Source organism: Tyto alba, unplaced genomic scaffold, assembly GCF_018691265.1.
Source record: "Tyto alba isolate M040663 unplaced genomic scaffold, T.alba_DEE_v4.0 Super-Scaffold_19, whole genome shotgun sequence".
Classification (NCBI taxonomy): domain Eukaryota; kingdom Metazoa; phylum Chordata; class Aves; order Strigiformes; family Tytonidae; genus Tyto; species Tyto alba.
The window spans coordinates 5,048,542-5,334,765 of NW_024881281.1; the positions used below are offsets into that span (position 1 = coordinate 5,048,542).

At 46.1% G+C, this 286,224-nt stretch overlaps 9 protein-coding genes across 21 annotated transcripts; 5 read left to right on the forward strand and 4 right to left on the reverse strand.

Moving 5' to 3' along the window:
- Positions 1-11,617: 11,617 nt before the first annotated feature.
- Positions 11,618-110,113, reverse strand: SPECC1 (sperm antigen with calponin homology and coiled-coil domains 1). Of its 4 annotated transcripts, none has more exons than XM_033004733.2 (15): positions 110,099-110,113; positions 88,134-88,310; positions 84,994-85,129; positions 53,165-54,732; positions 51,123-51,330; positions 50,409-50,482; positions 49,682-49,860; positions 40,625-40,770; positions 40,304-40,404; positions 39,177-39,258; positions 36,350-36,500; positions 35,329-35,431; positions 18,426-18,542; positions 17,481-17,540; positions 11,618-16,756 (listed from the first exon to the last, which is right to left on the reverse strand). In XM_033004733.2, exons 2-15 carry the CDS (start codon positions 88,278-88,280, stop codon positions 16,667-16,669), a joined length of 3,162 nt encoding a protein of 1,053 aa, XP_032860624.2. In that variant the 5' UTR covers positions 88,281-88,310; positions 110,099-110,113; the 3' UTR covers positions 11,618-16,666. The 4 variants fall into 4 exon arrangements, with proteins under 4 accessions (XP_032860624.2, XP_032860621.2, XP_032860625.2 ...); XM_033004730.2 differs by lacking the exon at positions 110,099-110,113 and adding an exon at positions 98,414-98,496; XM_033004734.2 differs by lacking the exons at positions 84,994-85,129; positions 88,134-88,310; positions 110,099-110,113 and adding an exon at positions 74,602-74,918.
- A 282-nt stretch (positions 110,114-110,395) lies between these two features.
- On the forward strand, positions 110,396-114,111 carry TIMM22 (translocase of inner mitochondrial membrane 22). The gene is made up of 4 exons (XM_033004722.2): positions 110,396-110,679; positions 111,117-111,313; positions 112,358-112,430; positions 113,503-114,111. Exons 1-4 carry the CDS (start codon positions 110,451-110,453, stop codon positions 113,577-113,579), a joined length of 576 nt encoding a protein of 191 aa, XP_032860613.2. The 5' UTR covers positions 110,396-110,450; the 3' UTR covers positions 113,580-114,111.
- A 1,199-nt stretch (positions 114,112-115,310) lies between these two features.
- Positions 115,311-156,952, reverse strand: ABR (ABR activator of RhoGEF and GTPase). Of its 6 annotated transcripts, none has more exons than XR_006165211.1 (23): positions 141,962-142,146; positions 136,913-137,017; positions 136,084-136,269; positions 135,242-135,349; positions 134,465-134,525; positions 132,157-132,209; positions 131,851-131,991; positions 131,388-131,509; positions 131,104-131,269; positions 130,860-130,982; positions 130,710-130,785; positions 130,455-130,559; positions 129,847-129,921; positions 129,602-129,699; positions 129,356-129,487; positions 121,429-121,488; positions 121,183-121,292; positions 120,789-120,928; positions 120,159-120,293; positions 119,767-119,872; positions 117,909-118,056; positions 115,935-117,716; positions 115,311-115,633 (listed from the first exon to the last, which is right to left on the reverse strand). XR_006165211.1 is itself a non-coding variant. In XM_042791428.1 (23 exons), exons 2-23 carry the CDS (start codon positions 142,067-142,069, stop codon positions 117,627-117,629), a joined length of 2,448 nt encoding a protein of 815 aa, XP_042647362.1. In that variant the 5' UTR covers positions 142,070-142,146; positions 156,604-156,952; the 3' UTR covers positions 115,311-117,626. The 6 variants fall into 6 exon arrangements, 5 of the variants coding, with proteins under 5 accessions (XP_042647362.1, XP_042647361.1, XP_042647363.1 ...); XM_042791428.1 differs by adding an exon at positions 156,604-156,952 and having other exon boundaries at positions 115,311-117,716; XM_042791427.1 differs by adding an exon at positions 146,815-147,145 and having other exon boundaries at positions 115,311-117,716.
- Positions 156,953-161,331: 4,379 nt separating this feature from the next.
- On the forward strand, positions 161,332-162,090 carry BHLHA9 (basic helix-loop-helix family member a9). The gene has a single exon (XM_033004725.2). It carries the CDS (start codon positions 161,332-161,334, stop codon positions 162,088-162,090), a length of 759 nt encoding a protein of 252 aa, XP_032860616.1.
- A 2,642-nt stretch (positions 162,091-164,732) lies between these two features.
- TRARG1 (trafficking regulator of GLUT4 (SLC2A4) 1) lies at positions 164,733-178,406 on the forward strand. Its single transcript, XM_042791747.1, has 3 exons — positions 164,733-165,223; positions 171,958-172,090; positions 172,687-178,406. Exons 1-3 carry the CDS (start codon positions 164,822-164,824, stop codon positions 172,692-172,694), a joined length of 543 nt encoding a protein of 180 aa, XP_042647681.1. The 5' UTR covers positions 164,733-164,821; the 3' UTR covers positions 172,695-178,406.
- Positions 178,407-188,799: 10,393 nt separating this feature from the next.
- GOSR1 (golgi SNAP receptor complex member 1) lies at positions 188,800-220,944 on the reverse strand. Of its 4 annotated transcripts, none has more exons than XM_033004828.2 (9): positions 220,866-220,944; positions 220,256-220,364; positions 218,534-218,621; positions 218,192-218,299; positions 216,943-217,034; positions 216,680-216,754; positions 201,090-201,119; positions 192,275-192,357; positions 188,800-190,948 (listed from the first exon to the last, which is right to left on the reverse strand). In XM_033004828.2, the coding sequence occupies exons 1-9, from the start codon at positions 220,894-220,896 to the stop codon at positions 190,824-190,826; spliced, it is 741 nt and encodes a 246-aa protein (XP_032860719.1). In that variant the 5' UTR covers positions 220,897-220,944; the 3' UTR covers positions 188,800-190,823. The 4 variants fall into 4 exon arrangements, with proteins under 4 accessions (XP_032860719.1, XP_032860717.1, XP_032860718.1 ...); XM_033004826.2 differs by having other exon boundaries at positions 220,250-220,364; XM_033004827.1 differs by lacking the exon at positions 188,800-190,948 and adding an exon at positions 190,964-191,060 and having other exon boundaries at positions 192,232-192,357.
- Positions 220,945-221,794: 850 nt separating this feature from the next.
- CPD (carboxypeptidase D) lies at positions 221,795-248,744 on the reverse strand. 2 transcript variants are annotated; one of them, XM_033004790.2, is made up of 21 exons: positions 248,036-248,744; positions 245,285-245,532; positions 237,337-237,479; positions 236,411-236,580; positions 235,451-235,818; positions 234,843-235,034; positions 233,764-233,931; positions 232,462-232,571; positions 231,938-232,040; positions 231,322-231,464; positions 230,566-230,735; positions 229,653-229,964; positions 228,236-228,431; positions 227,856-227,991; positions 226,887-227,036; positions 226,372-226,467; positions 226,215-226,279; positions 225,937-226,068; positions 225,364-225,549; positions 224,950-225,049; positions 221,795-224,270 (listed from the first exon to the last, which is right to left on the reverse strand). In XM_033004790.2, the coding sequence occupies exons 1-21, from the start codon at positions 248,707-248,709 to the stop codon at positions 224,044-224,046; spliced, it is 4,089 nt and encodes a 1,362-aa protein (XP_032860681.2). In that variant the 5' UTR covers positions 248,710-248,744; the 3' UTR covers positions 221,795-224,043. The 2 variants fall into 2 exon arrangements, with proteins under 2 accessions (XP_032860681.2, XP_032860682.2); XM_033004791.2 differs by lacking the exons at positions 245,285-245,532; positions 248,036-248,744 and adding an exon at positions 239,000-239,070.
- A 7,005-nt stretch (positions 248,745-255,749) lies between these two features.
- TMIGD1 (transmembrane and immunoglobulin domain containing 1) lies at positions 255,750-259,174 on the forward strand. Its single transcript, XM_009962523.3, has 5 exons — positions 255,750-255,828; positions 256,832-257,110; positions 257,624-257,902; positions 258,767-258,870; positions 259,142-259,174. The coding sequence occupies exons 1-5, from the start codon at positions 255,750-255,752 to the stop codon at positions 259,172-259,174; spliced, it is 774 nt and encodes a 257-aa protein (XP_009960825.3).
- Positions 259,175-262,059: 2,885 nt separating this feature from the next.
- BLMH (bleomycin hydrolase) lies at positions 262,060-282,295 on the forward strand. The gene is made up of 12 exons (XM_033004798.2): positions 262,060-262,173; positions 262,688-262,885; positions 263,316-263,425; positions 264,089-264,230; positions 265,536-265,624; positions 266,921-267,013; positions 270,855-271,010; positions 271,517-271,675; positions 271,774-271,841; positions 272,247-272,364; positions 274,823-274,892; positions 281,292-282,295. The coding sequence occupies exons 1-12, from the start codon at positions 262,161-262,163 to the stop codon at positions 281,441-281,443; spliced, it is 1,368 nt and encodes a 455-aa protein (XP_032860689.2). The 5' UTR covers positions 262,060-262,160; the 3' UTR covers positions 281,444-282,295.
- The last annotated feature ends 3,929 nt before the right edge of the window (positions 282,296-286,224 follow it).

Genomic DNA, 286,224 nt, shown 5'->3' on the forward strand with positions numbered 1-286,224 from the left:
CCCGGGGACGTCGCCCCCGGAACGGCATCCCACAGCCCTGGGACGGCACCCCCGGAACAGCACCCCACTACTGCACGGCCCCAGGACGGCACCCCACTACCGCACGGCCCCGGGATGGCACCCCCGGAACGGCACCCCACAGCCCCGGGACAGCACTCGATCACTGCCCGGACCCGGGACGGCACTCCCGCACTGCCCGGTCCCGTGACGGCACCCCTCAGCCCCGGAATGGCACCCCCGGAACAGCACCCCCCCACCTCGGGATAGCACCCCCGGCACGGCACCCCACAGTCCCGGGACAGCACCCCACCATTGCCTGGCCCCGGAACGGCACTCCCCAGCTCTGAAACGGCACCCCTGTACCACCCGGTCCCAGGATGGCACCCCCAGCACGGCACCCCCCAGTCCCAGGACAGCACCCCACCACCGCCCAGCCCAGGCCCAGCACCCCCGGATGGCATTCCCAAGACGGCACCCCCCCACTGCCCAGCCCCTGTGGCCAAAGCCTTGGGCTGGTTGCTCATCACGAGTGTTTTCAGGGCCACTTTTCCCAAGGAGGAGTAAAAAGCTCCCCCAAAAGTTTCAGTTCCCGCTGTCACCCCAACACGACAAGGCTCTCAGGTATTGCTACAGCCTGTTGGGACACCAGCGACAGTGTTGCCACACAGGCAAAATCCCCACAGGGAGGGTGCTGACCAAAAGTAAAAGATTTCACAAAAATCATGCAGTCTGTGGACAGTTACCATACAACGTGACGTTTCCTGATGTAAGAAAATGTCAAAATACCATCAGTTAGCAAACGCTATTACTCATAGGGCTACAGAAGTTGAGTTTAGGTCTAAGGAGCTTGGAAAAAATTCAAACTTGATGCAATCACCAAAGAAAGGGGTTGTCTGCACTGGTTCATCTTAAAACCAGCAGAGAATATGAAGATAAATATAATTTAATAACTACTTACCTTTTCATCACAGCTTTCATACTTTACATTGTGTTCACCATCAGAACACAGCCAGATCAGAGGTTGAACTTCACACCAGTTTTGTAGCATCCAGCGGTATTAAATAATCCAGGACAGAAGCTAGAAAAAAAAGAAAAATCCAAACAATTAAGCAAAATAAACCTTCTTGCAGCAAACAGAAAGTAAAAGAAATTGCCATTTTTTTTTTCAAAGAAAGCTGGAAATTAAATCCTGTAGAAGGGAAAGCTTTCTGGGGATCCAATGCTGAAGCAGAGCAAAAACACATGGGAAAAATAGGATCAAAATTATTTCTATGGACATGGCATAAATGGAAACACTCTCATTGACTAGCAGTGCTTTGGATCAGACAGAAATGAGGAGGACCTTCTAAAGCCATTTTTTTCAAGATGGACATCTCGGGAGCAGAATGCTTCAGGATGACTAGGATGCCGAAGGAAATCCATATCTGTGGTATGTTTAATTCGACGGGGATGTACAGCAAGGTTCCCTTTGCTCCTTTTAGACCAAAGGATCTGCGCGTGAGGGGTAGCGCTGCCCCTTGCCCTCCCACCTAACAACACCTTTGCACTCTGTATCCTCCAAAGAAGGACGGATTCTCACAAGGGCACTAACAGGCAAGCACGTCACTCCAGTGACTCGGATCTCGGTGTCTGCCAGGGGCTGTGCTAGAAGGGACGACAGAATTTCAAGGAGAACTCAAGGTTGCCGGTACACAGCCCCCCATGTCAGGCTGCTCCATCTTTCTCAGCACTGGCTGGATCCTGAACTTGCCTACACTGGTCTGGTTTATTTATTATTTTGGGATGAGTGTAGCTTCCCTCACACAGAGCCTGTTATAATCATGTAAACGATGGTAAACTATCATGGAAAAACACTTTTCCCCCCAAAGCAATGGATTTACATCAGGGTTTTTACACATGTTGTTTTCCTAGCTCCAAAACATGTGCCAACAGAGGCCTTCTGCTGCTTCATAGCACTTCAGTGAAACAAGCATTAACTTCTTGAAGTGGACACATTTTATTAGAAAAGGATCTGCTTTTGTGCTCATGGAAGTACTTTTTACAGGCTGATCCAAGGGAAATTGTGGTTCATTAAGTCAGACAGGGATAGAGAAACCATTATTTCAGATTCTGATGAATAGGTTGTTCGGGACAAGGTCTCTCTGAGACAGGTAATAAGGCACTGTGAGTACTGTGGATTTTGCATTACACGAAGATTCATGGCTCTCCAAAGGAGCAAAGCCTTTGCCCAGGTCCAGTGGTTTATTCTGGTGTTGTTTAACTGATGTCGCTGAACTTATTCCGAATACAACTCAGCTGCAAGTGAAGCCAAGGACAAGCATGCTCAGCAGTGTTGTACCAAACGTGGTTAAATCCTGCTGGCAATAAGAGCAGGATGAGCCCATACCCAGCCAGAGGTACAGACTCTGCCCTCCAGCTGCATTCTTCAAGCCCCGTTTTAAAATATATGGCACTGTACACCCTACCATTAAATACCAACTGAATGTGCTGGGCTTGTAAAGTAATCATCTGAGCAGGCATTGTGAAACTCTGCAGTTCTTGGGGCTCTGAGGATGATGAATCTGTAGGTGATAATGTGCATATTTATACACTGGAGTCTGTAAAGGAGCAAGGCAGTCGCACGATTAGCAAGGTAAATATAGCCCAAAGCTTGCAGCTTGCGGAATCCATTCAAGAACTGGAGAGCAATAGTAACATGGCAACAGGTCACTGGAGCACCGTTGGATGCTAAGATGTCAGAGACAAATGAATCAATGTTACTATTATTTTCCTGGATTCTAATTTACTCTAGGGATTTGCCTCTCAACACTCATGTAGGAAGCAGCACCGGCCCCAATCTGCTTCTTTCAAGTGTAAGAACTAATCTGGCTCTTTTGTTCAGAGGGAAACTGATTTAAACAGATCCCACGTTATGAATGGCGATGCAGTGGGAGACAGGATCAGCACCCTGGTGTGGCCATAGCCCATGTCTCTGTGGTTTGGCAGAAGCCCACCAACCTCGTACGTGCTGTTCCTTCTGTCGCTGCCATCCCCGGGGGAGCAGAGCTGCCGCTTCGGAGGCCGTGCATTTCCTGCAGCCTTCTGTGATCTCTTTTGTGTGAGGCCTCTGTGCCTCTGCGCAGTCTCGGGCTTCATTGAGGACTTCCCCAGCAATCTCTGTCTTGACACCTTCGGTACTCCTGGCCCGGCCACAAAGAACGGGTGCGGAGCCCCACTAACACACATCTCTCCACAGACAGGGGACAAGGGGCCCAGACAGCCCTCAGGGCTGAGTTTGTAAGCACAAAGAAAAGCTCCTGAGTCAGTGACAGCTGGGATGTTCTTGCTGGTCCTGCAGCCAGATTTGCTATCTCAGACACTCCTGAGACAACAACCTTGACAGCTTCTTTTCCTCCCTAAGCACACAGAGTTGAAGAGTAACAAGCACTGAAGTGGGAGTGTCTCTGCTTCAAAGGGACACAGACATCTTCTAGATATCAAAAACAGGGAAAAAAAAAAAAAAAAAAAAAGAGGGTGCCAGACAAAAAGTTCACCTGTCTTGCTTCGATAGGCACATCTGTCATATGGACTTTGGCAACACTTCATTGACCCAAGAGCTACAGTGTTGAGTAGAACAGGCTCTTGGGTGGTCATGGGCATTAGCCCTGCGCCTCGTGGCTTTGCAAGCAAAGCAGCTGCCAGCCATCCGCTTCAGTGAAGAGGCAGCTCCATCTCAAAACTGCCCATGGAGAGGGGAGCTGGGAAATCAGGGAAGCCCAGGGCTTTCCGGGCAAGCCCTGTTTTGGAGTACAGGCTGTGGCACAGTCCCGTGCCGTGGCATGTGCCCTCCCATGTCCACGGAGGCTCAGAGGTTCTCTTCCTCCAGCCCTTGCCAGCACACCTCAGCACAAGCCTCCACACCCGCCTCCCCAGGAAACACTTGCATTTCTGACCTTTTCACTACTTGTCTCCTCTGCAAGGACTACCAGCTAAGGGAATGACCGGTGCCAGTGGCGGTGGCAGGGATTTGCAACGTGAACGTGAGGAGCTGGACAAAGAGCCAGCTCGTGTCTCTCATGTGGCTGCGTCTGCCAGTGCAACAGCCCTCAGCTACGCCTTGCTAAATCAGAACCATGACCCTCACAGAGCTAGCACTGCCTCGGGAACTGGATCCCCATTACCACTCAAGTCTTCACTAGTACTTTTGAGTTGTTTTGCAGGACAAGACATAGCTTGTCCTGAACCTGACTCCAAGAAAGGATTCCCAAGACACAATATAACCTGTAAACCGTGCAGCAGGTACAAAAGCCCTCTTCAAAGTGATAGTGTCGATGACGGGCTGAACTGCACACAGTCTATGCAAGCTAGGTGAAGGGAAGGGGATTTTTGAGGCTAACTTGGTATGCAGGCAGGTGAAACAAGTACTCACCTCTGCCTGAATATTTATTGCCTGCATTGCTGTGCTGAGCATTAGCATATCAAAGATTCCAGATGAGTTCTGAAGTAAACAATGATGGAGGTGAATGGCCAAAGGTGAGGTTTGCTGCTGTATCGCTGCAGGCATTTTTCTGGAAGAGACTGGGAAAGAAAAGTGGAGAGTGAAATTCCAGAGAAAACTATTTCCATACTGGAGACTTCAGTAAGCCTGCAAAATCATTGGAAAACAAACCAGAAAAATTGTGGTAAGATTGTAAACTGCAGATCAACCAAATTGGATTTTCCTAGTCCCGAGGGTCACTGCCAGATAATAAATGTATATTATCCTGGAATTTAAAACTGGTGCTTAAATTATCTGCAAGAACTCATCTTGTAACAATGCAGGTGTGTGAATTCTTTATAAATTGTGGGTTATATCTTACACCTTTCATTGGAAAATAAAAAAGCCACCACAAGACTGAAAAAAAATAAACTATAAACAGCGGTGAAATTAAAAAGGAAGGATTTTGGCTGAGTGGAGGCAAGGGTATAAAGACACCATTTTGAAGACAGTTTTAATTTATCTCTGCGTTTGATTTTATTTACTAACTGCCTTCTAAGATGAAAAGCCAAGTACCTCTTCCAGCAGTATTTTAAAAAGAAAGCTTCAGCTCAAGCCAAGAGCATATGAAGCCCTACAGTGCTGAGCCCTGGTTGCAAGGTCTCACCTGCCCAGGGCTCCCAGTGGCTGCTGGACCCAGTTGTCTCATTTATGTTGGTGGAGCTGGTACAACCAATTTCCCAGAGGACTCAGTAGGAAGCGTTGTTCCGTTTCCAGGCCAACACCAGCAGGGGAAAGCCCAGGGTGAAGCTGGACAGGCAGTGATGCCGTTTGCAATTCAAACAACCTGTGATTGCTTCACTCACAGGGAGAGCTGCTTCCTGGGCAAAACCCTCACAACTTCATGCCCCTGAGAAAACAAACTTGCTAAGTGTCTGCTCCACAAGCCTGACTCAGAGCTTCACTCCCAATCAACACTTCACACCAACAATAAGGAGAAGTGATTCTGCCCCCTGCCAAACCCTAACAGTGCAGGGAAATGTGCTCTTATCCCAAGTGTTTAGAGCCATTCTGCTTTATGCAAAAATGAGACATTCGGAGCTCCACATGAATACAATAAGAAGACTTGAATTGGTGCAACACAACTGCTCTGAATATGGAATTATGCTCAAATTCTAGACAAAAAATAGATTTAATTCAAATACTTGAACCTGTTTGCTATGTACAAGATGGAACTAAGATTTGGAAAAATCTCTTATTATTATTGTCTGTTATTAGTATATATGCAACTGTATATACAACTAGAAATTATTATGGTGATTATCATTACTACATATGCAACTGTCAGAGGACAGCTATGGCATATAGAGAAGCCATGAACCTCCGGTGTCCTAGGTCCCAGCTAGAGCTCTGAAAACCATCCTCCACCTCTAATAGCTAGCCGCCCTTCACAGGCAGATCCATGCAGGTCACTCAGGGGTTAAAGGGTGGCTTAGCTGTGGCAAAGGGAAAAATGCAGAGTACATGCAAAAAAAATTCAAATCATCCAATGCAGAGGAAGGGACCTGGATTCCTGTCCCACTCTGGCTCCACATTCAGCTGCCAGTGAATACTGAATTTGCATTCAAAACCTGTTTGAACCCTAATATCATTATTACAGCCCCTATTGTATTGCTCCATCACAAAGATACAAGATTTTTCTGTTTCGTCCAGTCTACATAACTATTGGCAAAAGTAAACCCAGTGCTAAACACTGTTAAAGCCCAAGAACTCGGTCAGTGTGATTTCCATCCTTGCAAGACGTTATCAGAAACCCTCCTAGCTTAGTTGCTATGAAAGCAATGGCTTAATCACAGCTGAAGGGGAAGAACATGGACTGTGCTATCCCATGGTATATTATTTATTATTAATATTACTAGCCCCTTTGCAAGCTTCAGACTGAACTCTCCCTTCCCAGAATAGCTCTCCAGGGCCTTGGCAGTACAATTGCTCTCAAGGGCTGAGCTATGCATATATTATTATTATTGCTGTGCTATTCAGACATGTTGGATTGTCTGAACCGGACACTAGTAGCTGCATTACAAATAAGCAAGAGGCCGTGCTCATTGCTTTCACTGTAACTGCCCTATCTGTAGTTTTTATTCTGGCAAGGAAAATGACAGACATTTTATAACTGAAAAAGCCAAACAGAGTCATTGTGGTAGCCTTGGTTCCCAGGAGCTTGATCCTGTTGGGAGAATGTTGGCTATGTCCTGCTGGATCACTAACCTGAAGAGTTTGTTCACTTCCTTGATTAGAGTGAGGGAGTGGCTTACTATGAGAGAGAAAGGATGAATAGTCTGAGAATACAAAAATTAACAGCACATCGAGGTGGAAACAAGGGTTTGAACTGCTACATATTCTTTGTTTTTTTAAGGCAAGAGGAGTGGTAAAATGGAGCTTTGCACAGAAGGTGTACAGCTGCCTGTGTGGAACAGGTTAGAAAAAGCACTTGCTCCTATGTTAATTCTCTTAATCTTGTTACTTTCTCTTTAACCAGCTTAAACTCATGATGTGTGGGTAAGGATAAAACCTCGGTCATTGCTATGTACTTAAGAAGGGACAGCAGTTCACATTCTAGATATGTGAACAATGTTTACCCACACTGGCATTTTACAGCTTTCATTTTCTTCCTGCTATGCTCAATAAAAAACACTGATTGCCCCCATAATCTGACTGCCATCTTTTCTGGGTGACATTTACTTCAGGGTCCTGCTACCCAGCGTTTGTGCTTATAGTTTTCCAGCATCAAATTCTGAAAAACTCTATCTGTGAGACTTCAGCCACCTGGTTATAACCTCTTCAGCCCATCAAGTCTCCATCTGGAAGACTTTTTATTCTGCTTGTATTGCTTATGCTTCTCTACTGTCTATTATGGCTTATATCTTTCAAGCACATGGATAACCAGGGCAACTTCTTAGCTAATGCTCGCTTGCACTGACTTCCTGTTCAAACGTCACTACAGCTATTGCAATCAAAAAGAGGAGAGGTACGAAGTTGTTCTTTTATATACACTGGTGACGCTGGCAGTTGAACAGCCCAAGAAGGTGGGGTAAGATGCTTGCCTGGCTCTGGAAGCTGCTCAGAGTAGGGGTCAGGAAGGAACTGCTTCCTGCACACTGCAGCTTACACCCCATTTCCTTTCTCCGGAGCCACATGCTCTTTAAAAAGCCAAATTGAAAACATGGCCATTCCGAATTACAGCACTACAGAAACTTCTGCTCTTCCAGGAAAATTTCTGGTGGCGATAGTCTCTGGAAAGCGTGATGTCTCTGAAGATTTTGAAGCCCAGTGGCTCTGGAAAGACTTGCTAGGAGTCAGAAGGGCCACTCAAAGCAAGCAAACAGGGTAGTTCAGAAGTTATAACAGAACCACAACCTGAGGTCCCATACATTTAAGTATCAGGAGCCTGGGAATTTGGGGTAAAATGAGCATTATTAATGACTAACGGGGGACATGAAAGGATTGGCTCAGAGATGGGGGAGGCTGAAAAATATGTCAATAAGCTTTTCCTGAAAACAAGAGTTTCCTTTTCAACCCATGCCATGGAGCCACGAATGGGTTCACGTAGGTTGAAAGCATGTTTGTGATCAGCACACCTGCCCCAGCTCCCATGGAAGGTCTCCCACCACTTTGGGAACTCAAGACTCCTAGTGCTCATTCTAGGCTTAAAACTTTAGACTACACGGTCTGCACTGTCTTCAGCTTCAAATATAGATGAGGTCATGAACCTCAAAATGCTGGAATCTATGTTTGGAGCAGGTTTGTGTGTTCACAGAGAGGTCTTGGTTCACGATGGGGTCAGAGGCACTGTGGTGATACAAACAAATGAAAACCTCTCCATCTCAAATAGAAGAATGTGCACCAGTGAGGAAGGGAATTGTTCTTTCCACCCCAATCTATGCTTTCTAAGCATTAGAAGACACTGGCAGTAAAAGCACACTAAGCAGCAAAGTAGTCCTGAATCTTGTCATCTCACCCCATCTACAGCCAACCACAAATAATCCTGGGAAAATACTGGCCTCAACAATCATTTTCAGTTTCCTTCTGAACCACTTGCAAACATATCTGCATATATTACTCACTGACAATCTCCAGAGAGAATCCAGCTTGTCTCAACAAATAAATCAAAGCATCTGGAGTATATTCTGAAAAGAGTTGAGACAACAGAGCCTGTAAGCATCTAACAGCTTGCTTCAGCAATGGAAACACCAAGTCCAGCAATTAGATACAGCAGGTCTTCCGAATCAATTGTTCCTAAGCAGAGTCTATTTTCTGAAAGATAACAAGGGAATTCACAGACATTAATATTTGCAAATAGCTGAATATAGCAAACTGACAAAAATAGGAACTGCCTTATATCCTTTCCAACAGCAGATCCTGATTGCTGGGCTGTTAATTTTTGCTGGCTTCCCAGCATATACTTTCCATGGCGAAGGCACTGGCACCGCTCAGGTAACTTGCTGAAGTCAAGAAGCGGAGGAGTAGATCCATTTTAATGTAAATATTTTTTATGAGTAGTTGTTTGGCTGAAGCTTTGAATCACAGTCAGTGATAGCATGACTTTGTGTTTTGTAGCAATTACAGTTCAATCAAGGATTATGAGGACAGGTTTTTAAAGAGCCAACAGATATATCTTGTTTGAACGATTAAAACCAAAGCAAACATGAACTAAAGTAGCTGCAATAACAGGGATCTTGCTACCCACTGGTATCTCCATACTGTACAAAGAACAGATTAACTCTGACAGCAAGGTCTCAGGAGATTCATATCTCTCTATAAACAGAGAATGGGACTGAGACTCACTACGTGCCATTTTTGTTCACTGGTCTTTAAGGCAGAAAGGATTTTTGCCTTTCCACATCCCAAGACTCAAGAGTCTATCCCCATCAAAAAATTGCTGGCTGCTACCAGACATGAAGGCTAATGTCCTACAAGCATATGTAACAATGATTCATGTGAAAAACAAAACAAAGCCAAAAACAAAACAACTAAAAACTTTACTTCTTGCAGTTACTGCAACATGCAGACAGAAATCACCAACTTGGTCTTAGCTAAGATCTGGCTGGGTCACAGGAAGATGGAAATGAGGTAGTCAGTCAAACATGGCTTTGAATGCCAACCTGTAACCAGCTCATGTTACATGATAATTTCTAACTGTGTCACAAATACAGGGGGGACGTTCAGATAGACCAAAGCTTCCCTGAGCAGGGCTGGACAACTAGGATTTCACCCCATTGGGACTAAACAACATCACAAAACCAATCTGCTCTGATTAGTAATTAGTTCTATTATAATACTGCATATTAACTGTAGCTTGTGGTTGGAGGCTGTATATACTCCTAGCAAATACAGCTGTTACCCCAAAGGTTTTATAGTTAAAAAAAGGACAGACAATATGATAGAGAAAAGAGAACAATGAAGTATTGGGAATTTAGACAGACAGACATGAACTGCCTTCTACCAAGGTCATGCAACTGCTGAACTTAAGTATTCAGTCCTGCTATTTACACTTTAAGCATACTACAAGCCTGCACTCTTGCTGGAAGTTTCACCATCACCAGGACAGGGCTGATTCTGGGAATTCCTTTGCAGAAGACAACTGAGGTGCAAATATTGAGTCTAGTGTTTTCTAAGTGAGCTACAGCAAACCTTCAAAACAAAGTGCAGTGGTGGCTTAGAAAAAATTAGGAACTCGTTTGCCATTTTGTGTGGTCGTACTTTGTCCAGGAGATAAAGCTACTCCAATCAGAACAATCATCAAAACAACATTGCTTTGCCTGTGACATTGCCACAAGAAAGGATCAGTCCAGCATTAAAAATCCCGGGTGGAAACATGATACTTAGGCAGGGAAAGGCAAAATAGACTGGATTATGTAAATGAGAACTTTTTCCCATAAGGTTGCATCTACCCAGCAGGACACAAACATACCTGAGAGGCTTGAGGAGATATAAATACCCATTCCTTTTTACCTTCTTGTTCTCTTTGCTGACTCAGCGATTTTGATTGTTCTAGTGTTGCCACTACCATCAGCCTTTGTGCAAAGTATTCTGGAATTTGATCTCAGCATCTTTGAAAGCTCTGTACGTAGGTTGGATGGTGGCTGGAGCACAGCATCCATGGGGCTGAATTCCTTAGCAGCAAAGGCAGGCCTCCACGGCCCTCTCTGTGCGGCCTGGAAAAAGGCATTCTACCCAGGATGCAGTCTAGAATTTAGGAAGCCCTCCTTTACTCCACCACAAAGAGTGTTTATAGTAAGTGTCACCATGAGCATCATTGCTTGGCATTCTGGTTTTGACAAGGAGTCATTATTTTTGCTCTCTTTACTGTACCTGAAATTCCAACAGAAGCTTCGTTTTCCCTAGCAGTGTCACTAGTTGAATGGTGATGATCGATCTGCAAGATGTGGACTCAGTCAGGATGCTCCTGTTTCCCTTCAAAAGATCAGCAGTTAGCAGTTCTCTGTTGCAGGAAATGGAATAGTGCCCACTGTGGTCATGGGGTGCCCGTAGGATTTCAGTCTCTTACGGTGGGGTACAGTTTGGTTCACAGAAGAGCAGCAGAATCTTTCTAGCACCGTGCCCATACTGTGCTCACCCTCTGCATCGTGTGTAACGGCCTCTTGCTATCTACTGGGTGGACTGGACTCTGTGAGCTGTAACTCATCTTGCCTCTTAGCTTACTGGTGACTTGTTTTTATACCTACTCCAGTCAGGAGTCCTTGCTTCCACTTTTTGACTTCCTTCTTAATCCCCTGGTCATTTAAGAGCTCCTAGTGCAGAGATATGTCGATCTCTTCTGTGTTCTTTCCTTGCCTTTGCACTAAGATGATTTCCTACTGTCTCTTCAAAACTATTTGTTTCAGAAACCAAGGTATCTCTTGCACTCCTTTACCCCCAAGACAAACTTCTGAAAGGCATTCAAATGCATCTAAGTTACTTTAAAAATGGAACTTGATATATTTATGAAAAGAAGATTCTGACCAAATATTCTTTGCTACCAGCATAGGAGAAATAATAAACCATGAGTATCTTTTAAAAACTCACCTGGGAGTCCTGCTTCCCAGCACACTGCAGAAGCACCTGTTTTGTATGTAGGTATTTGAAACATTACAACAAACATCAGAAACAGAAAAGATTTATTAGAAATATTACACAGATTTTTGCATCATACATTTTAATAATGTTAATCTTTAAATATTAGCATGTCCAAATTTGGCAATGCCTAGTATATACATTCTAATGTGCTCTTTGTATAAATTAGGTGATGATGTAACATCTGTACCCAATAGAGAAAGCTGAAAGTACTTAACTGTTAGAGGGGATTATCTCATATGACAAACTCAAGCCTGGACCACCAATCAATAAAAACATTGTGTCCAGCATTGCCCAGTGGAACTTGGCACATGTGCAAGTCAAAAATGTAGAGACCATCAGTTGAGAAAAATGTGAATTGCAGTTCAGTTATAAGCTTGATTCTACACCATATTGGTGAGTGAGTCTAAATGGCACTGGAGTCGGTAAAAACCAATACAGTCTAGCATAGTAGAAGTTATTGCTGGGTTTAAAAACGTCTTAATGCTCAGTGCCCTGAGTCTTTTTAGGCAAAAGCCCTCTTCTGACAGGAAAATGCATAATCTCATCCCATCCAGGCTCTGCCTTTTATCAGATACACAAGGCACAGCTCTGCAAACAGCTGCCCCGTCAGATACTTCCTGCTGGAAGACCTGGTACCATAAACACAGAAAGATGAGGGAGATACAGACAAACTAATGAGCCAATGCTCGTGTTTTCATTCCCCTTCCCAAGTAAAGGGGAAAGTCAGTGAAGCAAAAAGGTAGATTTTTAAGAGTTCCAGGTCAGGAATCGAACAGGGGAGAACCAATCATTCTGCCAGCATACACTTGGTTTGGACAGAAAACTTGCACATAACTGGTTGCACATACAAAACAAGAAAAATCATAGAGAAAACCTGTAGAAAACAAACTTCGAATTACAAAAAGAAACACTGCCAAAACTCAGAGAATGTGTCTCACAGAGACAACCGGAGAACGTGCATAAGTCAAAAATCACTGCTCAGTACAGCTGCCTTGTGCAGCACAGGAAGAACTGGGAAATCTTTGTCCCCTTTGCATTTCCGTGACTGTCACAGGCACAGGAAGGGGAACCTGGCAAAGGCAGCAAGCTCTGCGCTCTTTTCCCTCTCATCATCCGAGATCCACCCCAGGACGCACTCTTAGGAGAAACGTCACTCAAGATGACAGTAAGGGCTCTCAAGTTGGTGCCCTTTGCTGTCCACAAAGGCCAAGGTATGTATGTCCCATATATGCCCCTCTCCTCACACGCTGGACTTTCACTCCGTTCCGTTTACTGCGTACTTTCAGAAACAGCTCATCAGCCTTTCTAGAAAACTTTCTTAGAGGGCTGACTCTGGGCTCACTTCTCAACGCCTCTGTACCTTCCCAAGCCATGAAACAATTTGTATCTTCTATGACTCACCAGAAATTCTGGGAATCAGATTGTATACTTTTCACACTTTAGTCTCCTTTCCTCCATAACAGCTATAGTACACCAGTCACACAATGCTATATCCCTCCACGGAATCCCATCCTAACCATTCTTCTCACGTGCTCATCCCAAATCAGCTATTTGGTTTCTTGTAGTCTGACAGACTACCCAAGTACACACATACAAGCATGTGCAGGTATGTTTAAGAGTGACTGCATATTTAGGGAGCATATGGTGACACGGCGAAGAGATTTCATCTGCCTGCACCAGGGAAAGATCCATCACTCCTGAGAGGCAAATTCAGAAAGGATTTAGGCAGTTTAGGCAAAAATACAACACATTATACCATCCATGTCATAGCATCACATGTTCCATTCTAGGACATTTTCAGATGATACTCAGAACTTCTGTGAAGACTATCCTTACACCTTCTAGCTTAACTTAATTAACAAACTCTCTAATTTTAAAGACAGCTAGAATTTTAGTTTTGCAGTCCCAATTTGAGATGTCTTACAAGGGCCTGGAGATTTTCTGAAAATCAGGCTGGTCTGCAGCATCTTGTGTGGGACAAATTTAAATTCATACTCAAATTTTAAGGCAGCATGAAAAACACAACAGTAATTTCTGAAAATCCAGATCTAGAAATGTAACTGTGCAAGGTTCAAAAGGAAGAAAAAATACACAATACTGTAACACTTAAATGAACAAATAAACAATATTCTTAAAAAAAATCTCAAAAAATAATCTGGAAGAGCATCTCTCGATCTCAAAGTGTCAGCATTTCAAAATGAGATGTTTTGCAGGTTTGAGGACTGAAAAGTAACATTAAGCAAATGGTGAAACTGAGTATCTTCTCTACTAACAGAGAGCTCCTTGTTCTAACTCCTAGGTAAGTAAAAAACTGTTAAGAATATACCATTAGAATTGGGTAGAATTAGTGTTTGGTCTATGCTACTGGGGGGCATGGGAGAATAAGCTGAAAAGAGATGACAGAAACATTGCTTAGTGAAAATAATTTGGAAAAAAAAGATGCTAGATCCAACAGAATGGTTTGTAAGGTTAGAGTAAGTCTTGGAGATACAGATTAGAATAAATGTCAGAACAGCGCTTGAAGCAAATGATACTGACACAATAGATAACATACATAGTTAGTGTACATCTGACAGTCACATGGAACACACACTTCCAGTGACCAGAGGGTTAAGATTATCTTTCTTTTTTAGATCAAGTGTGGCCCTCTGACTTTGAACTGTTTACCAGATGCTGGGAATTAAAACAGTTTTTCTCATCCCTGCAAGTACCCGATCCAAAGCCCACTGAGGAATACAGAATTTTCTGTGTTGACTTCATTACGCTTTGAACTACAGCCCGTTGGAGAGAATTGGGACCTCTGCCAATGGTCACCTCAAGGGAGAAGAGCCTGCTGCATCCACAAGGCAAGGGAGCTCTGCAGTGTGACTGCTTTCCTAAACAAACTCTGCTTAGCAGCTATTTTTCTCTTCCATCTTATCAAATAACAGGAGACTTGTATCTGAGAACACTTAGAGCAACTCATCCTATGTTCTCTGGGGATGACAGTGTACACTGAAAAATGCTGGAGAGTTAATTCAATCTAGAAAGCACTCTCTTGCAAAGAATATCTCTGGCCAGCATTTACAACGGCTTTCTCACAGTATAGGATGACACAAAGAGTGCAAGGGCACTGTAAGTGCGTGCCACTGTCCTTTTTTATCACACAGACTCTCAAAAGATTGGAATCAGACTTTCCTGGGGGCGATGGATTAGAATGAATGTCAGACTAAAACTAAGAGCAAGTGATGCTTTTCTCCTCCTGCAAAATAGGCATACACTGCGTTCCTCCAACTTCCTTTCTGTTCAGTACACTCACTGACCTTGGCCACTGTCATCTATCCGTTAATTCTGTATTTTGCTGTGAGAAAACCAAAGTCTGAAAGAGGTTGATTAATTAAATAGTATTTTAAAAAAAAAAAAAAAAAAAAAAAAAAACCAACCAAACACTGTGGGGAGGCCAGAGACTGAAATCAGCCACCTGCAAAGCCCCAGAAAACCTGAAACTAAGTTTCTTCTGTGAAATTGCTTGTTTCTATTTCATGAGCCTTTTTTCAGGAGTTAAGAGCAGGGAGCACACACTATTATTTTTTGTAAGAGAGAAATGACCCTTAGCTTCTTATGATTAACATTCACAAAGCATCAAGTCTGGCCACAGGGTTAAACACGCTAACTAAACAACAACTTTCTTCTACCAGCATAATCTAAAGCAGCTAAGGCAGCCTTCTATGAGATCCTGTACAAAGCGTGCTCTCCAAGCCCTGCTCCTAGAGCAAATTAAGCAGCCTGTTTGACCTTGCTATCCTTGGAGAGAAACAGAAAATTTAACTTCATGAAGTGAAACAGGAGAAACGATATAATGGAAATTAAACAGTATCTTTCAGAGATTTTACTAACAGTATTATTGAACTGGAAAGCTATTCTCTGGCGCCTTAGAGATTTCTATGACACAGAGCGATTCCAGTTACATGATTTGTAACTTGTGAAGTTGCAACTTCCATTGGTACAAGTATATTACTGTGTTCCTTTACAGGGTAACATCACTTCAAGCATATAACAGTGCTCTATGGAGTACATTTTATTGGACAGAGCACAGGCTGTCTCAAGATTCATGCCTCTACACAGCAATTACATATCTGTGCTGATTACACAGGATCAGAGAAGAAAGAAGTTACTCCACTCAATCCACAAAAATATGAACTACTGGGATGTATTGCTTAGAGAATCATCACCTGATTACTGGCACTTTGCAAACTAAAGCTAATAAATTGCATTTGCAATATTCCTATGGCAACTGCGCCTGCACAGTCAGCTGGGAAACCGAGCTCTGGCTTCCCATAGTAATCAAGTAATGAAATTGTAGTAATAAACCTAGTTTTCCTCAAAGAGATTACTTCTGTTTGATCTGAAATGAAGTCCCAGCACCTAACAGGAGCTTTTAGAGTTCTTTCACTAACTGGTGATAGAACAGAGAATGTTTATAAATGATCCTGTTATTATCCTGCCGGCTAAGCTATGACAAGCAAACTAATATACTTATGAGGTCAGATGTGTAAGAATGACTCAGGTTAAGGTTCTACACATTTATGTGCATCTGTCATGATGTTTTACAAAATATACGGAGGGAAGAAAACAACATGTATTTGGGATGAGCTAGGCATGTTTTGGCAAGAGCAGCATTTTCGTGAGCTTTTGTATTAATATTAATCTCCCAGCCTCCCTTGAGTGCCAGCATAGTCCACACTGATTTAGAACTTCACTTTGTAGCAGTTTTCCTGTTGGTGGAGTCTGGTTTGAAGCAAACATTGTATAGCACAAGAGATCTTCTTCAGAAATATCTCATGTGTGTTTGAAAATGCTTTGCAATTTCCACGTGGGAACAAAATTACAGATGAATTTGGTTTGTATAGACGGACAATGGATATTTATTTGGTTACAGTCCCAGATGTAATCAAAATTATGGAAGAGCTTTCTTTCAAACTAAGAGCTTAGGTTGTTTGTGGAAGAGGAGCAAGCGGGTTTTTAAAGTGATCGAGTGCATCTGTAGCATTCTTTGTTCTCTTCCCCACTTCTGTCCACCTCTTGCTCTGCATTTCAGGTCTCAAAGTACTTGTAAATCTGGGCGACGTACTGCATCACACTCTGCCAGTCTGGCCGGTCTGTGTACATCATCTCACTGAGTTCCTGCATAGGACAGACATGTCGTCAGAAGTTGGGCAAGCACCACCACTGGGTCATCTGAGTAGCTGTGGCTATTACTTCTGTTTCCATTCCAGAGCTCCTTAAAGCCACATTAAAAAAGTCCATGAGAATGATCTGCTGGCCTAGTGCAATTCTGAAACTTGTTAACAAACCAGTAACCTGGCATATGCATTTTACATTCTGAAAAGATATTTTCCACCTGCAATCAAAGAACAGGTCTCTGTATAACTTCACTTAAACTGCTGCTTCTTAGCCTGTCTTTCGTTCTGTATTATTATCATGAACCCCATGATATTTTTCCCTTCATATTAAACTTACGTCTTCTTTGTTATAATATTGTTAATTTTTGAAAAGGCTTTTTAAACAGTTTAGCAAACAAATTATCCTTCTATTTTTTAAAATACTAAAACAAAAAGAAAGAAAATGGTCTAACAGGCAAGCCTGCCCATGAAAACAGGAATCGGCCTCCAAGAGGACAACATAATCAATTCTCTCATTTCAATACTAGACCTCCAGAAGTTCCTTCAAATTACATTAATTCTATGATTCTGGAAGACCTCCTTACACTCTGAACTTTCAGAGGTGGTGGTGCAGCTTTCCCGAGTGCTATGTGAACATTTTCAGTGCAAGCTGACTGACTGGCCACATTGCAACAAAGGTTTTGGAACTGTGGCAGCAAACCTTCCCTTGCCAAAAGGTTACTCACCAGGCTGGGTTTGATGCCTACACTTTCAGCAGCTTGAAATGCTAACAGCAGATTTCTTTTCTGTAAAAATATAATAAAAGTTCAAAACGATTATCATAAAAGTATGATTTCTGAACCCTACCTTGCATCTGGTTAATCAGTAAGGTTAAATGAGCAGCTGTATTTGAAAACAGAAACACACTAGATTCAACACTTTCACATAGATGCTTTTTTGTATTACTAAGTTATACACTCACAAACAAGTTCTTTGTCTTTGAATAACTCATCTACTTTTGCCCAAGTTACAGCCCTGTTTTTGACAAGTAGGTTCTTGTGAAACTGATTACAACTGGGAAAAAAATGCCAGTGAGGTTCTGTCTTTGTTATGAGTGAAAGGTTTCTGAAGAGGTGTTAACTAATATAAGGCATTCCTGTATATAGTATAATTCTTATTGTAATAGATACTAGCTGTCTGAAGTAAATCCAGGTTTGTTTAACCCTTTCGTAAGGGTCTAAATATCGTATCTGGAATGCACTGACGTGGTCTGACTTTCAGATACATTGCTGTCCAAGTAGTTTAATGAATGATCTCTCTGCCTACTGATCCAGCACTTTTAAGGTGTGCTGCTATCTCAGGAGTCCAGAAATGCTTTAGCCTTCCATAAGGGATGCTGTCTTCATGTTTATCCACAGCACTCACTGGATTCAGGCAACTTGTCACTAACTCATCCGGTAGACCCTGCAGTTCTCTCTGGGAGCTCACAGCTGGTTTCCTTCCCCTTTTCATCCAGACTGTTTGCTTTGTAACTTCTCAACTGACACTTGCCTCTTACTGTTGCTCTCATCTACTTATTTTGCATCAATCAAGATCTTGCAACACTGTGTCTCCACCACATATCGATCAAAATGGATAATGTTCACCCTGAATTCTGCAAATGGTGTAGGAGCAAGTACAACAAAACTTACTTTATCCTGGCTGTTGAGCTCCTGGTAAGGAATATGTGCAGGCAAATACGTGTGCAGAAGAGCGCAGAAGGCCAGCCCATCACTCCAGCTGCTGCTGAAGTTGGTAATATCAATATTCTGCAAAAGAAAACATGAACCATCTCTGAACAGTGCTACATAATTAAAAAAAAAAAATTCTCCAAACAATAGTTTTTATGCAGTCATGAAACAAACACTCAGAGTATTAAAGAAACATAGGTTTACATTTGCCATTCTCCCCTTCTTTTTCAAATCAAGTAGAAAGATGCCAAGCAGGATGGCAAGTTTCAGAGTCCTGGATAAGAGACTATTAAGGAGTCAAATGTTTTTCACACCAGGCCCCAAACAGAGAGACTCTCTCCAATGCTTTCTAGAAGGTGAAAAATACCACATGCAGAACATGCTGTAGCTGCAACTTTCCTGTGCTGGCAAGAGGATGGACCTTAACTGGTCTCTTTCAATAGCAGAAGTATGATTTCTCCAGCACCTCCAACAAAATTAATTTATATTTTAAACAGTGTTTTGAAATTGATTTCATGCTTCCTTGTCTCAGGATGTGTAACAGAGGGATGGATTTGTAGAATGATGAGGCAGTGTAATCAGTGTATTTGACCACTGTTATCTTTCTGATACTGAACAGCAAATACATGCTTTAATGAAAATGTGTAATTAACAATTATGACTTGATTCAGACCCTTATCAAAAGAGATATCAAACTGATGAAGTACTAACATAGTTCTCAAGCCCTTAATAAAGAATGTACGTACTTGTATGTGAGAGGGAGGCTCAAACTCGGCAGCAGCAATGGCTGAATGGGCAGCTTTCCAAGAGCTGGGCAGATGTGCCCAGGTTGCAGTCATTTGCCTGAATGCATGTCTGCATTCTCACGTTCTTTATCAATGCAGCATCTTTCATCTGCATATCACAGAGCACTTAAAAGGCAGATAAAGAATGGGAAGTCTGAGATATAGTATTTAATCATCTACCTTAACTCACAAAATGAGCCATAAGTAGCTGAGGAGAGAACAGAGGTTTCCTGATGTTCACTCTCCTACTACCATAGTCACTGACAAATAAATGTGGCTGCATCACTGGTAACAAGTACAATACAAGATCCTTATGGAACAGAAACAAACAAACTTTTCGATCTTGCCCTCACACATTTCCTAACATGACAATAAGGCTAAGTTTGCTCAAGGAAGCAATGGTTTCAGTGGGCATGGTTATATTAATAAATACACAATTGAGATCCCACAGTTGAGCTAGAAAAATCTCTGACTTGTCCGTAGAAACCCTCCCACCACTAGCAGCTCCAACAGGAAGGCAATGAAAAGGAAACATTTTGAAAGAAACAGTCTAATATCGTTGCAAGTTTAAATGGTCAAAAATCCACTTTCCTTCCTCTTGTTGCTAGGTGGTGGGATTCTTGCTAGTCACATAACTTATTACAAGGGCGCACTCAGTGCACAGGGGAAACCCAGTTTCCCTACTCATGGCAACTGAAGTCCAGAACATGCTATGTCCAACAGGTGGATTAGAGTGATTACAGAAAGTGATATTTTAAAATCAGCCCATCTGTAAGGAACTCCTTTAAAATACAGAGATTACTGGGGGTACAGAGTGCACTTGGGAATCTTCACAGGGATTTGCTTGCGAGGCACAGCCGTAGTTAAACGTATGCTTGTGGTGCAGTCTGATCCTGTGAACAAGATGACCTCTCTAATGCTCTTGCTTGCACTGACTGGCCATACCAACACACTAAGGAATTTTCATGACTAAGTTTTGCTGCTGTACTAGCAGCTGTAGTTCCAAATACCAGCTAAAAACAAAACAGTGACTTAAGTGATATTGCTTAGAAAAGTAACAGCTGCTGGAGCACCCAAGGCTCTGGGACATGACAATACTGCACCATCTCCCATTCTATGGCAAGTGTGAAGCTACCCTCAAATCATTCTCACCGGCCACATCTTCCTATGCTCTGAACTTCAACTCAGATTGACACTTCATTTTCTTCATTTAGCTACCGTCTGTTTTCCTACAAGATTCCCCATAAGACAAAGCTTTTACTGCATCTCTCATACAAGAGCTAATGCAGAAGCACTAAAACCCAGACAGGAAGTGTTTTAGCATATGCTCTTCACGTACAATGCTTCACTGATTAGTTGTCCAACCTGGACTTTGTCCAGTCAGACAGGATTTCAGATTAGTAATAAATGTCCATAATAAAACATGACTCAAATTGAAGCAATACAGAATATTGCACGTTAAAATACTCTGGCTGTAATAAATCTACAAATCTAATGGACTCAGAAAGCAGGCCATCAGCAGCAGACATTACCACACTGCACCAGCCACCACATTGTATTTTGCTCTATTAACATCTGTCAATGGAGATAAAAGAAAAGCAACGTAGTGGCTGAATACCATCACAAGAAAAAAATATTTTGCTCTGAAAGCTGTCTTGGCTTTCCTTAATCCATAAAGTTGCACCATGGAAGTCCAACTTTGTCTTATGGAATTGGCTGAAGCTGGATTACTTTGCTTTTTTGACATTTTAGACAAACAAATTAGTTATTATTTATCAATCTGCAGTTAGTGGGAAAGGACAGACTGCCAAATTATAAAAGTGTTTTTACTGAGGCCAATATGTTTTATCAGCAAATGGCCTACCATCAAATGACAATATCCTCATTTTATATTGTATGATAGAAAAGGAAAATGGAGGTGGCATTTCCCCCCCCCCGCCAAAGGCTACGGAAACTAGAACAAAGCAAGCCTTAGCTAAGCAACAGGACTAGACAAAAAGGCAAGTCATGTTTGTGTGGGAACATGATATCGTATCCTCGTTTTCATGATGCTATTATGAGACACATGTGAGATGCAAAACTATTCCTTCTTTCTTACAGTATTTCACCAGACCAGCATCGGTTTGATAATTTTACTTGGCTTTGTAGTTTTAACTATACCTAAAACACTTTTCCTCCTCCCATCTAACAATATCTAGAGATAAGGAGTGCTAATGTCTACAGTAAAATCAGAACTAGGTCCAAAAATCCTCACATCTCCAACAGCATCATCCAGTTAGTCATCTTCAGTAATTCTTGAATTCTTCAAGTCTTACAAACAAGCAAAAGTTCAAGGATGGGGTTCTGCTGACAATATTTAAACCACAGATGAAGTCTACTGCAAAGTGGTATGACATGATAAACAGAGTAAACTAACTCAGATCTCAATTTTTGCCCTAAATGCAAACCAAAAATAAATGTTTGAAGGTTCAGCTCAACTCTTCAGTTAATGATACAACAACAAACACTTAGACATACTCAAAACCACTTAGTTGCCATTTTCACATCCAAAAAGCATCAGTGAATTGTGTTTTTTTCCTCTAAACAAATGCATTTCCATTTCTTACATGGTCTAAACCCCTCTCTGGCATTTCATCTTGGATTCTGTATTAACTACTTTTCAGTTTGGGATATAAGGACATGGCAAATGAAAAGTGATCTTCTGTGTTTTGCCACACTGCAGGTTTACTTGTAATACCTCCTCACTATGCCACACGACGAATTAGGTCAAAATAGTGATACTCTGATTTCTCAGAAGGTCTCTGGCTCCACTGAAGTCAGGAAAAAAAAAAAACAAAAAAAAAACAACACAACAAAAAAAACGAAACGAGAACAATTTAGGGAATGAACACCTTGGAAACTATTCACTTCTCTTGATTATTTTGGCAGTGGAACCAGTCTCAGTCTTTCTGCCACACGTCTCTCTTCCTCAACACAGTCCATGAATATATAGGAGCTATCTGTGTACATGCTGGTTGCTAATGTATACTTGCAAACTGCAGGATGGAAGAGTTTGGTGATTTCTGTGTCTCCCAGTGTGCTTACAGCAGAACTCCCACCCCAAGCTCTGAAAAACTGCATGTGGTTTCTTATGAGAGACCTAGAAGTTAATCTATATAGGATGGTACCCTTTAGAAGAAAGATACACCATCAAAGTGTATGCAGAATGAATGTAGGGAGAAATATTAAAATGGAATAGGAACTGCAGATCAACTGAGCTGTAGTGTTCATTAGGCAGGGTGAAGGATTTGCCATCTTATGGTCACACTACATCTGATGGTCACTAGTACCCCAACGACTATCCTGAGCATGCCATCAGTGCTAAAGATGTCTGTACCAAAGATTAACCCCTGGCCCATGGGTCAAGAGGTTCTGAGTAGCTTAGGCCTGCAGCACTCAGGGTTACTGGATTCATCTGGAGCAGATGTATCACATCCATATTATGCAGCACTTGACTATGCTGCTAAGAAAATAATTGGAGAGGTGGGGGTGGTATAGTTGAAAATTTTGAAAGAACATGAAAGTCAGGCCAGAAGAGGGGTGTTTTTATAGCATGACAATATAACCATCTTTACATACCCTGTGTGGAGTGGGAAAAAAGGAGCATAGAAAGATGTGAGGGTACAAAGTTTGCTGGGCTAGTGGTAGAGCACTGTGTAAAGCACAGAGGTGTCCAGACTAAACTATTTCCAGTGTAGTTCCCAGGCTTCTTGTCAGTGAAAATAGTTCATTCACTTCAAATGAAAGCTCATGAGTGCACTGGGAATATTAAGAGACTGGGATCTGGAAGCATACCAGAGTGCAGTTTTCTGAAAGTACCAAAGTACCCAGTATGGTTCATTTCTATGAATATTAAAGTACCTGACATTAAGTTAAAAAAAAAAAAATCCAGGCAATGTTATTTAGAGAGCAAATTTATTATCTATTATACTAGTGACAAGCCAAGTCTAAAAGACAGTAAGCACCTGCAAGTCATTAACCTTAGCCCCCCACCCCAAGAACAGGACCTTTGCTTGCAGATAACAGGGCACTACAAAAGCCACAGGAAAGACACAAAGGGAAATCTGTGTGATCTGTTCTCACTAAAAACAATTTATTGTTTATCTGAGGAAAAAACAACCACACCATTAGATTTCACCAGATCTTTGACTATTAAGTCTTCAGTAAAAAGCAACAATGACATCATACACACATTACAGCCCGAGAATGTTAAAATACTGACACAAGATATTCCCACTACGCAGATGTTACTGTGCCCACAGCAATGGCTCTCTGAATCATAATTTTCTCTATAAAACCCAGAATTATAAATTATAGACATAAATCAGACAGAAGCTAGCCTGGAATTCTGTGGAAGAAAGCCTGCAATAAATATGACCTTAGCATCATTCCTCCCACCCTCCCCCCTCAGTTTACTACATGCCCTCCTGCCTTTCAGAAGTCACTGGTACAGACCAGCACACCAGGAACATGCCAGAGTGGCTAATTATTGAAGTTCAGCCCATACAGAATATAAATTTAAATACTGAAGACAAAACTAGTTCAAACAATTATATTGAATAAATCAAAGGGAATTGTCTTGTTTTTAATAGCAGCTCTCCTTTAACTGTCTCAGCTTGCTGCAATCCTTTCTGCTTATCGCTAACCGGAGACCCACATCTCCTCCACAGAACTTACAGTTCAGTGTCTTTATGTGGTTATACTTAGGCACAGATGTCTGAACAGGAACCTCCTTTTCAAGAGCCACATCTCTGCAAATCTGAACCGTGACCTTTCTAACGTAAAGTCTGATCAAGGTACCATGAAAGGCAACTATCAAAAATTACCTGCACCCACCCATCTTTAACAATAGCTGAATGAAACAGCAAATCTAATTTGGAGTTATTACATTCTAATTGGTTGAGGACTTGTTTGCAGGCTTCAGCCAAAGAGGTTCTATCAAAGGAAGCATATAAGCTTCGAGGTCTGGATAGGCAAGTTCTAAATACTTCCTAAGAAGCAATACAAGTGAAGAAGGACTCCTTTTAGCATGACCCAGCCATCTGAGCAAACAAAACACTCCAGTTCATCTAAAACGCTTCAGTAAAGATATGAAACATCTGGGCAATCTACTGGAAATATGGGTTAATTAGAAGTGTGGTCAGGTCCAGTTAACACGGATGAAAGGCATGAATGCCTAAAATTAAAGACTGCCTGGATTCTTCTGTAATTACAGGGTGCACCAAGATGACTTGGACAATTGCACACAGCTATTTTCAATGGGTAAATGCAAGTCTAAAGTGATTTGCATATCACATTTAGTCAATCTACTACCAGGAACCTTTCTGAATTCTCTTACAAATCTTTTTCTCTTAAATTGAATACACAATAAAGTAGTGCCTCTTGATTAAAAAAAAAAAAAATCCAGAATAACTTGTGGGACAGCAATACTGTTTATTGTATAGAGATTAAGTGACTAGCCAAGATCGGGAAGGAAGCCAATGACCTTCTATCCTCCAGTATTAATATCCCTAGTTCAAATGGTTCAGGCAGTTGCAGCCTCCATAAGAAGTTTTAAACTTTCTTTGAAACTTTGTGTTTCCATCCCCATCATACAGATTTCTAATGTTTCTACCTGCCTTGTCAGTAAGTCATATGTCTTATTGCTGATTATACGTGTATGAAACAACATAGCTCAGATTACATAAAATGCTATGCAAAAAAGCTGTTAAATATGCAATTACAGCATAGTGAAATGATAAGGAAGTGGAGTCAGCTCTTTAAAGGTTATCCCATTTACTACGTCCCTGTTAATAAAGAAAGCCCATTTCCTATCACATTCCCAGTTTCTGTTTGCTCCTTGCTCCACTCCTGCCACAGGTTTTGCCTTGGGTTTACCGTTCATCATTTGCTTCAGTAAGTATGAATTAATGAGACTTCTCAGCATAGACAAGACATTCGAAAGAGAGCTTATGACTATATTGTTTTGCAAAAGCATCAAATATCAGTTGACTACAGTAGTCACATGGTGCAGGGACATTTGAAAAGAGGAAGTTTTAACAAGCTCATTGTCATGCATCCTACACAAAGATTTTTCAGCTGCCAACTACTTCAGTCTCTCAAAATCCAGAGAACTGAGAAGATAGCAAAAAGTCAGGCATGTCCAGTTTTCTTCATTAGCTTTCCTACTTGATTCAGACTGGCAAGAAGAGGTAGCATGATGCTCTCTAAAGTTCTGTGCTCAAAACAAGCTTATCTGACAGGAGTTGTCTCAGAAACATCAGAATAAATTCTAAAACAATCTGTGCACTCTTCAAGCTCTGCTTTTCTTTCATGAGGTATTGTGGTGGTCCATGACCTCTACAAGGCAGCTTAGTTCTGGTGTTTTGATTACAAGAGATACTGTGCCACTATAGCTAAAGTTTTCATAAGAATAAAAAATGAAAGTAGTACCAAACGGGAGATATTTTAAGGTAATATGTGATAAAGTAATTATATGATCTCCCATTTCCTCTGCTTGCAAGGTGAAAACCAGCTATGACTGACACTGAAATCATGACTGTAACTGTACATATGAGTAACTTCCCTAATGAGCCAAATAGCATCCATTTGTGCCCATCCGCTCTATTGCTCCCAGCACTGTGTGGGCTGGCAAACATTTCACTATACTTTGTTCACATTTTTTAGGTTTTATTTGCATTTTTATATATAAAGACTGACTTTTTAAAATGAAAACAAATTCTGGTGAACAAGGGTTGAGAGTAGTTGCTGGCACAGTGCACAAAACACACTGAATATATGTGAACCTTTCCTAGCAAATAATATGAGTTATTTTGAATGTAAGTTACCCCATGGCAACATTCTCATTTACTAAAAGTCACTTACTTCAAAAGTCTCACTAAAGGCAAGTAAAGTAATAGGGGTTTTGTACACAGTCCTCATTTTGGGTCTTAATTTATCACTTTGCACACCAGCTTCCACTTGAACGAAAGAAAGAGAAGGTATAATATGCAGAGTTCACAGGGAGCTACAGAAACATACCAAATGAGAGTTGATATAAGCAGAAGCAATTTTATGGACATCTCTGGCAATTTCAGTGATGAGGTAATGGTGACAAAAGATATATATCAAGTATGACTGGTATTTCTGTAATTTACACCACTGTCACATTCAGTGAGTGTGCAAAAGTGTTAGTTCTACCTGGAGAGGCAGCGGTGGATTAAACAGCAAAACCAGAAGCTAACAAGTTCTCCCCATTGTAATAATACTATTAGATATTGATAAATTCTTGTTTTTATTACGCATCTCTCTTCTGCTCTTCAGTATAAATTATACTTTTTATGCTCATCTGCTGAAGCCAACTTCCTGCTTGCTGCACAACTAACACTCCCATCAATTTTCTCACCAACTCATATAAACGACATCGCTGCCCAATGCCACAGAGAAGAAACAGACTGGGCTGTGTTCCTTCATTCCCAAGGCTGCAAGAGTGAAGATGCAGCAGCACAGCTCCAAGGACCACACAGATACTCTGGGGAAGGAGGGAGGGAGAGAGGGGGGAGGAACTAGCTCCCCTCTGTGTCCAAGAAAGCAGCCCAGCTACTTCCTGCCTGGAGCCTTGGTGCAGAATTGCTAATGACCACACTGACTGCTCCCACAGCTATTTCTAATTATCTGTATTGAGAGTTCAGAGATTAGCCATGTCCTGGAATTCCCCAGCTGAGGGGTAGGTTGCAGACTGCAGCAGGCTCACCAGAAAGGAGGGGAACAAGGTGGGGAGAGGTCTCAACTGCAAAGGATATTCATGGAACAGGCAGCAGGGCTCAGCTGCCTCCTGGTTAAAATTCACAGTTTGGAGCTGTTCCAGGCTGGTGACCAATCAATCCAGTGTTTCCACTGATTGTCATTGCATCCAGGCAACACAAGGAAAGCGTCTTGGACTTTGGGATGGATAGACTGTAAATGCTATTTTTAAAATTACCCAGCAGGATAGAAAGTTACGCATGAGAGAGCTGCATGGGCGTTTATTTTATCCCTCCAATCAAGAGACTTGTATTTGTTTATAGGATAAAGCCCCTTATGTGAAAAAAGGTAGAGACTGGCTCAAGTTATTTGGCTACACTGGAGAAGCACGTTTATGCATTGGCATCACTGTGAAGGAGGCTTGCACATTGGTAATCAACCTGATTATTCCCAATGTGCCATGATCTGGCTGCAGCATTTATTTTCCAGACCCAATCCTGGGTCCGGCTGTGACAGACAGAGAAAATGCACGTACACATTCAGCTGTAAGTGTTTTTATTTAGAAAAAGAAAATATTTATTCTGGAAAAAAATTTGGAATATCTGGAAGTTTTAAGCCCCTATTTTCGTTAATTAAAAACTCTCAAGGTTGCCCTTTTTATCTCAACATCTTTCCAAATATTACTGAAACTCATAATCATCCAATGATATATGATATGATGATCTATATTTTAACAGCTAGGGAAATCAAGGTAATGGTATTATGCAGGACTGCCAAGGTCACAAAGATGGTCCCAAAGCATATTTGGGAGCAAAATTCCTGACCAATTATTGTCAATTTTTACTTAAACACAGGATAAACCTTCCTGTCTCAATAGCTATTGCCAAGACTCTCTTTAACTTTTGCATAGAGAAGAAAAGTTTCTCTGAAATCAACATCCTCCTCTTTGGCAAAAATCAGAGAAACTCACAGATAGCCAGAAATGTCACCCATTTCTCAGAAACTCACAGAATATACTAATAACTTCCTGGGAAAAACCCGTAACACATATACCCTACTTCCAAATGTCAAAATGCTACAAGCACTGTGGCTGCAGAGCTCTTAGTAAGCCTGTGCTCCCTCTCATACAGAAGGGATATTATAGCACATGGTACTTTAGGGCAAGTGTCATTGTTCACCAGAGAAGAACTTTGTTGCATTAATGCTACTGGTAAATACTAAGACAGCTTTTTCCTCCTTGCTCAGCAGGCTCTGGCCATCAGCCTCGAATCTCAGGCACACAGGTTGGTATGGGAGAAGGGAAATCTTCCCAGTCCTCCCCAGAACAGAGCGACTCTGCCATCAAGGTTGCTTAGAATGAATGGATGGCTGCCTTTTAAATCTGGAGGGCTTCTGTTCAGTGTTTTTCTTCATCCACATCACACAAACTGGGAGTTATTTGTTTTGCTGTTGATCTTCAGCACACAAGATCACAGTACTGTGGGAATCCAGCCTTTCTAGGCCACACATAAACTGTGTGTAACAGCAAATGGGATTTACCTCTTATCCTTGTTGCTTGAAAGACCTCACTTGGAAAGGTGGTCAGAAAACCTGTGCATCCACTCCTCAGTGTTACTGCTGAATTAGGGAATGCCATCACTTACCTAGTTCTCGTGACTAGTTAAATAATTAGATAGAAACCTGGTTAATGTTAATATAGGGGAGAGAGAGACTGATATAATTTGGAAACATACTGGAGCAGTTTTATGCTACTTGTTGACACAAACACAAAAAATCATGCAGTAAAGGGTAAGAGAATCACTTCCATACCCAAGTGCACATCTTGTGATTAAGAAACAACCGGGCTCTTCTCTGTATTTCTTTAGGACAGTGCACAGCTGTGCTGGGATTCTCAAGGCTTTAAAAGTAAGCTCCATTATATTAGTGTCAAAGGAAGTGTTTGACCAATTGTTTTATGAGCCAAATCCCAGGAATTATATTTTTCCGAGGTTCAGAGGTTAAGAAGGTTGATCCTAGTTTGTGTCCCATTCAGCTCTGATTCCTTACTAGATCTGTCACCCTGAGCACCAGCCCTGAGGACTGTGGTATTATTTGCAATATAGTCTGCGTTCACTCTCTGTGGCCCAAGATGGTGCTTAACTGAAGTGTGAGACAAAGTGCTCAGTCAAGAAAGATTGAGACAGTAGTTGCTTAAGTAGAAAGATAATATCAACTACCCATGCTAATGACGCACAAAGAAATAACAGACTTCTTGTTTCTAAATATAACCCTTAGTTTTCAAAATAGGGAAGAAACCGTCAAATACAGACATGTTAATGCACCACTGGCCACAAAGGAGCTTTTGGACCTACTATAAAGCAGGTCCCCACAATGTGCAGCCCCAGGAATACACCTGCTTGAGGCACCAGCAGCCAAAAAATAGTCATCCTGGCTGGCTGTCCTAGCAGCAGAGTGAGTCCACCTTCCTAAGGAGAACGCGCTGGCCCCATGACCACGTTATGTCCTCATCAGCCTATCTGCATTTGTACATATTTGGGCCACACTTAATCTGTCCTGGATCTCAACCAGGCAGCACACAAGTCAAAAAAATATGAGAAAAATAAGGAAATAGTATCATGGATTAGGGCTTGAGAACAAAGCGGATATGGAGAAAATACTGTCTAGTACAAAAAGAAAAGGAATAAAAATTCCTGGGAGAAGGACTTCACAAATTCACAAACATAAAGGTAGTATTAGTCTGAGTTTAAACTGAATACAAAGGGGTAAAAAGCTTTATATTATATCCACTGCCAAACCAGTAGTCAAACAGTCTCTTGCTATAATTACTTGACAAACGAATACTGTAACAGCCTTTATTTTTCTCCCTAAGCTTTTGCATCTTTGCTACATGAAGAACATAGTACTACGCAGAGACACCAACTTTTACACAGTCTGATATAACAGCTTTATGCTTCTAGTAATAAAAGCATTCTGAATTACATTTAATGACTTTTAGGTTATGTTTGAAAGTAATTTGATTCCAATTTCTGTCTCTCAAGGCTGGAATAGCCATAATAGTAGGAATACGTCAGGGTAGAGATTTTTTCTTCTTTTTGAATACCTGAGGCACTTTTGTCCTTTCTGTATGTAGTAATAAAAGTTGAAATATTTAGACTCCTCTTAATGCCAATCTATGTTTCTGGAAACGGTGCAGGCTGCAGTCTCCATCAGGATATTTCACCAGAGCCCTAAAGCTATCTGTGTTCTAAGAAAAGGAAGCCTCAAAAAACAATTCATAACTTTTGAGGCAAATATTCAGAATGGCTGGGCATGCAGATATTTGGATTTTGCTAATTTAGACTAAACAATACAATGTCAGAGTATTACCCTAAAAATAGTTTCTACATACTGCTAAACATACTTTCTAAAACTGCAGTGTTTCTGGGACCTACTGCAAAGTGAAATAACTCCAAATAAGGCATGGAAACAAATAAATAATTTTCTTCTAGCTTTTTTCATAGTCACTAGTGGATTTTATGCAGAATAATTAAAAGATTTTCTTCAGGAGCTACTTGTACAACATGAAAGCTACGTAAAGTTTCTCCATGCTGTTGAGATTCCTCCAGATGGTATGAAATCGGATCTGAGGCTATTCCCATAAATACCAATAAGCGCAATACCAATTTATCAGCCATCTAGTATTGATGCCAGTATGAATAGGGAGCGCTGCCTCTTCTCCTGAAGATGCCCACTGCCTTTATCCTTAAGCTAGTGTACTAACACTGTCATAGTCAGGGAGATGATATAATGCAATGGCTTGAATGCACAGGTCAGGAATATATGAAATATAAAAATACTCAGAGGTATAGCTGCCATTTCCCTTTGTCAGTCTAGAACATTCCTCATCTCCTCCTATTTAGCACCCCTCTATTTAAGACAACTGCACCGATAGCTTTACTATAAGAGATGGTGGTTCTTCAACAAGTGAATCCCAAATAGGTCTTGTTAAACCAAATATAACTTTGATAAAAAGAATAACCTTGAATTGTGCACTGGAGAAAAGAGTCAGTGTCAGATTCTCTTTTCCTATGTGCCATAGGATGGATGTGTAGTGTTTAGAAAACACATGAAAATAGTTTTTCTAAGTGAACCATATTCATTAACATGGTAGCAATTCCCTCCCTTCTCTGGAAGGGGTATATGTGGCAGAAACAATAATCCTCAATTCTAGCGATCATGGGTTAAGTGCCTCTTGATGTCCCGTGTTTTCACAATACATCTGTGAATAGTAATAGACTTAATCTAGAGAGGTTTGGCCCCTTGACAAATGGTCTCCACAGAGAGCAAACAGAACCAGGGCACTTAAATAACACCACAGTCACTAATGATATGATTACGGAAGGTGATAATGCAACAAGAATGACTCTCAGCAGCTTCCAGGAGTTAGGACTCATAGGAACAGAGCCTATTAGAAAAGAAGCACCCAATTTCTGCTTCACACTGTTGCTATGATGTCTAATCTTTTAAAATAGATTTTAAAAACCCAACCACAGGACAACAGAGAAAAAGCTATTTTAACATAAGTAACTTATTCTCAGCAGGCTTTGTGGTTTAAAGAACTTGTGTTAATTGAGTTCCAGAGCCACAAAAGCAGTTCTCAAGTCTGGTCATCTCATCCCCCTACATTATATATTATGATGTCAACAAATTCAGAGAGGCAGAAGGAACAGTCTATGTATATCTGGCAAAAGAGATCATGTGCCAGTACACAATTCTTATAGGGAACTATACAGCAGATTAAGGTTGGGGTTTTTTATGTTGGAAATTTTCCTCAAGGAAGTTTTGCACAAAGCCACTGAGCACAAAGCTTTATTTCGCTACAATTCATTTTACTGATGAGATGTTTTTAGCACCTACCCTGCATAGTTATTCAAAATTGATGGCCAAAATGCCAGTAACATTCATCTAGGCATTAAAATATGACAACTGAAATCATATGAACAATCACACCACAGTTTCTGCAATCCCGCTTTCATATTCTTTTCTCCTAGTCATTATACTGAACTCCCACTTTATTTTCATTGTAGTGATTCTGTTTTCATATTCTAAATAATTACTCTTTCCCCTTAGCATTCATATCTTTATGATATCAAATCACTGTTTAAATAGGGATCATAGAAATGAGGTAGCATGTTAGAGAAACACAGATGGCTTCATGCTTCCCCTCAGTCACTGTAAACTCATGCAATTTCTTTTTTTAAAAAACAAGGAAAACCCTCCAGGCCACTACCAATTTGTGTTGCACTTCACTCAACTCCCTCCAGTGTCCCTCTCTTGTTTTATGAGATTGCTTCCTGGGGAACATGCTGAAGTTCAAAGCCAGGGAATGTTCCCACCACAGTCAACGCAAGGATATATGCCAGGAGCAGGATGCAAATTTCTATCTATAGCATAATTACAGCATTTATGGACTGTATGGATTAAAGCATTTAAAATGTGAAGCCTTGTGTGCTGGTCCCTAGTTCTTAGCCCCAGATCCCTTCCTAGGTCACTAATCCAGCTTTCCTCAGTGAATCTGGGGCATGGGTAGTAGCTGCTACTGAGAGTATCAGTTAATTCTAATCCATTTTGCTCTTACTGTTTAGAGAAATCTGGTATCTTCATAATTTAAACATAATGGAATCTCCCTCTTCCTCACGAGCTCAGATCAAGAACTGTTACTGGACCTCAAAGGTGGCACATTTTACCACTGAAAAAAGAAGTTAGGCAGCCAAGCAGCAAGTCTTTTACTCTCTCATTCCACTGTGTCATGGAACTGAAAACAGACTGCATCCAAATTTATCTGTGGTTCTGAGCCTTCTGTCAAAAAGAACATGACAGATTATACAGGGATTTGCACAGATGATGCCTCATAGACAGGGGTATTTTCTATGGAAAAGAAGTCATGCACTTCATCAGGGTTCTGCTTGGTGGAGTTCATTACCTCATTCTCACCATTGCAGTGGCTAAGGCAGGAAGGAGAATGACGTTCGTTACTCCACTCCAGTTCTTTGTACTCAAGAATGACAAAAACTCCCTGTGGAGTATAATATCAGCCTTACCATAAGAGTGCAAGGGTCTGGGAAAAGCAAGTTCAAGAAGAGTTAGTGAATGCACCACAAAGAGCGCAATGGGAATGAGAATCTGAGGAAGAACATCCAAGAGATAATGCCTCTAAATGAAGTAGTGAAGACAGAAGGGCAAGACTCTTCCCATAAATCAATACTGTGTTTGTTCTTTGGTTCATCTGCCTAATTTCTGCTCTGAATCCTTACACTGGGTAAGAAGGCCAGCTACCACATCACACTCTGAACTTCTCAGACTCTCCTGGATTACGCAATGTTTGTCAGTGCTTTACCTGCTTGTTCTCAAAAACTGCAAAAAATTAATTCTGCTGCTTTAGAAAGAGTAATGACAGAGGACAGCTATGAACAGAACAAAAAGCTCATCAGAGCAGGAACCAAAAATGAAAGAGTTTTTTCTGAAACATCATCTGGACAGTCACGTAGCGACAACACTCCAGCAGCCATATATAAAGCAAAGACTTGCACTGTCCTCAGAAGCATGGATGTACTTTCCTCCAGAGACTAATACTAAAAGGAAAAACAAATAGACCCAGATTGCCTTGCATACCTCCTGGGTGGCCTGTTATCTGATATACAGCTCCACTACTTGAGTTCAGCATAGAAAAACAAAACTTCTTTTCTATTCTATCACAGAGGGAGCACTTGTCACTCTTGGTGTCAGTTTGCTACCTACAGAACCATGACAGTTCTTTATATTTGCAAAGCCACATAATAATTTCTAAAAGTAATATATTTAGTACAATTTGAGTGTAATCAGAAAAAGAAAGCTACAGGCTGACTCTCAGAGAACACTTCTAACAGTGAAGTCATCACAGTTAGACTGTTTTAAGAGAAGTAGAGGAAGCTCACCATATGTGTCATCTGAAACAAAAAAGGGCAACACCGTTGGGAGAAAGTGTTACTCTAGTGATGGGTTTGCTGGCTTAACAGAAGTTAGACTTGGAAAAGTTGTATTTCATGAATCATTTTCTGAGGACTGGTTGGGAATGTTTCACCACACCTTCAAATCCAAGACCAGGAGAATTTTAGTAGATGAGATATAAAATAAATCAACCCAGCATAGAGCATACAATTTCAGGGGAAAGCACTGTAGCCTTTTAGGCAGTATCACAGAACTGGAAGCTAAATGCTAACTCTGGCTTTATTCTAAGACATGTCTAAAGTCAAGAGCTTTCTCTGATACCTTACCCTCTGTGAAATTGGTGCAAGACAGATGAATACACCAGTGCTAAGAAATGACTCAAAACTTTATAGATCAGTTTACTTCAAAGGAAAGCTACTGTCTTTTCTTCCAAACTCCCATACCCTGCAGCTAATGCTTCATAAAGAGCTGATTGTGAAGAAAAAAAATATTTTATTATTTACTTTAAAAGATGGACTCTGCTTTTATTAAAGACTTGCTCCAGGGTGCTTATCATGTGGTGATAAGTGCTTTTGTCTTCTGCTCTAAGTAACAAACAATATTATTCTTAAGAAAAATCGCAACATTATATCAAGATTATCCTGCACACCCTGTATATATCACAAGAGGAACTGTTGTCTATAATTGCCTTCTACAGCTCAATTACAAGTAGAATCAAAGGCCTAATTCAACAGCATACAAGCACTAGCCAGAGCTTGACAAGCACAGCAATGGTCATACAAGAACTGGACAAATCATTATGCTGGTTTAACAGTGAAGATCACTCCGCAAAGAAGTGAGACATTTTCAAGCAGTCAAAACTTGCTTTGTAAAATCCTGTTAAACTGCAGCAGATTAGAGAGAATGGGGGACCAAGCTGCAAACTTCATTTGGTCAAGGCCACACAATGAAATATTTCTTTGGTTTTATAGAAATGACCGATAATAAAAACCTCTCACAACAGCATATCACCCACAGAATGCCTGTAGAAAAACAATTTTAGAATGTAATTTCAAAAATTTATGCCAAATTGAGGCTGCTGCACATATACACTCTGTTTCTCACCATCAGCAACTGTTAATGTAGTAAAAATTTGGGGTTTTGTATACCACTTATGACAATGTAATATTGAGGACGGTAGTGTTAGAGAAATCTGAAGGAAAAACATAGAAACAACAAGTGGAAGTAAACATGCAAAAACCAGCAGACTCAAATTCATGTATTTCTTTGAAATGATACTGATTATCGCACACCTATAGGAAAGTGATTAATTATTCTCCAGACAAAAGTAAAAATGTAGCTAATTCCCTTACCTGGTAACCTTCAGTCTTCTTTTGGCACCATTTCAATAGAGCATTCCTCTTCGAACCACCATACTCCCGGGCCAGGGCTGCCAGTGGGTCCTTTCTCTCCACACTAAGCCAGGGAAGCATAACGGAGATGACAAATATGCTTAATGTCTCTTATTTTTTAACAGTGTGTAAATAATATCTGTATGACAAATCAGAATGGCTGCACAGAACCTAAATGTAAACCAAACTATAACAGCTTTCAGAGCCTGCACTCTGTATTTGCCTTTAGACGAGACAAATTTGGTTGGTATCACTGAATATGAAGAGCTAAAAACCAGCAGCCTATCGATATTTGACAGCATGTGTTAACCCAGGATTTCTGCTGTTATCTTCATCAGCTTTACTTATAAAATTTTCAAGTAACCTCTTTGCTTTACATATTGAAAAGTAGGACAGAAGCTATCTAAAGAATCTGTAACGCAAATTCATATCCAACTGAGCTGCTGCAGAACGAGTTCTTGAATAAAATGAAAAATCTGGAAGCTGTATTGCAGTCAAGGCCTCAAGTACAGTTAAAGGCCAACAATCAAAACACCCGTATTGTCTCCACCCTACAGCTTCTACTGGTGGAGATCAGGGGAAAATATATGTTTTTTCTCAAGACAGAAGAAAATTACTTGTCCAGCTTTCCCTTAGACCTCAGAGCTTTTAGTTTTTAACTCACCATAACATGCAAAGCTACGGTAAGATACTGAGGCTGACCACTTGTACACATGATGGAATTCTTGTATACAACTTGGTGGCTCCTGAAAGCTTGCCATCCTCATTTTGTCATGATTGCTCATCTTACAGATAACTGTGGTAAATCATAACCTGAATTTTGATATCCAGATCTGACAGCCTGGTAATTCTGAACTGGACAGAGTAGCCAGCAGTTTCCACTGGAGACAGGGGTCCACCAGATTAAAACATTCATCTTGGTGCCAGGTAATACTGCCAATCTTTCCAGTGTGCTGTTTTTCCCAAGAAACAGAGTTGCTACCTGAGTTTGCTTTGGGGTTTCAAGCTGCTGGGTGTAGAGCTAAGCATTCTGCTGCTGAAGGCCATCGGCGGTTTGCTCAGGGATTCCAGGGAGGGGCTTTTACGGAGGTAATGGTCTGGTTTCAGCTCTTCATTCCTCCCCTTCAGAAGGTCTGTGGAAATTAAAAAAAAAGCTGTCAGTTTGCAGTCTGAGGAATTTGATTAATCACTGTCCTGCCACCCAGCACACAATATGTAGTCTGTTGTTTTGATTCTAAACAAATGTACTCATTTGTTCATTAAACACACATGGGGCTAGGAAACCTTGAGCAGATTAGAGGTGATCATAACAAGGAATGGCTTTGATGATTTCAACAGTACAGACTGCCTGGTTTCCTGTGATTGATACTCCTGCTGGGGGGTAGGGGCCTCAGGTGAATGAGGGGAAATACCAAAATCTACAGTCTTAAAGGTTCAAAAGCTGATCACCAGATATCTTCACCAGATGACTGACCAGCCCTAGTACAATAATTTATTTTCTGCCATTAGCAGACTTTTAACAAGAAAGTCTCCTGTCTCCTGAATACAACCCAGCTCAAGGCAGCAGTAAAAGGCACTTATCACATGATGCTTGGCATCCTATCTGACAAAACTCTGGGAAGTCTCAATATATTCGTAGCATATGCATCTATATTTTTGTTACATATATTACTTATTTTATATATTTTATTATATATACTTATATATGTGTATGTGTTTATATATATGAAATAAAATCAACAAAATTAGTAGCCATAGAATCCACTGTTGATAGGTTTTTGAAGAGAAGCCAGAGAGATCATAGAAATTAAATCATCTCCCTGTGTATATCAATCATGAGATATAGTGATATATCACACAGGGGAAGTTTGTTGCTTCGGTTCTGTAGACAAACTGTCAACAAGCCAGGATCTATGGCCAACACATGAGCTGTAATCAGAAGTCACCTGAATGTGGAGCACAACTTTTTCTCCTCCTTTCCAGTTACCTCCCTATGTTAATTATCAACTAATGCCATAACACCTTGAGGTGCAAATTCCCTCTTATTTCAAGAAACTTTGTGGTTATTGGCTTGAATTATATACTAGTGTCTGAAGTGGTACAAGTTAACAGTATCCAGTTTTGTACTTTGAGTCTCACTTGCATGAGTAACAGACTTCCTCTGACTATTTCTGGCTGCTAGAAACTCCAGGGCAGAACCAGTAAACCTCTGATTCTGTCTGCAAAGTAATCCATTCTCCTTTCTAACAACGTAACATTTGGGTCATTTTAAGGACATCACTGAACCCTGCTGTGATACTGCTCAGATGGAATCAGCCAGAAGATTATTATTATGGAGACTACTTCACTCTGTATTTCCTTGGGGATATTTTTTAATTCAGTGTTGTTTGAACAGGGCTTGGATCAACTGCCTTCTAGGATTATTTAGATTGGAACCAGAACTATTACAACTTCATAGTGACTAAGCCTTTGCTATGGATTATTGGAACTAAATTAAATCCAGGTACAAAGAGAAGCTGTAAATACAGGAACTTGTTAGATAAGCAACCATAAATTTTAACCATACAATGGCTAATAAAATATCTGTTAATTTCAACAGATTTTCACAGAACAATTGCCTATGGGTAGTAACACTAATTACCCATGGCCTGAAGTGGGATATTTATTATAAAGGACTGGCATCATATTACACATTTGACAGATTTCTTCACTCTACAGTAAACTGGTAGAAATTAAAAAGGTCTTATGTTCTGTTTAGGATCAATGTACACTCTCATGCAAGACATTTTCTGCAAACTGACTGATACAAGTAAGTAAACTGTTCCACTGATAACTTCTGCTTGCTTAGCATTTACTCCTGCAAGAGAAGCTGGCAGCATAGACAAGATGTTACTTGCTTATGCTGCCAACTAACCTATAACATATGTTTTGCTGTTCAGATTCAGTATCTTTTTAGCTTTGAATGACGGAAGGGGAAGTTCAGCAGATTATCTGAAGAGTCTGAAAATGAAGGCAGGTTCTAATTTCTCTCCTGTACTAGCAAACTGTTGCAGAAAATCCAGTATACCAGTGAAGAAGTTGACTGATTATTTTTTGTCCCTCCCTGCAGTTTCACTGAGGTTTCACTTCAGGAATATAATACTTCATCTGTCCTTAAAAATTCAATAATATGTTGCTACTAGCTTTGATTCCAATGCAACAACTAAATTCAGGACTATTTAATCAAAATAAAGGGCTCTAGAGAAAATGGGAAACAAACACTGGTAGAAAAGAATATTAAATGACAAGAGAACAAAAGCAAAGTGTGAAATAAAAACAAACGCATCTCTCCAGAACTCTCAAAACAAATTATTTTGAGCCCAAATATGACTGCTCCTAAAACAGTCACATCAGTATCTGAAATGTTTGATGTATTTTAAATGAAGCTCAATTGAAAAACAAATAAACCCTCAAAAGACAGTACTTTGGACTTGGTCCAGATACATACATGTTGAACAAAATCCAATCCTCTACAGTTCCACATCATGGATTAGAGAGGTGCCATGGATACTTTGGAATAAAGAAGGCAAGTTTCCGTTGGCAAGCCATAATAAATCAGCTATTTTTTAGTTTTGTAAGGCTATAATGAAGATGGAAATGGAAACATGACAAAATTAATAAGCTTTCTAAAACAAGGACTCTGAGGACACTTTCATATTTCCTTTGACCATATGAGAAGATGAGAAGTGGCCCAGAGGCAGAAGCCAACAGTTAATGACAAGCTTTTGCTAGTAAAAAGAGGCAACATTTGTACATTTACTGCAACCTACCTGCAAGAGGAAGGTCTGAAAGATCTGCGTGTCTGGCAACACCCTTGCTGGCTGGCTTGGCATTATTATAAACTGAATGTCTCTGTGAGACAAACAAATGTACAAAAGATCATTAAAAAAATACCTACGTAAGCATGATGGCTACTAAGTAGAAAGAAGAGATGTTTCTGCTATCTCAAGATCACAAAGCAAGTGCAGGGATACAGAAACCTTTCAACAAGATATCAGCTGTACTTAGAGCTGGATAAACGGTTGTGAAAAATAAAACAACAAAGGGACAATATTTTTAGCTAGTAATATATTGGTTCCTGACCTATTTCACATTTCTGTTTGGGCGACTTTTCTCTTGCCAAACATAATCTAGTGTCACAAACCCAAAGTAAGAATGCCTGTTCCTAACCTTGCCTCTGTCCCCCAGCACCCCAGATCCTAAGTCAGAAGAATTCTTGTCTCTGTAGCCCCAGCCCCAGTCAAAAAACATACAATGGCTTCTCTAGCCTAGAAAGGTTAGCAGTCTTGATGGTATGTCACCTTCAGTGTATGCAGAAATCAGGAAGCACAGTGCATTTGCTCCTCCATCATTCTCAAAAGCAGTATTTCCAATAACATTGTACCACAGATTTGAAAATGGCTAACAAAGTTAACTGGTGCAGTGACATAAGAAGTACTACATTCCAAAGTAGTTATGCTTCAGTAGGAAAAAGCCCAAACCGTAAGAGCTCTTCATTCAGCACTGTATGAACTTACTGGATGACTGGAACATACATCTTAGAAACTTATTATCCCATGTCTCTCAACTCACATGACAGCTACCTAGTTTAGTTTGATGTTTCTTGTAACTCACTCCCAATAATTGAAACCTATTTTCTAGTCAACAGTGATTAAAGTTCAGAATTGTATTCCAAAAAGTTCACATCCGTCCACTGAGACCTCTAAGCTAAAGACAAACTCACTTTGATCCTTTTTGTTAGTACTACAGCATTTGATGTTTCACAGAAAATAAACAGATGAGTTTCCCCTTCCCCTTGTCAACATATGCATGTCGGCATGCTGAAGCTACATCATGCTGTAGCAAACACTGCATCTACACAATTTAAAACTACAAGGATGGAAAGAGCTCCTTCTACCTGCATGGGGGAAACAGCAGCTGCTGGGGCTGTCCTCACTGGAATTCCACTTAGAGGGCTCCTCGGGACCTTGTGAACCGTGACATTTTGTCCAGTGCTACCTGCAAGGAAAAAATGTAGAATCATTTGCATTTCAAATCCAGCTATCTCCCTCTTGCCAGAATATTGAATCACTGGTATAGTGACATTCCACAGATAGTATATATGTACCAAGCACTGTCAGAAAATATCCACTAAGAAGCAAGAAGCAGGACAAAATGGCAAAAATTACCTGCTCGGTGCTAGAAAATTTTTTTACTACTATATACAGTGTTCAAATACCTGAGCATCCTAAGTCAAATGATTTTATCAATGACTTCACAGTGGCTGCAGATTCTGATGGTGTGGGAGATGCTCTGCTAATGCAGACTCCTTGCCAGCGGTTGGTTGTATCTGACTCTAGAGATTCTACCTCTTCAGCTGTCAGCCTGCAAAGCAGAAACCAGATCAAAGTCAGGGGCAACAGGAAACGCAAGCAGAGAGTAAAGGTCTTTAGATGTAGTAAGGCAAATCCAACGATGCACATCTTTACATCTTTTATTGTAATGGCCGGAACATGGAACACTCATTAAGATGTTCATGTCCTTTTCTCGGAGTGCCTGGCAAACATAGACACTGAGTCTAACAAACTTTTCTCCATTGACTCTAACAAACTTTCATCATCTTCATTTCCCATCCTCACATGGGATGGAGGATTATCATAGAAAAAAGCAGTTTGATGAGACTTGTGAATAATCATCGATAATTACCTGAAGATGGGCTTTCAATACAGCACAGGGGCCAAGGGGCTACTGTGGTCCTCAGTGTATAATGAGGAAAGTAACCAAAGAGAAAGATGTTATTTTATACTTTGTGGTTTTAATTGGTGTGATCGCTTCTGAAATAATTGTTACCAGTTAAAATGCCATAATTGAAAATAAGTAACTGGACTGGGTTCAGGTAAGAGCCATAAAAAATTAAACCAGAAAATATACTTCATAATGAAAAACTTCAGAAACTTAACTCTTACAGCTCATCAATAAGGACACCTGCTGAACAAGTAAACCCTCAATCACAGTCCATAAGCGGTTATATGGGGAATAAAACTGTTAGGTGCTTCATCCTAGCATACACAAGAATACCAAAATACAATGGCTGGAATGAAGAGACAAACTCAAAATAGAAATAAAGCTCATATTTTAACAGGAAGGATCATGAAGTTACTCCACTGAACAGAATTTCTGAAGCCAAGGTTAGGTGCTGGACTTAACAGCAGTTAGTACAGGCAAGTCCACAGCTGTGTTAAACAGCAAATGTAATCACACAGTGTAACTGTTGCTTCTAGTTATGCATTTTACGGATCTGGCTGACACTGCTTAGCACTGACACTGTACTTACCCAGTAGCTCTCAGGTAGACTTCGAGTGTAATTACCTAGCTTTAGTTTAGGAAAGCTGCAATTAGATAACAAAGTCTAGTCACGTAAAAAGAGAGTATTTATACATTACTTTCCTGATCCCCTAGCTGCTTATGAAATGCAGGCTGATCCACAGGTTCTGAGGTATCACCACTTTTCCCTACTTTTAAGTATGGTTGGCACCAAGAGCTTCGTGAACACAAAGCCAGAAATTATTTCTTAAGAAGGCTGGAGGACTCCATCCAGAAAGTGCCTATGGGGTTGAACAACTTCTGTTGAGCTAAAAATAGAAATCAAAGTCTTTTTCTTTCCCTTTTGGCATCACAGTCCACAAAATGCAAGGGGCTAAAGGGTGTCAATGGATAAGAGAATAAGAGTGACTCATGTTTCTATTTTTGGCAGAGCTTAAGGAGGTGCTGTCTTTAAGCAGACATTGGCTACTTCTTTGCTAATTCATTCAAGCTTCTTGTATGCCAGGGGAGACTGCAGAGGCAGATGGCTAGAGAAAAAGCCATTTCAGTTCCATTCTCCATTTAATCCAATAAGGAGGAAAGGCAGATTGGATAAAATTCACTGAGCTCTGAGGGAGCCAGTGTTTTGTTGACTAAGTTATACCCTTCACTTTTTCTTCTGTGGCTTCATAAAGCATAAACAACAAATCAACAGGTGATAGCATCTGTAATTCAGTTACATAAAAGCTAAATAAGTCCTGCTTTTAGTAAAGTAGGGAGGAAAGATAGATTTCTGCCTCAAGATACCAAGCCACCCAATGCATTACATCAGGCTCCCAGGTTTGTGAAGTATTATCAGAGTAAGAAAGGAATAGTAAATGCCTGTAGGCCAACTGGCAAATCTTGAGAATAAAGCAAGCCAGAGGTATGCTGTAAACAGCCATCACTTCATTGGTTTGGATTTAACTCTGAGAACAGCTCAAACCTCACATACTAGTCTCCTCAATCCAGCCTTTGACCGCAAAAGGATGCAAACATGTTAGAGTAACTATACCAGCCCCTATGCTGTGCCACAGAAAAGTCCACTGAAAAACCACATGCCATTATACTGTCATTGTACAGAGTAATTATGAAGATTCAAGTGCTGGAGCTACTACCGGCACCAATTTTGTTAGGATGCTTCCTGTAATCTTAAATCTGTATATTAGTAATAGGCTTCTAATGCACCCTGAAACAACCTCTTAGATTAAACACAATCACATCAGGAAAGGGAGGCCTCTCACGCAACAGACTTTGGCACGAAAGGTAGGAAGAATAGTGCAGAGACCTATTTGCTTCAACTAAAACCACACATGCCAACCAACAAGCAATGGAGACTTATGAAACTTGGTGAATACCTGCCATTTTTAAAGAGAAGAAGCTGTATGATAAGGGGATGCATGTATGTATACATATATGGGTTTCTTAATAGAGAAGCAAGAAGAGTAAGAGCTTAACTTGCAGTAGCAAGCTAATTCAGGAGGACAGTATAGGAGAATATGACTTAATGACAAGCCATAATTTCAAAGCAAAAATGACTCTTTGTGCACAGAACGTATTCAGTTTAGTATAGCTGAGGCCATCCAAGAAGACTAAGCAAGCTCTGCTACATAAAGGATGGATTTGAACAAAATGTCATCTACTGCTGTATGTGTTCCTTCAAACAAGAATGAATGGTTTACATAGATAAATGATGCAAGTGCAGCTGGCTTAAGTGGAGCAGCTCCAGGAAGAAGCAGAGCACTTCAGCCGCAAAGGAATTAAAAGGTGTATTCCTTCTCACAAAACCACTGCCTAGTGTCATTCATTCATGGGTGAGAGAAGTAGATGCAGTGAGCTTTTCTCTAACAGCAGGAGTTAGCCTCCTTGTTTTCTAGGTTTGGAATAGGTGGACAACAGACCACCAACAAGCTGCAAGTGTTTCAGTGCTTAATGAATAGATTTTGGCTACAGCAGCCTTTATGTGTCTGTGAAATTTCTAATCTGCTCCAATGACCTCTTCGTTACAGGTGGCCTAGGACCACAGAACCATATTTTCAGATATAATTACTCTGCAATCTAGTCTTTGACACAGCTCCTGTCATGGTTGTGGATCCTCCTGAACTCCAGGGGACACAAAGAAACACACAGCTACTGATGCACAGAACAGAAGAGAGGCCAAGGGCAGGCAGCAGACAATTCCAGACACTTAAACATTTATTTGGCACTTCAATATATATTTCTTAAACATAAAAACCAACATTCAACAGCTGCCAGCACAGAAAAGAAAGGCAACATGAGTGTGCATATATGCATACACTCCAGTAGCACGGCACAAAGGCGAAGGCCATGCCAAAGCCAGGATATCCCGCAGAATTCTCTACTAGCTCAGCCTGCTCCGAGACCAGGCCCTTGCTAGGTCTTCTACATCCAGAAGGAAAGGACAGGAATCCCACAGCCAAAACATGAAATTCCAGTCCTGGTATGAATCCTGATGATTTCCTGGTAGAGATGGTGACTTCTGGGTTTCTCCTTAGCATCCAAGTAAAGCTCTCTCCAGGTGTCTCCAGTTGCAAAGCTGAACGTCAGCAAGTTCTCCCTGATCATCATATACTTCACCTGAGTTAAGTGCATGAGAAAGACTCCTTTCTGAGAGGATATTTACTAGGGGCTTGATATATTAATTTATTTTCCTTGTGATCTCTCCATCTGCAATTCTCACAGCCAGGAGAAACCTCACGTGGGACATTCTCTGTGCAAGTCATGGCAGGACACGCTCCTTGGGCACCACCCCGCTTCCTAACACACACTGAGTCAGACATGCCACCCAGTGGTGAGTGCCTTGCCAACACAGCATTAAAAATCTGAAACCATCAAAGCAGCTGATACTGAATAAATAACTTCATTTTTCTATTCAGTTTTCCTGCTGGATTTCAGTGACCTATCGCTAGCGTTTGTGTGTGTATGTATACATACTGATCTGTATGCATACATGTATTTAGATACAGAGACAGATCTAATAATATAGTACTATATAGAGAACTCATAATGTGTATGCGCATTACATTTTACAAAGTAGACATACACACTCAGTTTTATTTTTTGCTTAAGCTTAAAAAAGCATGTTTGAATTTCTGTTTCGGGGCAAATACCCCCATCCCTCAAAAAAAGCCCTCAGTTATTTCAGTTCCCCAAATCTCTGTGATTACTTCTTATGGCCTAGTTGGCTTTAGACTAATTCAGATCTTTTTCCACCTCAGAGTCTTCTGAAGAGAGAAGCCTTCTGAAACAAAGAAATAGGCTCTTGACCATGGGGAGGAGGTAGACCTGAGCAGCATTCACACTGTGATACACTTGACTTTTGCAGAGCAATAAAAAAACTGGAGGTGCTTTCTTGAATTGAAACTTCCCTTTTTCAGCTGCAAGTTGAAGGTATGTCCTGAAGTGTCTGACAGGCCTGGCTATGCATCCACTCAGGGCTGTGTTAGCTGGTAGAGATCAGGCACCTATGGAGATACAGACAACAATCGGGGAAGTTATAAGAAGCAATACAATGCCCATCCTGAAGTACAGTGCTCTATTTTACAGTTCATCATCCTATCATCACTAAATAAAGGGGAAAGGGGAAAATGCTGATGGTGTTGCTAGGACAGTTGAAGGAGTGCTTTAACACTCCACTAACTCAGCTTTGGTACATGATGAGCAAACAGCAATACAAAATACAAAATAAAGGAAATAAAATCTATGTTGCTCAGATAGTAAGAAATTAAGTATTTAAAGCCACGGAACCAATTTCAAAGGACAGGGATTGTCACATTCCTGGCTTTGCTCTCCTCAAATCATTTAGGAGTATTCATTCAAAATGGGTACATGAACTTGTTCAGGCAACTAGATTTGCTCTACCTCAGAGTTTCTGTTTCAGGGTCCTTATACCAAAGGGGATGGAATAATCTCCATCCAGTGTTAAAAAACAAAAACAAAAAACAAACAAACAAAAAGACAACTCTGAGGGATAACTATCTAGAGCAAATGAGCAATACTTCAAGAACTCTGCTTTGACATTCCAGTTTGCTTACTTTCAGCAAGAGCAGAATGAACTATCAAACTTCTGTGAGACAGAACAGCTGCAAAACACAGGCACAAATGAGCAGCACATCAGCACATACAGACTGACAGCAGGGTTTAATACACATAGAGTATAAGCTTATTTCCAGGAGAAAAAGCATGTAACACTGCCATGCTGTGGCATTTGAGACTTTAGGAGGAAGAACAGAAGCAAATTAGTGGGATACATCACAATCTTCACTTTAGGTTTCTGTTTGAAGATTGGTTAAATTTTTTTTATTATTCTAAGTCGTCACTCATTTAATTAGAAATATATTTTCTCTGTTTTCTGAGTACTACTCCTAGCCCAACTGTCTTACCTCCATGTTCTTGGTTCAAGGCACATAATATTATAGTGCCAAAATCATTTTGAGAACTTGAAGGGAAGGAGTCAAAGACAGACCTTGAAGCTGTCACTGCTGCAAAACAGTGTATTGCTAGAAAGTCCTGGAAATGGGTATGTAATTAAGCCAAAAAGAACTGTCCATAATTCAGGTACTTTCAGCAATAGCTTTCTTCCTTTGTGTTACAAACTCCATATAGCATTTTCTTTTTCACCACTTAAATATATGATCCTAAAACAGCTACAAAAATGAATGTATTTCCAACGTGTGCGTTATGAAAAAATAAAACTTGTTACAGCATTATAGGATAATTCAGGTTGGAAGAGACCTCAGGAAGTCACCTGGTCTAACTTCCTGCTCAAAGCAGGGTCAGCTATGAGGTCAGACCAGGTTAACTCAGGGTCTTATCCTGTCTGGTCTTGAAAACCTCCAGGGATGGAGACTATATAATTTTAGTTTCCACCACCTGTGAGGAGACAGACAACAGTGATTTGTAAGCTTTTGCATTTTACTGCAGAGAAATAACATTGATTAGGAAGTAAAATATCATAGAAGACTGTTTGAAACATGGGCTGATGAATTTGTAGGTTTCAATCAGTACTAACTTGGGACAAGTTAACTCCTCTCTTCCTTATTCCACTTGTTTGATGGTGGTCCAACCTCCCCCCAACATTCTTAGTCATAGAATTAAGACATTTAATCTGTGTTAAAGATGCCTTTGGGAGGCTCTTACCTTCATTCAGATGAACTCTGATGACCTCATCAGGATTTTTTCTGCAAGTTCTTTGGCTGTTCCTGAACCAAAAATGACTTTTTGTCTGATTAGAAGAATGTAACGGTGAAATCAAACCTGGAGGCAGGAACTCAGGCAGCCACAGGCAAACATTAAAATGGCAGGATGTCGTAGGAGATAAATTGGCTTCAAGATCAATTTATGAGGTGGAGTCTAATGACCCTCAAGAGATGGCTGAAGTTTTGCCAAAAGCCTTTGAGTAGCAAACTATTTGGAAGGTACATTTTCCAATCAGAGCTTAAAAAATCAGACAAGAAACTTTCACTGGGGATTGACAGAAATTCAGCTGAGTGCACAGCTGCTCAGCATTAGCAAATATGAGGAATACTTTATAGACCCTGTTAAGGTATCATGCTACAAACTGTTTCCACCAGTGCTAAGCATGCATTAAAAGTCACTGCAGGTACCAGAATCTACTGCTGATTCTGAGCAGCAGCACTTGTGAAAGCTGTCTAAAAGCAACAAGGAAGATATCCCCACCACTTTCCAAAGTGAAAGAAGCTGAGGTGCTGGGGAAGACAATGACCTCAGGAATGCAAAAATAACTGGGAGTGTAGAACTGGCTCTCAGCAGGAGTTTTGGTGACTTTAAGGATTTGTTTTATAGGTCAGTACAGTTTTAAAATTTCAGAGCTTTGTTTGTTTAGGCAGTGACTTACATAACTTCATTAACTTCTGTGTACTACTCATGCTTACACTTACACTTGCTGCATGGACACTGTGTGTCAGCTCAGTTATACTTAAATTGACAGATGTAAAATCTGGTCTCAATACCTATCTTTGAAAGATAATAAGTATTGCCCACTGCAGACAGTGTATCTGGCTCCATGACCAATGTAATACTCAAAGCAAGCTACATGAACAGTCAGCATGGCGCAAAGACAGACATTTATCTATATGTATGTCAAAGAGAGGGAGAGACAAATGCCAAAACTGTCTTAATTAAAAATGTGTCTGAATACCTCCTTCGGGAACCATGCACGTATGGATTCTGGGGATCTGATTTCAAAAGCAGTATTTGCAACTCAGGCTCCATATGCCAAAGAGCTGATAATGCAGCCATGTTCCTTATACACAGAAGATAAATATCCCAGTTTGCAAATTAGCAAGTCATCTTCTATTCAATTTAAGTATTATCAAATAAATCTTCAGATTAAAAAGCCCAAAATAATAAAGAGGGAAAGTATATGATTTCCAGCTCTATATATGGATCCCCTCTAAACAAAAGAAATTTCATTAAGAACAAATTAGGAATGGAAACAGAGCCCAGAACTTAAGTACTGTCTGGTAACCATTTTGCCTGAATGTACAGTCTGTAATAGCTTTTCTTTGCATCCACTGGGGACTCTGACAATGAAACTAGAGCTTAAACACATTATTTTTCTGAAAGGAAGTATTTCTGCTTCTTCAACCCAGGAATTCTGATCCATACACCTCCACACAAAAAGCCTCCCCATCTTTTTACTCCCATCTACTGTACAGATGCTGTGGAAACTGCTGAATGGAAAACAGTGAGCAAATATGTTCAATGCAAAGCTGGACTGTTATTCCACCTGAAAGAAGTGACAGGATTCACCATGTTCCTGTGGCTATTTACCAGTGGCCACAAATCTATTAGGAGACAAATTTAATGGAAAAATCTAGAACTGCAAAAATAATTTGGCACACATTTTTAACAAACTGTACCACTGTTCGTGTTTAGTCTTTCTTCATTCCCCTGTACAAATTTTCATCACTGCAGCTCTGCTGTCTCTGCTTGTGTCAATGTAAAAAAAAAAAAAAAAGAGCAGAGCACTGCTGTCTTCGGAAATGTTGGTTCTTCCTTCTAATATATCTTTTGTTTTCCCATCTCTTCTTTTTTAGTACTTCAACTGTAGTATGATTTTTGTAATGAAAGGTGGCACATAGAAGGTCATCCACTGCATAAAAGCTACATTTTAAGGCGTCTGTACTGGTTCCACATTCAATTGTAAAAGTCACTTTTGTTCTTACCATGCTCCCACAGAGGGAAGCCCCACATATACAGCTTACCATGCTGGGCTATATTTCTGAATGGTTCACAATTACTGTTTCCCCTCCAACCACTGAGACTACAGCAATTGTTTTACAGGTGGGTCCACTGCATGACGAAGTCACTTCTGAGTTAAATGCTAACCCAGGCCAAAGTCCAGACCTTTTAACACAGCTAATCACAAAATATGTTTTAAATTAAGGACAGGAGATGCAAGATGAGGAATCCTAGTACTTGCATTGGTCACTCGGTCAACATGCATCAGACTCGCAAAACAAAGAAGTCCAGCTAGTCCTCGTTTTAATTTGAACATATGCAGTCCTCGACTCCTCTCAGGTTAAGTAGCTCTCTTCTGGATGTCCCACTGAATATATGTAGCCAACCAATCTTTTCACAGATGGTTTAATACAGCTGCACAGAGAGTTATGAAAGCAATAAAACACAGTGGAATACTGTACTGAGAACAAAGCTGTAAGAGGATATTGGCAGTTTTTACTACTTAATATTTGCTGATTAAAACCTTCATGGCCTACTTGACAGAACTAGATCACCAAAAAGAAAAAGAACAGAAACATCTTAGAGTAAGAGACAACAAAAATCTGTCAAGAGAGTTAAAAACAGACAACATGCACATCCAAGCCAATGAATAGTTATTGACAAAGCACTGTTTGCATGCATGTTAGCAGTCACAGGGATCAAATCTTGGCCTTTGTAAGTAACCAACCTGTTGCTGCCCTTCACTTCATCCAGCTCCTTCTGCAGTCTGGCACTCTTCTCCTCTTCCTCCTGAAGCTTCCTCTTTACCATACGAAGCTCCTGCTGGGCTTCACACTTAATATCATTGGCTACAACCACTGCAGTCTGCAGATCAGCTTGAAAACGCCTCCACTCTTCTGTATCTTCCTAGAAAGAGCAATTAGAACCCCAGACTGTTTGCTGTAAAAATGCACCTACTTGAGCTGTGAACTTAGTTATTGATCTCTCTTTCAGTGATCAGACACAACCAGGATTTCACAATTTCAAGATGCCGCTGAAGTCCAACCAAATACTTGCCTCTTTACACAGTACCAATGAGATTGCCAAAGAAGGAACTGGTGCTAAGCTCTCCACTCCAATACAAAAAGTACAATCAAAGTTCTTCCTACAGCTATTGATTATTCTGACTTGTGATACTACTACAAGCACTGTGCTACTGATGATTTCTGAAGCAGGAACAGCTGTTCCAAAGTAGCAGAAGATCACAGGTAGAAAAAGCAAAAGTAACTTGCGAAGGATGTATTATATTTTTCCTTCACAAGCAAAGACACAGCTAGAAATGAGTGAAGAGAATGGAGAATGAAAGGCTGTAGAAAGAACTTTCTACAACTGTTCTTGAAAAATACAATGCTTCTCTCAAATCCAGTGTTGCAATAAAAGCTCAGTTTAGCTTTCTCATGGAGTCTGAACCTTACCTTCATTTGCTTAGTCAGAGCCTTCAGCTGTCTCTCTGTATCTTGTTTTTGTTCTTCCAGTTTCATTGCTTTACCTAGGAACAGTAAAAAAGGAAGAAGATTATTAAACACCTAAGGGCAAGGGTGAAAAGTGAAAAAGAGAGGGCAGAGCAGCCTATTTGGTTTTGCTGCTGGTCATGCCACTAAACGGACTTAAACTGAAACGAAGATATGCTGTCAATGGATCAGTAATGGAATCACCAGTGGAACTGTTATTCAAACATCTCTGAAATAGGTAATTCTTTCGAGGCATTAAACCAGACTCTCACACATGCAGGATCACTTGTTCAGCACACCAGCCCCTGGAGCACCCCGAAACACACACTCATTCCACCAGGTGGCAGCTGCCTTTCCACAGAGCTGCAGCAACCCCCACAGCATAGCTCTTCCCTAAAAGCTCTTTAAAAGGCCAGTAATTCCAGTTTCTCTAACGGGCAATACATCCTTTGCTGAAGAATGAGGCTTGGAGACCGTCTCTAATATTGTTTCTATAGCACTAACTGTTAGACTAGTGACTTCAGTGCATGAACAGAAAGGACTGGACAAAATAGGAATATTTCTGAAGTGAGGCCCTTGTAACACATATCAAGACGTGCCTCTTCCTCCTCCCTGTTGCAGTCATAACTGAGCTCCCTCAATGTGTTCACTTTAATCCTTTTTTTCAGGTCCACCTACTTTCTAGGTCACTGATGAGCTGGTTATTGTGAAGTTTTATAGCACGATGTTGTTCCACCTGGTCCTCCAACTCAAAAATGGTCTCTTTCAGGTTTTTGATATCTGCTTCATTCTCTGATGTTTTTTCCTGCAGCTTCTGGCTGGTTCTGCTCAGTTGCTCAGCCTGCCGGTCACACACCTCCTTCAGCTGACCACACTCATTCTCAGCCTGGAAGGGAGGAAAGAAAGCTGCAAGTCTGTCTTTACTACTAAAGAGATATCACTCAGAGATTTTACTGGGCATCTCTTGGACTTAAAAATTATGCTCTAAGCATTGTATAGACAGAGCTTTAATGTGAATGAGCGTTTCATGAAGCAGATGAGCTATGAATGTCAGTTTTCTTGGTAATAAAGATAATAAAACAAATGCTATAAAGGATATTAAGTTATCTACATGGTGACCATAATTCCAAACCAATCTCTGCAGGTAATGAACAGAGAGGAATTCTATTCCTGGAAAGCTCCATATCTATTTATGTATCACATTATGAGAGCGCTATCACTGCCTCAGGGCCAAGACAACAATCAGTTAATCCACATTAACAGTTTTGCTGCTTTTACAATGTGCATTTTCAGTGGATTGTGAAAACACACATAATAGAGCTAGCCACTGCAGATAAGTATATTTCTGGATATAGGACATCTGGAACTACTGAAGGGGGAATCTGCTGCACTTCAGTTTGTTGGCTCAGGCCCACGGATCAATGCTTCCAGGTTTAAGGGGAGATCTCCGAGTATGAACAAGTTACAGAAAAGCAAGGTGTAGGCTGCCAATTCAGTGAGCAGCACTGGCACAGCCTGACTGAAGGACAGCCTTACAGAAGCCTGTGGTCTTGTTTGGGTGTCACGAATAGCCAATGATTCAAACCAGCTTAATTCAAGGGAAAGGAAGAGTAAAAAGGAGGAAATCTGTGGTTTCCAAACCAAGCAATAAAAGTTTGGTACAGAGTCTGAGCACTCAGCAGTTTTTCATTTATTCTTCATGAACTGTAGCTCCAGTAAGCACTTGGGGAGCTTCCTCTACTCACTCCATTTGCTGTGGTCACCTATTTAAGCTGAAAGGACATCTGGATTTTCTAAATCACTCAAATCATGGAGGTGCTTTTTGGCAATGCTCTCTTCCTCTGCAACTAGCCAGTTTTACTGCTCTTTGTGATCCCTTCCCCACACAGGAAAGGCTGCACACACTGACTATCACTCTTTCTGCAGTGGTGGGATATAACCACTGGCTTGTGCTTTATTAATACTTGTTCTGCGACTCCTCATATTGCCACTCTCTTCTGAACATATGGGATCACACAGAAAATAGGAACAGTAACTAACTTAAGCTTGCTTAGAGCAAAGCTACAAACTACCAAATGAAGCAGAAAAATGCTGTTTTAAAATATTTTTTTTACCATAACTTTACCTATCCCAAGATAGAATACTTCTCAGTTTTGCAAAAGTATTTTAGTTTTATGAAAATAATCTTGTCTGAAGCTTGACCATGCATTTTTAGTTCATGTTGCTGTAAATATCAGTTTCTTTGAGCATGAGCTCAGTTCTTGTGATACCTATAGTTCACTATTAATTAATCATGATTAATCATTCAGAATTTAATACTCGCTGCTATCTACCCACGTTCTTCTCTCCATCTGGACTACCAAGTGATTTTCACTAATACTTGTTCGCATAATATCAAAGTAATTTTTTACTGACTTGTTCCTTGCTCCAATTTTGATAAACACAATACTATTTACTAAAATAGTAAATTCTGCAGAAATTATTAAAGGAAATTAGTTTTGAATTTATAAACACAGCTATGCTAACAGTTATTTCTGGCAAAATATGCGTATAGCGACAGACAACATCATATGACCCACTTCCATTCAAAACTAATTCATGCAATTTAATTCCTGGAAACTTATAATCAATGGCTCAGCAACAATCTAAAGACCAACAATTACCCATTTATGGAAGGACAGATAAGAAAACATTATATTTTACAGCTGTTATTGCTTTACCTTAGATAGCAGACCCTGAACATGCTTTAGTTCACTGTTTGCCTTCAGTAGCTCCTGTTTAAGCTCAGTGCAAGATGCTTCTAACTGATCCTTTTCTGCGTGGGCTACTTTCAGCATCTCTTGTGCCTCAGAGTTGTCAGTAGTACATCCCATCACATTGATTTCTGCTGCCTTTTGTTTTTCACTCTCTAGCTGAGTTTTGAGAGAACTATTCTCAATTTTTAGACCTTCTAAGGCAATTTTACAGTCCTCCAGAGTTTTTGTCACTGTGCCGTTGCTCTGCTGCTCCACTTCCAGAAGTTTAAGCAGATTCTCATTTTCTTCTTTCAGGCTTTTAATCACCTGCTGGGCATCTTGATGCTCCCTTTCTAAGCTTCGTAGGCTGCTGGTTAACTGTTGCTGAATGTTGAGCAACTTCTCTCTTTCAAATTGTGCTTTTTCAAGAACTTCTGCACATTTCTGTTCCAGTTCAAGGACTTTGCCCTCCTGAGCTCTGCTTTCTTCATTCTTGGATCGCTCTTGGAGGAGAGTCATTAGCTTCTCATTTTCTTGGCTCAGCTGTTCTGCTCTATCTCTGTGTTGACGAAAGGAAGTCTCCAGGAGAGCTTTCTCTTCCACCAGCTTCTCATTTTCTGTTGTCAGCTCCTGCACCATTTGCTGTTGATCCGACAGCTCCTGCAAAGTGGCTTGTAGTTCCTCTGCTGTGCTGTGGTGATTCTCCTCCATTTTTTGTATCCTCTCTGTAAGAGATGCAACAGAAAGGTCACTAATATTGTTTGGAGAACTTCCTGTAGTAGAGCATTTGGAACCTTTGAAGTGGTTGCTGTTGGAGGATGTTGGCCTGGAAGGTACATCTGCTATATGTTCAAAATCAGATGCATCAGGTGACAGGGAAGCTTTAGTTACATCACTGCTGGAAGAACCTGAATTGCGCAGTGCACCCCCATTTACATGCTGCCTGTGCTCATTCATTTCACCTCTCAACACATTTTTTGATGGGCTTCCAAAACTGGATTCTTGGGTAGTTGGGGTTGGGAGGCTGCTGTCACCTCCACTGCTTGTTGTTGTGTCTGAGAGAGGAGAGTTCTCTAGATAAAGCAACTTCTCTTTCAAAACACGATTTTCTTCTCCCAGGCTAGCAAGCTCTTTTTGAAAAGTCCTGTTTTTTTCCTGAAGGGTCCGTATTAATGGATCTGTATCAAGAGGTGATACTGTTTCTAAATTTTGGTTGGAAGCACCCATTCCTTCAGCATTAAGTGACCCCTTCTCCTTGCATTTCTTCAATTCACAACGAAGTTTGGTAATTTCAGAATCTTTCGTCTTTGCTTCTGCCAGAAGTTCTTTAACCTGAGATTCCAGAACAGCCTTGTCACCAGTTTCATTCTCTTGCTTGGACTTGCTAGTGGGGCGCACGTGTTTGGTAGGAGTCGGTGTACCAGAAGAGGTGGGGCTGGGTTGTGTTTTCCTAGTATTGGCTTGACCACGCAATACGGCTCTCTCTCTGGATACAGATGATGATATTTCCCGGGGTGCTGGAATCCCTGTGCGCTTTGCAGCTGAACCTGTTCCTTGAAGAGAAAGAGATGAAGCAAATTGAGTTTGTTCATAAAGAAAACTAGTCACACAACAACACTAGAGCCTAGAGCAGTGTTGGAAAAAACACCTGAGTGAGTAGCTTTAGTCATGACTGAGTGTGTGGATTCATGTTTCAAAGGCTTGTATTACTTTGCATTTCTTCCTCTCCCACCCCCTGCAAAGGAACACAGTCTGCTGAACTTTCTCCCACTGTAATAATATAACATGTAGATGCTGCAATACGTGAACTACAACCTCCAATACCAGAATATTAATTCTTTGAAAATAAAAATTCTTTACTATGTGAAATGCTGAATTTAAACCTATTAATTTTGGGGCAAAAGTTCAGTAACTTAAGAAATGATACAACTTTAAAAAAAAAGTATCACACATGAGTATTTTACACACATAAAACTACTGCCTTTGCATTCTGCTCAGTCTATTCAGATCATCATAAAAAAAAGTCTGAAACATTTATGCTGAGTGCAGATTCAGTGAAATACAAAACTCTCCTAGCACTTCTAACACTAAGACAATTGTGTTGCTGCAGCTTCTTGCAGAGATGGACGAGAAATTTTCCGTGTTATAAATTCCCATCCTCTCATGGAGGAAGAACAAAAGGAGATTAGAAAGTTGATGCCGTTCTGTTTCATTGTTGGTTGTGGTTCTTTTTTCCCCAACCAACTTAATGCAAAGCATTATGTAATTACAATGGAAATAAAGTTCCTGAGTTGCTGATCTTCATCTTCCAAAGCACACTCTTGGAATACGGGACAGTGGGTACTTCAGAAACAATAAGAGCCATCCCAACCATGAAAGTATTAACAAGCTGGTTAAAGAAAAGAAGATGGTTCAAAGGGGAGGTATTATGTGCCACTACAAGTGGACACTATGAATTTAAGAAATTCCTCTTTTTGGGACCTTACTCAAAAGGAAAAGCCCTAAAGTAGAGCCATGAAGTTTTGGGATATGGTACAACGAAGAGAGATTGTCTGATGTAGCCCCATAAACAGGATGCAAGGGCTAGTTATGCAAACAGAAGGGGCTAGTGAGCTAGTGTTTGCAATAAAACAAGTTCCAGAAGCACTCTGGGGGGAAATCCTAGAATCAATCACATCTTCCCATGTCTGGGAAGCTCTCTTTGCTGATACATATGTGCATCATTTACAGAAAAATCAAAGGGCAGTTAAGACCAAAGGGGGAGCAGACTCCCTGCCTTACACAGTAAGCAGCTTCATAACCCTCCCACGGCATTTTTCACACTGAGGAAATCTCGGTGCAGTGATGCACTGTCAGTAATGCCGGGCAGTGAAGGGTTAATATTAACACCACCCAGTTTGCTCAGCATCTCTTTTGAAGAATGCACTAGGTTTATAAACCCCACACAAACAGGAGCCCCTCCTCCTCTCTCCCAAACAAACACACTCTGCAGCAGGCACAATAAACACCCAGAGACAAAGAGCAGCTGAAGAAAAGACCCCTGAACACAGAGGCGCTGTGCTGGGAGGAGAGCACAGAAAGGGCTCTGTGATGACAGGGGCACGATAAGGCCAGAGACAAAGACTCCAGTGTTTATGGGCTGAGATAGCGGGGACAGTCTGGCCAAGCAGCCAGCAGCCCACACAGCTTCATTTAGTCATCCACAGCTGGAGGCACCAACATATTAAGGCAGCTCCAGGCTCCCCAGTGAAAAGTGCAACGCAAGCAGAGATGGGAGTTTTGCCACTGCAACTCAAATGGCTGCTGGTGCAACTCCAGACCTGAGGACTCATTTCACTTGTCAGAGCTGAAGGACCCCGGCTCACTGCTCATCCACTTTGTTAAACCCAAGGGCTCCCAACTGCCAACATCTGGCACCTGTAAATGGTATTCACACTTGGGCTCAGCAAATGAGCAAAGCTTTTAGTGTCGATGCAGCTAACACCATAAAATGAAGGACAAGAGGGACCCTGAATGGACGGTGATGCGATGCATCGCTTCCTGCAGAGAAACACCAGTCAGCACAGCTCCCCCTCGCTCTGAGGCAAAGGTTCCTGTGGGGTAAACCCCAGATGTCCAGGCAAGAGAGCACAAGGCCCTGTTTGAATGCGTCTCTTGAACATACAGCAGGACAAGTATCCAGAATCGAGAAGCAGTACCCACACAAGCTATAATCATACTACAAATTTAAGATGTAAAATACACATTACAAATGGCCACAGATGTTCTTCAATGGAGCTTAAAGGGTAGATTTAAAGCCTTGTTATGTCCTGGCCTTTTATTCAACCTGAATGGGTTTTCTACAGTTATAAAATGTTATGACAAAGCAACTGCCCTGAATGTTTTTCTTTGTTTTTTTGTTTTTTGTTTTTTTTTTTTTTTATTTTGCAATTCTCAAACTAGTGCAATGACATGACTGTCATCTGGTCAGCACATGACTGGGTACTGTTATATAAGTAGTGGGTACTACTGACTGGGCGGTATTAGATACATTACAAGAAATAATGATGCTCCTACACAGTATTACATGGCACTGAGAAAACCATCTTTTTGTAAGACAAATGTAGCACTTCTGGTATCAACGTCAATGTGCTTTTAATCACCACCAGATGACAACTGCAACATGATTCTGAGCAATGGAAGACGTATACAGAAGGATAACAATTAAGGATCTTTAACTGGGATTATCTGTACTTCACCAGTTTGCCAACCAGTGCAGGCTCTGTGCTTACTCAACCTGTCCCATGTGTTTTCTAAGACTCCATGCTCTGCTGACTTGTTCTGTCATAAATCACAAAGCATTTTCTATCCATCAGTAACCATTAACTGACCTGTTTTTTTACGACATACAAGCATTTTTGTATTTTCCTCTCTCCACTTTCTAAAACAGTGCCACACAATACTAAAAAGCCATGGAGAGCCCAGAAAAGTAGTTCAGAATGCATATGTGTGTTGACTACAAAGCACCAAAGCAAGTATAAGTACTACTTTAAAGTCTACTTTATGGGCAACTGCCCCTCTGAATGACCTTGAAACCAAGCAGTGTAGCAGTTATATATGGAACTGCCAGCCCCACAGCCCGAGGCACCCACTCTACAGGAGCTGCATTTAAGGCTGTACGGTCACCACTCACACTGGTGACCTGATTAGCTCGCCACCCCACACTGGTTATGGTCTGTGGGAGACTCCAGACATGTGCCTGCCAAGCTGCAGAACCGAATCTAGGGCTGATTTATGCTGTTGCTTAAAGTGGTTGGAATCATGCAGAACTTAACTTCCTAAAAAGTGCTGCTTGTTTTAAGCAGAGAAGAGAAAAACAATCAGCCCCACACCTCAAAGGAGACACACTTGGGAAAAAATCCAAACCATTAAATAACTTTCTGTTTGGTCAAAATGGTGCTAGGCACCTGGTTACTGTTTTCACTGTTCATCCACGCTGCCCAACCTGTTAGCATAACTATTCTCTTGCCAAGTTTGAGCACAACCTCTCTCCCACTGTCCCACATACCCAAGCTCAGGCTACCTCTGACCAACAGTATATTTTTCATTCCCTTTGCACCATACCTAACCTCCCATTTTCCCAGTCCCACACCCACTCTGCTAATGAGCCCAGTTTATGTTCCCCCACTGCAGAGGAACTGGGAATTACTGCTGAATTACTCCCCTGAGAGTTACTGTCTGCAGACCTGTTTTGCTCAGATTGAGGTCACTTCATCATTATGTTCATCACCTTGGCATCCACTAAAAACTCCATTTTCAATATCAGCCATACTACTCAGGTACGAGGGATTAAACCTTAACATGTCTATAGAGCTCATAATTTTCAAAGTGCTTTAAAATTAACAGCTATTTAACCCAAATCCTCTGAAACACGTAACTGTTAACGCTAGGTTACAAGACAAGGAAGCAGAGAGAAATGAAATGTATCACCCAAGGTCACAGTAAATCAGTAAGGATCAAGACCCTGGAGCTCCTGGCTGGCAGCCTGCTGTGCAGCTTTATTGTTTGCACCACTTTCTGCCAGGGAATACTCCCTTCCCTGTTTCTGACACCAGTGGAAAGTCAAAGTGGGACTTTAATGAGATACAAGTTGACCCCTCATGCTGATCTGTAGCCATTTTAATCCCATTTTCAGCACAGCTACAATGTTTTTCACAGAAGGAAGGAACAGGATTACTCTTCAGTTTTTCCACATAATGATCTATATTTGATCTAAACTTTCACCACCTGCCACATCAATTCCCACAGGGGCATCCACAACCAGAAGAAAATTGACTATGGAATAGAGAAGACCATTTCCCAAACCCCCAGGGTGGAACACACAGGACTGCTGTTCAGAAGTAAAGTCCATGCAGTACAGCTAATGTAATTACAATTAAAGCAGGGTAAGGGAGAGTAGGTGTCAAACATTTTACCAAAGTCACTGGAGGGGACATGCATGACTTTTTGGAAAGAAATTTCAGTAAACTGATCTGCCTTCACACTCCAAGTGCTCTGAGATAGCACGTATCACTGCCTTCTCAGTAAAGCACTAGCGTTGAAGTTACATTTATTTCACTTGACTCTTAAGTATAGTTAACAGTTCAAATACCTGCATCTCCATTCCCAGAGCAGAGGTAGAATCGCAGTTGGAAAGTGACCTCATTTGACCACAGAAGCACCTCTGGAAATGTTCTAATTTCTACCTTGAATCTATTTTTTAGAACTTGAGTCAATACAAGATTATTTGCCTCTGGCCTTTGTGTCATTTGTGTCCTACAACCTGCCCTTTTCTTAATCCGTCCCTCCATCAACATATTAATAACCCAAAGGTTAATGCCATGGGCTTCTGCAGTTCCAGGGACTGAATTAACATGGAATGTTCCGTTTTATAATTTCTTCCTAAATTCTAATCCTATCAACTCTTAAACTAAGAACAATAAAAACACATTTTCATCAACGTACTTAAAACAAACATGTTAGCAATTCATTCTTCCGTAGTTTAAGTAGGTATTAAGTCTCCCGCATATTGAGTTCCTCTATGTAATTTAATCATGCTGATCACTGATTCATTTCAGAAAGCATTTCACTCATGTAAGACTAAAGCATGAAGACAGATGCATCTTTGGTGTGATGTTTTTAAACAATGGATACCTTATTTGAATTGCAGGGGCAGGATAACAAGAAATAAAAGAAAGCTATTCATAGCACTCTGAAATGTTAAAGTCATACATTTCAAAAAGGCAAATTGTTGCCTGCAGACAAGTTTGTACTCTCATGATTATCTGCTGCTCTAGGAAGACTGTTACGTCTCATTTCAGCTCCTACCTCTGCAACACACCTGCTATCTCACTGTCTTGTGTCTCTTTGCCATCCCTCCCACCTCAAAAAGGGATAGTGAAACAAGATAGCAACATGATATTATGAGCTAACTCATAGCCTCTCTACCAATAGAAGACTGGGATTCTTCCACTGTTTTAGAAGTCTGTTCCCATGTGCTACGATATTTTAATAAATTTTGCCATCTGAACAGAACTCCCAAGCCTCAGATAGAAGTGATTCCTGCAATACATTGAGGGAAGGTTAGTATATATCAAGTGGGCTGCAAGCATTTAGCAGAATGGCTGAGTAAAGATAATACTATTAACAGCTGCTGCTTGTACAGCAAATAGGGCTATTAAAACTCCTCATAGTATTTTACTGTGCTCTATCACATGTGGTTTAGCTGGAATCAGTCCTTCTTATCAGTTTTGTTTTTCAGCTTATCCTCTGGCTGTGACTTTGGTAGATCCTGGATTTAGCATGGCTGCATTTACTCAGGCTTTGCCAAGAGCTTGCTGAGGATCCACAGCAGCATTGGTAACATACAGCAACAGATAGGTAATGCAGGCGTGTACTCATGTGATCACTCCTGCTGTGTAAGGTCCTCTTGCTACTTTTAGCCAACTTTGAGTTTCTTATACAAAACAAACCTGGGTCACAGGTGTGCCTTAATCCCACCTGGTTTATGACACCTAGTATAGGAAGCCAAAATACAGATGTCTAGTGCCATTTCAGATGCCCTTTAGGTATATTTAAAATACCTTTAGAGCTGAAAGGCTTGACAGTACCTGTGGGAGACCTGTCCTGTGCTTGAGAGGCAGACAGAGGGCAACTGAGAAGTCTGAAGGCATTTAGAATGCCCCTCGACATTAAACTGAACAGTCAGGCTTTCACAACAGATTTACAAACTGGTGTTACAAGGCAGGTAATAGCAGCTTTTATGTGCCATTTTCAAAATTACTCCAGTAACCAAGTACCACTTAAGATGATTTCTAGCCACACAATGAACAATTTAACACAATGCATTAATATGTGTTTTCATTACATCGTTGATCTGAATTTAGTCACAGACAAAGCAGAAAAGATGGTATTAGCTTGGAGACACTGCATTCTCTGTTGGCTCCCTACAATAAAGAAGTAAATGTTGCAGAGAGCCTAGCCATATTTTCTGTCGTCTTTTGTCAACTCTGAGTAAAGTTTTCAAGAATCTAATTAACTTGGTGCTTAAAATTTGTTTTCCAAAAGTGGCTAAGCCACTATGAGCTCAAAGCTTAACTGAAAGCCCAGGGGACTTGGCAGATTGCTTTCACCCTGCGCCAGCATTGATCCTGAGATTGATACAGACACTGATTATGAGTGAACTAGGAATGTCCTTTGGGAAATGATGACTATACAGCACAGTGTACATTTGACTCTTTAAAAGTACTTTTTCATTAAAAGATTTCAGAGTTTTGCACACATATTTACTTCATCAAAATGCACTATTTTTCCCTGTCCTTTTTTTCCTTTAAGTAAATGAAACAGTTAAAAACCAACTTCCCTGCTACCCAGATATCTTCTGATATCCTAATTAACAGGAAGCACACTGACACATTTCATGGTGGCATGAGAAAAATCAAACAACTGCTGAAAAGTAGAGCAGCAACCCTTACCCGAGCTGCTGTGCTCTTTCACACAGATATCTACACAGAGGCAAAAATCCCTATACGTGTTCTGCCACATTGTTTAACGCTCCTATCCTTAAACCTCCAGGCATGCTAACAGTAAGACAACTTGATAGCAAATACTGAACGGATGCACATAACTAAATGAACTAATGAAGAAGATCCAAATCAGTTCTAAATCCTTCTTGGGGGTTAGAATGAGAGTGGGACCGGATTGCAGAAGGCCAGATTTTCAAAGAGAGATACGTGCCAAGAGACACAGATCAGCACCTATTGCTATTTTTAAAACTGCTTAAGCTGTTTAGAACTTTGTATTTGAGACTGAAATGTCTAAAAATTCTATTCCACCATGAACTTAGGTAAAAGCATAAAGAATGACACACTTCTACTGTGAGGAACTACTATGGCTTCATCTGCTTGATATACAAAGGGAAGGAGCTGAAGGGGTTAGCTGTCAGCTTTTTCAGTGACCAGTGTTGGATACTCCTTTGGATAATCCTCAATAACTCAAAAGAGCATACCATTTTCCATGTCTTTTAGGGTGATACTGCAGAAAGACAATGCTCTCTGCAACCTGGTCATTATGCAACAGCAAACAAAGCAAACCTAGGCTTCAGGAGTCATGGCTCTCCTGAATCAGACTGTTTGCAGAGTATTAGTCATAGAGCCAACACCTTTACAGGTCAGCAGCTCTTTGGGAAGGTTCATTTGGACTCCACCTAGCTTTAAAAAAGACAAGGGGGTGGCTGTAGAAAAACAAAGGTGGTTTTGATAATCTAACACTAATCTAACAGTAATTATATGGAAGCATCTGCTCAAATAAGACCTTCTAATCACTTAGTAAACACCGAGACTAAAAAGTAATTATAACATGAACTCATTTTTCTGCAGAATTTTAATGGCCTGCTGGACTGTCTGGACTACCTGGCTACATACCCTGTGGAACAGGTACAGGAGGAAAAGGCTAAAAGACTTAATGTAAAAATTTTGATCTATGTAATCATTGTGAACAGTGTATGGAAGCAACTCAGGTACTGATATCTGACACAGGGGGAAAGAGTAAGACACCGAAGAAGGAGAAATTAAAATTATATTAAAGTATGAGGGAACAACAGATACCTGTATTTGAAAAGTTATACTACTAGAGATTCCAAGGGAAAAGCAGCAGTAAGCATCTTGATCTGAGCAATCACTAATTTAAAACTATGGAGACCACTGACATTACAGCTGAAGACTTCGTAAAGGTTGGCTTATTTTTTGTTTTAATTAGAAGATATGAGTCTAGAGATCTGGGGTGCAAGAAGTACATGAGAAAAGCCACTATTTTGGTAATTCAAAGACTAAGTCATGACAAAACTACTTGTCATCAATTTTAATCTGCAGATGAACTACTGTTAGAACATTCTTTCAAAGGGTGGCCACTAGAAGAGACTCTCCCCTGGTAGGAATGTAACCCAATAGGAGAGACAACCTTATATTTGAAGTATCACAATTTAGTTCCAATGTTAGCATCTAAACGAAGGAAAAACGTACAGACGGACTGTCCAGTGCTTCTAGAATCCACAGAAGACCCTATTTACACTGTCCCCTTCAGTAAGTTATACAGTAGTTTTAGAAAAGAAGGTACACCCAGGGAATCTGCTGCACAACTAATGAATTTTTTTAAAATCACAAATATTTTCTTTTCAGCTGGTGGGATTCACCCTGGCCATTCTGTCATCTTGTTCCTTCTTACATAGAAAGTCACATTTAACTCTTCCAAAAAAGTTTTAAAATGCAGACAGAAAAAGATCAGCTCTTCTCAGCATCTGGTGATTCCAAGCTCTTAGCACAGCCACAACAACAACTGAAGCTCAAGTTCACATTGTGACAGCTCAACGCTATTACAGTGCAAACAAGGTCGCATTCAGAAGAGAAGGTAAACGAGACGAGATCTGATCAAAATCCTGTTCACAAAGTCTCATTGTGAATTTCAGCTGACTTTTCCCTCTTTATGGGCCTATTCACTTACAATTCCTCTCTGAATACAGCAGGAGTAGTTAAAAATCTCTACCTTGAGACATAAGCCAATGTCCATACAAAAGAGCTCCTCTGAACATTTTTTACACTATTTACTTGGCTTTTCTGAAGGTTTGTTAAGTGTCAAATGAAAACTCAAGCTTGGATATGCCCGTCTTGAACATAATGCAGTTTTGTTCCCAGAACAAAAACAGTGTAGGTTGCACTGTAAAAGGGAATTTTTGCTCAGAAGTCCAAGGACCAAAGATAGATCTGTGAAGTACACTGGCAAAGCTAAGAGGCAGCAAGAAATTTTCTGTGCATATGTATCCTTAGCTAGCATGCCCAGTCCTTGCTTTCACAAATAGAAATTTCTTTTTCAAATCTGCTCAAGAGTGAAGAAGGATCCAAGGGGCTTCAATGTGCTATAAACCTCTGGCACCTGGAGAATCATGAGGACACCACTGTTCACCTCTGAAATGAGGAATACAAAACCCCATGGAATAACCAAACAATGTACATCACATCTGCCAACGCCGGTGCAGATTACAAGTGTAATTGCAATCTACCACTGCGCTGCTTTGGATTTCTAGAGTGCCCAGCAACCCGGCATAACAAACATTGAGACATCCGAAGCAAATGGTCTAGCAAATGCTCAGAGAAACTCTATATCATACAGTTACTGGAATGTCCCCCCGGTAAACTCAAGTCTCCTTTTTTGGGAGCTGTTAATACCAGCAGGCCTGCCAACAACCTTAGTCACCTGCTAACTATACCCCTTGTCTGCCCCCCAAAAAGAATGACTAAAACTTTCTATATGTAGCATTATCCCCAAATTAATCTGGTGGAAATTACAGAAATCCAGAATTTTCCTTTTTAAAAATCAAGTCACCTCTACTTGCTGCTTCTTTGTATCCCGTTTTATAATTTCTACAACCACCATAGCTCGTTATTTAAAAAAAATAATAATCATTTTTATATTCTTTAAGAGGATCTTGACTCTATATATTTGTGACATTAGCACACCAAAATTATATGGATTTCTGCGTACTGTGACACTTCCTGATTTTGTTTGTTCTGGAACATTTCCTGCCTATGCACCTGTCAAAATGAGATGACATCAGGTATAATCATCTCATATACCCACAGCAAAATTAATTTTAAGCCAAGCTCTATTCTGAGGTGGTTTTTGGTTTTGTTTTGGTTTTTTTGTTTGTTTGTTTTTATTTGTTTGTTGTTTTGTTTGTTTCTTTTCTTTTTTAAAGACAACAACTGTTAAAAAAAAAAACAACCTGTGAAAATTACCCATAAATGTGAATCTTTTGGTGGACAGATACAAACCCTCTGGTGTTTCACTGAAATAAGGGATTTTTAGTTTGATCTAGTTGGTAAATTTGGGGTTTCCTTTGTCTACCTACTAGTCTTGAGGCTTTTGCTGTCCAGAAGATGATTAGCAAGTGCTCTGCGGGACATCCTTGAAATTTGCTAACACTTTCCCCAGGAAGGTGCTGTTCAGAAAAAGCAGTGGATTTGTTCTGAGTTCAAGGCAGAAAACTGATTTGTCAACTCATAGTGCTGTACTAAGATTATTCTTGAGATAAATGACCACTAGCTAGAGTAAGAATCCTAGGATTCCCCTTGATTTTAGCTTGCAGACAAGTAGATAATTCTATTCAACTCAGAAAATGGCTTCCCAGCTAATCCAGCCCAGAAGTTCATCACTCAGCCATTATTGGGTTAAGAGTGGTGACAAGACAGCTGTACTCCACTTCTGGGAAATACAATTATACTAGATAGAATACCAGTGTTGAATGTTTTGAGAAATACAGGAAATTAAAAAGCAAACAAACAGAAAACCAACCCTAAATTTAATCATATACATTCAGTTATTAATGGTCATCATAGAGTAGCAAGTAGATGGATTCCTCCATATACAGTGCATCTACAATGGCTGTCACAACTGAATGTTAACATCTCATCTGTGACTGGAGGTTAATGAATAAGAGTTACCTAAAACCTCCTGATCCAAAATCCAATAGGAAAGAGAAATGAGAACCACCTTGCTCCTTCCAGACATGTCCCATGCTGTGGATCACTCCTCTAAGATACCAAAATCTGCCTGACATCACCTCTGTAAGCAAAAAATGGTAACCAAAAAGCAATTTTATGGGGGGGAAATGCTTTATATCAACATATTTACAATGAAAAGGCTTATTCAACCTGTTTATTTAACTGTTCATGAGGCCATGCTGTGAGTTGAATCATGGAACTGATTTGGCTAAAAAATACCTGCATGTTTTTTAACTCCACCTTTTGTTTTCTTTGTTAAAGGCAGATCCTGACCTAATTCACTGTCTTTCCTATAAACACTTCAGCTTGCACCACTGAGGAAGCAGAAAGCCACTACAGAGGAATGAAGCAGCAGCAACTGCCTTTACACAGCACTGCTGTTGAATGCTTTGTATTAGAAAACCACAACCTGAACCCTCCAGTTCAGGAATGCTGCCCCACGCTTGGCCAAAAGGCTAGGGCTGACAGAGCCAAAATAACTTATTTCCTCATGAGTTCTCAAACCCTGCTAATCCAGAAAGAGTGGGAAAAAAGAGATCAAAATGGAAACATGAAAGGAGGTTCCTCCTCTAAAACAGAGGGCAGAACTTAAAAAGCTTGAAGCCTATTTTTTTTCTTTTTTAAATTGTTTGCTTAATGCTTAATAACCAGTATGCATTGCATTGGTATTACAACTGCCTTTTGTTTACTAAAATTTGATGACCACATAATAAATACAGCTTTATTGTCGTGTCCAGTCTACTTCAGTGAGGGGGTGGGGGGGAGAGGACTGTAATTTAGTTTCCACAGCTCATCCAGAGCTTTAGGTCTGCCTGGTATAGCGATAAGGGAGCCAGCTAGCACTGTCCTGAATAGCTGATGCTAGAACCAGGCTGAAATCATTAAAACTATCAACACAGGATAAGACGCATCAAGAAAACAAGTGAGACAGAAGGGGAGAGGGGAAAAAAAAAAGATCTCATAACATAATGAGATGTTTATCTATAAAAAGTTGCCCACTTCAAAGCAGGAAGAGCTTCAACTCCTTGGTAAAAAAAAAAGAGCTTTTAATTAAAAGATCAGTCAAAGATTTTCCACAGTCAAGCAGTCTCAAAGAAACTATGTGTGGAGGAGGCCAAGAGTAATTTCTAACATGATTAGTTCATTCTTCAAACTCAACAAGGTTTTATGAAAGCATTTATCAAGATCTAGAAGATAAGGATTGTGGAAATATCCTCCCTCGGTCTCTCAAAGAGCACTGTCTCTTCCCTTCTGACGCCTCCATCCTCATCAGCTTTTGCTCAGGAAAAGCCTGAAGAAATATTATCAGTGCTTTGTGCCTCCCACCTTGGGGCAAGATAGATTGTAAGCCTATGACCAAAGGTCAACGGGACACTCAGCTTCATGTTAAGCAAGTTTAGTATCACACACTTTAGGAGGCCTGGAAACAACATTAAATATTTCTGTACATTGCTTTAGCCAGCTGAAAACAGGTTGTCTTCTGCACACAACCTTCTATTATACAAAGGTTTAAAAACCTCTGAAGATTTAAACAAATTGCACCACTTCTCTGGAGCACTCTTTCCATTCAAGGAATGATATTTGCAGATGGGGATGTATATGACACCACTGCCTTATCCCTTTCCAGCATTATGATGGACGTTACTTGCTCTTGGGAACAGGACTTAGACCCACTTCTGTTTGGTCATATAATTCAATGCTTTTCTTTTTGCTTTCTGAGGTAACAGGATTGGCTATTGCACTCCTGGCGATATGGTGCTGCGAGCTTTCTCCAAGCAGAGAATACCAGTGTAAATGCTGCATTGTCAAAGTACAGAAGAACTTTCCGGTGCGAAAAATACAATAGAACATTCTCCAGATGCAGGGAACAAATCACCTTTGCGTTTTACTTTGTTCATGTTAAAACAGCTTTCTATCCTTAGTACATGATGGGATTTCTCCAGTCAGCTGGACTGGTCAGAGACAGTTCAGACAGTGATCAGGAAGACAATATGCTCAGTTTCTACCTTTTTCTCTATGGCATTTCAAAAGCATTACCTTGGTCTGCTCACATTTGCTTTACATATTCCAATTGAAACAGATGTATATTAAGATGCTTTTGCTCAAACCTATCTAAAGGAAGCCGTTAAGGTAAAAGGCAAAATGACCTTTTACCTGTAAAAGGTAAACAGGTCAAAATGAAAAGGCTGTAAGAAAATCATGTGGTCTTATGGGTTTCTCTGCTGAATTCAAGAATCCTACTGCAATGTCCTGAGGCAGAAGATGTGTAGAAGAGCATTGTCCTCAAAGATTAAGTTTCCTCAGTAACCATTTTGTCTTTTTTTTTTTTTTTTTAAGTAGACTTTATATTTTCAGATATTATCCTAGTTTAGAAATGGAACAGATCATTGAAAGCAATCAAAAGATAACTAATTACCATTCATCAAATCATCCTGAGTATCAGTCACCAGTCCATGGCAAAGAAATGCAAAAGAAAGATTAAACTACAATTCAGTAGGGGAAGAAAGAAAAGTCAGCCAACCTAAGTACAGTATATCAAACTAGTAACTGCACCCTGTCCCTGGCGCTCCTTTCCATACATTAATAAATATGAATTCACTGAAGTAACTTGTAAAATCCTTACTTGCTTCAGTAGTGTCCTACTTCCACCGATGATTTTTAACAGTTAGTACCAAAGCACCCATCAGAACAAGAATATGAGAAGAACATAACTCTACTTAAAGGACATGGACATATTTACGTAGTCTTTATTTTTTTTCCTAAGCAACTGAACAAATTCCAATCAAGACACAAAAACTACACAGTCCTCTCATCTCTGTAACAAATGGGAGAACATATGTTCTTGTTTCAGCCAACACATCCCCTACGTGTATCTCAGAACTGGGCCCTGCAAACTCATGTTAGCCTTACATTTTCCCAAGGGTATATTTTTCAAGTCATGAAAATAAAATTTGCCTGTAAGAACTTTACATTTAAATTTTGCTGTTGATAAAAATAGAGAGCTTGTTAGTTGTATGCTACACAGAATGACTAAAAGGACAGAAAACTGCAGTTCTGGTATAATTCTGTAGCCTGAGCACTTGACCGATGAGCACAGATCATACAAGGACAGAGCACTCTGCCTCAGAACATGCAATCCATACCTACTGATGCTTATGGAAAAATATTACTGCTCCATAGAATGTAATAGATGGAAAAGAGAACTGTGAACACGTGTCTACTTTGGATTATGGGAAGAAAAAAGTTGTTGTATGGAAAATCTAGTAGTGTCTATTATCATCAGAGATCCTCAGTTTTATATAATCTTTAACCAACATGCTCAAAGTGACTGGGAAAGTATCAAAAAATAGTGGAAGTATCAAAGATATGTCAACCTGCTAGTGGCAGTCTGTGAGAAACACAGAAAAATCAAATTAAGTCCTCCAAGTAATACAGTGCCAATGAAATCAGAGAAGTACTTTGCTTCAGTTTCACAATTTCATGTCGTTCTGAAAACTACATTCCCTGTGGAAATCAGGAAATTTTCTGAAGAGTAAATTAGTAAAATAGAGGAGGAATTGAAAAAAGAAAAAAATTAAGAGAGATTACTTTGCTGAAATATTAATAGAAACTCCAAAACACATGACTGCTTCTAAACAAACTAGTGAATACGCCCAGGGCTCTGGCAGATTTCAGGAGGAAGACCTGGGTGCAGTACTTGCTCAAATTTCTTTGGTTAACTTTGAAACTTCAAGATCTTGAGGAGTCAAATATAACCCGAACAAAGGGAAGTAAGCTTTATTTTTTTCTTCTCCGAGACCAGCATAATTCCCTCCTCTCTTCACCCTTTTCCCTTATTCAAATCATTTAATATTGTGTCAGAACCAGCACACAATCACAACCATCCACAGGCTCTTTCCTTATCACTCTGTCACTGTCGAGTTAACCGCAGCACATGAACTAAACTAATAAAACAATCTTCAAGAAAATTAGCTTTTACATTTGCTGTCATACTAGATCTACTACTCATAGATCTTAAAACACCACTGGCACTGGGGCAAAAGCATGGCATGCAGAGCTCTAACTATAGGACAAGCTCTTGCTGACCAGCTCATTCAGTAAGATTCCTAGCAGGAGCTCCTTGCCTTCATCCAAGAATGGCTTTCATTTTCATCAGCAAAACAACTAACACAAAACAAAATGCATAAACCACATCCTGCTGTCTGCCATGCCCTAAAAGTTCTTCTTGTAAAAGCTTTGGTCCTGGACACAGAAAAAGTACTCCCACTCAGCGCACCCTCCCAGCCAATGCTGAAAACTGTTGTAGAGGCCCTTGCCTTAGTGTAGGAGAATTTACTGATCTCTTCCATTAATTTAGCATTCATTGGCCCCTCCTCTTGGAATCAGGGGACCTCATATTATCACTTCACTCTGCCTCAAACAGATAATTTCACAGGCAGCAAGCTAGTCATACTCATGACTAAATTCCTCTAAGAGGCCAGTCCAAACTGTGACATAGTCTCTTGGCTTTACTCATTTCACTGGCCTGCAGAGCAGAAAAGACTACTGCCATTTGACATCTGTTTGTCGGTATTTCTGAAATGATTTAATAATGTCAGTCCAGTCAAGTCACATCACAAGACTAATCAACAGAGCTGGCCCTAACTGGCCTTGGAAGAAAAGCTTAAGTCAAGTAAAAATTACTCTCCAGGGGAAAATAAACTTCTTCCATACCAGTTTAATCAGCAGTGTGTTACTACTCTGAAGAATGAGAGCATTTGTAAATCCCCCATGCAAGAATGACTCGTGGGAGGAAGAGGTGACTAAGGAATTAAACTATCCACTGGAGAGCAAATTGTGGTTTGCTGGCTCCACTGGGAACAAAAGGTCTACGGCTCGCTGCCCAAGCTCGAAGAGGACATGACTTGCTGTCGGTATTTCCATGAAAGCTGTTATGTGATTCATTAGCTTTGCTGGCCCCTCTCTCCTCCCTCCCTTCCCCCCACACCATCATTAAACTCATCTGTTCTCTTGAGCTCTTGCTTGGCAGAAATGGTGTGCTGACATATAACAGAGTTAAAATGAACGGCTCCCATGTTTTGAAGAAAGGAGAAAGGAGGAGAAGCAAATGAGAGAGAATAAAAAGAGTACCCAGAAAAGACCTGGTTACTCATCCCCCAAAAAACAGAAATCACAAGATATAAGATATTTCCACCATACCCTTTATCTTGAAAGTCTCCGAATCTTATACAAACTATATATCCTACACTGAAGAATCCCCTCCTCAAACATAAAACGAAGCTACCCCTAGGCCAGGACAAAACAGACATAAGAAAACAGATCAATACTGGTTTAGTGTATGCACTGATACTTGATACTCTCATCCAAGCCATGCAGCATGTTTTACAAATAAGCACAGTCCCAAAAAAAGTCTAACCCTTGGATAACCCCACCCATCACCTTGTTCCAACTAGCGATGTTAACATTTCCCATTCAACTGCTTCTTTCAAGAAAGTTTTTGTATGTATTGAGTCATTTTTTCCACCTCTTCCCAAAGATATTAATCATCACATCACCTGCAGATATTTAGAGGATAAACAAAACCCCACCATCACCGTGTCAACCAATGTCAAAGAATCTTAGCACTCCTGTTTGGAAATACAGGCTGCCTCACTGTTTCCAAAGCAAACTAATGTTTGAAAAGCTGCTTCTCTCAATAAATGCTAGTATACTGGATAAAACTGTATTCCTCCATATAACTCCCATGAAGTGTTCCCACTATTTCACAGGAGCTCTGGCCTGTGTTTGTATATACTAATGGTTCTGTTAGCTTGAGGCTGCCTGTCTCAGAAGCAGAAAACCAACTCTTCTGATGAACTGCAGCAATATGCACTATTGTTTTACACCTTATTCTATACTACTTTATAGGTGGTTTCACTCTAAAACCTTCACGTGCTTTATAAACAGGAATACTGAGAGCACTCAGGTATAGCAGTGAAAGCAACCACTTACCCACTTTGCAAGTAGGAAGGTTTTGGCAAACAAGTGATGTAGACTTGGGTCACACACCACAAATTCTTACAAATTATCGCAAAACTCGTCTAAAATAAATTTTCAATTAGAAGTCAGGAAGAGCCTGTAGAATCTAACATTATTACAACCAACCTCAACTGTTTAGATACTTTTACATTCTAGTAGCATGCAGATTAATTTAAAAAGAGATGATATTGAGCTGTTCGAGTGTCTTGTGAATCTTCTGTTCCAAACATACCCATGAGACGCCAGCAGTGGATTACTTTGCAAGAAAGACGCAATGTAGGATGTCTTCCCTTTCTCTGTCTTCACTTCTCCACAATCCCTTCCCTCAGCTAGCTACATTTCTTTCCGATTCCCCTATATTAACCTGTTAGCTTCAAATTGCTCAGCTTGGGGGCAGTGATTTCCTTCCTGTTCATTGACAGCACTGACCAGCCCACCCAGAACTTAGGGTTATCACAGCTGTATCTTTATATCCCAAATCTTAATTGTTAGCTGTAGAGTTACTTACATAAGGGTCACTTACATAAGCACTGTCAGACTCTGGAAGTGTTGCTTCTGGTACCTGTATTTTATTTAGTTTTGAAACTAAAATCTATCTTTGTCATAGAACTTCAGGCTTGTTAGCCAAAAGCTATGCATCTGCATGGCCTGTTATTCCTATTGACACTCAACAGGAAAACTTGCTGAAGTATATCATACTCGCGTAAGTATATGAAGATAAGTATTTTACTCTAGGTAATAACCTATATCTTAGTATCAGATTTTTAAAGACTTTGGTGTCCAGGTCAAGATTTGATTGTTTGAAGTTAAAGCTGGAACAAACTAGATCAATAAAGAGGCCCATTTCTGAGTTTTATTTTGGTTATTCCGAAAAGACCACAATTACTCAAGATGTAGGTATTCCTCAATGAGAGTTGAATTAAGTTCATCCAAGCAGAAAAAGCCCAACGTAGACACTTCCATGTACCACATTCTAAGTTGAAAAAACAAGTTTTTGCATCCTACTTGTCAAGAATCAACACAAACTGCTTTAAATGTCTTTATATTTATCCTCCGTCTTCCAAAGCCAGAGCTCTCACACACAAGGAATATGTTGTCAGAATTTATTTTGTCAGCAGAAATGTTCCTGAAATTTTTTCATCATTAAACAGAATTTTGAGCACATAGTTCATTAAAAAATGATCTCTGTTTTTCAGTCATATTCATAGCTGACAAACAGTGAGAACATTAAAACAAAACTTAGTACAGCCAACATTTAAAACCTGAGAATAGTTTTAAAACTGTTTAGGTACAACAGAAGCATAACTCTTTTCCCTTCAATAAAAAAATAAAATAAATCACATGACAAGACAAAACAAAGGATGAAAGATTTTCAAAACCCACAGGGGTCTGCATGTTCATTTATCATCTATGCTAATAGTAATAAACTGCTCAAATCCCACCATTGGCCCTGCGAAAATCACAGTCGATCTTCTCAAACTCTGATCAGAAGTTAGTTGTGTACCTGCCCATGCCTTTAGCCATCTCTCCCTTAGTTTATTAGCAGTGTTATCCCTCCTTCAGTGACAGTAAAGTGTTTAGTTCTAGCAAGAGTTGTATAGCTGGCAGAGGAATGATTCCAGGGCCTGGGGATGTAAGCAGCCATACTTTCCAGCCTAAAGTTTAACTTTCCCTTAGGGCAGCATTTCTTCTGGTGACTGGATACCGGCAGCTTTTGTGTTCTTCATTAGACTGCTGATTAACATACTGCTAGAGAGTTCTCCACACTACACCTAACTGCTGTTCCAGCACTCACTGTCAGATCTATTGTGAGAGATCCTAGAGTAGCAATGCAGCGTTGTCTGCCTCTTGCTTTTCTTCACAATACTAGAGGTCGGGTACACATGTATTTGCGTTTAAAACAATAGCTACGTATCTAATCTGTAGTTATAAAGAAACCCTGATCAAGCAGTAACAACTTTAATGAAATTTTGTGAATGAAATTCCCGTGGTAACAGTAAGAAACAAAGTACCAGAAAATACAACTAATTCCAGTTTTCTGTACAGTAGAGGGTTCTAAACTCAAACAGAAACTAAGAAATAAACAGCAGAAATCAGCAGGCCTACTGTTTTTTCCTCATTCAGTATTTGAGAAACAAGCAAAATAAATCAAAAGGCAACCAAAACAGTACTACGGCATCAGGAACAAATTACTAGCCTTCCTAGTATATAGTATAGACATTTGGCACAAGGGTAATTAGATATACCTGATACTAGCTCTTGTCTTTGTATAAAATCTGCTACTGATTAACATGCAAAGCACTACACTTCTGAAAGGACAATGGTGGGAAGACCTTCCACAAAGGCATCATTTTAAATTCTAAGGCCTGGAAAATTTCAGGCCTCAAACCCACGAACAATGGTGAAAGCTAACACAGCCAAGCTGCAGATCCTGACAAGTTGTATGTACATCCCTTGATAAGCTTTGTAACTTTTTACATGCATCATGCAGACTACGTAAAATAATATCTGTCGGGCAACAAGGTCCCTCCCTTATAGGCATTCTGTTACAACCAGCAAAGGATTTCTTTCAGAAAAGCTTCTCTAAGGACAGTGCTGTGATCTCAGGTACAGAGCAGTAACAAATAGCATTTACAAGGCACAAGGTAAATAGCAGTAATTTCTCTGGCAGGCTCGAAGCCATCAGCATTAGCTATGACAACAGGCTCTGCTTCCACTCAGTGGGACACCGTGGTCAAACCCCCTCCCGCCGAGAAGACGACCCCAGCCCCTGCAGTAACAGCCCCCAGAGCCGCAGGCACAGCCCCGGCATGTCGCACGGTCCGTACAGACCTTGGTCGTGCTCCTCCGCTCGCCCAGGCTGGTTGCCCATCTTCGGTCACTCCCCCGGCTCTTCCCCGAGCTCCTTTAGGACCCCGGCGCCCCGCTCATGCTCGGTGTCAGAGGCGGACCTGCCCCTATCTGCTTTTAACGTCTACGCTTCAGTCAACTTAAAAAGGGAAAAAGAAGTCAGCTCCTTCCTAGTTCCTGGCACCAGGAACAGAGCCTGCTGCTCATGCTGAAGCAGCTGTGGCTCTCCCTCCTAACTCATTACAATATTATGCACTGAAGGCCGGCCTGTGCAGTTAATTAGCTGCCTGACTGCTGGAATAAAAAGGAGGGGGAGAAAGAGGCAGAGAAAGAGCGAGCGAGCTCGCAGAGAAAGAGGGAGTGACTCAACGAGCAGGGTAAGCCACCCAGGGGCAGCAAACGCAAACTGCAGGCGCTTCAAAGAAAAGCTCTGATTTTAAAGCCCGGCTGAAGCCAGGAACCAAGCTCCACCACAGCAAGAGCTTAGCTTGGAAACTGGAGCAGAGCTTCAGTGCCCCAAAGCAGCCGTGGCTGCAGAGGGGTGAATGGCCAGAGAGCTGTTTCTAGGCCATACACTCGGAAATTCCGAAAGGAAATACTGAAGTGCAGCTGGGAGGGGAGGGCAGAAGGGTCCTCAGCAAAGACAAAAGCAGCTAAATGCCTCCAAAGCAAAGACAAATCTCATTTTGCTCCCAATTCCCAACACGTCATGCTTACCATGGAGCAAACGGACCCTGCCCATAGATCTAAGTATACTGTTGAGTAGAGATACACTTAAGGGCCATCCTTAATCAGATGCATAACTAAGCTGTCAAAAGAATTAGGGGACCACATTTCAGAAATGTTCAGCATCTTCTGAAAACTTAGATACCTAAAAGATACTGAAATGGAGACTGACCTCCGCTGAAAATCTGACCATGACTATAAGCATAAGCCTTTTATGAAAAGTCCTGTCTATAAGATTTGTTCCAATATCCTCTGGGGTAAACTTGAGCATCCCCAGATCTTCTTAGCCTCAACTGGCGCTGAGAATCGTCAACAAGTTCACACCTATATTACAGAAACAAGGTACAGGATACACTGAATACTATTAAAACCTAATTCTCTTTGTTGAAGTAAAGACATGGTGGTTTATTATTTCTAAAAAAACTATTATAGTGATTGACAAAATTCCCCTCATGCTAACCTTTTGCAAGCACTGAAAAAATCAACCACCATACCTGATAGCCACTACTACATCTAGAATCTGCAACCACAAATACAATCGTCATGATGATCTCTATCATCAACAGTTTTGACTGTGACTTGTACTGCAAGAGCAGCTGCATTAGGCAGGCCTACCCACAGAGACTGGCCAACAGATGATCTTTCAAAGAAAAAAAAAAAAAAAAAAAAAATCAAGATGCTCCTCACTAATGGAGTCATGATGTACATGGGAAACAAGAAAACTGAATGACTCCAGTGATCAGTTTCCATTACATGCATAATTAACAGAATCATCATCTTAACATCTTTGTTTCAAGAAGAGGGTTAAAAACAAATTCATACAACTCATATGTGTCCTAGGCTTAAAACAGATTAATCTGTGTTTTATTTTCCATCTAGCTAGTTGTGAATCCATCAATTCAAATTAAAAAATCTGGAGATCATTCAATACAATAGAAACAGAATTTTGCTAATATTTCAGTATAACAGGGTGAGTTAGTTGTCAGTCAAGTTTTTCATTGTTCTTGCTCTGACACTTTAGGGATGAAGCTAAAAGTTTGCATACAGCTGTCTATATTTGGAAAACAAAACTCCTGTCTACTTCTATCTTATGACATGCCAAGTATAAAACGATTTGTTTAATGAATAAGCCATATAAGTTCTATAAAAAAGGATCATTGATACTGCATTCTTTCTCTAAAAGTCATCTTATGATCTCTTAAGTCTTGTATTTTGTTAGGATGGGTACTCAGCTTACCCTTCTCAAAAGTACAGATACAAATGTCCTCTAACTGTTGTTGAAACCTATCTCCAAAACAAAGAGATTTTCTTCTATTGTAGTCTAAAGAGTGACTTCTGCTTTTCTTCAACAGGATTCACCAGAGGGATTTCATTAGTCAAGTTAATCTCTTGGGTTGATAAATCCTGACACTGAGCATTTATTATTTCAACACCTGCTTTCTATTTCTGTAACACAAAAGGGAATAGCGTAACAGGGTCCCTGTACAGTATGGGATGTAAGCCTGGAGTAATTATAAAATGTAATCACCAAGTCAGAGCAAACACAACTGAAATCTGAGCACTGCAGAAGAGTCATGACTGAATAACCAATCTGTTATTTTTGACAGTGTCACAAAACATCAGTCAGAACATTCTAACACTGTGATAGGGAGAACGATGTCAGGTGAAAGACTTCTAGCCCAAGTCCACAGTGAAAGGTAAGGTATGAATTTTAAGATATAGATATAGCCTGAGCAGAAGTCATGAATAAGATACTACTGTTTATGAAGCCTTCAGCTCAAAGTGAGGAAAAAGAAAAAGGAATAACAGCAAGCATGACTTCTGGCATAGTGACCAGGCAATAAATTATGGCAGACACATGGCTATATCTTTGGGCAAATATTTGTTATCTGAACATTTTACGTTATTTTCCCTTCCTCAGCAATAAAGGTATAAAAATTAATCATGCTCTACTTCTTCCATTAATGCCAAAGATTTTATGAGCACTAAGTACATATGTATCAGGGAAAAGAAATCTACAGAGATGTGTGTATCAGGCACAGTAGTAGACCCCAAAGGATTAGAAATATAACATCTACATTGAAACCCAGAGGAAAGAGCAAATGTATTTTTAACCATGCTAAAAACTAAATTTTTGTTGTGAGGGTAATCGGTGAGGTCATAGTTAAGTTCATGGCACAGAACTACAGCCTTCCAGGAACCCATCTGAGATGTAGCTGTCAATCCTTCCCTCTTTCTTTACAGTATTAAAATATAACGTAAGCCAAAAGCTGCTGAAAACAGCGGACAAAAAAATTATACAAGGAACACCAAGCCCTCTCCTGATATGCATACTTGTTAGATCAGGCCAGCCTTGCATTCCTTTCTTTTGCTCCCTCCCATTCTTTAAGTGCAAACACAATGGCACTCTGCCAAGGCATTCTGGCTGTCATACGTTTAGGCCTGGAGAATTTGTGTTAAGGATCATTTCTCTTCAAACCAGCTGATGGAAAGTTGATAATTAACCTAGGGCAGGTAGTTAACACAAGGTTGACTTTGCTGAACAACTTCACTAAAGAATCCTGAAAAGAAATGAAAACAAAAGAGATCACAGATTTGTACTATTCCTGGACCATCCAAGCATGTTCCCCTTTCTGTTGAGGTATCCCTAGCAAGGCCTTTGTGATCATCACAGTTTGCTTACAGCTGTAACAGATCTCCCCTATACACATTGGCTTGAGCCAATTAACTTTCAACAATTTAATGAGTCAAGTCATTATAGTCTTTAAGATTTAGCATTTCAGTATCCCTACCACACACTGAATCCTCTTAACTGGCTCAGGTCCCAGGGTAGTAAACATGTGCCAAAGTCATTCTCAGTGGAACATACAACAGAGAATGGGGTCTCTATTTCACAGATTTTTTTTTTTTTTTTTTTAAAAGTTGCATACAAAATCTTAGAACATATTAATACAGATTCAGTGCAGTAAATGTAAATTGTGCAGTAGATTAGGACAGCAACAAAACCGAAAAAGGTACATATTGCAGACAGCATTGTCAGCAGAAGTTAATTCTTGTTTAATAATGCAAGATGACTGCAGACAGCCTGTGAATGCTTTTCAGAAACTGTTATCCTTAACAGGATCAGGTATCAAAAATCCCAACAGACCGTCACTAAACGCATTGCTCTCACTCCATTCCCAGTTATGGAAGAAGGTTCATACAATACAGCCATCAACAGAACAAAAGAATAATTGTGTCAGTCAACCTTCATATGTCACCTTCAGAACAAAAAGAGAGCATCCATCGATAGATCTCCTTAGTTCAAGAAATCATGGGACTAAGATCTTGAGCCAACAGATATCAGAGTTTAACGATAAGACAGCTGCTATTTTTTCATTAAAGAACTACTGAGCAACTTGTGCCCTACTGGAATAAGCTCCTTTTCTGATTAAAATATCCTAGCAGAATAACGTATTTCTCAAAGGGAAAAAGAATCCTCAAGGATAGTCATGTGAAGCAATGCCTGTTGCAAGTTTTTCAAAGATGTCAAACTGTCTATGGGTTACAGAAAGAAAGTGCAGAGACTAGAAGAACATGAAAGTTTAACACGGCAACAAACATCATACATGAACTTTTTCAGCAAAGGCATCAGAATGAACATACTCGTGAGTATGCAGGCTATCACAAGAAAAAAAAAATCATGGTAAAAAGAAATAAGAGCAACTTGACAAGTAGCTGCAATACACTGAATCCAAAATGCCAAATCTGATGCACCTCAATTCTTGAGCCTTCACTTTAGAGGCTAGTGGGTGAAATCTAAAATACTGCTGAAACTTAGCCTGCTTACTCGATACCTGGGTAAATCACAGAGAGAGGAAGTATTCTGCTAAGTAAAGTCAGAGAGTTTAAGGCACAGATTCACATTTGCACCAATATGTTACAAATAACTCTGCAGATGTTTCTAAGTGTGTGTAGATGTCAATATGCATATCTAGCTACATGTAGAGCTATAGATGTAAATATAGACATATATTTCTGCATTGTTTTGCATGTTATATTCCTGCAGTACACATGGCCTGTTTGAATGACATCTTGACAAAGCAGTTTTTTGTTGTTTTTTTTTTGTTTTGTTTTGTTTTTTTGTTGTTGCTGTTTGGTTTTTTTTTGTTTGTTTGTTTTTGGGGTTTTTTTTTGTTTGTTTGTTTTTTTGTTTGTTTTTTTGAGTCTTTCCTTTTTATATCAGTTCTGGAACTAGAATCACTTTTTCTTGATAAGAAAGAATAATTATGCGAGACCTGTGTCTCGTACCTGCAAATGGTAGCAAAACACAACTAGCTTTCCAGATGAACTTTTAAAGCACATTTATTGTTCCTGGAAAACCCCAGATGAGATCAGTCATTTGGTTTCTAGTGAAGTCTTGTGGAACAGAACGTACCAATCTCATTAGTGTCTCTCACACTTGTCTCTATCTTTCACAAGAAAAATGAGACAGTAACAAGACTGAATGCAAAGTGCAGCAACCTTTCTACAAACCTATAGTCCTTTGATGTGACAGATCACAAAAACCAGGCCCTGTCAAAAACTGATGTATGGGAAAGTAAAAGGGCCCCAAGGTCAGAGAGCTGTCCTTCAAAAGAAATCACTTTCCTTTTTCCTGTTCTAATTGGGGTGCATTAGCATCTTATGAAGAACTAGGCCATCAACTAGATTTTTTTTAAGTTTTTTTTTTTTTAAGGAAAGCTTTTATTTAAAAAAAAAAAAAAAAACAAAACAAAACAACAACACAAACAAACCCCAAAACTTTTCTTGAATTTTCTGACCATGTCGATAAGACTTCTGGTCTGTATTAGCTTCATATTAACCTAAATGGTTACCCCACATCAGAAAGTGACAAAGCAGAGAAGTTAACATAAAGAAGATAATAAATATGGTAGAGTCCATGTATTACTCTCAGAGGAATCTTGAAATGACAATTCTATAAATGTGCAGGAAGCTCTGAAATCTGTAGTCTGCCACATTTTCAATTTTGATGGGAAACAAGAATACCTAATGAGCGAAATGTGCAACAAAACCATACATCAGTCTCCCCTCTAAAATCAACTGTTTTCACAAGTAACACTCATGCTTTCCCAGCATTAACACCAACGCTGGTAGTGGCCTGTTGGCCTCATTTAGTTAAAGCCTCTCTTTCTTGAATATCATCACTATCAACACAGAAAAATTACAAATAACTGTTTTAGAGGAAAATCAAGATTTTTCTTTTAACATAAACTACATGGTAAACAAACAGTGGTGGAGAAATGGACTAATGGTATGTGTTTACTAGATCTAGGAAGGCATTGAAGATATACAGGTATCATATTTAGTCATTGGGACATTAACTCTGACAATTGGGCAGGAATGTGAGTGACAATTCACTGAAGAACTCATCAAAATGGAGGCCCTCCTTATTGGAGCTCAACATTGTTCAAACCAAACTGTTCTACAACAGAATATAATCTTCACATCCTTCTATAGCCTTTATGGATTATGCCAAATTTCTTGCTATTTATTTTACTACTTAATTTATTTGGCTTATTAAAACAGCATGCTTTGTACAGCTTCATTTCTAATACTGGCAATATTCCATTCTGGGATTGGTAGCTTTTATCCAGGTAACCTGCAGAGTTCAGAGTCTCTATGCTAGATGTCTAGGAGATAACTGAAACTCTTAATATCTTTGAGTTTGCCTCCTCTATATTTCTGTATTGGTGTTGTCTCCAGCCATTAACATTAATCAACTCAGCAGGTGCGCACAGAAAAAACCACACTTTTGCTGCTTTGGCTGAAAATGTGTGCCAAATACTGATTTTACCATTTTATGCTTAAAAATGAATGCCCATTTCTGATGGAGCACAGGATGACACAGTAGGCCATCCCTCACATTCCTCCTGGCATCTTGGCTTCTTCTGGCCTCCAGAGATGTAACATATCCCACTGTCATTGCAAGAAGGTGTAACACCTGTCTTCTAACATGGTTTGAACTTCGGAGAGATCCTGAGCTTGTCAGTAAAATACCCAGGATCTCTATAAGTTAGGTGATTATAGCATTGTTAGTGACAGTTTCTGAGGCAAACTGAATAGGTCTATATAGATTTATACTTTACTTAGGAATAAAGAAATAAGCTGATAAAGCAAGCCTGAGCAAAAAGTACAGCTATCTGATACGTTTCAAGGATAACTGATACTTCATATTGGAGCTGGCAAAGCTTGACATAAAAATCAATATATTTGTGAGAAATGGGGATGCCTGAAGTATTCTGAATGCTTTCAGTTTATGTGCTCACAACCCAGTCCAGTCACACATCCTGGCTGTATCTCTTTTCTAATGTGATTAAGCTAGACAGCCTTGAGGGAAATTTTCAGAAACTGCTTGAATTAAGAGTTTGTAAGGAATGAGTGACAGAATTGAGAGCAAGCATTTGGAATGATTTCTAGGATCCACTGAGAAATTTCACCTGTCTAAACCTCACATTTCCCATTTGCATACCAGTACTACCATGCAGTGCTTTTCCTGAGATGTACATGACCACATAAGAGGCTTTGAAATTCTCTATGAAATTGCATTATTTAAGGTTGTTTGGCTTGCAAACCTTGAAGGATCAGAATCTGAAAAATCACTGATTTCCTAGAATACTGAACCTTGAGGATAAGAGAGTCCTAGTTTCTCATGAAGATACAAATTTCTCTAAACATTTAAAAGTAATTTATTTACTATATGGCTTCATAGATTGAATGGCTTTACAAATGCATGCATTAAAATAATCATTTTTCAAGATTAGTGACCTCTTCCTCCTAGTTTGCAATTTTTCCAGCTCTTCTTCTTCTACTGAAACATTAAAAGCAATGCAAGAGCTCTGTAAGTTTGGTTTTAATATAAAACCAAATTGCTACTTCAGGACAGTACATGGAAAGACATAACACTGTGGATAAGGAAGCTGAATCCAAGACATTCGTTTATCCCGGCACGTCATTTCCCATTATTTGGGATTTCAAAACTGTCAAGCAGTTGCAAAGCCAAACATCACAGCACAGAACTTCCAGACACAATCCATCTCTAGTTCCATTGCTCAACTCCACTTGCCACAACTGGAGACATGAGATTGGCCTCATCTCCCTTTAAGTTGCTTATGATTTACTGTGTTAGCTTCCAACAAGGCAGACAGGGTAGTTATGTCAGCAAAAGGCTAGAATGAATAACTTGAACTCCACCAAGGGCAGCATACAAAGAAGCCTGTTTAAACAAGCAATCTTTATGTCAATTATTTATTATCTGCAGCATTTGGAACACGTGCTATTGCTCAAGGTCAACACACAAATGTTGGGCGGTCATATCCAAAGAAAAAAAAAAACCCTTAGGTTTGTTTCATTTCCATACCCTGTTTCTTTTAATTTCTCTTACACAATACCATAATACTGACTACCACCAGAGCGTAGCTGGAACTAATATAATTTTAGGAAAATAATCAAATCTCTCATTAGAGTAGCAGACAAAGAAAGCCCAACCTAGAAAGCACACACAAGGGGGTGGAGGGTAGGAAGACATGGTGTCTGCAGTTAAGACATGAAGGGAAAATACAGAACTGATGAAGGCAAAGAAGCCAAAGAAAGTGGTTTCAAAACCAAATTTCAAGATTTACACAGTTGGCTATGTACAGAAACATCTGCACTTCCAGCAACAGGAGCATTCTTACTTGGATTAGCTCCACAGTTGTTAGCGTTGCAGCGTAGCCTTGATCACAATCAGAGGCTATTTGGGATGCCATTTCAATAAAATATAGCAGCTGAAACAATGTTCTCTCTTTTCTACTTAATGTTCCCAGGAACATTTTGTGCCCTCTGTCATATCTGATTCCTCTTAGCAACAATATACTGTATTATAATATGCTTATTAGTATTTTTTCACAGTGTGACTATCAAAGCAGCATTCAGCTTTGTAACCTTACTCATTAATACCTAGCACCTTTCAGTGGCCATGATAGCAACACATTCTCAGAATATAGCTAGATTACTAAGCACCTTTTTGGACTATGGAACCACTGTGAAAGTTAAGATATGTAAGATACATGTCTTTTTGTATACATACCTGTAGATAGTCCCTGCAAGACCTGGGACAGTTCTCTCTAGGTTAAAAGGAATTTTAGACAGGTAGCACAGACATTGTTAGTGTTTATCTACACAATATACACAGCTCCACACTTGGACTCTTTTTGCCCAACACTAGTATTCCCATTCATACTTCTAAGTATATTGATGCAAAGCAATATATGAGGTCAGATCTAATGATGTAATTTAAATTGGCAAAACAATACCCAGATGTAACTCAACCTTCATAAACCATGTTACCCTTTTTATTTAAATTAGTCATCATCATAAATCTTACCCTCCCCCAATCCCAGTTATTATACAAGCATGCAGAAGGGGGCTCTCTATTCCAGTGCTAGTATTTTTGTATCTGACATATGTATTCCATTCTGGACTCCCTGCTGTGCTGTTTCCCTGGCTGCATTCCCAGGATCCTATGCTGCATCATCCGTACAGGTTTTCTTCTCCTCTCATTACTCCTCCCAAACATCTTTTGCCAGCATCATGCCTCTCTATTGGCTGGTGAATCTCAAATGCCTTTGGACATGACTAGCCACTATTAAATTTGAGGATTTACACAGTGATTAACCTCAAACCAGCATCTGTCTTTGGGTTACTGTGAAGCATTTATGCTGTTACAAGATGCATCGTTTTCTTTCAGGGGTGGGGGGGAAGTATAAAAAAGAAAATTTATTTATTTTTCCAGAAATCCCTTTCTGGTTATTAACATTGTTCTGTTGCACTGCCAAACCCTGCAGATGCTGTGACAAATAGGGAGGTCATGGTCAAACTTAATAAGATCTCACATTCCCTTGGAAATGCCACCAGGGAGCAGACAAAAGCAAGCGTTTGCTGAGCTCCTGGGGGAAAGCAGAGTGTTTGCACAGAAGCCCTTGGTATGCAGATGGTGTCGATGCCTTTGGAAACAGGCTTAGATCTGAAACCAACGGGAACAAGCTGATGGGGTTAACGCTGAGGGAGAGAGCATGCCACACAGTAGCTTAGGAGCACAAGCTACACATGAAGATGCTAGGGCTGGCTCTTTGTTCTCGCGTCTCTGCCGTGTCCCAGGCACAGCAGGGTAACCACTCTGCGCATTCAGTAGAGGGAGAAGAGAGAATGCTATTGATACGTAGTGAAAGTGTAAGAAATAAAGCAAGCTTTCAAACTGATTTATTGCTGTGAAACAGTGCCCCCACACACACACTTCGGGCCTCCCCCCCTCTCCCCGGGCCCGCCGGCGCCACCGCGCGGCCGCTCGGGGTGGGACCGGGCCGGGCTCACCCGCGGGCAGCTCCTGGAACCCCCCCGCTTCTCCCTTTTAGCTGTAGATCACTGACTGGTGGGGTATGGGATGCAACGCAAGGCCAGTCTGCAAGGCAAAGGATGTCTCGTCCTATATGTTAAATATTACAGCGGGTAAGTTATAGCTGTGCTACGGGGGGAGGATAAGGAAAGCTCAGCTAGGATCTTGGTAAGCCAAGTGACTCTCACAGCAGAGTTCATAGAAACTAGACCATCTTCCAGAATCTTTTTATCTACCTGTGCTGGGCTTCAGTCGAGTCTCAGCAAGCTCAGAAATCGCTCCTGTTGTAATGGTCTTCTTCAGTCTAGAGACTCCAGAAGCTGCTGCCACCCCTGGTTTTGTCAGCGTGTCATCGCTGCTTGCCCTCTTCAGCTGCAATACAGAGATTTGGTGAACAACCAGAAGATTTAAGACCTTGAGTATCCCCACCAAGTAGTTCGAAATGCAAGGTTCCCGGGAAAAAAAGGAACCTTTCCATAAAGTGACCCAGTGGGAATATTGCTTTGATAGCCATACTAAATAATTTTCTATTAATTTGTTGTATTTGTTTTGCATTCTAGATATTTGTGAAGATGGTTAAGAGACACTACGGTTTCAATAGTGAGAATGAAAATGGGAAAGACCATTCAAATAAGCAAATAACTGAAAGGCAGGGAGAAAATAGTTTATAGAAGACCACTGGCAACTCCAGCTTTTCAGATCTTGCTCTGAACAGCATTCATCACATTTCCTCACTGATTTACTTTTAGTCAGGTATTTGGGCCTGTGCAGGTAAGTGCCAGTTGCAGAGCCTGACACACACCAAGTAGGTCAAAGCAGCAAATAACTGGCCCTTAATCTGTCAAAAAAAGATCCTAAAAGGATCTGCTGGTTCTTGTGTCTCCACTGAGGATCACACAGATTTACCCCAATGGTGACCTCAGATCATCTAAAGAGATTTCAGAGCTATTCCAATAGCAAGCAACTGCCAGTTCCTTCCCATGTTTCACAAGGAAGAGTCACCAGACTGCGGCCTGCTAAACTAGGTTACCTGACATAAACCAAGAACAAGCTGGAGACCCTGCCAAAATCTGAAAATCATTTAGCTGAGAAGCTCAGGCCGCTGCAATAAAATACAAGAACAGCCAGTGCAAGATCTAATGCAATTACCAATTGGAAATCCCTCATTTTAAACATTATATGATTTCAGCTATGTACCATCCTTGTTTGTCAAAAAGCAGTGAGGAAAGATGGCCAGTGATCTCATGACAGGACCTAATACTATCTGTTTTACTAGGGAGTGCAGGACTCAGTAGAAAAGAAACTGAAAAGTCTGCTCACAGGAAGGCAATTTGTTTATGTGACCACCAAGGAAATAATTTGCAGCAAAAAAAAATGCATTGGTTTTCAGAACAGATAAACTGCAGAATTACAAAGACTGATACATCTGAAGCTTGGAAGAAGGTAAACTATTTGTTTTATAGGGTTTTTTTACAGTATGTGGTTTTTAAAACATATTAGCAGATATCACTATAATTTACTTAATAAGCCTTATTGGACATGAGAAAGCAAGGGACCATTGTTGCTGTGTGGACTTTTTTGGGAGGGGGATTTCTGGTAAAGCAAGTCTACTCTAAATGCATACTCAAGAAATCCATGCAATACAAGCACAATGAACTTAAGAAGCAAGGAGAAACACTGAAACTACATAGTTTCAACAAACAGAAGCGGCTATTTGCCTCAGAACTTTGGTCAGCTGCTTTCCCATTTGTGTGCCTTTAACAGCCTGTGCACTTCTAATAGCAGACTAATTAATTTCAGGAAAAATATTTTAAGCATTTTAAAAGACCAAAGCAATGGAGTCTCCCTAGAGCAGTATTTTTTCTATCCTTTTCAGTTTGTGGACACCTAAACTGTTTTCACAAATCAAAACCCTCTTCCTTTGAAATTGTCCAGTATTACCCAGGGGGTCCATGAACCACAGGCTGAAAACCGCTGCTCTGCTCGTGTTAAAAGAAAAGAGAGCACACAACAAGCACTCTCCCTATTTAGTGGTTCCTGAATGTAAAATCTTTAAGCAAAATGAAGTCTCTCAGCTCCAATTCCTTCTCCCTTTCATCTCTTCCTCTGACTCAGAGTCTGTGGTTTCCTGGACCCTGTGAGCACATAAGCTTCAATAGCTGAAGTGTTGATCTGCTCCAGGATACCAAACAGCTAACGTTTTGCCTTCTGGCAGGGGTTTTGTCAGCTCACTCTTAGGAACAGAATGGTACAAGCTGACTTTCTGACCTTTAGAGACTTCTGCAGTCTCTCTAAAGTAATTTCTTCAATGTGCCCTCTTCTTCAGCTGCAACTATGGTGCTTTTTTTCTACCCCATTTCTTCAAGGAAACCACTCTGATGATCTTACATTTGCAGATAATCAACAATTTGAAGATATTAGCTGCAATTAGGAAAAAAACCCTCTACATTTAACATCATACACAAATTAAACCTATCAGATTTTCTGATTAGTCTCTTTGGTAGCATTCCTTCAGAGATGCTTGCCTCAGCCATACAGCACATACTTCAGTGACGAACATAACCTGCCCAGAGCACTAGACTGAAATATCCTATCAATAAGATGCTCAGAGCATCTAGAAATCTACAGAGCAAGTTAAGCAAATTAATTCTTCACTTGAGAAACTGTGGCAATTGATGAAGTTTAGATCTCTGAATAAAATGCATGTTATGTATTGTTTACTTAGCTTTTTGGAAACTGTTATAACCAGGAAACCCACGGTCTATTTTCATCACTGGTATCTTGGTCTGTATTTGGATGACAAGGTTATTTTTGTTTGATGACCGGAAGGGTACAGGTGCAGCAGCATTTCAGCTGTGACTCCATTTTCTTAAAAACACTACTTCGACAGAAGCTTCTGCTATTTTTGAAATATATCTATATAGAAAGATAGGATTCATAAAATGTGCTCCCTTGCAAGTAATGCCTTTTGTTAATATATTTTGCCTTGAAGGAAGATAAGCACAGATTTTTTAGGAATTCTGGAAGTCCATTAATAAATCTCTTTCAATTTCTTCACATGTATAACAATCAGTTGAACTAAGAATTTGCCATTTATTTTTCTCTGTCTACAGAGTTAAGGCAGTTCCCTCACACACAGACAGTGTAAAAGAACCCACTCATACCTTGCACAGGTACAGTGTCTCCCCCATCACATGCAAAATATTTTCAGAAATGTGCATCAGTCTAACATACGACACAATTACAATCTCCTTATGCTTAATACAGTAGTCAAGCCCACTCTAAGTCTCAGGGTGTAGTAACATTCCAGGACTAAATCAAAGCTTTAACCTGGAACAAGGTTAATAATGATCGCACAGTCCCTGCTGGTAAGTACCTTGCTGAGCCGAGATTCAAAGGCAAGTGAAGTTGAGGACTTGGATGTCTTCATTCCTGTTGAGGTGGTAGAAAGTGGTTTTCCCCTGTCAACCGCATGACTCCCTTGCTTTGCCACTGCACTCCAAGGCCTGGCAGTACTCTTCATTTTCTTCCCAAAAAACTCAGTCTACAGACTCTAAAAAAAAAAAAAAATATATACGTTTACATACACAAAAAATATAAACTGTCTTTATATCATCTGAAAGAGAGCAGTTTTAGGGACTGAAAAGGCTGTGCTAAACTTTATTTCCTCTCTTACACACAGCAAAACAGCCTAGAGAATCCCTCAGAGCAGGCTGCATCCACTCAGATTTTTTCATACTAAGAGGTAACATGAAACACCACAGAAGGAACACTGACTTTTGTTGGAACTGTTTAAGTCAGAGACTTCTATCAGCCACATCAGAACACTTGCGAATGCTGAAGTACAGCAAAAGAGTAACTTGAGAACACTGAAGTCCACAACAATTGAAAACAACCTTGGGATAAAAAGAAAGCTACTTCTCTTACTGTTAGATCCAGCATCTTCAACTGAAATAATACCCACTTTTAAAAAGTCACACGAGAAGCAAGTTTCCTCAGTTGTACAGAAAATATGATATCTAACTTATCAGCATCTTCCAGAGAAGCAGTTGATGTTGCCACAGTGATAAAGAGATGTTTCACAATAGCAAGATTTACACAACATGGTAAAAAAATATCAACTTCTGGGCAAACAAAAATCCAGATCCACTCTTCCTCAGAGATAAGCTTATGCAAGAGAGAAATCCTGACAGAAATCAGCAAATAGTCACAAATTCATTTTTTTGGGGATATATCTGGACAAATTCAATCTGCCAGCAAGAAAAACTAGCCTGTTTCTCTCAGTAGATAGGCAGCTACCAACTGAATAGATAGCTCAACTCTTGTAGATCTAAAACCATACGTTTTCACTAGCCATTGCCCAAACCAAACCAGGAGCAGAAAAAAATAATTAGTGGGGTTATATATATTTTTTTTTTTTTGAACTCCCACAAACCTGTTGAGTTGGTAGTAGGAGGGAAGGGAAATTGCTTGATACCTACTCCCCTTCCACACTTCAGTATAAGCAACATTTTTCCTCTTCAGCTTCATTTTCTAGAATAGACACGGGATGTAGCTGCATATCAGTCTTGTGCAGGCAGAGGCTAACTTGCTTCTTGGATATTAAACAGGTAACCAAAAGATGTACGAAGAGATCAGCCTGGTGCCTCAGCTAGGGGAATGCGAATGCGCTTGCAGTAAGCACATGCTGTTTATCATTCGGGAGTCTAGCTGGAACACCATGAACTTGGACAACAACCCTTCAACAGAGATGCTGAAACAATTTATTCCTGGCTGAGTCCAGTAGAATAGCTTAGGCCACATTTTATCTCTCATTATTTGCTTTATACTGTATTTTACATTCACAAATAAGAACACTCACTGAACTCATGGGAAACAAATCTGTTTGGGGCCAAGTCGTATTTGACACTGACAGCACCTTCCAGGTGCCACCATGGTCTATTTAAGGTGTGTTTTGCTGCACAGAGAAGGGAATGTCAAGTGCTCTGCTGCTGTCTTACAGAGAACAAAGCTAGCACATGACATTTCCTCTATTTACCCTTGGTGCCTCTTGCAGGGAAGGCTGTCTACTTTCTCCACAGGTCTAACCTGTCAGGTCCTCAATAGAGAAATAAAAGAGTAAGTAGTTATTATTACTAAGTATAGTCATTACTGCATTAAAATTCTTAACGCATACAGTGTGGGGCCATCAACTGAACTCATTAGGGAAGAAAGCAGAGTAGTCTTTGTTGATAATCATGCTGATCACTTGGCTCATCTTTTAAAGCACTGACAGATATGTAAACTATATTACAATAGATAATGGTGTTTAGCATTCCTGCAGTTCATGATCTACCTTAGTAAGCTTTGGTGCTTTACATTATTAAACAAACTATTTTTTAATGGGTATACCATTCACTGTATTTATATGGGTGAATAAGGAACTACACAGGCAAATCCTGATTAGATCTCCAGATTATGCAGATTTTGTTGTTTTTGTAGATCCAGTGGTTGCACATGCATTTTACTTTATTATACCCTCTGGATTTCTTCATAACTGTCTCATACTTTCCTGACTTAAGCTGTACAGATGCTTTCCTGATATACAAAATAATGCAATTTTGAGACATCCATGGCATTTTAAAGTTGCAGTGGAGTGATATGTTCATTAGACCATGATGTTAGAAGTAAAAGGAATAAGTACTTATGAAAAACAACCAAACACCCCAAAAAACCCTAAACCAGTAGCTAGAGGCGAACTGGCTTTTGCATGTAGTAATGGCTGAATTATGTGCTATGTGGATTTAATAATATTTTACAGCACTAAATAGATGAAACTAAACTTGGTATCTGGATTTATTAGTGTTTATTAGTTTTCCATGTATTTATATGGGAATCAGCATTTGTAAGAAATTGAGGTAATATAGAAAAAAGGTAAAAGGGAGGTAATCTCATCTCTATTTGGCTAATCTGACTGCCTTGTAGATACAGATTTCAAGCTCTGAAGTTGGATTCCAGTGCCTTCCACAAGCTTTATATGTACTTCAAAGAATAAAGCCAAATTGCACACATCAAGCTGCTTTCATTCCTAGGTAGTGATACACATTTGACTTATTAGAAATACTGCTTCAGAAGTACTAAATAAAACTACTTCCAAAAAAAAAGAGGGGGAGTGGAAAATAAGAGAAGTCCTGCTGTTCTTTGATGAAAGCAGAAAATCCCTTCTCAGTCACATCAGCTTTTCCTCTCCTCCAAATTACGTTTATTGCATTACAGGAAAACAAACAAACAAGCTTCATAGAAGTTGTGAGCAGCTGGGACAATGAGAAACCCATAAATTCAGTATCATGAAAACAGCTCATGGACTGAGTTAGGTAGGTAGCAGTGAACTTTCAAGCAAAATACAATCTTGGATGTCTAAAACGGCTGCAGCCTGTTAGCATTCAGGAAACCTAACATTAGCAAAGAGGTTTATCTAATCCTGGTGTAGGAACAGCACATATAGGGACAGCTTGTAATAGATTGTCTTAAAAACATCATATAGGACTGTTATCTACTTGTCTTCAACACACCGTTTTTTTATAGATGAACAATTAAAAGCCAGCATAATTTTTAAATCAAGACAGACAAAAAAAGCATTTCTAAAGACGCTCAGGTTAGGAGACACCAGAATTTGCCCTTCTATTCCAAATCTTACACTTGTCAGCAGCTTGTCAGAGCAGTGCAATGACTAAACAGCCTCTGCTTCCTCAGTGTGCTTTTCAGGGCAAGGTTGGCAACAGCAGCTTGCAGAGACCATCCTTCTGAGCCAGCAGAATTACTGTGAAAGTAACCAAGCACGGCCATAAACTATTCTTGAATGAAAGCTTGGGAATGGGATCATCACTAACTTACCATATCTGAAAGCATCTTGGAATATTGTCCCTTTCACAAGTCAGGACAGAGGTAGTATATATATATATATATATACACACATATACATATAAGAACATATATGGGCTACCCATAGAGTAATCTCAAAAAGAAGCAGCTTTCCACAAGAGATGCAACTAAGCTGCTTTTGCAAATACAATGACAAAAATCTCTAGTTTTATGCCCATTATGCCTCAATACGTTTCAGATGAGACGTGCTTCTGCTCACTCTCCTGAAAGATGATTCACTTTAAGCAACATCTGGAGCTCTATGATTTTATTTTTCATTTCTTTCTTCACATTTCACAGGGAACTTTCCTTAGGAAGCAAACAGAATGCCACCATCCTGAGATTCAAAGTCTTTCTTTGGCATCAGCCAGAGCAGGTCACTAGCAGGCCATAATTAAATCCCTGTAGTATGCTCTGCTATGAAAACATGTAGAAACTGAAGATAAGAAGCAGCTCCATGTTGAAATAAATTAGGGTTCATGCCAACTATATGTTGCTTCAGAGCTGCAAAATCAGTTTTATTGCCAGCCACTTCCAAACTGCAGGGGTTTTTTTGTTCATTTTTTAAAATCTTTTACACTCAAAAGTGCTGGTGTCTCAATACCCCTCTCCTCTGAAACAGATGCTGCAAATGAAATAATCGAATTGCTTATCAAAATGTAAAGCTGGTCCTGACAGAGCTGCTTCTCTCAGTAGTCCTCCTAATTCCCTGCAAGCATTGGAGTTTTTAAAAATTCAGGCCATGCTGTATAGTTCATCTTCTCTCACTGGTATTTTTACAGGACATTTCGAAAATTTTCATCTGGACTATTTCAACAGTTGGCAGCAGTTTTACAGTGGAAAGACAGTCAATTTTACTTGAAATTTTACTGTTTCATTAAAGGTTGAGAACCTAGACATTTCTTTATTAGTCAGTCCACATATTTATTAATAAAAGTCTTTAGAATCAGCCTAGAATTATTCCCATTTTATGGCTAGAAAAACTGGATTAAGACTTTTTCCTGACTCTCACAGGCAGTCAGTATTATCAGAAACAACACTAGGTCTCTTGAATCTTAAGGCTTGACTATCCATCAAAGGAATAATTCACCAGTCCTCTAGAACAAACATCTAGGTAACACATTCTGCAAAATATTAAAGGCTATTTTACTCTGAATAACTAAAAGGAATAGAGGTTGATTTTAGTGATGACAAACAATATTCTTTCACAGTCAAGAAACCTAGCAGTTACACTATTAAGTAAATAAAAATCACTAGCATATATGCAGAAATTAAGTTACATAGGAGAATCCCTGATGGAGGGCTAGAAATACAAATTATCTGTACCCCACTTACTTTACACAGTCTTGGTTTTGGTGCTCATCTGTGTGTAATGCTACTCACTTGACATGACATGTAAATTAAAGCAGAGTCATTCAAGTTGCTTTGGGAAAATGATTGAAAAAGAATTATGAAAACTCATTACTAGATCTAGAGAGTAATGTACCAGAAAGCATGTTCATTGAGACCTGTGAATGCCCAGCATTTCTGAAAAGGAGGTCAGAAGTACCGACTTTGCAGATAGGCCTCTCAAAGGACAGAAGTCTGTGACTTTGGTGGGTTAAACCTCACAGTCCCCACTACCATTTTCCTGTAATTCAGTTACTTTTTATTACATCAAAAGGTCAGACTATTCCAGAACCTTTATTACACATTCTGGTGAAGTCAAAGCACAATTTTCTGGGTGGGTTTTTTGGTTTTGTTTTGAGGTTTTGTTTTGGTTTTTTTCCAAGCATGTAAAATCTGCATCATGCTTATACTATTTTCCTTCCAAGATAATCAATCTCTGCTATTTTCAGACAAACTATCAACTAGAACACAGAAATATCCAACAAGTTCAGTAAACTGTAAAGCATTTTTTACTGGTGTGTAGGAAGTTATATGGCAGGATAGCCAGCTGGGCTAAAACATAATTCTTTTCTGCCTTTCACATCAATTCACTTCAAACAACAATTTTTAGGCTTGACAGATGCTTCCATATGAGTCATCTTGATTTCTTAGCTGATATCAGGCATCAAGCCAGGGTCACAAACCAGGGAAGTTGATAGTTCAATACAGTAACTGGTAACTTGAAGATAGATAGCACAGATAAAAATCTTTCTTGAGTTCCTGTTAGCTTGTTTTTGGTGTCTTTGAGGCTCTCTCAGTACAACCTTCCTCCATTACCCCTTCAAGTGGAGACCCTTGCTGGTACAAAGTTAAGCTTTCATTAGAGTTGGATTAAAAAGCCCACAAAGTAAATAATAATAATTTAAAAAAAAAAAAAAACCCACACACAAGCCAGCCCACCTTCTTCCACCCAAACACAACTCAAAGGAACAGACAAGGTATGCCTGTTTCCCAAAACCTCATCTCTAAGGCTCATCTTGCTTTTGCTGGCCAAAGAAAGAAGATCAATTATAAACCTGACCCCAAACATTGATCAGGAGTTTCCTCTGGTCTACCTCAGCAGACTCGCTTTCCAATCTCATTTGCATCTGAATTTTCATGTTTTGCTGGTAAAGAACCAGGAAATAAGACATCATTTGGAAATTTTCATGTCCAGACTGCATGTTACAGCAAGGCAAATTTTGCTGGTCTTATGTATGCCTCAAGCAAAGGTGGTTTTAGTTTTTGTGTTTTGTTTTTAACTTTCAGGAGTGGAGAAGAATGTACATACAGCTAGTTTTGCAATGAGTTAAAAGTGTTGATGAATTTTAGATGTAAAACAAATACACAGAAATTAAGACACATACATGTCTGGGGTCACCCAACTAATCATAGGGAAAATACAAAACAAAATACCAGTCCTAGGTTTTAAACTATATCAGAGCCACTGATGGTTAAGAGTCAGATCTTCAAAACCTTCATCATGCTAAGGTTGTCTGAAGTTTGTATCCTTGTATGAAAATGACTCTTTTGAGTTTTAGTTTGCTTTGGTTTGGTTGTTTTAATTTTCTTTATAGGGTACATGGCTCCCCTTCCTCTATAGTATAATAAACTCCCAGAGATCCAGTTCCTTTTCCTTTCCTTCTGTTATCAGATGGAACCACATAAACAGTGGAAACTCCCTTGGATCTCCCAAAGACAAAGTTATTTATCTGTGGTTACAGTCGTAAGAGACAATCTCACATTTTTGTGATAAGGCATTTCTTGCTTATTTCTTTACTCTGTGTTTTCAATAATTCTCTAAAATGGATATATATTAACAAGCACATAAATACACTGAATGGTTACAAGGATGTCTAAACTACACCAGAAATGGTCTAGGGGAGGACAATTCCAGTCAGCTACAAATGACAGATTTCTGGCCATCAACTCAGCTTCTGAAACCATCCCAGCAAGACTGCCAGAGTTCAGGTCAGCAACTGCAAAACTGCATGTTTCAATATTGCTTAAAATAAAATCCTCTTCCTACAGGAACCATAGCAGCCATTGATGACTTTTCCAGATATGGACAGATGAGAGAAATGCAAAACCTTCTTCCCACCCTCCTCCACAGAAATTCTCCCTGGAGTTGTGGATTTGTGAATCTTTTATTCTTAGTTAGATCCCATGAAAAAAATGCAGACATTACAACAATATCCTCATGTATGCCTATGGACAAAGGATTTATCTACCTGTATTTCTCTTGTCCTTGTTCCATATTACTGGCCATTTATAAGACACGAAATTACAGATAACTTTGCTACTTCTCTAAATAAAATACCCAGAACTGTCATCCAGCACAGTGACTGATGCTTAAAAATCAACCCAAAGCTGTACTTTGAAATGTCTGGGAACATGCTCCTCCTGTAATTTAAATTACGCTGTTTGTACATGGATATTCAATCTCCTCCTCCTCCTCCCTCACATTGATTACCTAACCAGTCATCATTACACATCTCTGAAGAGAAACTATGCTCTGATCCTGATCTTATAAACAACATGGGGATAAAGAAACAAAAATCCCAACCTATCTGTAATTTTCTGCTCATTAGCACTCCAGAAGGACAGTGGCAACTACCAGCTGGGTGGTGTGATACCTGCAAAAGCTGTGAAGCACAACTGTATGCTGGCTATCAGTAAATAGTCCACCATGCTTCTCTGGTTTAAGCAGATGAGCTGTCTTGGTAAGGTTGATAGGATGAAGGACTGATACAATCTTTCGCTAACTCCAGGGCAGAGATGTAGACTTAAATGTGGCAATTCTGAATCATGTTCATCACATTACTGATGGATGCACACAAGGAAAAAACTTAATCAGAAGGGGGGGCAGGGTGGCAACGTGCATTTGTAGGGAGACAGGCAGGGGCTGCATGTTCTCATACCGGGATAGCATACATGAAAGCACATGGTGGCAAGCATGCCTACACAGAGGTGATGCAATAAAGTCCAAATTTTACCAAGTCACATCAAAACCACACCTAGGAAGTTATTCCACACTATAGAACTTGGAGAATGCATTTTTATAAGTGGTAATTCCCTCATTACTTCAACGTATGGCAAGCAGGGAAAGTATGCCAGTTTTCATAGTGCTAACATCCACCTTCTGGAGGGGTAAGTCAAAGGAGAGATTCGGGAAGGGTAAAAACGATGCATTGATACCAAACTTTTTGAAGTTGCAACCATGTTATAATTGCAAAGAACTAGGTCACTATGGGCTTTCCCCAATATGACTCTGCCATGAATGGATGAGTTTAATTTCTGTTCAGTATATTGCATGTTAAGAACAAAATGTTTTAGAACCATTTCAAGGTAGCTACTGCTCATTAATACAGCTTCTTTGAACTACTGTCCCCATAAATACAGCACAAAGCGAGTGACACATACGGTTAACACTTCATGTTTTGCCAACCCGCACGAAGGAAGAAAAGAAGGTTTCATTTTCAATAGAGCAAGAGCTGTGTAATTGCTAAAGAAATTAAGAATAATTACAAATGGTTTGCCTGATAATTACCTGTCATTACATTTTTCTGTAGCATAGAGGGTAGATACATCTACAGGAAAGAGAAGGAGCAATCATGTTTTTTGGAATGGCAGACACACATGTGGTTACGTGGTAATCCCGACTGGTACATGCACACAGACTGGCAGGTTCCCTGTCCCCTCAAAGCACAGAGGGATGATATTGCAGTCAATGCACTGGCTTGGGATTCTACCCTCAGCTCAGCACAGATTTATTATGCTACCTCAGCCATATAATGTTTCTATGCCTTAGTTTTTCCATTTATAGAAATAGGATCATAATTGCTCACTAAATAGCATATTTATAAAGATACACTCATTCATGTGCCTTGGAAAAGATCCCCACAAAAAACAGTAAAAGTGAGATAAATCAACATCTTCAAACAGTGCGCAAGTGAGCAGCCTCACAGATTGCCACACGCCAGGATGTTTCCCTGATTCCCATTTTCCATCCATCACAATGCAGAGAAATAATTGACATCTGGAAGCTATCCCTTAAGGAGATATTTATCTTCCATTAAAGTGCAGAATAGATCACTTGAAGTTAATAAACTGGGAGTTGCTGAACATTTATATGAGTGACAGTGTGAACTTCTAACAGAAAGGGTTCTTTGCAAAGATGGAGACATAACCTGAAAACTGTAGGAGAAACCAGAGGACCTCTGCATTTCGAAAGTATTAATACCAAACAGGAACAGAACAGATTTAGGCAACACCATCAACCGTTTACAGCCGTGACTCAGGGGATCACTGACAGACCAAAAGACCCACCTTGGTGGGCTACATAATGAAATTAAATTGTTTTAGAACTGAACTAGAAAGGGAATGGGTCGTACATCCATGTGTCCATGATAGGATGAGGTATTGTGTTCATTATCTGTCAAATTGTGCAAAGAACACTGTATTTCAGCAAATCAAATATCTTCTGCTGAGGTTACAAGCGCAGAGAACACTCTATAATTTAGAAGAGAACATGCAAAACAGTCCCTTTTGGAGGTGAGGCAGAAAGGATTAGTAGGGGACATCTAGAAGAACTTAGACTGTGTACAAGAAAGGGGGTAGAGAATCCCTGGTTCCAAACCAGTTCTACCAGTAATCCTTTACATCTCTACAACTTTGCCATATTATATGCTATATAAATGCTATTATTATTACTATTGTTATTATGATCAAGCTTCAGTCCACAGTACAATTTTAAGGACAACTATTAAACTGCTACAATTAAAGGGTCCTGCTGAGAATCCAAACAGCTCTTTGCTGTAGTGTTGTAAGAGGGTACTCGCCTGGTGTGCTCCCCAATGCTTTCACTGTTCCCCTGCAGAGATGCTAGCTGCCAAACCTATTTGCTCAGCAGCTTGTTCCTTTCTGCCCTTTCTTGACTGGACTCCGTGAACATGCAGTAGCAGAGGGAAGTCTGCTTGTGCTCCTGCTTCATTTAACTGTTGAGCACAACCTTAAATTGCCAGAGAAGAAAGCAGGAACAGGCACAGAAACAGCTTCAACCCTTCTGTCATTACATCTATGTAGCTGAGCAGAAGAAAAATACAGTAGCCAGATCTCAGACTCACATGGTGGGATTTTTTTGTTGCTGTAATGGCTTTCAGACCACCCCGACCCATTTTCAGCTCATACATAATTGTATGCACCGTACATTTTTTTGTTTTAGAGGGAAATACTGCAAAAAAGTGTTGAGCAAAGCAGATCCATTCACTCAGAATACATTACTGATCCTAGAGCCCTTCTTGAGATACTGTTCCCACCTTAAAAAATAAAAGATATTAAAATACTTACAGTAAAAGCTTGTCCTCTTTTCTGCATTAAAAAGAAAACTGTCTCCCACTAGCTTCTGACAGCATGTGCAAGCCAGACTGAAAATTCAGGGCTTGAGTGCTTCCCTGAGAGGAAAACCACATTGCAGTGAGACACAGAGAGCTGCTTGAGAAATGATTCACATACGGAAGCAAGCTGGCTTCACCAGCGCTTTGGCATTCAACACACACGCACACACATATGCACACTTGCTTACTCAGGGGAATGAGAAATATTATATTTTCATCAAAGCAAGGAGGATTTATGCAAGAAAGCCATTTATATCCCACCTCCAAAACACTGAGATGCTTCAATCGGTAAAGCAGATGAAGAGTTTCTTTCAGTAACCCATCATCTCCAACAGCAGAACTGCACACTGGGCAGAGAACATAAAACCCAGACTAGTCTGCATGATCCAACCAAGTAAAAACATGAGGTACATACAACATAGGAAGGGCAAAGAGGTGGCCATAGAAAGAGAACATTTTTCAGAGGCAACTACAAAAGCAGCTTTCAGAAGCTTTTATATTCCACACTAATAATCTCTTCCCTAGAGTGCCAGCAATCACTGACAGCACACCTTACGACATTTCCCTTGTCTCCATCATTGCTTCAAAAAAGTGGAAAAGTGTGTGTGTGCAGAGAAGGAAGATACATTAAGACAGAGACTTTTATGCAGGAAGCAACTAGAATCAGTCCTCTTGAGCTGTCCAAGAAGTGTCAGTCTGTTCTTCACTTAGAAGAGAGCAAATAAGGGACAAGAGTGAGCAATGATAAAGAATGTTCCTTTTTCTTAAGTTTTCTGAAGAAAGTTTGGTATCTGAAAACAGGAAGGAAAGGGTCAGAGGTCTTAACGGAGTTAAGAGAGGCAAAAATGGCATCAAGTTGGAGGAAACAGAGGGGATGCAAAGCGAAATCAAATCTAAATCTGAGTTTCAGAGAAACCTAAGGTGTTTACAACTGGGCTTTCTGTTTGACTGTGTCCAGAGAGGAGGCTCTTCACTTTCTGATGTCTCTGATCTGACACTTAAACTGTGACTACAGATCAGAACGTCTCTCCTGAATGGCAGAGGGATCCTTTCCCAGCAGTGTGAACCTAGCATATAAACAACATCGAAGCTACAGTTGTAGTCTCATAATAGGGAGGAGGAAGATTTACAATATGAACCTAAAAAGAGTTGCTAAAAAGAGTTGCAGCATCTGAACGGTTCAATCTTACCACACCCTCCAGAACTCCTTACTCTAGGTGCCAAAGGGGCTTACAAGAAGCTAATGTTATGTCAAGAGTAAATTTATGTTTCAGTTCAGTGTTGGCACCACTACTGTTATTGCAGAGTAACTAAATCTTAAGACACAAACTGAGTCCAAGCTGAATCCTTCTGAAGTTTATGGATTTGAGATCCAACTTTCTCATTATATTCTTAAAAGTGAGGAACTCTTGCCTTCAGATATTAAAACACCAGAACAACAAAAAGACCACACCATGACTTATTTAGCATGTGACAATGGTCTAAGTTTGGCAGGTCTCAAGCATTCATTATTAGTTATAAGTCCCTAAACCCATCATGCCAGGTGCTATTTCAAGTTCACCAACACCTGCTGTACCAATCCTTCTATCCAGCCTACTTTGTCAGTTTATTCAGTAGCCAAGGACAGGCTGTGTGATCACAGGTAGAACTTACCCTTTCCATATTTTTATACATCTGACACTTAGAGTTTTTGAAATTATTCACAACTCAGATAAGGCAGTACTTTCTCATTCATATTAACAAAGTTCTTGTAGACACTGCGATCTGTAATGCACTGTTTCTCCTCCCTGAGGAAGTGACACTACATTCAGTGATACATCCATAGGCAGTGAGGTCACTTAGGTAACCAGCAGAGGGACTGCAAGTCACTCCATCCGCCTTGATTATGGACCATCTTCAAAACTGAACAGATACAGCTGGAAAACACTGACTTGGAAGCAAACGACTGCAAGTCCTTGGACCCAGAACTCAAAACTGGGAGAGACATCAGTAGCATACACCTTGCTGAAAAGATGCTTTGTCTGAAGAAAACACCTTTTGGACTGCAACACACTGTCTCTTTGCCACTGCTGGTGAGTTTGTATGGGCTCAGTGCGAGAGCAGCGTTGTTGTTGGGGAGTGGGGAGAGATGAGCTACTATATTTCATTTGCAAAGATATTTTTAGCTTTGATAAATAAAAGCTGTGTAAAACCTAAAAATGAAAATGCTTGGACGTAAGGAGACAGTCAGAATTTACATACTTCAGCTTTGGTAGACAGGCTGGAATAGTGGCATACAATTTCCCCGAACCCAACAAGACCAGACAGTACATTTGTTTATTTAGAGGTTTTCTGGTAGCACTTATTGCTATAATTATCTGATCTCTTTACTTAGACCAAAGAATTAATCAGCACAAAACATTATGAATTGAAAAATTGCCTTTCTGTTTAATGAACAAAGAGCCCAGAAGCAGACAGCTAAAGTGAGTTGGCCAGGCTCATAAAGAAAGCTTGTGGCCTGTCCAGGGCCTTAACCGTAATTACTTTCACACAGCCAGGATGAGAAAACAATTTCAAGTAGTGATATAAACTTTTTTGAAGAATCTGCCAGGTTCTCACCCAGCTGGTAAATTTGGTTGATAGACAACATAACAGTGAGCATATTGCTTGCATGCTGTTCAATCTACTAGCTCCAACAACTCTGCAAGAAGGTACAAGAGAATAAGACCAAACCACACTAGTCAATCCACCTTTAAAATACTGCATTTGAAGAATTTAAGTGCTTTATGTTGCAACCTGCATTGCCTGTGCAATTTTACAAGAACGAATATGGATGAGACACAACTTAATGGAATGGGCAAAGGGCAGAATCTCTAGTGGCATAGCTCATTTGGGAACCAAATGCACAGAAAGAGTCTGGAAAAAAAGACAGGCTCACACAAGGAACAAGATTTAAAATATCTTTGCATTTATAGATATTTATGCTATATTTAACTTTTTATGCATATTACTTAACTTTTTAAGATTGTTTATGCAACGATCTTAATTACAAAGGAGAGAAAGTCCATAAACAAGGCTACTATGTTAATAACAATGTCTTTTTAAAGCAAGTCCCTAATTCAGTTATAAGACTTAGAACATTGCTGTCTGGAGTTACAAAACCAAAAGTAATTACAAAGGAAAGTCTGCATCAGACAGTGGGTATTAGTGGAGTCAGGCCATGGCTTTGAGACAGCATTTACTCCCTGCTTTCTTCCCTTTTGTGCATAACTGATACAAACTTCTTTATTTTCTCAGTTCCACTACAGATGTCAGGAAGTTCAAGCAGCTAGTGGACATTTGCAGAATGAATCATGGGGCACCACTTTTCATTCTGACAAAAACAACTGCTGTTCAGTTAACAAGATGCTGATCAAATGGGTGGATATAAAGAGTGAACTCCTGCAACTGTTGCCAAAAAGGCTCCACCACTGCAAGGAAGCTGTGTGTGCTGACTTGGAGAACACTGATTTTTTTTCCCCTGTTCTTAAGAGACTATTACACAGTTTCATGTTCCCACTCATAGACCTGAGGAGCTCAGCCTGTGGCATGGCTACCAGCTTTGACCGGCAACTAGAGAATGTATTTGTTGCTGGAAGAGACTAGAATCATTAAATTTGGAAAAAAGGCAGATATGTTTTAGGGAACACAGAGTGCTACAGGAGACAGAAAAACAGCTTCCTCTAGTGCCTATTGCCAAAATTTCTGAAGACCAGACAACAACTTTAAAATTTCCAAGGGAACAGCCACAAGTCAGTCAAAAATAGAATTAGGAAACTGCCTGTTTCAAAAGTAAGAGTCTGTAAGAGGTGCCAGCATTTTTCAGCATTTCCGTTGTTCCCAACAAGAACACTGAAGAGTTAACAGACATCTGTCTACCAAAAAAAAGCCAACCCACTGAAAAGGACAAAATGAGGAAGGAAATCTATGTGGTAAAAGAATATTCATTGTATTTCACATCTTTAAGACTCTGATCACTTTTGCACACATTTATCCAAAGTTTCTTTTGCTTTGCAATTTCCAAATGTTGGCACTTTCTTAGGCCTCAGAGACACAGCAACAAGCCAAGGAGACCCTTACTGAAGTCATGCTTCTATTCAAAATGCAAGTAAATCTAAATATGTGAAAGAGGCAATATTCCGTGCTCTTCCCCGAAAGGGGAAGACTTTTTCCATGCTCTTTTTTACTTAACTGAAATTTTTTATTTCAGTAACTAAATGAAAGATTTAGGGGAAAGGGAGTATCTCCAGTCTTTATTATTCCTCACTGTTAGTCTTCTGATATATAAGTTATAATGTGGTGTTCATCAACAATTCATAGAAAATTACCATATTCAAGTAGCACAGCAAGTTCTTACTACCTACACAGGCAAAATACTGCACAATCCTACTTGCAACCTTTCCTTTTTGTCCACAATGGATAGCATGCTGGAAAAGCTTGCATCTTATCTAACGGGAAAGGAATTACAACAGGTATCCTTTAGAAACCCTGAGGAGCCTTGACCAGAAAACCATTTCATTTAAGTTTTGCTGATCACTGACAACGGAGAGCTGTGCAGGAAAATGAAGGCCTGGAGAAGATGTGTGCTGGAGGCTGCCTTAGAATTAAAAAACCCCAATTGGATGGTGGAGGAATGCCCCATCCTTTGAACTTTTTGGTATGTTTTGGGGTGATGCAAATAAAAGACCTGAGTTGTCAGCTTTGTTTCAGACATACTTGCACTGAAGTGCTGACAGCCCCTGAATGGAAGCAGAACTGCAGAGGGTGCCTTGACACATCATGGAGAGCCGAGCAGCAACAAAAACTAGGACAAATGAACAGAGAAAACGAATGAAGCACAAGGAGTTCATGTCCCAGGAGACGAACAAGCCCTCTAATGTAGATCAGGATTTCAGAAAAAAAAAGCTATTGGTACAGTTTGATTCCCCATATAACAATGTCTTAGAGTTTCTGTCTTGTTCTTACTCTGCATCTTTTACAGATGACTTGAACAGAATCAGCTAATCATTGCAGTAGCTTAATAACTCATCTATTTTACAGGTAAGAAAACAAAGGCACCTAAATTACTGACAAAATATCACCAGCTAGTAAGGATTTACAGTGCCCATTGATTTTAGCTCCCGTATAAATCAGCAGTTTTTCAGGAAATGTGCATACATAGGCACCCAGAATTAGAGCATGAAAGTCTGGCTTTGGTAACGTAATCATCTCCAGAAAAAAGAGAGAATCTATATTAAAGCTCAGCAATTCCTTGCTTCTAGACAGCTTGTATGAACAAACATGTTTGCTGCTACTTAAATTTTTAAATCAACTTAGCATACTTATGAAATTTAACCATGCAGTTGAAATTTTAAGTATCCAAACACTGAGATCTTCCCAGTATTAACCACAGTTGGTACAGCATAACCTATTAAGAAATATGCGGTGCTATAAAGCAAGCAAATTCCATTCTGAAAGCCAGGTTCTGCTTTGAAGATTTCTTGTGAAAATTATTTCCTTAGATTTCTTGGTTAGTGATCATAATCACTTCAGATTTTAAACCCCCAGTCCAAATTTGTCACACAGTAAACATAATAACTAAAATCATTTATGAGCACTTTTAAGCTCAGCAAAAAAAGATCTTAGTATTTGGATCATGTTGCCTACAAGGCAGGTAAGGACAAATATCAGCACTTCATCAGCATGAACTCATCCTCCAGATAGGCGGAACTCTTTCCATCAGAGGTGCACAGTATCCCTCGTTCTGGCATGTCAATTGTCCCCACACACAAACACAGAAAGTGAATGCAAACTGCACCTCTCCTCAAGGTCCATGAGCTCAGCCTCCCATTTTCTTGTTCAGAACAGCTATGCTGAACAGCCCATTACACAAGTGGAAGCCTCCCTCACTGCAAGGTAGAAGGCCTAAATGCCAAAAGCAGCAGGCTCAGCTAATGAAATGGGAGAGTGGCAGAAATAGGTGCTCAGCTTTCCAAGTTTCTATAAAAGCAAGTGATAATTTAAAATCTCCAGCTGATACTAAATAGGAGGGTAATGAAGCAAGAGAACAGACGGCATGAAAAGGAAGAAGTATCCTATGGAGTTTGTGACCTGTTTACCATGAATAATTAAATAAATAAAAAGCAAAACGGCCCCCTGAGATGTCAGAGTTAGTATGAGGAACATTAGTGAACCTGTCATGTGGAGAAGCCTATAGAAACAACTGTCATTACAGAGCAAAAGAGGATTGATGGGCTGTGCAACAAGAACTTGGGAAAGAAAGCAGGTATCAGAGAAGGGGAAGATCAGGAAATCCAGGACAGCAGGAAAGTCACTCTGGATATTGAACTGACACTGATAGCTTGGTACACAGCAGCTGAAGGCCTAGAGCAAAAAAGTAGCAGCTTGGAAATACAGAGAAATGAGAACACACCAGCCAGCTCAATTTTTTTTCTACTCCACACTGAATCACTCAGCAACTCTGCCTGCTCGTGTGGCAAGTGGAATATCACAATTTCACATCCTTCATTAGGACTAATTAGTTCACTTGTTGACAGTATTGAAAGAAAGGCCAAGTGTTGTCTCAGTCAAATAAAGCGACATTTTCCTATTCTTGCAGGAGCTTGCTGGCGAAGGCATGCTCTCCAGGGAAAGCTTGGTCTATCCCTGCCTGTGTAACTGTCCTCTATTCTCTGAGGACAGACTCCAGAATCAATCTGACTCCTTTCAGTACCATTAACGTTCACTGTTATCAAAACTAAGAAATATGTTATTTTTTCATCTTTGATTCTATATGTGATCTCATTCAAACCATGAGAACAACAGCCTAAACATTTTGCCCTGCTGTATCTCAGGGAGCTGGAAACCTTCTACCAGCAAGAAACTCTTACAGCAGTTACCATGGTGACATTGGTAATAGATATTTAAAAGCAGCTCACTCATAATCACATCTATTAGATATCAGGAGGCTTTAGTAAGAAAGACACAAAAAGCTTGAAACCAGGGGACCAACCAGGCTTAGCGATGGTGTAAGTGGACAAGAAATGTATGGAGAGAGATCTGCTTATACCAGCTGGACACAAAGGACTCCTGTTCAAATCTGAAATGGCACTGAAGCTTGCAGAATAAACTATTTTTAGTTAGTCATCTCAAAATTGGTTCTGAAAGCCTCATTTCAATAGTGGTAGCTCTATAAATCATTTCAGAGCAGTCACTGCCAGAAGTATAATAAAAAGCTGTGCTACAGCTCATCCCACATTAGAAACAGGCTAGTGGAAATTCCCTGGCCTACCAACATCACCTGGAGGGAATGCTTCCAGCAGAGCAACACCAGTGGCAGCTGTGGAAAACACCACTCTCTGCACCCACCCCACTGGCCTGACACCAGGGAACCGATGAGCCCCATTCCTGCAATGCAGCCACAGACTTGGCTCAAAAAGGACCTCGCCTCCTCATCCGGAGGGTTGGGTTGCTTAAGGAATACTGTCGCAATATTGCTTTTTAGATCATATTATGCAGTAAGGAAATTTTAATCTGGACAAATATGAAGGTCACTGAGTGGAAGAGGTATCTTTTGTTATATAAATGCTAAATAATTTATTTCTTTAGGTTCTAGTCTGTAGCGTTCCAGTCCACTGGAATGTAACGAAGATAATCTGCAGAATCAGATCTCTAGATATGAAGCCACTTCACCAAGTTCGCTAAGCCTATGTAACAGTCATCAAATTGAGATTTCCCTTCTCTTTTGGCTGCATATTTCCATGACAACTTTCCCCCAGTATCAACTTCTTTATATTGGAAAGGTCTCTCAAAAGAGAATTTAGGCTTCTATAGCAACAGCTAACATCCCTGGGAGATGATGATGTCTGAAACTTTATACAGATCTTTTTTTAGACCATGAGTTACAACACAAGTGCATTTCGAATTTCATAGGTGAAAACATAAGTATGTATAGTATTAGGGAAATTGTGAAGACGGGAAGGAGTAACTTGCTGAAGCAGGACAAACACAAAGAAACCACCTTACTTTTAAAAGGGGCATGCACTTTGAGATATAAAACGTTAAAGAGAGCAGGCAGGATCAAATCATCTTGAAAACCCACATCCTGCTCTTCTCAGAGTTACAGAACAGTCACAAGGAACAAGTCTGATGGTCCTAAAATGACATTTCATTGAAATAGGTCTCTCTGCAGTCTATCTTATATTGACCTAGAGGAAAAAAAAAAATCAAAAAAAAAAAACAGTGAGTCAGGATGCCTTTTCAGTTTTAACTCCCATATATCTGCCATCTAGCTACAATCTAGCCTTTTTTCAGTACTTTAGCTGTTTGCCATGGTAGGGGCAGTATTCTCCAACATGGAAAGCCTTGCTACCTCAGAAGAAAAAAATAACTTTACTCTCAAGCAAATAAATTGGTTAACCTCATATAAGCCAAGTACAGAAGTTAAAGCAACTTTCCTTCACTGAATTTAGCTATATTTCACAAAGCACTTCTCCAATACCCTTTCAAATCTAAAATTTTTTAAATAAACAAAAACCCCTACATTTACAACCTGAATGAGAAGTAGGAAAGCATCAGACTGGATATATATATAAGGAGACTATAGAATTAAAAGATTAAGTGTTGCTGTCAGAATCAGAGCCCAGCAGGTCCCAAAGCTCTTTTGTAGCCGCTGGAAGTCTCTTTGCTACATAAGAGGCAAGGTTGGCAGTGTGACCAACTGCAAAGCAGCCATACTTTATTCTGTTGGTGGTGTGACAGAAAGCTTTTCCTTTTTTCATTAGAATATCCACTAATTTATCCACTATTCCTTTCATTCCCCTAGATCATCACAGTTCTGGTAAGGGAAAAAAGGTTTAGACAGGTAGGCATGAGGCAAAAAGAATTACTTCTACCTTCAGCCCCTTCCTGCCCAGTTAGATAACTTCAGAAAAGACCTTGGAACTGGCAGCTTTACCAGAGTGCTGTGAAAACTTTTTTTTTTTAAAACAGCAATGCCAAAAATTACAGTCAAATACTATTCAAAACCTGGGAGCTCTACAACTAGGAGACATATGCAAAAACGGGATTTCAGACACAAAAACCACATTATTTCCAAGGTTTATCCTGTCTGGAGCATACTGAAGTGTGGGAGAAAGACTGAGTCACTGTAAAGGTCAAGTAAAATGCAATTATTTAATAACCCCATGTGCTGCCCTCTGCTGAAACAGACACTGAGCACGTTGGAGCATTGTGTCCATGGCAGGATGTAGAAAAACCTCATGATTATCTGCACCTAATGCTGTCATCACTCAGGAAAGAGGCACACTCACACGAAAATAAAGTATTTCATCTGGGACTAGGCAAAGCTAAAAATAGCCTAAGCTTTTACACTGGACTTGACAGCTCCAAGATGAAAGTGTGATTTCAGGGACAGCACTCAGACAGTAAGAGTGTGATGAAGAAAAAGGATCAAACACATCAGCTACACACATCTGCAATAACAAGGTTCAGAGTTTTATGAAAAAGAAACAGCTGAAAGTTTCATGTGAGCAACTTATTTATCAAAGATGTGTTGAACTCTCAGATTCACGCCCCAAGTCTTAATTCCCCATCTGATTTCGCTCACAGGAAAAATCTGTTCAGGCAGATGAGATTACTCAAATACTCAAGCACATGTATTTGTTCATATGTAGAACACAAAACAGCGTGAATGGAAAAAGAAGAAAACTAAACACCTAAGGGGGAAAAACATAACATTTATACATTCATATTAATAAATACAATTATTTTACATAATTAATAACATATTTATAAACAAATATATTATATTTACAAACAGTAACCCTTCATTTTCTCCAAAACCTGGGAACAGAGGAAAGAAAGTAAAAATAATATTCCAGCTATACATGTAAACTCTCAGTGCTCAGATTCCAAATCCAACATACCTTTTTTTCCCTTTATGCCTTTGGAAAATAGGCTTTGCAGTGTGACTTCAAGATCAGTTCAACTAGGTTATTTTGCATCAAGGAGAAGATTGAAATCTAAAGTTCTGGGTTCCTTAGGGATATCATCCTGCCAGCAAACTTCTCTACCTTGTAAAGATACTGACTTAGTAGATTTTACCAGTATGCTTTTCAACAGTTTCTGACCTTAATAAAATAATAATAATAAAAAAAAAGAAAATCAACAAACAAACAAAAAAGGGAGTTGAAGTGTGGAGAGGGAAGAGCACTGGACAGGTGGATCCTACTGATCCAGCCAGTAGAGGGCAGTGGAATTTAAGAGGAAAGTTGCTGAAAACAAACTTCGTATAATGAAACATTTGAAGTGGTAAACCCATAAATTTAAATTGTTGTTTAAACCTATGGATCCAGTCCTAAACTAAGAGAGAAGCAAGATAAAGTGCAAAGGATTAAACAAAAAAAAAAAAAATGTGATTACTTCATGATCTTTCATGATCTCTAAAGAGTTGCATTCCAGGGTATCAGGAAGATTTCATAATTAATTGTTTAAAAACAATGATTAAATCGTTTAAAAAATTTTCAATTATTGAAATACACTACTTCGAAGCATACTATTGAAACTATTGCAGCTATTTCTCAAGGGTTAAAAACCTATGGGTAACTTTTAAAATTAAAATAGAAAAAGATCAAAAAATAAGTCAAGAATGCTATTTTTAAGGCATACCTATCTTCACTTATACTGACCTGAACAGAAAACCAGTTCTAGTCCACAAGAACAAGAAAGGAGAACAGGCTAAAGGAAATGAAACACAAGCAAAGCACACAGAAGATTCCTAATATTCATATTATCTTGTTTACTGAGGGTGGAAAGCACCATTTCTCACCTCATCATCAAACAGAACAAGCACAGAAGAGCCAAGGTTTCTACGTGATTTGACACAAGCTAAGTTCGCATTTTGCAATGGAAAGACAGATTTTGGTTATTCTCTAAGCCCTTTTGAGATACACAGGTCCTGAAGTAAAACTGCCGCTTTACGCCAGAGGCAGCCAGGGTTTCCTCGAAAAAGCTACCGGAGGTGGCCTGATACTCTAGAGTTTTCACCTAGGCTGTGGAAAACACGGAAGAGCGGAGATATATTTTTTTGAGCTCTGACTAGGAGCTCGCACACGGAGGCTCGTCAGCTCTCACCTCAGAAGACGCTCGAAGGCGGTTGGGGCAAACCGCGGGCTGCGCGGGCTCCAGCCTCCCCACACGTACACCGGGCAGCCTGAACCGCCCTCCGCGGGGCGAGGGCTTCGGCAGGAGCTGGTCTCGGTACCCATCCCGGTAATTCACCGGAGGGCTGCCCTCGACCCGGCCACTTGAGAGTTGGAGTGGGGAGAGACCGCAACCGCCCGCCCCGTCGCGGGACCTGTTGCCCCTCAGACACCAGCGCAACCAGAAGTCAGCGGCGGGGAACGGCGGGAAGAAGCGGGGGGGGGGGAGGGGGGGGGCGGGAACGGGACGCCGCCGCTACACCTCAGAGCTTCCCGCTCCCTCCCCGCACCTCAGCCAGTGCAGAGGGACCCGGTCCCGCACTGCGACACCTCAGCCCTCTCCCCCGAGCCTGGGGCTGCCCCAAGCGAATCCGCCGGCCAGCCCCAGCCGGAACCGGAGCCGCAACGGGAGCCAGAGCCCGAGCCCGAGCCGCTCTCACCTGCCGCCGCCACCGCTCTCGAAGATGCTCCGGCAGCCGGAGCCCTCACCTCACCTGCAGCGCGGCTAACGGCCGCCAGGAGGCCAACGCGCAGCTCGCCGGGTAATGTAGTCCCCCTCCGCCCCAAGCGACCGCCAACCCCGATAGACGCCCCGCGGAGCCTGCTGGGAGTTGTAGTTCTCAGGGAGGGCGCTGCCGCCGGGCACGCTGGGATACGTAGTCACAGCGCGGCGGCCTCCCCCTCCCCCTCCCCCCAGCGGAACTACAGCTCCCGTGAGCCCCCGCGCGCCACCACCGCTTCCGGGAGCCGCGTTACCGGCGCCTCGAAGGGGCCGGGTGGCCGAGGCCGGTCATGGCGGCGGTGCCGCCGCCTTCCGCTCCGGGTGGCCCGGAGCCGCCTCCCCCGCCGCTGCAGTACAGCCTGCTGCTGCAGCATCTGGTGGGCGAGCAGCGGCGGCCCCGCGCCTGGGACCCCGCCGCTCTCGGCGGCATCCCCAGCCCGCCTAAAAGCGAGGAACAGAAGATGGTGGAGCGGGCCATGGAGAGCTGCGCCTTCAAAGCGGCGCTGGCCTGCGTGGGAGGTGCGGCGGGGGGTAGTTGAGGGAGCCCGGGGAGGCTGGAGGGACGGGGCGTTGAGGGGGAGCGGTGATCGGGGCAACTATCAGCGGAGGGGATCCCCGGAACCTCGGGAAAGGTGTGGATGGAGAAGAGGTTGGAGCACAGGGATGCCCGTGTTTCATTTTCCTTCCTCTAAGCCTTCTCCAGTGTCTGTCACAGGTCCCAGGGAGGGATCCCCGTCTGTTTTTCTCCCTTGCAAAAGAAGAGTCGCTCACAGCCTTTCCTCAGCACAGTCTGTGTGCAGCAGTGTCTGTAGGATCAAGAGACAGGCTGCTGTGTGCTTGCACTGCCCATTCCACGCTGCAGCGTTGACAGCAGGAGCAGCGGTGCTCTGGTGCCTGTGGAGAACATGCTGCTTGAATCCAGCCAAGGTTCATTTTATACTGTTTGTCTTTTACAGGATTTGTTCTAGGAGGTGCGTTTGGTGTCTTCACAGCTGGCATTGACACCAACGTTGGGTTTGATCCCAAGGATCCATATCGCACACCAACTGCAAAAGAGGTCCTCAAGGATATGGGGCAGCGAGGCATATCCTACGCGAAGAACTTTGCCATTGTGGGTGCTATGTTCTCCTGCACTGAATGTGTGGTAGAATCTGTGAGTAATAACTTCTTAAGCATTATGAAATGTTTTCTTGTACACTTAATAATCTCTTTTACTGCATCCAAATAAGTATGCATATCCCCTTTGTAATAGAGCAAGGGAGTAGGCTAGTTTTTTATGTTTCCTTTGGGCATCAAAGCCTTTCAGCCTTGAAACCTGTCTTCAGAAGTGCTGTTCTCTGACAGAATGAGCAGAAGAACATCCAATAGCGAAGCCCTTTTCAGTTTAAGTCCTGAATGTATTGACAAGTATAGGCATTACTTTTTAAAACCCTAGCTACAAGTACTTGTTGTTACTTTGAAACATTCACCTGCGAGTTGCAACATAGTAATTTGAGCATCTAAGAAATCCATATGCAGGAAGGGATCCTTTGATGAAAGTTCTTAAGTAACAGGCCTATTTTCCTTTGCCCCTACAGCAAGAAATGTCCTTGTGCAGCTCAGTGGTAAATCTATCATCCATGTTCTTAAATAGGAAAATTGGCCAGTTATGAATTTGAGTACTGCCTTTTAATTGAAAGACACAATTAGTTCTTAACTAAGAAGAAAAGTGTATCTGCTTGCACAATAGAGCGGAACAAAGAGATCTTTGCATTGATGAAAAACTAGTGTGCTCTGGCTATGGAAATAGTACATCTTTGTCAGCAAGGTGCTGTGGCTCCTGTCTGTGCTGAGAACCAGGCTTCATGGCAAGGCTCAGTGCTGCGCTTAGGTAGTTGTAAGTGCCTTTAAAATCTCTGAGCTGGTGCTAGTGCAGAGTGCTGCGTTCTGGGGGCTGTATCGGCTCACCTGGGAATCTTTGCCATAGCACTGCATTGCACCATATGGATTTGTCTTACATCTGGTGACCCGTTCCTTCCTCTTCTGGCCCTGCAAGTCTTAACGTTTGAGAGTGCAGGGGGCCATCTGCTGAGAGTAGAGGGGAAAACATCCACAGCTGTGAAGGGGCTGGAAGGTCACTTAATCTTTTTTGGTATTAGTACGGATGCCAAGTGTTTATTCTGTATTTACTTATTGACTCTGTTTTTTAATTCCACAGTATCGTGGAAAGTCAGACTGGAAGAATAGTGTTATTAGCGGCTGCATCACCGGAGGAGCAATCGGCTTCAGAGGTTGGTAGTGCCTGCTAGGAATTATTTCTGTGATAAGACTAATTTAGTTATGCAGTATGCAGTGTTTTTAATGGAACACACACCTACAAATCTCTGCATGGAGTTATGGCGATGTCAGCACAAGAGTGTACTCCAGACTGGCAGAACTGCACACTCTATTGCTTTCCTGTCAGCTTGAAAGGTATGGGTGGGTAGCGAGTGGTTGATCATACAGGACAGTGAGATTGGAGGAGAATCAACAGAATCGAATTGAAAAAAAAAAATCAAGAAATGGTGTTAGCTATCCACACTCTTCTGTCATGTCGTGGAGATGGAATCAAAAACTCTCTGAAACTACAGCTCTTGTGTTAACAGAGCTGTACTTCTATATACTTTTTCACTGGCAGTAGCTGTTAATTTGCACAGTGTGTAAAATGCTTTCCTTCTTTCTCACGTATCAATTTAAACAGCTGTAAAAGCTGTAAAAGAACTGGAGCACTGGGATTTTAGTCCAGCAGGCACTAGTAGGGACTCTGGAAAGCCTTGAGTGCTAACAACATCTGGAGAAAAGCCTCAAGTAGGAAGAGAGCTGCTCTGCTCATCAGAAATATCATTCTCTCACCTCTCCTTAAGAAAAAAAACTGTCCACAGACCATAGAAGAAAATAAAGTGCTACTGAAAGTGCTTCTAACTGAGCTTGTTGTGTCTGCCACTGACCTAACCTTCTTAGAGCTTTCACAGCAGTAGCTGCTCTTCCTATCCCTCCTTAGTCCAACAGCAAAGCCACTTGCAGCGCTCAGTTCAGAGCGCACTGAAGTCAGCAAACTGCCATTTTCTCTTCTGTCCCTTGCAGGGAGACTTTGCAACACAGCACCCAGCCAGTGTGCTGGGCTAGTCCAGCCATGGTAGTTTTAAATCCAGTGTGTGCCAGGTTCCCCCCCTCACCTTGGATAGTGGTAGTGCCAGTGTTCCCTGGTAGCAGACCACCAGGTTCCTGCAGGTGTAAGCTCTTCAAGCCAGCACAGTGTAAGCTAGTTCCTGGGAAGAAAAATATCTCCTATTTTGTCTCATTCCCACCCTTTTTGCATTGCAGCTGGTTTGAAGGCAGGGGTTATCGGCTGTGGTGGATTTGCTGCTTTCTCCGCTGCAATTGATTACTATCTACGGTAACAGCGGGATCCCTTGGGAGCAAGTTTCCCTTTAGTTCCAGTGCTGCTGCTAAGAGCCTGCATCACGTCAGAAGAACCATCAGGGTTACCTTTCCACTGCCTTTGGAGTCCTGACCAGTGCAAGCTGGATGGTGTTGGCCGCTTTTCCTGAATGACTAACAATAATCTGGCTCTGAGCCCTGGCGTGCTGCTTCAGGCAGACTTGTGGGAGTACGCGAGGATGGAGCCAGGCACAGTGAGCAGTATCTCCAAGATGGATCAGCTGACTGTCAGTTTCCAGGAAACAAGCCTGGACTCTGAGCTTTTTCGATCCTTTGGGTCTGATTTTGATTAAGGCTGTTGCTAGCATCAAAAGAGACAGGAGGACAATCTTCAAAAAGAAATGCAGTGATTTAGGTTACTGTGTATTTGAATGTGCCTCAAGTGTTTAACAGTTATCAGTTTGCAGCTTGCTACTCTGTTGGGGAGAGGTAAGATCCTGTGGAGAAATAAGTTTGTTCCAGGCTTTTCTTAAAATACCAGCTGAAGACAAACCACCATCTGTACAACTTGTCTTATTTCAAGTACAGAGATGAGAGCCAGATTTCTTTACCATGTCTTAAAGGGAAAAGCAAAAAAGAAATCCTTAGCCTTAGAACCATGTGGTTACTGGCAGATGAACAAAACAGTTTAAGGGGAAAAAAAAAGAGGTTGTTGCAGAAGTATAATTCTGTGTAGCCACTTGGCTAGCCTGATTTAACCTCGCTGTGGGAGTACAAATAATCTTGCTACTGCTTTAACTGCCACAGGCTCACACCATTAGTTCCAGCAGTTCGATAGTGAGACTAGAAAGCAGAGTTGTGAGAATAAACCACTGTTAGACAGATAACTAGGTGTTCACTTAGCACAGTCTGCTTCCCATCACATCCCCGAAACACTTCTGAGTGCTCCAGTCGTACACTGCGGGAAGTGTTATTTCTGCAGAACATTGGTACTGAATTCTAAGCACCTGTTCATTAGCTCATGGAGCTGCTCCCTTTTTGACTTGCATTCATATTAGCCCTCTCACTCTTCTAACCAAGCTCTGTTTGCAGACCTCAAGGGTCATTTTTATACTCAGAATAGTTCAGGCTCATTTTAACTTTCACTGAGCCACTCCGCAAGGGCAAACACCCACCCTCATCTTTTTGAGGCAGTGGGATTTCAGATGGAGTGCACACACCTAATAGGGCTTCTCCCACCCACTTCCCCTCCTTTGCATCCACGATTTGATATCCTATAACAGTGACAGCACTTAGCTTACCTGGAAGTGCAATACTAGCAGGGTGGTTTGGCTGATACTGTGGGCAGTGGCCAGACTGGAGGCATATTGTTTCCCATTCCCACATGGAAAGAAGTGGGGAGACAGCACCATGTGATCTATCAGATGAGGTTTCCAGATCGCCTGATGTCCCTTGCTGTGCCTGTTCAGTATCCTCAGGCCAGGAGCTGTGCAAGTCAGCTGAATTTTAAGCTTGAGTAATTCTGGGCTGAATCCAGGCTGGCTCCAGACAGTCCAGGTTTTTTCCTCCAGAATGCACTGAAATGCAAGGATGTAGCCCAAACCATAAGATGTCTCTTAAAAGATTGCCTGGCACAATGCCTGTGCTTATACCACTGGCTTGAAGTGCAACGAGAGAGATTTCCACAATAGAAAAAGAAGCTGTGATGCCAAGGTGATCAGTTAGTGCAAACAGCAACACCACAAGGCTCCTTTTGTGCAAATGTTGGGGCTTTGCATTTTTATTAACATTTTTTTTTTCTCCTCACATGGTTTACAGCCATTTAAAGTTTATAATCTACAGAAATTGAAACAGAACACAAACAAAAATATATCCTTAACAACTTTTGAAAGTCAAATATTAATTAACAGTTCTATTCTACCTGTAGCTGCAAGAGTCCACCCCCCTCTCTTCCTTCCTGTAGGGACAAGCAAAAGCCAGTCACGGGGATGGCCGCAGCCTGTTGTGCTGGGGCTGTGTGGACCGGGCCTCCAGCCATTGTCGCAGGGGGGATTTGGCTGTACAGAGTCTCCATCTGGAACGACAGTATCGTGGACAGAGACTTGGACACATGTAACAAATCAGACACACACAGAGGGATCTGTTGTGCAGTCAGATCTAAAACTCGGCCTCCTTACTGGGTCCAGGGCATAGACAGACGCCTGGTTATTTTCTGCAATGCTGTTTCCCTTCTGTTTAGCTGGTAGTCAAGAGGAGCAGGGTCTGGAGTGTGAGCCCTTTGGAGGGGGACTGAAAGACCTCCCCTCCTTTAGTTGCTTTGCTGGTGCAGGGCTGGCAGGTGCTGCCTTCCCTGGGGAGGTGGGCTTAGGACATACCTGGTGCATCGGTGGCAGTCAGCCGGGCTCTACCGGGAACAGTCTGTTAGTCGGGAAGGTAAAGGCAACGCCGCTGTTAGCAGGGCTACGCTTGGTCACTTCTCATCCATCTCCATTTGGCACAGGAGAGCACGGGGCCAACGCGATCGGGGAGGGGGGGCTTTTCCCACGAGAACACGGACTCGGCTCACAGAGCGAAAGGTTTCGTGTCCCAACAGGTACCAGCACCTACCTGTGAGTGTGGGAGGGTGGGGGACATACTGGGAGCCAGGCACTCGGGTGGCTGGAGCACAGCCTGGCAGTGAGCGCAAGCGTGCGGCTGTCCTGCCTTGGGACATGGTGTGACAACCCCAGCCATCAGCCTGGGGCTCAAGAACTGGAGCCACTAACTAAAACAGACCTGAGCTGGCTGGGCAAAGCTAACCCAGCACAACTGCTTTGTGAGAAAATAAAACGAAGCACTTCTGCCTTCAGTAGCGAGGGCCACGAAGTCTTTCCTCCTCCCATCCCTCTGCACTGGTTTCCAGTCTGGGTCACCATCCAGTTGCCGCAGAGCACTTGCCTCTGGCAGCCTGGCTGGCACAGAGCAGGGCCGTGTGCTGCCATTTGCCTGGGGCAGCCAAGGAGGGAAACAAAAACCTCCTCGTTCTCATGGCCATGGCAGGAACACCCGCTGCCCCGGCAGGCTCTGCCACAGGGCGCAGCCGGCATCAGCAACCCTCGCAGCAACACTGGGCTGACTGGGGTGTGTGTGCCTCGCTACGGCAGAGATACAGGCGTACTGCCATGGCTTGTTGGGGAAATTGTGGGATCCGTGTGCCCTGATGGGACCCCATTGGTGCCAGAGCACAGACCTGGGGTCAGCCTGTGGCGGAGGAAACAGACCCAACTGGCTGGCCATCCCTCAAACCTGTCGTGGATTGAGACCAGCACACCACCTCTCGCTCCAGCCTTGTGTGATGAGTTACCCCAAAACGCTACTTGGAGGCGAGGTACAGCGAGGGAAGTAACCACCACGCTACGTGCACACAGGCAAAGCACAGGATAAGGGCTGTTCAGGGGACTGGCCTGAAAGCACCCAGAAGAGACGTGGTGAGGTGGAAGCAGCACCCTGCTCCTACGCTCTCGTGGTCGCAGGTTTGCTTGGGCCAGGGCAGAATCCAGGCATGGGGTCCAACGTTTGCGCAGGCAGCAAGCCAAAGCTGAGCTGGTCGTCACCGTCACCAGGGAGGGAAGCCCGTGAGCTCCCAGCCTCTGAAGCGAGCCGGTGCTGCACATGCAGGCGTGGAGCAGGGGAGCCGGGCAGCGGAACAGGCACTCATGAGACGCTGCGGGCTTCGAGCTGGGCAAGACAAGGGGCTGCCTGGTAGGAGTGAGCGGGCAGACAGGAGTCCAGGAGAAAACTAGCCAAGGGGGAAGCCTGTGTCCACAGCCCTTGTCAGTCACTACCTCTTCCGTTGAACAAATATACATAAAAACAATTCTTGAACACAAGAAGGGACATAAGACACGACTACTTTACAGAGAGGCACGGCGCCTGGGGTGGGACCGGGCCACTGGTAGGCGATTGTACAGGAGCTGCAGGCGGCACCATCCTGGGTCCGGGCCGGTCTCCCTGGGGGGCTACGATCCAGTCCGTGTCCCCCAGCAGGGAACTGGGAGTGTTTGCAGCTGGTGCCTTCACCCTGCAGGCTACACGTCCGTGGAGAAGTAAAGTGTGTTGCGTTTCAGCTCAGTGAAGGAGATGGGAGGATGCTGCAGGTAGTAGAGAAGGACCTGGACCTGTAGTAGGCAAATGGGGGGGGTGTTAGGCCAGAAAGGGGCAGAGCCGCCACCTCCCATCTTGTCCCTGTGCAGCCACATCCAGCAAAGAGTGACAAATCTACCCAGATAGGCAGGTAAAAAATCCCTCCACTCCCCCCACCAGGGGTGCTGGTGTGGGCTGTGGCCCCCCGCTGCCAGCACGGCTCTTACCTGGGCCATCACATCGTGGGACCAGATGTCGGAGGCCAGGGTGAGGTGTCCCTTGCTCTCCCCCTCTGAGGGTCTCAGCAGTGTCGGCCCGAAGACTGTGGCCAGGTTGTGGAGTGACATCTTGTTGATAGGCTCCTTTTCAGCTACCCTGTGGGTTATGGGGAGAGACGGAGCGTGAGTTTAGGGGCAGTTCTCCCAGAGAGGGGCCAACGTGGGGGCGGGTCGAGGGCTGGTCTCCCTTCTCCCAACCCACCTGGGGCACCTCCGGCTTACCATTGCTCTTCACAGCCCGTGGCAAACGCAGGTGCAGGGCAGGGAGCTCTGCCCCCTTCACGGCCTCCGCTGGAGCCGCCGGGCCTGGCCGGGAGCCCTGGGTGTGATGTGGCAGCGACCAAGCCCTTGCTTGCTTATGTGCTGCGGGGCCTCCACCCTTCCCGAGCCCCGGCAGGGTATGAGGAGCTCCACACCAGCCCGTGCTTCCCCGCACCCACTCCCCCCCAAGGCTCCCTACCCTGCCGACCCTGTGGGACCCCAGCCAGCCTGCATTGAGGGAACCAGGGCCACAACATTGCCATGTTAGGAGGCAGCTGTGCTCGCCGGCACAGGCTGCACGGTTGAGCCCTGGCCAGGGGAGCAGATGTGGGAACTGGCTGTGCCCAGTTCTCAGGATGGAAATGGATTTTTCCTTCCCCACACCCCCTCCCCCAGCATCAATCACTTTTTCTGTTTGGTTTTAGCCAAACCAAAGGAAAAAAAAAAAAAAAAAAAAAAAAAAAGGCTTCATGATGCAAGTAACATGAGCTGTAAGCCCCAGTCCCAAACTCCTGGCCAGGTTCTGCATGCTGCACTGCCACTCTACCCACAGCCCCGTATCCTCCACGGGTTTCGGGCCCCCAGTGAGCCCCAGAACTGTCTGTCACCAGGTTTGGATGGGCTTCATCTGGGCCAAGATAAAGCCTGGCAAAAGACACATCGCTGCACTCGCCCAGGAATGAGCATCACAGGGCATCACCTGCAGCTTTGGGACATGCCCGCAGAGCTGACCGTCTCTGGGTCTTGACCACCCACTGCAGGCAAATTACAGGGATTTTTGCACCTTGTTTTGCAGGGGCTACTGCTGGACTGGCGGGAAGGGATGCGGCACTCAGTTTTTCTGCTAAGGGGGACGCTACACAGCTCCCAGTTGATTCCCTGTCCTGCGCCAAGGCCAGCTGCTCCCTGCAGAGATCTTGTCCAACCAGCTGCACACCGGCTGCGGCAGCCAAGAGCTGCATCTTGCCAGTGGACGTGTGCTCCCTGCAGAGCTGACCCGCATCAACGACCGGGCACTGCGGAGTCCCTGCACTGGCACTGTGGCCGGTGGCCTTGGGGTGCCGGAGGATGCTTTGTGGGGTAGAACAGCTCTAGGATCCCTCCAGCATCTTACAGGGCCCGTGGCGAGGAGCTGTGGGAAGCCAACACTGATAGCAGCCAAAGGGACTCATGGCATGCCAGGTCCCAGCCTGAACGGGACCCCAGTGAATGCACCAGAGCCCAGGGAGACAGAGTGGGTGGGACACACCTGGGGCTGCACCCTTTTCTGGGGGCTGGGAGAGGGGAAAGGGCCACTCTGCCACCTACCCAACACCGAGCTGCTGTTTCTGGCCCCGGCTGCCACCCGCAGCCCTGCTCTGCACCAGCACAGCACCATCTGCCTCCAGTTCAGGATCAGCCTGCGGCTGCGCAGGCACCCCAGGGATCAGACAGCAGCTCTAATTCCACTCATGACCCGTCCCCACGGCAAAGCGGCCAGACAGACCCATCCACACCTCCCGCCTGCGCCGGGCAGCCCCCCGGGAGCCGCAAGCCGAGCCGTTACCTTTTCAAGTGCTCCAGCAGGAAGAGGAAGGTGATGAGGTTGGGGTCAGGCAGCGAGCGGAGAAGGTGCATCATGCAGTTCTCCTTGGCAGCAGGATCCGAGAGGGCTGGAGACAAGGAGGGAGAGGGCTCAGGACAGGAGCTGGTGACATCTTGTGCAGCGGCAGGACCCACCGTGGCCAGATGCCTCCAAGCAGCCAGTGCATGAGCAGCCAGCCCAGAGCCCTGCGGAGCAGCACCACGAGCCCCAGGCTGGCCTGGAGCTGGCAAGGACAGCCAGGACCGAGTAGGCTGAGCTGGGAAGGACCCTCAAGAGTCTCCCATCCCGGAGCAGGTAATGCCAAACAGAGCCATGCTTGGGCATCGATCCCTTCCCCATCCCCGAGCCCTTACCAATCCCCTCCATGAAGGCGGGGTAGAGTCTGTCAGTGAGGAGGGGTTCAGGCAGCTCGCGGAAGTACAGCTTCAGTGTGCCGGCGATGGCATTGATGTCCATGTCACTCAGCATGACCAGGATGTCCTTATTATCTGTCCAGAGAGCACCCACATGTGACACCTCCTTCCCCTCTGGGTCTCAACCCCACGTGTCACCCCAGCTATCCAGGCAGGCTGCCAGGCAGAGGGCAGGGCCAGCATCGCCGGATCCACAGCCCCCTTTAGCCAGGCTGGGGCTGGGAAGAGCCGAGTGGTTCCCGCCTGGCTGGGCAACGGGATGTGGAACAATTTGCAAATCCATTTGCAACGTTGCCCTGACTCAGTGTCTCCCAGGAGCCAGCCAGGCGCGGCGGCAGCTCAGAGACACCAAGGCACAAACAAGGCTGGGACCTCTGGGCGTTTGCTTTGATGGTTACACCCTCCTCCTCGCCCCCAGCCCCTTCCTAGGCACACCAGAACATTTTGCACATGGGCAGTGCAATAACCAGACCCTGGGCTTGCAGGGCAGGGACCGGGGAGGGTCTCAGTGCCTGTGAACCCTCCCAGGGGAATGTGATACGAAGGGTGGACATCCCTCAGGACACTCACTTGCATCGAAGACGGCTTTCAGGGCCTGGATGTCAGTGGCAACACCAGAGATTCTGTAGATGCCAACCTCTTCGATGCCCCTCTTCTCCACCTCCTCGATGCACTGGCGCACGATGTAAGGCACCTTGGAGCGCTCACGCCTGGCTCGGAAAGCAGAGCTGTGAGCAAACATTCCCCGGGGGGACCCCGCAGCGGCCAGCCCAGCCCTGCAAACCCTGGGCTGGGGGCAGGACGAGCATGCCGAGTGGGAAGGATGGAGCTGGTGAAGGAACGAGCAAGTCCCCAGCAGAGAGCAACAGCTGAGCTCTCTGGTGTTGGTGGGAGTAAGGGGACATAGTGCAACCCCACACCCACAGAGACCAGAGCAGATCAGCCCCCACAGTCCTGCACGTACTTTGTCACGACGCTGATTTTGACCCCGAAGACGCCAGTCTGCTTTTTGGATGGGGTCCTCTTCAGGCTCATGTCTCTGCTTGTGAACTTCATGGAGAACTCCACCTTGATCTGTGGGAGATGGGGGGTGAGTCCCAGCAGCCCGGCCCCGGCCCATCACCTCTGTGTCGCATGAAGGCACGGCACAGCCCCGGGGAAGGGGCTGCAATCAGAGCGAGGGGCTGTGGGTCCTCACGGCCCTGCTTACCCCGTTCATCTCAATCACGTCCATGTGCCAGTTCTTTGTCTGCACGGCCTGTGGGTCCAGCTGTGAGAAGAGATGCTGTGTGAGTTCCGGAGGGACACAGCCTTATGCCAACCCCGCTGCCACCCAGCACGGCAGCACCCGAAGCCCCTGACCCACAGATGGTGTGGGGCACAGGACATGCTCTTCCCTGGCGACGCGTTGCCCGTGGGAGGAGGATGGAGAGGGGAAGGTCTGGGATCCCTCTGGCCATGCCCTGCAGCCGGGTGGGCTCAGCCTCCCATCCTGCCCCCGCCAAGCCCCTGCAAGGCAGTGCTTTAACCCACACCCGAGCGGCAAGAAATTTCCAAGAAATTAGAACTATTTCTGGCGGCAGATTGATGAAACAGAACTAGGGCAGTGTTTTCCATGCAGAAAAACAACATCTCCCCATAGCCAAGGCTATTTATAACCCCTGGGAATGACAGGCTCCGCTATTTCTGGCTTTGGGGCTAGCAGGGAACTTGACGATGCTGCTCTAGCACCCGGCTGCCATGGTGAGGTGCTGGCACTCCCAAGGCCCCGGCACGTGTTGCAGTGGGTGCCAGGCCCCAGGGTTGGGAAGAGGCGGGTGCAGTTGCCTTTTGGGGGCTTTTTGGATCCCAGCTGGTGGTATTGATCCAGCTTCATCGATCCCAGTAATGCATAGGGTGGGGAGCAGGGCAGAGCCCGGCACTAATGTCCCCTGGGGGAAGGGGATGGCATGGGGGAGCTGGCAGGGACTCCCAGGGCTGCAGGCAGGCAGCTGCCAGGCGAGGCTCACGCCAAGTGCACGGGGTCACTCCGCAAGGACATGGGAGTTTCCTACAGCTGCTGGGTTGGGAGATGCTCTGGGCGAGCACAAAGATGTCCAGAGCCGCTGCATCAGCCATGGAGATGCCGTTCCCCTGGCTCTGGCTGCCCGTGAAGCCACCACACCTCATGATGGGGGGAACCCATGCCCCTTATTGCACACCAAGACCCCATGCTCCCAAGGACAGGTTCAAGCTGCCCTGGCTCTTGGCATGGACGCAGCCCCGTGCCACGGTGAGCCCGAGCAGCTCCTCAGTGACTGCAGTGCCGCGGGAAACGCTGCATTCCCCAGCACAGCCCGGGAACGGCTCCTGACCCGGCGCACGGGAGAGCCTGGCAAGCACCACGCCACCTCCTCCCCGCCAACCCTGCGGCTGCTGGGAACAGACGCAGGGGGAGCAGGAGGAGGAGGAGGAAGGCTGCAGCTGCCCTGGGCTCCCGTGGGGCCCTGCAGCAGGTTTGGACACCAAGATCATGAGGCTGCAGCCAGACCGCCAGCCCTGCCGCTCCAACTTCCCCATGACCCACCCCCAGTGCTGCTGTGCACGCACCACGGTTAATACCAACCCAACACCGCCTGTCCCATGGGGCTTTCATCCCTTTTCCCCACACAGCCCGATCCCACTCAGGGCAGCATCCAACCCTGCGAGCCCCAGGCAGCAGCAGCAGCAGCAGCAGCAGTGAAACTCCTTGTCCCCCCAGCCAGGTCGGGAGCTGTGGGCCTCCCTGCTCTGCAGCGCGAATTTAATTGCAACCACCAAATACGCCTTCCTCATCCCTGTCCCCCGGGTCCACCCCCAGCTCCGATGGCCCTGGTAGCTCACATCTGGAAAGGCTTTAGCTAGGCTCTGAGGCAAGCGTTAATAAAAGCCAGGTTGGCTGCCGCCAGCGCTGTGGATCTTACCCTGAGCACGCCACCTCCCTGCAGCCACTTGACCCCAGTTGGGCAGAATCGTCCCCATCCAGCTCCCCGCAGCAGCCGGCATGGTCTCAAATTTGGGCTAGCTCAGCCGGTGCCACCGGCCCGAGCTCCCGTGCAGCTGGGGCAGGTCCCCGTGCACCCATGGGGCACCGGCTCCTCCAGCCCTGCCCGCTGGCACCCTGCGCAGCAGGCAGCACTGCCACACTGCCCACTCCCCTCAGCAAGCAAAGCCACGGCCGATGCTTCATCTCCAGGCGTGGGAGGACGGACGGGAGCATCCACCCACAGAGCCAGAGGCAGCTCCTGCCCACACAGTGCTGGCAAACACCCCGTCTCAGCTACCACCACCATCTCCTTCTCCTCCAAAGGGAGCTGCCTTGCTCCAGCACGACACGGGGACGTCCCAGGCTGGTGGGGAACCGCTGGCCAGGGAGCCCTAGGGAACAGCGTCCATGCCAGCACTGTGCACGATGGCACAAGTGACATGCTGCTGTCCCAGATGTCAGCTCCTCTTTGGCAGATCGGCCAGCTTCAAACACCGGCCTGTGCCCAGGGAAACTGCTCAGCCAGGTCACCAGCACCTCTCCAGGCTGCTCCCTCCTGCATCTCGGGGGACTCTCAGCAGCAGGGGTATCTGTGCCCAGACCAGCAACCGCTGCAGTGCCGCTCTCATCCACGACGAGGTGAAACACCCCCTGCTCCCAGCCACAGGGATGTGCCATCATCCTGTTTTCCCAAATTATCCGAAGGTGTTTGCTTGTAGGACAAGACCCCAGGTTGCAGAGAAAAAAGCGGCAGCATGGCAGGCAATGAGCATCCTGGCAGCCCTGTAGCTCTTTGAGCATCCTGGGGAGGCTCCGGTGACAGAGGGACCCCCCCGTTCCTGCTGGTGCTTACCCCCCCCCGCAGCCTCTGCCTGCTGCTCCTGTCATGCACGGGGTGACTCTGAACTCGAGGGGACGAGGCCGTATCCTGAGATTTTGTCCTTAAGACACCTCCAGGCCATGCACCGTGGATACAGCTCCTGCATGGGCAATGGCAGCCGAGACAGACCCAGGCAGCGCCAGGTCCCCGGGGCTCCCAGGTGAGGAGCTGGGATGGCCCCAAATCCCCATGGCAGCCCTGAGCCCCGGGACGCTGCGTCAGGGCTGGGGCTGCCAGGCTGGGCACGTCCCTTCCTCATGCCTCATGCCCCTGAGGTCACCCAACCATCAGCCCGGGGTGAAGCCATTGGGAGCAAACTGGTGACTCAGGCGGTGAGGCCATCTCCGCCACAGCCCTGGGGAACGGGATCCCAGGGGAGATTCCCATCAGCACAGCACCCATGGACACCCCAGCCTGGCCTCCCGTGGGTGCCCCGGCTCCGGCAAGCAGATGCCCCCACCAGACCCCCGTGCCAGCAGCTCCCTCCCCAGGGAGCAGGCGGGCCCAAGCCGCTCAGAGCCGGGGGCAGAGCAGCCCCCACACCAGCAAACGCTGCCAGCGGAAAAGCATACCCCCCAAAAAAAGCAGCAATTCACAGCCCTGTCTGAGAGCGACACGAGAAGCAGCAGGCACCCGCGGCACACCGGGACCACGCACAGACCCGCCGGGGCCACATCCTGCCCCTGCAGCCCCAGTAACTCCCTGGTTGGCAGCAGGCAGGGAAACCGGTGGCCGTGGTGGGGTCGTGTGGGGCTGGAAAACAAAACCCCCTCATATTTTGATGCAGCGATAGCTGGCGGCAGCCGCCGGGCAGCCTCCCCACACAGCCCTCGCTGCCCCTTAATCCCCTCTGCGGGAGCGGCGGCGGCGGCACAGAATCGAGGTTAATGCCGCTGCGTCACAGGCAGCCCCACCACTGAGCAAACCTCGGCCCCGCTGCTGCCAAACTGAACCCCCGTGGGCTCCCACCTGTGGTCGCAGCCCCCAGCCCCGGAGCCAGAAGCTCCCCACACAAGGAAACCCCCAAAGCCCCCCCCATGACATCATGGGGTCTCTGGGACAGCCTGTAACGGTGCTGTCCCCCTCCCTTGTCACCTCCGTTGCCCACCCCTGCCCTCTGTCCTCCCATAATGATGGGCAGCGCTGGCTGATGTGGCTGTGACATAGCCGCGAGCAGGGGGAAGCCTGGATGGACCCAGGGTAGGTGGGGGGGGGGCTACAAACCAAGCAAGTGGGGTTATGCAGGCACTGGGTGCTGTGGCACCCCAGGAGCCTGGCCCCGACCAGCCCACAAGCATCACTACCTCCTGGGAGAGCCCTGGGACTGGGCAGGGGGGCTCCCTGCCCTCCCTCTGCAGAACCCCCCCAGTGAAAACAGCTCAGCACCCCAACATGCAGAGAGAGAGGGAAGGAGGGGAACAAGCACCCCATAGGCTGCTAACAGCTTCTAAGAGCTCCCAAAGCACCCGAACAGCCTCACTTCTCCGTGCACAGACCCCACAGCCCTCTCCCCACAAGAAACACAGCCCCCCCCCCATATCAGAGTCCCCCCAGCCCCACAAAGCCAAAAAATCACAGCCACCATGCCCGTCAGAGCCCGGCGACATGGTGAAGCCATCCCAGAGCCTGTCTGGTGTCCACCACTGTCCCCCCAGGTCGTCGTGTCCCCGTCCCCCCCCCCCCCGCACCCCAAGAGGCACCTTCTGACGGAGCAGCTTGCTGCGCACCCTGCCCCAAAGGCGGGCACCCGTGTTGGGGGGACGCTTCCCCTCGGGCTCCTCCACGCCGCGCTCCGGCTGCTCGCCCACGGGGTTGGGGCTGCCATCTGGCTGCACCAGCACCTCCGTCATCGCGATGACCGCTTCGGCTCCGGGGAGATGAGACGAGGGTGGCCAAGGGTGGCCGCGGCTGGGTTAGGACAGCACCCACATCCCTTCTTGCTCCGGGCGGGAGGTCAGCGGCGACCGGGGTGGAGGGGGCCGGCGAGGGGAGCCCGGCTGGGGCGGCAGGGAGGCGAGCGGGCAGGGCTCATCTTCAGGGTGTGAGCCAAGCTGTCGAGAGGCAGCTCAGCAGCCCCAAAAGCCTCCCTCCCCCTGCGAGGAAATGACTCAAAGGCAGCCCCCCCTCGGCGGCCCCTACGCGTTTAACTCTCGCCCTGCCGCCCGCCACCTCTCGGGAAGGCTGGAGGGGCTGCCCGGGCCACCCCCCCACCCCCCACACACCCCCCCCCCGATGCCGTTATCCACCGTTATCCGCTTCTCGGCGCCGGTGGCTGCCGCGGTCCCGGGAGGTATCGCCGCTGTTGGCTGCAGCAGCCCCAGCTCCACGGAGGAGCCAGGCTGGCTCTCCCCGTCTCAGCAAGGGGCACGGGGACGGGACTTTTGGGGCCTCCTGTTAGGCTTAGGGACGGGCAGAGACCCCCTCCATGCCCTTTCAGCCTGCCCTGGCCCTTGTCAGCCCCACTGCCGGGGGGTGATGTGGGGCAGGGCTGCAGGGCAGGGGGATGGGAGGCAGGCAGGGCTCTGCCCTGCACCCCACCCCTGGAAGGGTCCCTGCCTGCCTGCTGCTTTCTCCTGACAGGCAGGGACATGGCAAGGTTCAGGCTTTGGGGGGGACTTGCACTGCCCCCCGGTCCAGCCCTCAGCAGCCCCCTGAGTCCACACAGGTCACACCCTGTGGACCCTTGACACCAGAAATCTCCCCCTCCAGAGCCTCCACCAGCCCAGTGGTGGGGGGCACAGACAGACAGGCAGCTATTCCCTGTGGGTACAGCAGGCACCGTGCCCATGACAACACAGGCTCTACTTCAACAGCCACATCCCCCCTGTGCATCAAACAGGGGCTGAAAAAGAGGCTGCTCCATCCTGCCCCAACACCCTGAGACCCTCTTCATGCACCCACTGCCCATCTCCTCGCCCACACCAGGGTATGGGGGCCAGATCCAGCCTCTCCCCTCTGCAGTGGGGGCACAAGCGCTGGCAGCCTGCTCTGCCCACCCCCAGCATCTGTCTGCCACCCCGCCACAGCACCAGGCACCCGTGCCAGCACCCATCGGACACAGTCCCTGCTGCTGGGAGAGACTGGGACAGGTCAGAGCAGGGCTGAGCCCTCCAGTGCCAAGGACACAAGCACCCCACAGGGACATGAGCCCCCATGGCATCTATACCCCAACCACGATACAGCCTTGGAAACTGCACATAAAACAGGGTTAACAACAACAAAAGAGGGTTAATGCCAACCAGGAGCCATAGCAGAGCAGTCCCCATGCCTAGACCCACAGCGGCCCACAGCACAGGGTGCCCACTCTCCACCAGCCACCGGGGACAGGACTTGGGGTACGGGTCCAATGCTCACCACACTGCAGACCCCTCAAGGCTCATCGCCAGGATGCTTGAGAGGAGGCTGGTGCCAACCCTGGACCCTCCATGGACCCAGCCACGTCCTCTGTGCCAGCAGGATGTGACTCCTGCCCATGGCACTTTGGTAGCCTTGGGAGGCCCTTGCTGCTCCCCACAGAGGTGCTGCAGCATCCCCCTCACACGCTGACTTCCTCCCGCCAGCTCGAGATGCTGCTAAGCTGCTTTTGTGGCTGACCCACATGCCTGGGCCATCAGATTAAAGCTGGGCAGCGGGCACAGTGCTGCCTTGGGGGGTGGGAGGGTGTTTCGGCTGTCCTGGCAGCCCCCCCACACACACCATGGGCCTTTGCTGAGCTGCTGATGCCAGTGTGCTGCATCTCCCACTCCCGCTGCTAACTGGAACCAACAGCAGCTCACGATGAGCCCAGGGACTGGCCAGGGTAAGGACCATCCAGAGCAGTATCTCTGCCTGAACAGCTCGGGGACATAGCGCTGGAGCTTGGCCACAACCCAGAGCCCCACGAGCAGCGCTGCCTGTCCTGCCCGTAGCTGTGCTGCCCTGTCCCTGCCCCGCCACCCACCCCGCTCCCGGGGCAGGGGCTGAGCTGTGGCTCTGGGTGAAAGCAGGACAGCCCCAACCCTGACACCGCTCCACCCAGCCAGGTCCTCCTTGGGATAAGCAGCCCCAGGGCCTCCTCTCGCTCCCTTTCTTCCCCCACGACTTCTGCACAGCAGGGACGAACTGTGCTGTCCCTGTCCCGACCCCCGCGTCTCCCAGCGTGACTCATGTTTGTTGACCCAAGCTATTTCCGAGAGCGCAGCTGGAGTGATCCCCGTGGGGCATCGAGCCCCTTCCATCCCTGCCCCAGCCCTCCCGCTCGGGCCAGTGCCACCCCTACATTGCTGTTTCCCTGGGGAGAGGGCAACAAATGGGTGATTTTGGGTACAGATAAGCCGCTGGCGAAGCCGAGTCCCCGTCTCCCATCCTATGACCGGTGTGGTGCTGTCCCCCTGCGCTCTCCCCTTCCCAGCAGCATTTCCATGCTGCTCCCTGCTCCCCCAGGACCTGCCCTCAGCCGATTTCCCACGGAGCAGGCAGCTGTGCCGGACCCTTTGAAGTAGCCTTGAGCCAAGGGCTCTGTCCCAGGCGTGATGCTGTCCCCAGCACAGCAGGGAAGGCAGCCAGACCAGGGGTCCCCACCAGGAAAACACAGGAGCACCCCCATCCTGAACCATCCCCCGCTGCCCTGGGCCTCCCTGCAGCCTGGCCAAGGTGGGTGCTGGGGGGATGCGGGGTCTGGGGGGCTGCCTGCCCCCCTTCCATCTTCCCAGTCCTGCTCACCTGGGATCATCTCAGGGCAGCCGAGGCCTCCATCCTCCCTGCCTGGCAACCACCAATCAGAAGCAGCTCAGCCGTTGCCCTGGAAACCCCTGTTGCCATACAGCAGCTGATGGAGGCACAGGGGGAGGCAGATGGTGGCTGAGGGGGACAGCCACGGCTGGCAGGGAGGGACAGGGTGCTGCACACTCAGAGTCCTTCCTGGGGTGGGTGCCAACCCCCTCCCTGCAGCCCCCCAGGGCCGCAGAATGGAAACGCTTCTAGTCCAGCTGGGGCTGGACACACATCAGGGGGGTGGCCGCTGGCCTTGCCACTTCCACGGGACCCCTTCTCACTTTGTCCCACCTTCTCCCGCAGCTGCTGTGCCATCACCCATCCACTTCACTGCCTTCAACCCTGAGCCACAATCCTTGAACCCTGCTCCCAAAAGCGGAGCTGCTTGCCCATGCGTTTCCCACCCCCGGCATCACACCAGGACAACATTCCCAGCCCAGACACCGGGTCCCAAGAGGTCCACCACTGAGTGAAAATATGTCAAAAAGCCCCAGTGCATACCTGGATCTGCCCCTTGCCCATGATCTTGTCCACGATTTCGTTGTTGTCTTTGTTGAGCTTGGTCTTGTCGTAGCACTTCTCGTAGCAGAGGATGCGCAGAGACTGGGAGCCCTCCAGCTCGATCTCAAACTCCTGGGGTGCAGAGGGAGGGTGGGTCAGCTCCAGCACCCCAGAGCAGCTTCAAAACTGGGGCTGGAAGGGAAAGGGGGGGCACGGTCCCCTCCTTGCATCCCATCCTCCTCTCACCTCATTCCACTGTGGCTCCGTTGTGTCCCGGAAAACCCTGGTCTTGGCTTTGCTGACGAAGTAGCCAAAGGAGTCCACCTCCAGCGTGCAGTAAAGGTCTGGGGGAGCAGACACTGCTCAGCACCCAAGAAACATCCCCACTGGCTCCTGGGGGACCACTGCGGGCAGAGTGGGGCCACATACTGGACCCCAGCTCTTCCAATCACACCGGCCCCCTCCAAGCAAGGGTGGGCACCCGCACTTACTGGCAGACTGCTTGAAGCCCTTGGCGGAGTGGACGATGACGTGCAGGAACCCGTAGAGCCCAGGGGACTCGTCATCTGCAGCAGGGAGAACAGAAGCTGTGTCAGGGCTCAGCTGCCACCTCCCTCGCCCCAGAGCCAGCGTGCGGGCTGGCCGTCCCTGCAGCAGCCTTTGTCACAGCGCGTGCTAGCTGCCTGCGGTGACACCCCAATGTCCCCAACCTCCCAGGGGGCTGTCCCTAAGGACTGGAAGAGGACACATATCCCCCCTGCTATTGATCATCCCTGCCAGACATCCTGAACTCCCCTGCTGTTGGCTAGCCCTGGGGAAGGTTCCCAGTGGGGCTGGCTGGGTCTCGCCCTGGGGACACCCTTGTTCTGCCCAGCCCACGGGGGTGCTGGGGTGACCCCAAAAGCAGCCCCATCTCACAGCTGGGCTTTCTCCGCCTGGGAGCCCGACTCTGCTCCGGCAGTGCCACCTGGTGGGTAGCTGTCCCCCTGCACAGCCAGTGTCCCCAAGCAGGGACCCAGCTCCAGCCAAGGGACCCCACAGCTTCTCCCTGGCATCATCTGGAGGCAAAGAGGGACCCACCAGCCCAGCAGACACTCACCATCCTTATTGCTGGTGACCGGGATGTTGTGGACGGTACGTAGCTTGAAGCAGGATCCCGTGAGCACCTGCAGCTCCACCGAGCTCAGGACAAAGGCCTGGAGGTCTGGGAGAGGACAGGAGAGGAGCTTCAGAGGGACGCAGCCAGTGCTGGCCATGGAGACCAGAGAGCACCAGGCTGCGATCCTGCAGGACCTCCTTATGGCCCCTGGAGGGGCCAGGAGTCCCAAGAGGGCCTCAGCAGCCCCAAACTTACCCTTTTTCTGCAGTTTCTGAATGGCCTCCCTCCACTCAGACCTCTCATAGTCAGACGACAACAGGAAGAGGTAGCTCTGTAAGAGAGAGGGTGATGCGGCAGGCTGTGCGCAGGCAGGGCAGAGCCCGGCCCCCAGCCCCCTCTCCTCACCTTCCCGTTGCGGTTGTGGATGCGGAAGGGGATGGCAGGCGAGTTGAGGAGCAGCCAGAATTCGTTCTCAAACATCTTCTTCTTGAGGCGCTCGATGGCCCGGCTCTGCCCCTTGTTGGCTTTCTGCCAGGCGGGGAGCGGACAGGAGGTTTCGCAGGTGCCCCTGGCCCTCCAAATCCCATCCCTGACCGAGAGGAAGGCACCCACCCCACACCCTCCCTGACCGCCTGCACCCTCCTCTCACCTCCTTCTGCACCTCGCTCTTGATGGCTGAGATCTTCATCTTCATGTCCTCCAGCTCGTGGTCGGGGATGACATGGACCTGCGGGCAGTGCTCCGACTCCTCCGGCGAGGGGAACACCAGGTCAGCCAGGGGCACGTACCACTTGCAGTCGTACTGCTGGTGCTTCCTGCAGCCGGGGTGCGGGCGCTGAGTGACGCCTGACCCCCACCCTGGCACATCCCCCAGCCTACTGGAGGATGGGGAGGGTTGTGACACGTTCCCGCCGTGCCCAGCGCCTTCCTTACCCCACCGCCGTCTTCTTCAGCTTGGCGCAGAGCAACACGTCGGTGAAGAGGAAGACGTGCCGCAGCTTCCGCGAGCCCTCTGACAGCTCCACCAAGAAGCCATCCTTGACGAGCTGCCGGGTCTGCGGGGCAGCAGGGCTGGCGTGAGAGCAGGCAGGGAGCAAAGGCCAGCAAACCACAGGGGACGGATGCTCCTGTCCCTCTCCATGGCTCAGCCACCAGGAGCATGGGAAGGTCCGTGTCCTCTGGGTGCTATTTTGAGGCCCATATGCTCAGTAGGGTACCAGCAAGCAGCAAGGACCAGGTAGAGCCCTAAACTTGCACACAGGACTGCATCTAGAGGAAACCCTCCATCTCCTGGCCAAGCACCATGGAGCTCCTCAGGGTGGAGACACCAGCCAGGGGCTGTCAGAGGGCTCAGCCCTCACCCCGTGCCCAGGCACTGCCCACCCCATCGGCTCACCTCCCCCTTGGGGGTGGTGACCGCTGTCCTCCGGGGATCGATGTCCTCATTGATGCTGGAGAGGAAGTTCTGCGAGATGCGGAGGGCGTCCTGGAGCAGCGGGTAGTCGGGGTGGTCGGCCGGGGTGTGCTTGAGGAGGTCCTGGAAGGAGACAAGCACAGGTGAGTGGCCCAAAGGCACTGCCCTGCCTGCAGCACCCACCCCTGAGACCCCCCCAGCAGCGCTCCCCACAGCTGTAGGTCCCCGAGAGCAACAGGAGCAGAGCCCCCCCCCGACCCCCCGACCTGCGACTGGTGTCACACTCACGTGCAGGACGAGGGTGCTCCGTGTCACCCGGTCGATGGGTTTATACAGCAGCGCTGCAGGGAGAGAAGAGGCATCAGCAGCCGCCCACCGCCGGGGCCCCGGCCTCTCTCCCACCTGCAAGAGCCGTCCCGTGTGGGCAAGGAGGGGAAACCAGATACCCGGAGACCCCGCAGGTGCCATGGGTGGGCTGGTGTGTGGAGCAAGGGCAGAGCCCAGTGCTGGCAGCTGCCCGACGTGCACCTTGATTTCGGGGCTGCACCCAAATGGTTTCACCAGCAGTGCGGGGGCCTGCGGGGTCCCCGCTGGGGTGACAAGCCCAGACAGCTGCCGCACAGCACCTCCCACACGGTGCTCTGCTCCAGCCGCGGCCCCGCATCGGCAAGGTCAGTCCCCATCCCAGGGCAGGGCACAACGGGGACACCAACACAGCCACCACGTCCTCCTCCCTTCTGCTGCCACAGGTCACGGGTGACAAAGCCAGAGGGGCCAGCGTGAGCACTGCTCTGCCCTGACTGCACCAGCATGAAGGAGCTCCCCACCAGCTTGCCGTGCGGTGGCTGTGGAGCGGAAGAGCTGCTCGTCACCCGCAGCAGCCAGCAGCTTTTTCAGTTTCCCTTTTGGCTCAGCAGCGGGTTCTGTCCCTGCCCTCCCCTTGGCAGGCTCTGCCACCCCATAGGATGCCCCGTATCCCTCTGTTCCAACCAGCCCTGCGTGCAAGGGGAACCCAAGCTGCTCCAGTGGCAGCAAAGCCCCCACCTACAGCAAACGCAGGGGCCAAGGTATCGTCCCAATGCCGCTGCCCCGTGTTCCCTTCCCACAGCCCCTTGTAACTGCACATGAGGCTTCATCCGGGGCACAGGGGCAGAGCTGCCCCACACAGAGGGCACAGACACCCCCTTTCTCCTGCCACACACCCTCCCAGCAGGAAACCAGCCCTGGTGGCTCTTCAGAGGCACGTTTCAGCCCAAGCAGCTGGACCTTCCTCCTCCTCCCTGGCTCTTTGAGCAGGCAAAGGCTGCTTGCATGTCTCCCCAGGCTGCTTACAGCCAGGCCGATGCCTCTGGGTTTTCCCTTCACTTCGGATCACTTCCCCAAATTGCCAGGGCCAAGCCAGGCTGGGCTTTGGGCTGGAGAGAAGGGAATGATGCCACCCACCCCCACCCCGTGCTATGAGTCACGGGTGGCTCCCATCCCCTTTCCTCTCAGAGGGTGCTGCTTTGTGGCATGTGGTCCTGAGAAAGGGACCCCCATCCTGGTGAACAGGGGGTCTCTGCTCAGGTGGCGAGGACGCAGGGCTGGACCTTGAATCGGAGGCTGCATCCCCCCCCACTCCATGCCCCTGCTCCCTGCAGCAGCCAGTGAGAGCTCTGGGATGGAGGGGGCAGGCAGGGTGTCGTCCCCCCCTTTCCCCCACCCTAGGCCCATGGGGAGGATGGACCTTCCTGCTGCCATCGCTACAGAAAGCACCGGGGAGCCCCGGGAGGGGCTGTCCCAGCACAAGGGCTCCTCACCAGCCCAGTTCCACCAGCCTGGGACCCACACGCAGGCAGCAACAGGACCAGGCACCAGCAGGCAAGGACACCCCGTGCCTCTCCTCCCCAAACACGCAGAGACGGGCATCCCAGCCCCACACTGCTCACAGCCTTCAGCAAGCAAATGGAGACCCCTCCCTATCGCCATCCCTGCAGCACAGGGTGTCCCCCCCCCGGCCTGTCCCAGCCCCTCACTGTCCCGCTGCCGGCACGAGTCCCTGTCCGGTGGGGAAGGCAAACGCGTGGCCGCATGTGCCGGAGCCAAGATGATTCAATAGAGCCTGGAACAAAGACGCTCCCAACTTCAGGCTGCAGAGCACGACGCAGCCTCCACCCCCTGGCAAGGACAGCCAGCCCCGGGCCAGCATCCCCACAGCATCGCTCCCCACTGGCACCCGAATTCGGAGCCGCCCCCCTCGCCTCACCGTAGGTGCAGTTACAGCAAAGCCGGACGACGACGAGGATTTCCATGGCAGCCCCGTCTCCACGCAGCCATCTCTGCCGCTCCGTGGCAGCTCAGCCCAGCTGCGGCACGGCATCAGCCCCTCAGCACGGCTCTCGGCGCAGCCGGCGGGTGGGGAGGAGGGGGGTGGGCAGGGGGTGGGGGGCTCCCGCACGCCCCCAGCATCCTGAAGAGCTGCGTGTCCCCCCCCTCCTCACCGGCTCCGCGCACAGGAACACAAAGGGCTCCGCTCGCGGGAGCCGCTCAGTAATTCATCCGCGTCGGCCCCGCGCGCACACAAAAGGCTGCATCCCCCTCCCCACGCCTGCCGTACCCTCCATGGTGACGGACGTGTGGCTCTCCTTCGAGTCCTTGGGGCCCTTCACCTTCAGCTCCTAAGGAGGGAAAAGCCCATCAAAGCAGCCCGTGGGGGGCTGGGGTGGGGGGAAGGTCCTTGCCCAAGGTCGTGGGGTCCCCCCTGCACCCTGATATCCCCTCCCTGGCCCCAGGCTGGCCACGCTGGAGGCCACACATGGGTGCTGGGGTGGAGCTTTGGACTGTACGGGATGCTGCCTGGCCCGGGAGCAGTGCCCAGCAGTCAAGACACGATGGATCCACAGGGCACCCTGGAGCAGGACACCCAGCCCCGCAGCAGCCCAGGGGAGGCTGCTGGTCCCACCGAGCTGAACGGCCCTGCTGCGGAGAGGCTGGGGGGAGTGGGGAGCCAGGCTGCAGCCATGGAGGTCCCCATTTCTATAGGGGAGCCACGTATGGAGATGCAGCCAGCAGATGAGCCACAGGTGCCCAGCACCCAGCTCACTGGAAGGGGCGAGAAGGTGCAGGCTGTCCCGGCATCCCAGAAATGACGGCAGCAAGGGCTGAGCCCAGCCTAATCTTGCACAAGGTGGGGGGCAAACCCCCACAATACTCAGGGGCCATGACCCTCCAGCACAGCCTCCGATGGCCCTGCCCTGGGACAGTCCCTCAGAGTCCCCAGGGCAAGGAGAGCATCTCTGCGGGGCAGACAGGGTTGGCTCAGCCGTGGGGACAGCAATCTCTGACCTGTGCCAGGACAGCCCTGTCCCCCTGGCACAGCCCCAGCCCAGCTTACCTCCGAGATCTTTTGGAACTGGTAGTTGCTCTGGCTGCACTTCTCTGCCGTCTCCAGTGCGATTTTGTAGTTATCCACAAAGGCCTTGTAGACCCCCAGCTGGCTGGCCTGCGGGGAGCAGGGGTTAGCTGGGTAGCCAGCAGGATGCTGAAGCCCCCTGTAGCACAAGGGGCCAGGCAGCCACCGAGGGGACACTGCCCAGAGCTGTCCCCTCCTGGCAGGACACTGCCAGACCATAGCAAGCTGGGGGGGAGGGCTGCATGCTTGGCTCTGCAGGGAGAGCCCTCGCCCAGGGCAGGATGGTGGGGCTCCCTGCCCTGTGCCCCCACAAACCTCCAAAATCCAGCGAAGAGGTAACGAGTGCCTGGACAGCGGAGACTGAAGCTACAGCCACTTCCCAGCACCCTTCAACCTGCTCTTTCCTCCCCACCTCCCCAGCATGGCCGCAGCATCCATGGCCACAGCATCCATGGGCACAGCACCTGCTCTGATCGCAATTCCGAAGCAGCATCAGGACCCGGAGCGTGACCCTGGTGAGCCACCACCGCAGCATCCACAGGCAGCGACCTCCTGCCTCTCCCCAGAGACTCACCCACACGCCTGGGCTCCTGCCAGCCCCCTGGCAGAGCCACACCACACACCTCCAGCCAAAACCCTGCCGTGGTTGCACCCAGGACCTGCCAGCTGCGGGCACCCCCGCTGTGGCGAGGGGGATGGAGGCTGCACTAACTCCCATCCCAGGACAGGAGGGCTTGGGCAGGCAGCTGCCCCACAGCATGGTGCTTCATCTCCCCGGCCCTCCTCCTCTTCCAAGTGGAGCAAGCCCCGGGGAAGGCGCATACCAGCTTCTGGAAGAGGTGGCCCATGGTGACATTGCTGTCCCACTGCTGCACCTTCGGGCACAGGCTGTCATAGAACTCCTTATGGATCTCGTAGATATCCTGGATCTTGTAGAAAATCGTCTCGATCTGCTGGAGGGTGAGGACAGGCTGCGACGTAGTGGCTGTGGCCTTCAGTGGCTTCATAGGCTGCCGAAGGAGGAGAAGTGAGAGCATTTGAGATGAGGGCTGGGAGGGGAACACTGGGGATGAGGGGGGATCTGAGCTAGCAGCGAGGGCTGCCTGGGACAGGCCCCAGCCAGCAGCGGGATCAAGGGGCCGCTCCCGCCTTGTGCATCCCCACAGACTTCCCCATGGCGGTGGTGACCCCCACGTTGTGCAACAGCATCTCCGCCACGACAGACAGTGAGTCTGCAAGAGGAAGTGGGGCTATAAATACCTCTCCACCAGGCACACTGGCAGCAGGGAGAGGCAAGACAGGGGCGGTTGGGCCAGAGCAAGTCTGGCTCTGGAGTGGCTCCTGCACCTTTGCTCCTGCCCAGGTAGCACCTGGGTCTGGCTTGCCTGGGGGAGGCTGTCCAGGAAGAAATTACTCCATCCATCCATCCATCCATCCATCCATCCATCCATCCATCCATCCATCCATCCATCCATCCATCCATCCATCCATCCATCCATCCATCCATCCACCCATCCATCCACCCATCCATCCACCCATCCATCCATCCACCCATCCACCCATCCATCCGTTCATCTACCCACTCACCCACCCACCCCTGCTGGTGGGCATCCCTGGAGGGGGTGTCCGGTTTTGGGGGGGGGCTGTGCTCACCAACAAGAGGGCCTCCAGCTGGTTGATGTAGATCTCCTCACTGGCCAGGAAACCGGAGAGCACCAACTTCCGCATCTCCAGGCCTTTGCCAGCATCTCGCTCGCCCTGTGCAACACAGCAAGGAGCCTGGCTGAGCAAGCAAGCGACACAGGAGGGCAACTCTCATCCCACCAGCCCATCCCTGGCATCCCCGCGTGGGCGTGTGTCCCCGCCAGCATCGGGGAAGCTCCATGGTAAGGGCTGGGCACGTGCCCGCTGGGCGGCACAGACAGGCTGGAGCCAACTGGGAAGCCACGGGCTGTGCTGGCTTCGCTCGCCTCCCTGCTCCCGGCTGGCCAGGAGCCCGGCACTGCTGGCTGCACTCCAGGGCGGCGTGCGGCACGGCAGGACTCTCCCAGGGCAGAGTCCAGCGGCGCCCGGTGAAATCATGCCCGGCAGTGGATGGCGCTGCCACGTGATCCACCACCACCCTTTTCCCCAGCTTGAGACTTTCCCAGAAAAACGCCGCCCCGACCGTCACTGCCTGGTGGCACGGGGGCAGGTCCCGGGATGCACGGGGCCCTGTTGCTGCTCTGGCTGCTGGCAGCACAGCCCGTGCCCGGGTCTGCTGCAGCACTGATGCTCTGGTGGCATGACCCCCCCTGGCAGGGAGATGGGCGACGTATGGCTGGGCTGGGGGGGCTCTGGGACTCTCAGCAAGGCTCTGCCAGCACGCAGGCATGGGTGCTGCAGCCCCTGGCCTGCCTCGATCACCCAAGTGTGTGTTCAACACTTTGGCCTCCTCTCCTTAAAAATCACACTCGGCAACCAGGCTTTGCCACCCAGACAGGGACCAAGCAGAGCCACGGGGGTATCGGATGCTCAAGACAGTGAGCCATTTGGGATGGTTTAGGGGGGGGGATATTGCTCCTGCCTCACCTTTGCCCATGCTGCCTTCCCCTGCCAGCTACAAACACCCAGGGGGGCACAGCCCCGGGGTGGGCACAGCCACAGGTCAGCATCTCCCCGTCCCACTCTGGCATCCATCAGCCGGCCCCGGGGGCTGCCACACCAACCGGGGTGCCCACCCCATGGCTCCCTGCCAGGCTGCACTGCTAAGGCTGGGCCGTGGTGACTGGCGCAGCCGGGGGGGTGCAAGGGGGGGCCAGTTTTGTTGCGCTGGGAGCTCGCAGGCTCTTTGCCACCGATTAGTCACGGGCCCTTCCTGCTTCCCTCAGCCTGGGCCCTGCGCGGGAGCTGGGGAGATAAGGGGGCCGTCCGCACCGGGGGCTCGCAGCGCCCCATGGGGACGATGCCAGCTGGACCCCCACGACCCAAAGGAGCAACTCTAAAGCAGGGCCCGGTGACCACCCCAAGAAGGGGACCCCGGGGAGAGCAGGGCTGGAGCCCTCCTCCAGCCAGACCCCTGGGGACACCAGGCACCCTTGGCAGGGCAGGTGAGAGAAGGGTGCTGGGCTGTGCCTGCCAGCACGGGGGTCCCCCCGGGGCCACCCCTCAGCACCAGGGTTTGGGGCTGTTTAGGGCTTACTGGTAGCCGTGCAGCAGTAGCAGAGTGTGGTCCAACCCCTTCCTGAGCATCCGGCGCCAACTCTGCTGAGCCACACAGCCCCCCCCACAGCAGCATACGTGCCCCCCGCTCCCCCATGGGCGGAAGGTGGGGTGCTCACCCTGCTCTACGTAAGCATCCACTGAGCCTTTTGCATCCGATGCCCGGCGCAGCCCTGCCCCATGCCCCCGGCCACAGGCAGACCCAGGGGGGAGCAGCGGGGCTGCAGTGATGCTCCCGCTGCCCCCCCGCAGCTCTGGCCCCCACAAGCACATGCCACACCAACCCAGGAGCTGCCCCGAGACCTGGGCATCACCAGCACCAGCAAGATGCCCCTCGTCCCCCCTACCCACCGCCCAGCACGGGAGCGGGGTGGCCCCGCCGCCCACCTTCTCGCCGACCGAGAACGGAGACCCGGGGCTGGTGGGGGTTCCTGGCTCTGAGTCATCTTCATCCTCCAGCACTTTATCCAGGTATCCTATGGCCTCCTCTTCCTCCTCCATGGCCGGCCAGGCAGCGGGGGGACAGAGGGGACCCCTCAAGGCTCCAGGTGAGGGGCTCACACGGCTGAGCCGGCCCAGCCTGGCTCAGCCCTGGCCGCCGGCCACTGCCGCGGGATGAAAGGAGCCATTATGGGATTCCCGGTGCTCTCGCCTGCCCCAGCTCCGGCCTTCGTTCCTGGCGTCCCGGCCGCAGCACCAGGAGCTCCCGGGGCGGTTGCACAACCGCCTCTGAGCAGCGGCAGTAGCGGCAACTCCGGGGTCACCAGCGGTGGGACAAGAGGGACAGCCTGGCTCTCCCCTGGCCTCCCCTCACCCCCAGGGGGGCCGCCGGCAGAGGAGGGCCGCTGCCTGCCGCCCTGCGCCCCAGCCAGACCCGCCGCTCCGCCCTGCACGCTCGCTACAGGAAATGCATCTCTTGGCGCTGGAGGTGGGGCTGCTCCGTCGGCGGAGTGTGGTCAAGGCTGGGGCGCGCAGCAGCCGCCTTCCCCGAGCCAGCTCTCCCAACGCTGCCAGAGTTCGGTGCGTCCAGCAAGACCCATGGGGAAGGGTCCCCTGCCAGACCCCCCCCAAACCCTCGCCAAGCCGACGGGGCCAGCAATGGGAGAGCGCCCTGTCCCGCCTGCCGTGGCTCCCCGGCCCCTCCGTGTCCCACGGGCAGGCAGAAAGCCGGATCACGGGCAGTGCCACCAGTGAGAAGTGACCTTGGAGGGCAGCAGCATCACCAAGTCCCATAAGGGGACCTGGGGCCGCACCCCGAGAAGGGTACCAGATCTCTCCCTGCCCCAGAGGGGATGTGGGGCAGGGTAACGCAGCTGAGATACGTGCCCTCCCGCAGCATCTGCCCCACATCCCACAGGGATCAGCGTTGGCACCTCGCCGCTGCCCCAGCCCGACCACAGCCCTGGGGCAGGCGGGGAGCGGGGCCACGAGCAGCGGCGTGATGCCTGCGAGCGACACTGTGGGCCCTGGAAAATGGGGCAAGAGCAGGCTGGAGGAGGGGATGCTAACGCAAGAGCTGTTTCAGCAGTTTCCCCCTCCCCAGCTCCTCCGCAGCAAAAGGGGAACCAGAGGCTGCGTGTGCTCTCCTCCCCGCGACTGTCTGAGCCTGGAACAAACTCCTGATGTGAGATGTGGGCAGGGACACAGGCACAGGGACTTTCCAGAGCCTGTGTCCACGCTGCAACTCAGGCTTTGCCCAGCCTTTGCTAACAGGGGTCTGTGCCAGCGCACTGGGACCCTGCCCACCGCAGCCGGGTCCCCAAAGCGGGGAGGGCTCCTTGCCCAGGGGAAAGCAACTGGCAGTGCCAAATCCAGTGGCACCCAGACAGAGGCTGGGCCACCACCCCACACCGTGCCTGTGGTATCTGCATTTCCCAGGTGGGAGAGGGAAGGACAGGCTGTTTGCACCCAGCGGCACCAGACATGGTCACAGCTGCCCTAGGAGCTTGCGAGAAGAGATGCCCCACCAGAAACCTCCTCCAGTACCCCAAAGGGCAGTGACACCAGTCCTGCCTCACCGGAGGAGAGCGATGGGGTGAGCCTGGCACACCCCATGCCACCAGCCACAGCAGAACCCACACCCATCACAAGGCTGGACACACAGGATTAAACGTGCCGGTATTCAGATGGTGCTCTGCAAAGGTTCAGCTTTAAAGAGATGGAGGCAGAGTTGGTGCTGAGCTCCAACACTTCCAAATCCTGTCAGTCAAAACCCAGCCGGCTTCACTGCCGGAGTCCAGCGTCCCACCACGCCCCAAGGGCTCTGCCGGCATCCCCCAGACTCTCCCCCCAACCCTGCTTCCCCCAGGGCCACCCTCTGCTCTCCCTGCTGGCCCCCGGCGGGGGGGCAGGAGCCCATCGCCCACAGCACGTCCACGGCCAAACCCCGGCACCGGGGTGTCAGGGCTGGGGCTCGCAGGGCTGTGCCCAACATCTTGCTGGGGGACGAGGGGGCCTTGAGCCCGGGTGGTTCGGACCCAGCGCCGGGACAGGGTCCTCGGAGCGGCAGGGTGGCAGGAGGGGTGGGTGGCAGCCCTCCCACCCTCCCCAAAGGCCGCCGCGGGGCCGCGCTGGGTGCCGGGAGGAGGAGGATGCTGCGCGGCAGCGGGCCCTGGGGAGGAAGCCACACCTCTCGCCTCCTCTGCCTCAGCATCCGGGTTAAGGGCTTAACTCTTTCCACCTTCACGGTTCCCAGCCCGGCCTTCTGCCCCGGCCAACCCCCCAGCCCGGGGCCAGCCGGTCGCCCCTCCGCACCAGCCCCGAGCCCGGGGCCGAGGGGCCGGAGGCGGCCGCTGCCCTGCCAAGAGCCCACCGGGCCGAGGGCACACACCGGGGACGGCAGCCCCGATGTCCCCGCGGCTTTAACGGCAACTGTTATTGTGGTAAAAAAAAAAAAAAAAAAATATTTCCCTTTGGTTTCCCGCCCCGCAGCTCTCCGAGCATCCCCCCTGTGAAACAGCCTGGATAAACCCCCCAAGGGCTTCCCGAGGATGCTCTCGGAAGAGCAGAGGGAGAGGAGGGGTTAAATCTAAGTTCCCCAGAAGGAGGGGAGGGGGGACACGCACAGGGTGACCCACCCCCACCCCCCCCCCAACGGGCAGCTCGTCCCCAAGTGCCGCTAGATGGAGCCGGCAGCCCGGCGGAGCGGCTGTGCCCTGTCCCCAGGGGCTCCCCGGAACAGGGGACCCCGGGATCCCCACGCTTCCCAGCAAGCCCGGTTGGGTCCCAGTACCCGCACCCCGCTCTCCGACCAGCCCGTGCCGCCCTGGCTCTGCCACCGGCACGGCACGACGGGGCAGGGACACAACGTGTCCCCGCAGATACGGCACCTTCCCCACCCGCAGCGGAACAGGGGGCTGCTCCCCCGGAGACCAGAGGGCTACGGCCAGCAGGGTTTTGGGGGACAGTCCCCCAGATCACAGCAACACCAGAGCACCACCGACAGAGCTGACGCAACCAAACCGGGCACCCAGTGCAGAACCCCGCATCCCGAGCACCTACCCCTGTGCCGAGGCCATCGGTGGGTGTGGGCGAGACGCTGTCCCCGCTCTCCTGGCCACGAGCACTGAGCTGGGGGGACATGGTGGGTGACTCGTCGATGTAGGGCATGGTTTCTGAGCCCTCCGGCAGTGCCTTGGGCTCCTCGTTGCCCTCGGCGTCGTACTCGTCCGCACCATAGTTGAAGTCTGCCGGGGGAAGAGAGGGTGGAGGTGAGCGTCGAGGCAGCGGCACGGCCACGGGTCACCGCACGGCGCACCACAACCGCCCCGGCCTGCAGTTACCTGCGGGCAACTGACCCCGTGTCCACGTACAGACACGCAAGCCCACACTCGTAGCCCACCCAGATCCTGCCAGCCTCGGCTGCCTGCTTTCTGCCTGCCCGGCTGAGCAAGCAGGGCATCACATGGAGCATCCCCAGCCCCGCCGGGCATCCTCTGCTCGACACACTTCCCTATATTTGCATAATTAACAGCACGGAGAGGCCACAGGCCTCCTCTGTGCAGGGACAGCTGCTCTGCCAGACGCCCCAGCCCCACGCGATGCCTGCCTGGCGGCCACCATACCCATGCCATCCCCAGGGAGGGACGGAGCTGGGCTGGCAGCCACAGCCACCATCCTCCTCACTTCCTCACGTCCATTCTCAGAGCGTGGGAACGGGTGCCAGGACGCCTGGGACCGCAGCGTGGAGGACAGTGCCACCCCCCCCCCCGAGGAAGAAGGGGGATGGCATCAGCTCCATGGCGGGTGGGCAGCCCTGGCCATGCTGCAGGGGCAGAAGGGGTTTGCTTTCTCCAGTGCAGGATGAGGCTGCCACCATGACAAGCCGGCACCCATTTTTGGTGCCCCACGCTGTCCCACAATTCCCACTTCACCCATGGCCCAGGGGAAGCCGTTTTGGGGAGCCGGAGCCCCAAGTGGGAGTGGGGGGGGGGGGGGCTAGGGTCTGCAGCCGGTCCTTGGGGCGCAGCAGGGGACCGGGGTACATCCTACCCTGTTACCATGGAAACGGCAGCGGCTCGGTGGTGGTGGGAAGAGGCGGCTGCAGCAGCCCCGAGATGCTGACAAAGGGGAGGGGGAAGGGAGCCCGGCTGCGGCAGGGGCGGCCGCGGGGTGCAGCCAGCACCCCCACCCAGGGCCTGCAGCCAAGACCCCCTCGGCAGCTCCCAAAGAGGCGGTGGGCACAGCTTCCCCAACCCGACCCCACGCTAGCCCCTTGCTCCCTCTCCTGCCCAGCAGCCCCATGGCTCTCCCCACAGGTTCCCTGGGCACAGAGACCCTGGCCGAGGCTCTGGCTGATACCCCGTCCGAAACAGGGCACATGGGGGCTGGAGCAGCTGACCCAGGCTAAACCCTGCACCACTGCTACTTCGTGCCCCCACAGCCTTGCCACCCCGGCCAAGGACTCCCCTGACTCTCACCAACACCACTCAGCACATTAATATTGCATTTGGCTTCATATTGAAAGTGAATAAACCTTTAAATCGAAGAGCGCTGAGAAGCCTGCTCAGGCTGGGAGCCCTGCCAGTACCAGTGGGGAGGGATGGGGGGTCCCATCCCACACAGGGGGGTGGGATAGAGGAGAGCCCTGACATGGGCCAGATGCGTCCTGGCTCCATCTGCACACCACAGCCCCAGTCAGACCTTGCTTCTTAAGCAATTCGCACCTAATAACCATCCCTCAGAGACTGGGGTGCCACCTTCACTGGGACACCGCAGCCCCCATTCAACCCAAGAGCTGAGTGGGAATGAACAAGCTGGATGAGCAGAGATGGGGGAGCCCGTAGCTCCCCCTGGTCCTCAGCTTCCAGGGAAAGGGGATCCCCAGCTCTAACCTGTCCTACCTCCTTGTGGTGGGATGTCCCTCGTCCCTCCTGCCTTTCACAGGTCCCATCTGGGATGCCTTCAGCACCAGCCAGGAGCAAGGCAGCATGAGGTACATTAGCACTGGTGTCCCCACATGATGGCCACCTCCCCAGGACACCCACCCCACACAGCTTCCCTGAGCCCACACCCCAGGCACTGTCCCTGGGCTGGCGGGTGCCCCAGAGGAACCCAAACCTCTCACCTGAGTGCCCTTCCCCATCAGATGAGGTCTAAGAGTGAACCAAGGCAGCAGAGGGGACAAAGCTGACTGTCCCCACCAGACACACCAACTCAGAGGCCACCAGGCTCCACTGCCTCCCCTCCACCAAGGCCAAGGTCTGCAGCTCTGGGCTTAACCATGGGGTGGGCAACGGGGGCACCCAGAGTGGCACTGGCACTCGGGGGGACCTAGAAATCCAGGCTGGGCCTGCTTGACAGCAAGGTAACGAGGAACACAGCTTTAATGAGGCAGCTGGGGACCCTGGGAGGTGGCACCTGCAGCGGTGCGGGGGAGAAGGTGGCGTTGATGGCACGGAGGGGGAAGGGACTGGTCTGTGGGGAGGCAGAAATGACCCGGCTTTCACACAGCCATTGCTCCCAGTTGGAGCAGATCTACGTCCCAGTTCCAGACCCGAGCTGTGGACAAGACCTACAGGCACCCAGGGAGAGGGACCCTGCACTGCCCGCAGGAGAGAGGACAGAGCCACATCCCCATGGCTCCAGCTGTGCCTCCAGCTGTGCCACCCACGGCCATGCAGTACTTACAGGGCTCTCACCTGGGGAGGCCTGGCAGAGGGACCTCCCCAGCACCCCCAGCACCCACTGCAGAGAGGGAACCAAGCCTCACCAAGCAGACAGGATGGGACGAGGGGGACATCGCTGGGCAAGGGGACATGGAAGGGCTCGCCCCTGTGTCTCCCTGCTTGGGGGGTGCTCCTGCCACCCAGCCAGCCCAAACCGAGCCCCTCCCTCCTTCCCCCGCAGCTGCATTGCCCCTGCAGACTGTTCCTGTGCCCGTGCCAAAACCCAATGCTATTTTTGCTCCCGTTTTGTAGCAGCAGTGGAAATCCTCCTGCTGCACCCCAGGCGTGGGGACTGAGGGGAGGGAGGCAGCCTGGCCCAGAGGAGCCACTCTGGGGGGTAAGGACACCCGGACCTGAAATAGCTTTGTAACCCCAGCTCCCGCACGCAGCCCCGCAGCCCCGAGCTGGATCCGGCCCCACGATGCACCAAGGGCTGGCACCCGTGGGATGCTGACACCCACCAGGGTGGGGACCTGTGGGCTGGCACACAGGCCCAGCGAGGTGACAGGGCCAGGAACGCATCCCCACAGGGGACTATTTTCCCCAGGAAAATAACGGTTTTGCTCTGCCACATCTTCCCAGGTCTGACCCAGGCTAATCCCAGCATGATGGTCCCCAAGAGGGAGCACAGCCACAGGCAAGTGGCTGGCTCCTGCCCAGCCCAGGCAGAGCCAGCAGAGTCACAGCAGCTCACGGTGGTGTTTTCTTCGCTTTCCAGCCAGGCGTGTGCTGTTCCCCGTCACCCCAGCAGTGAGCCAGCACACTCCAACGTTCTGCCGTCCTACCCCACTGCCGGAAGAAGCCCAACATCCGCACAGAGCCTGCAAGGTTTTGGGGAAACACTGCTGTTTCCCTGTGCCTGGGTGAAAATTCACCATGACAACACAGATGCGTGAGCTGGCCTCGGACCTGCCTCCGCGGGCCTCCTCCAAAAGGTGGCTCAACACAAACAGCATCTCCTCCGCGCTGTCACCACCTTCCCTGGTGTGATGAAGGCCAGGCCCTGCCCTGCATCCCCCAAAACTTGGGCACGCTGAGCAGCCTCCCCCGCACCTCTCCCCTCCACCACGAGGGTGGCTGGGGCAGGATTTGGGACGGCAGAGCCATCGCTTCGCAGGCTGGGAAGGAGGGTGCGGAGGCTGGGGCTGGATGCGACCTCTGGGCTTCAGCCCAGCCACCCGCACAAGCAGCTGTGCCAGACCCCGGGACCCGGCTGTGGGTGTCGGAGGCTTCAGGCTGTAAAACTTGGGGGGGCCCAGCCCCATACAGTGTGCCCCTCGGCAGCCCCTGCTCCCCCCAGGCCATGGCAGATGCCAGATCCATGCAGGGGGCACCATGCCTCCCTCTCCGGAGCATCCCACCTTCCCACACACCCGTGCCAAACCTCACTGCCCCACAGACACCAGGCTCCGAGCTCAACACTGCTCCCTGAAACCCACCCCCAGGGTGCCCACGCAGCTAACGCTCCCCCAGAATGAACAACGGGGACCCCGTGACCGAGCCCCCCCATCCCCTAGCCATGTCCCTGGCTCTCCTGGCCACCGCTAAGACAGCTGCTGTGGGACTGGGACCGGCACAGCTCCGGGGCTCCAACCTCCCTGCCGCCCGTCTGTGGGGGGATTCGCACCCCCCGGGTTGCTGCAGGACGCCCCCAGCCCCGCCAGCTGCCAGCCCCCGGGTACCGACACCGCGTTGCCACAGCATCCTCGGCGCAGCGCCTCGGAGCTCACTGCAAAAATCACGACTGGGGGAGAGTTGCCTTCCCACAGCCACAGAGGGACAGGGATGGGACCCAGGACAGGAAGCACCCACGTCCCCACAGACCCCCGTGGGCAGCTGTCAGCCCCACCGCACCAAGGCCACCGTCACCCATCCTGCTCATGCAGCTCCCCGGAGCCGACAGCAGGTCCCTGGAGCCTGGGGGGTGCTGGACTAACTCCGGCCAGCGCTGCCCTGTCACCGGGACGTGTTGGACGCTCAGGGAGGGGAGTGCAACCCCCTGCTAGCATCACCTGCCCCCTGCCCGGGCTCAGCTCAGCCCGGGAGCCCCCCAGCACAGGATCACCGGCACAGCATCCCTCCCCAGCGCGACGCAGCGTTACACAACAAGTAGGGGGGACCCACCACCCCGGTCCCCCTCGCCATCCCCCCCCCCCCCCCGCCCCCCCCCCAGCCCAGGCCACGTACTGCTGTAGAGGGTGTCGATCCAGGAGAGCCGTGGCAGGCCGCGGTGGCTCAGCGGCTCCATGCTCGGGAGGGCTGCGCCGGCTCTCAGCCCCTCCAGCCGGCTCTCATCTCACAACAAAGGCGGCGGGTGAGGGCGGGAGGCGGGGGGCCGCAGGCCCAGGCAGGGGGCTGGATGGGAGAGCCGGGCACGGCCGCTTGCCCAGGCGTTCGGTGGCTCTTCTGCCAGGGGTGCCCAGGGAAGGAGGTGCCGCCTGGCAATGGCAGCGCGTCCCGCCTCCCGCCCCTGCCTTGCCGGGGGGAGCCGAGCTCAGCATCCCCCTGCACACAGCCACGCCGACCCTCCGCAGGGGTCTGGGGACCGGGGAGGAGGAGGAGGGGATGGTAGTGGCACAGGGGCATATGGCTGCCCCCCAGGCCACCCCAAGGAGAGTGGGGGGAAAGGAGGAGCCTGTCTCCATCACCCTTTCCACCGTGGTCTTATCTCCTTCCTATGACCCAGGCATGCTGTGCCCCCTTCCCAGCAAAACCTCACCAGCCCCTCAAACCGCTGTGACTGAAGGACGCAGGCTCCTCCTGGCCCCGCTCCCCCCAGCTCCAGCAGCCACTGCAGGAACCAGAACCTCCAGGAGCCGGGAGCTGCCCTGCCCCATACAACCGGGGTCATCGGAGCAGGGCATGGGCAGGCAGGAGTTAAACCACCCTCCCCAGCTTCGTGTAGCCAACTGAAATATAAAGTGCCAGAGTCATCAACCCCAATATGTCAGGGCGCCAGCCAAGCGTTCAAGTGCAGAGACTGCCCTTGTCCAGCCTGCGACGGCCCCGCTGCCCCCGTCCCGGCGGTGTGGGCAGCATCCCCCCTCCACCAGTGCCCTCGGCCGCATCCTGCCGTGCAGGGAAGGGCCTGGACCAGGCGCTGGGGCCAGATGGGAACCAGGCAGAAGGGATAATGCTCCGCCAGGCACAAGGGGAAGGTAGAGCCACCGGAGCGTGAAGTGCCAGGACGCGGGTGGCATCGACAACTGCCCAGGCTGGGAAATCTGAGGGGACCTTGCCAAGGCGCTGCCACCACCTGATCCCCGCTCCCAGGGGTGTCCACGCCAGGCTCGGATGCAGCCGATACATTTTGGGGGAACGCAGCAATGCCGAGGCTGTGGTTCAGTGTGGCTGGGGCACACGGAGCCATCGGCACCCAGCATCCAGGGTGAGGAGCCACTGCTGCCCCTGGCACAGCCCTGCCTCCCGGGGGGCCGTATCCGCCCCCCTGCCCAGCCCAGTGCCGATGTTCCCCTTGTCCCCAAACTGTTAACGTGGGCCAAGGGTGCCCATGATGTGCCAGTGTTTGCTGCTCTCCGTCCCTCACCAACTCCCCCCATTTACTCCTGCCCAGGCTCCAGCTCAATACCACGGCCTGTCCCCGCTCTATCCCTTAAAGGTTCCGATGGAGAGTCCCTTCCCTCCTCCACAGCCAAACCCCACACCCCTGCAGCCCCCCACAGCCCTCTGCACCATTGAGGCTCTGCCGCTCGGCAGAGAGAGCTTCCAGGAAGGCAACAGCGGTTCGGCTGAGCACATCAACCCCCCATTGATGGCAGGAAACCACGTTCCGCTCGTGCCTCGAGTAGCGATGCACCAGCAGCAGCACAAGATGCAGCTTTTGCCCCTCTGGCATGGCAGCTGCAGGAGCCACAGGGGCAGCAGGCAGCCTGCAGCCCCCCCGGAGTGGCTGGTTTTCCACGCACAGCTCTCCGCATGCACACAGGGGTTTTTTATTTCCATGTGCTTCCACCGGCTAGACACACATCCTGGCCCTTCCTGCCCACGGCACCAGCCTCTCCACACCATCGTGCAAGCCCCCTTTGCACATCTTCCTCTTTATCCAACACAGGGAATGAGCTGAGCACTTGGATGAGCCACTCACAGGCCACCAGAACCCTGGGAGCCCTTCGCCGGCTGGCTACCCCTGGCGTGACCCCACGCTGGAAGAGCCACGGCCCAGGAGGACCAGGGAGGCAAGCAGCCCACAGCCCAGCCAGGGGGGTGTCCCAGAAAGCCTCCCCACACACTGAGGTGCTCAAACCACAGTCACCCCCATGCTGCCCCCCAAACAGGCCTTATCTGGCTGCACACAACAACCCAGGCAGGTGTCCTTGCACAGCCTGGACAAAACAGCTCCACCAAACCACTGGGCTTTGTTTTCACTTTGGTTTTAGGGCTCTTTTCATCTCTGCAAAAAAACCCAACAACAAAACCCCACAACCTGCAAAGCAGCTGAGCCTTCCTCTTCTCCTCAGGGCTGGGAGGGGGTGCACACACCCACCCCACCCACCCCCCACCCCCCACCCCCCCACCCCCCCCCCCCCCCCCCCCCGGCACCCATCACCCTGTGGTGACACAGACCAGCCCTGGGTGACAAGATGCTGTCAACCATGTTCTTAACCCCCCTCTCAACCACTCCCAACTCTGACTGCAGCACAGCGGGAGCATCCCTGCAGCAAGAGCTAAAAGCCGGGTCCGGCGGATCCTCCCCATCACCAGCTGGCCCCGCGCAGCCTGCCTGGTGTCTGGCTGTCTGCCTGGCATCTGCCCAGCCCCTGCCCGCCAGCCCACGCATCGCTATTTCTGGACTCTTGTGCAAGAGCCTCCTCCAGCCACAACCATATGAGCCCCAGCACTTGCCCAGGACCAGGATAGGGCTGGTGCTGGGCACCCAGGGTTGGCAGCGACAGGAGAGCAGCTTCAGAGCTGCTTGTACCTCCAACACTGATGTGGGGCAAAGGGGGTGTTTTCCTGGGGGAAGAGAGGAGGGGGAGAGCGTGGTTGGGGAGCACCATGCCAGCGGCAGCGTTAGACAAGGACTGAGTCCTTTGGTTGGGAGAGGAGAAGCCTGCGTGTCCTGGAGCCATGGCAGGGACACAGCCAGCGCTGCAGAGCCCCGGGCTGCGGTGGGAGATGCCAGCCAAGAGCCCAGCTTTCCGAGCTCCTCCAGTGCCCGCTCTGCTGGGCTCACCGGGAGGTCTGGGCTGGCCCTTGGTGGTACAGAGCAGCAGCTATCCCCTTGCCAGAGGTTGCAGAGAGGGCAAAGAGGAATAAATGAAAATGTTTCCACCCTCCCCACCGAGGAGCACAGCAGATCCTTCCTGCTAAGTGACCTGAACATGCTGCTCCTCAGTCCAACTCAGCAATAAGCTTCTCCCTCAGTATCACTTTCCCACTGGATGGACAACCCAAGGTCTGTACTGCATCAGCCCCCAGCTCCACTCACAGCCCCAGGACACAGCCGAGAGGTGCCCAGAGTCCTACTCAGAGTCTCCTGCCCTTAGGGAGCCAAGCAGGGTGCAAGAACTGGGCAGGTCCCACCCCCAGCAAGCGTGGGGAGGAGGGCAGAGACCCAGCCACAATAGCAGTGCCCTTGGCCTCTCAAAATACCAGACAGAGAAAGAAAGAAAGGTGGTGGCTGCTCACAGGAAAAAGCCTCTAATATCGGATGAAGGTCTGGGTCAGCTATCCCATTGTGTCTCTTTTCCAAGAGAGAGGAGATAGTGGCCATACCTGCCAGCGCCGCAGCCCCAGGCTGCTCCTCTCCCACCCAGCCCCGGTGCCAGCGCTGCCAAGACAGCTTGGCCAGGTTTGCTTTCCGCCACGGGACTTGTGAAGGAGAAGGAAGAGGTGTTGGTTCACAGCGTTGGAACAAAAACTACCCATGGCAGAAAGCCCTGGTCTGAGCACAAAGGTCTCCCTATCTGCCAGATCTTCAAACAATCCCTGAACTTTGCAGCTGGGAGTTATCTCAGGGCAGATCTGCAGGCCATTCTCTGCTTTGGCTGGCCAGGCTCTGCTCCCCAACTGCAGCCAAGAGGTGTTGCTGCTATTGATCTACATAAGTGACTTATCCTGCTTAGCAAACACTGATAAAGTAACCAGGGGTGGGAAAGCCATGTCTATTTGAAGATGTCTCTTGGGGATGCAGCGAGATCGGTGTGCTCCCTCTGGCTGCTCAGCCCCGGCTGGGCTCCGGCCGACCTCAGCAGGAGGACAAACCCAGCAAAGCCATAAACCCGGGCACAGGTGCCGCTTTCCCGGGGTGGATGCACACTTTAGTGAGCTGCCTTGACTAAACCAGGCTCCCCCTCTCTAACCCAAGGGAATATCAATCCTCCACCAGCACGGGGGAAAGCATCTCCCTCTGTTTGCTGCTGCAGGGCTGGCTGCAGCAGAGAGCATCCAGCAGAAGACAGAGCAGATCCATCCACTGGGATCCCAACTGGTGGAGTCACTGGGCAGAAGGGGAGGAGGAACCAGCCAAACAAAGAGCCCAGTTGCACAGAAGTGTCTTTCCAGGGGGAGAAAAAAAAAAAAAAAACAAAACAAAAAAACACAAAACCACAAACCAACAACCAAACCAGATTTCAATAGACTTACAATGCAAATGTATTCAGGCCCCGCAGGGCACTTCTGGCTGCAGCCAGCCACCTAATGAGGGCTTCTTGCGTGCCCTGCTGCTGCTGCTGCTCCTACCCAGGGACCACCAATCGCCCCACAACCGCCTACTGCTGCACCCAGCCTGGGGGGCCAGGGGGCCACCTCCCAGCCAAAGCATTCGCCCCCACGCCAAGCACAGCCCGCGGCACTGAAAGGGGAACCGTGTCCCCTCCTTCCCTTCCACAGGGCGCCGGGACAGACCAGGCAGCCCAGCGCCGCTGCCCACCGCCCGAATGCTGCTGAACTGGGGGAGCTCAGCATCGCCTCTGCCCCAAATGCTGGGGAGGGGGGAGCAAATTCCCAGCCAGTGGGACCGTGCTGAGCTGACGGCACGCAGGGATGTGCAGGGATACTGCAGCCAGACCCACCTCCTGCAAGAGGGATGTCAGCATCTCTGGGCCGATGAGAGCAGGTACTGCAGCCATGCCGGGGGAGAGGAGGAAGCCACTCTGGGAACACTCACACCAGTTTTGAGGATCTGGTTCGGAGGAGATGCAGGTTCCTGATGCCAGGCAGCAGTCAGATTCTCACTGCAACCACACTTAGCTGATGTGAGGGCCGATGGCAGAGGGGAACAGGCCAGGGGAAAGCCAGACCCAGCCACGAGAGCTTGCCAGCAGCTCAGCCACCGTCCCCCTGCCCGGTGAGAGGGACAGGGACCCCTGTCCCACCACGCATCCATCCTGCTTGGTGTTTGCAGGGTGCTGGCACCCAGAAGGGCTGTTTCTCCACCCAGCAGATGCTGTGGCCGCTGCCGGCTCTGCCCCAGAGCAGAGATCCCAGTGGTGACCACAGGCAGAGCTGGTCACAGTTTTCCCCTTTGCTCTTCCAGCTCCTTTAGAAGCCCTCCACTATTTGCCCATCACAGGGAAGTTAACTCCAACAATCAGCATTTACTGCTCTCATTTAAAAGCTATATTTTTAAACAGCAACTGTTCCACTCAAAGGCTTTTAAACCTCATGAACTTTTGTATTTATTTATGATTTTCATGAACAGTGACAACCTGCCCCAGTGTTAACCCTGCAGTCCCCATCCTGGGCAGCACCGCTTTCTGGGGAGGCAGCCCCACAACACGCAGGGGCTGTTGTCATGCTGCCATCAGGGGGGTTTGGGGAGAAAAGCCACCTCCCAAAATGCCGCCAGGCCCCAGAGCAGATGGAGACAGTTCAAAGGTCCCCAGCAGGCACACACACACACGCACACGCTGTGGTTTTGTCCTTGCCCAAGCAGTTAAAATTAAACACTGAGGCTGTGCCGGGCCCTCCCCAGCCAGAAGAGGAATTTTCAGCATCTTCAGAGCCAAACAAGCGTTCTCCAACAGAGGGGAAATACGATGAAGTAAAAATTTAAAAAATAAATATGAGGACAGAGAAGTGGTATATGGGCTCTCAGGGAGGGACAACTCCCACCCACACACCTCTCCGCTTCGGCACCAACCAGGAGGGGATCTGGGTGCACAGACAATGCAATACTTCACCTTCCTGGGTACCATGGGATCACCGCTCCTTCACCTCTTGCACATCGCGACCTACCCCAGATGCACCTGGATAAACTCTGGACTTCGCTCGCTATTTTCCATTCTCCTTTTGCTGGGGCTTTAGGGGATTTTCCAGGAAAGAGACAACAAACCTGCAGTGTCCAGGGGTGGCTCAGGACAGCAGGACAGAGCCCTGCCCACAGCACTTCCCCATCACCTCCCTGGCTGTGGAGCAATTTTTTCCAGGATAGATGCCACTTTTGCAGCATCATGTACTTGCCAGCAGCAGCTCGAGCTGAAAGCAGGGACGGTGCAGCAAGAACAAGCTCTGCCTTTACCCAAATCATGCCAGGAGCCCCAAACACAACGCCCATGGCAATCCACCCCCCATCCGGGCATGCAGGGATGAGGTGGCTGATGCCCTGGGGACTCCAGACACCCCAGGGCCCCGTCCCCCCTATCTCAGCCCTTCGGTGCATGCACCGACACCACTGCCTGTCTGTGCTCACCGCCCTACAAAGCAGGGACCCCACTGCTGCCAGCAGCCTCCCTTCCCATTTCCCAAGGTACTAGCGAAGGCAGTGTGGTGGGGCGAGCAGAAGAGCCCACGTGACTCCAGGATCTTTCCATGACAGAAACTGCAATTCCAGCTAAACAGAGGGCTGGGGATTTCATTTACAGCACAGCTCGCAGCCGCAGCATCCTGCCGTAACCAGATCCGCCAGCCAACCCCATCGTGGACTATTCTAGCTACGCCAGTGTTCCCCACCCCAGAGCTCGCATTTCTGGGGTGCAGGGCACTGCACAGGGCAAACTGGGGGCTCCAAAACTCAGCAGCCTTCCAGAAGACCGTCAGGAGCCCCCGTAGCAACCCAGCTCCGTGGCGAAGCCGACGCCTTTCTCCAATTCCCAAGGGCAAAGTGGGGAAACCCAGCGCTGATTTTGTCCCACCTCTGTGCGCGCCCTTCCTGGCTGCCGGGCACAAAGCATCTCCCGATGAGCATCACTGCATCCCTGCTCTCAATCACCAGCACAGTAGTCTCCTGCCCACTCAGTTCACCCTCTCCTCATGGGTACCAACCCGCAGCACCGGCCCCTTCACCCCAGACTCGTGCTGCAGCAAAAAGGAGGTGATGGAGGCAGCACCCAGCCAAAGCACCGCGGCACCCCGGCACACCCCAACCACCTCCCAGCACCACGCATACTCAGCTGTGAGGCCAGCTGGGTGTTTAGCCACAGGGACAGGTGATGGCCAAGATGAAGGGAATTTCAGTCCTTTCCACGCTTCATTTTCAGCCATCTGCTCGCTGACGCTCAGATTTTGTTGGTCCCGGGTGAGCTGGCACAGGCGTTATCTCAGATGCCAGGATCGCGTATCTGGCTGTCACACACGCTGCTCTCACGCAATAGCTGCAAACAGGGGCATCTTGCAGATTTCCTCATTTTAAATCAGATTAATCACAAGCTACTTAAAGGAAACCACTGTCTTTCCCTGGTAGTTCCCATAAAGACTATATTCAGTGCTCCTTTGCTTGCTGCTCAGATAGCGCTGCTGTCGGTTATGGTGAAATGGCTGGGGACTGACCATGTTCAGCCACAGCACCGTTAAGCTCCAAAATTCACATCAAAATACTGAGAGACCCAGGCAGAGCCGCACTAACCGAGTTACACACCACCTGGACTGCTAGCAGGAGAAGTAAACAGCACTGCGACCGGGAATTTTTAATTACATCTGAAAAATAAAGACAAGTGAGAAGAAAACAACGGGAGCACTAAGTTAACCAACTGTGCGGCGAAAGGGGGATCCAGGCAACGACCTCACGCATTTTACTGTATTCTCAAATTCTCCTTTTAAATGTCAGCGCTGTTAGTGCACACAGGCGTCCTTATAACACCCAACAAAGAGAAGTGCTGACGCTTGGGAAAGGCTCGGGACAAGGCTGGGGAGAGCCCATCGCCGCTGCCATCAGCCGACCTCCGCACAGAGCCTGGCCGTGCCATGGGGCAAGGAGCCAGGCGCTCGGCGGAGGGGACACTGCCTCTTCGGGTGAGTGCAGGATCTGGGGACCGTGATGGAGACCCATCTGGGGGAGAAGGAGGAAGAGGAGGAGAAGGAAGAGGCCACGTTTAACCACAGCGGACGCAACCTTGGATTTCAAGGTCTTGCCCAAAAGATTTGGTCCAGCCACCTTGAAGGGCAGCATGGGGCTGGAGGACCCCTCTGAGTTACAAAGCCAGGACCCTCAGGGGTTTACGCTGTGCCTCACAGAAGCCCCTTTAACAACACCCCTCCAGCCTGAGAGCAGCCTTGCACGGTCCTGGGTGTTTGGAAACATTCAGGAGCATTATCCAGATACAAATAAAACGCAGGATCCAAGTGTAAATCAGAAGGATTTGCGCTTGGTCGCTCCGATGCACTCAAGCTCCCTCGGCTGCTGAACAGCTCCCCAGAAACTACAACCAGTGCCCACTGACGGGGAGCTGGAGAAGGGCTTGGGGTGGCCCTCTGAAGGGGACACATCGAATGCCCTTGGTCCTCGCTGCAGGGCTGGGAGCAGGGTCCCACGGCAGAGGCACAAACACACGTGTGAGGGAGCCCAGTGCAGAACGGAGACGACATCGAGAGCAGCCATGTACTTCGGGTGTTTTACTTCCAGACAGCTTGGGAAGGGGAAACAGAAACTGAGCTGTTCCCTGGCCCTGTAAACTAATGCGATAAATATAAATTATACTAAATATTAAGCACGGTTCAACATCAGAGCGCTTCCTACCCAGGCCATCTTCAACCAGCACAATACAGCCTTGGGGGAAAAACCACCACCCCAAACAATCGAGCAAGAACAAAATTAACTCAAGTCAGCTGCAGAATTAGCGACATAAAAAATGACACTCCCTAGCTGTCAGGACTGTGTTTGAACAGGGATTAAAGCTGATGCAATAACAACTTCCAGGCCGCTGGAAGTAGGACAGCGTGACGGGTAACAGCGCTAGCTGGCTGTGCCTCCAGTGCCACAAAACAGCCAGTCACTTGCAAAATAACATCGTCCTCAGTCTGCCCAGCAAAACGCCCTGGGACACCTCACCACCCCGGCATGCTTCTGCTTTAGTGGCTCCAGGACTTCACAGATCACAGGGTGTCACCTGAGCAGAGGTGTCCCCGTAAGCCAGGACACAGCTGGAGGAAATGACTCTCCCACATTGTCCCAGCCCCAGAGGTGGCTCCTGGGCCAGTGGAACGTCACCAAGAGCCAGCCAGCTGCAGGGGACCAGCCAGCCACCCCCACTCCTCGAATGCCCAAGGATGGGGCCTTGACACGGGATGCAGTTGGAAGTGGGACAGGGATGACACAGGGGCTTGGGGTGACCTTAGTGGCAGGATGGGGACAGCACAAGGGCTGGGGGTGGCATTAGCTGTTTGATGGGGATGGCACAAGGGCTTGGGACGGCCCCAGCCATGTGACTGCATGGGGTGCCCCTGTCTGCACGTTGGGGAGATCCCCTGCCATGCCGCAGCATGGGGTACACCGACTGCGTGACAGGGACAGCGCCGGGGCTTGGGATGGCATGGCACAGGGATGTGGGGACAGAGCGGCACAGGGTGCCCTTGACTGTGCCACGGGTACGGCACGGGCGCGCAGGACGGACAGCGGGAGGGCTGGGGACGCCCTTGACCACGCGATGGGGCTGGCGCAGGGCTTGGGGACCCCCTCACCCCTGGCGTGGGATGCCCAGGGCCGCAGGGTGGGGACGGCTCCCCCCCTCGGCCGTGCCGCGGCCCGGGGTGGTGTCCCCCCGCCCTCCCCGACCCCCCCCCCCCCCCCGCGGCACCCACCTGCCGAGGAGCCGTCCTCCGCGTCCGAGCTGCCGCCGCTGCCGCCCTCCGGGGAGCTGCCGGCGGGGCCGGGCGGCGGGCGGGGGGCGGCGGGCAGGGCCGGCGGCGGCGGGGGGGGGGGGGGGGGCTCTGGCCAGCGCCGCCTCCAGGTAGCCCACCTTGAAACGCTCCTCGGCCAGTGCCCGCTGGAGGCGGCGCAGGTGGCGGCGGCAGCGCTCCAGCTCCCGCTCCATGGCCCGCACCGAGCCCAGCTCCATGCGGGGGGCCGGTTCCCCCGGGAACTCCGCCTGCCAATGCCGCGCAAAGTCCGCCCGGGCCGCCTCGCCCCCCGCCATCCCCCCCCCCCCCCCACCTTACCCTACCCCGGCCCGAAGTTTTTTTGGGTTTTTTTGGTTTTTTTTTTTTTTTTTTTTCCCCTCCCACCGGCACCGCCGCTGCCTTCCGCCCCCCGCTTCGCCGCCGGGCCTGACGCCGGGGCCCGCCCCCGGCCCGCCCCGCCTCGGTACGGCCCCGCCGGGGCGGGGAGCAGCGCTGCCACCGCCCCCCCCGGCTCCGCTCCGGCGCCCGGCAGCTCCCGCTGGTTCCCCGGGATGGATTTGGGGAGCCCGAGCGGGGTGCTGGGGGTGGGGGGTGTTGTATTCCCGGTTGTTTCGAGCTTCGGTTCCTCCATCCCCATCTCCCGGGTTGGGGGGGGGGGGACCCCGGAGGAGCTGCGGGCCGCGGGCCGGGAGGGAGGATGTCGTGCAGGCGAGGAAGCGCCTGCGGTCGGCAGCGCCAGAGCAGTTAATGAAGCGACAGCTAATGACACAAACAACCCCACGCACTGCAAGAAAGCGGTCCCCGAGCCGGGGACAACAGACCCTCGACGGCACGGGGGTAGCTCCTGTGCCACCGAGCTGCTCTTCCCCAGCCCCACGTGCTACGGAGAAGCTATATGTTCAAAGATGCTATATACCGTCTTTGAACATATTACATTGCCAAGCTGAACTGCACACAGGCTTTATTTATATTCTAGCTTTTGCATATCAGTCAAAATATATCCCCGCCCCTCTCCCCCAACCTTGTCTATTAGGCTTTGAAGATTATTTTACCAATTTCAGGGAGGTGAAAGGGCAATCATCTGAAATATTCAAAATGATCAGGGAAAGTTTCAAGAATATACTATTAGTCTAGAGGAATACCATGCCTCTGTCCACCAACTCTGCAGCTTCTGACAGCAAGCTACCGTTGTCAACCTATTTGCCATCCTGTCCCTTCTTCTGTTGGCCTGATGACATGAATAGCAGTAGCTTATTGCCCTTCATATGGCTCATGGAACTCTCAGACCACTCTCCTTGTCATGTGCAGACTGACAGTAAATTATAGGCCTTTGCTATGGAGCTCTGCCCCATCTCCTGGCCATCATCATCCTCGGGCCAGCGAAGCCCTGCCTGCCCCCAGGATGGACAGGCCATTCCCACCAGACAGAGGGGCAACCTCAAACTCCTGCAGTGGGCAATGAAGGCCCACGTCAGGCTTTTTGCCCACTCCGTGCCACGGGGCGTGTGCCCGCTGCATTTAAGCTGCCAAGGCAGTGCGTGCCCCTGGTTCACTCCCACCCCACGGGATGGGGCTTTCCAACCCCACACCCTGGGCAGGATCGGCCGTTCCCTTGTGCCATACGAGGTGCTGGGCCACAGGACCTCGAGGGGTGTCGGGGGCAGAGGCAGGAGCCTCCAGGCAGCGTGGCTGCGGGGATCTGCCTTCCGCTGCCTCCTCCCGTGTGCTGCGTGAGGGCTGGCTGTGGGTGACTCACAAACTTGTGTCCTTTGTGCCACCTGGCCTTGCCCCAGCAGGAACAAAGCGCCCTATTTATTTACCCATGGGGCCCAGGCAGTGTCGCAACAACCGCCTCCTCCCTCCCCTCCATCACTGCCCCAGAGCGAGGGGCTGCACAGGGGTGGGCACCTCCCTGTGTGCCAGTCCCTGGCTCTCATGCCTCGGCACTGTGGGTTCCCTCTCCGTGGTCTCCCTCCAGCACAGCCTTGCCCCCCCGAGCAGCCTTCCTGAGGAGGATGGATGGTGCTGGGACACTGCCAGAATCCAGACAGCACCCCCCAGCCCGTGTCAGCTCCCCCCTCACCACCCCATCGAGGTTTCATATCCAGTTAGGACTGTGCTCCCAGATGGTCCCGGCAGCTCTCACCTGGAAGTGGCAGCGTTTTCGGGGTGCTGGAGGGATGTGGGTGAGGGACAGCCAGTCCAGGGCTCTTTGCAAGAGCTGCAGCACCCGCTCGGCAGCAGCGTTAGGGGTGAAGATACCCAAAACTCACCTTTGGGCTGTGGGACGCGTGAGAGCAGTGATGCTGCTGATGGGCAAGTGCCCGGCACTCAGCAGTGCCCCAAGCCCGGTGTGACACGTGTTGCAGAAATGGGGTATCCCTGGGGGTCAAAGCCCTTTGTGGAGGCTGGGGGCGGGTGGCGTTTGCCATGAGTGGCCTGATTTATGCCTGGCGACGGATAATTACAGCTCTTTCATCATCTGTCAGGCAGACGGGCCCGGCAGAGCCTTACAACACATTTTTGGCTCCCCATCTCAGCCCATAAATCTCTTCAGCGCACGGCGATAAATCAGTGGGGGCTGAGGGAGCAGGGCCTGGGTGGGCGTTCCTCCTGGCCTCCCACCCTGTAATGGGCACCTAGGTAGGAAGCGTCCAGGACAAGGTGGGGAAGGCCCAGCGGGATGCACTAATTACAGGCGGCAGGTGGCATCCGATGACCCGTGATTTACGGTCTGGCCTTGCCCGCTTCCGAGAGCTGGGGATGGATCCCTGCGGGGCCAGGGCTGCCCAGAGCCGAGACGCTGGGAACCCCTGGCAGTGCTCCCCAGTTTGCTCCTGGGGGCTGTGGGCAGGATGGGGGCAGCCTCGGGGCTGCTGCCTGCTCTCTGCCCAAACATCACCCCAGCTGGGACTGGCTTTGTGCCCAGCTCAGCCACCTCCATGTCTGCTCTGTACTGCACCTCCCGAGCTCCCACACCAGCAAAAACATCCCCACGGCAGGGATCTGTCCTGTTTAGCTGGGTTTTGGACAGGCACATCTCTAAGTGAGCTCAGCTTACACGTCTTGATGGCATTCAAGCAACCCGAAGAGCCCCTCGCTCCCGAGCTGAGCTCACTGGGTAAGTCAGTGGCCGGGGTAGCATCCGCTCCTGGGCAGAGCAAGACTGGGCGGCAACTGGGAAGAACAAGAGGGCCATAGTGAGCACAGGTGAGTGCTCAAAAATATTTGCAACCTTCACCCCCCCCTTTGAAGTCCTGCTGCCTGGTCCTCCCCTCTCCCTGAGGCCTTGACTCCTGATTTATTGGGTTCCTGGAGAGGAGGCACCTAAATTAGCTCCAACTTCAAAAAGCCAAGGGAGGAGAAGGGCAATAGACAAATAGCCCCTTGCTAATTGTGGCTATTGATCAAACGTGAGCCAGGACAATCAGATAGGAAGGGATGGACCAAGGGGGGCACATCCTCCCAGGGCTCTGCTTTTGCACCAGTCACCCCAACAATTTGTCAGACCTACTCCAGGGCCATTTTTCAAAGCGTTACCCCTTACACAAGAAGGCATTTAGCGACTGCTCGCTAATGAAATGGTGGGCAAACACACGTGGCAGTCCCATGCTGCTCAGAGGACAGGGACCTGGCCCTTCCCATGGCCTCCAGACCCGCCGCACCTGGCAAGTCCCTCTGTCCTGCCAGTTTGGGGATGTAGGGAACAAGGAGTTGCTTTCAGCAACGTCTTCCCCAGAATAAGTGCCGGGCAGACCCGGCAGCACCAGCCCAAACAGCTCTGCCCCCAGGCTCCCCACTGCTGGGAAGGGACAGGAAGGCTCTGGAGGCAGGTAGCACTTTAGCTCTTTTATCACCTGCCCCAGTCCCCCCTGACACATTCCTGCTTCCTGCTCCGCAGGGCAGAGGCGTGCCAAGGCCCGCACGTTCCCCTGCTGACTCCCAGGGGCTGCTCCTGCCTGGGCACCCACTTACCTCCGTGCCCACGGATGCTCCCGGCTCGCCTGGGTGCAGCTGCATGGAGCAGCCCTATGGCACTATCTCAAAGGCAGCTTCAGTGCCCCAGCCCCGTTCCTGGGGCGGGAGCTGTTTTGTCTTCTCCTGCACCCAGGCACAAGACTCACTGCTCTCCTGAGCAGCCTCATCGCTCCGTGCCTCAGTTTCCCCTAGCTGGGAAATAACAGAAATGCTGCAGCACCACTGAGTGTGGGGGAGCAGAGCCCAAGCCCCGTGCCAGGGTGGTGATGCTCCACAGATCTCTGCCCCATGGCACCATATAAAACCCAAGGATGACCTGGCCCAGGCTGAGCCTGGGAACTCCTGCAGCAATCAAACTCTTAGCAGAGACTAAAACAACCATGGCAATGTGTGCTTGGTAGATGTGCTTCCCCCCGGGGGCCTGTGAGCATCCCACCCCAAGCTCTGGGCACCGGTGCCCCACACTCCAGCCCAGCACCGTGCTCAGGAGCATCTCCACGGGCAGAGGCCAGGTGGGGTTCACCCTGTGCCTCCCCGCAAGGCAGAACACCTGCAGGCAGGTGAGGGGGTTGGGGGGGGGGTCGGGCCACGTGACGAGCCCCGCCATGGGGTTTTTAGAGGCGGCTGCGTGTCCCTGGAGGAGTGTCTCCCACACCTCACAGGAGGCAGGACCACAGCAGCACCTCTCCTGCTCCCCCCTCATCAGCGGCCATGTCCGGAGCAGCTGTGGGGAAAAGCACAGCACCAGAGCCAGACAGCTCAGAAGAGGAGCTGGAAGCAGGAGCTGCAGCCCCGGTGTGCTATGGGCAGGGTCTGTGGGTCCCCCAGGGGAGGGAAGCAGCCACCTGCCTGGGGGACACCGAAGGGATGAAGGTGAGGAAGAGGAGCAGGCCGGCGCGCTCCAAGGCCAGGAGGATGGCTGCCAACGTCAGAGAGCGCAAGAGAATCCTGGACTACAACCAAGCCTTCAACGCCCTGCGGCTGGCCCTCAAACATGACCTCGGTGGCAAAAGGCTTTCTAAAATCGCTACCCTCCGGCGAGCCATCAACAGGATCACGGCTCTGTCCCTGTCCCTGCACGGCGCCGGGCGCTGCTGGCCCTGCGCCCACTCCGAATGCCGCAGCCGGGCCGGGGTCCCTGCGCAGGAGCCGGGGATGAAGGCCACCCGACCCCAGCCCCCCTGGGAACCCAGTTCCTCAGGCGGTGCCGGCTTGCAGCACTGCCCTCCGTCCCCCTTCTACGCTGGGTTTTCCCTTGAGAGGCAGCTCCATCGCTACGAGAGCCCGAAAGCGGATCGCTCCGTGCCCAGCCCTGCCTATTTCTCCAGCGGGACCCCCCACCCCACGCTCCGGAGCGCTTGCCAGCAGAGATACACGACCAGCCTGCAAGACCCCCTGGCTGGGGCAGTCCCCTGGCAGCCGAGCTATTGCCAGAGCTGGGGACACCACCAGTGTCTCCCCATCCACTGACCTGCCGGGCTGGGGGTGGCCAGACAGTGCCGGGAAGGTAACGCATCCGCGGGACAGAATGGGGGGGAGCGGGAAGGGACTGTTGGCTCCAGGATGCAGAGCTCAGCTGCGATGCTGGTGAGAGCCGTGAGCCACCACACGCCATACGGGACCCCGGCACTGCCCGGCTGCGGGTCTCCACTCTGTGGGAAAACTGGGGAAGGTGGAAAGTCCTCTGGAAGTGCCAGCTCTGTGTTTCTTGTTGCGAGGTCTCACCATTGCCGGTTGTCACTGTTATTTATTCTCTCTTGCTTGCTCTGTGAGAAAACACAACTTACAAACCCGTCACCAGGGCACTGGTTGTTAATGTGTGTGGGGTGGACAGATGGGCCGTGGGGATCACACTAAAGCCCCTGGCTGGCTGGTCACCCTGGCTCCCACCGGTGAAGGAAAGGAGCAGAAGCAGGGAAAGGTTAGTGCCCTGGGACTTTTGGTGTTAAGCTCATTGCAAGTGCAAACGTTTGTGCCCAGCAGGTTTGTTAGGCCAGGCTGGGAGGGGAGACAGATGCCAGCTTTCCTAAAACCCACCCATCTGTTTGCGGTTTCCTCCAGATTGCAGCAAAGTGGGTCTGGTGGGACAGGCTGATAGTGTGCTCCTGGCCAGCCCCGACACTGGGGAGGAAAGGGGGGAAGTTTACTAAAAAGGCCCCTTTGGCCTCTTCCCTCTGACTTAGAAAGCTCAGACCGGCTGGGAGGGCTCCCTTCTGCACAAGGTTCAGCAAACTGGAATTGTTGCAGGAATAAGCAGGGTTTTACAGCCACACGCACCACAACAGGCAGATTTTTGGATAGGGCAAATTGCACTGCATGATTCCCGCAGTGCTGAGCCCCTGCAGAGCTCCTCCAGCCCCACGGCTCCTGTCCCAGTGCTCCCAGCCAAGCCCCAGCACTGGCTGCCAACACACCCGAGGCAGTCTGAGCTCTTTCCTTGCCGGGGCAGGAGGACACATATTGGAACAACCGTCTCAACCCTCTGATCCCGTGTGCCAGTCCCTCCCCGAGGTCTTCTCCTCCTCCTCCCTTAATCCCCAGGTGGGACAAGGGAGCTGGGCAATGAGCAGAGGAAAGCTAGCAGCAGCCAGGAGAGAGAGCTCTTTGCTCAGCAAAGGAGCCTTTTTAAAGTGCTGCTGGTGTGAGGCATCTTGCTTTAATCTCCAACAGATGTTCCCCTTGCCAGGAGAAGGCCTGCAGCAATAACCACTGAAGAAATCCTGTCTCTCCCAGCAGCATCTCTGCTCTGGGTGGTTTTCCCTGCTCTGGCTCTCCCCAAAGCAGTGCATGCCCCTGCTCTGCCTCATCAGCTCCCATCACACAGGCAGTGAGAGTCCAGCAATACCAACACTCAAAGATGGTTTAAATGAAACCCAGCCCCAACCCCTCCCTCCACCCAAATTTGCATCCCCAGGTTTTACCCCCAGCTTTGGTGGTCAGTCAAAGTGAGACAGATGGAAGTAAATGGCCAGAGAGGCAGGAGCAGAGGGGGAGGTATAACCCCGTGAGACCCCCCACAGCAGGGCCACCCCGCTGCTCTCAGGTTCACATTAATGAAACATGGGTCCTGATTCTGTCTGGAGGCTGCAGGACAGGATAAGTCCCGGGGGGGCAGCAGCCTGGCAGGCCCTGGGCAAGGTTGGGCAGCAGGGCCCAGCTGGAGCAGGCTCTTTGGGCACCTCTCAAAGAGGCAGAAGGTGCTGGGTGTGCCCCGTAGATGGCACCCACTGCCAGGGAAATCCCTGACGAATTTAGAATTGAAGCATAATACAGAATGGGTGGAAAACATCCATCTTTGCCAGGTATCCAGGCTCTGTGGGGTTTTTTAGCCCTCCCTTCTGCCCCGCACGGCACCGCCCCTGCTCCCAAGGAGGCTGTTATTTGTTTTTGAGGCCATAACCCACCCCTGCACCAAAACCCTTTCTCCTTTGCAGGTCCTATGTAGGGACCACAGTATCTGTCACTGATCTGGTACCCCTGTTCCTAGCTGCCACGTCTCCGGGGCCACCCACACGCAGCGAGGGCAGGGGAAGATGCTTTCCCAGAGCGACTGGAGCCAGGGGTACCCCCAGACACCCCCACACTGCCCAGACACCATCACACCTCCGGGCAGCGAGCGGTCCCTGCCCACTCGCAGCAGCTCAAGCCCCTCTCTGCAGTCATAAGGGGTTCGTGGGGCTGGTCTGTGTCGCATGTTCCCCCCCCCCCCCCCCCCCCCCCGGGGAAGCGCTTTCAGGCAGGAGGGACCGAGGGACAGCGGGGCTGTGTGTACCGACACCCCGCACAGAGCTGCCCCCGGCATCGCCCTGCAGCCACCGAGCCCGGTCAGGGCTGGGCTCTCACGTACCGCTGCAGCGGAGCGGAGCCCGTGGGAGCCCCCGGGAAGAGCCGGGGGGTCGGGACAAAGCCTCGGGCTGGAAGCTCCAGGGGACACCCCGGCTTTCCCACCGCTCCCGCCCGCCGCGTCCCCGGGGACCGCCTGCACCGGGTCGGGCGGAGGCTGGGGAGGAGGGAAGGGAGGGGGGGGACGGGGGGGGGGGGACACGGGACCGGGACACCCCGGGGGCGGTCCGCGGCCCCGATCCTGCCCCGGGGGCCGAGCCGGGCTGGCCCCTCCTCCGGCACGGCCTCCCGCGGGGCGGTGGGCCCCGAGCGCAGAGCGGCGGCGGCGGGGCGAGCTCCGAGCCCGCTCCGCCGGGCCATGGCGAGCAGCGGCTCCGCGCCCGGGGGCTCGGGCTCGGGCTCCGGCTCGGGCTCGGGCACGGCGCTGCCCACCCGCTTCCAGGAGACCGAGAAGCTGCTGGCGGCGACCGACGGCCGGGAGGAGAAGGGCCTCCGCGGCTCCAAATCCTTCACCGCCGCTTTGCCCGGCGAGGCGGAGCGCAACGGGCACGGGCTCGCCTACAAGTCGGTGTCGGTCGGGCACCTGGAGGCGGCCCCGCTCTCGCCGTCCCGGCTCAGCCTGGGCAGAGCCTCCTCCACGGCCACCAGCACGGCGGCAGCGGAGCAGGGCCGCCCGCGGGACTACCTGGTTCTCGCCATCTTCTCCTGCTTCTGCCCCGTCTGGCCCATCAACGTCGTGGCCCTCGTCTTCTCCATCATGGTGAGTGCGGGTCCCGCCCTGCGCCCCGGCCCGGTTCCCGCCCGCCCTCGACGGCCGGAGCGGGGCCGGCCCCGGCGCTGTCCGCGGTGCTGCACGGGCGGCGAGCGGGGCGGGAGGAGCCTGCTCGGCTCCCGCAGCTCCGCCGGGCTTTGCCGCTGCTCGGGCTCCCGCAGGACGCTGCCATCGAGGGCCGGGAAAGGCGGGCAGGGACGGCGGCCGAGCCGCGGGCAGCTCGAGGGGATGGAGGGGAAGGGCGGCGCCAGGATTTGGGGAATGGGATGCGGGCGACGCCCAGGGCAGGGCTCCGGGAAGCAGCTCGGGTGCTTTGCCGCCAGGCAGAGGTGCGGAGAGACTCGCCGGGCTTCCCCGGGAAGGAGCTGCGGAGCGAAGAAAGGACCAGGGATCTCCCCCCCCCCCCCCCTCCGCCCCTCCTGGCAGCCGAGTCCAGCCCTGCAGCACTGGGGAGAGCCCAGCTGGAGGCTGGTTCCTCTCCTCGGACACTTCAAAGGGACAGGCTGCACCTGCAGCTCTTTTAATTGCCCCGAAGAAGCAATTTTCCCCATTAAACATCCCCCACACCTCAGCAAACACACCAACATCGGAGCAAGGGAGAATAAAGCCAACCGGCTGCCCAGCCATCTGAGGTACGGGGGGCTCAGTCAGCACAGCCTTGTACGTATGGCCACCCCGTAGCCACCAGGGTGCCCCACTGCTGTACAGCCCCCCGGGCACCTTTTGTGCCCTTGATTCGCAATGGAGGCAAATCTTTGCTTTGAAAATCAGCTCAGGGGAAGCAATTACCTGCTTACTACACCGAAATACACAGAGGGGCACCCACAGCCAGCACTTCCCCAAAACCCAACAACAACTCGAAGACAGACACTGGCACTTGCCACAGAAAGCCCTCTAGAGAGACCAGTTTCCATTTTGGGGAGGAATCTTCATTTCTGCCAGTGCCGGCTGTCATCTGTGTAGTACAGTTGTGTGGTGGAGCCTGTTTAGGCAGCATACGGGGAAGCCAGCCTTGTTTGGCTTTGCACTGCAATGAGAGGGAAAGCAGCTGGGTATTGCATATCCATGGTAATAAACAAGGGCTCTCACGGGGATTTTCCAACCACATTAGCCTTTATGCAAAATAGATTCTCACACTCTCCCTTGCAGGCGCTAGAGCCTCCAGCGTGGTGGGGATGTGCCTTGGGCCACATAAGCCCTGTGGAGTAGAAGAGTAAGCATTGAAAAAAGAGCAGGAGCCAGTTAATACAGCTAGACAGCGAGGTACCAGTGTGTATTTACTGTGTTAAACACAAAGGGAGGCAGGACCAGCAAGGCAAGAAGACTATTTGGCTGCTATCTGCTTCCAAGGCCCTTGCCAGTGCTGAGCAGAGCCCACCCAGAGCTGTGGAAGGGGACGCCCAACCGAGGCAGAAGGCACACTCCAATGGACCTGTTCTCCAGAACAAGGTTTCTAGCACACACAGCCAGCACATTAGTAGCCAGTGCACATCTTCTGGCCCCTCCACAGCACCCCTTGCACTCCCTCTCCCATGGGACACTGAATTTATTACTGCCCTTTCTAGTCCTGGCCATGCCTGTGCCATCATACACACACCCCCCCCTTCCAGCCAGGGACCCCCGCACGGTGCCAGTGGAGCAGGATGAGGAGTGATCCTTGCTCCATGCTGACCCTAAGGATGCGGGAAACATCTGGCTGGGTCCTCCTGCCAGCAGGAACAGCTCTCAGAGCATCGGCTGATGTTTCACCTCCTTACACCAGGGAGGAATTCAGTTCCCAGTGACCCCCGAGGTTGCCACAGGCTTAGGTCTCCACACAGAATAAAACCCAGGAGTGCCTGATCATGCACAAATCTGCGCTGGAACCAGGTCTTTGAAAGTCCTGGTGCCTGGGCAGGCAGGGGGGGCCTCTCTACAATGTGCTGACATTTCTTTAGCATTGCAATTGTATTTTCCTTCCCTAAGTCAATGCTTTTTGCACATGAAAGCTTTTTTCTGGGTAATAAGCAGCAGCCAGAGAAGAAAGCAAATGAATGCTTTTGGGTTTAGCATCTCATAAATCATTTTTCAAAAGCTGGTCTCAGATCGCAGCAGGGCCTATGGCCAGAGGTGGAAAAAAAATCTGCTCTAACTCCCAGCATGCTCTTGATAATGCTGGTCTTGTGGAAATGAGTTACCTGGAGGCTCCTCCACCGACCTGTGAATACATTTTTTTGACCTAGTGAGGATCTGGCTGCACTAAGGGGCTCAGGTGTCCCCCCAGGCTGGAGAGCAGGGCTGATGGACACAAGGGCAGTGCAGCCCTGTGGAACCCATCTCAGAGATGGGCAGGGCAGGGCTGGGTACCACACACACACGCTGGATTACTGTAACCAAATCCCTTCCCTTTCCTACCAAAGAGCAGCCACATCAGGGGGAAGAAGCAGAGAGGTCACCAGTGTACAAGACTCCAAACAAATGAAGTGAAATGAAAAAGAAAGGTAACTCCAGCCAGAACCAGCATATAGTAATGCCAAGGGCAATTCTGCACAGCACTTGGTGACCAAAATAAGTACTGTCATTCCTGAAAGACGTGGGATAAGTCAAACTATCCTTACTCATTTTAAATGGCACAGTCATCTATCTAAGTCTGATGTTGACTTATACCTCTCTCAGAATATTTTCTTCAACAAAATGCAAGTGTCGAGGATTAATGATTTATTCTGAGTAACTGGTGGAAGGCAGCAGAGTGCATCCAAAGCCACTTCATAAATTGGGAAAGATTGCAGGGAAGAGGAGGTGACAATTTGTCTTCTCCATCCCTGGGACTAGCACAGAAAAGTGTCTTCATTTGAAACAAGACAACTTAGGTGATCTGTTAGGGAAGAAAACCTTCTGAACAGTAACTTGAACAGAGAACAGTTTGAAAACAGGTGAGACTAATAACTCTTTTGAGTCACCCTGTGGGTGCTGTGGTACAGTGTGCCTTTCCAGCCCCACTTCTAGGATCCTTCAGATTTTCTAATACTCCACTGTAATTCGGAGTCCCTTGGCACACACACAGTGACTCACTCCCCCATAGCCCTCAAGCCTTTCTGAGATATTCTGCCTCGGCGAGTCTCGATTAATAAACAAGATGTTCATGTTTTTATGTGGAAAGCAAAACACAGGATTAGTGATACTAGACAGCTATAATCAAACTGTTCCACGCCAATGAATAATATATGTACAGTAACAAATGCTTGCTAAACACCCCATGCCAATGCTGATGTATTTTTCATAATTGTTCAGGATAAATGAGCAGTAAACACTTCCAGAAGCTGTAGTGATAAATATATCAAATTTGTTAGCCTATATATTTTCCCCAGAAGACAGCTAAACCTGCATATTTCACTGCAACCTAACCCACACCCTGCAAAAATATTACACTTGTTACACAAACCTGAGCCTAAAAATCCCAAAGGTTGGAAGCTGTCAGTGAGCAGGGCAGGGATCCTGTCAATCCCTGGGCTACTGCATCCTCCCCATCTCTTGCCACCAGCCCATTCTGTCATCTGTTCTGTAGTGAAAATAGGCTCTTGGCTGCATCCCATCGATTTTAGACGTGGTCTGTCAAATGTGCTGTTGAGACCAGCAGAAACAAGGTCTTGAGCTCTCTCGGTATCGGCGGTGGGGACGTTGTTGTACAGGGTGGCACGTGAGCAGAGCAGGACGTTTGCAGGGGTGCAGTGGAAGCGACCATCTGTTTGAGGCTCTGTCGTGTTATTTGCAGAATGATACAAACTAAAACGAGTATGCAGAAACCTTCAAAGCTACATTTCACCTACCTGGGCAGGACGGAGCAGCCCCAGGCTGGGGCTGGGGAACTTTTGATCCTGGTTCTGCCAGGAAGGTAGTGGTATTAAAGCAGCATGAATGGGAAATGGATTAGTAACATCAAGTATTGTTTGAAATCTCAGTGATGTTTCATGGTTAGTGCTGGAGCTGTGCTAGGCCTCCTGACTTAAATTTCCTCTTTTTTTTTTTTTTTTTTTAACGCATTAACAGGGGACCCTTTCCACCTTTCCAGTGCAGTTGTTATTTCTAAGATTTCACATTTTTTTCTGATTTGGAAGGAAAGTGGGATTGTTTTAATAAGCTTCTTTCTTTAACTCTTTTTAACTAGCATATTTAATTTTTAACTCAGAGTTTCCCCAGTTTTAGCTGCCATGCTCCAAAGGAAGGAGCCAGCACACGGTATGGGGCTGCGGGGAGCTGCCAACCCCCCAGCCTGCCCCACACCTCCCTCTTCTCCTGAGCCCTGGCTCAGCCAAGGCAGCATGGCTGGAGATGGACAGGGCAAGGGAAGAAGCCTTTAACCCATGTAAAAAAGTTAAATACTTATAAGCATCTCTAAAGGAAGAACAGCTGCTTCAGGGCAGTTAAAGTATCTACACAACCCTGTCCCCAATGAGGTTGAGGGCGGTTTTGCCCAATTCCTCTGCCGGATCAGGCCGACAGACCCGTGTGATGGGCTCCCTCCTCCTTGCCCTGGTCTCTCCCCCAAGCCTGCTTCTATCCCGTTCCCCCCACTCCAAGCCTTCCCAGACAGGCAAAAAATGTTACCAGCGGACCTTAAAACTCCTTATCCAATTTCTCCTCATCCAAAACCCCTTCCCGATGGGTTTCATGGCAGGCAGAAGGGCGCTGCTTGAATTCGGGAAGGCTGTTTGGTCCGGAGAAGCCGTGCTAGTCGCAAACCGTCTGCCTCTTCCCGAGCAGGGAGCTCCCGCGTTGCTGATGGAGGGGCTCCAGCCTCTCCACCGCACACACAGCGAATGCTGATGCACGGTGAGTAATTTCACCCCAATAACCTCGCCGTGGTACTGCACAGCTGCCCTTCTGCTGAGGGCTAGGTCCTCCCTCAGCCAAGTGCAGGAAGCCCAGCACACTGACTCTGGCAGGCTGGGGAGCACCGTGGGCTCTCCTCTCGGCAGTAATGCTTCTCCCTCTCTCACTGGGAATTCTTACTTCCAGTATTTGTCACTTGGGAACCAAATGATTGCCCATTACAAGAGCAAGAAACAAGACAGGGTCCTTATGTAATCCCTTACTCTGCAGGTTTGCGATGCATCTCTGTATTATACATTTTCTGATGAGCTGTGTTTGGTCTTCAGGTTGCTGTGGGTGGTTGGCATAGGTGGGGGCCTCTGTTGCCCAGCGGGCCAGCAGTGCTGCTGAGCACAGGCAGTAAGAGAGCTAGCAGTGAAGCTCAGAGGAGTCAGGCCACAGCATCACCCTTGCTGTCCCATCAGGCACGAGGCAAGGTCTTGGTGAGCCCATGCTCATCCAGTCTTATGTCTTTCCTCTTTGGGTGTGAGCCCAAATCCTGCCCAACCCCATCCGGCCCCTTTGGCCCCAGCAGCATTACTGGGCAGACCCTGGGGAAGCGTCACTAACCCCCCTGGAGATGACCCCATGGTCTGGATCTCTGCCGGGCCCACGGGTGGCCAGCCCTGACTGAGCAGTGAAAACCAAAGTTTCCAAGGGACCCTCCAAGTTGTGTTTTCCATCCACCCTGGGTTGTCACTTGTTCCCGAAGACAAGGACTGCTGCAATTTATCCCACCAAGAGCCTCCCATTAAAACACCAGTGCCCACAAACATCAGCACCGGGCAAGTCCTGTTCTAACCACAGCTCTTGGGGATCTCTCTTCATCCCTTAATGAGTCCACACACAATAATTTCCAGGTACCTAATAGTGCCGTTCCCCATCCCATTGTTCAGCTCTGCCACAGCCAGGGAGCCCCTTCTTTTAGTTACAGAGCAGAGGAAAGCTTTCACTGAGCTGCCTGAAGAATTCAATAGAGCAGCAGGGAAAATCACAATGAAACTATAAGCAGAATAGAGAAGCTATATGGACTATTCCTTCCCCCTCTACAGCACACGCAAGAGCAGGCATTCACTGTAGGAGGACTGTATTTAAAACCAGAGATGGTGAACACAACCCATCTACGTTGATGCAGAAATACAGGGTATTGCAGAGGCACCAGAGCACATCCCATCACAAGATGAAAGCCAGCCGTTACTGCCCACTTTACCAAAGCCCATTCCTCTCGCACACACATTCAGCTCCAACAGCCAGCAAAGGGGCCACGTGCTGCGTTGGAAACATCACTGCTTTTTTCCCCAGTTTTTCAGTGATAGTTAACCTCACAATATACATAAATTAACTCTAACCCAGCCAAAACCAGGACGCTTCTCAATACATATATTTGCAGAGGATGATGGAAGCAGCACGCTTTTCCTGTGCACAAGATGCAGAAGGACAGTGGTAGCCCTGGGGACGCAGTGTCCCTGCGCAGGCCTGGTAGGAGTGAGCTGCTCTGCGGACTGAAGTGAAGAATTTCAGGGTTTTCCATGAAAGAGGCACAGAGGGGCTAGGGCTGCGTTGTGCCTCCTGCCCCACGTCAGGGCTGTTTCTTAGTCACTCCAACAAAAGACAGACTTGAGCCAGTCCAGCTCCTACCCAGGGGAAGCAGAATGACATCCCAGGTGGGCTTCTCCAGGGACGTCAGTTTAGCAGGACCACGGGCTGGCAAAGCCATGGGCTTGGGTGCCATCCTGCGAGAGCCCAGGAGGGCAGATCCAGCTCCCCCCCCCCCCCCCCGCTGATGCAGCAGTTCTTGTTTTGGGGACTACAGCCAGAGAGTCACCCCAGAGCTGCTGCCATTCTCCAAAGCCTCTTTCTGTGTTTCCCCCCAGTCAAGGAACAGCGGGCAGCAAGGGGACATGGACGGAGCCCGGCGACTCGGCCGCATGGCCAGGCTGCTCAGCATCGTCTCCATTATCCTGGGGACCATCATCATCGTGCTCTACATTTCACTCAGCATCAGAGGTAACATCTCCTTCCCTTTTCCCCAGCCCAGCTAGAGCAGGAACCTCCCACAGCTCCTGTCTCCAGCCCAGTTTATAGGATACTTGCCCACCATGGCCCTAGGGCAGGTGGTGCTCCCTTCCCACCCAGCCACAGTGGGAGGGCACTAAGCACCTCTGCAGTCCAGGCTGGTTTGGCCATCACCAGCTGCACACGCACTTGCAAAACATCTTGGAGAACGGGCTCCTTGCAGTAGCAACACACCCTGTTCAAAGGACAGGTATGGAAAGTCCTGCCTGTGCTGTCCCATAGCGCGGTGGTGACCACACAGGGTCCCCCTGGTGAAAGGTCTTGCCCTGGCAAAATCCGTGTTGGTTTAGAAGAGTGTAGTGGGGTAAAAACTGAAGGGTTTCAGGACACAAATTAACCTGCTCAGAAATGCAATCCCAAAAGGTTTGGGGAACCTCTCAAACACAAACCCACCTGCCAAAACCAGCATAACCAGCATGCAGATCAGGCAAATGGGAACCTCAGAAACACACAAAACCCAAGCCAAGAGCATAAGGGAAACATCTGTGACTACTGGAAGCTGCCCTAAGATTCTCTTTATTTTACAGTTTCCTAGAAGATGTTTTAGCATGCAAATACCTCGAAGAGGAGGAAGACAACTTTCCTTTTGGGGTTTTTACTTTCAGCCTTGCAACAAAAAATTGTCACAGTGTAGGTGGGCAGCCCTAGACAGCCTGCTCTGGAGCACCGTCTGAAGGAACGCATGCTTCTACTTCACCGCCTCTTGGAAATGAGTTTGTACAAGTGATGGGATAAAAAACACCGCAAGAAGGCATGGGAATGAGCATCGGACGCCAAGCGGAGAGGAGAAGGGGGAAATCCACTACCTCATTCCCCTCCAGCAAAACTCACGGAGTGGGGAGACAACTAAAGTACAAGAGGAGGAGAGAGTTTCAAGAACGAAGCTTATTTTAAAAGAAAATTTAAAGCGAGAACAGGACATTTTGAGGAATCCTCCTAAGAGTTTTGGCACAAGTCACTGAATTTTTGGGGGGTTGTTGGTTTTTAAATCGTCAAATTCTCTGTCTCTACAAAAAAAAAAAAACAAAAAAAACAAACAAAACAAAAAAAAAAAACCAAAACAAACAACAAAGCTCAAACTGCCATCGGGAGCTGAAAGCTGTTCCATGGAGGAGGAGGGAGAGCAGAGCTGCAGCAGGACCACGGCTCTGCTCCGAACGAAACGCAGCCACAAAAGCTGGAGGATGTGGTGGGTGCTTTTGTATTTTTGATGAAAAAAAAAAAAAAAAAAAAAGAGACAATGACCATTTGCATGCCTTTGGGAATGTTCTCTATGTCTGTTCCTACAAGCTCTTTTATCACTTAGGGCAGATCTCAGAGCTGACAGAGCAGGATGTTGCTGCATGAGAATGCCAGGCTCCTCCTCACCCCGATCCCATGGTGGGGTTTTTAATGGAAGGAAAAATAATGCTTTCTTTGTGAACCCACACATTTCTCTCTCTGTGCACCCAAAGTGAGGTTAATACTCACGGCGCTGAGAAAAGAGCCTGGTTAATCTGTAGCAGTGTACCAAGAGCCCATTTTACCCACTTACACATTTATGTCATGTCATGTCCATCACACAAAAGCATCAGTGTGATCCAGACCCCGCCACTATCAGTGTTTATCTCCCCAACTCTTTTGGGCCTCAGCTTAGGGCCTTCCAGGAGATTTTCAGAGCTGTGGAGGAGTTTAGGATTCCTGCTCCTGTCCCTGCACCCCTCACACGCTCTTCTGCATCTCTGAAAATCTCCAGCATCCCCAGAGTTGGCTGGGGTCAGTTCCACAAGTAGTATTATTTTTTAACGTTTTATATTTAACATAACAAGAAAATACACTTTGCTTCTCCCAACCTGCCTGTACGTACCCCGTGCCCCGCCACGTCTTCCACCTTGCGCGGCTCCTCGGCTTTTTCCCGCAGGATTCGATTCTGCCACGCTCCCTCCAGCCTCCGTCCAGCCCCAGACCCTCTTCCTCCCCCTCTCCCTGTCCTTGCTGGTTGTTACTGGGGTTGGTCCTCTATCCAGCCACCCAGACTATGCAAAGTTTCATTGCCTGTTATTTTATTCAGGCTTTGTAGATGGCTTCTGGCCATATCCATTGGCTCCGTATTAGCTGAGCCTCTCTCTTTTATCAAAACTTTGCGGGCACAAGTTCCTGGCCAAGAGCTGCACTCCCCAGCCTTTCTGTTGTCTCCAGTTGACAGCCTGGGACCTAGAAATATGGACTGCACTAACAAATAAGGTGTTTCAGGGCACTTCTGCTCTCTAGCACCCACATTCTGAAAAACAAACAAACAAACAAACCCCAAACTTTAGACCAAATCTAATGCTTCTGAGGACTTGTCTACATGGAGAATCTACTGCATACCATAAGACACTTCACCACATGGCGACTGCTTGGCACTAACTTCTCTGGAGTGTCTGAGTGGGCACACGTGGGCTTAGCACAGGGTAGTGGTCCACTGTAAACCCACCCTGTGGTTCCTCTGCAGTAGCTAATGTGCAAAGCCATGGGCATCGCTGTGAAAATTCTCATCATCTGTTTGATTGCTCCTCTTTAAATTGTTTTCTTCTGCTAGACATTACTTGAATCCAGGGCCTAAGAAACCCAAATCCCTTAGACACACTAACATTTTTCTCTACATTAAAAAGGGATTCCAGGGACTCACAGCAATAGCACACCACTACAGCACTTTCTTGGGCTCCATTCCCATCCACCCCTTTGCCAGTGCTTTATTACAAACCATTGGCTTCTAAAATGGACCAAATTTGCAACCTTTCTTTTGCGATTCATTTTGTGTGAGCTTCAGCAAGCAGGGGCTGCTGAGTGCTGCTGGGTGTGAGCTCCCACCCGCAGCTGCTGCCAGCGTGCCCCTTGGCACCAGATCTCTTCTTCCTGAGCTACTCAGAAACCCTCCCTTGGAGATTCAAACTCTCATCTTATGGTTGATGACATCCCACCAAATCCCCCAAACATTTCCTTCTTTAACGCTTGAACCCGAAAGCTGCTTGCTGGGAAGCATGCACTATATTTTCCTGAGATGCATAAGGGCAGTGCTGCCTGTGTGTGCATCTTCTGCCCTTTGCTCTTTGAGCTGCTGAAATTCAGCTTATGGTAAGAGCTGAGCAAGCTCCTCCTTGGGCAGGAAGAGTCAACATTCAGGGAAAACCGCTGCAATGAGTTATAGTACTTGAGAGCGCCAAGTATTTATTAAGTAAGAATTTAAATGCTCTTTTATCATTACATAAAGCCTTTCATCTAAAGTGCTTTACCACATTTAAAGGATTAAACCTTGCCACCCCCCATGAGGTGGGTCAGCATTACGCTGCTCTAATTGCACCGATGGCAAAGTTGCTCAGTCACATGCACTGTGCAGCTCCAAAAAGAAACCAGTTTTTCTTTCTCTTCCTTAGTAGGACCATGTATGAACACAGATTTCCTTTAAATCTGATTTTCCCAAAGGGATCTAGGCAAACATACGCTACACTGCAAAACGGACTGGGATACTTAAAGTCGTAGGAACAAGGGGGGTTTTTGCAAGGCAGCTGCAATAGTCCTTGCCAGGAGAAGTCCCAGGCTGGTGAAGCACAGAGCAGTGGAGGTACCCAGATTCATCTGAATGCAGGAGAAGGCAGAAGTTTTCCCCCAAAACCCCACAGTGATGATTCGTTGCATGCAACCCAAACATGGTTTGTGCCTCCTGTCTTAGCCTGTATCATCAGGCTGCTGAGGCAACTGCTTCTTGTCTCACTATTAAGTATAATAAAAAAGAAACACTAAGACACTTAAATTACTTTAATTTTAAAATCTTTCTGATTAGATAGAATTGTATTGCACTCTTGAATACAGCTTTTTTTTCCTTATCTTGCATTCAAATTCAGGGGAAAGCCTCTACAGTCACTCCTGACAAAATATTTTCTCTCCTTGCATTCTGGCTCTGCAGTACTAGAAAAATAAACTCCCCAGGGCTATCTGGAAAGTCTCTTCTTTGTGCTCTCCCCCAACTTCCCTGTACATTTTGCAGCCTGATATTTTGCAAAGGTTTTGCCACCAGATCCTTGCTCTCCATGTCACACACAGATTTATCGCAGCTCAGCTGCCTATTTGGCTCTGTTGCGTATGTTAGCTTGTATTTGCAAAGAAAGAAGTTGCTGATCCTCCAGCCCTTGACACACACCTCACCTGCGACTGTGTTTCGAGGAGGTAAACCATGGCAAGGCTTCATCCTGAGGCCACCAGCGGGCACAGCTCCTCCTTTGGTCTACATCTGGGGAACCACAGCATCCCTCATGATTCTTTGCTGATGTAGTGTTCACCTAAGCTCAGACATCCTTTTTGCCACATCCAGGCACAATCCCTCCTCTCCTTAACTTTGTCTCTAGTACACAGGCAGGCAATCACAGAAACTATGTCATGAAAAGTCTTTTCCTCTCCATGCCCATAAACAAGCCCTATTACTTGTGTCACAGATCTTTGCCACCTGCTGCAGCCTCTTCTAAGCACACACATCAGACTCGAGCTTTCTGTGTTTGTAATTATAACAGTCATGAATTCCTCAGGATTTGGCCAACCTCTACCCCCTAGCAAAGCAAGCAATAGGGGAGAGGCAAGAAATCCAAGCAATGCAGTGGTAATTCATCCTTACCTGACAGCGAAGCGGAGCTGGTAGGAGGATAGCTTGCTGAAGAGATAGAGAAGGTGGGAAACGTCTCTAAATGTAAGTTCAAGTAGGAGTTACGATCGACAAGTGTGAGGTCCTGGTGGTATATAAATACGTGTTTTGCTCTGCTCAGGAAGAGTCTCTGAGCAGAGCACACGGCTGACGGCACCTCTCTGGCATTGGTGTCCCTGGGCTCCTCTCCCCAGGGTTTGGGGGAGAGCCGGGCTCTGCAGGGTGGCACAGAAGGGCCCTTGCCGGGTACAACACTGGTAGACCAAAGGCTTAAGCTGAACAAGCAATTTGCTGCTGTCGAGCAGACAAGCTAGCTTGGTTTCACACCAGCTTCTCATAGGATGCAACAACCAAGGGTCAGAAAATGTCTGGCACGAGTCAGCTGGTCACAGCAACACGCTGGCTGGTGCTCGCCCGAGTGCCTGCAGAGGAGACCAAAGGGATTTGAGCACAAAGGGAGGAAAGAAAGCAACAAAAGATTTGATTTCATAGTTTTCTGTGTTAACAATGGGTTTGGTTTTTCTGGTCGGTATTTCACTCTGTTCTGGTTTAACCCTCTCCGCCCATCTCTGCGAGTTTAATGTGCTTTCCCCTCAGCATTTCTGCTCCTAGAGCAATGCACGAGTCACACAGGCTCTTCCCTCCCATCCTCCATCTTTCCTTTAACCCAGGACAGGTCCTGTTGGCACTGAGATGCCATCACTGGCCTTCACTGAAAGGGGTTATCGAGGGGTAGGGAGCCTGCTTCCCTAAGGCTCTGACCCAGACTGTCTGCAGACTCGAGCATGTACCACTGCAGTAGTTGACCTTCCAATTACAGGCTTCTCCATGTAGACAAGGGGACCGGATCCGGCCTTTTATATAGAATTAAAACTCCATTTCCATTCAGTTTGAGTCCAGGGAGAGGCTGCAGAAACGCACCCACTGGGCTGGTCCCATGACTTTATTCATTTCTCTTTCTATGATGCCCCCAACCTTGCCCTATCACTTTGGTAATTATCACAGAACCACAGCCAAGGATGCACAGTTAAACTGAAATAATTTCAGATTTAAGGTTGGTTTTCTTTCAGCGTACATCCTTTACTTTTGGCAAAGACAGGTTTGAACTGAAAACTCCTGTGCTTGGGCACAAGCCAAGGGGGTGGAGGGGGAAAGCAGCCTTTTCAAAGTGGGAATATTTGTAAAGCATTTGCTAACACCAGTAGGTAGCGAAATTCAAAACTATAAATACCCATCCAGGATAAGAAACATCAGAAAGGGAACACGTGCAGGATTCACCGAGGCAACCCTGATACCACTTTGGAGCAGGTGCCCTGGGCAGATGGTGCCCAGGACACCATCCTTTGTGTGGAAGCGCAGGGCCTATCCCCCCGCTGCCACAACCACCGGCCAGGCACCAGCTCCTCCTGGTTTGAAGCCAAACTGGAAGAGTCGTGTTTCACACACAGCATGAACACATCAGGAATTGCAGCTGGGCACTTCTCTTTGCTGATCAATGTTTCTTTTTTCTGCAGGATGATATGGTATATCTTATATACTTTCTTTGTATTTCTTGGCATGAGAAAAAATTAAAATGTAACATGCATGGTCAAAGCTGAACTTGTTTCTTCTGTCTAAATGAGAAAAAAAAAATATATCTAAAATTCTCCTTTAACTACTGCTTCACACTCCAAGAGCAAGTAGGCCAGCTGGTATTTTGGGTGCAGTGCATTGCAAATAAATACATATAAGCAAAAGGCAAAGGAAAACAGCACAAGTCAGAGCAAAGGTGCAGACAGATCAGCCTTGTGCTGCAGGGCCAAGTGGCACCGAGCTCCTCGGGAAGCTGCAGCTCGGTGTTATGGTGCACAACCAAGTACGAGAGAACAAATTCCGAATCTGCTCAAAAACCAGAATTATTGATCAAAATCATAGATTTCAGGCATGAATAGCAATATCTGGTCTCTGCTGAAAAAGCCTAAAAGCAGACTGCTCTCAGGAAAAAAGGTCCTTTTTAAAGTTTATTAAGCCAAGGCTTGAAACTTCAGCCATTACCAAAAACATTGGCATTACCCCTTTCCCAGGAGAAGTTTTTCCAACCAGTCACACTGGAAGGCAGCTGACTGTGTGTAACACGCACCCTGGGTCACTACCAGTTTATTTCTGTGCAACGGCACACCAGTCACTCAAGGCTACCGATCTGTACTGAAGATTAGTTGCACGACAACTTCATTCAGCTGAATCCTAACACCCTCCTCTGGCTGCGCGTCGCTGGCATCCTCCGGGAATGAATGGCAACGCAGCTTCCAACCCAGCTCAGCTTGGAGAGAAGACTTGCCAAGTCTGAGATGAATTAGTTGCCTTACACAGCTTTCTCCTCTGCAACAATACGCTCAAGGTGTCCAGGCTTCAGCTCAGGGTAGGACTTACCAGAGGTAACACAGTCCCGCAGCTTCCCGAGGATGACTCCTTCCCTGTCCCAGCAAAGCAGCACACACAAAGCCCGCACATGGGAGGCAGGTGCCACCACCAGTGGCAGGGATCCAAAACGAGGCTTTTTGGCCCCAGAGCAGATATCAGACACAGCACTTCCATCCATGTCTATCATGGAAAAAGACAGATGTAAATTCCCCGCAGCGTGACTCAGCGACAAACGGACTTACTGGCCCTGCCTGGGGCACATCCTGCCCATGAGGTTCCCTCCAGGGCAGAGGCAGGTCGCTCCCCACCGAAACGGCCGGTGGCACTGAGGGGCACAGAGCCACCAGCACTGCCGCAGCGGCCGGGGAGCTCCGGGGCTCTGCTCCCCCGACGGAGCCCACTGGGCACTAACTCAGCACCGACCGCCGCAGCGGGGCAGATCCAGGTGTTCGACTTGCCCCGGTCACGTTCAGGAAACGGTCACGGCCGTGTCGGCAAGGCAGCGGGGTGAACAGACCGTTCAAGACCTCCTCAGTGGTCCAAACCCAAACCCCTTCGCCTCTGATGTGACACAGTAAAGCTTCCATAGGCAGTGTTAGGATAAATGGCTCTTTTCCTTTCTTAAGGATGCAAGCTGTAGGGGTTTTTTGGGGGCAGCAAAAAAATAAACAAATAAGAAAACCCCCCAGGTCTTCAAAGCCAGAGAGGATGCAAATTAAACGTTCGTGAACTCATGAAAAACAGATCTGTTATCCTCACATGCACCTCAGAAAATGATCAAAGAAACAGTGCTGCCCACAACACAACACAAAGCCTACCCCTTATAAACTGAAGCTTGTCTCAATATTGGGTGTGTCTCTAAGGTTTCCTATGGTTCAGGCAGCACCACGCTGGTACATCACTGCCCAAACAACTCCCAGCGAGTCTGAGCGGCTCCGCAGCCTTAAACATGCCGACAGTGAGCTCAGATTTCTCATTTATGCCACAGCCCTTCTCTTGCTCTACGCTGCCCATCCCCTGCCTGGCTCTGTAGCTTGCTAATACATTTTTAACAAATTAACCATATTTCTCCAGTGTGTCCATTCCCCATTACTTTGAAAACTGCAACTCTTAATTAGATCTGCTGGTTCTTACTCCTAAATACCCCCACTCGTAACACCAGCTAAATCAGTGTCCTTGATGTTTAACTTCCCGTACTAGGGCTAGGATATCAGCTGCTCAAACCTCTACCTTTAAGAGCCATCAGCCAGGAATACTTACAGCCACACAGGTCCAGACTTAGACCACACTACAGCTACTCCCATTTTCACTAAGGTCAGATATGGTACGCAGCCCGTTATTCAGCAGCAGCACCCCCGCGATGCCTCTGCTCACCCAGAAGGGCAAGAGGTGTTCCTGTCTGCACAAGGGCCCTCGGCAACACAACTGTGATTGCAGGGGAGGTCCAAAGAGCCACCTTGATTTGTCCTGATGGAGAAACAAAACACTGGTTTTTTGATTTTTTTTTTTTTTTTTTTTTTTTTTTTTTTTGTAAATTCAGTGTCACTTACTCCCCACTATTCAGCAAAGCAAAGGGTCTGGTCGTTGTGGTACCCATGCATAACAAAATACTAGGACAGAGGGGTCCTGGTGGGGAGAGCTTTCCAGGAACACATGCAATTTGTGTCTCAGTACCTGATGTCTGAGGTTGCTTTAACCCATCTTTGGCCTTCTTTGCCTATTGCCTAAAGAATTCAGCAGGTAAGAAGGCTGAGCAGGAGAGAACAGTGGCTTTGTCCTAGAGGAGGAGAATGTTACTCACATAAAAGACTCCCACACCATGGAGAGGTTTCCCTTCAGTGGTGAGATTCCCCTTGGAGCATCCTGACCCTGTCACCCAAGCAGCTGGGCAGATGCAAGTTCCAGCCCTCAAAGGCCGAAGCTGACAGCCTCGCCTCTGATGTTTCGCTAAAGAGAGGGGAGTGCCAAGTGCTTTAGCCTCCTGTTTTATTAATGTGCTGCTCTGATGGGCTCATGTATAATAGATTCACAAAGGAACAGCAAGAGGTTTACATCCAATTTCCATGTTGTGTATGTTTTCTATTACACACTATAGGCTCTACCTTGACCTCTTAAAGTTTATCTTCACTGATGAATTTGCATGAGCTTTGGGGTTCAAGAAAAGGACAAAAAGTTGGACACCAGTTCTTCAACTGGTTTCCATGACTTCGCTCCAGAGAGGAGCTACGAATTAAAAGCACGGGGAAGACACTTCCATTTTCTCTCTTATTCCTAACACTGGCTGCTGTTGAAGAAACAAGTGTGCAGCTAATGGTTTCCTTGGGCACCCTCAAAGCTACTCACAGACTCTTGGCAAACCATTTGCGAGGCGCCGGAGCTGGAGTCGGAGCCCTGGGCTGCTGCAGCTACGGAGGCAGCAGCATCCTGCAACCGCCCCGGGAGAGCTCAGGGCTGCACAACTGCAGCGGGGAGACCTTGTGATGGGCAGCACGCAAACACACCCGGCTCCGGCCTGCAGAGCCGCAAGGGGCTTGCAGCTCCACGCACCAGAAAAAAAAACTAATAGATTGCACCCCAAACTTTTAGCTACCGAGGTTAAAAAGCCAAAAGCAGGGCACATGGTGGATAGTCTCCTTCAAAATTTGAAGTTCACCAAACACATTCCTGGTAGGCTCCAGTAAATGAGCACAGAAAAATTGAATTTGACTCTGTGAGGGTACCAAAAGCCTCCACCTTCCTATTTTCCTACCCCGAACCAGCCTTCCCCTTTACAGATGAAGACTTTTGTAGCACGACTCTGCACGTTGACTCCAGTTCAAAGCTGTCACCGCTCCCCTGCAAACACAGTCAGAGCGACACAGCCACGGCTCCCACATCTACGTTGCAAGACACTTAATCAGGAGTCTAGCTGATCCTACCTGGCACAAGGTAGGTGTTTCTATCACATCTCAAACTCATTTTTTTAATCAGACAAGACATATTTGATAAATTCTGTAGAAGGACTGGTGGTTAGGATGTATACAAGTGAAAAGAGGAGACCCTGGCTTGCACAGGTAAGTATTAATTGCACAGCAGATCAGGGCACTGCTCTAAATGAGGTCCCTTCCTTCATGGTGGTTACTGCTGGATCATTCAGAAGATGAAAACTCTCATCCTGCACTCTCTAGAATACCTAAAATAGAGTAATGGGGATTTCTCCATGAGCTAAGCTACCTAGTTTATGTGCTAAAAAAAAAAAAAAAAAAAAAAAGACGACTGATGGCCCTCATTGTTTCCAGCTTAGCTGTGATGTTAGATGCTATTCTTGGTCAAGAGCTGCCGAACACTTCTGAAGCTTGCGAAGTTGTTTGCTTTAACAGCACACAGCGTGAAACAAAGCAAAGACGGGAAGTCTTCCCAGCGAAATGCCTCCTTCTGCTGAGCTTGCTGTATCTCGCTGCCTCTTGGAAATGTTTAATTATAGGCTGCAAATTCTAAAGCATATTCTTCCAATTATTTGCTCTCAGGTCCAATTTCATAAAAACCTGTATTTTATACTCCTTCCCAGTGAGGATCGATGGAAGCTGATCACTTCATCAATTCCAGCTGGGCAGAAAAATAAAACAGCACCTCACCCACTGCACTGTAATTCATTACCAGTCTGACACAGCTGGCCCAGGTACACAGCAAACAGTAATAGAATTAAAGGAATGTTGATAAGACCTGGTATCTTTAAAACCCTAAAGAGCTTACCTTGATTTTTGATTGCAAAAGGTACAGTAGGTATAAGCTGAAGTGTCCCCAAAAAATTACGAGCTGTGGAACAGGCCTTTCCTCCCCTGGCGATGGTTTGTCTCAGCCCCTCCTGCGAGAGGCAAGGCGCACTGCGATGCTGGGCCAGCAGACGCAGCTGCCTCCGGGCGCCTCGGATTTTCAAAGGCCAAACAGATACATGTACCTGAGTGAATGAAGAAGAAGATGGAATCCCCAAATCCCCACGGCAGTGTCCCTCGTATCCCTCCTCCTTTCCCCTCCCAAAAGCACAGCAGCACAACGAGCTGAAGTATCCCTGAAGTACTGCAAGAACAGATGAACTTATTCATCCCCCAAATGTTGGTTTTGTTGCTTTTTGGTTTTACTGGTTTGTTGTTTCTGTGGGGGTTTTTTTGTTTTTTTGTTTTTTTTTCTTTTAAACCCTATTTATCTAAGCCAGAGCTTAGGCTTGAAAATTATTTATATTTCCTGAAACGTATGGAAACTCAGCAAGAGCTGGCCGGCACACCGCTCAGTCCTGCTATAAGGTACAGACAGAACCTGAAGGTGCAGTTGCTGCCGGAATACAAAGACCTATTTATTCCGAGGGCAGACATACACCAGGAATGGTCTCTGCTGCAGGCTGAGCGCCCTCCCGCCTTCTGCCTCTTTCTAAGCTATATTTCTTTACATAAGCAGTGCATGCTTTTATAGACCTGACTCACAAACCTCCCCACCTCAGTAATATTTTAAAGTAAATTTAGCGCTGGTGATACATGCCTGACCTAGAGGGAACTCCATTTATAGCACAGCAGGGAAATATCCATGTATACCCCCTTCTGCTCTTGGCCTCCCTACTCCGGTGTTTCACATCAAGGAGACAGGCTGACAGAGTCCAAGTGACAGTTTAGCCTCCCCCCTATGCTGGAAGGGGGGACACACTCACGGGGTGTCCCACCTGTCCAGCACCATGACACAGGCACCCACCAGTCTCCAGTGGATACAAGGTCCTTCCATGGTCCAGTTACTTTTTAATGTAATAAATGATCATTTGGGTGTTAGTAGCTGGACCTGACAGGGCACCTCATCAGCACTTTCACAGCTACTCGTGATTTCTTTTTACACCTGCAATATCCCTGTGCATCCGGTGGAGTCTTAAGAAAAGGTTCCCTTAAAAACCTGACATTTCAGCAGCATTTCACCCTGAAAGAAGCCAGCTCAGCACAGGTCAGAAGTCAGAGGGATCTGCCCAGGCACATGTACCAGCAAACACCTTAAGAAAGTTTTCACCGTATAGCTAGCACCTCCATGGGACTTTTGCAACCTGCAGAGAGGAGCTTCTAGTTCTTTTCGGTGCACCTTTAGAAAGACAAAAGATGGAGAATATTGTCCCCACTTTGAAGAACCTTGCATCAGATGGATGGGTATGGGCAAGGAAGGTAAGTAAAGAAACAAAACAACATCCGAAGGGACTAAAGCTGACCTGTTTACAGCGTTTGTGGAAGAGCAAACTGGGCCCGTGCACCAAAGCATCACTGAATTTTCAGCTAGAGCCCTAGGTGTGGCTTTGATCGATAAGCTTCAAGTCACCCTGGGACAGCCTTTCTAGACTTCAAAGTAAGGATAGATTTTTTTTAAAAAATAAATTAAAAGACCAAAAATAAATTCCTGTCTTCGAAATGTCTAGTTGAAGCCAAACACCCAGGAAGCAAGGGAGGAGAATCTGACGGGCAGCGCAGCGAGCAGAGAAAGGTAACGTTACACAAGATATAAGACCTAAATGGACACTCAAAATCACACCACTGACCAAGAGAGGATTCTCAGTGTGTGAAAGATGACCAGAAAATAATCCGCAATGAGAATGCTGCAAAGGCTGTTTCAAAGGCAGAGGGACTTTGATTACAGCCAGACTTCTCCCGCTTTACTAGCAGGGCTATCAAAACTGGGTTAGCAAAGCCTCAGGGTCCCATTAAGAACAAAGAGCAAGGAGGGCTGCAACGACAGGGAAAGATTAAGCCAGGGATGAGCACCAGCACACATGCCTGTAACGGTCTCAAACAGCTTACAGAGACGGGGGAACATGAAGGCAACAGCAGGCTCGGAGTGTTTAATGAGCTCGGAGTGTTTAATGAGTGTTAAACAGCCCGGACGCTGAGGCACAGGCGCTGGCAGCAACAGCTTTTGTACATGAAGACCCCTGTTTAGGATAAAGAGCTGGCATTCAGAGAATGTAAATACCTACTGTAAATGTTGAGATTTTCTGTTAAAACATTCCAACATCAAGTCCACACAGCAGTACATCTCCCACGTTCAAGTGAAACACATAAAACAAAGCCACTCCTGTCTCTCCCTCTGAATTTCTAATGGAGCGCTCGGCTCCCTTTCAGCAGGAAATCTGTGCATGGAATCGCACGAGGGCTGCAGGAGCAGAGCATGGCTCATCCATAATGCACGAACACCCACTGCGCCTGAGCTCGTTAGGAAGGACAGCAGTTTTCAATCTGAACAACAGTTCTCTGGGAGGCGGATGGTTAAAAATATGTATCTTACGCCTGTGCCACTATAAATTATTGACTGTACAGGCAGTTGGAAAAAAGGATTCAGCTGCATTAATAATTTATTTTCTAATCCAAACAAAGATGGAATTTTATGCACCACTTATTACCAGCAATGCAATCTGGAAAAACTAACTGCACTTCCCACTATCTGAAACCAGAATTGCCTTTCCATTTTTGAAACAGGTTTCGAAGTTTCTTCTCTAACGCGAAACATACAGTCTATCTTTTCCCTTGAGAAAGCATATGGTCATTCTGGAATATTTAGTAGGCACATTAAGGATACAGAAATCCATCTCTACTCTAAAGCAGCGTTACAGGCACAGCACGACAGCTCCCAAATGAAGAGAACTACCTCTCTCCACTCCGAGCCTTATGCAAATAAACAAGTATGACACTGCCAGGCCAATTTTCTTGTTTGAGAAAATAAATCTGAGTGGCATTGAAAGATTTAGTGCCAATTCCAAGACCATCAGATACAGACGGGTCCTTCAGGCACGCCGCTGCCTGAGCACCTGAGGACAGAGGTGGTCCAGACCACAGCAGTGCTAGAAAACTACAGGATACAACAGAACTTCATGGAGAAAGTTTCTACAATTGCTTGTACCGTGTTCAAAGTATCGGCTTATTTTTGGCATTTGTGTTGTAACTGGAGAAGGGAGAAAAGAAAAAAAAATGCTACCAAACTAATGAGAAGCGTATTAAAAATGGGGGGAGGCACCTTATGCTGAGAAGGCTCTTCAAATCAACATCAGTTGATGCATCAGTTTTGGTGTGTATTTGGAAATTAAACTTTTTATACTATGGATACATAGAAAACTTTTCAAAGCTTACCTCTAAAGAAAACCATCCTTGTTCCATCTGTCAAAGAACAGCAAGAAAAAAAGTCATGACTATATTGAGACCCTTCCAACGCAGATGCTTGAAACAGAAGGGGAGAAGGGGAGTCCAGGTCTGCACAGGCAGGCAGGAGGAACATTTCCTGTCAAACCAAGCATTTTGGGTCAGAAAATGCTCCATCACATCTGATATTTGGTACAAAAATGGAGAACACACTAATCCGTATGTTCAGTGACAATTCCAAACTGGAGAGACTGATCTTCTCTGCATCTTCCCTGCAGTTTAGGTAGGCAAAGATTGTCATGGGGAAAGAACCAAGCACCTTGCTTAGAATTCTAATTTATTATTAAATTACATATCAAAGCTTTTTATTTTTTTAATACATACAGAGAACACACAATAGGTGAGAACAAAAATAATTACAGTTGCAATAAAATAAGTTTCAAGAAGCTGTACGAAAAGCAAAAAATCAGAAAGTGCAATCAGAAACTCACAAGGGTCTGGACTGGGATATTTTGTGAGAAAGGGTTTTGGTTTTTTGTCTTGAGTGTTTATTTAAACTGCTTTCCTCACTCAGTAGTCAACAGACCAACAGCCTCATGTATTCAGAACTGGAACTATCACCACTGGTTTCAAATATCTAGTTGACAGGAGAGATACATGGCACCAGGAGGATTTGCAGATGTCACCTAGAATATGGCTCAGTTTAGTCTCAGTACATCTTTCCTGGTAGTCTCCTGTACTGTGCATTGCTCAACAGGGCCACTGCTCTGACAGATTTCATAATCCAATATTTTTATAAGGAGTTTCAGAATTACTTCCTCCTTCAGAAGTGATACAGCTGTTACCTCTCCTTCCTGATTCAACTGCAAGCTTTGGAAAAAGAAAGTAAAAATAGAAAAAGGTTATGCATCAAGTGATCTTGGGAAACAAGCTGCTACTTTTAGAGAGTTAAAATAGTCCCAACTAAGTGAGTTACACAATCAGAAGCGGTGGACCAGACTTCGCTCCCCGTGCTGCAGTTTTGGGGGAGCTTCAGGAACACAGCTCCTCAGAGGATGCAGCCCTGGAGGACCAGCTGTCAACAATTTATCTGAAACTTTCACATCACCTAAAAATCCTTTTCTGCTCTTTTGTTTTCAACACACCTAGGGAGGAACTGACTCTTTCCTCTCACAGTAATCTTAAAACCGTTCAAAGAAAGGACATCTAAAGCTACAAATGAAAAATTCTAGTTGATAATTCAGTGTAATGAATCCAGCAGGATTTTATACCTGCAAAACCTGCTGAAATCAATATTGGTTAAGAAAAATTGTGCCTTCCCAGGAAGGGCAAACTCTCCTAATACCAGAAGCACCACGCTGCTTGGTCCCAGAGACCCTGGGGACTGCAAACCCTGCCTCTGCCCGTGCTCAGGCACACTCTGCAGGACTGGGGGTAAATCCGTAGACCGGCCACACAAACACTCACTATTGACTCCACATGCAATGCTGGGTGTTGCCCGAATGCCATTCCTCTGCTCTAGCAACCAGCACTGGAAGATCAGATAAACAGATAAAAAAATAGCCTAAAGAGCAAGGATAAAAATATTCATGGCCGTGTGAAGCGTGGCATCAGAAGTTATCAAGAGGATCCCTTATGTTCTAATGCCTAGCTAAGGGGTTGTTGGTTAAAATACGTGCTTGCGTACCAGCAAGAATAATGCAGAAATTTAAAAAGTGTGTGTGTGGTAATGTGCCCTGTAGAAAATCTTATGGATTTACTTGCTGCATTTCTATGGCTTGGCAATCATTTTCTCAGCACAATTCTATTTGGTTGAGTTACAAAACAGCGACTTTGCCAGAAATTGCAGAAATGAGAATTCTTTAACCACATTTTTTAACTCAGAGCAAGAGGAACCTCACAGAATGAGAAACTTAGAGAACATATTTAGCAACAGGAGACATACAAACCTATATTTTGGGAATTGAGATGAAATACTACAATTCACTGTTTTCAAGTCCATCGCTCTAACTATAGGTCCGTGTTATTAGAGACGTTGAGGAGAATTAGCAAGTCTTTCCTGCCGGCTACATGCAAGCACACCACTTCAGAGAGCAGTGCAGAGCGCCTGCTCGCATTGCTGGAGGACTACAAGAAGATGATGAAGGGGAGACTACAAGGTTAATTAAATGTAGTTGCCAACACAAGACTCAGTCTCAAAACCAACACAAATAAAAACCATGGAGGGGTTGCCAACACTGAAGCCACTTCCAGTAAAGCTTTATCAGAGATCATTGAGCATATTTCCGTTATTTTATACCAAAATATATCAGTTCCTTCATAATATTTTCATAACATGAAAAATCAATTATGTTTACATATTTATTATAATCTACATATTTTCCATAGCAGCTTTTTCACACAATAAGATTAAATATATGCACCAAATAATCAATTAAGTCCAGTAAAAAGACTGGTTATAAGATTAAATAAGTGAATTTATTTACGGTACTGCAGATCTCATATTGCCAACTATATAGCAACCAAATCCTACAAATCCTAAACAGAAGCACAACTGCTGATCAGGGTTCCTTAGGGTGGTGGTGGAATCAAAGAAAAAGCATTGGGAAGAAGAGGTTTGATTTCCCAACACACAGATCATTAAGAAACCTCCTTATCCATCAAGGTTTTTCATAAGCCCCTTTAATGAACAGTTCATTTCAAATCAGGAACATTCCCAAATTAACCAAATAATCACCCTTTATTTAAAAACCAAATCCCAGTTTTACATGTATTAATTCCAATGTTTTCTAATCCCAACAACAAGATGACCGATTAGAAGCCTTTGTTGACTATTTAGCACAGTTATTAGTCTGCAAATAAGCCTTCAAATCCATACAGACATTTTAGGCGCAACAGTGTGGTTTTGCACACTACACAGGCACAAGTCTCTACTCCTTCCAACAGGTACTTCACAGACACTATAAAAAGCAGTAAAAAATTGTGGCCGTCCTGCTAGACTTTGTTCCAGAGGAGAACCTGGAGACTATGTGACATTTGTGGGTAATGGCATACATGAAATCTGTTAGAAGCACTGTAAACTGATTGTGAAAAGAGTTAATCAAGTTCTTAGAAAGATACTTCAGTGCCTCAGTTTGAATTTACTGGGTTATGATATGACAGATGGAAAAGAGATGTTGAAAGAGCAGGAAAATCTCTAACTTGTGAATCTGCAATATCAAAGCCATTCCTGACATCAGCTTTGTTCAGAAATGCAAACACAACATGTTGCATGTCTGGACAAAAAAAATTTCCTCCCCCGCCCCCCCCCCCCCCCCCCCCCGATAATGGTAAATAATACTTGTTTCACTATTCATACATTCAACTCTTTACTATGAGGAGTTAAGTCCAAAATTATGCACGCAGATACATTTGCCTCAGAGGTATGACTGTCATAATTTTCATTTCCAATTAACAGTTTAGATTATATCCTACTTAGGTGTAAAAATATTAATGCTATTAGAATAACTTTATCTAAATTACAATATAGGTTTTCCAAACTGCTTATCATGTCTTTATAAAGACTTCTATGATGCCAGCCAAAATCAAAGTATTAACATCCAAAAGACTATCTTTAGGTGAACTCACGTTTGGTCACTTTTCAGATGACTGAACACTGTAGTAAACAGCTGCTAGAACACTGCTCCCTTTTTACAAAGGGGGACTTGTTAGTCCCTTTAAAGCCAAAAGAAACCTTACCAATCTTCCTCAGAGGGTAGTTTATTCATATTCTGTGTAAAAATTGAACTGAACAACCTTTTTTTGTTTTTGTTTGGGGTTTTTTTGTTTGTTTGGGTTTGTTTTTTGTTTTTGTTTGGGTTTGGTTTTTTGTTTTTTTGTTTTTTTTTTTTTTACTTTGAGGAATTTGTGTGAAGCACAGTTTTCACAGCACAAATTATGCAGAAATAACTAGTATCTCAACCATGAGTTAAAAAGAATTACAGAACATGTATTTAGTAGTAAAGCAACCTGACGGCTTAAAGCTGCAATATTCTCACAGGGCAAAAGTGTTCAGTCCTGTGCTTGGCCTATGAGGGAAACTGGCTTCCTGCTGAGTTTCCACCCCAGGCAAGCCTAACAATCTTTTTCCACTTACCAGCCAACAACAGACCTCCTCAGCACCGCTGAGCACAGAAGCTGTTCTATCGGTCCTGGTAAGCATCCCATATTTACTTACCTTGCAGTGAGAAAGGGAATTAAAGACAAACAAATCCCACAAAATTTAACCAAAGGAAGATGTATGGCAGGGAAGGAGAAACACTGCAGCTTCAACCCAAACCCAGTGTCGCAGTCTACCATCATAAGCTCTAGACACCATGCTGCCACTCCCAGCCATGAGGAGCAGGCCCTTTGAAGTCTGTCGCTTCCCCCACTCACTTTTCCTTGACTGGGGGGAGGGATGGTGATGATGAGTTTAGCAGAGTCCGTGGGGTAACATCCATCAATGAAAAGCATATAGCAGCAGTAAGATGGTACAGATGCCAATAACGCCACCCAAGATGAGGGAATCCCGTCGTTTCCGAAGGTTGATCCTTTGAATCAGGCTGTTCACTGCTGGAAACCGATCTTTAAGAAGTCTGAGTCAAGGTCATATCAGCAAACAGTATCTTCACTAACAAGCCCTGAAGTCTGTATGTGGAAATCCCAACACTGCAAGAAATGCAGAACTACTCCCAATCTGGAGAAAGCAGATGCAGTAAAAAAACCCTGATGGATAGTTAGCAGATTTACAACTGTATTTCACTAATAACAGACAGAGAAAAGGCAGCACAGAACTGCCCAGTGTTCACACTTACATAGAATTCATCACCTGATTATCTAAAGTACCAGATTTTTATATACTTTACTCTCCAATACATGAGGCTTAGTTACTTTTAACAATTGTGTTTAAATGAGAATGGAAAAAAAAATAAATGGGGCAGTTATATAAAACATCTGTGGAATTTATTTAATGGAATTCTGATACTGGTGAAGGGAACAACCAAAAGCATTTGACTGAGAGAACCACGCATGTTGCATGACTGTGCACTGTTAAAGTATAGCACATAAGGAGGAACTCCTCCTGCTGTAATATCATAAAGATGTAAATCTATCTTTTAATGTACAAAATACAATTGCCAACAAGATAATAAGCTTCAGAGCTTCATGTCTTTGGAACCAAGAATCTTTTAAGGCCAAGGCTTATTGAATTATTTTTATTTTTTTTTTTTGTTCTTGCCAGTTGCTAAGAACTGTAATGAAATTTATGGGTTACCAAGATACATCTCTTCAGGATGTAATCTGTCTAATCAAACGATGCTAATGTTGTTCTGTGGGCCCCTACGACAGAAAGGAAGGAATAAGTGGGAAAACAACAAGCATGCACGACCTGACAGTCCGGTACATTCTTTAGCCATGAGAACAGAATATGAAGAGAAACCAACAAGATAAAATCTTAACATCTGCAAGACTGTGACAGACAAGAGGATACGCAGGTCATGAATACTCTTAGCTGTAAACTGTTACAAGCAGCAATGTATGCCAAGCTTCAGCTCTAGACAGTCTTGAAAGCAAAAAGTAAAATGAAATTATACTTTTATGAAAACATATAGCAGGGAAGGCCATAAAATGCCACTGCAGATCTCTACCTGAAAATGAAGCTACATTGCTTTATATGCAGTATTCAAATTTGAGTAAAGACAACTTATTCACCACATTCATCATTAAGATGCTTCAATCAGATTATCAAGTGAGACTGGTAAAAAAATGGTCTGTTCATCACTAATGACAACACCTCCACAGGTCATACAGCCTTTGACATTGCAAAGCATTGTGATGTCCAAATGACAGAGTGAAAAATTGTACTATACCTCTTCTTACGCACTGGCAGCACAAATTTTTTGGAAAGGATACTAGCCAAGGTATTCATCTTGTTTTGTATTGACTTCAATATCCCTCTCTGTGAAGTCATATTTTCTTTAGTTGCCATGGCAATGCTGGAGAAAGAAAAAGAGTGGTTCAAGTTGTTGGTGCTAAGAATAATCTACATCTAAAACAAGAGGAGAGCAAGCAGGCAACGCTTCTGTAGAGAACAATGAATGAGGTGAAGCAATATGAATGAAACCACATTTTTTCCATTAATCTCTATCCTTTACACTTAAATGATTTCTCTTTTTCTATGAGCCATTAACAATTGAAAGCACTGCGATTTCTTGAAACAGGCAAGGTTTTGGCATATCTCCCCCAGCCCCAACAAAAAATGGTACTACATTACAAGCAAACCTAAAAGGTATCTTCTGGCATAAGTTTTAAATTTAGAAGCTTGTTTAATCATAGAAGCCCCATACTTACTTTCACTCCAGAGAGCATATGAGATTTCTTCTCTGCCATCAGGATATGATGGCTACAGAGGTATTAAGCAAGTAAGAGATGACTCACAATTAAAAATCAATTTGCAAAGTGAACATGCTGGTTGAGAGGAGGGGCAAGTGCAGTTTGAGACCCAACACAGCTCATGGAGCTTCGCACAGAAGGTTTCTGGACAATCAAACTGGGACATACAGCCACCAGGTCTTTGAAGACATTTAAGCACAATGAAGTGCTGGGATCTAATTGCTTTGTCCCAAGATTAATACTGTCCCCTGACTCAAGATAAGTGGGCGAAGCTTGGATTCTCCTGCATTAACGTCTCTTCCCAGCAAGTCCAATTTGACTGTTTTCCACAAGCTGGAGTTGAGGGAGCTGGTGTACAAACCATATCAAATGATGCTTCCAACACAGCACAGATAAAATACACTTTTGAGCTTCGGTCCTAATTAAGAATATAATTCATGGGTATATAAGTTTTCATACTCTGTTTCTTTATGAATGCATGATCCAGCTGTATGTACTTTATCTAAATATAAGAACACAATACAGGTGAATATAAGACAAATCTCCCATTTCAAATTTAATACATTCTGGAAGCTGGAAAAAAGCAACTGTGCTCTTAAAAATAAGACATTTAAATGAAGATTTTAAAGAACTACTCAGCTGCCAAAAATGTCTCTCTACCTTAAGTTTCTTTTCAGCTCATGAAACAAAGAGTTATAGGATGGAAAATGAAAGGATAGGCTACTACTTTTAGCCCCAGGTAGTATTTCATGTAGCTACTTTGACAAACTCATTTACATCTAGAGAAATGGTACATAAAAGTTCAGGCTCTTGAGATATGGTGCTTAAGAAGGAACAGTATGACAAATACTGCTCTTCTTGGCTGGCATGCAGTTCAAAAATAAATGAAGTAGGACATAAATACAACATGGCTGGATAATAACTCAGAAAATGTCACCTATACTGCTGTTGACTGTATCTACATGAATAACAACGATTAAAATAAGTTCTTGGACAAGTTTGTCAGGCTTAAATATGGAGGGAGAATATTCTGGAAGAATGAAAGTTAAGTAGAACAACACAACACAACAGATATAAATATGAGAAAAGGGAACTAAAGCTGTAATTTCAGAGGAGAACACACAGATAAGAAAATGCAAAATGCTTTTTACCCAATACAGACATTCAAATTTTCAAAGGCATTTTATGTTTGCTCACGTTCAGTGTCTGTATACAAACACAAAACAAAAATCACAGCCAACGTGAGCATTATTTCTAAGGAGAGGAAGGTACAAAGCACCAAAGCACGCAGTCCAAGCCTAACATTATTCTCAAGTTCTGCAGTATAAACTGGACATGGCATTTTACATAAAGCCTCAATATTTACTACTGAAGTCTCTGAACAAACCTGCTCAATCCTCGAGCACTGTTCTGTACTGAATTCATCTGGGTTTCAAGACTTTGGGCTTATCCTTCTGTAACAGCTAAAATGTTGAAACATCATTTGTCCAGATGTTAGTACTGAAGTACTTAGGTTGACCTGGCATTTTAGTATTGGAAGGGGATAAAAAAAGTACCTTTAACCACCTGTTTATTTCCAGGTAAATCTGGTAGAAAAAGCCACACACATTAATTGTATTTGTACACGTATTAAAGATAGAACTAGTGTTCCTGATGTTTTTATAACAAAGACCATTTGACACACTATTCCAGGTTTCTCTCTGAACAAAACAATATTGGGAATGAGCAGCTCTGGATCAGTAGATGTACCACTGGCTTCTTGTCTAGGACACCACAGCCAGCATCACCAGAATAGCTGGCAAAACCCAGCAGAGCCAAGCCTAACAACTGCCCTTCAAGACTTACAGAGAAATGTCAGCATCACTGTTCACAAAGATCTTAAAGAAAACAACCTGGATCAATGATCCCTAAAGTATTTCTGGAGCAGTTTAGTTTGGGCTCCCTTCCATTATATCTGCCATCTCAAGCAGCCCTTGATACAGTATCTTCAGCCTTCCTATAATGTGCCAGGCAAACTTTAAGAAAAAATAAATAAAAAAAAAAAGAGGGAAAAATCTGCTACCACCTCTTCAGATGGAGGCTGCCTTTTCCCACTCTAGTTTTGCCCATAAAAACTAAGAGATCACCAAGCCAAAGCCCGAGTATTGTAAGTGGTCTGATTTTGGTTTTAGTGGTAGCAGAATAAATTGGAAAGCAAGACAAGTTCATCACACAAACATATGTGAGACAAAGGTGACAGAAGGGCCTGCCTACGGCTCTCATAGCTTTCAGGTCAGAGAAAATACTCTTCCAAAAGCTCTGTACAGCAAATTCTTTTAAATAGAACAACACACATTGACAGGGCAGATCAATATATTATTTTAAGGTTATATTAGCATTCTGGTAAACTTGGACATACATTAGGAAATCCAGAGTTTATCAGTCATAAAGAGAATATAACTGTTTAAGAACAAGTAGGCAAACCCTGATATTTTCAATCAGTAACTCTATAGGAACACAGTTAACATTCTAATACTAAGTTTCGAAGTATTAGATTTAAAAAAAAAAAAAGAAAAAAGAAGGAAGTTTTAGGGCAGAACCATAAAATCCTTCAAGCATTTTTTACATACAGTTGGCTATTTAGCATGTCTTCTTTCATACTTTTGAAGTGCCAAATCAGCACAAAGTGAAAATGAAACTCATGGTTAACTGGAAGCAACAAGGGGTTGCCAGAATCAGCTAACCAAAACTACTTGTTTCTGCAAAAACATCAGAAGAAAGTCTACAAAGCCTCTCCTCAGACTGTGTAGTGTTGTCACTCGGCACGTTGAATATGCTTATTCCTGTGGATAGACCACTTCACCTAAGCCATAAATGCTACTGATTTATTTGATTACACAGGACAGCCTTTTCGGTACTAAAATTAGAAGAAAAGAATGTTAAAATTAGATTAGAGAAATGAAGAATCAAATCATTGTCTATCCAGAAGTGCATGAGTATACAAAGAAAAGCATCTAAGAGAAGGCATTAGCAGAAATTCTGAATAGAGAATAAACAGCTATATATCAATATAGAAAAAGCAGTCACTATCAAGGGCTGAAAAAGGGGCTACAAAATTAGAACAGTAAGTACATCAAATCGTATCACATGTGAGAAGATAGGGCATTTGACAGATTATATATATTTGCAACTCAGCATACAGGTATTTTAGTCCTCTAACATAAAAAGCAACAAACTCACAAAATCATTACATTCGCTATTGAGAAGAGCACTCAGGAAATTTTGAATTGCTAGGAACCAAGCTGAAAAAAATCCAGAATTTCCTAACTGTACACAGGAAAGCTTGCTCAGTAACCTCCAGCTTCTTATCTTACACCCCCACACTGAGCTGATACTTGTCCAGATGAAGTTTTAATACAGCATTTCTCAAAGCACCCCTGAATTAAGCCACATGTTTTCATAAGATGCATCCAATGACTCATTAAGGTATCCACTAATTTACAGAAGTGAAAATACAAGATGATTGCCAAGATATAAAGTGTTCCTGAGCCACCACCAAAATGCCTTTAGAAATAATTACTACAGATCATCATGGAACACAAGGATCCTGCTTTAACATCTGAGGACTGAAACTGTCCATTTCATATAAAAAGGCAGGATGTAACTGTTTAAGTTTACATATTACAAGATTGAAACAATCTTCCTGTCTTTTATTCAGTATCTTGAAAAAATTAGCTCAACGGGCTAGGTTTTACTGAAGAGCTCTGAAGAAAAAAAAATTGTAGTAATTACCATTTTAAATACGATATGGTCTAGTAATGAAATGTAATTCTGATATCCATGAACAAGAGTTTAACTGGATTCTAGCTACCATTAACAAGTCAAAATTCAAGTAAAAAGCACTGTTATTCATGTACAATTTAATTACTCAAAACATGAGCTGGTTTACCTAAGCCTTTGTATCTGTGAGACTATTCAATTTAAGAACTGCCAGAAAACACACAGCTCCTGGGGACTAGACCACTGACTGGTCTTGTACAGCCTTAAGTATTGCAGCTTCCTCATATCCTTCATTAGACAGTTTTGGTTTCATTCCCATTCCTAACATATGCTTATTGACTTACTGTTGCCATTTCCTCCCTGACAAATGCATTTAAAAAAAAAAATAATCATATTCTTCCCATTCACAATACTGGCCCCATTTAGTTACTTGACATTGTAATCTCCCCAGATCAGGAATATCTTTTTCTTATGTTTTGAAAGTTCTACACAACATTTACGATAAAAGATTAAATGCTTCTTACTGGAATCAAGATGACCCCAATTTAACGTTTCATTTGGAAACTAGCATGAACTATTCTCGGTGCTGCACTGGCTTGAACTACTAGAGTTGGGTGTAAACCAAGTTTCTAAAACCAGATGGTATTCTGCTCTCTCTATTTAATATTAAAGCACTGCTGAAGTACAACATTAAAGATTGCTGCGCTACTGGGGAAATCTCTTCTAGGTAAGCCTGAGGTCACAGCCACAAAGTGCCCACCCATCTCTTCCACGAATCTGCAGGACTATCTCAAATTCCTGTGCTTGCAGCCATATTTCCTCAAAATTTCATTTACATTTCAAGTTCGTCCTTGAAAGTTCAGTAGGGCTGTGGGTACACAAGCAACCAAATTTCACTTCAGAGGCAAAACAACTGACATTTGTACACAGTTTGCAGTTTTCACTGGCATGAAAAAGTACAGAGTAGTAGACACTTCCAGCCATTATCACAGTCAAACTATCTAACCTGCAGAGAAACACTTTTAATGCTGCTTGACCTGGAAGCAAAGTGTTTTTACTGAGACAAATGTTTAAGCTGTTGGCTATTTTCACCCCACATAGAAGCCATACACAATATAGCATATCATCAAGTGAAACGTACCAAAAAAATCAACTCCTTGCTTCATCCTGAGACAGCTCAGTCAAATCTACATTGATAAGAAACTAAAACAAAGCTCTAAAGGAACAAGACATGCTTTGAAAAATCAAATAATTGATGTATTACTGGAACTTCTGCTTCATTTGGTACTCCATGAATCATACTTGCTCATTTAAATTCATGACAATGTCTGTGATTAAGAGAATGGACTCTGTGACTCTACACAGAAATGCAAGCTTTAGTTTTAAATTGGTAAAAATTCCGATTCTATTGCTTATTCTTTGTGTATACATACATATATATTCATATCTATAAATATACACATATGTGTATATATATATATACACAAGCATACTTACAGATACACAATCTTTCAAATTACTTTAAAGACTATTGTGTCTTTTGATGAAGCCCAAAATGAAAATAAAAGGAACATTTCCCCAGAAAGGCAAGTGATTTTGCCTAGGCACTCTTCTGAAAAGGGCTAAGACTCAAAATCTAACTCATTCCTTTCCATTCTGTCAAGGATTCAATGCAAGTGAATTCTTTTATTAAATCCTAATTATTATCTACAGAAATACCCCAAGTACATAAGGAGATGATTTTTTCAAAATTAAACCTATGGTTTTGGTCTGGCTTCAGAGTGGAAGTAGAGTAGGCCAATCTGTTAATATACAAACACTAACAAATCAGCCTGAATCAGGCCTCAGAAACAGTATTACAATAAAATCCTAAGAACTTGTCACGCTGTACATGCAGAACTATAAAAAAATTCAAACTGAGCCAACCTAAAAATACAAATTGTTGGAAAATAAGAAATAAATCGTTTGCTATTTTGGAAAAGTGATAATGTTTGAAATGAAAACCTGAGAACATCAAACATATTAAGCAAAATCTTTGCTTATATTTAAATCTGGCCAAGAGAAGTGAACACTGTTCCAAAAGAACTGCAGTATCACATCCCACTCGTTTCTAGAAAGAAATATGCTGCAGTAAGAACCCATGTCACGTAAATCATTTTAAAATTGATTAAAAGTTTAGTACTAACAAAACATCTGGAATGACAGCCCTACTTATCACTTTAGTTACTGAATCATTTCAGCTTAGGTACCCATAAATTCTCTTGCACGTATGTTTGCTGCTGTGGAGGAACCACACACAGGAACAGTCAGGCTCTGCACTTCTTTGGTTCTCTGCAGAAAGTTAGAGCAAGGGTTTCACAATTATTGCTAACTGTAGAGTCCCTGGCAATGGGGTCACCGGTATGCACCTTGTCAACAAAAGCCTCTGCACACACAGCAAAATGTTTCCAGTGTTTGGAAACACTGCTTAATAGCAATCCCTAAAAAAATACAAAGAAATTTCTTGACTTCCTGATTTACACCCAAATAATGCGTAATGATCTACAGCATATGTAAATCTTGAAGACAGAGCAGTATTAGTAGCCAGAATTAGCCAAGTACATCTCACTTCACACAAGAAATCTGAATTTGAACAGCTTCCCCTGCACAATTCCCTCTTTTACTTGGTTTACAATAGACAAAGCAGTTGATAATCAGAAGTTGGATACACTTTTACCTGGTAAAAATCACTTAAAATGCAGCAGGGTTTACCACCAATTAATATCATACCTGAATCCGTGCAATTACTGGGGATGACAAGAAAAATAGTAAAACAAAAAGTTCATTCTGGTTTCAATGTCAGAATTGAATTAAGATGATACAAATGATATTATATTTCCTGCTCAATGTAGCTACTAAACAAGCTCTTTTACTACAAAAAAAAATTAGAACATTTTTGGCAACAACTACAACAAGTTCATTTACTATAGATAATAAATGATGTGACAAGGAGTGCAGCCTCTTAAAAATCAAAGTTCATTTATTAACAAAAGGAATGCTTTCAGTAAACAGCACCAAAGACCTCTGACCCAAGCATGTGGTGGGGATTATTGCGTGAGAAGCAGTCGCTGTGAAGATAGTCAAGTTATAGTCAACCACAGAACTGTAACTCATGCAAATGAAACTTGAAGAAGTTTTAAACCATCCAGGACACCTACAGGTGGCATCCTAGAGCTTCTGAGGAGGGTCAAGGCTGATGGAGGAACCTGAGTATTTGGGTAACTGCCCTGTTGTGAGCTCTGGTTTGCCACGGCTATGTTCCCTTGCACAGGTAAATCGACACGGAGGTTCACCGATCACAAATACACGTACTCGCAGCTTCTCTGATGACACATAATCAAGAAGCTAGGCAAAGAGCTCAAGTGATAAGTTACGAGTCATTTTGCAGGATATTAAGCTTAATAAATCATAATATGCTGCTTAATGCTCTATTTACTGGAGTGGCAGCAAATAAGAGATTCAACTGATGTTGAGCTTTGTAAGACAGGAAAGTAGGGCTACAAGCATGTCAATAAAGGAGAAGATTTTTAATCAGGAAAGGACTAGAACCCAAAGGAAAACAAAAACCCTCAGTAACTGTGCCAAGTTTGGCAAATACCTTTATGAGGTTGTGGCGAGATTACATCCACATTTTCAGACATTATTGTACTGACTACTGCAGGTTCATCACTGCACATTAATGTGGTTTAACACATTCTTCCACCATGTTAATTATACTGAGCCCACTGCTTGTACTTAAGCTAGCCAGCCCTTAATGGACACAGAGCCTTGCTGTGCCTCTAATTACTCTTCTTGATCACTTATGCCAGTATATGCATTATCTGAAAGCATATCTTGCTTTCTTTCTTCCCCCCCCCCCTTTTTTTTTTTAAGCAATAATCTAAAATTTAAAACCATTACATCGGGCACTCTGAATTATTGGTGTGCAAAATCCCAGAGCTCAGTGGAAGATTGGGAAGGGCAGAGATGATAAAAGTAATTTACGATGCTGCAGTTCTAAAATTTCTAGATCAGTTAGAGAAGGTATCACTCAAGTATTCAAATTACATAATAACTATACAACAGCAGTAATCTCTCAAGCCCTTGTGGTAAAAGCCTTTACCTGTATCAGCTGCACAAGAGGGTGCTAAACACATTTAAAGATTACAGAAAATCATGTTGTAGGAGAGTGTCACTGTGAGAAGAAAAAGCATGACTACTGCAATAGCTCTCAACAGCTCAATCTGAGACTCACTCTGCTCAATCATTCCCTTTGTTTCTGTAGGGGCTATTCACCTTTGAACAGAAACACAAATTTTCTAAACTAGGCTGAATAAAATATTTAAACAACACCATTATGTCAACACTGAATAAAAAAACAAACCAAACCAAAACAAAAAAAGCACAACAAACCCCACCACCAGTTCACTGTAATATTGCATATGAGTTGTAAACAATACAGCTATTGTATAAATAAAATGACTGGTATCTTTAGACACAATTCAGTGCAAATGCTGATTGTACAGAAAATAATGAAAATTAGTAAATTCATTCCTACCTTATTGTTTCTTCTATCAGTCGATCTGAGCTGAAAGCCAAAATAAAAAAAAATGAAGTTAAAAAAAGTAACAAGCACCAAGTATTATTTTAGATTATTACATCAGTGAGTGCCATAATACAAACCTTAACAAATTTGCCCACAGAATGTCTTATTTCAGGATGTTGCCACGTTTTGCTACTACATAGATTTGGCATATATAATGAGAGTCTTTGGAGAAAATGCACGTAGTGTCCTCTGGAGCAGCATTTCCTAACTGTCTGCAAGAGCAGATGCTCAAGAGAACACATAAGGCACTGAGAAGGCAGAAAAAGGGGAATGGGCTCCATGATTCATGGCCAATTAACTGAGCCTGATGTGTACCAAGTGCCCAGGACAGTTTGGAAAGGAGTATTAAAGAAGGAAGTACCTAATTTTATTGCTTTTTAATCCTGGTCATTCCTGCCCACCCCTTCAAAAACCGTAATTACCAGTAAAAGTTGAGACATGGTTCCAGGTAATAACATCTCAAAACACTGCTTCAGAGCTAGTTTACCAAACACTGTTTTATGGTGGTTAACGAGGCAAGTTATTTCTCTAGCAATACCAGCTGAATGAGCATTAAGTGATGCTCATGGGAAACAGAATACACACCATCTGTAAGAGAAAGACCTTGATAACATGTGCCCCTTCCCCCTTGCTGCCACACATTTAATTGAGTTTCTGTGTATCATTGCTGGGAAAAGGACAGCCTAAAATACAGCACCACAGAGAGAACATTTCATTTAAAAACACGTATGTGCGAGATTAAGATGACAAACAAGATCCTCAGAAGACTTGAGCAATTTCTCTTTTTCTGTACTCAACTTCTTATAGACAAGCTTTAAATCATTGTTTTACAGCCAATGATGAAATCCCAGAAAAATGTATCTTGTTACAGCAATCAATATCTTAAATGTAACACTGACACAGAATAGGTGACTGCATTCCTGCTTCCCATTTGTGGAAACAATGATGCATCCCTACAATTGCTCTGTTTACCCCACAGATTTACACAAACTCCTGTACAACTGAAGGAAAAAAAAAAAAAAAAAAAGTGAGTTTGCAGTTTAAGAAGGAAATCAATCTGACAGAAAGAAGTTACGTGTTGTACTGGATATTGCTTCCAGTATTAAAGCAGAAGTTATTGCTGCCAAACTAAAAGGATTAAAAGACACTGAAAGGGCTTGACCATCTTGATTTTCCATCCTCCTTGTTCCAAGTGTTTTGCCACCTCAGGAAGGGGAGGTACCAACGGCCTCCAGCGCAGCACAGTCCTGCCTCTGACTCAGCCAGAGCTGCCTGATTTGGAACTTTTCTTCTACCCACAGAAATTCTGGAGATCCCCCCACACCTCCAGCTGGAGGCATGGCAAAGGAGCACGTTGTGCAGCCTGCACACACGTGTGTAAACGGCTCAGGGGGGAGATGCTAACAGAATGTCCTGATTTGTCTGTGAAGAGGAGTGAAAACATGAAGGTTGCTATTTCAGTCTAGTCCATGGCTTGAAATATGGAGACAGCACACAGAGCACTAAAAATATTTTGCCCAATTTTAAGTTGAGAGGGACTCAACTGGGGCAGCAAACACCAAAACCTCTGGAACTGTAACAGTCAGACCCAAAACAAAGTCACAATCCAAAGATTTACATCAGTTGCAAGTACATTGGTTTAATCAAATAAAACCATCTTCAATCACTGTGTGATATTTATTACCACTGGCAGAGAGAAGTAAAACATCATAGTTATGTACACAAAGTGGTGTAAGCAGTCTCAAGTCTCACAGCATCTGATAATGTCCCCAAGGCAAGCAGAACAGAAAAGCCATGCATTAAAGATTTCTGTAATTGCTGATTCTAAAAGATAAAAAATTGAACTGAGGATGTGCCTTTCATACACAGATAGCTTCTAACAGACAAGTGTATTATGTGGGCAATGCATAGTAAGAATAAACTGAAAAAACATCAGAAACCAGTCTCAAAAATCAAGAATGGTGCACAAGAATGCACCATTTTCAAAAAGGTGGTTGGTTGGTTGGTTGTTTTCATTTACTGACAACAGAAGTATATCAGGAGTCTACATGGAAATAAGTTACACTCATAGAAATTCTGTGAAACAAAACATTGCTAGAACAGTCCTATTAAAAAACAAAAAACAAACAAAAAACACAAAACAGCTCTTTGTCCATTTAACAGATGAAATTATACTATTTTCATGTTGATGATCTGAAGAGGACAGGGAAGTTAAAGACATTCAGAAACCTTAAGTGACCTATGAGGTTCTCCAAGGTTTTCAGAGCATAAAAATTAGGCTTGCCAGTTTGCAACAGACACACTAACTGCTTTTTTATGTTAGAGAAAGCTGTAGTCAGTCAGTTTTATTAATCTGAGATGTAAAGACAAAAAGTATTTAAAAGCTTCAGATTCAATTATTTTTTATTTATGTATGTATAAACACATATAAAAATAAATCCTGGCAATGTAGCTACCTTTAAAACGATGACAGGCAGAAGTTAATAAAAATGTATCAACTCGGTAATGAACAGTTCTCAATACCAACAAACAGACAGCAGATGTAAATGCCAGCAAGGCATTTAACAGGCATCTGAGGTCATGAGATCAATGTTTCTCAACTTACGTGGAGGTCACCTCAACCATTTAAAAGGACGAGAGACATACAAATTTTCTTTAGAATGAGTGATGTATAGGTAAGGGCAGATTGAACTAACTCGTATAGTCTTAAATACATAGCTGGGAAGCATACAGATCTACTAAACTTCCAGTATGTTCTTCCCACCCCAAGCAGCATCATCTTTTGACAGCCCTGAGAGGATTTACAAAAACATCTCCACTTGCAAGCCTCCAGCAGTAGAACAACCTCCAGCAGAAAATGGCAATGACATTCACTGAAATTTTGGTAAAGGCAGTGTGAGCAGGAACATTTTAGGGTAAAAATCTGCACTTTCAGAATCCCTTGGAGTTCTCATGAGTTTCGTACTCCTGAAAAAGTTCAGTTTAAGCAGATGCTAGAGGCTTTTCTAAAGGCAATAACATGCACTCATACAGCATCTCTTAAAAGTCTTTCAAAGTTCTTGCCAAATACAGATTGTAACGTTCACTTACAGTGATACCCAAACAGAAGCAAGCAGTTGTTCGACCATTTTACAGTTCATAACCATTGAATGTATCAAACATGTTTAAGGAAAATCAGGAACACAAAAATACAACAGGGCCCAGAGACCCATGGGAAGTTTGCAGATCTCTATTAATAACCTGTTCTACACAAACAGAAGTTGTTCTCACAATTATGAATAATGTTCATTTCAACTGTTTGGCAGAATAAAAAATGACATTGAAAAGGGTAGTTTTGCTTAACTTACACATTCAAAACACTGCAAAAAGAGGCTCTACAAAAAAAAAAAAAAAAATCTCTTGACTTTGTTCTGCTTTCCAAGCAAAGACAACAAATCCAGTGGACATTACCTTATGAACAGCCAAGCAAGCAAATGACGGTTCTGGGCAGTATTATTCTGATTTGCCATCTGTTTCAGTAAGCTATGCATTTTCACCTGTCGAGACAGATGGGGCTTTGACAAAGCCATTTAAAAATACTATACGAAAGAAATGCTGGAAGATGCTGAGGCAATCACCTACTGTAATAAATGGCACAAATCCAACAGTAGCAGTCATGCATATGAAATAATCAGGCCTCTGTGCAAATGCTGTCTTCAGAAAAGATTGTGCAGTTTGTCATTTAAATATGCAGACAGGTAAATTAATCCAAAGGAAAAATTAAGTGAAATATGCCTCTACGATGGAAAAGAAGCTTGTCTCTCACATCAAGCTTTTACAACTAAGGAAAGCATTTTATGTTCTCTCTTTTTTTTTTTTTTTTTTGTTTCCCAAAGCAAATCTCTGTGCCAGTAGTTAAGATTGAGTAGTACAGATGATTACTTAGGTGAGGACTGGGCTTCTCCCATGTCCATGGGTTTTGCTGCTGACTTACAAGCTAGATACCCAATACAAACACTTGTCAGAGAAACAACACAGCAGTAACTCATTTGCACACAACTGATTTCACAGTGCGCTTTAAACCCTCAGATGAAGTGAAGGGCAATATTATCACAAAGAATAATTTAAAAGAATTAGGGGAAAACCCTGTAAAATAAACTAATAAAGTACTTGGTAACTATTCTTACTTTTATAAAGAATAATTACAGAAATAATAATTTTACTTTATTCTTTCTCTAACTGAAAGATCAATCACTAGTCTCAGCTCTCTCAAACTGCCTGCAATAAATCTTTCATATTTTCACAGTCCTGGATCACCAGGCAACATGGAGCTTCCAGGAATGCAAATACTGAAAACATACTTAATATTCTAATACAAATGTACGGATTATGATGAAGCAAATCAGACTTATACAGTCAGTTTTTTCCATCATAATAACCATTCCTAACTCACAAGTGAAAGAAACACTGTGCACACACACAAAAAATCTCAGCTCCAACTCGGTTTTTCTGCTCGCCATCAACGTACCTTATCATCTAAAAAAATCAGCAGACCGTTAAGCTCCTTAAAAACTTAAGCAGAAGAATGTAAAGCAGAATGCTTTTTTTGCCTTGTGATAACAAACAAGATACTCCAGATTTTATAAGACTTGTCTCAAGCTTGATTCAATTTAGTGTCAGAGTGAATTTCAGTGGAGCTGCTTAGCTAGTTTGGACAGTCTCCTACAGCTGCTAATGAAGACAAAAATCGGTGTAGAAGCCTGCTCATTGACTGAGACCCAACACAAGAGCATGGTGAGGCAAACATACCTAGGGTATACACAGCCAAAGAGAGAAAATGTATACTAGAGAACTGTGCAGACACCACAAAATTCACTCCTGTGTTTTTATCAAAGAGCAGAAGTAGCAACTGCTATGAATGCACAGCATGCAACAGCACAGGGAGGAAAAGAAATATATTTGACTATGAAACATACATCTTACACTTCCAGCATGAGAATAGCTAGCTGGCCAAAAACAAAGATGTGAAGTAACATGGGCATTTTCAGGGATGAACAGTTTGCTCACAGAAACCACGCTGAAATCAGAGAAAGGTTCAAATACCAATGCAAACTGCTATCTTTTGTGGGTTCCCTTTATATGTTAATTAAAGCATAAATCTGGATGCTAAGGAGATGTAATGTTTTCACGCTTTCTGTTGCAGTAGGTAAAATGAAGTAAGAGCCTACAACAATCACACAGAAAAACCAGCACAAACATGAGCATTAAGTCAATGTACAGATTTGCCCCGAAGGAACAATACATTATTAAAAACATCACACCTACAACCTCTGAACATGTAAGTAAGCTTATTTTTGTAGGTCATTGTACTGGGGAGTCTGACACTCAGTAATCACTTTCAATAAGAACAAGGAATAGATGCAAAATAGGAAAAGAAAAAAAGCACAGTAGCACAACATCATGCTGCTTTTAATAAATGCAATTTGTTAAGTCTAGAACAAAAGGCACTGGAACATAATCCACTGCTCTAGGCAGGAGTTAACCAACATTATTTGGTGTTGAATTTCTTCCCAGATGGTTCACATCTACCTTGTATACGAGAAAAAAAAAAAACATGCAAAAGGCATGCTTTTCACCATAGGGAAGAATTTGCCAATGGATTTCCAGGAAAATAAACTGATGAAACCTATTTCCTCCAACTTGCAATCCAGTGACACAAAAGTCACTAAAAATTGGACTCCTAGCTACATCACTGAGTCAATGTCTCAACAGCTTACCAATTCTAACAATTTGGACTTAAGATAAACTAACATACATACTTTCTTTGCAGCTAACATCTGTAAACATGTCTACATATGCACCGTAGCCAATTAAAAGATTAGTTGTTCTAGCTCAGTTTAAAGAGCAATTTAATGACTGCAAGCAAATACCAAGGGATGTTCTCCCTGAACACAGGGATCCACCTTCACAGGTCTGAGAATGCCACCAGGTTGATTCTCCTGGACTTCCAATGGGGACAGTCTGCACCTCCACTGAACTCCACAGACCTGTCTGGAATTATCAACAGAGTGAAAGAAATGTTTCTGCAAAAAGAGGAGTTAGCCAAGAAAGCTCTTTGGCACATAGAAAGACTACTGGGGAGAGTGCCTGATGTTTGCGAGTCCCAAGAGGGTGAGCAACAGCAATACTTCTTCCTTTAAAGCGAATCTATAAGGAAGTAAGAGCCTTCTCAATAATCTGCAGTATACAGTTTACCCAAAGAATGCAGTTAAAAACTTAAAATGAAAACAGCTCCTATCGTCTAAATGAAGTGCAGCAGCTGGTTGCCTATTAGTAAGCATAAAACCAATGCCAGGATGGCACCAACAGCCACATAATGAGGTTTCTAGAGGCTCTCTACGCATGGTTGTGAAAGTTCCTGGATAGATTGACCCTCCCATATAATTGCTCCATATTACCCATAGGAACAAAGTTAAATGAACTGAGAAGGGCAGGCCTTACTGTAAGTCATTATCAGTAACCACAACTGTCAGAACAATTCCAGTAACTTACTAATGGACTATATCGGCATTTCCTCAAATTTTACATGCTGCATGCAGAACCAGCATTCAGTAGGAATGCTGTTTTCATTACTTCCTCTGGTTTAAAACATATCATTTGGATCACGCCTTTAACTAAAGGGGAAAACCCTCAACACCAAGCAACACAGCCCTTGATATCCAACACTGATTTGATGAAAAATGAGCTGTACCAAGATAACCTGTCATTACTGATTTGTTGGGCACACACGGACAAGATAGATGCACAGCTTACAAGAAACACAAGCTGTTTATAATCTGTATTGTAACAAAAAAGATTGTGCCACTTTTCTAGCTCAGTGGTTTTTGACAAAAGCTAGACAAAGCTAAAAAAATTGTCCTACTACTCACACTCTCCTAAGTAACCAAGAAAAGAGAACACAAGGGAGAATGTCTTCCAGAAAAGCCCCATCATATAAACAACTTTGTAATTAATATCTTTTTAATTTCCAGTGAAGCTAACACAGAAATGAAGAGAGAGTTATCCCTAGGATGACAACCTGATTCTAGTTTAGTATGAAACCCTAAAATACACATTGATAGAAATGCATTTTGCTTCCTAACTGCATTTTCACCTGCTGTGGTTTTGAGGTCTTGTTTAGTAGATGTAGAAGGCTGTATGGCTTTCATCCAGGACTTGGCGGGAGTACCTAATGTTACAGCTATCTACCTGCCTGTAAAGTTTCTGAAAATGATTCTTAAAACTGCATAGTAAACTATACAATATAATGAACATCTGTGGTTCAAAAGTCAAAGTCCACATGACATTTAAACCATCTACAATCCAAATTCAGGATGCAATTCATTAGTGGCTGAAAAACTCAACATTTTTCTTCTGACCCAATTTCACTGTGTTCTTAGGTTTGTCTTTTTTTCTAAAACTGAACAAGATGCGTTCTTCCAGAAGTGCGACTATACTAAACATAAATAAGTCTCTCAGTTGAGAGGACAGCACTCTGCATCTTTTACTTGACAACAAAACTAAGATCCTTGAAAGGTTCTAAGCAAAACTGTATTACCAGGCTAAAATAGACATGCTTTAGTGGGAATTTGGATCTAGTTCTGCTTACCATCATGGATCTGACAGAAGGTATGTATCCTCAGCAGACAAGAGTTGATGCTTTTTATCAAACCACTGGTAAAACACCACACTAAGGTATCTGCAAAGCCTACCATTCAGCAGTCAAGAACAATGAGAACCTCGTTCTGATGCATTACTACAGAGGTTCAAATTAAATAAACTCAAGAATGATGTTTATATAGTAATGTGGTAACTTTCCAGAGATACACTCTGTATTTGAGAAAAAGTGAAATAATCACTGTTTAACATATCCATACACATCAACTGAAATTCAACAGCTTGTTTTTACTGGAGGTTCCAATAGCAAATAATGAGCAAGCATTTCTGGCCCTAAAGAATAATAAAGTATACAGTCACACTGACAAAAAAACACAACATGCCACATTAGAATAATGACGCTCAGATTCCACAAAAGAAATTCTATAAAACTCCACAGTTGTTGATTCTGTTCAAAAGATGCACCTACTTTTCAGAAGCAACTCATGTAAGAAGGATTTCAGTACTTGTCAAAGTCCTAATTTCAATACAGACCTTGGGGGTGTGGGGGGAAGCTGTCCTAGTTAAGAAACAGTGTTGAAAGGAAAGCTAAAAACAAATAAAACATGCATCACTGACTTGTTTATTTCTGAAATGAGCAAGAAACTTCAGAAGCAAACACAGAGCTCTGAAGTTTGAAATGTGGTTTTATATCCCTCCCTCTCCCCAAATCAAGGGCATAACGTTGTTTCTAAGGTAAAGCCCAGAGCCAAAAAACAGAGCTGAGTTTTAGCCCCAAGCATCCTTTTTTGGTGTTAATATTCAAGTAATCTTTCACACTGTGCTGTGAGGGTTTGTTCTTTAGTTTCTGCAGACACTCATAAAGACCTTGGATAGTTACTGTAGCATCTTTCCCAAGGGGTACTGGAAGTTCATGCATAAACCTTCACATTTCATACAGATGAAAAGCAAACAAAGAATTAAAGGTTCTTAATGCCAACACCTGTGTGACCACATCTTTTGTCACCTGGATAACTCAGTTTCATACTGGAAGTTACAAAGGAAGTCCCCAAGCTAGGTTTTTGTCCATATGTGTGGTGGGTTCACTGGGTTTTTTGTTTGATGTGTCCCACCCCCTGCCTTTATTCAAATCATACACTTCAGATGTACTGAGGTATAAAAATATCACAACAGTCATCAATGTCAGGGAAATTATTGATTACAGTATCTTTTAAAGCAATCCAACTAAGCATGCAAATAAACCTTTGAGATTAATATAATCTTTGGTTTAGTGTTTTGGGGTAGGCTCGTTTAAGTCCTAAATACAGCACAGGAAGATGAAAAGCACTAGTTGATTTTACTCTAATGAAGCTCAAGCTATTTTTAGAGGGAAAACCTCTTTTAAATCCTGAAATGCTTGGCTGATTTTCACGTTCTTTTATTAAGTTATTTATACATAATATCAATACCCAGGAGAGCATCTTCCTTCACTGCCTGCAAGCTTTGAACTTCCCCAAATTCCCATTAAACTACTTCAATAACTTGCTCATACAGTCATATAATTACAGTCACATAATAAGCAGTGAAGTTTCTTTTCTTCCAGAAGACATGAACTGTCTCCCTCGTTGAGCAATATTTACTATTAAAATAAGAAAATGGGTAAGTTGTGCTCAGTCTGGTGTTGCAGTTAAGTATATGATATGCTCATGCCTCATATTCAGTCTGGGACTGTTACAGCGGAAGCCAAGCCAGACACTTATGAAGTGGCCTTGTGTTGTTCTGCCATGAATCTTCAAGAGGGAGATTCTGCCAGCAGGCCTGGAAATAAAACCCACTCTATTCCATGCAGAGTTAAGACTAAAGGAAGGAATCACCGATGCGTAACTGCAATTGAGAAAACTCTGAAGCAATAGGAGACCGAAAACGAGAAAATAGAACCGTGTTTTGAAACAGGATTATAGTGTAAGTTGTTGTGCCTCTTTAAATAAGCTTTTGCAATACCAAAAATCCTCCTTGTTCAAATACCTTTCTTGAAAACCATTTTATTTGTGCTGCTCTCAGATGGAGCATATATCCCTGCCAAAAAAGTCCATGTTACAGATACTCAGCAGTAAGTCGGTTGGTAAGGTAATGACCCCAGTCATCCCAACTGGCTAGCCAAGGCACTAGCACACACTTTTAATGCAATAGTTTCTCAAACTTCTTTATTCTAGAAACGAAGAAAACAAGTGAATGGTGTTAGGGAAAACAGTGACACACCATTGCCACAGCTCTTGCAATTAATGGCCAGCACAGAAACACTTTAACCCAGATTCCTCAATCTCTCCTTGCACTGTATCTTCCAGTTCAACAGACAAAGTGCTGCAGCCTTCCCTTACTACTGCACAGCAAGGCTGCAGCCAAATTACACCACAGTCAGTGCTTCTTGGCAAATAGTCCAAACCGAGGCCATGGATGGCGTGTATTGTTCTTTCATAGCAAATCTGTTTTGTTTTTTCATTGCTGCTATAAAGCAGAGAAAATTATTCATTATCAAGTGCTGCTTCAGTTAAATCTGTATTAAAATTAAGAGAATGGAGCAACAAGAACATCACATTCTGCTTTGACATGAACAAAAAAGAAGTTTAATTTAGAGGCAAGAATTGCAATTAAAATAAAAAAAACAACAAAACCCTTCTTGGGCATGACTACAGTGAAGCTCAGCAATTCTGAGGCTGCAGAGCTGGCAGTCAGCAGGCACCCAGGGAAGAAGCTCATCACACTCCTCCCTCCCTGCTGCTTCCCCAACCACCTTGGGAAGGAAAAAGGAATTAGCGAATTAGCTGTTTTTCCTGTAGTCTCTTTCTCTCCAAGAGAAGATGAAGGGGATGCAGTGATGAAAAGCCAGATCAGCTACTGCCCAAGCATCTGTGTGTCCTCCCCTGCGATTGGGGGTGAAGGAGGGGATGGAAGGGGAGACAACAGCAGTTTTCTGGTTTTAATCCAATGCTGAAGGTCCACTGAAATCCACAGGAACCTGAGCAGCAACAGCACAGTGAATGGAAATGTGGGCATGCAGGGCAGAGAACAAGGATACCAAATGAAAAGGAAATTAAATTAACATAGAAAACTGGAAGCTTTTTCCCAAAAGATCAACACACCTGTAATCAAAAACCCTGTAAGGTGTCTCTGCATCTCATTAAGCTGACTTCTCTATGTAAATCAGTACTGAAGTGAAAATTTGTAAGCAACGTCAACATTTAGAGTAAAACCAGGCAACAAGTCACTCCCTCTATTAAGATCTGAACTGTATTATGAACAAAGTTTGAAAGTAGTTTCCGGGTGATTATTCTCTACTGAATGTGGCCATTTCTGCCCAAACAACAACAGGAAATTTTAAATAGTTCTGCTGAAAAAAAAAAAAAAAAAAGTAATAATAATAGTAATAAAAATATTTAGTACTCCAGATTACTTCACATATATGAAGTACTGCACAAACATTAATTTATCCTAATCATCTCCATGAATCAGGTATGTATTATTAATAGCACCGTTACGCAACTGCTGCAGATTCCCGTTATTTCTTTTGCTCACTTATCTTATTTCTCTTTTCTCTTTCACATGCAGAACACATCCTTCTCTGATTTGTTTGCTCTCTTCTTTTTCTCCTTCAAAGTTTCTCACTCATCTACTCTGGTACCCCTATCCCCTCTGTTCCCAGTGCTAAACTTTTTAATACACACAGGGGTGTTTTATGTCCTTAGCTAGCCCAAACACTTTGAGCTGTTGATCTCATCTACCTGCATCACTTACACCTGATACTCTATCTAAGCTGAAAATTTTTTTACTGGATAAAGTGATAGCCAGCAAAGCAACACTCACCAGAAACATGCAGTCATCTGACAACGATTAAAAACACAACTAATGATATCTGTACCAGCACAGGCACCTGCTTTACCACCAGCCACTTCCTTTGGAAAAGGATAAATAATTTTTGATCACTGGAGCTGACTAATAAAGCAAGTCATACAGTGGCCCTACAATGACAGAACAGATCTACTACAGCAAATGCTGGTGACCTCTAAGTGGTCTAGTTTTTATCTAGTTTTACAAGGAATTCATCACAGGTAATAAAATCTGTAATTTCTATCTAAACCTTGGAAGCCTTCACCAGTTCTTACACAAATTCATCAGTATCACCCAATACCATAACATTCACACACTAACATAAGGGAATTTTTCACTTGTGTGCACACACAGTATTGCAAATTTAATCAAAGACCTTAGTCCCTTCTTTGCTGACTTAGACTAAAACTTATTGATAACTGCAGAATTTCTCAGGGCAAACACTAACTTGACAGGATTCTTTCCTTTGAAGCAGCACTTTTCAGAGCAGTTTTTAAAATGCTAAGCTAGATCTATTAATCAAAATTGTTTTCCTTAGATGGAAAACAGTATTACAAGAAAAAGGATGACTTGTTTACCTCCCTGGCCAAAAGTATACAAACCGGAAAGATGAGACAAACACCTTTACTGAATGGCACAGACTCGAGTCAACAAGCATTCAAAAACCAACTGCAATCATGACCTCACTAGATTTGGCATTTCTTTATGCATCTGACATGCCAAAAGATCTGAAATATTAGGTAAAAATATTAACAGAGAATCAATATTGAACAAGACCTGTCTTCCACCCTCATTTTAATGGATAGGTGTTAAAATTCTTATTAAAAAAAAATGTAGATATTGTTTTTCTATCCAGAGGTAGGTAAAACTAGCCTTGAATTATCTGTTTAGATGTTATATAGGAAGCTGAGTGACTCAGAAACTTCATGCCTGCTAGCCGCAGTCAATAAAATTTCAAGACAAATCTCCTTTCTCAATAAAAGTCAAAATCAGCCAATTTATAAAGTGAATTGAACCAGCAGCGAAGCTTTCAGTCAAAGAGAGAAGAACGTGACGTGCTTTCTCTAAGTCTCCAGAAGTGGGGTGCAGCAGCGCAGAGCCCCCAGCCCGCGGGCTGCCCCGGCAGCTCCACGATCCTGACGTGGAAGTGCACAACACCCCGGTGCCAGCAGCGCTGACACAGCAGCCAGCCCCACCCGGGGAAAGCGAACCCAAATGGATGCACCATCCTCACAGCTTAATGGACAGCAGGTTTATGTATTACAGGCAGAGCAAGGGTTTGCACCGTGCTTCAGCCGTTGCAATTCCCTTGGTGCTTAATATACGTTGGATCCTTTTACTCATCAAATTTTTGTACTCACAGATTTTATTTCCCCTCCTTTTTCACAATTACCAACATATGTAAAATTAAGACAGGCAGATTCTCCTTCGTTCTTCTTCCAGAAGAGATGATGTTCAAAATGTGACAGGAAAATAAAAAGGCAGATTTGGCCAAAGAGGAGAGGTCCAGCTTCTCTCCAAAGTCCCTCCCAGAGAAGAACTTTCCGGCTCTCCTCCTCTCACTCCCAAGTGAGATACCACTACAAACAATACCAGCCAGGGCTGCCAGCATGCTTTTTAAAGAGCATTCACTGAAAACACCGCCAAGAGTAAACTCAAGTTTCTGCTTCCCCTGTCTCACATGGTAATGCATATAGAAAAAGGTTGACAGACAAGTCTGGTACTTTGCAGTGGGGTAATAGCTCATACATTCTCCATTATCAGATCATGGAATAAATATGTAATAGGTTAAACTACTTAATATAATAAGTTAAGCAGGGTTCAAGACCAAGTGAACGCTCCAATAGCTGATACAAATATATCATTCCTATGGTATTATTTCATTACTCTGCAGCATATAATAATATACCTGCAAAGTTTACATTCCCATCTCCATTCTTCAAGCTCTTTTTATAGGTTTCACAACTTCACTAAAAATACATTTGAATTTTACTGCTGTGTCTTTGTGACAATGTATATATATTCATAATGTAGTTCAATCAATTAGTCTAGCACCATATCTTACTGCACTGCAAATATTCAGCATTAAAACTCACACAAAGCTTGTCAGCTTATTTTAGGAGCATGTTTGGTGTAATCTGCCAGCTCCTAGTGATTTCTTGGGACCTTTTGCTAGCTTTTACACATTTTTGGCAGTAATAGGTCATTAACTGCTTTCTCAGAAGACAAATATGTTGAAACTCTTTAATATTTCCTCTGCCAATATCTCTTTCTGAGCTTACTGATTCACAATTCAAAAGTTCTGAACATCTTGCAAGCTTTGATTTCTCGCCACAGTTGTCTTCTGCTTCTGTACCAGATTTCTTTATACACCTTACAGTTATCTCCACTTTGCAGTAGTATTCCATGATTAGTTCTAGCCGTTTCCTAGGGATCCCCACTTCACACTTATTTCTTATTTTCAGTGTTGTGGGAGTTTTTCAAAGTCCTGACATTTAAAAAAAAAAAATCACCTAGAAGATGGTTTAACTGTTTCTGAAACTGCTTTATTTAATTCTATTTTTCATGTATTTTAGCCTAAAAACATACCGGAGCATTTAGCATGTTTAAAGAGATCAAAGTAATCAATGCCTCAAGAAATGCTAGGCTCAAATTCTGAAGACAACTGCCAGATAATGTTTATAAAATGGTTAAAGTTTTCCTCTCTTCACCATTTCAAACTTTTCAAAACAGCACACTCAGAGGAACATCAGTTTCTTAGAAGCATATTTTACAACTCCAGAAATATTTTATCTGTAGCCTTCTTTAACGGAATGCCAAAAGTATAGAAGTATTTACCACCCCTCCAACAATAATAATAAAAAAAGCAAAACAAAGCCCCTTAAACACAACATCTAGAAAGAAAAAGGTTTACTCAGATTAACTGACATTGATTCTTCAAAGTACAACATTTCAGGTAACATTCACCTACAAAATGTTAAGATTGGGGTTTTTTTCCTGAAAACTTTATGTTTCCTAATCACGTATGTTTAATAATAAATTCAACCTAACAAGAGTCATTATTCAAGCTTTAAATCAGTTAATTTCTAAGTTTTAAAGATACTAAAGGAAATTGGGATGAAATGGTGGCAATCCACAATCAAAAGGCTTTTTGTGCAGTTCTGGCTAGAAGTTTAAGTTAAAATTAAGACAGCACATTTGAAAAAGCCACAGGTAATTTTTTATTTATTTATTTTTTAAAATGAAAGCCTGCCCTCTTGTGTAAGACTGAGGTTTAGCATAACAACAGTCAAGAACACAGGCATGATCAGTGCTGCTTCTTGCCTAGCTACAGAACATGAACCTTCCAGCGCTCTTCCTTCAGGTTATGCTGCTATGAATGGGGAACACACAAAGCAGCTACTCATAATCTAAGGCCCTCCCTGCAACAAGAATAAAAAGAAAGTGCCTTCTATTTTGCTTGTTATCTTGGCCAACAAAAACTTGCAAATTGACTGTAGCTTAAATGCACAGGTAACTTTGGAACTAATCTCTTTCATCACCTGTTGTACACATTCAGTAGAGACAAAAGGAAAAAAAGGTGCTTCTCTGTCTGAATCTGACAAAGTAGAAAGGGAAAACCAGCTAAATCATTTGGACTTTTGGTTTTTAATCCTTTTCTTAATCCCAGTTAATATGCTATAAAGGCATCTACTTCCTTAAGAAAGGCCAAGCATGAAGTCTGAGTCACAACTGACTTGCGAAAACCCACTGAAGACAACATATAGATGTCACTTAGAGTTGACAAGATCCTAAAGTCAAAATCACTACAAACTACCATGACTACTACCTATTACACGCACTTCACAGTCAGCATGAGAAATAAAGTTTATCCAGCTGCCTAAGTAGCAGCACTGTCACAGAATACATAGTGCAAGGCATTCACTGTGGACGTATGCATCTACAAAAGGACAAAGCTTTCATGCATACTTGAAATTAAGAATGTTTCATCCCCCAGAAAAGTCAGGCACCTCCAACATAAGTAAATAACAAGTAACACCTACTTTCGAAGGTGTTCGTGTTCCTTCAGGAATAGTTCTGTTCTTCTGTTATTCACACCAGACCCGCTTTTATATGATCTAGAACCCAACAACAAAACAGAATCTTATCACAACCTTAGTACGAGTTTTGAATTCAAGTAACTTTTTTTGCTTTACTCAAAGTACAGATGAATAAGCTATGCCAAATATTCTCCTACAGGAAGGTTTCTCCCTTCCCTCTCCAAGGACAGTCCCAGGCCATTGTTACAACACACAATACAACTTACTCAATATCTTTTCGTACTGATCCCAACAGATTCTCCCTTTCTCGTATTGCCAAAAAGTTTGCTTTGGTTTTGTGGAATTCGTGTGTATAATCCTGTAATAAAACAGTTATTCCAAAATTAGGATCCCAAGATCAATTTAACAACACTATACACTCAAGTAAGATCCAGACAGCTTTTAAAATGTTAATTGTTCTGTAACACAAAGTGCAAAATCAACTTAGAAAATTAACATCAAAAATACTTGGAAGTTAATGCAAAGTATTTTTAAAACTCACTGCTCTTACAGTAGTTGCTAACCTTTGATAGCTACAGCTAAGGTCACAGAGGGAAATCTACTGTAATTCCTTCTCCCAGTTTCATATATCTTCACCTTTCTGATGAATTATCACTTTGTGTTGGAATTTCCCATTACTGGTTGAATCAGAAGCCCTAGTAAAACCTGCTTATTTGGTGTGGTGAATATGTTCTTGCGTTTATTTTTTTAAGTTACACCAGATGAAAAAAAAGTCTTTTCTGAACAGTGAAGACAACTTTTTTTTTTTTTTAATGTTTAAGTTGCTGTTTTACATTTGAAAACATTTCAGGCAGCTAATACTTCTCAAAAAACAATTTAATTGGTGACTGGTGTCCACTAAAACTACTGTAAACATTTAGCACTATTTTTCTTAGAAATTATATGACTTTTACAACACTATGCTTTTTACAGCATGTATTGGACACATACAAAACAGCAATCAAACTGTATACGACCAGCCACTAAAACATGCATTTTTAACATTACTATGCCATGAAAACATCACCAGTTTGAAACACGGTTAATTTATAACACCAATTAGTAGCTTTAGCCATCATATTTTCTTCAACTCCCTTTAGCAGTTTAGATGGTTTTAGAGTCATAAGTGTGATGTTCCCCCTCATATTGCTATGTGACAGACCACACAGACAACATAGCTCATTACAGTACCTTTCCCCTTTTGCTATAGTAAAGACACCTACACAAGACGACATGCTTTACTGTTCTCTCTTAGTCTTGTACTAGTCGCCAATACAGCATAAAAAATGCTATTTTTTTAAACTCAGAGTTCACTGATTGGGGTGTCTGGAGAGAAGAAAAGTGAGATGGGATTGGTGGCATTTAAATCTTCTTGTAAGACATTCAAGCATGCTGTGATATCAACACTGCTAATAATTGTTCCAAACAAAGAAACAAAGAAACAAAATAGAAGTGGGAAGGACATGTGTCTATTACCTGCAGTATGTCTCTGTGGCGCTGTAACGTATGCATCAGTGCAGCATTCAGGGAAGGGACTCCTGCACTATTTGTGTATTCTGCCATTTTGTCATTTATTCCAGTAAGCTAGAGGAAGAAAAAAAAAAAAACCAAAATAAAACAAAACACAAAAACATGAAATAGCTTACTCTTGTAAGAAAATTACAATGCGCAAGTTAAAGGAGCTAGCTCTAAGGACAGATGTATACCTTCAGAAACACTTGTCTAACAGCCACACTAATATTTCCTAACATTCATCACAGAAACCTGTACTGCAGTATTTCATAGATGCTGAAGTAAAACCACAATAACTTGAATTACCTTTCCCAAAAGTTGTTCAATCTCCACAGCCATGGTCTCAAACATTCTGTCCTGGCTTGACCCATTTAAGAGAGGAGTTGTGTCAGAGCTAAAGAAAAAGAGGAGCAGTTATTGAAAAGTACATCCTCTTCCAATGAATGCAAGTAATAAGGAAACACTAGTGTTAGGTGTTGGCAAGCTCCACTACCCAGGTTTCCCAGAGAGATGAATTAAACTCAGAAAAATTACATTTTCTTATCATACAGGCCTTTAACTCTTATCTGAACTAATGACATAGTATCACCTGGGGAAAATACAACCTCTCCTTGGAGATATGCCTGACACCAAACACTCATCTACAGTCAGAATGTCTCTAGCACCAGTGCCATTCTCTCCCCAACTTTTAAGCTTGATTTATTTATTTATTAGCAGGAAGGAACACTGCAGTATTAGCATGTTACACCAGCTACATAATTACACCTTAATAGCAGTGTTAGGACAACCCACTGACCTATTAAGCAGTCAGAGTTCTACAGAGCAATGCAAAGCACAAAATTTATCACAATTACAGTTTCATACAGTACACCTTCCCTATATGCTTCTTAAGATAAACTAAAACCACAATGAAAAATCCTATCTAAGCAACAGAACAGAAGCACAATATGCCAATCTGCAGAAGTATGACAACTAACACCTTTCAAGAGACTACTCCTTGTTTTGGTAATCTACTGTAACTACAGTAAGAGAAGTAAGTTTTGCATAGGACAATAATTAAAACAATTAGATTACATGACAAGGAACAGCACAGAACCAGAAACAAGAAAGAGACTAGGGCTGTGATTCAAGAGTAACATGATTATTCTTGAGGTGTTCTCAGGCTTCCAGAATCAGAAATTAATGGAAAGTTTCAAAATTGATTCAGTCATCAAAATAAATAAACAAAAATATCAGCACACATACATACAGTAGTCACATTCACAACTGATACACAGTGGTGGGACCCACAGTTAGTAATCAAAGAATGGCATCTTTTAAAGGTTGCACAGAGGGACAGAGAAGTTGATAATTAGTGCTGTGGAACTGCAGGGAAGACCTCAGCTCTGGCCCATAAGCTAGAGAGACTTGCAAAGTTTTATCACATTAATTCTTCAGTCAAACACAAATCTGCCAAAAGCAAACAGAAACTACTCATTCATATATATATATATACAGACATTTATGTATTTATCTAGTTCAGATAAATACAACCTTGAACCACTCACAGCTGCTCAGTGCTCCAGTTCCCTTACTATTAAGACAGGGATTACAAACACCGCACCAACCCACCTGGGAGGTAGGTGTAAGGCTAAATTCCCCTAATACCAAAGTCCCTGAAGACCTCCTACTGGTTTAATAGAAGAAAAAGTGGAAAATACGCTGATGTAGTGAGTATTAAAAAGCCTTATCATCAGTTCGCACACCAACCCCACAGTTACAAACTGAAGTTTAAATTCAGCTTCTCCTAGTGACATATACGCTCTCACAATGCATCACTGCAGCCCACGCACCTTTCTGACTCACATGCCAATATCACTCAATATTGCATCAAGACCAGCACCACAGCACCCAAGAAGTGCAGGAATGAGCTTCTTAAGCAGCTAAGCGTAAAAGCCACAGGTGGGACTAGCATGAAGCAAATTATAAAAATGAACCAAGTACCACACACAGCATTTAAAACATAAAGAAATGGGCTAGTACCTATACCTGTCGCGCCTTCCGTCTCGGGTGCTGCTGTAGCTGGTGCAGAGTTTGCTGAAGGAGACCAGCTTCAGGTCCAGCTCGTTCTCCAGCTGCCTCGCCTGCTTCCTGAGATCTGCACAGGGCGGCCCAGGGCAGGGGAAGAAGTCACAAACCCGCACGGTGACCCCACGCCTTCGGGGGACGCGTTTTCACGAGATGCTTTCGAGCAGAGCTGGCACAGACCGCTCGGAAGCCCCAGAGTGGGGACCCCTACAGAAAAGGGGGGGACTGGCAAGGGGGGGGGGGGGGGGGGGGGGCGCAGATGGGGGAGCACCCCACGCTGATAGGAAGGATGAACACGTCTGAACACCCACAGGTCCTATCCCACGCGACCGGGAGAGTCCGACACGGGGTGTCACCCCCCTCCCCGCGGGGCTCCGCCGGGCACCGACGCCTCATGGCTGAGGGGCCGATGGGGCCACCGCAGCCTCCGGGCGCGGGCGGCGCCGGCTCCCCAGAGGCGTGGAGAGGGGACTCGGCGGCGGTCCTGCCCTGCCGGGGTCCAGGTTGTGCCCCGGGACAGCCCCGTGGCGGGCAGCCCGACCCTTCCCCACCGCCCTCAGGCCCCACTCGCCTTCCCAGTAGTTGCTGCTTCCCGCCGCCATCTTTGTTGTCCAACGTCAGCCGCGGCCCGGCGAGATCGCGCCGCCGAGAAGGGCGAACCAGAGCGTCTGCACACGGCGGGATGGGCGGGCCTCCCGGGGCAGCGCCCCCTAGCGGCTGGGCGGCGCCTCTCCCCAGACCCCCCCGCCCTCCATCCCTTGTAGAAAGAACGAGACAACCCCAGTGGACATCAAAATAGTTTTATACAGATTATTGGTTCTCAGTATACAGGTGTAAAAAAAAAAAAACAAAACAAAACAAAAAAAAAAAAAAAAAACAACAAACAGAGGGCCCGGCTGAGGGCAGAGCCAGGCCTCGCCTCACACCGCCCCATCCCGCTTCCAGGAAAAGGCGATTGAAGTCCCTTTTAAAAATGTACATTTGAAGGCACAGTGCACGGGCCGACACACTCCAGGGACAAGCGCCCGCGGGGGGACCGGCTCCTTGCCAGAAGTGGCTGGAGGACACCGCGGCTGGATGGATGGATGGAAAGACAGACAGGCTGAGGGCGAGGGGAGGCCGCTCCTGCCTTCCCCCCACTGGCACCCCGCAGCCCCGGCGCTTACTCGCTGCGGCACAGAGTGCAGAGCGAGAGCCAGACACCCCCACCCGGGCCTGGCGTGTGGAAAAAAGTCTCACACGTTTGGCCAAACATCTCAAACCCACTCACCTTAAAAATATGGACCTACCCCAAGCTAATTGCAAAACGCGCTCTTGGAGGGAAAGGGCCAGTTTCTAACAAGACTTGCTGCTAGTGGGACAAAGCAAGGCCAGCGCCGTCCCTTACCTGGTGCCACAGAAAACAAGCCCAAACAGAGCTCCAAGAGCCATTTACAAACTCAACTTCAATATAAAACCCCAGCTGTGTCTCTTGTTAAAGCCCTCAGAAGCAGTAAAAAGTGGAGATTAGCCAGGTTTATTAACACTATTGTGTGCTGGTGTGCTGCAGCCCATTACACAGGGAAGAGGGTCACGGTCCAGGACTGAAGCCCAACCCCAGCTCAGCACCATGAACTGGGAGCAGGCAGAGGTGTTCATGGCTCCTGCACAACAGAGGCAACAAGAGCAGCTCTTTCACACCACAGTGATGTGGGACTGGAGCATGGGGAGTGCTCAGCCTCTCCTCCTTGTTCCCAGCACACTTCCCCAGCCAGATCTTACCATGTTTTTTGTAATAAATTCCCCACAGAACAGGGAAGAAGGTATACTGGTGTCTAAGGGTTATCTTTCTCCCTCCAGATCGCTAAACACAATCAGCTGAGATGATGAGCGTGGCAGCATGGCCACAGGCATGTGGTTCTAGAAGGGCATCTACCCCACACAGAGGTGAGGAACAGTTTCTTCCCCAGTGACATGGCCCAGCAGCTTTCAACAATGTTCCCTCACAGACCAGGCCAGAGCCCGGCAGAACAGACCCCAGCATAGATGTCGGTGCAAACAGGCCCCCCCCCGCCATAGACACCACGTGCAGGTTTCACTAGTGGACCTCCCCAGGCTGCTGGAGAACAGATCAGCCCAGGGCAAACTAGGTGCCCAAGACGTTGCTCCTGTACCCCAGAGCTCCAGTCAGTGGGGCAAGAATTAAAAAAGAAAATGAGCAGCAGGAAAATAAGTGCCTATTCTAACCCCAGCCTTCTGCCCAGAAAGCACAGGAACATCAGATATGCATAAAGACTTTGGAAATCAAACATTGCAGCCATTCTTTCCTTCTGGATACTCCTTCTATTCCTCACAAATCTCCAGTGTCTTTGGAGATGCACACTGCAGCTCCTCTTTCTAACTTCCTGCCAAGAGCTACAAAACAGAATTTGGCCACTTCTCCCATCTCCTCCAGCACAGCCGTTCAGCCCTTCCCCACGCCCTGCACCCAGCCCCCGCAGCAGCAGACACACAAGCAGGTGGAGCTCTTGCTGCATACTTCAGGGATGCTGTAGTAGCAGAACAGAGACAAGCCAGCAGGCTAATTCGATGCCTACCATCACCAGAACTTGATGAGAGTGTGTTTCCAAAGTGCTCTGATCACTGATCACTAAATGGCATTAGATGGACAATGGCAAATGGTACAGCTTTTCTTCAAAATTTATGAGTGAAGTTGAGCCATGGATACTCCCACGACCTCTCCTTGCTGCTCCAATAACGCCCAAATACAAAGCAGTGGTCAGATTTCACTGTTTCCTCCTGAATAGTGGTTGACTTGAGGAAAACTGATCAGGTGGAGGAGTAACTGATCGCTTTTCTGCAGTATCCACCATAACCAGTTTATCCATTTGCTTAGAACAACTGTCAGTTGCTCCTTCAGACACTCTGCTGTGGTAACACTAACACGAAACCCCAAAGGCCAAGTCTAATGCACAAACAAAAATCAACCAGGGGTGAAGGGGATAAAGTTTCTTTCTCCCCCAGAAGTCAGGAACAGCAGTACCACAGAGCTGTCAGAGTTCACAGAAGCTCTGGCATTTGCTCCTTCCTCCAGCTCACATCAAGAATGAATGTTATCTCCCCTAGCTTTCAGGATGCCAAGTCACTACCTGGAACTAGCAACACATTAGAGGTACTCCACAACCACTGCAGATCATAGCAGGCCACAGCATCTCATGGTGGGAAAAAGCTCCAGGGGAGCAGCTGAAAACCAAGGGATTTTTTTTGTTTGTTTGTTTGTTTTTTTTTTTTTTCCAAGGGCTGCTCTGCAGAATGTGGAGTAAAGTGAAGGATCTGGCTTCCCCCCAAGAACAGAGTGGAAAACATGAAATCAAAACAGGTAGAGAAGCTGCTGTGGAGCATTGTAACTATGACTCCATGCAGGTCTTGGGGCACTTCCCCACCATCTGCTCACTGTGTTGAGATGCTGGGGAAGTGCTAGGAACTCTGCTGGCCACCCTGTTAAGTTGCCTTTCAAACAACATCATGTGAACCTCCACATCTTGACCCACAAGTGTATCAAGCCATGTCCTTAGCCCAAACACAGCCTCCAACACCCTCTGATTTGCATGTGATTAGGAACAAAGCAAACAGTAGAGGGAAGTTGAGAGCTACCACCCACACCTCTGGAGGACACATCCTGCAAGCTAACGTTTCAAAACTGAACCACAGGGCTCGTCCCCCGCCACCGGCTCTGGTCCATGGGAACCTCCTTTCCTGCCTGGGAGGTGTCAGTGTTTGCTGGAGTACAATGTTTCTTCTTCAGTGTCTGTTTCATCCTGGAATTCATGGCTCAGGAGAGACTTCTTTGAGCCAGTGGACATCATGCGGATTTCGTCCTCATAATCATCATGGTGCTGCCGAAGGCGGTGGAAGCCATCCTTGTGTCTGTTGGACTTAATTGAGCAGACACACCAGATGATACAGGCAGTGAGGACCAGAGCAGACATACTTGCACCTGCCAGAGAGAAGACATTAAAATTAATGCCACGTTCCCCCACCCCAGGGGCTTCTAGGCTTGCCACCACCTCTCCTCCCTTCTACAGTCACAACCACGTTCCCTGCTTTGGTGTGACCCTGCTCCTTCCTCCTAGGCCACAGAAGACATGCCATGCAGGAAAACTGCTCCCAGAGTAGCACTGTAATAGCTTTATTTTCTGTGCTCACAATCTAGGATAGCATCACTGAGCTCCTCTGCCGACCACTGGGTATAAACTCTAGCCTCCCCACCAGCTGCCAGCTCAACAAAAAAAATTTTAAAAAATTAAAAATCTCTTAATGCTTACCTGGTGCCACACCACTCAAAGAAACCCTGGGGAAGAAGCAAGATCTCCTAGCTCTCAGCATTACATACAAACAGGCTCTCCCCATTCCAGGCATCTCAAAAACCATTCTGGACCCTTCAGACCCCTGAAACACCCTCTACTCCCTCCCTCGCTCCCATCTGCTATCCCAGCATCACCAGATCCAAGGGTTGTTGGACCAGTTTGCAAGGACAAGAATGTGTTCAGAAGAGAAAGAAGAGATAGCTTAAGTCTGCAAGCTGCTTTTCCGGTTCAGTGAAGAGAAGGGTCATTGTCAGTATGAATTGGTACAGAAAGCAAAGCTCAGAGCTTTGATCAAAAGTGTCATTTTACCTGCAACAGTTACAACCAGCTCCCTTGGCAGACCAAATATCCTGTTTTCTGTATCAAATACAATGAACACAGAGCTGGGTGCATCATGACGTACAAAGACCTGCAGAAAGATACAAGAGTTCACGCTGTCTCAAAGCTTGCACCTCTGTCAGATGTCTAGACAAAAGAGATACTTGATGACCAGGGCAAGACCGGGCAAATGCCAAAAACAAGTGCTATGCAGAGAAAAGCTACTACCCAAAACAACCCTGCCGTGCTGGGAAATTCTTCTCCATCTAGTATACCAAGGCAGGAAACAGCTACCCTGGGCACATAATCAGCAGCTAAACACAGCCAACTAGGCAGAGCCCAGATAGGGATGCCTTTACAGGACAGGGAGCAGAGGGAAAATCTCCACCACAGACATTCACGTACCTTGACATGCTTCTGCTGGTATCCGTCGGCTATTGCATTGATGTTATGCAAACCTGGAGCCAAGAGCACATGGAAATAGCCACCTTCTTTAGTATAGACCCTCAAACCTTCATTAAGAATAATGGTAGCTTTAGAAATTGCCTTGCCACTCTTGTCTTGGACAAACCCATGGACTCCCTTATGAACCTGAAATAAAGCATTGCAAACACTTCACGTTCGCATCCAAGTGTATGACACATTTGTAACTAAAATAGCATCTAATCTTCCCCTCAAAATACAGCCCATTCTCCATCCCGATCCTCATAATAAAAGTGTGCAATACTGCCAGGATTGCTCAGCCCACTGTGAGGCAACACAGCACAGATATTTAACTCTCATGTCAACACATTTCCTGGTCACTTGCTGCCTCTGTTCAATCCATTCCTCATACAGTCTAAATTATGACCATCTGTAATGACACAGCACCAGCAAAACCACAAAGACTCTCCATACTGCTCTCTTCCTCTCCCCCTCCCCATATGGCCCACTACCTTCACTCTTTGCCAGAATTTCCTCCCACAGACTGTGGCTCACCTCCACAAGCATGCTAAGGAGAGATTTCCTGTGGTCTGCCCACAGGCCAGGAAGCTGTCCTGCACTCGGGAAGTAACAGCAGCTGGTATAAACAGTGATCTCAGGACAATGACCAAACGTAACACTGAAATCCTGCAAAAACCAAAAACCACAGTTACAACAGAGGTGGTATTTAAAAAAGCTTTGCAAAGTGCAGCTGGAGGTGGGGAAGTTTTGCCCACATATCAGAACAAATATTGTTTAGCAGAGATGGAAAGCCTTGTGCGGTGATGAAGTACCTTCATACTTCCCAAGTGACTGTGCCATTCAGAGCCACGGATCACACCGCCAGGAATATTCTCATCTGTGAGACCAAGAGCACAGCTGTCAGATCCACTCCAGGCAGTGGCTAGCACAAGCTGATGGGGGGGATTAAAGGATTCAACCAAAACATACCTGACTTATTTGGACAGCCTGGCTGGCCCAAGTGCATCAGCGGATGGTTGTTTGCATATAGGGATGCCAAATGCTTCAGTGTTTCTTTGTTCTCCACTACAGAGAGAGAAGTGAGACTGTGAGTGCAACTCCTATTCACTGGAGGGGCAGGTTCCCATTCTAACCCCATGATCCTGTATTAAAGTGACACACATTGTTTCACAGGCATTCCAGACTTCCTCTAACACTGAGGGATGGTATCAAAAGTAGACTTTATACTGGCTTTGGCAGAGGAAACTTTGAAATACTGTTGTAGGAACAGAAATGGTAAGTGTTCTGATCCCTAGCTGAATCCTGTGAGGTTCCGTAGCTTTACTTAACAGACTGTCAACTCCACATACAAAAGGCTGAGCACAAAAGGAGGCTACAGAACACCACCCGAGCAAAAACCTCTTACACTGTGTGGTCACATGAACTTCTGCAGAGAAAGCCCAAGGGTAACTGTGTGTGCAGAGCCCTGGAGGAGTTGTTCATACCTGACTGAACTGGCTTGTCATACGGGTAAGTGACAAGCAGAGATCCTCCATCCAGCGCAACAGAGAGGCTGAAATCCTGCTTCAATATCAAGTTCTCTATGATGGCTTTGGTCTCAGGCTCTCGTGTCCCCAGGTACCTGGAGTAATTGCCTGTAAATCAGAACAACAAACAGAAAAGGGAATTGACAACAGTTTCTTCTGCTATTTGAGAGCCAGCAGAAGTACACTCTTTGTTTTTGTCTGAAGTTTAAGTCTGCTGCATGTATTAAAAGCTATTTGTTAGATCTCAGCAGATGCACCTGACAGATCAAGTAAAGCACCTATTTCACACTACCCGTGGGGGGAATTAATCAGCAAAGCTAAACAAATGTGACACATCACTATTTCCCCAAGCTATTTACTTTTGTAATGCAGAGGGTATTTCATGTGTGTTTGCTCTCCTCAATGTCACCAAACTGACATTTTCTTAAGAAAGCATTTTGGATGATCCCAGCTAAACCTGGCCAGGGAGAACACTTCATTCCCAGGAAGGGTGGGCATAGCCGTGATACAGTGCTATGGATACAGCAGGCAGTTACACGGAAACCAGAAAAGCAAGAAGAGAGAAGACTGTTTCTGGGAAGCATGAAGAGAGAGCATTTTGCAGAAATCGCGTGTTAAAAGAAATCAGTTAACAGGAAAAATACATTAGGTGTTTTCCAACCTCTAGACTATTCTTGAAGAATTCTGCTTTGGCTTTTCCTTGCAAATAAGAGACTGTACATTACCACCTGTAAGAGGGATCCAAGCTTTGGAAGCTTCCCAGCAGCTGTGCTACCCGGGCTCCAGGGCAGAAGCGCTGCTCTCTCGACACCTAGACCCAGTACCCAAACAATTACGCCCAACCCCAGAGCAGCTAGCAGAAGATTTCTACAGCAGCCTGTATTTCTACAGGGACACTACACATCACTTTGCTCTAGTTTGCTTTACTTGTAAAGTCTGTGTCCAGATCTCTGCCATGAGCATTAGTCTGGCCTATCTTCGATGTGCAGCCTCTCTCTTGCGCTATCTCGCGTCCATCTGGATTCAGGGAAGGCACAATCACAATCCGTGTTCGGTCAATCAGCTGAACAAAAGGAGGAGAAACAGTACATGAAATGCAATTAGTAGGGTTAATTCTCTGTACATCTCATTTGCCTGGGTGTCATTCAAGGAACTGCAGTTAGAGGTTCCTACTTGCCCCATGAATCTTACGATACCTCCCCATTATGAACGGGATCACTGCAAGCACACAAGCATCTCCCAGTAGCACTGACTCCTCAGGATATAGCTGTAAGGCTCCAAGATGGTCCCTTGCACTGGCGCCTCACCTTTGTAACAGCAGTGTTCTTCTTGTAGTTCATGCAAAGAAATTCTGCCAGTGCCAGGAGCAGCTCTGTACCAACAGGAGCATTTCCGTGAATACCAGCAACAAAGCGGATCTTTGGCTCCTCAGGCTCAGACTGGTTGGGCTTGTTGGAGATTTCAAGGGACCAGATCTGACGGAACTCGACGCTCTGACCCAAACTGCCAAGAGATGAGAAACTGGAGCGTCAGCCCAGGAACAGAGCTGCACCCCTAGCCTGACCTTGTGGAGAAATCCCAGCGTGGAAAGGAACTGCTGCCAACCTCCATGAGGAGGCTGCAAAGACAAGTAGCAGACAAAACATAATCACAAGTGCAGATTTGCAGCAGCACTGAACTGAATTCACTATGAAAGCAAGCATCTGTGTAAGAACATATCCACGTATCCAGGTCCAGATGTACAGGACACCAAATGCTCCATATATCTCTATATAGTCTATGACATCACGACAAAATTGGAACTGCTAGATGCCTCTGTGCTTCCCATATCATGTTGTGGGTTTTTTCCTACAGAGCAGGATACATCTGGACATCAAACTAATCTATAAAGCACCCCGTGTAGAGGACAAAAGCAGGCTTATTTCCAGTAATGCAGAAGTTATTGCTACAGTCAGGCCATTAAGTTAGCAAACTGAATGCAAGCAAAGCAGGGAACACAATCGGGGCTGATGCAACTGGAAGGACAATAGGGGCTACAGATCAGAAAAGCAGCCTTGGCACAGGCAGGGACGGCACATGAGCACGTTGTGCCTGGTAACAACAAGCAAACGAGATCCTGGGACAAAGAGATTTGTGCTTTCTGAAGCTGACAGAGGGTAAGCACTACAGGACACAAAGAAAAGCGGAGAACTGCAGCAGCTGGTCTCCTGCAGGAGGGCAGAGACCTTGGCTCAGGGCAAGCTAACTCAAACATGTCTCATACAACTGAATTAAAATCTGAAGGCAGACAATCCTAAAAGGTCATCTGAGATTCGTAAGTCAAATTTGATCACTTTTGCTGGGGACTCATTGGCAGGGTGGATGTCAGAAAGGATTTAGAAAAGGGAGGACATAGCATAGAACAGAGGTATTTGCAGAACCTTGGGGTATCAATGCTGAGAATCTCACCAGACCCAGGCACTCCTGGGGAACTGACAGCACCCCAGGTTTAAGTCAGTAAAACAGTGTCTCAGGAAAAGGCACACGGATACATCTGTGAGTCCCTGCAGAATGTTCTGCCACCATGCCCTGACATGTGGGGCTCCCTTGAACTCAGAGACCACGGGGAACGGACGGGATGAGCTCCCCATCTCTGCACTGCATTTATGGCTCATTATTTCACTACTTCCCTACCACAGGCTGCTGCTCAGAGAGGAGCTGAGCACTGCTGCTTTGAGTTTTCACCTGGTGAGATTTGTGATGTGTGGGTAGTTCAGATAGAGGCCTCGGAGGAACTCGGAGAGGTCCTTGTAAGGGCGGTATCGGTAAGGAGAGACATTCCCCGAGGAGGTAAGCAGGAGGCGCTCCAGGCCATTCTCAGCAGAGAGGTCTTTGATTAGGGTCTCAAACTCCTTCTCGGTGGGGTCGCTGGTGTCTGGGGTGTTCAAGACTGGCACCTTCCCTTCCTCCACTTTGATGTCTGTCCGTGAAAGCGTGAAGTTGACTTGCACCCCACCTTTGTTGCCAACTTCCACCACCTTGGTGACTGGATCATACCTACCCAGGGAAGAGAAGGCACAAGGGAACATCAGGGGTTCAAGGCCTCACGCAACAAGCCACTCTCCCTCCTGACTAGACACTCACACGGGACTGCTATCGCTCCTCAGCCAAAAGTGAGGAGCATAAAAACAAAGAGCAAGAACACTTCAAAGGGACGTGGGAATGGCAGGAAGACAGGGAGCAGCTCAGGGCCCAACGTGGCACTGAGCTGCTTTTGGCTCAGGTGTTGCAGGGTTACGTGGCAGACTGGCAGGCCAACAAGTCAGGCTGCTTTAACACAGAGGTTTTGGCAGCGGTTGAAGTGGTGAAGTCATCTATCTCTGCGGGCAGCTGCCTGCAAGAGAATTTCCCCTAAAGACATTGAGTTATCAACTGCTTCCCCACACCACCTCCAAACAAGGGAACATTTGGATCGTACATGGGCACCAGGTGAGCAGTCTTTGACATCAGGGTAGCATCGCATTGCTAACTCTGCACAAGCCGGAGGGCAGGAGAAACGCCCTTGCCTACATCTGCTGTAGGCAGAAGCGATGGCACTACTCCTGACTGGGAAAGTCAGTCGTGCAGCTGTTTGCTCCTTGTGCCATGGCTTGCTCACCCTCGGGCAGATGCTGTGATTTTGTACGTCCCCTGGACCAAGAGGCGCCAGTAGTCTCCATCCTTGTAGGTGGTCACCGGGTGGTTGATGTCGGCAACGCTGATGGTGGCGTTGAGAATTCCCCTTCCGTCCGTGGCATCCAGCACGAATCCCCAGACACCGCGGTGAACCTGCGCACAGACCGGGAGCCCTGCTGAGCACCAGCCCTCGCTCTGCCTCCCACCCCACCCAGCGCTGTGGGATCCCACCAGCTCCCAGCCCAGGAGGTTCAGCATTCCCAAAGGAGCAACGTGATCCAAAAGGCTTCAGGTTAGACTGGCCACCAGGTGACATGGACAAAGATCACCTGAGGAGTACAATGAGCAATTGTTTGGCTCAGGGTGCCACCACGGCCCTCTTGGCTCCACACCTTTGTTTGCACGTCCCAGGTGTGCAGTGCTACCACCAGCCCTGACTCAGATGGGAGCAGCACAGAAAGGCCACTCCAGCCTTGGGAAAACCAATGTAGTGGTAAACAGCAAGCCCACACCTGCATCACCTGGCTGCTGTTTCCATATAGACTGCTGGTATGTTGGGAAGGAGGGGAGAGAAGGAGTCGAGACCTGTTCTGATGGGGATGATTTCTGTGGAGCAGGTACCCAGGCTGGTCAGTAAGCAGCACTCGCTTCAGCCCGCAGATTAGCCTGTTCATCCTGGGATGTCTAATGTCAACCTGAGAGGCAGCTCACACGACTGCTTGGGGTCAAATTGTCTCACCTGTTTCATGAACTGGAGGAGAGATCGGCGGTTCTGCTCCCAGTACTTTGGTAGCTCCTCAGCTTTGGGATATTTCACACAGCCCAACTCAATGGTCACTTCAAAGCAGTTCGTATTTAAGTAATTCCAGTCTTGCATCCCACCTACAACAGGAATGTAAAAAAAGTTTTGACAAGGTCTCCTGAAGGCAATTGTACCACAGTTCAAAAAAAAAAAAAAAAAAATCATGTAGTAGAGAAAGATGTAGTACAAACTACAGTATGCATTTTACAGCTGAGGAAAGAAGGCTTTTACACAGGGCAAGATTCAGGCTTCAAAGGGATGCCAAAATAGCAGACAAATAACCATCCTTCTTGTAAATACCTTTCATGCTAATATACTGCTGTAAAATTTTATGAAACCATTTTGCTAATAGCCAGAAAAACTACACTATAAATTCCTTCCCCCAGGAATAACTTTATCTGGGTACGTTATTTAAGAGGTTATAAAAGAAACCTGAGTCCCAGTCATCTGGGCTGACTAATGCAGAATTTGTTACTGATCAGATGAAATTCTTTAAGCTGCACATGCATTAACTTGAAGGTAAACAGTGCAAGAGATTTAATGTCTACTTTACCTGGAACGTTGTACCACTGAGCCCCATTAGTGATGCCATGTGGGAAGTACTCAGTGGGATACATATCCTTACAAGGGCTTCCCTGATACATCTTTGTATTTTCCTAAAAAACAAGATGCAACATGTGAAGCTGAGTCTGCACTCTACAGCCACTGGCTCTTTTGTTGTTACCAAACACAGAGGTTCATGTAGACATATGTTCTGTGCTGTAGCCATACAAGACTGCACCCACACCCAACCCCAGCCCACAGACATCCTTGCTCTCCTCCTGGCCCGTGTACAGAATTTTCTACCACCTTTCAGGGTGTTGGGCCCCGTGCCTGCACAGAGCTCCTCCTACAGCACCTGCAGGCAGAACATGCTGGGCATCCACTCATGGAACACCAGTGTCCCTCAGGGCCCTTCTGCTCTGCCTGCAACACCAGGCACCCACAGCACCTGCACCCTCCACTACCAGCCGCTCAGGAGGTTCCCGACAGCATCAGGATTTAACCCAGCAGGATGTTTTCCCATTAGAGCTTTACCTTGGAGTAGGAGAGCGCCAGCTGCTGAAACACAGCATCATCTGGGGATTTACTGTATATGGCTATTCCTTGTTCATCATCATCAAAGGGGTAATTAACCACCAGAGAACCTGCAGGGGAAACAAGCTTTGACTCGTACTTGCGTACTTTCCAAGTGATCCCTCAGCCTAATAGGGGATGTTTTTCTTTTTCTCCAAAGAGTGCCAAGCCTTCTGTTTCTGAAGACTTGGCATTAAACAAAGCATTAAGCCCAGTGGCTAGAAGAGACAACAAAAGTACAGGAAGAGATAAGACCACACCCAGTTGGGAAGGTGAACCCACGCCAGGACACATCAAAGGTTTGGCTCTGACACGCAGGAGGGATGAGCACAACCACATAACAATCCCCTTCACAGAGAGGAAAGCAAGGGGAGGAATTTTGTAGAACGTGCACGGTGCCCTTGGCCCAACTGCTGTAGTTTTTCATCCTTTTGGAGTTTATTGCAAGCACTGACAGATTATAACATCTTAGGCTTACTGGAGCTTTCCCAAAGCAAGTTGTACTAATAGCACTGTGGAACCCCAGACACCGCCGCTGCTGGAGAGCTGCCAGCTCCCTTGTACCCACACATGGTACTTCTGCACTACAAAAATTAAACACGGGAGCACAAAGCAACCACCTGCAAGTTACCACAGCTACAAGACAGCAGACAAACTGTCTAGGGAAGAAGCTGTAATACAGAGACTTAATTTAGATCACTCCAAAAAGATAATTAAATTACAGCAAATTTCATATTTCCACCATGTGATTGAAGGCAGGGAACCCTCAGGATTACACCTTGTTCCCTTCACTTTATAAATACTACAAAGCCTTTAACAGCCGCAGCACTAGATCACATTCCCAGACTCAGCTGCTGAGCAACCGCTGACGAGAGAGTCCATCCCCATGGCCCAGTGGACAGCGTGCTAGCTACTCCCCCACACATGTGCTCCCTTCAGAGAAGGCGTTGGAATCCAGCAGCCTCTTCAACTCCCTGCAAACGTGCTTGGGGACATGGCTTTCACCCTCTGTTTCCAGCTTCTGATCCATCTTCCAGCAGCACAAACCAAAGGGTTGATTTACTCCTTGTTTGTGTAGCCCCTCTGCAAACGGCCTTACTCCTGCTGCAGGGACCTGGCTGCCTTCCCTCCTGCTGTTTCACAGCAAGGCCAAGGGCAGAGAGCTCTCCTCAGTGCACACCTAGAACACTGCGGAGATACCCCTGCAAACTCCCATCTCTCGAGCCTCAGTGAAGGGGAAGGAGCTCGGTTTTGCTGCCATACCTCCGTGCAGGTTGGCCGAGAGCACAAACGGGTAAGTCTTTAACCAGGTCATGACAGCGAGGGTTTCTGGCTGTGGAGGGTCTGCCACGTGGAAGAACTGATCTGGGAAGTTTCGGTTCAGGTCGTAGTTGTTGCTGTTGTTTCTGCCAACGGTACCTCCTCTGTCTCCTGAAAATTAAACATGTGTTCAAGCTTGTGCCCAGTGCAATCTCCCACTTCAGTGCAGGGGCTTCATCCTCTTAACTACGGAGTTTACAACTATCAATTAATGGAAAACAGCAGAGAGCACAACAGTGCCAGGCTTCCTACACCCCAGAGCCATGGGACCCCCCCACACTCCTTCAGCAACATGCCTGCTCTGTGCACACCGAGGGCCCTTTCAGCGGGTGTTTGCACAGGTTCTCAGTGCCAGTCAGACCACAGCTAGCAGAAAGGCAGCGAACCATGAGCAATCCCAGCAGCCGGATGTCACGGCCGCAGAAATCTCAGAGCTCACCTTCTCAAACCAGCCAGACAAGTTCTTTGTTACAACCAAGCAGAGCTCTGCTTCCAGAAAATCATTCTGGACAGACTTCATTCTGCCAATCTGCAAGAGCCACGCAGTTTTAAGGACTTCCATGAAGGATGTTTTTGCCAATTTCAACATCACAATAGAAGTCTGTATTATCCTTGGACAAGTGCTCTGCAGACAGCCTGTCTCCCACATCACATGTTACTAAGAGCAGGGACCAAAGCACAGCAAGTGTGAGCTGTGTCAAAGGAATGTCTTTTTTTTTAAATAAGCCTTGGGATAGCCACAAACCATAAGGGGACCCAAACAGGGGCAGCATATAGCACTGCTGAAGTGTAAGAGCTCTCTCTCTCTCCATGCTTCAAGCATCAGTTGACCACTCACATCCGGCAGCGTGGGGTCCACCCACTCATCCCACAGCACACACCAAGTCCTCTCCCAACTTTCCTGGCTGGAGAGCACTTCTGCTCCAGCAAGGCTTCCAGATTTCTCAGAGAGGTAGTGTGAACCCAAAGGCTTGTTCTCAGAGCTAATAACCTCACAGATGTTTCAACACAGACAGTGATACCTTCCTGGGACTTCTCATAGCCATCAGGGTTCATGGATGGCATGATGTGGATCCGTGTGCTCCGGACCAGGTCAGTCACTTCAGGATCCATGTCAAAGTTCTTGCAGAGGTACTCGATGAGGTTCAGAAGAAGCTCTCGACCCACAACTTCATTTCCATGCATGTTACCAATGTACTTGAACTCCGGCTCACCTGCATACACACAGCCATGACGAGACAATTATAACCACTTACAGTAAAGCGTGGAGACATACTGCCAGCCTGAGCATTGCTCTCTCAGGCCTTTCTGCAGGGCTGGGGGGCGTTTACCTAAAATTTACCCTGCTGCTTCCACACCACCAAAAAGAATGAATATTGTTTCAGGGAAGCCCCTTTGTTCTGCCGTCCCCAGAGCTGCAGGACCAGTATAGATGTCCCCAGCAATGTTCTTTAACTCAGACTAGTGCCACCCACTGCACCTCGTCTTTTTACAAAGGATACTGCAAGGAGCTTCCTAGTCCCTCTTTCAGATAGGTGCCAGCTTAAATTACTTTTTGCCCTGCCCACTGAGCCTCCTAAAGCAAACGGACTGTCACTAGTGCCTCTCTAAAAAGGATTTCCCATGTTACCTGCTTCATGGATGCCAGGGTTGTCAGAGATCTCCATTACATAAAGCTCCCGCAGCTCCACCGACTTGCCCACGGAGTACAGTCGGGTTATGTTGGGGTACAAGTTGGCGTAGCGCCGGAGAAAGATCTCCATGTCTGAGAAGTGATGGTGGCGGAAGTCCACGGGCTGGATGGGTTGGTGGAGAGAAGGTGGGCTTGGGGCCTCTGCCTGCACAGGAGTGGGGGTGACGGTAGAGACAGGAGCAGGCGTTGCTGTGAACTGCGTGACGTTAAGAGCTGGTGGCATTACAGTTGGTTGCAAGGAGAAATCCACTTCTGTTGCAGCTCCCTCCTTCACCTCAATGTTCTCTCTGGTCACTGGTGTGTAACTGTGGGAAAAAAACAAGTGGCTTCAGCAAGGAGGCTCTGCAGAACAGAGGCCAAAACCCCCTGCAGCCTCCCCTTAACATCCCACTGCATTTGGGCTGGGAACAACTATGTGAGAGATTCACCAGCAAACAACCTGACAGGACTCATCCCACTGGCACCGGACCCAACTACGCTGCTGTCCTTGCTGTGTCACAGAAGCACAAGTTCCTGTTTACAGACTCACGGAGAAAGAAGCCACAGGCATATCACAGGGCTAGCCTAGGGGCAAGCTGTGTGTTCACACCCAGACTTGAGGCAACAGAAGCTCTTACTGGGGAGACCCTAATCCACTTTCTCCCTTTGCTCGAAAAGTAATATGCAGGTTGATACAAGCAATCAAACAAAGGTGACAGAAATGCTGTGCACCCAACAGCACCCTGCTGCAGCAGGGCATGAGGTGAACAAACACAGCTGCAGCTCTAAGCTGGAGTCCTTTACTGCTGCAGCTTCTGACCAAGCCCCTTAAATACACCAGATGCTTTGCAGGAAGAAATCAAGTGAAGGAACATGAGCAGCTGGCAATGTGGACGCAGGCTGCCACAAAGACATTACCCCATTACAACTGCAGTCACGTTGTAGGTCCCGGGCACGAGCAGTCGGTGGTAATCGCCAAATTTTCCCGCTGTGATGTTATGAGCAATATTGGCAACAACAATGGTCGCGTTCTCCAGGCCAGCTCCGGTGACTGCATCCCTGACAAATCCTTTCACACCGATGTGGACCTGAAGAAAACAATACAAGAGCCTGGCTGAAGACAGGCAACATCAGAGGAACCATATCCTCAGCCAGCAATATCCCCCTGCCCTTCCCCAAAAGCAGCAGACCAGGACAGCTGCCAGGCAAAGACACCCCGTGGCCCACGATTCAGGCAGTGCTTAGCCAGCTGGCAAGGACACGAATTTCAGCACACACAGGGGAAGGCAGCAAGATTTCAGGATTGATTCTCCCCAACAAATCCCCTAATTCACCAACATGGGCACATAACAATATGAACATAGCAGAGCTACAGGTCATACTGAGAAGCAAAATGCAGCTGCGTCCCTTCCCAGCCTAACTGTCACCTACTCAACTCTCACATGGGTATCTGGAGACAGCCTGGCAGAGGACTCTGCAAGCCAAGGTCTCAGCAGCGTCAGAGCTTTCGACCATCACTGGAGGTTCATGGCACTGAAGCCATGCAGGCACTCTGCATTACTTAGTGAAGCCTGCACTGATCAGTCCCTCTGTTTAACACTTCGCCCCACGAGGCCCCTCTGAGTAGAGCTCTGCTATCCTGAAGGATGTGGGAACTGTGGCAGAACCACAGAGATTACACAGCAGCTTTGTAGCCACCGACCTCTGCACAGCAACTGCAGCAGTTGTGTTACCACATGCAGCAAACAAAGCCACAAGAGCAACTGAACACGGTGCTCTCAGCCCACTGTGGACACGGGGGTTTCACAGCTGCTGCCCCCATGCCCCATCCCAGCCCACATTACCTTCTCAATGAAAGCAAGGAGAGAGTCTCGGTTGTTCTCCCACTCCTGCTGAAGCTCAGAAGCTGGTGGGTATTTGCAGCAGGACAGCTCCAACGTGATCTCAAAGCAGTTGGCCCACACGTAGTTGTAATCCTGCATCCCACCTGAGAAAAGGAGGCAGACACACGTCCTATGAGCAAAACACAGACATCCTGCCACAGGATGCACTTTTTTCCCTGTCCTTCAATCCCCCCATGGCATCTCACCACAATTCTGTCCTAGCTCCAGAGCGAACAACCTAAGGAGAAAAGTCAGACCAGGCCACAGTGGGAGCCTGTGCTGGGGAAGACTGAGCTCTGTTTCTCCCAGCAGCCAGCACACTGGGCCATTCAGATCAGCCACAGACAGTTCAAAGATGACAGTCCCTTCGGTCTCACTGCTCTGTCAGCTGAACTGGGCAGCACAGCACTTGGAAATTCATACAGGTTCACTTTACTGAGAAGACATTTTCCAGACGCTACAAATCCAGTGTGCTGCTGAATCCTTCCCTGTACATTCCAAGCTACCTTTAGATTTGTGAGGTCTTCCCGCAAGAGAAGTTACTCCACCCAAAATGAGCTGCAGCCGTCTGATACAAAGAAGCACACCAGACTATCAACCTGGGAGGTGGCAGTTTGAATCTGCAGGCTGAAATCAGTTTCTAGGAGCAAACACCTGTTACCCCAAAAAACTCTTAGCAAAACTAGACCAGAGCAATGCTTCCCCCTCCCTACATCCTCAGCTGGACTTTCGAACTCCTTATCTGAAGGTCTCCATGTACTTGATATGTAGAGCAGCCCAGGCAGAAAGTCAGACAAGGTCTGACACAGTGACAGCATGCAGTGAACTGCAGCAAGTCACCTTCAGGAAACTCTCCTCTTGATTTGGAAGGGCAGTGATGCCTCCCTCACCGATGAGGACTCCTGCAACCCCAGAGCAGCCAGGTCCTGCAAGAGGAGAAGAGGACACAGACTTGTCCACCTGAGAAACTCCAACCAGGAAACTTGCTCTTTTCCCTGCGCCCTGCAGCCAAGTCATCAGCATCCTCCCACATTTCCTATTTAAGGCAGCAGTCTCAATCAATTTAAGGATGTTGCAGCACCTGGGGACAGCTTCCTAGTTCAGTGTTAAACCAGTCAAACCTCTGTGAGCACCAGAAAACAGGAACACTGAGCCGTTTCCCAGTACTAAGCTCATCTTGCTATTCTTGCCCTTCAGAGAAACCACGGGCACTGCTACAAATCAAAAAGGCCACCTTGTTCCAGCAAGTGTCCTGACCTCATTTGCTGAAGTTTACCTTCAGCCCTCAGCAAGCAAACCTGTTTCTCAAACAAGAATGAATCATGTACCAGCAGGACTTGAGATCTGCAGGTATCAACACTCATGACCTGGAGCTCAGACTTCAGCATGCTGCTGAAGACTGCAAATGTTCAGCCCTCTAAACATCTGTGGGAGCTTTCCATAATAAAAAGGACATTCCAAAAACACCTCAAGTCTGTGAAACAGGTTTCAGAGTCACCCTGACAAATCCCACCACGTGACTGTAGCCAGATACGATGGCCACATGAGAGGATCATTACCACCAGCACCAAATCAGGCAGTTGTGTCAGTAGAGAAAACACACCACGCTAAGTTTTATGCATACCGATGATATCTTCTGGGTTTCACAACCTTATTCAGTTACAATCCAAGGCAGACTGGCGTGCCACGGCCTTGGCCACCACTTCCTAGACAGCTCCATCCCAACCTGCGCAGCAGCACCTGCGACCACTCAGCCTGGGCTCCACGCACCGACGGAACGTCTCCCACCAGTGTCCGCTGGACACAGGGACACAGGCAGTGGGCCTCTTCTGGACGAGCTGAGGAAGTCAAAGTGGCTCTCAGAAGCCCATCTGTCACGGAACAGCTATACATTTCCTCGGTAGCAGGCAGATGCAAACTTCGGGAGGAATGAAAGCAGAAGACAGCCTGTGGCACGTCATGGCACCAGCCTGCACAGCCGCAGAGGCCAGTCTGTAAGAAATGCATACTTTGTACTCCCAATCCTTTGCTTTGCCCACCGAAGTGCTACATTAGCGCTATGCTAATAAACCTCACTTGCTCTGAGTAGTTTCCTAATCGTTCACAAGCTCCTTCACAAGCGAGGGACCCTCTGGGGTGCTGGCCAATTAACCTGCCAGAATGGATCAATACCATGATGCAAATGCACTACCTGGGATTTGCAGAGGCTGTGTTAATGCATGGCCAGGAAAAGCTTTCCGCAGCACTTCACCAAGCAGAGGAGGCTTATAATAAATATTAGTGGCTGTGAGCGTTCACTGTCCCAAAAGGTCAGGGACTGTGGCTCTGAATTCAGCAGCCTCACCACACTCGGGTAAAGCAGAAATGGACTGATGGCATGAAGTAGGATTCAGAACAGACCCCTGGGAAGATGTGTGGGATGGTACCACAACAAAAATGTCCCAGTTCCTCTCAATTCTTCTGGGAGCCTGCTGCTAAGGGAACATGAAGCTTTTATTGTAACAAATCAAATGTCCCTTGCTGCCAGAAAGAGCATTGCAGCTTTGTGCATGGGTTGAGATCAAAACAGGAAAGAGACTTGTCTGCCCAGCACAAGGAGCCAAAAAGTGTTTGAGGACTTTAAAACTCTCAAACTCAGTTCCAGAGGTTATAGGAACAAGGCCTGCGAATCTGACACATACTCAGTTCTATTCAGCTCCTGTTACCAGGCTCAGAAAAGCAACCCACAGCAGGCTGCTCCCTCACCAGTAAACACCATGCAGAGTGAAACAATTTGCCAGCCTATAACCATCTGTTCATAGCAGGACGCTAATGCATTTGAAAACATCCATACGTAAACCAGAGCCATTATGAAGCATATTTAGTGCTTCATCTGCCATTCAAGCAAATTTAGGACAGATGCTCACCCATAATAGAGCAGCAACGGACTAAATTAGAGCTTGCTACATCAATTTCAGTAAAACTGTCTCTTTGAGAAAGTAGTCCATTGCATACTTGAAAATTTGGATTGTATCCACTGCACATATTTGGCCTTCACATGGCCCTGTTGCAGAGCAGGGCAGTTATTTTTACAGCATATGGAATTACGTATTTTTCCATATACCATCTGCACAGTCTCTCCTGGCTATGAAGAAGATCTGGAAGTATAAAGAGAGACCTGTACACTGCCTACCAGTAGCAGAGCAGAGCAGAGAAAGCACACCCAAGGCAGAAGACTGTCAGACTACAGAGCTTCTACTCTACCTGTCTGTTTGGGTAATATCTGGGATAACTTGCTGGATTTATTCCAGCATTTTTTAATCACAGGGTGTCTTTTAGCCCACACTGCATAAAGCTTCAGCCACCCCATGAAGCATCATACCTATTTTACCAGTGAGGAAATCAAAGCAAAAATGAGCAGCTTATAGTCACAGCAAGTCAGTCCTTGGCTGGCAGGAGGCCACAAAAATGCTCAGAACAAACACCTCTCGTGCTCTGTCCCACTCCTTGAGCATCAAGACTGCACTTCAGGCAAGGATCCCAGACCTCTTGCAGCACAAGTGCTGCAGAGTTCACGCTGACAAGCACAGCTCTGCTCCCTGCCAAGCTCAAACCAGGCAGGCAAGCAGGAGAATGCAGCTCTCAAGACTCAAGCCCGCGGATCCAGATACCATAAATAACACCACGTGCCACAAGAAGCCTTCCAGGCCAGTCAGGAAGGACTCTTATTTTCAAACTGCACTATGCAGAAACCTCTCTAATGCCAGCTCTCAGTGGAGCAGATATTAGGAGATAAGAGACCTGCAGCTAAGTTAAACAGAAATGGTCGTGTCTGCTCTGCAGAGAGAGTAAATGACACCAAGGAAGCTAGAGACGCGATTAAATACGTGGCACTAGTTGCTTACTCTGTGGACAGAACCAATTGTCTCTTAGCATGAGACCGGGTGAGCACCAGCAGCAGCACCAAAGAGGCAGAGGAACGTTTTGGTCCATTAGTCTGCAAACATTAAAACTCAGAGGAGGTGAGGTTGGGGCCTCCAACTCCCGCAGCTGCAGCACATAGCCCAGAACAGCACAGCCCTGCAGCCTTCCCCGGGCTCTCTCAAAGAGGGCAGAGCCTTCCCAAGAGCTGCACCACCACAGCACTGCCCAGCAGTTCATGTGAGACAGGAAAAATGGCATCAGACCCTTGAACCATCAAGCCAACACTTTTCTCAAGAAGAAAGAAAAAATTGCAGTAAGAATTTTATGAAAGCGCTTACAAACACATAAGGGCAGCTAATTGTGCATATCCCAGAAAGACATGGCTGAAAACTTCTACCAGGGCTCGTGCTGTGCAACTGCCTTCTGTCATGCCCAGGAAACAGAGGCCACCACAGTGATGCCACAAGCACCCACTGTTCTCAGCACTCATTTTAATTGCTCTGAGTCTGATGCCACTAAAGCTGTTCGGAAGCTCAGTGTGGCTAATAACCACACTCAAAACAACCTAGTAAGCACACACATAACCCAAATCCACTTTCAACATGAGAAGTGCCTTCCGGTAGACACCAGAAACACCTCAAACACTTGGACATCAAAGATTCAAACTAGCTAGGAAAATAACTTTTAGGAAGGAACTGCAAGTAATTACAAGACCTTCCAAGGCTGCCCGCAACATACCCTAGTGAACATTACACTGAATTCAGTTTCTGAACTGGCCTCTACAAAATCAGGGCATGCCCTTCCCACATATAAGACTTAAGCCATTTGTTAACCACTTTCCAAGCATCACCAAGACCATACACCAGCCCAGAGTTGCACCTATTTTCTTGATATGAACCAGCCACTTGGTAGTTAAAACTCCCAGAAGTTAAAAAGGAAGGAAGAATAAGAGTATGTACAACAGAGATAGCCTCTAAAAAGCATCCCAGTCACAGACGTGCCTATCTATAGCAGCTGGAATGCAGAAGCCAAATTCAGCTGTCTGGCAGAGAGCCATCTTCCTCTGTGCACACTTGACCTTAACAATTACTCCAATGGTTTGTACTTGCCACCTCGGTTTGACACACATAAGAGGTTGTTTGCAAACTCAAACGAAAGTTAATGGGGTCTGGCACCAGCATAAACCTGGACTGGTAACTCTGGGACGACAAATCCTGTGGCAGTTTGCTTTCCAGCATGTTTGATTTCACATGATAAAACGTGGCAGGAAAATTTCCACCTGTTGAGACATTATGTTCTCATTTCTTTGTTTTTCCTGGCTTTGGTTCTCTTGGAGCCTACAGTCTCTCCTGGCACAACCTGATCCACAGGCCACAAGTGTGTGCCCCACATCGTTCACAGAACCGTGTGCTCTGGTCATCTCCAGAGCTCATCCCAGCCCTGGGAGCTCCCACAGCTTACTGGGATTTCCCCAGCCTCATTTTACAGCACATTTAAACTCTGCAATCACTGGGAAAGACCTCCTGGTCTGAGTACAAGCCTCAGCAGCCCTTGGCACAGAGCTGAGCAAGTCAGATGACTCAATACAGCCACCGTGGTGATTTTGCCACTTCTGTCACGCAGTGCATACAACTGACTCCCCTTTGCCTGGTCTTCATCCACCACTAAAAATAAATGTTAACTACTAAAACCCTAAAGGGACACAGTAACTTCACACAACATCAAAATACACATGTAGCAGCCTCCACAGCATCTGTCAGTTCACCCGTGCTCTTCCCTGGATGTCAGCTCCCATGGGTTACACTTTACATGAACTCCTCAGCCTGGGAGGTGCTCTGAAGGCTGCCATCACCCTCCACGTGTGCATCTTTAGCAGCAACAAGACATAAATTACTGCTTAGGGGAAAGACCACACAGGTGCCAGTGGCTCCTGTCTGCAACCTCAGCAACGCTCCATTCTCAGCGTGAGCATTGGTGCATGCTCCCTGGAATCTCTACCCGCAAATTGCCTACAGTTGTCACAGCACAAGGGTTTCATTTCCACAGAGGCTGAGTGCTGGAGGCTATTGGACACAATATAAACCACAGCGATGGCAGCACAGAGCAAACTGGTCTTCAGTTCACACCTTGCTATTTCCTGTGAAAGGAAAGTAGGTGAAACTTCTGCTCTGCTCGCTGGCAAGGCGAAGGCAGCCCGAAAGGCTCGTGCACCAGTGCCACAGCTGCTAGGCAGGTATTTCGCATCCCAGCAGGAGGATGAAGAAGTTATCCCTGCAGCAAAAAACGCTGCTCACTGTGGGGCAGAGGAACACAGGACCAAAGCTCTGGAATCACCCTCCCTTCAGAGCACACCCATCCCACTTCATTACAAGGGCAGAAAACCTTAGAGGTGCAGCTAACAAACCTCCTGACTGAGATGTTTGCCGATAACGACTGCCACCAGAACAAGGCAGCACAGATCATCCAGGATATCCTGTTCCCTCATAAGCAAATTCACCAGATTACTCAAACCTTCCTCCTGCTGGACTTTTCACAGCAGCAGAGTGAACCTTGAGCCAGCAAACACCGGGGCTGGTGTGCTCGACAGGGTGGAGGGAAGCAGACAGCTGCTAAAGAGAGAAAACCACATCTTATTTGAACACGACATCTTATTTAACCAGTGAAATCCTGGGGATTTATTCAGCCACTGCTGAAATCACAACTTTCTTTTCCAGCACAGAGGTGGTATGTTCAGGCCCAATAAGGGACCCCTCTCCCTCCTTCCCAAGTAAGGTGGATGCAGGGCTAAGACAGGAGTCAGCTCTGAAGCCGATGTTTCAGAAGGACACTGTCTTATTAGAACTTGCTCCGCTGTAAACTCTGAAGGATAAACAACATTTGATGTCAGTGCTTGCTCAGCACTCCTGCCATCATCCCTCAGCCCTAGCATGAGGGAAAGCAGAGCAGTCTGAGCACAGAAAAGCAACACGGCTTCTTCGGATCATTTATGCAAGGTTTTTGGTGTGTCCTCACCACAGATGTTTCTGCACTGTCTGGGGAGGCCATGGTTGTACAACATCCGCTGAGGGGGCACAGCAATGGTGTAACTTCTAATGACACGGCAAAGATTTCTCTTTCCACCACCCCACAGAGCCTTTTCCACAAGAGCATCCTGTCACATAACCTGTCATTTAAATCCCATTTTCAGCAAACCCAGTGCACACAAAGCAGCACACTGCATGGCTGAGCCAGGCCAGCCACCTCCACACAAGCAGAGTGGTGGCACCAGGAGGTAATTTGCTTATATTCAGATCACATTAAGCAGTTGCATTGGAGGGAGGGATCGGGAGCTCTCCTAGAATCCCCAGCAGACTGAATTTTGGATCCCTTCTAGATCCCACCATGCTAGTGGATGAAAACAGGCCATGCTGATTGCCACCTTCTGCACAGGTCTAACAGCAGAGAAGTTCACAGAAAAGCTGCCTACTCACTTCCAGAGAGAGCAGCTAGGTTATCTCAGACCCCGCATTTAAATAACTTTAGATAGTTTTACAGTAGGCTGTTCTATAATCATTTACAAAATTACAAGTTTGGAGGTTAAAAAAACCCTCACAGAATACTAGCATTGGCTTAGTACATTTAACAATAGTTTCCTTTCTTGTATCAGAATTTACTAACTGTCCAGAGAACCAGCAACAGTTCATCTGGCAAACAAAGCCTCCCACGGGCAGGATAACTCTCCAGCACCTACAGAACCCTCCAGTTTGCTGTCATCTCTTCCCTACAAACATCTCTCAAGCTGTGATTCATCAGGCACTTACTGGTGTGCCTGTGATACCACCTCTCTTCATTTCAAGCTGTTAGAACACATTCAAAGCTAAAAATATCACTTCACTCACCATCCTTTGCTCTGTGATAATCACCACTGGTTTGGATGTCAGTTCTCAGTGGGAGCAAGGAACTATTTCTGTAAGTCACTCTGTTCAGTGAACTAGCAGAGTTAGAGCGATTCACCAGCACAGCTTACCTTCTACATCATACCACTGGGCACCGTTTGTGATACCATCTTGGAAGGTCTCTCCCTCCTCGCCAGGGCAATTGGGTTTGCCAGTTCTCATTATGGGGTGATGTGACGCGTAAGCTTTTGCCAAATATTTGAACACTTCATCATCAGCTGATTTACTGTAGACTCCTGTGAGCTTATGCGTGGGAGAGTCATCATAAGGATAGCTTGCAACCACTGAGCCACCATGCAGGTTGCCAGAGAGTAGAAACCTGGGGTTGAAGAGGAGAAGAAGAAAAAGAAAGAGTCATACTGGAACAATTTCAACAGGAAGCCAGCTACAGCCGCTCAACCAGTTATTCTGCTGCCTTCCCAATAAAAACATGTTCTCGTGAGCCTCCAAACTCTATTTGGGATCAGCGAGGCAAAACATGCCCGCTGGATGAGCTGCCCAGCAGTAACGCTACTTTGGAAAAGGAAGCAATGAGACCCTGCTCCATCAGCCTGGTGCAGGGAGAACACCTGTGGAGCTACAGCTACACCGAGGTTACGTTAACAGACACGTACTCATCCCACACAGAGTTGACTACTGTTGGACAAAAAGATACACTGTCCTGGGAGACATATCCCCTTGTATTACCGGCAGCTTCCAACACAGCGAGCAGGACTGTCAGAGGGTCTGAACAGCGTCCAAGTGGGAGCACAGTGGAAAAGTCAGCAAATTTTTGCAATAAACCAGCTCTCAGGACTGGTTTACTCACTCCCCAAACCAACATCTGGCATTACTGGAGATGAAACAAGATTCTTGCTGCAGCCTAAGACAGAGCCCTCAAACTCCGTAACAGACAAGCAGTGCCCTGTGCATAAAGCGACGTACACAGCTCCTTGTCAAGCTTGGAGCAATACCTGGTATGTACAACAGAGCTGACTCGTATAAATAAAAACTGAATGGGTGACAGAGCTGTTAAAATCCCAAGTCATAAAATATAGCATGGCATGCCCTGTATCACACTAATTTTATCACAGGCAGCATAAGCATTTCAATGAATGCCAAAGGTATCTTTGTTCCTCCTCTTCCCACCAAATACAGCATTGTGGGAAAAAGAACTCCCTTCATTTGGTCAAATGGAATTTAGTTTCTGATCAGAGGTAACATGACCAATAACTTTGCCTTGTTTAAAATAGTGCACACGAATTGCATTACACCCACTATCTCTTTTTTTAATCAAACAGTTCTGTTTACCCATTCATTTTTTTTATCAGTGGTTATGTTAGTCTAACAATTGTACCAGCATTAACTGGCACTGCCAGGCAGAGGGATGCACAAAGCACCACGTTCTTTCTGTTTCACCTTGTCTTACGTGCAGAGCCCACTTCAAACACTTGGGGGGGGAAAAAAAAAATAATATACAAGCCCAAGGTATTGCATGAGTTCCCTAGTAACTAATTTTGAGTTGAACCAAGTCTGAAGGGGTTCTAGTGCAAACTGCTGCATCAGAGAGGTCTTAAAGGATCCTTAGGACAAGCAATTACTGGTGCGGTTCATGAAATTCCTCTAGAGCAATAATCCCCACCGGCATCACCATTCACCAAGTTTTAATAAAGATAGTTCATCCAAACAAATTTTGTTTCCTAAAACTGAGCGAACGTTGTACAATGCCAAACGTTGCGTGCGATGGTTGGATCCAACCAACAGCCCTACAGTGCACCGCCGGCCAGCCCCTCTCCATTTCTCTCTATCCCCATTTTGGGAAGAGGGCCACAGTTTGTTTCAGTGCACTGCTTGTATCCAACCAGACTTTGCGTTCTGGCTTTCTCTGCACAACTTCACACAGTTGGTTGCGCTGAACTTAGAGGTTTGGACCTTCCATGGTTCTTTCAAGAAGAACGCACGGCAAATGAAGAGAGCGCGCCCAGCCCGGCTGCTGTGCTTTCCAGGGCTGCCTCTGGCCCCAGACCGGAGCTGGGCTGCAAAGGTGTCACCTCCCCTCCCGGGCTGCCCCGCTCCGGGCACAGCAGCTTCCCACCATTCACCCCCTTGGAAGGCGAGAGCCTTCAGGGTCAGCGTGGGCTCTTAAGGCTCAGTCCTGCACATTTTGAGAGGAGGACAGACAGTGAAGAGGGCCACAGGAACAGGGCCTGTATTTGGAAATGCTGCTGCACAGAATGTTGTTGCTAAATCCAGGGAATTTTCCATGAAACACAAAGATGGGAGGAAGCCCTGTTCAACACAGCTCTCTGTTAATATGCTTATACACAGACCAGCTACACACTTAACCCCAAGTATTTTAAGCATCCTACAGCTCATGGTTAAAGCATTATCAGCCCCAAGAGCAAGACCTACAGGCAGGCCCAAGAAGAAGCAGACAAGGAGAAGTTTCCAGCTGTGGGCTCCTGGAGAAGGGAGATACGTAGGTGGCCACGGAGGCCGGGAATGCCTGGGTGCGTGCAGGGCACAGGCTGTGCCCAGCTGGGCTAGCGTGGCTCCTCGGCAAGTGCACGGCAAACTGTGGCCACCAAACCGCTCTCCCCAGCACAAGGGTTAGCCGGGTCACTGGGTGCAGGATTTCCCCCAGCTGCGATAAAGGGCCAAGCTTTACCGTGAAAAAAAAAGGGGGGGGGGGCGGGGAATGGCTTTCCCTACCCCCCCAAGCCTTGCTAGGAAGTGCTGGGAAAGGCTGAAAACAGGCTGAAGCCCCCCAGGGAGCGGAGCCGAGGGTCTCTCCGTCCCCGGGAGCGCTGGGGCAGGCGGGGGCCGGGCCGGGCCGCACTCACTTGTTGCGGCGCATCCAGGCGATGAGGGCTTGCACCTCGGGCACGGGCTCCAGGTCGGGCTCGGCGACCCCGAACTGGTCGGGGAAGCTGCGGTTGAGGTCGCGGCCGCGGCTGTTCTCCCGGCCGCCCTCCGCCCTGCCGCCGCCGCAGTCGCCTTCGCGGGCGCGCTCGAAGCCGTCGGGGTTGAGGCTGGGCAGCAGGTACAGGTCGGTGGTGTTGAGCAGGCGGGCGATGCGCGGCTCGCCGCCGGCCCAGCCCCGCACCAGCTCCTGGGCCAGGCGGAGCAGCAGCGGCCGCGCCAGCGGCTCGTCCCCGTGCATGTTCCCCACCAGCTTCACCTGCGGCCGGCCGGGCAGGGCCGCGCCACCGGGCTGCTCGCCGGCCCGCTCCGGCCCCAGCCCCGCCGTCAGGCGCAGCACCCACAGCGGCCGCCCCTCCACCGACTCGCCGATGCTGAAGAGCCGCGCCAGGCCCGGGGGGGCCGCGGCCGCCAGCGCCCGCAGCGCCTCGCCCAGCTCGGCCGAGTGCAGGTACCGCAACGCCTCGCCGGGCGCCGCCGCCGCCGCCGCCGCCGCCTCCGCTTTCTTGATGTGGGCGGCGCGGGCCGGGCCCAGCAGCAGCAGCAGCAGCAGGGCAGAGAGGAGCGGGAGCGACCCCCGCACCGCGCTCGCCATGTCCCCGCCGCGCACCCGGCCTCGCCGCTCCGCGGAGCCGCCGGGCAACGGGAGGAGGCGGCGGGCGGGGGGGGGGGGGGGGGGGAGATGGCCCCGCCCACGGGCGGGCACTCCTTCTGCCGCCCGCCAATGTGCGCCGGGCGGAGGGGGCGGGCCCGCTAGGGCGAGGCGGCGAGGGACCAATGACAGGCGGGAAAGGGCGGCTGCGTCACGATGAAGTGGGGCGCCGGGGAGCACTGCGGCGCCCCCTGCGGGCCGCGCCGCCGCTGTGCGCCGCGCTGCCCCCCCTGGCCCGGCCCCGCGGGGGCTGAGCGCGGGGCCGGGGGCGGCGGGGCAGGGATGGCGCTCGGCGGGGAGGTGGGTTTCCTCCTCCTTTGGGAGAGACCGACCCTCGGCTTTCCGCGCCCAGCGTATCCCCTCCCGAAAGCCCCCGCAGGAGCAGGGGCGGGAGCCCGCGGAGCCTGTCCACCGCGCTCACCGGTGCAGCAGATACGAATAAAAAAATCCAAGGCCCGAGTTATTGCATCCAGGGGGACAAAGACCAGCGCATGGCGATACTCTGTATACCTCTGAGGGCTGTCACAACACGCTGCTGCAGCAGCATCCTCTCCAAAAGATAAAGCCGAAACACAGACCACAAACACGGCTGGGGGTGCAAGGAACGGGGTGGCCTCTTGCCTTGGCACGGCAATTGGCTACGGTTCCCGGTGTCCATCTTCCTGGAGGGAAGCGTGTGGGGCCTGCCCTGACGGCACTGCCAGCTCGGGCCAGACCTCCGGGGGTTTAATGTTTGATGGTTTGTATTGTGGGTTGCCGTATGAGGAGCTACTGCAGAACTGTGTGCCTGAGAAGATACATAAATAATACTTAAGGGTTTCCTCCAGTCAGATCTTTGCTAATTCCTTTTTTGAGGCAGGCGAGATGATAAGGAATAACAAACAGAGTAGATTACTCTGCAAAAATAGCGTTGCAGTCCATAAAACGTTGACACTGTCCACCTCCAACAGTGGATTCCTGTCAATTCCTGTTTAACTTTTCAGTAGTATCTCATGTACACATCTGCTTCCCAGCTCTGGCATTTCCTGTTGGAGACACAAGCTCTGAGCCTAGCACATAAAACTGATTTTCAGGGGAACCATCAGTGGTATGACTCTTTCATCTCGCTGCATTCTGGGATCCTTTGCGTGAGAGATCAGATGATGCAAACTTTTCTGCAAGCCAAGTGTGGTATAGAATCAAAAGGGCCCTGAGGAGGAGTAAATTGGCTTCTTTTTCTTGGGGCTCATCTGTACTGCACAGTCATTAGAAGAGAGACAAGCAGGGAACAGGGATTATCCATAAGAAAGATGCCCCAGATCAAATTAAACAGGAAAAGCTGAAAGACCTTGTTCATCGGGACGTTCTTAAACCAAAAAGGAGGAGGAACAGCAAAAGGGAATTTGGCTGTCTCAGAACTGATCACCGTTACATAGCTTTAAGTCCTCAGTCTACAAATAAATTGCTCTGGCTTTACACAGAGTAACTGAGCTCATTTCCCTTTTTAGCTGATAAAAGCCCAGTTGTCTGGAATTTCAACAAACCAATTGTAAAAGCAGCATGTGGCAGAAGTCTGATGAGTCATCCACTCATTTTCTTGGCAGCCAGCAACAACAAAACCTTCTAATTTCCTTGGGCCAACCTGAGAGAGCTCTGCCTTCCAGATCCCTAGGTGAGCAAGACTGTAGATTAGGGAATGACCTGCAAGAAGCTGCCTCCTCCTCCTCCTCCTCAGGTCTGCCCTCTGCTCATGTTTGTTGAGAGCTTCAGCCCTGGCAGTCGAGAAGATGGTTACTCAGGGGCTGTGGCTTTTGCTTTATGACACTCTCTGCAGTGTTTCTAGCCACAGAGGAGTGAGGTTACCTCCTGAAGATTGGCAGCAAATGGTTCCCCATGAACTGGGAGGATGGAGCAGCTCAGTCTTTGCAGATTCCTTGCAAAAGGAAAGAGGGATGACGCCACAGCAGGGAAGTTAAAACTGCTAATATTGTTTGGCAGCACTTCACAAGATCAAATCAGCACTTGGTTTTCCAGCAGAGCACTTCCAAGAAATCCCACTGGTGATGAAAGTTCCTAGGTAGATGAAAATAGCTGAGGTCCAGGCTGTAGAGCAGCCACAGCAGAATACAGTCTTGAAGGAGAAGCAGGTCTGGACAATCTGCTAGGGAATGTGCCGTACTGGCCATCAGAGAGCATCTAAATCAGGCAAGAAACAGGCACCCGGCTTAGTATCATGGTCGGTGATTTTATTTCCCAGATAAAACAAAAACCCCTTGAAGTCCAGCCCATCAGTGGCAGAGGAATGTTTTCTGTCCCCAAAAAAGAACAAAGTCATGGGAACCTGGCAGATAATCTCTGATACAATACAGTTTTACCCCATGGCGGAGGCAGGAGACTGCCTCGCAAATTGGTCCGAACAGGTTGAAAATGGAGTTTCATGAATGGATGATGCAACGCAAAGACTAATAGTATTCATTTCCCTGAGCACTGCTAGATATAAAATCTGAAAGCTAGTAAACAGGACTCCCTAGATGGGAAACTACAAGGGCCAACATTTAAGTGGAATTTAATACAGAGAAGCCACTTTTATCTCCTGCAGGGGACCTGTATTGATAATTTAATGCCAAGTTCTTTTCGCATTTTCTTTTATTTGGGACCGTATTTCTGAGAGTAGGATAACAACCAACGGCCACAGTGCTGTACCAACTGTTGTCTTCTAAGTCAATTTTGGTGACTGTAGGCACCCACCAGTTCTGGATGTAACCCAGAGTGGCTGGGGAAGCGGGGGACCAGTGCTGACTGCTGCTAACAGCCAGCTGTGTGTACTGCACTGCAGCAATTTGGTGGGGCTTTCACGCACAGTCCCAAGATTTTCTACAGTCCCTGGCTGTTTTTTTCACTGCACAGGAAACATTGGCAAGTGCCTCGATGGTCTTGATTAAAGGTTAGACTTGCCCTCCTGGAACGTGTTTCTGTTTCTTGCATTGACTTCAAAAAGGGAGAGTTTAAAGGATCCAGGAGCAATTGCTTAAAGCGATGACTGAGGTTCTCTAAACCTAATTTACTCACACTTCTGAAAGAGAAGTATCAGTATATCAATATCAATAAAAGCCCAGGACATGGCTCCCTGCTGCATCACTAGGAGCACAGACTCCACAGGGGACTTCCCACAGCGCAGATGAAAAGCATGAGGGGAATTACCACCCCAGAAATGCATCCTCCTCCTCTGAGCCCAGAGGTTTCGGCAGACCTGTCCAAGAGTGTGGAATTACCTTAGCCTTCTACAGGGTTTACTGTCTCAGAGCCTCTGCCATGCTGATTACAGGGATCTCATCCTGTTCCCAGGGCTCCCAGAAGGTGACCCTCCTCCCTCCCGGACACTTGCCTGCGGGGCTGCCAGCTCCCCTGGGTCAGTAGCCACCAGATGGCATCCACGTCCAACACTAGTGCTGGAGCTTCACCTTCCTCTGGGTTCCTCTTCAGCTTTATTTATCTCAGGGTCTGTTTCTTCATTAACTCCTACTTTTCATTTGAATGTTTAATGCCCTCTAAGCAATTTATTTTAAAATTTAAAAATATTCACTGGTGTGGTGCTCCTTTTGCTATTCTTATTCCTTCCCAAGAACAAAGAATACTTATCATTCCTTTGCATTCAGCGGCATAGTGTGTGACCGTTTAGAGAAGGACCATCAGAAAACAGAATTGTTAACAAAATAATGAAAAAAATACTTGAGATCTGTCCATCTCAACAGTGGAAAATTCGTGGTGTATGGGCTTGGAGTCTGAGAAATCAGGGCACATGGCATTTCCATCATCTTTATACTTGGGAAAAATAGGTTTTGTGGGAGGGAACAGGAGCTCTGAGTAAGTTTAAATAGCATTTCCTTACAGCCTCACTTTCCAGCCCTGATATCTGGCAAGCAGAGGCAGTGGGTTTGGGTGTTACAGTCATTCTCCAACAATGGAAGTATTGCAAAATATGTAGCACCACCTATTAAAATGGGATTAGGAGCCGGGAACCACAATGAGTAGGAAGACAGGAGCAGCCTTTGAGCAGAGCCTCAGGCACTGTTGCAGAAACATGTTTTCTGGAGCGGAATTACAGCTACATTAGAGGCATTGTTTGCCTGACAAACCAACCCATAGTTACAATCCCCAGCTTCCACAGGTCTGTGCAGATCCTGCTATGTCCCGGACTCCAAGAGCAACCTTTAGCCCTCACAACTCTGCTGCATATAATCAACTTCTCATCTGCCAGTGAAAATGCAGGGGATTATGAGTTGTGTCCCCTACCCCTGCAGGCACTGGGGGTAACTAAATGGAATCCAAACTGCTGTGAAGTTTGGAGTCGGAGGTTAAGAGACCCAGTGGAAAAGAAACTTCTGCCCAATCTCTATCATGTTCTAAATCTTCTCTTCTCGGGTGTCTAAGGCTTGGATTACACCCAGGAATAGACTGGTGTTTATTAATTAATTCCCTTTGGGACTGTTCAGTCATATTTAACAACAGTCTTATTCTGGGTTTGTTGGTCCAGTGTTGCCGTAAGGATGACAAGCAGGAACTGGTGTGGTGGATTTCTCTGGCTCTAGCCCATGGCCTGTCTAATCCAGCCTTGACAGTGCCCAATCCAAATACCTCAAACCAGAGGGCTGGATCCTTTGCTATGGAGAGTTACGGAGTATCTGCCTCACTGAAGAGGATCCTCCCAGTCTGAGTCATTGGTGGTTGCTTTACATTCTGGAACATCCCTCCTAAACGTAATGGAAAGGTGGATAACGCAACCCACAAAACTCTAGACCTCAGTAATTAGACACCCACAAGATAATTATACCCTGTATGAAAAGAAAAGTGTAAAAGTCATTGCGAAAGTAATTCTTATCAGTTTTTAAATGCTGCCTTTCAGCGCCTCTGGCCAAGTAACACCTTGCTTTTCTAGTCTCTCTTCCTTCAGTAGATCTCAAAGCCCACTGCAAAACAGGATGCTGCCATTGCCTTCATTTAAAAAACGTAAACCAGATGAACCTGAGCTCACCTTGCTGCCCATCACACACACCTTGCTGCAAACCTGGGCCAGAATTTTTCCCAGGTCCCACTTGACGCTGTGCCTTGCACCAGGACAAACCCACCACAGAACAGCTGTTGTCTGACAATCTTTTCCCTTGCTCTCATTTCTAGACTAAAAAAAATACCCCAAAACTCCATCCTTTTGTTCTTTACATCCTCACTTACTCTAAACATCTCCTTCTCCTGGAGTATCATCGCAATGCAGTGACCAGAGAGAGCACAGACCTCCCCACACTCTCCTGCCTTTGCCTCACATCTTGGCAGGAGCGCACGAGCTCTTTCCCCGCCCGGTCCTTTGCCTTCCTCTCTATTTCGACTCAGCTTAATACCAAACCACAAAGATCACTTTACTCCTAGGAAGAGCATTTTGACTGAAGTTTGTACTGGACCATAAGCCAACATCTATTCAAATGCTATAAGGACAGGACATATAGCTTCCTAAAAATGGTGGAAGAAGCTAAAATTATTTCTTAAAATTTCTTAAATTGAGTTTGAAGGTAAGAAGTGGGTTAAAGGCTGGACACTAATTTCTAAACCAGCAGTTTTCTAGAAGGCAGGCTGAGTACTGTCTCTTTAAAGGGACTTTTGTACACATGGGGTTTTTTTAACTGAAAATGATTCCCTGTTAATTTTAAAGGTAAACCAATGAACACAGAAAAAGTTATATTAAGAAACACCCAAAGGTGGTTTATATTTGCAACAGTCCTGCAAATAAATAGTGCTGTGTGCTCTCTGCATACAGCCGGCCCTCGCTGCCCAGAGCCAGGCCACTGCATCTGCAGGCAAAGAAAATGCTGAGGCCGTGTCCCAGGCTCCTCCTGCTCAAGAAATGCACTTTATGGCTCTGCTAAGCCAGTACGTGATGAGTGACGTGCCCTGTGCCTGCGGGGACGCCAGCAGCGGTGAGAACACGGTCTGGAGGCTGCGAGGACCCCATCCTTTGCAACCACATCACCGTCATCCTGCTGAAGGACAAGCAGGCAATTTCAGACAGCTCTCCCCATAGCCCAGTGCTTGGGCTGTGCTCTCTGCAGCCACCCAGCCCGTGCACACAGCTGTCCCATCAGCGGGGGGACCCTCGTTCTATGTTGGGGGGTGCCCAGGGTTGAGCTAACCACAGGAGCACCCTGGGGGTACGCACCAGTGAGTAGGACAGTGTCTCTGCTCTCTCCTCTGCCAACATGCAGTTCAAAGTCTGAATCAGTGCATTTTCTCATTTTCCAGTCAAAGGAGGACCTGGTAACAGAACTTCAGGCAGGAAGGGGCAAATCAGAGTCTACTCCTGCTCTACCATAATCTAGCATAAATTTCCTACGGCTTGCAACAGTGTCACGAACAGCCGGAAAGCTGAGAGGGAAAAGGTATTATTTTTGGCTGAAAGTCTTTATAGCTGATGCAGGAACTTTCTTGTTAGTTACTCATTGCCTCGGCAAGTATCATAAACAGCCAGCAGAGCCCAGCAAATACTTTTCTTCAGTGTCCTGGGAGCTCAGAAATCCAGGATTTGAATGAGGCCTTGAACCCATTTTATGGACTCACTTCTTCCTGAGCTACCATAAAATATTAAAATTCAGACCTTATAAATAGGGAGGGGGAAGAGCTGTGCATTTCTTAGCAGAAGCAGCCTCTCCAGAGACTCTTCCAAGGTAAGTCCAGGGCTACACGACCCAGAGACGGGTTCCCCTTGCAGACAGGTGATTGGCGACAACGAACTCATGCAACAGAGATTGGAGAGGTAAAGCCCCCTTGATTCCTCTCTGAACTGGAAAAGGCCCTGCAACAAATTGGCTTAGTTTATTCCCTGGTGACCCTGTCCCTGTCTGGGAGGGCTCTCCCCAGGGTGTCTGATGGCAGCAAGCAATTAACCCCCTGCAAGTCCCAAGCAGAGGCAGCAACGCTGTGACCCTCTCTCCAACAGACGCCGGCTGGGCCCCTCCGAGATGGTGCAGAGAAGCTGCCTCACAGCCCCCTGTGAAGTGCCTGTCCTTGCCGTTTGCTTTTTGGCATGCATAGCCACAGGTAAGCAACAGAAGAAATCCACCGTGGCTTTGTCCAAGCCCCATCATGCCGACATGGGACACTGTCTGGGGTTGGGCACTGCCCGGAGTGATGTGCCACACCAGCAGCCCAGCCTGCAGGTGTTCTGGAGGTCGTCCCCAGAGGACTGTCTAAAAACCCGTCTCTGATTTTGAAAGTAGCTGAAAAAGGAATGGGGAAGCTTCAGTGTTTTCCAGCATTATTGCAGCAGCTGCACAGGGATGGTGAGGCCATCGTTTTCAAACTGGCTCTAAGCAGTGAACAGTGTGACAGCTTTGGCTACCTGGGAACACCAGAGAAGAGGCAGGGAGCTTCAGACTTTCTTATATTCACAAGACTATAGAGCCTTTATATTCTGAGCTATATTTTTAGTTCATTAATCTATGACCCAGGCTACAGTAGCAAGTTTCAGCATATTACAAAAATTTATTTCCTATACAGGTTCTTCACTTAGTATCTCCTGAGGTTTGCATGTTAGCCAAGCAGCAACTCTTCAACAGCCAGACTCAGACTGGCTGGGATACGGCTGAGGGGCTGATGAACTAATTTATACTCTCAAGCACATTCAGCTCCAACCCAAAAACAGCATCTCAAACCATGAGCACAAAACTGAGGGCATGGGTATGCTGCAGTGGTGATTTGTGGCAAGAGGATGAGCAAGACTGGTGGGATGGAGATGGTTTTTTGCTGTGCGTGTTACACAGTCACTGCTGGTTTTCAGACTTTTTTTTTATTACAGGTCAAGCTTTGGCATTCTTGCAGTCAGTTGCAAAAATCTGGCTTTGATTTTAAATAACTGTGAAGGGAACTTTGTGATGAAGACAACTTCTTGTCTCAAAAACTAAAGTCCCACCTGAAAACAGCTGTTAGACTGAACCCTGAAACTCTCAGTCCCCCCTCCAGGGTTGAGCGCCCTAGCAGGGCAGATTTTGTGGGAAGAGTACAGCTTAGGATGCCTAGCGCCCTCATTCTCCTTCTTTTGCAGGTTTAGAACTGTCTGTAAATAACCACGCTGCTGACTTCTCTCTGTCTACGCTGCCTGGCCCTGCTGTCTCCCTCTCCTGCCTCGTACAGAACAGCAGCCAGGCTGAGGAACTGCTCTGGTACCGAGGAGATGGGAGAGTGGATCTGAAAGATGGGAATAAAGTGAACATCAGTGACATCTGTGTATCCCCAGTCACCGAGTCTGACAACGGAGTCACCTTCACATGCAAGCTGGCACGAAACAAATCTGTGCAGGTGTCTGTGATCCTGGATGTCCAGTGTGAGTTGCAGTGGTGGATATCTGTGCAGAACGGCTGGGGTGGGACGAAATCATGGGCTGAGCACCTCAGTGTCTGGGCACTAGCTGAAGGCGGGTGTTTTGCACCCTTGTGCAGTTGTCTTCACCAAGAAAAAATGCATTTAAGAGGAGATAACTCACAACTCACGTGATAAGACACTCCCTTCCCACAGTAGTGCTTATGGTCTGACCTAATGCCTCTTTTGTAGAGAGTGGGTGGGCCCTTGAGTAAGAGTTCTGGGTATGTCCCTGCCTGACTCCACCTAGATTCTTTCCCAAGGATACAAGTCAGGGCAGAGGAGTTCGGGAGTGACCATTTCTGCCACTGATTGCCCCGCTGATTCCCCACCCCACCCCCAGTCATGAAAGGCTGCACACCTGTGATGTGTTACACCACTGAGCAAGGTACCCAAGGGATGTTTAAAGGGAACTTATTTTGTGTTAAATGGTGAGCAGCATTATTAATGACCTGTTGAACTGCATTACTGTGAACAGTTCCCCCTCAGCTGACTGGAGAAGAATCCCTCCAAATCGAAGAAGACAAAGATGTTACTATGACCTGCAATGCCAAATCCAATCCTCAAGCCCAAGCAGCTTGGTATAAAAACAACACCACCTTGACCCTACAGCAAAATCGTTACCAGCTGTACAGGACTAGCGAGGTCTTTCAGCTCACTATCAAAACAGTACAGAAGTCTGACAATGGGACCTACAGCTGCGTGGTGAAATCTTCTTTGGGAGAGGGGAGAAAGGATTTCCACCTGATAGTTGAAGGTAACAAGGCTGCTGCCAAGCAGTAAGCTTTACAAGTTACTTTCCGTTTTCTTTTATCATGATAGCAATCCACTTGGATTAAGAAGTGTAAGTGGAATGTGGTAAATTCCCCACATTAATTTTTGAGTGCGCAGAAGCAGCAAGGATCTCTCCCCGTGTCTGCTCCCAGGACTACAGCACCAGCAAGGGCCCTTCCTTCTCTACCTGTTATTCAAAGGCATTTGGCAAACGTGACCTGAGACAGGCTCAGCCCACTGTCTAACTTCCTGCACTGACAGGGCACATTCAGGTGTGGTTTAAAGCACCTTAGGTCTTACTTGAAGCATCTTTCTCTGACCACAGTGTTCCATTGTGCTGAAAGAGCTGCTTAAGGCAAGAGAAATTGTCCTCCAGAAGTGACTGTAGCCCTGTGGACAACAGGGAGGTGGAAGCCTTGCTGGAGCTGGATGCCCAGGTCTCAGACAGGTGACACTAGGTGAGATGACCCACCAGGCATCCAGTTCCCACCCGCTGTCCAGGCCCCTCTCATTTCTGCACTCTGGAACCAGGGAGGAAATCAATGTTAGCTGTGTCAGTGATACTTCTGGACACCCTTACTTCCATGAGTAAGAGTGCTTTGGGCATTTTCTTCTTCAGGAACCGACATTTCAATTCTTCCTTCAGTTTACTAAAATACAGGCTTGGCTCCCTTCTTTCTAAGGGACTAATGCACACAGCCCATCTGCAGACAGCAGAGAGAGCACAGTTCAAATCAGCAGTGCCAGCCATGAGAAAAGAAATACGTCTTTCCACAGTTCTGTGAAATGCTCTGTTTAATATGACTGTACTAATATACCAAACATTCAGCCTCCTCTCTCTTGACAGATAAAAAACCTGTTTTCCCCCAGGAGGCCATTATTGCTGCTGCTGTGGTGGTTGCACTCACAGTACTTTTTGGAATTGTGGCTCGAAAAGATAAAATTTTTAAGGTATGGAAAGCTCTAGTTTCTCAGGAAAAAAAATAGTATTGTTTTGTTGCAATGCCCTGTTTTTTTCTATCTTTTCTATTCTACTTTGTAGTCTTGCTTTCCACTGTTAGGAGAACTTCTATATACCACCTCCTGCTTTAGAATTACTTGTAGATAAATCAAATATTAGGTATTTTAAGGTGGAAGGCATTACACACTTGCAAGATATTCATAAAAATATCCCTGTGGCCAGGAAATACAAAAGATAACAAGACTGTTTCTTTACTTTCAGTGCTTCAAAAGATCAAGTGAAACAGCTCTGTAAGTATTTGATTGCTTATGCAGCTTCCAAACAAACCCCCTTCTTTAAGCCTTGGCAGAACCTGGGAAACAAGAGAGCACTCAGCACGCTAAACCCAGCCACGCCGAGTTATCGAGCTCTTGTTCTGGCTGGCTAACATGAGCCCGCACCTGCTCCCCCGGCGGAGAGGGGTCCATGGAACCTGGCAGGACACAGGCAGATCCTGCACCAGGCTCAGCAGGGTTCCTGCCCTGCCCCGGCCATCCCGGGGTCCCGGCTACGCCTGCGTGGAAGCAGTGGGGAACAAACATACTGGCAGCCCAGAAAGCCACCCGTGCCCTGGGCTGCAGCCAGAGCAGGGTGGGCACCAGATCGAAGGAGCGGATTCTCCCCCTCTGCTCCGCTCTGGGGAGACCCCCCTGCAGTGCTGGGGCCAGCTCGGGGGCCCCCAACAGCAGAAGGACACGGAGCTGCTCGAGCGGGGCCAGAGGAGGCCACGAAGATGCTGGGGGGGCCGGAGCAGCTCCCCTGGAAGGCCAGGCTGAGAGAGTTGGGGGGGTTCAGCCTGGAGAAAAGAAGGCTCCGGGGAGACCTTCGAGCGGCCTCCCAGGGCTTAAAGGGGGGACAGGGAAGGTGGGGAGGGACTCTGGATCAGGGGGTGAGGATAGGATGAGGGGTAGTGGTTTTAAACTGACAGAGGGGAGATTTAGATTAGATCTAAGGAAGAAATTATTTCCTGTGCGAGTGTTGAGGCGCTGGCCCAGGGTGCCCAGAGAAGCCGTGGCTGCCCCCTCCCTGGAAGGGTTCAAGGCCAGGTTGGACGGGGCTGGGAGCCCCCTGGGCTGGGGGAAGGGGTCCCTGCCCATGGCAGGGGGTGGGACTGGATGATCTCTAAGGTCCCTTCCACCCAAACCATTCTGTGATTCTATAATTCTATGAAACAGAACAGCGTAACCTCGGCCTGTTGAAAGCTTCCTGGAGCCAAACACAGCACAGGTTAATTCAACTCACTTATTTCTTTTCCCTAGTAGGTGATTTTTCATTTCTTCTTTTCATTTTGCTGCAGGTAAAGATGACAAGGTTCCTGTGCACAGTCAGAAAGTATAATTTCTAGTGGTGGAACTAAGCCCTTGAGTGAGATGATGAGATAAAGCACTGAAACAAGATTTTTTGGATCAAGTTCATATGGTCTTTTCAAAATTGAAGTGGTTCTTTGTATCTGTTCATTCTAACCTACTCCTTAGAGCACTGTGATGCGGGGTGGGCTGCCTGAGCCATTGCCAGATCTTTACTTCTCTGCTTATTCCTACAAGGTATGCATGTGCAGTCAGGTATGTCTGCAGAGGAATCCATCCCAGGTTGCCACAGATCGTGTTGTTGTTGCACAGATAAAGTGACGTGTTGAGCTGGCAGCCGCTTTCTTGGCCCTATCCCACAGTGCCATTCCACAGGGTGTTTGGGGTGGTGGCCCCCCAACTTGCTGCCACTTCCCGGTAATCCTCTGGCCACCTCAGCTTCTTGCTGGCCAGGGTGAAAGCTGCCTGGCACTTCGCACTGCTGCTGCACCTCCCGTCTCCCTTGGCTGAGAGCAGACCTTGGGGCTCGGAGCAGCCCCGAGCCCACGCAGTGGAAATTTCAGCGTGAACGCTCCAGCACTGTGATAGCACCAAAACCTCTCCTTCCAACAAATTTGCCACTCAAGCGTTTTTCTCAAGATCCTGGCAAGCTTTTAAGGCTTCATCACGTCTCGGAGGGTACATTGCTAATACCGTCAATAAACACCGCGTGCTGTAAATCAATTTGAGTCTGTGATGTGCAAATACTCTTCTCGGAGGAGCAGGGCTGTTACTCAACAGGAAGCTTCCACAGTGTGACCCGGAGCGCGTCCTTGGCTGACACTCACCAGCGCCAAGGGAGGGCCGTCGGTGCAATGTCGGTGCCACCCCACGCTCCCAGGCGCCCGGCTCCACACCGCCGGCTGCCCAGGCGCGTTTCAAGCCCTCCCGTTAAGCGGCAGAGCAGGGGGTGCCACCGCGGGGGCAGAACCCGGGGGGATGATCCAACTCGGGCTGCACCCCGAGGGAACGCGGCCACACGCAGCCACGGCCACTGCGGCAACTCGGGGCAGGTGATACCTGTTAAGTAAGATTATTAGAAAACAGATTATTTGTGGGATACAATTATTAAGATCAGTTGAAGCTGTTTTAACCATTTCACCATTGTGCTGCAGAACAAACGCTGATCTATTGAGGAATAGTTAGAATAACTGTAGGATGAGGAGCTCGTAAATAATCTTAATTGAGACCGTTTGGCCTTGTAGTAACAGGTGCAATGAAATGTAAAGATAAGGAAGATGCAAATTAGCCATAAAATCAGAGCAGGGCAGCCTTGAAGGAGAGGATATACGTGACCTCAGGGCCAACTGCTGGACACAGTGAAGAAGACTACGAGCCATCATCTAAAGACCCCTGACGACCACCTGAAGACTCCAACAGCCGTGCACAAGAGACATTAACATATGGTAATGAGTTCCCAGAAAAGTCACGAATACAATAAAAAAATGTAATGAATAGGTATGATCAAGGTCGTATAAATGCTTGTAGGTTTTGTATTCTGCACACGCATGAGGAGGAACTCTGCCCTGTGTGTACCAGCGCCGTAATAAAGAACGCCTGCTTTCTAAAACTCCGAAATTGAGTCTCAGCGAGTGCATTAATGAACTAATTTCGGGGGAGGCCGCGCGCTGCCTCAGGGGCGGCCGCCGAACGTTCCCGAACAGCTGGGGGGGGGGGGGGGAGAATGGAGCCCCCCGCGCGATTCCCGCCGCAAGCGTGTCCCTCGCGCCGCGCCGTCCGTCCCACCCCCCCCGCCCCCCGCCGCTGCCCGCGGCCCCGCTTCCTGCTTCCGGTGCCGGGGCTATAAGAGCCGCTTCCGCCTCGGCCGCGCGACCTGCGGTGGGCCCGGCCGTTGAGCGGCGTTTTCCGTGCCGGGAGCTCGCGCCGCCTGTGCCATGAACGCCCGGGGTGAGGGGAGGGGGTTCGGCCGTTGCCGGGGCAGTTGGATGGATGGATGGATGGCGGGGGGGAATTACCGGGGCTGGGGGGAAATGGCCCCGCGGGGGAGACCCACCGTTACCTGAGGAATGTAGGGGGTGTTACTGGGGTGAGGGGTACTGAGGGGGGGCTGAGGAAAGGGCGTCCGGCCGTTACCGGATCAGCGGGCTGCGAGGGTGGGGAATTAACGGGGCTGGGGGGGGAAAGGGCCCTGGGACGGAGAGGGGGGAGCGGGTGACAGCGTTACCTGAGTAATGGCGGGGGGTTACCGGGGGGTGAGGGGTGCTGAGGGGGCAGGGGGTGTCTGGCCGTCACCGGAGCAGTGGGCTGGGAAGGGGAGGAATCACTGGGGCTGGAGGGAAATGGCCCCGGGGGGGTGGGGGAAGACACGCCATTACCTGAGTAATGGGGGAGCGGGGGGGGGGGGCTAGCGGGGCTTGGTGTGGGGGGGTTACGGTTACTGGCTGTGACGGCTGCCCCGCAGGGCTGAGCACGGAGAAGGCCGCTGCCTTCACCCGGCGGCTGCGGGCCGAGCCCCAGTTCCTGCTGGCCCAGAATGTGGCGACCTGCAACGACCCGCTGGAGGTGTGTCTGCAGCGGCAGGTGGTGCAGGACACGGTGCAGGTCTTCCAACACGCCGTGCCCGCCGAGGGGAAGCCGGTCACCAACCAGAAAAACTCCGGTAAAAGCAGAAAAACTCCCGGTTGCTGGGGTGGGTAAGGAGGGGTGCGCCCGGGGGCTGAAGGATGGGGTGCTGACTGTGCTCCTGGGGGCGATGGCCACCTCCAAAGTCTTTTTATCGGGTGTCACAGCAAAACTGAATCCCTGCAGCATCCTCTTGAGTTAATAACAGTCTTCAGACTTGCAGCATTTGCCTCTTTCTCCCTTCTGCGTAGTATAAGATAAAATCAGCTGAGACGCCTGTATTTGCAGTAAAGGATTTCTGAACTTCTGATGAGCTTTTTGGTATTTTACAATCCGAGCCAGAACAGCGGGCCAAAGGCTTGAGGTGGAATTGTGTCATGAATCTTGTGTTAAAAAAAAAAAAAAAAATCTTACACAGCTCTTGAGTACAGACATTCCAGTTTAATTCTGCTCCTTTGATCTCTCAGGGAGATGTTGGATCTTTTCCTGTCTCAATGCAATGCGTCTTCCTTTCATGAAGAAATACAACATCGAAGAGTTTGAATTCAGCCAGTCATATCTCTTTTTCTGGGATAAGGTACAGTAGAACAGGTTACAGGTGGTGCCAGGACAGCTTATGCAATTGGGTATTAGGACAGAATTTCTTTCAGTCTGGAGTATCTTAACAATCCAGATGGAAAACATACATGAAAAGAATCTGCAAAAGTTCTTTAAATATGTATTTCAAATGTGGGTCGAGTGAAGTGTCACTTTCAGCTTGAGAAGAAAGTTGTGAAGATGTTAATGTTTTGCAATAGTGAAAGTCTTTGAAGTGTTCTGTATGTTTCACAGGTTACTTGTAGGAGGCTTGGGGGGAAACCTGACTGTAACTTTCTTGTTGAGCTTTCAGTCATGCTTGTGACATACTGATCTGCAAGCTGTGTGCCTGCTTCTTCCCCTAAGAGAAACAGAGGAAAATCTAGTCCTACTTTGGGCCAGGCTTCATTGCATAACTTCTGTTTCATGTTTCCTGTTCTCTTACTCTCAGACTATGTGCTAACTCACTCTTAAATATTTGGTCTGTGACAGAAATAAATTTATAGGATAAGCCCTGGAATGCTAGAGGGAAAATAAGAACTTCAGTGGATGAGCAGGAGGTAGCCTCATCTAGTTAGGACTTCCAAGGATCTGAATATTCAGGAATTAATCAATGCACAATGTCACAGTTAAAATACCTGGTTTTCCTTCCTGTCTGTTCCAGGTTGAACGCTGTTACTACTTTTTAAATGCCTTTGTGGAAACAGCTCAGAAAAAGGAGCCTGTGGAAGGAAGACTAATACAGTTCCTGCTCTCCAACCCCACAAATGATGGTGGACAGTGGGATATGTTGGTTAACATTATTGGTAAGAGAATTGGTCATTAGGAGCCCTTCCTGAAATTGTCCTTCCTGGTTTGAGAGATGAGGAATGAAATAGAAGAAACTGAGTATGAGACCTGGGAGTTTGCTAAGGAGCATGGTGCCATTAGTTACCTTTTCTAATAAAAGACCTTTTTCATGTGAGTTTATAAATATTAGGCTTAAATCTTGTGTGGGATCTTCACTCTTGCATGTTGCTGATGATGATAGAAGCTCAGAAGATCAACAGGAGTAATTAGAGATCCCAGACTTGCCATTTAGTAATAAGGTTCAAGCCCCTTTTACTTCAGTCATCACCTCAACATTGTTTGTTTATATCCATGTATACAATTTTTAGGGCATGCGGTAAGGGAAAAAACCATTCCTAGACTAGGGTGTGTCTACAAGGCAGAAGCAAAACTAAGTTGCAGCCTAAAGAAGGATGGTATAAAGATCAGTGAGAGGGAAATGATGTGGAATGTGGCAATGCTGGTCTTACAAAGATCCAGTTTAAGTGCAATCTTTCTTGCACTGATTAAGGAGATAGTTTTCAGTGTCTGAATTACACTAACATTTGCTTTCATTTGTATTGTGAAACAATGTGACACCTTTGTAAATCAACAATAATATAAGTTTAGAATCACAAAAGGAATTTGTTTCTTTGAAGCCCGGAGGTTACTTTTTTCCCCCATGCAATTGTTATAAATATTTAATCAGGGCAGAGAAGATTTTGCATGCTGCTATTACATCCAAAGCCTTGCTAGGTGTGATCTTTGATTAGTACCATAATGTAGGAAGCCATTAAGCTGTTGCTGGTGTTTTATAAATGTTGAGGAGGAAGGGGAACACGAAGTTAGTCATTTAACCTTAGATAAAATACATGGAATAATTTATAAGAGGCCCAGTTTTTTATAATATATTTCAGGAGCATAATTTTCAAGTAATCAGGTGTTTGTTTGTTTGTTTTTTTTTTTGTTTTTTTTTTTTGGTTTTTTTTTTTTTTTTTTATGGTGAAAGAGCTTAAAAAGCACAGACCAGTTTAGAGCTTCTAAGTGTTGAATTAAATGATACTGAGCAGTTCAGAGATTCTACCTTTTGGCACTCCTGTGGAATGCAGATCAGAGCTCAAGACTTAGTCACAAATTAAAATGTAAACTTATATACTTGTAGCCTTTAAATAAGAGATTCTTCCTTATAATCAATGCACAAAAAACAACTACATTTTGCTTTTATGTGGGTATAAGTGGAATCACTAGTATCTACTGTGTGGAAAATACAATTTTTAACCCATAGTTTTATTCCTGGCTTTTAGAAAAGTATGGTGTTGTCCCCAAGAAATACTTCCCAGAGTCTCATACCACAGAGGCTACTAGAAGGATGAATGAGATCTTGAATCATAAGGTAAAATTGATTTAGATGATATAATTAAGGGGAGGGGATGGGAGTGAACCTGGTCCAAGTGTTCTAGCCACGTTAATTTCTCTTTATTGACCAAAATATTAAGCACATCTCAGCAACTTGATTTGCTTTTATTCAAAAAGCAGCCTAAAGTCTCAGCAAAGTCTGACAATCTTGAAACATGGAGCAGGAAGGTATGTCTGTGGAAGGTGGCCATTGCCAGGCTTGGGTAGGTTGGAAGTACCCTACATGGTTTCAATAGCAATTGTTCCTACTTCTCAAATTTCCAAAAAGTTAATTCTTGGAGTGGTTGATGAAATCTATTTCTGCAAAACTTGTACTTTGCCTCTAGGTGACTTTTCTGCCCCCTTCATATTTCATCTACCAGTATGCCAAGGTTTCTAAAGATTACTGCCAAATATGACAGAGAAGATAAAAAAAGTATTTTCAAAACACCGAATCTTAAAAATCAGCTTTCAGTATAGAAGTGTGCAGCTTTGAAGGAAGGTGTAAGTTTGCTCCCTGTACTACAGAAATTAATCTGGGAAGACGCTAGTATAGGTAGCTAGATAAAAAGACAAAACTTTTTTTTACAGTGAGCTTTGTTGTTTTTGTTTACAGTTCATATGCTACATGCTCAATAAAGATTGTGTGCTGAAATCCACATTAAAAAATGTAAAATATGTGCTGATATGAGCTTAGATGTAATGAATGGTGTTGATGTTGTTCTAGTCTTGAACATGACAAATCAGCTGGTCTTGAGGGAGCCCCGCTCACTGTTCCTGGCCTTATGGATGGTGACAGTAATGGGAAGCATGTGCTGCTCTTACTGCAATTCTGCATGCAGTGGGGAAATGCTCCACTCTTTATCAGCCAGGAGATCAATTATGCATTAGAATTGCAAAATAAATTTTACAGTATGAAGACAGTTTGTTCTCTGAGTCACAGAGGTGGTGAGGTGTATGGATGTTGCGGCATCAGTTATGGAACAGAGAGAAATCAAGCTTTAAGAACAGCTAATGGCTGTAAGCTTCAAATAAATGGTTGGAAAGCAGTAATTGAGTTGCAGCTATTTGTTAACTTCTGATTTTTTTGATCTTTTACTTTTCAATCAGTGTTATCTTTATTTTTAAAAAGAATCAATATCTAACAAAGTCTTCTGAAAGGGATTTTCTTTTTGTTTTGAAAACATGTTATGAAGCATAAAATAGGTGCTTGAAACAACCACATAGGAAGTCCTGAAAACTGATTGGGCAGCACCTTTCATACTCTTGTAATAAAATTACTTTTTTTAAACAGATGAGAGAATACTGTTTGCGGCTAAGAAATATGGTGGATTGTGGAACAGTTAAAGGAGAGCTTTGTGCTGCGATGGACACCATGATAGAGGAGGTAAATAGACTTGTGTGACACAAATCCCCTGGGAACATGAGGCTAGAATGGATGAGATTTCTTGCTTTTGTTCTGTTGGATCAGCCAGAACAAGTGCCTTTTGTTTGCTGAACTAGGAATGTTTTGTATGGCAGCAAGCTTGGAGGTATTTAAGTGAATTTTTTGAAGTGGATTGTTGCTTATCTCATTCTGAGATTTTCTAATACTTCCAGACAAGTATCTTGAGTTCATAGATTCAAGAACTATGACATTTTTACAGAGACATCTGCCCCTTTTTGTAGGAAAGCAGCATTTTGTATCTTAAGAAATCAAAATAATGGCCTACTAGGCTTCTAAATAGTATTGAAGAGGCAGGCTGAAAATTGTGTTCTGATGGCTTGAATATAAAATCTTACAGCACAAGTGTTGTTGCAGAAATTCCCCACAAGAGAGCAGAAAAGAACAACAAAAGGGAGTTTTCTGCATTATGGAAAAGATATGAGCTGAACACCAGGGTGAATCCAGCTGTGGTCCGGTACTGGGGGGCAGCAGAGGAAGAAATTGCAGCACCTCTTTCTGGCTGTGTGAATTAACCTAAAATCAAATCAGTCAGCGAGTCTGTAGTATGTGGTGTGTGTGGTGGCTGGCCTTCCAGCTGGTCACACTGAATACGACAGTGACACATGTCATTTTTCTCATTCGGTAGTCCTCACTCTTAAATAGCCAAAAGCAATTTTTAAAGTTCAGGCTGTTTTAGTTTGACCAAGTGTGTGCATTTTTTTTTTTTAAATTATATATTTCATTAGTTTCTCAAACATACACTGCAAAGTGGTTTTATTGTCTCTTTAGATGACTCAAGGAATCAAATGTTTTGGTTACATGTGTTAGTTTTTCTGCAGTCCAGGAAACATCAGTATTAGGCAGAACCTACCTAGGGCTATTTTTGTAAAGCATCAGGCAGTTCCATTAATATGCAAGTATTGACAATGTTGATTTGGTTTTTGAAAATGCATCTTTGCACTTCATGCAAAAACCTGTAGTTTCTTTTAATCTAATTTTAAGGTTAGTTTAAAAAAGAAAACTGATTTGTGTTCCTTGGGTTATATTATCGAAATGAAAACTTTTATGAAATGTATACCTTAAGATCAGCAGTAATGTGCTTTGAGCCTACTCCAGTAATCAGCACTTAGTTCAAAAGTGAATTATAGAACATACCCAGTGTGTGTGTGTCCAAAAGCCTTTGGAGAATTTTTACAGCAGACATCAAAAGCTTCCTAGAGAATTTCTTTGTTAGGTCAATGACATACAGTTCGCTGCAAAATGTCTCTTTGTTTGTTGAGAGCCTCTTGCCCTCTGACCAGGGATCCTGGAACCAGCATGAAAGGCTCATTAACTGATTGCAATTTGTCTGGTCTGTAAAAAGGTTGTGTTTAATCCTCCAAAGTTAACATAGTATTTCCTCTTGCAGTGGTAACAGTGGCTTGCAACTTAAGTGGATTCAGTTCCAATAAACAGTTGAAATGTGCAATTGCACCTCTCTCGTATACTTTAAAAACACTTAACTTTAAAGGTTTGAGACCACTCTTTTTATTTCGTGTGTATAAGTGGTATTGCATCTATTTTTGTATGTGGCAAAGCAGAACTTGGTTTTGTTCTGTGAAATTTTAGTTGCATAGGAAATCTTGGTCCACTCGTGCTGGGAGGCAGCGCTCTAGCTAAAATGGGGCAGTTGTACTGGAACACAAGATTAAATATTCACTCCAGAACTGTATAAACATTCTTCTTATCAAACCAGTGCACAGCAGGTCAGAAGTTGAAATTGGTGCAGTGCATGTGATTGAATTTTTCTTCCTTTGCTCCTTTGTAGACTCTTCCTTATCAGGAGTGTCCTTTCCCCTCCTTGTTCATTTTGTTTTTTAGCACAAGCCTCTATATTTTTGCCTTATCTTGGTTCTAGTTGTCACTAGAGTCATATAAGTCACCTTTTAGTTTAAATATGTCTGCTTATTTTATTTACTGATAGAGGAAGCTTGTGAGATACTAAGGGATGGCCTATGATGGGTGTGGTGGGAAAACAATTGCGGGAGGCCCTTCCCAGGCTCCAGTGCCTCTGTTAACTGGAGACTTCTGTCGCCGTCATTTTCCTTTGGCTGGAGCCTGCTTGATCGTTGCTCTCCTTTTAGGTGTTTTTCATATTTTGTTTTCATAGCCTCATCTCTCACCACTTGGGTTTATCTGAGGTAATGTGGGTGGATCCATATCAAGTGCTACCTTTTGTGCAGCCTGTGCAATATTAAATATTTATAGTAGTTTAGAGATTTACATTTGCTCTTTAACATTTATTGAGAAATAAATGTGCGAGTTCCTCCAGTAAAAACATTGAGCCACACCCTTATTTCAACCCATAATTAATCTCTTCATTTGTTTTCTTAAATTGCTTGGAGGAAGACCATCTGTATTTGTATTTTGTGCACAGCCAAATAGTATTACTTAGCATCAACATTGCATGAATGTTGCACTCCTTCCATCTGCTCAAAGTGCCCACTAGCACAAAGCTAGTTCTCATGGAGCCTTAGGATCCATATAAATCCACTCAACTAGCTCCAAAAAGAGCAAGTCAGCTTTGGGAAAGGTATTGTGTCTCCTCTCCTGTGAAAAGTCAGTGAGAAACGTGTCAAGACTGGCAGCCAAGGAAAGCTGGCATGAACCACAGGCATTGGGTCCTCATGTAGAAGGTGCAGCTGAGATTTTACTTCCTCTTTAAATAACCTGTTGGTTCCTTGCAAGGAAAAGACTTGTTTTGTGCTCAAGACATGGACAGAGCTGAAGTAGACCAGTGTCAGTCAAAGTAAAACAGGTTCAAACCTGTTTAGATATGATTGAATTCTCTGTCACCAGAGTACCTGTGGCAGGTCCTGCTAAATATCCCTAAAGACAGTCATCTGGTTACACTGCCTGTGAGTTAGCACGTTTTATGATAAGCCCTGTGAGAAAGTACAGCAGTGATCCTTAAGTGCAGTTTCATATTCTGATTTATAGGGAGGCTGATGAATTGAAATCTGGTCAACTTTTTGTGCTAAAAATTGATAGAAGGCAGCCAGCTGCAAAGCCTGTCCCAGTCAGCAGGCAGGGATCTTGAATTCAATTACATAACCTGCCAGCTCAGCCTAAACTGAGACATTGTTAAATGTATTGAAACAGACGAGAGGGCTATTCTAGGCTTTTGAAAAGAAGCAAAGGCCAATCTTTGAAACCCAAGTGAGCATTACAGGAAAAAAGGGGTTAGTACAGGGGGAACAGTGGGATAAAATAATTTGCTGTATGCATGTTAGAAGGTCTAGTTTGTTGCTGCATGGGGCAAACCATCTGGTGAAATGGGTGATGCTAAATGCTTTAATCCTTTCTAGAATTCGTTTGTTAAAGTTTCTTTTGCATTGGGGAACTGTCTTGTTGGGGGAGCTTCAGAATTACTTATGAAATGTTGGAATGAGACTGGGCATTGTATTGGATTTTGCTTTTGGTTGCTGCTTTCCTGGGATAACCAGGAGTTTTTATGTTCAACCTTAAGCTTCTGTTTTGCCTGATGGTTTACCCGGTAATGTGGAGTGTGAGAATGGAGAGATTCCGTTGATTTTTCTGTGGCCTTTTCAGATTGGTTTAGAACTGTTAAAACACCTGGATTTCCAGAGCTGAATGCAAATAATTAATGTGTTTATTCATGTTCTTCAAAGGTGGCCATTAAGATCTCACTTCTCCAGTTGGTTCTCCCCTGGAGAAATCCGTTCATCAGTGCCATTGCTGTGGTAGGAGAGGCAGACCTGCATGTTTCAGCAAGTTCACAGCTGTTTGCTTCTCTGGGCAGGTATTCAGAATAGTGAGTACTTGCCTGGGCAACCCTCCGGAGACCTTCTGCTGGGAGTTCCGTGATAAGGAGAAGAACTACCACAAATACGGCCCTGTGACACCACTCCAGTTCTACAATGAGCATGTGAAGCCTTACTTCAACATGGAGGACAAGGTTGGGGTTGCTGAAAGGCAGTAGTTTCCCAACACCTTTTTTTGCTGCTAAGCTACTTATTTTCCCCTGTTGCAAGTGTACGGTCCACCCCTGTAACTGCACCATACGGGATGGGTACCGTTCCCATGAGTCAAAGATGGCCCCGTGGTTTTTTTCTCCCCATTTTCCTGTTTGTGCTCTACCCTTGAGTTAGCTGTGATCTTGCATTGCGCTTCCACAATGATTTTGTAATGATAAAATGTGTAATGATCTAATCTGTCATAAAAGGTTGTAAGACAACCATTAGAGAGCAGGAATAACATGCAAGGCTGCTGTGCCACAATTATGAGGTGAATTTAAAACAGACAAAACCTTAAAAAAAGCTGATATTTTAGCCAAGTGGCTTGTTTGCTAATGGGACAGACAGCTAGCTGGGACAAAAGCAACTCTCTGAAATGCATCTAGATTCTCTTCACAAAGATTTGAGTCAGGTTGCACCTTAATTTATGACATCTTGGTTTTTGCAGATTTGTTTAGTGAATGATCCTCGACCTCAGAACCCATACAACAGGCTGTACACAGTGGAGTACCTGGGCAATATGGTAGGAGGAAGAAAAACACTCTATAACAACCAGCCTGTTGATGTCTTGAAAAAATTAGCTGCAACGTCTATTAAGGATGGCGAGGTTTGTTTGGTTTCTCTTCATGGATGGTGCGGTGCGGCTCTTGCAGTGTAAAACTCACTGGGGTATGGTCTAGACGTGACTCTTCCTTCTGTTTGTAGGCTGTGTGGTTTGGCTGCGATGTTGCAAAGCATTTCTATGGCAAGCTGGGAATCAATGATGTGAATATGTAAGTAGAGAATCAGAATAGAATTTGGGATACTTGGCTAGGACATAAACAGTCCTTTAGCTGCTTAAGAGACTAATTTGTCCATTCCTTGGATTGTATACCCCAAAAGAGTATACTTAAGTAATTCAGCAACAACAGAAATTTTTTTCACTTGTTAGCTAAAATCTCAATCATTTAAAGATGCACTACAGGTGGTTGTTAAATAGGCTTACTCATTTGAATTGTCTAGTATCTGGTGAAACTCCTACAGGGATCAGTTTTTGCATTTATTCCGACACTAAAAATAGTTGAAATTGTACACCTGTGCATTGGCTCAGGGGACAGTGCAGTCTACTGATTCCCCGATTTACTAGTGAGAATCCTCCCTGCATCCTTCTTGATGTTGCTTATGTGGCTTTCTGATAGATTTAATCATGAGCTGGTGTTTGGCGTCTCCGTCAAGAACATGAACAAAGCAGAACGGTTAATCTTTGGAGAATCAATGATGACACATGCCATGGTCCTGACAGCTGTCACGGAGAAGGTAGAGTCTCCCTCCTGGAGTTCTGTTGCTTGCACAGATATATTTGAATATTCTGGAAACTTGTTTATGTGTTCTGGGCTCATTGAGTGTATAAACTGTTCTGCTAGAGTTCAGCATGTGTTCCACAACATCCTGGTGCACAAGGCCTAGGTTGTCTGTTCTCCCTGTGTTGTTTGTGTCTGAGTGTTCAGAACTATAAATATTTAACAAGGAAGGAAGAATTTTAGAGAAGTCAAGGGTTTCTCTCCTTCTGCCCACAAACATTTATTGGAGAAAGGAAAAAAAAAAAGCTTCTACTTTTAAGATACCAGAAAACCTGTGTTAACTGATTTTTTTTTATTTTGAATACATACGCTGATGTATCTTGCTGAGCAAGAAATACAGTATGACAGCAAGTATTTCCTACCCTATCCCACTGAATGGATTAGTCCAATCTGTGCTTTACAGCATGAAGCTCCTTCTGTTAAAATGCCAGTAGGAGGCACTTTGCAACACTCTGAACCTCCTGCAACTCGGTGGCATGTGACCTATCTGATCTACCCATAATTAGGGAAGGAAAATGGTGTCCCAAATAGCTCAGTGGCAGACAGTAGGCTGAGCTGAATCCACAACTGAATCTGCTCCTGGCAATATTACAAAGCACAATTGAAGTAAAAAGAACCATGTGAAAATTTACAACTCGGGGTTATCTGCAATGTTGATGTTTTCCATTTATTTCCAGAAGCTGTCATTATTAAAGTTTCTTTGAAGTGATCTCTTCCTGTCCAACATGACCTTGGCTTGAGAAATAAGAGCTTGAATAGAACTGAAAATGTTTGCTTGAGCTCTGGAGTTTGAGGACTTCAGATGGGACCGCTGAGTCATAAGTTTTTTTGAGTTACTTTTTACAACTCAGTATAATTTTTCTTGTTGTGTTCTGAGCTCATAACACTTCTATTTTGTATATCAGATTGTATGAACACATCTTTTAATAAGTTTTCATTGTTTTTCAGTAAGGCATTTAAAATGATACTTTTCTAGTGTGTAAAACCTATTTATTTACAGCTGAAGCGTGTATGTTTGTACAGATTGTAGTCAGTCACTTCATTGGCAGCTATACTCTGTGGTCTGTATTTCTAAATTCATACTTTTGCATGCCTAAATGTATAGTTGCATAAAATGTGACCTGATTTCTTAAAGAAAAGGATTTGTATGAGATCAGTATATGATGGAAGGTATCTCTAAAATCAAAAGATACTTTAAAAGAAATTATCCTAGAACAAGTTCAGCATTTAGAGGCTTTCCACATTAAAAATTGACTAAGTTGTTTCTACTTTTTTTGAACATGTTGACTAATATTAAACCTTAACTTAATCTAAAAGACCTTTGATAAACTCAGTTGTAAAATGTAATACTTTGGATTTACCTACTTTATAAAAAGGCTTTGAAGATTTAAAAAATCCTATTACAATTTTACAACATAAAAAATTGATGTGGATTAAATGCATCTTTGGTTAAAACCTTAATGTACATAAATGTATTTATCCCAATTTCTGTCTGATAGCATCAAGAGTTGACTTATCCTTAGTCTGGTAGCTCTTGAGTGTTATATTTTTAAGGACTGTCCTATATTTTTTAAAGTGAGAATAGAAGCAATACAACAATATTCAATTGAATATTAAAAAGGGATTTGTGGGGTGTTTTCCAGGTTAGTTTTCTGTATTAAAAAATAATTTTAGTAGCAAAAGAATGACAGTTCATTGGTTTCTCAAGGGACCTGCTGTTTCCTCATGAGGCTGCTTGAAGGCAGAAACAGTTCACTTTGTGGCACGGCAAACCTGTGACGCTGTTTTCGGTGCTTTTATGTACTTGGTAGATCTGAACCAGACTTCAGATATGCCCAGTGCAGGCTGGAATACTGCTCACTGCTGAACATGAAATCTAATGTACTTTGTGCTCGTTAGAAGCCTTGTCTATCTTTCAAAGCACCCAACTTGAGGCTGTATCCCTCAGCTAGATTCTACAAGTGTTTGCACTTGCTCTTACTGTTCTAAATTGTTAGTCACTTCATTGTCCTTGTTCCTTTCTTTTGATTCCTAGTTCAAGTTGTGCATTCTGCATTTCAGTAGGCCTCCATGACCTGATAAGGTGATAGGGAAGGCTGCTTAAATTCTGTCAGTTAAGTCTAAACTCAAATTCAGTTAAATTTCAGTTTTCTGGTTAAAATATTTATTGCAGGCTCTCTTCTTGACCACATTTCCTCATATTTTATGTAAGTGGGTAGACGAGTATTTTAGAAAATTACATTTTTCCAACGATTAGCAAGAAACTATTGTCTAAAACTTGCCAATGCCTCTGTAGACTTTTGGGAGTGATGCTCTGTGGTTTGCTGGTGCTGGATTTAGACTTGGAAGGGTTGGCTGCCACAGACTTGCATGGTCCTTCGCTACTGAATAGCCCTTGGCTTGTTTTGTCACAGGATGGACAAGAGGAGGCATTTGAAAAATGGAGAGTGGAAAACTCCTGGGGTGAAGACCGTGGTAATAAAGGTAAAGTAACTTATAGTCAGGGGAACAGAAAGCTGAACTTAGTGTTTGGGAATAAGGAGGGGGAAGGGGGATGTGCTGTGTGTCCTTTGCCAGGACACGCATGAAACTGGCCTGCAAACAGCGCGTGGATTCCTGAGTTATGGCACTGTATTCCTGGAAGACAAACATTCTTCACTTTAAATGTGATTTACATCTAAGTAAATCAAATGTAAACATTGAACGGAGAAGCAGGAAATGGCACCGGATAAACCTGACACTGTGGTTGCAAGTTCAACTGGAGAGACAATAGCGGTTTTGGGAGGTGGCCGTGAGTGATTGATGCTGCCGCTTCTCGCCAGACGGGGCATTGTGGTGCCAAGGGCAGGACAGTTGACAAAGGCACCAATGTTTGAGGCTAGAACTGGAACTCTGAACATAGCTTAATGATATGGGGCATATGTTGGTTTTACACTGCAACTTTTGACAATCCAATAATGAAACTGTTTATTTTCCATATGGAAGGTACAGGAAGATACTGGTAGACTTTATCTAAAGTTTGTATTTTATCAGAGTTGAAATATTTTATAACTTTAGGGTTGATAAGTTTATTGCTGTCGAGCTGCATATTTTCCTAAGCATTGTACACCAGTTTGCTGTTGGTCCCAAGTAAATTCCCTGCTATTATCCCTACCAAAAAAAACCCAGCAGCTCTAGGAGTTTGACAAGTGTGATGGGGAGAACAGAACCTTTCCTATTTTGTTGCTCATAATCCTTTGCTGCAGAACACAAGTCTGAAAAATGGTGGTATTAGTCTGAAAACATGGAGGTAATTCTTCTGAGATGCCAAGAATTCCTGTGGGCATGTAAACCGATCTTTTAATAAAGGGGCAATAGATAAGAAATGCTTCACAGTATCAGGTAAGATAGGATCACTTCCAAGAACTGCACTGTATAGAAATGCTTTCTCCTTCTAGTATGAAAGGAGAAATAAAGACTTCACTGCAATACTTGTAAACGTCCTAAAGGTGTTGGTAACAGCTAAGCTTGAATTTATACACCACAGCTGTCTCATCTTTGGGACTTCATGCTGGCTGTGGCTGATAGTACTTAAAGAATCTCTCTGGGTCATGTGTGAGACCTAAGTGGTTGATATTTTCTTTTAAAGCACTGTTTATCAATCACTTCAAGCTTTTACACTGATTTTGTAAATGAGGGTATAGATGGTTCCAGCTTGTCCTGTGAACAACTGCCATGTAAACTGTTCTAGCTCCAGCACCTGTCTGTAAAAATGAAAAAAAAAAAAAAAAAAAAAAAAAAGAAAAAAAAAATCTTAATTCTGGTTGCCTTTCTGAAACCATGCTGAAAATGTGACCTGTGACATCCTTGCAGTGTTCCTCTCTGGTATGACAAGCACCAGCAACAAGAAAATCCACAGCTAACATGCAGTTCTGCTCATGCCAGGTTTTCTGCATGAACTTGCTTTCCTGTTGATGACTGTCTCAGCCCGCCCTATTGTTCCTTTAGAAAGGATTTGTTAGGGCTGTAGTGGGGTGGATGGGCCAGGCTGGCACATGGGCAGGCAGTGTGGACAGAAGGGTGAGTCACAGCTGCGCTGTGCTTTCAGAAATTGCTTCTAGCTGCTTCCCTGCTCAGCCCGGGGATGACCAGAGGGTGCTGCTCTGCCTGGTCTCGGGGCCAGCTCTGACCTCCCTGCCCCTCTGAGCGGGGCTGATGGTGTGAGAGCATTTCTGCTTTGCTCTGCCAAGGCCTGCAGTCAGCCACCTTCTAAATGGAGTGGAGGGAAACTCCATGACTTTTGTCATCACTGATCTCCGAGACAGGCCGGATGTGGACTTTGGCCATGGCATCGGCTCACTGGTGAGCACGCCACGCCAGACTTGTGTGTCCCAGGGCATAACACAACAGTCATTGCTGACCACTTTTTTCTGTTGCGCATTAATCACGAAGGTTGTACTCACAAGATTTGGTATGACCAAAATTTCCCAGGATGTTTGGGTCTTCTTTTGGGAACAGACTACCTCCAGGAAATTCTGGTTTAGGATGTGGTCTTATTCATAAGCTTTTGATGTCTTACACATGAAGAGCTAACTAAAACATAGAATATTCTTGGAACAATGTCTTAATTTATGTTCTGGTCCCTTGATCTTGCAGTAGTGTCTGTTCTGAGTTAGCTGTATACATTCACAGTAAAGTATTTCAAGAAAAATCTTTAGTCTTGACAAAACAATGAAGCTATGTTGATGTTCAGCCTTCAAGGCTCATTGATATGGCAGTAGTAAAATGTATTTTGGAGTGTTGGATTAAGCAAAGAAGCCAAACCAATACTAGAATGAAATAACATCAAAATGTTTCTTGTCTCCACATACAAACTAATAACTATTTTGTTAAGCACTGTTATGTATAATAGAGAATATAAAATACAAAAATGCCCTGTTAGTTGTGCTCTTATTGTCAGAGCACTTAGTTTTGAGAGACTCCAGATACTTGGTTTGTGATGTTAGATGCTACTAGTGTTAGAGGAATGCTTGTAGGAAGGAAGTGCCTTACTCAGCTTGCTTTCCAACTGCTCAGCGTGGACTTTGGTTAGTACACCAAACACCCTGAAGTTAATAGGTGTCTGCCAGCAGCTTTGATTGTGCTAGCCATATATGCTCCTTGGCCAAGGTTCAGAGTTGTTCTTTATTAGAGCTGGAGAAAGACTGGGCTCGGTTTCAGGATATTGGCTATTATTCCCAAACCACGGTGCAGTAGACTGCAGCCTGACACTGCTAGTAAAACTTGTACCTGTTGAACTGTGACTGAACAGCAGCAGTTCTGTGGTGGTGGTTCTGGGCTGTGAAGGCTCTGACGGAGCTGTGGAGGCTGCAGTTGATACGTGTGGAGAGCCACACGCATTTCTGGCTTTCTTTGGGCATGTAATCCAAAACAAAAAACTAAAACCTATAGCAATTAGAAATAAGTGTAGTTCCTTAGGCTGTAAGTTAAAAATAACATTAAATTAACCCAGTTACCTAGTCATATTTGAGTATTATTTTGAACTTGTTTGCCAGCTCTGTAAGCTTAACTTGCTACCTGGTTTGCAGTAACAGTTTATCCTCCTTAGACATTATCTTTTCCAAATACACATTCAGTTTTCAAGAATGAGTTCTAGAGCCATTTGAGAGGAGCCATTTGTTCCTTTGAAATACAGTAGGACCCCAGGGTGACTTGAATAAACCTTGTCCATACCTCGTATGACCATGTTGAGTACGTTCCATCTATGTGAGCTTTTCTGGGTGAGTCACTGTCTTTTATCTGTGTTGTACTGGTAGAGACCATGGTCTCTGGAAATTCTTGCTCACTGTCTGTATTTTGTTTTGGTTAGGGAGTTGCCTGGAAAAGTGCCTTGACAGAAAATCCCATCAGAACTAGGAAGTTTGACTCTATCTCAGACTATTTTCAGGGAGGTGAATCCCTGAATGATTTTCTTAGGTACAACCAAGCAATCTGCTGTTGAGCTACAGACAGTTGGATATATCCTTCAGATCTTATTCTCAGATGTTAGAAGAGGTAACTTGACAGGGGTTCTTCCCCTTCTTCCTGCCCTGCTTTTTTACTCTTCCAGTACTAGCTGGTGTAGGAGGGTGAGAATTTGTAGTCTGTCCTAATTCTCTTGCTATGCCACTGAATTTGTTTGGCGGGGATTTCCTTTTTTTATCTTATCTGCCTTGTTAAGGAATTGGGAAGCTGTGCTTGGATAAGTCCAGTGCAGAGAACCAGAATCCACATCAGTAGAGGCAGCCAAGAATGATTTTAAACTTGGCACATCCCAGTTGGGTGTGGGGGATGCAAGTAAGCCCCAACTCTGTTTCTTGGACAGGATGATAAAGGGTACAGCCTGCAACAAAACACCAGAGACTAAACTTTGAGTCATTAAAAACAAACAAACAAATGACTTGTGGTTGGTAGGAAATGGAAGTATTTTTTCACATGGGATCCTCTTACTTTTCTCCGAGTACAGTCCAAGGTGCCAGATAACACAGGTTCCCCTGGACTTGCATGGTGCAGGACTGGAAGGACTGTGACTCCTGCTTTGGGTATCATGGGATGAGGTTAGTTATATGCTCCCTGGGCAGGACTGAATTCTTACGGTAGTGCTTGTCCTGAAGAAAGGGAAGCCCTGGGAACAGCCTAACATTGCCTCTCCTAAATGTTTAGCAATTGCATTCATATTTGTTGTAAAAGTGTTTCTTGGAATCCTGTCTGGTTTTCCTCAAGGAACAAACACAGCTGCTGACAAACATGGCTTGTTTTTTGAGGTAAAAAAGTCACTTCCCAGGCAAATATTTCCTTTGTGTTGTATTGGCACTTTGTCAGCCATACAGGCAAATTTAATTATTCTGCTTACTCTTTTGTTCTGCAGACACAGTACATTATTACCTAACTTTGAACCCAGCTTATCCCATCGGATATCTTTTTTTAAAAGCAAGCAAGAGGGGAGCACTAAATCACATTATCACATCCATTTGATAGGGGTCCATCTGCTTGTTTTGGCATGAAAAAACTTTATTGTGATACATCTCCAGCTAGAAGTCAGCTCCCTTTTGACTTTTTTGATCCCTTGTACTGGCTGTCGCATACGTACTCTTCTTCATGAAGACATTTTAAGGATGTAACTAGACATTTAGTGTCTGTATTCATATATGTGTGTATATATATATATCATCCCATAAGTACACTACAGTGGAAAGGCTCTGTTAATTTGTTTTTCCTGTGGAGGAGTTACGGCACAAGCACGAAGCGGTTTGTACCGGGCCCTTTGGGACCTCGCAAGGGCTTTATTTTCAGGTGCCCAAATCCTAGGTTATGCAATAACTCGCAGGCCGTTCATCCTTGACTGACCTCTCCCTGGCCAGCAGCCTGTCAGTTTTAAAACGCTGCATGTTCATGTTTTCCTTTGGGTAAGGCAGAGAGATGTGGACCGGCTGAGTACACTTCTGTAGTCAGGTGCTGTGCTACAACAAGATGATGCTTTTCCAAATTCTTTTCCATATTTTGGCCTTAACATACAAATGGTTTGAGTGAAGCAATAGATTAATTACCTGAGGTAAAACTCTCTTGTGTACCCTGCCCAGAAATACAGTAACTTTTCTGTTTCTTTTTCACTTCTGCCTGTTACCTGGATATAATGCAAAGTTCAAGGTTGTCTTAGGGAGGCTCTTGGGTATATGTAGTGCTGCGTACAAAGTATGTGTCTGCTTTTAATGAAGAAATTGATAATGGCTTTCATTGTGACACTGGGCACAGGCCTTCTCAAAGAGCGACCTTACTTATTTGCATGTTCTGAAGTTCTGCTTGACGTTTCCTTCTTGTTCAGACACTGTGATCCTAATCAGCACTGTCAAGCTTTGAGATACAGGATGTCAGAAGCAGAGTTCATTATCCTCTCAGGGTGCAATTACTTGTTGGCTCTTGGGAGTGAGAGGTTTTTGTGTGTCCCAAGAACTCATATCCTGGAGAGAGAATAATCAAGGCAGCTCCCTTTGGCAGTGTTTCCAAAATGGCTTCTAGCTTGGATTACAATTGATAGGGGTTTTAATTTATGGGAATTATCTGATCTCTTGCTTTAGAAACAAGATGGTGTAGATAGATGCATTTATTGTCCATATTCTTCGGACATTTTCTTGTTTCATTTGATGGTGTGATGATACTGTATAAGGACATGAGGAACTTTATTACATAAAGCCTTCTCATCTGTCTTCTAAATGCTTTCTTATTCCCAGCCACTCTTATTTTCACCTTGAATAGTTTGTTTCCAATGGTAGCTTTCTGCTAAAACCTGTGATACTCAAAATGTGACTTGTTTCCCCCCCCAGTTCAAAGGCTGCTCACTGAAATTATCAGTAAGAATTATATTAAGGGAGAAAATTAAGATATAGTTCAGCCAAAGTGTGATTTAGTGACTTTACATTCAAGGAAAGCAGGTGGCCTCGTCTTACTGCAAGAACTAAAACGGGAAAATTTTCTTAAGCTGAAGATGCTTTGGATATTCATCTGGAAAATTTCCCTTTTCTTAACAAAATCCTGAGAACTTCTAAAGCCAGAGAGTCAGATGCTTTTGCATTCTGCCTTAAATGTCTTTGTAAGGCGTTATAATTCATTTAAGTATTCTCAATGCCTGTTTTAACAGAGGAAGCATAAATGATGAATATGGAGTCTTTTTCTTATCAGGCTTCTTTCTTGGTTTTTCAGTGTACATGAAGCACAGCTGGTTAGCCTACGTGTTAATTTCTTTCTCTTGAGGTAAAGTGTGGCTGGGTCCTGTTGGTGATGCATCCTTCAGAGGTGAAACTTGTCTATGTGGCTGTTTCACTGTATTGGTAGTGGTTCTCTGTTGTAATGAACTGTTTTCATCTCCAGGTTACCTGATCATGACTGATGACTGGTTTTCTGAGTACGTGTACGAAGTGGTGGTGGATAAGAAGCATGTACCAGAAGACGTCTTAGCGGTGATGCAGCAGGAACCAATTGTTTTGCCAGCGTGGGACCCTATGGGGGCTTTAGCCAAGTGAACTACAGAATATTTGCCTCCTAATGGTCAACCAGAAGTAGATGCAATAGAGAATTCCAGTGGTTGGAAGCCATAGCCAAATGATAATGTGACCACTCAGCATGGTCCCTATTCTTGAAATGTAAGTTAAGGATATTTGGGAAATAGCGCTTTACTGACTTGGCTGAATAAAGCTGTCGGGCTACTCTGCAAAACTAAGAAGGGAAAAGGAAAAAACTCATAATGAAAATGTATTACAAGTGCTGTCAATGGCAGTTTGATTTTACCTTAAATTTTTAATGAAAATCAGCATAGTAACTTAATAGAATCATTTTCAGCAGTGTTTTCCCTAGAAAAGATGGCCATAAAAGGCCCTTTAGAATTAACAGCTAGGGTAAAACAAATAAAATGAGCTACTTGTAGATTACGTATCCATGGTCTAACTTGTACCATAAAAGAATGCCCAAAATTTTATGTATTTACATTTTTAGTTTTGCTGAAGTTTTGGAGGGGACATAAGAATTGAAACTGCTAAAAGTCTGCTTTAGAAAATTTTCTCTTCCAGCAGAATTGGGGAGGGGGGGTGGGGGAAGAGAAACTGTTTCCTTGAGGTTTCCAGTTTTACTTGTTTTTATTCTTCCATTATTGAGCTAGGACTGGATAACCATATCAAGGCCCACTGCTATGTCTGTGTGCACAGGAGCGCTATTTTTCAGTTATATTAGCAAGAACAACCATAAGTGTGTTCACAGGTGGAGTTAGTGTCATGCTCAACAAAAAAAAAAATGAACATTTTAATTGCTGCATTTTATTTGGATGTTTTAAAAAACAAGATGGTGCTATGAAGCTTTTGAATAAACACTTTCTAAAGTGACTGGTACAGTTCTGTTTTCTTTTTTTAAGTAAGCCTTATGTAACCAATGAAATGGAAAGATATTACTGACCTGCAAACAAATCTAAGTGAGCCAGAATGTGGATGTATCAGGAGAACATGCTGCTTTATGTTCTCAGTAATCAAAGATGTTCCTCTTACTGAGCAAAGATAAACACAGGCATAGTGTCTCATGTGCTACAGGCACTCAAATAGTTTGATGATGGGCACAGTAATAACCTTTGATTAAATTGTCCCAAAATGGCAGACTGTCTTTGTGTGTACCTACCCTGACAATATTCCTGTTCTGTACTGGTTTCAGTCATAGGCAAGTAAGAGGGTAAGTAAGGATGAAGAATCACACTGAAAAACAACTGCCAGCTACCCTGGGTAGCAGATAAACATTGCTGAAGTCAAGTGCAGGCAAAAAAAGGACGTTTGGTGTGGCCATGGTACTCTACAATTTGGTTTGACTTTTCATCCATTTGTACAACAGAGGTAGCCAGTTATTAAATTATTATGAAAGTTTATCTTATGCTAGTTATACAAATGTGTGTATGTATGGAGATTAAAAATGCCAAGCTAAATCATGTCTGCATGTTCCCTGCTAAACTAAATCCAGATTAGGGTTTGTCTAGGCATCATCCAAGTTGATCCAACCTGCTGTGATTAACATTGCCTGAAGTGGGCAGGAGTGCTGGTTAGATAAGAGAATTTGGTGTGGAACAGCAGCAGGAGGTTATAGTTACTGTGTGCTTTAAGAGTCTGTGCCCTTTGCAGCGTTTTCTGCAACGGTAACAAAGCTGTTCTGGAGATGTGCAGAAAGTATTTTGGCAGTACAGTGATACTATAATTTGATTCCTTTCTAGTAAAATTCAGCTCATGTTACCCTGGGCTTATGTAAAAAGGTTTTTCTGTCATCTCAGGACCTATGAGGGTACAGAATCAAATGGCTCTTGCTCTCTCCTCGTAGCAGTGGTCACAAGCAGTAACACAGAGGTGTACCTTTGCAGTAGATTTTGCAATCGAGAAGACTCCAAGTTCAGTGCGCAGATCTTTTCCTGTCTCAGGACAGGTAGATGACCTTTCTTGTTTTCTACAGTGTTGGCTGGCAGAAGCATACATCACAAGTTTGGCCATACCTTTTGATATCAGGATATTGTTGAATAGTTGATTTGTCAAATATATTTAATTATCAAGTTATTGTCAAATATTTTGCCACTGTTCCTGATTTATACTCTCATCAAAATGTGATTGCTGTCAAATCATGCAAATGTATATTGTATAAGGGATAGTGCCTGGCCAGGCGTAACTGGATATGCAAACAGAGCATGCAGAACAAGCGTGAACGAAGTTTGAGTGGTATGGAAAGAAAAATATAAAAATGTCATGGCTGATCACACACTCTTGTAGAAAAAAAAGTAATGTAACATTGGGGCATATAAACGGAAATAGGCTGCAATATATGTAAAGTTACCCAGCTCTGCCACTCGCTGAAACCCAGCAGTCAGTCTGCTGGGGTGCAGTATCTAGTTTAGGGTGCCGCACCTCAGGGAAGGTGCAGACCAGGATGGGTGTAGAGAGGAGTGGAAAGAATGATCAGAGGACTTGAAACCGTGACTAGTAAAGGCTGAAAGAACTATAGTGTTTAGTTGGAGAAAAGGGGGGACGTTCTTTTGATTTGTAAATGGATGCCTTGAAGAAGGGAATTTTGTTCCCACGGCTCATGATAAATTGATCAAAAAGTCACGGTCTTCAACTGCAGCAAGGTTTAGTGAGATGAGGAAAAGCTTTCTGGTGATAAAAACCATGAAGAACTGGGATAGATTGCCTGAGGTTACGTGGTGCCTCCATTTTTAGAGAATTTAAGGACAGATTACAGCAGAATGTACTAGAATTGGCATTGCTAGAGTTGATACTTCCTTTGGCAAAGGTGCCAGGTGCTCTCTTGAGGTCCCTTTGGGCTTTATGGGTCTGTGATGCCCAGTCTCTACTCATGCTGGGTTACTTGTATCAAGGCGAGTAAACAGACTTGTACTTGGTGCTGAACCCTGGTGGCTCTGAATCAAAGCCAAATCTCTCGGGAAGCTGTATTATGCACAATATTTTGATTATGACTAATGCATGTGTTGTTTTGGGGGCTTTTTTTTCTTCCAAAAGGTCAGTATTTTACTTGTTCAAACTCTTTCTGCTTATGACATTACACCAGTTCTGCTTCCTTTATGCTGTCTATGAGGAGGGGATAGCAGCCAAGGAGAGTTAACTTTTTCTCTACAGTTTAACTAACATTTTTGTTGCCCGTGGCAGCACTGATGAGGATTGAGTTTGACAAATTAAAAACGGTTTCCCAGCCAGTTTTTGTTAATTTGAGTATTTAAAAGTATTGTCCAGTGTGTGCTTATCTCCACAGCTCTTGCCCAGCTATTTCCCTGTACAGCTTATACAATAGTATGTTTTTTTTTCCTTTCCTTCAAATAAGCACAGAAGATCCACGTGACTAAAACATGTTATAGGAAGTGAAGGCAATCTGCCAGAAGTCGTTTTGCATTTATACCCAGCATTTTATAAGTTCTTTATAAGAAGTAATGGGGAAGAGGAGGGGAAATACTTATGTCAAAGCAAGAGCTGTATTTCTTCTGCTTTGAGGACTCCAAGGGCAGTTGAACAAACTTCTAAGGTTCATGTTAATGACCTTGTAATTCAAGGCTGGCACAGTATTTGGTAGGATATTCTGTTTTGCTAATGTGTGGTAACAGTCCGTGAAAACCAGTGCTGTGCCTTTGGTAAGAATCAATAGCTGCGTGCTCTTGCTCAGTAGCCGTCTTTGTTACCTGTAGTGCAGACTGTCATATCTTCCCGGCAAGTGGGCTTGTTTGTAAACGGTAGTTTGAAACATGAATAAAATCAGTATGATTTTATAAAATCATAAAATGATTTCCCATTAACAGCTCCTGTTGATGGGATGTTTACTGGATCACTCTGTCTTTTTGTCCTAAAGGAGAAATCACTAATGTGATCAGCAGCCCCCAACTGAGGGAATAAGAACCAAGACAGTTGGGCGGATGATCGAGAGGCCGTGTGCTCTGTACAGAGGCTGAGGCAGTTCTCGCTGCCCTGCGTGGCACGAGGCAGGGCTGGATCCAGAGAGCCCCATTCTCCTCTCAGGTGCCTGGCAGCCAGAGCACGGCCCGGAGATGACAGATTGGATTAGCAGACATGGCCCAGCACCTCTCCAGCAGAGTAGTGTGGGAGCATGTGTATGAGGAACAGACTACTTAACTTGGGTCAGTTTTCAGGAAATGGTTCAGAGATGATCAAAACTTAAGCTCTTTCCAACTGATGGAATGGAAATAACGTGGGAATAAGCCTAGCTTGCTACAGGTTTCGGCTCTCAGCAAAGAAAACTCTATGCCTTATGAACCGTAACCCCAGATTACGAGAAGAGTAACATCCAACTGATAAAAAGATGCTTAGGTTAGAATAAAACCCCACAACCAATTAATGCCCACTGTTTCAGTGATGCTTCTTCCTTTAGTTTATATCCTTTTTAAAACCTTAAAAAGACCTTTGGATTGTTGAGGAACCAGCCAACTAACAGATTGTTTTGTTGACAAAATGGGAAAGGAAAAAATGTAGTTTTCATGTGATGATTCAAAGACAGTCCTTCTGACAGGTGGAAAATATTGACATAATGTTATAAAAACCAGAAAACAATTACTTCTAAGGAAAGGAACGGGCAGGAGCAGAGGTTGTGTGTAGCGGCAGTTTGTAGGTTGTCAGAATCGATTTCTCCACTCAAATGCTCTCTCAAAACAGTTGTAGTGGAAATAGCAAAAGCTCTCCAAAACCCGTCTAGCTCCCAGATGTATATCCCAGCACAGTCAGCTTAGAAAATAGCAGGGAAGGACAATCAGAATTTCTTTTATTCCAAA

What these genes read in the sequence shown, in the direction of transcription:
- SPECC1 (XM_033004733.2), bottom strand. Translation starts at nt 88,280, where the DNA reads ATGAAGAGTACTGCCAGGCCTTGGAGTGCAGTGGCAAAGCAAGGGAGT. An exon ending in TCGACTGAAGCCCAGCACAG is followed by an intron (nt 54,733 to 84,993) that starts GTAGATAAAAAG and finishes TTTCTCTTCAAG; the next exon opens with GAACAGGTTCAGCTGCAAAG. An exon ending in TAGGCATCAAACCCAGCCTG is followed by an intron (nt 16,757 to 17,480) that starts GTGAGTAACCTT and finishes TGTCCTATGCAG; the next exon opens with GAACTCAGTGAGATGATGTA.
- ABR (XM_042791427.1), bottom strand. Translation starts at nt 146,875, where the DNA reads ATGGAGCCGCTGAGCCACCGCGGCCTGCCACGGCTCTCCTGGATCGAC. An exon ending in AGTTCCAAAAGATCTCGGAG is followed by an intron (nt 134,526 to 135,241) that starts GTAAGCTGGGCT and finishes TTCCCTCCTTAG; the next exon opens with GAGCTGAAGGTGAAGGGCCC. An exon ending in GGAGCACCCTCGTCCTGCAC is followed by an intron (nt 131,992 to 132,156) that starts GTGAGTGTGACA and finishes GTCTCCTTCCAG; the next exon opens with GACCTCCTCAAGCACACCCC.
- TMIGD1 (XM_009962523.3), top strand. Translation starts at nt 255,750, where the DNA reads ATGGTGCAGAGAAGCTGCCTCACAGCCCCCTGTGAAGTGCCTGTCCTT. An exon ending in TGTGATCCTGGATGTCCAGT is followed by an intron (nt 257,111 to 257,623) that starts GTGAGTTGCAGT and finishes TACTGTGAACAG; the next exon opens with TTCCCCCTCAGCTGACTGGA. An exon ending in TTTCCACCTGATAGTTGAAG is followed by an intron (nt 257,903 to 258,766) that starts GTAACAAGGCTG and finishes CTCTCTTGACAG; the next exon opens with ATAAAAAACCTGTTTTCCCC.
- GOSR1 (XM_033004824.1), bottom strand. Translation starts at nt 220,896, where the DNA reads ATGGCGGCGGGAAGCAGCAACTACTGGGAAG. An exon ending in TCAGTACGAAAAGATATTGA is followed by an intron (nt 216,755 to 216,942) that starts GTAAGTTGTATT and finishes GTTGGGTTCTAG; the next exon opens with ATCATATAAAAGCGGGTCTG. An exon ending in CTGATAGAAGAAACAATAAG is followed by an intron (nt 192,358 to 201,089) that starts GTAGGAATGAAT and finishes TTCTTTCTCCAG; the next exon opens with CATTGCCATGGCAACTAAAG.
- TRARG1 (XM_042791747.1), top strand. Translation starts at nt 164,822, where the DNA reads ATGGCGAGCAGCGGCTCCGCGCCCGGGGGCTCGGGCTCGGGCTCCGGC. An exon ending in CCCTCGTCTTCTCCATCATG is followed by an intron (nt 165,224 to 171,957) that starts GTGAGTGCGGGT and finishes GTTTCCCCCCAG; the next exon opens with TCAAGGAACAGCGGGCAGCA.
- CPD (XM_033004790.2), bottom strand. Translation starts at nt 248,709, where the DNA reads ATGGCGAGCGCGGTGCGGGGGTCGCTCCCGCTCCTCTCTGCCCTGCTG. An exon ending in TCCTTGCTTTCATTGAGAAG is followed by an intron (nt 236,581 to 237,336) that starts GTAATGTGGGCT and finishes TGTTTTCTTCAG; the next exon opens with GTCCACATCGGTGTGAAAGG. An exon ending in CCCTGGCATCCATGAAGCAG is followed by an intron (nt 235,035 to 235,450) that starts GTAACATGGGAA and finishes GTGTGTATGCAG; the next exon opens with GTGAGCCGGAGTTCAAGTAC.
- BHLHA9 (XM_033004725.2), top strand. Translation starts at nt 161,332, where the DNA reads ATGTCCGGAGCAGCTGTGGGGAAAAGCACAGCACCAGAGCCAGACAGC.
- BLMH (XM_033004798.2), top strand. An exon ending in TATGTTGGTTAACATTATTG is followed by an intron (nt 264,231 to 265,535) that starts GTAAGAGAATTG and finishes CCTGGCTTTTAG; the next exon opens with AAAAGTATGGTGTTGTCCCC. An exon ending in ATGAGATCTTGAATCATAAG is followed by an intron (nt 265,625 to 266,920) that starts GTAAAATTGATT and finishes TTTTTTAAACAG; the next exon opens with ATGAGAGAATACTGTTTGCG.
- TIMM22 (XM_033004722.2), top strand. Translation starts at nt 110,451, where the DNA reads ATGGCGGCGGTGCCGCCGCCTTCCGCTCCGGGTGGCCCGGAGCCGCCT. An exon ending in CTGAATGTGTGGTAGAATCT is followed by an intron (nt 111,314 to 112,357) that starts GTGAGTAATAAC and finishes TTAATTCCACAG; the next exon opens with TATCGTGGAAAGTCAGACTG. An exon ending in AGGAGCAATCGGCTTCAGAG is followed by an intron (nt 112,431 to 113,502) that starts GTTGGTAGTGCC and finishes TTTGCATTGCAG; the next exon opens with CTGGTTTGAAGGCAGGGGTT.